This window comes from Pleurodeles waltl, chromosome 2_2 (assembly GCF_031143425.1).
Source record: "Pleurodeles waltl isolate 20211129_DDA chromosome 2_2, aPleWal1.hap1.20221129, whole genome shotgun sequence".
NCBI lineage: Eukaryota > Metazoa > Chordata > Amphibia > Caudata > Salamandridae > Pleurodeles > Pleurodeles waltl.
The window spans coordinates 1,073,711,084-1,073,999,441 of NC_090439.1; the positions used below are offsets into that span (position 1 = coordinate 1,073,711,084).

At 44.3% G+C, this 288,358-nt stretch overlaps 1 protein-coding gene across 1 annotated transcript; it reads left to right on the forward strand.

The window, feature by feature from the left end:
- Positions 1 to 18,501: 18,501 nt before the first annotated feature.
- Positions 18,502 to 242,037, forward strand: SLC45A4 (solute carrier family 45 member 4). The gene is made up of 8 exons (XM_069220831.1): positions 18,502 to 18,891; positions 102,424 to 103,055; positions 181,670 to 181,858; positions 187,696 to 187,875; positions 192,151 to 193,220; positions 193,834 to 193,933; positions 205,204 to 205,415; positions 232,643 to 242,037. The coding sequence occupies exons 2-8, from the start codon at positions 102,818 to 102,820 to the stop codon at positions 233,003 to 233,005; spliced, it is 2,352 nt and encodes a 783-aa protein (XP_069076932.1). The 5' UTR covers positions 18,502 to 18,891; positions 102,424 to 102,817; the 3' UTR covers positions 233,006 to 242,037.
- The last annotated feature ends 46,321 nt before the right edge of the window (positions 242,038 to 288,358 follow it).

The following is a 288,358-nucleotide window of genomic DNA, read 5'->3' on the forward strand; positions in this document are numbered from 1 at the left end:
AGCACCACTGCAAGCAGCAGCAGCCCCAGTGGCCAGCCGTCCGAGGCTTCAGGGAAGGGCTGGAGCCTTCCCCCACCACTGACAGCACCGCCACCTGCAGCGCAACTACCATCCACTGAGCAGCCGTCACCGCCGGCAAGCAGTGCATAGTCGTGCCTACATGGGCTGTAGTGCATCCTGGCCCCTGCTAACACCTGTAGGTGTGACACCCAGGTGAGAGACTGTGACCTTGCACCATCCAGGATCAGCATCACAGGGCACAAAGCCCCCTCCAGAACCAGTGGAAGAAGACATCCACTCACCCCCTCCTTGGCAGGAGGGAGCACACTGGGCTCAAAGCCCCCTCCAGAACCAGTGGAAGAAGGTATCCACTCACCCCCTTCTTGGCAGGATGAAGCACACTGGTCACTAAGCCCCCTCCAGAACCAGTGGAGAAGCCACCCACTAGAGAGACTGCGGCTTTGCCCTCCCTAGGACCAAGCAGTGGGCAAACCTCCCACTTGAGAGACTGTGGCTTTGCACTCCCCAGGACCAAGCAGTGGGCAAACCACCAACTTGAGAGACTGTGGCTTTGCAATCCCCAGGACATCGTAGAGGGCATGTAGCCCCCTCCAGGAGCAGTGGCTTTGTACCATCTTCTGGCTGAGGTGCCCCCCCATTCCCTGTCCCCCTGGCACTAAGTTCCTCACTGAAGGACAGGCACAAAGAATCTCAGGTTTAACAGTGCTAAGAACACAAAACTTCTCAGCAGCTCTCTGAAGCATGGATTTTCTCCTGCAGTCTTAGAGATTTTGTCCAAACCCTTAGGAAGAAAACTACCATGGAGTTGGTCTCTGGTCCAGACCTTTCTCAACCCAGGCGTGAAGCACACTTGAATGATCTAAAAGGTGAATAATGGATAGGTGAGAAAGACCTGCTTGCATCCAGTCCTGGGTACAGCTGCCATTTTTAATGTTCAATAAAATGTCAAATTTACCCCATACTTTTGAGGGGAGCCAATCCATACAGATTACATTTCTCCGTTCAGGCAGCCACATCACTGTGATAGTTTGAGGTGAAGATGTCACTTTGTTCCTTGTGTATTGGAAGTAGTTGGTTCCTGCCTCCAGTACAAAGCGCAGGGTTTGAGCCTCAAGACAGTCTTGTCTATGAGCTGTGCACCGTTTGGCCACTATGCCAAAATCAAGTTACTGTTATGGAGGTCACATTTTGGCCATCTAGAAGTGGTTTCTAGTTTCATGGAACTAGTTTCAGGTTGTAATGTAAATTCTGTACAAAGGCTTAAACACTACATGCTGGAGATGATGAGGTAATTAGTTTGTACATAACTCGGGGCAATGCTGGTGTCTGGTTGGCTGACCATATGCACATGCAAGTGTATATAAAATGTTCTAGTATTTTTTATTTATCTTTGGTTAGATCTGTCCTCTAAGATGAGCGCAACTATGTTTGTGCTACTGGCCAAAGGAAGTCTTGAAGGACTTGTGCCCTGATGTTCTGGGCATATGTGAGAGAGAATTGCAATCAACCCTGAAGGAAGGGATCTTGATGGGCCATGAATGCCAATCTGAAACAAAGATCTGGGCCCAAGGGCTGGATGAGCAGTCCTAAGGCCAAGTCCGCTCTTCTGCCCCCTGCTGGCAGACTTCTGAAGTCAAAATGTTTCACCAAATGCAGAGGCACAAACTCCAGAAAAGTGATCCTTAACCTGGACTCGCAGTTGTTTCAGTGGGCAGTAAATGTGTCACGTGCACCATGTTATCCCTAAAAACTACCAATCGTATGGGAAAGTAATTGACTACCAGGTGGAGCGTACACTTGTAAAAAGGTTCTTATTCACCAACCAGAATGGAAGTGCATAAATATACATAACAAGTGCAATGTCCCTATAGTATGATAGCGCAGAACTTCTGAAGTGTTACCACTACTGTATCAGTTAGCGCAAACCAGTCCCATGCATACAAGGGTGCAACCTGAGAAGACCTCAAAGCCCACCAGTACAGAAATACAGGGTGACATTTCCATTTGTGATTTCAGTCCAGGTTAATTATTTGAATTATGCTCCATGAAGTGCTGAATTTATAATGGTGTGCATAGGGCTACAAGCAACATTCAAGAAAAAAATGTTTTAGAGAAGCTACTCACACATGGATTCAGGAAACTCCAGAGCTCTTATTAGTGGATGTGTGTGTAAATCGGCACACCCATATATTCCCCGTTTGGCGCTTTATGCTTCTAAGCATTATTTGTCAGTTTAATCTTTAAAAATGAATGACTCAAGTTCTGCTTATTGGATCTGTGCCATTATGGTCTTGGTTTATTTATTAAAATGTGTTCTATTTTTCTAGCTTGGTCTGGTTTCCTTTTTGTGTGGTGTTTCTCTGTTTTACTGTTTGAAATGTTGTTCAGACACTTTACACATTGCCTCTAGGGTAAACCTGATTGTTCTGTGCCAAGCTCCCAGGCGGTTGACCACAGGTTAATTTGAGGTTTGCTTGTGCCTTACCCTGGCAAGAAATGTGGTTGCTGCTTGACCAGGGCTCACATCCCAGCCAACCAACAACCCAATTTCTATCAGGTGACACCACAGGAAAATTGTTACTTTACATTACTAAGGAGTGAATAAATGATAGTTGGACCCATTAGAGACAAGAAGGTGTTACCGCTAGCCAGTGAGCAGAGCCAAAATAGATCTAGCTTGCTAACTGCATTGGTAGGCTAGAAACAAAAACAACAAAAGGGATGGGTGGAATGGTCACAGTCAATTGCTTGGGACACATTCCAGTAGAACATTTTTTTACCCACGGTGCGCTTCAGTTGAAGTGCTGCCACATGATCTAATAGGAAAAGTTCAACTTGAACTGCTACACAATATCCCCTCGAGGTAGGAATACAAAAAACTCCAGACTGGTTGCAGTCTTGTTGTGCTTCATCTGCAGCTTGGATAAAACATTTTCTAGCTATTGCGTCAAGAATTTTCAATTCTATTAAGGACACGGAGGCAAAGATTATGCTTTCTCTTTCTTTACTGACTTAAACAGCAGCCAATCAAATACATGTAACAGAAAAAACGTCATCCCAAGATGCCTAACATCCTATCACATGGTCCAATCACTAGTCATGTCCTCTGCCATAAGTCCTTTGACCTTTGATGTCACTTCCTCTTTCTTTGGTCAGAACAGATAAGATCAACTTGAAAACAAAACTTCTTACGCCATCTCGAAATTCGGAGTCATGAACATCTTCTCCTACTGGATATCCGTCTCCTGGAGAGCTCAACACCGGAGAATCAACCGAGGCAAAACGTTACACACAAACTTTTCCATGAAGATAAGAATTTCAGGAATTCTTCTGATCAGAACCTGTAACAACAAACAGGCAGGTAATATCCCAACGAAATTGAAAATGTCTCAATAAACTGATGTTTCTATAATTGACAATAAAATGGGAGGGAGAAATAACAATAAATCATAAATATCCACCATAATTGATATTCAATATGTCATTGTGCTTAAGGGAGGGATAATCCTCGCCTCCGTGTCCTTAATAGAATTGAAAATTCTTGACGCGTTAGCTAGAATTTTTTTTATTCTATGTCAGGACCGGAGGCTCTGATTATGCTAGTTTAAAGCTGTTCCATTACTACAGTAGCTACGTCCAATACTGGTTTGTGATAAAACTTACGAAAAGTATTTTCTGAAGACCAATCTGCTGCCTTCTTAATGTCTTCTAACCGGGAACCCAAGGCAAACGTTTTAGAAGCCATAGCCCCTCTAGCAGAATGAGGCCCAAATATAGAGGTATCAATACCTGCTTCACTCATCAACCATCTCATCCATCTGGCCAAAGTGGCTGAGGTCACTGGTTTAAAAGGTTTTTACAAAGAAATTAATAATTGACCTTTAACATCCTGTCGAAATTCTTCTGTGACAACTTCATAATCTTTTAAACATTGAACTACACATAATTTCGAATTTTCAGTATAAACTGGATAGGATACTGACCTGTAATTTGTTTTAGTCCTTCTTGTCACTGAAAAAGTGACTACCAGCTAAATCCAAAGCTCTGACGTCTGAAACCCTTTTGCAAGAGATAACACATAAAAGCATGGTCAGCTTGGCTGAAAGCTGCTTGCGAGATAAATACCTGTTGGTAGGCCAGGAATCCAAAATTTTTTAAATAATGCTAACATCCCATAATACAGAATATTTAGCTTGAGGAGGTTTAGAAAGACGTATACCCCTCAAACGTTTGCAAATTAACGGATGTTCTCCAATGGGTTTACCTTCTAGATGAGAGTGTCCTGCTGAAATAGCTGATCTAAAGTTCTTGATCGTCCCATAAGCCAAACCAGAACTAGCTAGCTCTGCTAAAAAGTTAACAATCATACCAATATGTGCCTCCACTGGATTGGCACCTCTTCCATCACACCAACTAGACCATCTGCGCCAGGATGAGTCATATCTTTTATGGGTACTACTGGCCCAGGCCTGCTTAATGTACTCCGCAGCTAGCTTCGAAACGTCTGGGGTACTCCATCTAGACCTGAAATTAACCAGGCTAGCAGAGTCAACTTCCCTGACAAGACCAGTGGATGTTGACGGCCCTCCGGACTCAATAGAAGATTCGGACGAGGCGGAATTAGAAGAGGAGAGGCACAAGCTAAATGAAGAGCTATGGGGAACCAAGGCTGTGCTCTCCAAAAGGGCGTCACCAGAACAATCTCTGTGTTCTGTCTCCGCACCTGAGACAAAACCCTGGCAATCATCAGGAATGGAGGAAAGGCATAACCTCGAAACTGGGACCTTCCTGAAGAAAGGCATCTGTCTTTAACGCACAAGGGTCTGGACGCCAACTGTAAAATTTTGGAATTTGGCAATTGAGTCGTGAGGCAAACAGATCCACTTCGCAATTGCCCCATTCCCTGACTATCTGAGAAAAAATCAGAGGGTCCAATTCCCAGTCGCTGGAATCCGACAGGTATCTGGAGTTCCAGTCTGCTATGATGTTCTGGTCCCCAGGAAGGTATTCCGCTATGACCAGTAGACGTTGAGTTAGGCAATAGTGCCAGAAATCCTTGGCAATCTCTTCCAGAATTCGGGACATCGTGCCTCCTAATTTGTTGACATACCTCACTGCTGAGACATTGTCCATCCGTAAGAGTATGCAACAATCTGTTTTCTGCGGGGAGAGGTTTTTTATGGCAAAAGATCCCGCCAGAAGTTCCAGGCAATTGATATGAAGGGATAGCTCCCAACCTGACCATCTGCCCCCGTCACTAGGGAGTTGCAACGTGCTCCCCAACCCCATCTGCTGGCAAAAGATTCTATCACCACTTCTGGGTGAGACACGAAAATCGCCCTGCCATTCCAAGCTTCCATATGATGGAGCCACCACTGAATCTCTGATCTTACTTCGGCAGTCAATGGGATTTGTTCCGAATAACTCAGACCCTGTTGTAGATGTCTGATCTTGAGTCTCTGTAGTGCCTGATAATGTAAGGGTGCAGGGAAGATCGCCTGAATAGACGAAGCTAATAAGCCCACTACTCTGGCTATATTCCTCAATGAGACGGTCTGACTGGATAGAACCGATCTCAATTCCCTCTTGATGTTGCGGATCTTCTGAGAGGGAAGAAGGAGTTGACATAGAATGGAATTTATCTGGAACCCCAGGAACTCTATCACCTGAGAGGGTTTCAACAATGACTTCTGCACATTGATAAGGAAACCTAAATCTTGCAGGAGGCTGATGGTCCAATCCAAATGAGATAGTAGGACTTGAGGGGATTGGGCCATCAGCAGTATGTCATCCAGATATATAATCAATCTGACTCCCTTGGCTCTGAGCCATTCCATCACAGGTCTCAGAAGTTTTGTGAAGCACCAAGGGGCTGACGACAGACCGAATGGAAGGGCAAGAAACTCCAAACACTGCCCCTTCCACTGGAATTGCAGAAATTTCCTGTGAGGAGGAAAAATTGGAATCGACAGGTAGGCATCTTTTAGATCTAGTCGAACCATCCAATCCCCTTCCAAGAGGATATCTCTTAACATGTGGATGCCCTCCTTCTTGAAGTGCCTGTATAGGATCCAATGATTGAAATCCTTTAGGTTCAAGACTAAATGGTGACCTCCTCCTTTCTTGTCTACTACGAAAATAGGACTGAGGAAACTGTAAGGATGAGGTGAGGCAAACTGGACGGCTCCCTTGTCTAATAGAGCCTGCACTTCTTTGTCTATAAAACTTTGATTTGCTAGGGGAAAACACATTTGTAACGGAAGGGAGAGTTGTTTGGGAGTACTGATAAACTCCAGTCGAAATCCCTCGACCGTTTGGAGAATCCATGGATCTCCGGAGATCCGTTTCCAATTTGCCAAGCATGATGCTACTCTGCCCCCAAGTTTTGACCTGAGAGAAATGAATAATGCTCACCTGTGAAACTTGAGTCCTGTATGGCTCCTTGCTGCCCTCTGCGATGGCCCCTGCGGAAATGGGGATGTCCTCCTCTGGGGCGTGTGGGGTAGAAGGTGGGGTCCTGTTCCCCGTACCAACAACCTCTGCCTCTCGGGTAGTAGTTTTGGGGACTGTTGTATGTTCCTCTGCTGGGCATACATCCCCTGTAACGACCGGCCCTGACAAAAAGGCCTCGTTTAAAAACCTTCTTGAAAGACATTTGGGCCTTGTCAAGCGAAGAAAAGGTGGAGCACAACTTAGCCAAGTCTTTGATAAACGAAGATCCAAAAAGAAGTCCTTCAGCCGACAACTTAGGATCAATGCGCATTAGAACAGATTTTCTGCGTTCTGCAGAAATAGCACAATTAGAGTTTCCTAGCAGGCAAATGGATCTTTGTGCCCAACCGATAAGGACATCTGTGTCCACAGGAGATCCTGATTCCTTAGCTACATACGCCATCTCAAGGATCTTGGTCAAAGGTCCTGAAAGTTCCAACAGTTTGTCTTGGCAATTACGCCAGGATCGATCCAAACCTTTTTTGGGGTCCTTCACAAATTTCCTCATAAAGGTGACCATGGTGGGGTCTATTTCTGGGGTATCAGAAACCTTGCCTTCTATGTCAGGTCTGGGGCACTCTGCTTTTAAGCGTGACCTGACTTCCTTATCAAAGCTTTTCCATAAATTAGATTGGACATATTGAGCCACTTCGGGTGGAGGAACCCAATTGGAAGCTCTGGGGTGTATGATTTCTGTGGAATCAAAGTCCAGAACCTGGCAGGGAGGGGGCACTTTTTTAGCTTTTTTACTAGGCATAGGAGTGTCGGAATCATCCGAATCATCAGAGGAGGAATTTTTATCAGAGGAAGAGGTAGCAAAAGAGGCTTCCTTTTTAGAGCTGTAATTATGTTCACCACTATGTTTCTTATGCAGTTTTTCGAATGCGTCTGCATGAATACCACTAATCTCGGCTCTAGATTCCAAATTTTTTGTCTTGTCCTTTACTTTTTTAGATTCGGGTTGCGGTTGTTGCCCTTGCATCCAACCCTGTGATCGAGCGTAGTCAAATAGCTGCCCTGAAAAGGGACCCAGAGCTCTCACCAGGGCATCATTTACAGATTGCTGGACCCTGGTATCAAGGGCTTCCACTAGATCTACCTCCAGTTGATTGCCCAACTCCTCTGTATAATATTCTGTTTCTTCGTCATCCCACTGAGCCATGACCGGTGTATTAAGGTATAAAAACCTTTAAAGATTAATGTAAAATGAGTAGGTAATGTTGGAATCAAAGGGGGAGTGCAAAAACCCCAATTCAGGCAAGTGATAAAGAGCCCTTTATTAAAGTGTAGAGGGAGCTGCCTGAAAGGCACTGTCGGCAATAGCCTATTTTTAATCTTACAACCCAGTCAGTATTATGAGCTGCTGGGCGTCAGGGAGCAATTGATATAACTGTGGGGGCACTCGGACGCACTCGCTGCACCCTCACGAGCCGATCGATTCCAAAAATGGAAAGGAATCGGCTCGTTAAGACGCACGTGCGCGCGTGCAATTTAAAAATAGAAAGGAGACTGCGGGGAAGAGCAGCTCTGCTCCGCTCCACATAAAAACGGGCCTCAAACCTTGGCAAAAAGCCAAGAAACAAAGCGCACTGGCGCTTAAATACATATAATAAAAGCGCGCTGAATCGCGACGCTTATATAAACAATATTTACAGTTATTAGAACTAAGTAAACATACAAAGTATTAGAGAGGATCAAAACGTGTACTTATCTGCTGCGAAGCAGCAAAGAAAGAGGAAGTGACATCAAAGGTCAAAGGACGTATGGCAGAGGACATGACTAGTGATTGGACCATGTGATAGGATGTTAGGCATCTTGGTATGTGTAGTTTTTTCTGTTACTTGTATTTGATTGGCAGCTGTTTAAGTCAGTAAAGAAAGAGAAAGCATAATCGGAGCCTCCGTTCCTGACATAGAACTTCATGGCACATCGAGCACAGAATTCACAGATGGGCTTTCTTGTTACATTTAGGACATCACATTAAAACAACAAAAGGTGATGGATGGAATGCTTGTTAAAGTCTGAGCCACTGGCAATCACTTGGGTCATATTCCAGTCTGTAATTTTTTGGTCATTGTGCTATTTTAGACAGGGAGCAGTCGTATGCAAAATAGTTTTAGTTGTGCTGTAAAAAGACATTCAAATCCAAACTGATAGGCCACATCCCCTCTTTGCAGAAACATATGCAACCCTAGATTGGTTTCAGCCTTGGTATGCCTCATGGGTGAGATTTGAGCATACCTGTCTCACTTAGCACATGATACGAAAAGAACAAAAGACGTTACGCCAAACCTGGGAAATTTGTTTCTGACCCTGCCAGGATTAAGGAGAGCTTTCTCTTGTTTTTGGTTAGCTAAAAAAACAAGTCCTCATACTTCTATACCTTTCAGCAGCGTATGTCACTGGACCACAGTACAATGCTAAGAAGGCCTTGAGAAATAGAAAGATATACCATCACATCTAACACGTTCAAATTGAGTCACCGCAATTGTCACTACAATTGGTGACAAGTGTTGTGCTACCGAGGTCATCCATCACCTGTCTGCTTTTCAAAAATGATGTATTCACTCGAGCACAGGTTCTAAGGCAGTGCTAATGGAGCCTTCACATTCACCCTGATGAGACCTGTTGAGATGAGAATGTATTCTTTGTGCACTGAAATGCCCACAAAATGGGTATGGCATTTGTTCCCTGTTTTTTTAGGCCCAAAAGCTAAAGCTTGATTTCAGAAGCCACAACACCACTTTCAAGGACACCATACTCCTTGATGAATCTCCTGTAGTGACCATTGAGGCTCAAGAAGTCTCTCACTTCTGCCTGGGTCTTGGAGGGGGGGTCCCAAGCCAGAATGGTCTCAATCTTGGCCTGGGAGGCTGCACTTTAAAACCTCCCTCTTGGTGACCCACGTAGACAACAGAACCCTTCTCTACATGGCTCTAACTGGCCTTGATAGTCAAGATTGCACTCTGCAGAACCTGAAGCACTTCCCTGAGTTTGCACAGGTGGTACTCCTAGCTAGAACTGCAAACCGCAATGTTATCAAGGTAGGCAGCACTGAAATTCACCAACCCAGCCAGGATCTGGTTGATCAACTTCTAGAAGGTGGCAGGGGCATTCTTCAACCAAAAGGGCATGGCCCAGAAATGGAAGTGACCTTCTGGTGTAAAGAATGCAGACCTCTCATTTGTCCTCTCAGTCAAGGCAATCTTTCAGTACCCAGACGTTAAGTCAAACATGCTGAGGAAATTGGCAGCTCCAAGTTTATCTATAGGCTCATCAGCTCTGGGGATAGGGATGTGCATCAGGCTTGATGACTGCATTGAGCCCATGGTAGCCACACAGGACCTAATTTCAGGTGTGACACCAAAAGGAGCAGCTTTGGGGACCAAAACTACTGGGCTGGACCAAGGGCTGTTAAAGTATTCAATTACCCCTAACACTACCATCTTGGCAACCCCCTCCATAATGCTGGCTGTCACTTTGACAGACAACCTGTAAATGTTGTTCTTTACAGGTGAACTGTCCCCAGTATCAATATCATGGGTACACCATGTATCTAGTCCTGGGGTAAGGGAGAACAAAGAGGCAAACTACCCCAGCTACTGGTGGCAGTCTTACTGTTGGTCTAGGGGCAAGGCCCATCATGATCCTTGGAAGGCATGAGGTCGCGAGAGGTTTACTTTCCTCTTCCACCCCATCATCTGTGACCAGGAGCATGGTAATCTCAGACCTCTCAAAGTTGGGTTTGTGCAATTAACATGCAGGACCCTCAAAGGGTCCCTAGGAGTCTTGAAGTCCACCGGGAAGGTGACCTTACACTTGCACTCCCTTACCTCATAGGGCCCAGACCAGTGGTCTTGCAGAGCTTAGGGCTCCACAGGCTCCTTCACCCTCACTTTGTGGCCAGTTTGAAACTCAGCCAGAGTGGCATTCTGGTCATACTAGAACTTCATGTCCTTTAGGCTAGCTTGCAGATTCTCTTAGGCGAGTTTCCAGAAGCGAGCTGTTTGGTTGCGGAGGGTCAGCGTGTAGCTGACCACATTCGGGGGTGGGAGGCTCTCCCGGGAGCTTGATCCCAAGCCCTCCTTTACCAAACTAGGAGTTGCCCTCACAGGGTGCCTGTTGGAAAGTGGGCTGTTAGTTGTGTAGCCAGCACAAGAAATAGTTCCTCAATTGTCCTCAGTGGGAAGCAAACACCAGACTGTAGCGCTTAACTCTCACAGGTTAGCAAGACGGAGCAGCCCAAGGCCTACTGAAGATAGGTGGTGTGGGCTAGGAATCACCAATCACTGGCACGCAATATTAACACTCAATAAATAATTGTTCAGTCAGTACTTTTTCTTTAGAAAAAGACGAAGTAAATTTATTATGCACACACTACTAAATACTACGCAGTAATTTACAAATATACATTGGCAGATGGAACATACCATACATGACATTGTGTAATCACTGGGGTCCCCCTAGAGGGGTCACCCAAACATATTAGGTGAGTTCCAACAGTTATTATGTAATCCCATGATATTACTTGGGCATGAATCATTGTCATAATGGTGATAATACTGTACCAATAAAATATATGCAGTCATCATGAAAATCCAATAAAACGTATGAGGAATTAACCTTGATTTGTGTCACTTTGCATATACTTGGCATGAACTGTAGAGATCAGAATAACCCCTAGAGTGTTTCACAGTATAACAACATGGTGAAAAAGCATTGTACTATAACCATACAACCTGCCTCTAAAAGGCATACCACATGAAAACAGTAGGACGAAAACAATTGCAGTGTAATAATATTTTTAACCCCTAGAGAGTAAAACTACATGAAAAAAACATTACAACTTAACTACACAGTCAGCCTCTAGAAGGCATAGTGCATTATATATTTTCAGGCCCTCTAGACTTTTTAAAATGCCATCATAGACAAGGAGCCTAAAGAGAAAACTACTCCCAGCTGTAGAACAAACTTGCTAACAGACGCCCCTAACCAATCCTGGGGTGCCACATCACCTTCCCACACCTTTCCAGTCCTCTTGCACAGCATGTTGGGACAATCCAAAATGGCATCATCAAGGAGGCACTGGTCACATCAGCTCCTGGGTCTCAGCTCCACCCCTCACTGACAGCACTGCCAAGGACTTGCACACTATAATTTCAAAGGCATCCCCCTGGTTGTTTGGCTCCAGTTGTCTTCGGGGTCTCCTATGTTCAGTGGGCTTCGGCAGACCCATCCATAATGCAGTGTGACAGCTGGGTGATTAATATGGAGCATTCCACCCCACCTGTTTCCTCCTCAGGAGCAAGGAGAAGTAGTGCTTTTGTCCTTTTGTTTGAGGGACACTGGCAGTAAACTCGGCCTGCTGCCAAAGGCCCACAAGAGTACAGCACTCTTTCAATCCCTTGTAGAATTCCTCCCAGTGGGACCACCCTTGAGCTGCCAGTTGGACAGCTCAGGCAGGTTCCTCAGTTTGGCCACTTAGGTATACCTTCAGGTGCAGCCTCCTCCCTGATCAGCTTCAGGAGCTGGTTTCTGATGCCCCTTGCACTTCCTCTTTTTTGGCAGGACCTTGGGCCATTCTTTCAGACTCCAGGTCCTCCTGACCACCCTCTCGAGACTTTGCGGTCAAGCACACCCACTCAGGCAGCCCCAACATTCCCAGGGGTGACCTGAGCTCCACCTCCTTTCAGGTGGTATGCTCCAGATTGTTACCAAGCAGACAATCCACAGGCATGAACGGACTCACAGCTACCCTCAAGGAACCTGAGACCCCCTCCACCACTCAAAGGGAGTCAGAGCCACTGGCATTCACTGCTGTCAGCAGCAACAAGTTGATGGAAGACTTTACGTACTACCTGCTCTGAAGACACCAGATGACACCCGACAGCTGTCATAGTGACTCCTGTGACTCTCAGAGCCTCCAACCTCTACCAATTGATGGTGACCCACTAACTGTACTTCCTAGTATTGTCAAGCATGTGGCTTCTCTGCACCATTTCTCGGTCAGCCAGTGACCTCTATGCTGCCCGCCCCCCCCCCCCAAACTATCTGGGACAATCTCCTCTCCAAGCACTACACTAGCCAACCATAGTGATTGCCCACCGGTGGGGGCTGTGCCCACTTAAGACACTTGGCATCCTCCTTGTAGTGTCCTTCTTGCTGACACTCAAAACACTTAGCAGGGTGCCTTCTCTTCCTTTAAGACTTACTATCAGGGAACTATTTTTTTTCTTCTCAGTAGATGGGAATCCTGACCCACAGAAATAGTTTGTGGCCCTTCAGCGAACTCCTTATTTTTGTTCTCCCACTTCTTCTTCTGGTGAGGACCCTGCCCACCCTCACAGTGAACCTCCCCAGATACCTTTTGTGAACCCTGCTCCTGACCCAGCGATCCGCATCCCTAGCAAGTTACCTGGGGTCAGAGAGCTTACTGTAAAAAAGGTGTTGTCAGATATCTGGAAGGCAAAAACTGAACATGTGCTCTTTTATACAGCCCCTGGTAATCCTTTAACTCATTGTCCTTCACCTCGACATCCAGTGCCTTGCACACAATACACCCAGGTCTGTTGGGAAAGCTTCAGACTGTTCCCGAACTTATGTCTGTACTTCTCTGGGGTCAGACCATCCTTCCTGATTAGAGCCTCCTTCATGGGGGGGATACCTCATCCTGTCTCTCCCTTCTAAGGCCAGTAGAGTGTCCCTCCCCCAACTAGGAGAGTGCTACTACAGACTAGCTCCCTAATCCCTCAGGGACCTTGTACATCTGTAAAGCAATCTCATAGACCTCGAACCATCTGTCTATGCCATTTCCCACCACAAAATCAGTCACCAAACCCTTGTGTATGTGGACCCTCCTGTCAGAAGGCACTGATGAAAAAATGATGCCACCATCTTGGCTGGACTCAGTCCTCCTAACCTTTAGGTCCAGCTCTTTCAGGCTCAACTCCTGAGCCAACATCATTTTCCTCTCCTCAATGATCAATCTTTTCACCTTCAAGACTCTCTCCTCCAACCTGAGCTTAGGCAGCTCCAACTTTAGTTTCCTCTCCTCCCGCCTGTCTTCCAGCTCCTCTCGGGACAGGCCTTTGATTAAATCCTGCTCCGTGCCCTGAGGGGAACCTCCACCCCATTAGCTCCCTCCCTCACAGGCAGTTCCAGTGGATCCTGGTCCAGCTCCACATTATCCTCTATTATTTCATTCTCCTCCTCTGGGGTCACAGGTGCATCCCGGCCTTCTAAACAGAACCTCTGCACCTTTTGAGGCTGCACCTTCCAGGTGAATCTTTTGTAGAAACACCAAACCCAACCCAAACTCCCCAGCTTGGCTAGCTCACAGTCCATTTTTGTAGGTGCAGATGTAGGACCTTCAGTTTGAAATATGATTTTTGAGGAAAACAAAAAAAGGCCAATCAGGGAGAATACAAAAATTAAAAATGCCAATTAGAGAGAGTAGGTAACAAAATGCCAATGAGGATCAGTTGAAATGGTCTTATATGTGAAGGGTAGTGTAGACTAAATTACTGTAAGGCACTGCAAAAACAACAAGTCCTATACTGACCGCTGTTCAGCAATGTTAAAAATTGGATTTCTTGTTGGCAGAAGTATGCACCCTGCTCAGGCAGGAACCACAATCCCAGTCAAGATAAGTCAAGTACACACCATAAATTAACCTTTGCTCACCCTCTGGTAGCTAGGCAAAGAGCAGGCAGGCTTAACTTAAGAGGCAGTGTGTAAAGTATTTATGCAACACTTCAAATACTAAAACAGGAAAAACATCACACACAAAAACTCCACACCTAGTTAGAAGAACAGTGCTTAATTTATGGGTAAAACAAGACCAACACAACAGAAATCAAATAAGTAGCTGTTGAGGTATGGATTTTTAAAGAATGAAATACAATATTATGCTTAAAAGAATAAAGCGCCATCTGGTTGTGCTAGACCGGGCGAAATCCAAAAGTTCAGGCCAACCGCGATGGAGCGTGGTTCGGATACAGTCCCAAACATGTCCCACTGAAGTTTTATCTTTTTAAAGTTTAGCCAAGAGTCCCATTAGCAGGTAAGAAGTTCCCTGGGAGCAAGGAGAGTATTGGTGGCGGTGGTCCGTGGGTGCAAAGAGGCAGCAGGGCATCTTAGATGGGTAGACTTGCGAGCATCGATGCTTGCTGTGAGAAGAGACAAACTTGTGGCAGTTCACGCTGATTCTTTGTGCTGGCGGCACAGTTCCGGTGCAAGTGGGCCTCTTTGGGGTCACAATGAGCCCAAAAGCTTGATGTCAGGAGCCACTAAACCACTCACTTTCAAGGGCCCAGGACTGGAGGGGTGTCTCTTTGGGGTCAGGAGCTGATTGAAGATGCATCCAGGAGCTGGGGCAGATGAGTTGGAAGTCTTGTGTGTCCCTGAGACTTCAGAAGAAAAGGAGGCAAGCCAGCAAGCATTTGGAGTCACTCTGTTTTTGGGTTGGAGAGGTTCAGGTCCAGTCCTTCTCACTGACAGGCAAGGAGAGCAGCATGCAGCAAGTCAGCACAGAAGAGCAGGAGTCCATCACAGTGACAGTCCTTTTAGCAGCACAGCAGCCCTTCTTCCTGGCAGAGTATCCACAGGTCCAGAAGTGTAGTAGTGTTGGAGTCCACTTTTTATACTAAGTAACGCCTTTCAAGTGGGGAAGCCTTTAAAGAGATGCCTCTGAAGTGCACAAAGTCCCTGCCCTTCCTGCCCTGGCTCTAGACACACTAAAGGGGGTTATGCAGCCCTTTGTGAGGACTCAGGACCTAGCCCATTCAGGTGTGTCAGCCCCTTCCTACCATTCTGCCCAGGATGGGCCATCAACGTGCAGATGGCCACTCAGTCACACCTCAGCTCCGTTTGTGTGTGGCTGTCAGGTAGGAAGGCACAAGAGACCAGCTGTCACCAACCCAGATGTGCATTCAGAGATACGGAGAAGAAATGCCAACTTTCTAAATGTGGCATTTTCAGAATCACAATTTATAATCCGACTTCACCATAAGCTGTGATTTTAAATTGGGATTCCAGAGTCACCAAACTTGGAGGTCCCATCTCTTCCCAATTGGAAATCACACTTATAAAGTGCAATATGGCAATCTCAATGTTAACCTATGGAAGAGATAGGCCTTGCGGTAGTGAAAAACAAATTTAAGAGTTTTTTTACTACTTGGACATGTAAAAAGTACATGTCCAACTTTTTAAATACACTGGACCCTGCCGTTGGGGCTGGGTAGGGCATACCTTAGAGGTGACTAATATGTATTAAAAAAGAAGGTTTTGGGTGTGGCTAGAGTGTTAAGTTCAAACTGCACAAACTGCAATAGCAGGCCTGAGTCAAGTTTAATGGGCTACTGAAGTGCATGGCACAATCAGTGCCTCAGGCTTACCAGTAGGATTTAATTTACAGGCCCTGGACACATGTAGTGCACTTTACTAGAGACTTAGAAGTAAATTAAATATCCCAATGGTGGATAAGCCAATTGTATCATATTTTAGGGAAAAAAAGCACTTGCCATTTAGCACTCATCGGCAGTGGTAAAGTGCCTTGAGTCCTAAAGCCAGCCAAAAGGAAGACAGCAAACAGGAGGTCATAAGGCAAAAAAGTTAGGGGAGGCCATGCCAAGGATGCCAGGTCTAACAGAGGCCTAGGAGTCACAGACTAGAAGGACTAATGCTAGGCGACATTTGAACCCCCAATACATATGTTAACCAAGTGGGGCCCTGCAGGAGGTATACCCTACTTGTCTCAGAAAGGGCAGAGGAAAAAATCAATTTTAAACACAATGCAATTAATACAAATGTTTTGTGTGAAAGTAGACTGCAATTTATTTATTTTCAACACGTCCTAGGCGGTACAGTGAAAATAAAATGTGTTTGGTAACCTGCCTTCTCAGGATCGAGCAGTCAATGTTATTAGTGCAGATAAGCGCCTTTCTGAGAAACATCACAAAAATTGTTTAAAGAGGACAAATGGGATTCAAACCAGTTCTTAGTTTGTAAATAAAAAGGTGCTGCTGCCCACAACCCTCCTCTTAAACACACGGCTGCTGCAACTAAATGTGGGAACACGGAATACTGAGGCAGCGTAATCCTGAAGCCATCTCGGTCCTCTTCAATCCATTTACAGCCACTCCCTGCCCCTTCAGCTCACTCTTGCAGCTTTTTGCTTTCTCCCATTGTGACGCTTTTTCATTTTTCTCTTCCTCCGTCTTTCCCATATGTGTCTTTTGCTGGCAGTAAATGCTTGAGGCAAAAAAAACTAAGCGCTAGCCCTCAAAAATAAGTGCTGGTGCTCTGCACCGGAAACAACAAGCACAAATTAAGCACTGATTCATACCCAAATCAGATCATGGTTGCTAACCTGGTAGCTCCATGTAGAAGCATTTTGGCCTAGATGAAAAACAGGACAGCTCCAGAGATAGAAGTGAGCAGGCGATCAGGGGAACGACGTTCCCAAGCTCTTTTACTTTGATCAAAATAGTTCCCATATTTCTTATTTAAAAAACACTCCTTCCCTGAACGGTTGTGTAGCCGTAGGTTGAAAGGGAAGTGGAACGGTCTCCACTACTGTGAAGCATAAGAAGGAAGAGAAAGTCAAAGCGGTAACAAGTCTTCTCTACAGAGTCCCTGCTCCCGAAAGAAATGTAAATGTGCCTAATTGGTTAATCTGGAAATCTAAAGGCTGCATAGAAGCCAATATATGCTATAATTGATAGAATCTATAACGTGCCTTTTTAATGGAAATCTATAAAAAGATTTGCTCTAGGTATAGTTAGAATTTTACTAAAAACATAAGGTTCGAAAGCACCGTAAGCACTTAAACACAATCTTTTTGCAACATCCTATTTCTATTGTATGCAACCTTCCTTATACTGTGTGTAATACATTATGTAAACAATCGATGTATATACTGATAGGTTTGAACCTCTGAGCACTATAAAATCATGCCACTGTTTCTCCAGTACACTGAACAGGAGTCGAATCACCTGACAGCCCGGTTACACTTTAGGCATCTGAAGTGATCGCATTAATCAAATGAGCTTTCCTACCAGACAAATGCCCTTCCCAGATACATCTCATATGCATTTATTTTACATTAAGCTGTGTGCGGTATTTTTTATATGCAGTTACGTTTAGGATAAAGGGAAACAAAATAGTAACAGAATATTTAGCTCTTGTTAGACACGTCTCTGACCCCACACTCACTATCCACACACCCTCACTGAAATCAAAATGACAGTTTCCATGCTTTTCTTTATGCACTTCGACCGCTGGACAGATAAATGGAGTTGTGCACGAGTTGTTAAGAAAATGTTTAACTGGTAGGTCAAGTAAGTTTGAATTCAAGGCCAAACTCTCATTTTGCATTCCAGAGTAGATAAATGTGTACTGGTGTTGGACCACAGTGCACATAAAGCAGCCTCGTATTGGCTTACATTTTTATTTTTTTGTTTACTCTTATCATGACCTTACAAAATAATGATGCCCAGTTACGTTACGCGTATTTTCACAAACTAAATAAATTGTTTTCATCCAAAATTGCTGTCAAAATCCAAAACCTAGAGGGATAGCAAAGTGACAGCGCCACACTCTAAAATTTCCCATAAACGTACGGCAGGTAACTGCAGGTTTTTCTCGCATTACAATAATGACACACCATCACATGCCTGCGAGACCAACGTGACACGTGAGAAAGCAAACGACAGACGCATTCTGGAAAAAAACGATTTCAGTAGTACAAATATACTAGGAGGAGGAATATCACTTGGCTAAGGCTACATAATGGATGGGTCGCGCGACACGGCGCGAGCCGAGCGCCCCGCAGCTGCAACCGCCGCTATCATCAAAGAACTACATAATAACACAACTGTACCAAGGTTACTCTGCACCGCCCACAACAGCTCCACCCAATCACCGCCCCTACTTCTCAAGGCTCCGCCTGTTCTCCCCCACCTATTGGGCCGCTGCCTTATTAATGACAGATGCGTCAGCGGAAACGTAGCAGAGAGAGCTCGGCTCCCTTTTCTGCAGCCCTATAAATATATGTAATAACCGGCGCTGCGGCCGTTAAAGGGCTGCGGTGTTTACATTCGAGATTTTCGGCCTGGGGTAGGGGGAAACAATATTTGTGCAACACACCACCCTCCAGAAGAAAAAGACGCACCGGGGGAGGGTACGGGCGACCCAGCCAGCGGACCCCCGGACACCGAGACAAAAGACCCGGCGCGGATGTATTCACACCTCGGGAGGGGCGCTTGGACCTGTTAAGAAAAATAGTCCGTCTTTTTATTTTTGATATCCTCGGGGGCCGAGGAGGAAAAAACACCCCAAAACCTTGGCTCCGCCATTTCGTTGAACGTGGTAATCCAGGTAGGAAACGCAGATTGAGGTGGGCCACACGAACCCAATCGATTTTATTTTCAGTATTCTTCCGCGGCTGTTGGTCCTATAACTGTAATAAGACACCTCAGCGCTGTCTGAGTCTGGCACCTGTCTGAACTACGGACGGACAGCCTCGGGAGGTCGGCATCGGCCGGGGTCAGCTTTGTTGTTGTTTGATATCTTTCTGCTTTTTGTGCGTACAAATTATGACACCTGCCGCTCCTGGCTTTGCCAAGGCTCGAGGAATAGAATTTTGGTCAGCTGATCTGCAGACGGGGACAGCCTCGGGTTCTCCGTTCAGCCCCGGGGTCACGTGACTCGAGCTGGCAGGCTCCGCTGAACGCACGACCTGTTCCCCAAACTTGCCCGCTTCTGCAGCCCCCGTGACTGAGAAGTCCGGGGGCGGGAGACGCTCCTCCCTGCTGCACCAGGATGCACGCCTCTGGCCGCAGAGAGACGTGCCGCCCGCTCTATCGCGCGTTCCTAGCCTGGCCCCTGCACCCTTCGCCAGCTCCTTTCTTAGAATTATATTTTCTTGGCAGACTCTGCAGCTCATGCGGGGCAATAAAGAGGATGCCTTCGCAACACCGCAGAGTTTAGGGAGGCCCCAAGGCGCCGACATGATCATTACAGCAGTATTTAGAAAAGGGCTGACACTTTATTGCCAGTTTCTGTAAAACTGCTGAAATGGCCTTTGCCGTATTTGACAAATGCTGCAATGACTATTGCAAGTCGTTACTGACGAAGTGCTTAAGTAGTCATTGCAGCCAAGGGATTTTGTTAGTTTTGCGGGAGTTATCGGAAATGGGCTCGCACAACAGTTTCAGCAGAAACTATAAAGCGGCCGGCGTGGCCGCAACTACAGCATTTACTAGAGGAAAAGTGAAGTCACTATTTCAGCAAAAATTGGTAAAGCGCTTAAATGAGTATTGCAGCAGGCACTGCCTAAGGCGCTGAAATAACCATTGCAGCAGCTAGTGAGCATGGCTAGTGTCCATTGAAGCGGGTACTGTCCACGGTACTTAAATGCCAATTTCAGAAGTTAATGGTAGATAACTGAAATGGTCATTGCTGCAAGCGCTGTCCAAGGCGCTGAAATGATCACTCCAGCGCCCACAGTCTAAGGACGCAAATTAACATTTCATTAGATACCAACAATAGTGCTGAAATGACCTTTGCAGAAAAAGGTACCAGGAGTTTACCCCAAAGACAGAAATGGGACTGCAGTAATTATTGGATGTGGACTGGTACGCAGTTTTAGTAATAGTTTAAGATGGGCCGAGACGACCCTTGCGTCCCGTGCTGCCGAGACGTTTAAACAATCCTTTCAGCTGTTAGTGGACACAAGCTGAATTTACCATTGAACAGCTTCTAATGATCTTAAATGACCTTTTGGTCAGGCACTATTCACAGTGCTGAAATGACCATTGCACCAGGCACTGAAAAGCGGAAGTGAGTACTTCAGGAGGTTTCTGTCCAAGTGATAAAGGGTATTTCAACTGGTGCGCCCGTAAGTGGCCATTACAGTGGTCACGGTAATGAAATTACCGTGTAAATTCGCAGAATGACCATTGCTTTTTGTAATGCCCATGGAGAGGGGACAAGGAGTATTGAACTAGGATTTAATCTCCATTGTGTTCGAGTGCTAACAGCACTGTTAGAACCACTGTCCAGGGGCTGAAATAAACATTGTTGGTGTAATCATTTTAGATTGTAAAAGCCAGGGACGGAAGTGGCAATTAGAGCTGGTATTTCCGATGCCATGGTCCATGCCATATGCAGATGTTGCTCCTGGAAAGCGCATGGCGGGTGACTATGGTCGTGACAGCCGCAGCCACGTAAGACAAGGTTGGAACAAACGTCTTTCTAAGGCAGCCTTAGGTGGCTTGAGCAAGTTCTTTTCTTGGTTTTCAGTGTAGGGGAAATCAGCAGAAAACTTAGATGTACAAAGCGTTTAATTTAAGATGCATAGGTGCATTGTTTCCCAGCTGTACGGAGCCGTCTCGCCATCTTGCTTACATTAAGCTCATTTGTGCAGCACCATAAGAAGGAATGGTAGGCTCACTGCGGAGGGAAGGCTCCTGCGTTCATTATCATACAGATAAGGGGGGGGGGGCGTAGCCTTAAACGTTTAGCAGCGCATACAACTAATCAAGGGCTGGATGGCATTTTATGGCATGTCAAGTGTCATGGTTCAGAATTTCGGGGGGGAAGGGTTTCATGCTCTGAATGGCTCATGGTATGCAAAGGGAATTGAAGGTGACTATGTCAGTATTTAGGAGTTGGGGAGATTGAAGGTGGGCCCCTGTTGTTACAGGGGGTCAGAGCTCTTAGTATTTCAGAGGGTGCAAAAGGTAGAAAAAGGTCAATATTTAAGGGTGGGAATTTCTTGTTAGGTGGATGAGATGGCTGAAAAAGTGGCATTGTTAGTACTGATACCTGTTGTGATCTGTGGGTCACATGTTAAAATCCAGGCTGGTTTAACTTGGCTCTCTTTCATTCGGATGGCATAAAAGTGAGTGCCATTCAATGGGGGTAAGAGTTAACGTGCTGCTTACAGCTCCTACAAACTCCAAAAGTTTGATGTGAGAAAAAATAAGTTATACATGAACCTAATCCAAGGGTTGGTGGATATATTAAGGTTGATATGGGTCAATTGGTGTGACTGCCTGAATGGCGGTGGTGGGTGGGTCAGTATTTTGAATAAGGGGAGGGACTTGGAGTTCCTGTGTTGCTGAAAGAGGGTTTAAGTTGCAGGCAGTCAGAGTTTGGGTTGTATTGAAGATTAGCTCGAATCAGTGTTGATGATGTTGAGGTAAAGCTGCCCGTGGTTTATTATTTAAAGCTCACCATAGGTATCTAATTAGGCGATGACTGGTGACGACTGGCGGCAACTTAATATTTGGAGTGCGATTTGAAAATGCACATTGATCACTATTGGGAGATAGCTATTTGGCGTTGTTCCTGGATCAGCATGTATGTGGAAGCCGAAGCAGGTAATGCATCAGCATTGGAGTGTGGCTCAGACACTGAAACTCGATCAGCACTTCTTTGAAACTGAAGCAGGGTACGTGGGTCTGTGTGTTTGTTGATGATTTTTTAAACCGGGCAAGAAACAGCACTTGGTACGATTACAGGACCACTTGCCCCGATTACAGGACCACTTGCCTTTGTGTATGGGACGAGGAGGAGGTTACAGCTGAGTCTCGTCATTGTTTGATATTAAAGATGTACCTGATTCAGTATGTGACGGGTTGAGTTGAAACCGATCACAGTTCAATATTAGCTGCTCATTGGTCAGTATTTATCTAAGAGCTGTTCATATTGTACTTGAGATCATTTTTATTTGACGGGAGGTGAAAGTTGGAAATGGACTACTGTTTGGACGAGTTAATCTGCAGATGGGTCACTATTTTGGCGGGGGTCTGTAGTAATCAGGCCACACTTTGGATATTCTTGAAGTGGTTTATTGCTGAATAGCCCTAGCACGATCTGGAGCTGCATGCACCACGTAATGGTCTCATAACGTTTTTCCACCAATCCAGCCTCCTGCATTCCATAGTCTATCCCACTTCACCACTTTCCATGACTTCCCCAGTACTGTGTTACAGAATAGGCAAATTTCATGTCCATTACATACCTTACCTCATAACAGGGTGGTGGTGAATTTGGGAATTCGTATTTCAGTAACTTGGTATTTGAGAGTGTATGAAGGTAGGCGAAGATGGACATTTGGACATTATTCAGTAATTGTGTATTCTTGAAGCCGGAGCCTGATTAATAGTCTTAGAAAATTACATACATTTGGGATTGAAGATGGGCCACCAACAGTTGTTTTTGTTGAAGGAGATGACTGAGTATGTATGTGTGTGTGTATAATTGTGTCCGCTTTAGTTGGTGTGCTTTATACTAGAGGTCCCCTGGTTCAGCCTCTGGAGAAATGGATAAACTAGGCAGTGGTGTGTATGTGCTTCAGGAAGTTGAAGTTTCGGTTGTCAGCACTTTATGTATGCTTTGTAAAGCTAGGTTGTGATCAATATTTGAGAGTCAATAATGTAGTTTTTGTTTTAAGGTATAGAAATTAAATTGCAAAACGTATAAAGTTGTTCCTAACCAGGTGGCATGCTGCTCTGTAGCAGTGAATACAAAGAGGTTTGCATGTTTTGACTTTGTGTTGCCTACTTTGGGGGGAAACAAAGGAGGTGGTCCACAACGCACAGTGTGCATAAAGCATATTTTTCCGTTCTGGATACTTACGTGGTGCAAATTATTGTGTAGGTTTTCTCCTGGTTTTTGCTTTTAACCATGAGAGTGTTGCAGGAATGAGACCAATTGGTAAGGTTTGTTTGAACATAAACATGTGTCACCAGTTGGAGGGTTTATCTCTTTGTACGGATGTGGATCAAAGGAAGGGAGCAACAACACATTAAGGGAGTGGACCAGCAGAGAAGGAGTGGAGCTGAAGGTAATGCTGGACGATGGAAATGGCGGCACTAGATTAAGGCTGAGATGAAGCTGGGCAATGGCCAGTTGGAGAGGTTTGTTGAAGTTGATCATGGGTGCACCCTTGGATGGTGTAGCCAACTGTGGCGTATCCAACACTGGAGGGAAGCCGTAGAGAAGGTGCTGGGTGATAGAAGGGGATCTGACAGGACGACAGATCGAGGCTGAGACTTTAGCTGAGAACAGGTTAGTTCGTAGGATTTGTTTGAAGCAGAGTGTGGGCTACCGTTTGGAGGGTGACTCTTACGTTTACACATCAGTTTCTGAACAATGAAGATCTAAATTACTCAAATATTGGGGAGTGGGTTTTTTAAGATGTTTTGGCCAGTCGTTGGGAAGAAGGTGAAGCAGGAAATAGGCCAGTAATTGGGATTTAAAATTTAGCATGGATTTGTGGTACATTTCTTGCAAGGTTGAAGGGGGCTGTTTCTGTAAATTTTTCAGAGGCGCCACTGTGAGCGGAGCCAGACCTGCAGGCAGCAAGTATTAGGAGGCTTTGGTAATTACAGGTCAGCGCAGAGGCCTGTGTGCCATTTCGTCACATTGCCCTAGAGATCTATGTGTGGCTGGGAACCGCTGCGGATGAGAATCAGGAAGTGGAGAAAAGTCCTGGGCTGGGACGAAGGGAGGGAAGGAAGGAGAGAGAAAATGGTGGCAATCAGCCATGCAACAAATCCTTACACTTACATAGAGGGGAGATATGCACGCAAGCTCTGTGCCAAGCACAGACTGCGGCTCCCTGTCTCTTGCTGCACTTATCTACATATACCAGGGCCCATATTTATGGACTTTTGGCGCAGGGCAGTGCAACAAGTCACCTTGCTGCTCTGCCCTGCGTCAAAGTGAAAGGTAGGAATGTACCGTATTTAAGCAATATGACGCATTCCTTTCCCCGTACGCTGGCGCCGTTTTGGCAGCTTAGAGCCAACACAGGCTCCCTTACGCCTTGGTGCAAGGGTGTCTGCTTTGTAGGCAGGGTTGTTTTTGTGCCGAAGGCGCACCTTCCTGCATAAAAAACAATTCCGGGAGGCTGTTCCCTTTTTCTATGTGTGCTGTAAAATGCAGCACACATAGAAAGAGGAAAAAATAAGGAGAAATAAAGATATTTCTCCTCATTGCGCCTCCCCGGAGGAGGTGTAATGTTTTTGTGCATCCCCAGGATTACAGGCTCTTGTAAATGTGGGCCAACATCAAAAGAGTAAGGCAACGCAGCGATGATCGCTGCCTTGTCTTCCTCCATATCTATGATGTCATGACAAGCTACACAAAGTTGCTTTACTTGGCCTCTTCGGTATGAGTTGAAGGTCTGCGCCACTGTTGCGCGGCGCAAGAGGCTTTTAAATATGACCCCAGGTGTGCAAGGCAGCATTTCCAAGGCCTCGTCTGCACTATGCTGCTCTTCAGTGTGTACCTGGTACTGTATTCGAAGAAATTGCTTTTTGCTAGTTACACGTGCATTTACAGGGGTGAGAAAAATAACGTGCTCATTTCGGACATTTGTCCATTTTATTCTAACTATTGGATGGTTTGCCCTATTATAACACATCCTTTCACAACTTTCAAAGTTTCACGTTTATTACTTTTTGCTATGCGCATCTTTAAACAGAGAATGCATTCTCCAGCGACCTACCTAATGTGACATTTTTGCTGCTCTATGCGGAGCTGGCAATTGGAGAAGTCTCCAGTACCGAAACCCGTGTATTGTAGTAGTATTTATATTTTCGCTTTTTGACCACTGCGACGCCCTTATTTGTTGCGTGGAGAATTGAGTAATTAGGGGCCTCACGTGTATCGTATCATGTATATATATATATAGCGCTTTATACCCCGGACGAGGTGGTGAAGCGCTGTGTTTTGGTTCCAAGCGCGCTTGCATTATTACATGATTGAAAAGATGAGCTAGTAGTCTGGCCTCTGTGGGATATTTTGGGTGAGGTGCCTGAATATATTGTTTGCTTCATGGCGGCGTGTGTCAGATGCATCCAAAATGTAAAAAAGAACGACGTCACCACATCTTATAACACCAGCATGGTTTATTTGTGTATATGCATCCTGAATGAGTGATTGAATGGAGGTTTTACGTAGCCTGAAAATACAAAGTTCCTCTGGGTGCGTGCCTCCTCGCAGGTAGGACGTGTATAAATAAGCACCTTGATCTTTGCTTGTGCACGTTAGATATTTTATCATAGGACCAGTGCTTTAAATGGGCCGGTACCCTCCGGTACTGAGTACCGGCACTTTTTTATTTTTAGAGGGAGAGTACCGGCTTATCTCAAGAAAAAAGTAATACTTTTAATTGGAGAGTACCGGCACTTCTCAGAAACAAGCAGGTACTCTATTACAGAGTACCTGCACTTCTATTTTTCCATTTAAAGCACTGCATAGGACCGTGGAACACATTCAACCTAAACAGTTCCGCGCGTAGTATTTTGGTTGCTTGCCTTACGCTCAGCGCCACGAGGCCTATAGTGTGTAAGGGTATATCGAAATGAGTGTCTCTTTATAAATAAATCAATACCCACCACATCGCCTTCGAAAGGGGCAGATAATAGCGTCATGGGTAATTAAACGAGTTACCAACATAAGTCATAACCAGCCTCGTTTACAGAGATGCATCTGCTGATATCAGACCTCATTTCGGGTTTCATCCGACTGTATTTTCACCTGCTACCTTCACTTCTCGATAAATATCTAAATCAATTGTGCATCTTTTAACGGTCTTAGAATGTGTATAAACAATGTTGCAATCTGTATAGCAAACATGCATAAACCATGTGTGTGCGCATGTATACTTATTCACTGAAGCATCAAAGGACGTTTTTTATTTCCACGATGCTTCTTGCAAAATATCTATGAAAACTACTGTCTGTGCTTAAATCGTTGCAGGGCAGGCACACACACGTAATTTATATTGCTAGGGGGCGAGGCAGATGTAGTGCAGCTTTCAATAGCCTTCAATGTTGTGTTTCTCTTCTTTGGATCCGCTGCTCGTAGGGTGCCCTTTCCTAAAGACCATCCTTCAAACTGAATGGTGACGTCTTTCCCACAGGCCGCTCGTGCTATGCAGTGTTTTCCAATATCTGCATAGTCCCTGCAGCCTCCTCCCCCCACTGCAGAAGAAAAGGCTTTATTGCTGCAGACAGTTTTAAAACTGCACTCATCGTGTTTGTTTAAAACTTGTATTCATACTGTGAGACGTCAAATAAATGTGCCAGGCGCTGGGGAACAAGCTTCAAAAATAATTCCGCAGTTTCTTACGAATCATGTCTTGCTTTTTAGGTTATTGGGATAGAGACCTATAGTACAGTATTTTGTGTCCACAGTTCTTAATGCTTTCAGTTTCGCTTTCATGTATAGTTAATGTTTTATGTATATATGGTCACAGTTTTATTCATATTTTACACATACGTCGACGTTTAGGTTTATATAGTGTATGTGTTATATGACGTTTTGTGACGAAGAGGCGCGCTACTTGTCCGCCACAATATTTTGCCCGGTGTTACCTGGCTGTCATTGCTTCACTTCGCCTCACTGCAGCCCGTCAGGGTCCTGAAGACTTGTTTAATGATTCACGGGACCAGATCATGTGTCTCTAACGCTATATCGCTCTGCAACTCAGCGCCCGGAATAACATAGCTTTATGTCTCTGTCATATCCTTTGCATTTTTTGTTTGCTCTGCCTCATGAAGTCTTGAAGAGTGACGTTATCAGAATAGCCTCACCTTACTCACCACACCTCGAGAGAAAGATTCTCAGTGGGACTTGTTCCTTTTAATAACGTAAACACCTTGGCCCCTTTGCGCTCCTAAAGAAACTTAGGGGCATAGTTATACTTGGTTTGCGCCGTTTTAGCATCAGTTATTTTGACGCTAAAACGGCACAAACTTAACTCCATAGGACCCCCTGCCTGGCACTGGGTGTTATGGCATTGCCCAGAAGACACTGGTCCCCTGTGCTGGCAATTGGGGTGGTGGGCATGACTCCTGTCTTTACTAAGACAGGAGTCATTTTTGGGTGGTAGTGAGTCAGAAAATGACGCTAGGCTAGTTGGCGGCATATTTATTGCCGCTAACTAGCTTAGCGTCATTTCTGATCCACTATCCCCTTTGAAAAGACGCTAGGGAGGAGAGGGGAAAACGCATTAGTGGGTCAGAAATGACGCTAGGCTAGTTAGCGGCAATAAACATTGATGCACTACCACCCAAAAATGACTCCTGTCTTAGAAAAGACAGGAGTCATGCCCACTGCCCCACTGGCCAGCCCAGGGGACCAGTGTCCCATGGCCAAGACCATAACACCCAGTGTCAGGCATGGGGCCCCATGTAAGGGGCCCCCAATGACACAGGAACCAAAAAAACATACTTACCTATACTTACCCAGGTTGGGGTCCCCCATCCTATGGCGTCCCTCTGGTGCGGGTGGGGAAGTTCCTGGGACTTGGTGCGGGCATCTGTGGGCCCATTCCATGGTGTTTGGCCATGGAAATGGGTCCAAAAGTACCCTAACGACTGGTCTGACCCAGGCATTAAATAATTACATTAAGCAGGCTTAGCGTCATTATTTGGGTTCGCCTCCTATCCATGTGTTGTTTTTGCACGGGGGATAAATATGATGCTAAGGGCTCAGCGTAATTATTTGGACGGGAACGCCTACCTTGCATCTCATTGACGCAAGGTGGGTTAGGGCATCCAGAAAATGATGCAAACTCCAATATTTTGATGCTAGACGGGGCTAGAGTCAAAATATAAATATGGAGTTAAGTTTGCACCGTTTTAGGGTAAAAATAATTGATGCTAAAAGGGCGCAAACCAAGTATAACTATGCCCCTTAGAGGCTCAAGTGACTTCATTTAGAAGTGTAAACTCATGCTTTTCATTCCATAACTGTGAATTCACACTCACAAGTGACTCGGTTACTTACTGGTAATCTTCATTATTCCGATTCATAGTGTTCCTATTCACAGTCCTTACTTCATCAGCACTCCGTGGCTCGTGCACAGCATTCAGTCTACAAATAAAACATATGCCCTGTTAGATGGGGCATCCTTGGCTTGGTTTCCCCTCTCTTTTTGCCTCTGCCTCTTGCATCTTAGACTTTGTGCTGGATTTTGCTGTTTTGTGTACTCTGGGCTTTCTACCACTGCTGATCAGTCCTAAAGTGCAAATGCTCGGTGTGTAAATTGTGATTCTGATTGGTTATCCATTATTGGCATATTTTATCTACTGGTAAGTCCCTAGTAAAGTGCACTGTGTGTGCCCAGGACTGGTAAATGAAATGCTACTAGTGGACTTGCAGCACTGATTGTGCCAGCCACCTCAGTAGCCCTGCAAACCTGGGTCAGGCCTGCCACAGCAGTGTCTCTGAGTGCAGTTTTAAACTGTCTTGTAGACCGGGCAAGTACACCCGCTTGTCAGGCCAGAATTTTCACTTTTAGTACTTGTAAGATACCCTTAAGGGTAGCCCCATGGGCAGGGTGCAGTGTATGTGAAAGGAAGGACATATATTGTTGTATTGTACATGTCCTAATAGTGAAATACTGCTAAATTTGTGTCTCACTATTGCAAGGGCTATCTCTCCCACAGGTTATTATTGAGCTGCCCTGTAACACCTTACACATGTAGCTTTCAATTGGGAATGGATAGAGATTTGGAGTTTGGGTTCCCTGAGCTCCAAATTCAAAGATACATCTTTTAGTGAAGGTGTTTTTTAAATTGTGTGTTTGAAAATGCCACTTTTAGAAAGTGGGCATTTCCTTGCTTTGCCATTCTGTGTCTCTGCCTGTGAATTCAACGTCTGGTTTATGCTAATGGGGGCTGGTCGTGCATACACTACAAACAGTCACACAAAGAGAGCTGAGGTGTGGCCTGCATATCTTGATGGCCCATAAACCAGCTGATGAGTCTTCCTGAGCTAGAATGGTGGTAGGAGTTGTCACTGACACTAGGGCTGTACCTGCCCCTCACAATGCTGTCTTCACCCCCCTGGACTCCCTCTGGAGCCAGGCCAGGACAAGGCACGATCTTGTGAACAACAAAGACTTTCCTTTGAAGTATGCTTAAGTCCAATACTTTTAGAACACTTATGGATCAAGAAGAGACTCTGCCAAGGAGAAGAGCTGTAAGAAGGAATACTGGCCCTTTGCTTTGTGTTGCTTTGTTGGGTTGGCTTGGAGTTGTTGCTTCTGCTTTGGAGAGGACTAGGACTGGACTTTGCTGAGTATTTGCTTATGAAGGTTCTCCAAGGGCGTGTGTGCTTGCCCCCTGTTGAAAGTCTTCTGGCCAGAAAATACTTCACCTGCAGCACCCCTGAACTCCACTGCTGTGAGATCTGACGTTTACAGTTCTGGTGGTTGTCCCTGCTGCAAAGATCCACAAAATCAACGCATTGCTCCTTCAGCACCTGTTTTTCTGATGGAACACACCCGTGCTGGAGAAATTTCCATGTATCACTGATGTTGGCCAAAGAAATCGACGCAGTGCCTCTGCGCGGCACAAAGAACCGCCACCACCCGAGTCCAGCGCCCCTTGTCTCAACAACCTGAAACCCTCGCACTGACTCTGATTCAGGCCCTGCTGTGTGGCTGAAAGAATAATGCATCGCTGGACCGCAGCTGAAGAGATGGACGCAGCGCCTTTTTGGCACTGCTGCATTGACCTTCAACGTGTCCAGATTTCCACGCATCGCACAGGTGCGCCCAAGTTTTCAGTGGAGTGCCCATGAAAGGACCACCTCGGAACTGGACTCTTTGCTTCCCTTTACAGTCTGGAGTGGGGTGGTGAGAAGAATTCATGGATTAAACCCAGACCTGTGACGGGGTGTGAATGTTTCATTGGTTCCGCATTCCTTCCATCATTTGTGTTTGTTTGCTTTTGTCGCTCCAAGTGCTCCGGGTATGCCCAGACGTGGGTCCCAGGCTCACTATGCCACTGGATTCAAGCTAGCCTGGCTGATGAAGGGTGATACCCTGAAACCGGTCCCAGGATGCTTATTTCTGGTCCAGGCTAGCAGTTCAGGCTGGATTGTTCCATGGGGAACAGGGTCAAGACTGATTTGCATATGGCTGGATCCAAATTGAGGTGGCGTGGTGAGCAATTGATGGATTAAACCCAGATCTGTTTGATTGGTTCCGCATTCTGCCATCACTAGGGTGTGTTTGCCTCATCGACCTTCGCGTCTGGCTTTCCATGCCTCGCACTTAGGTGCCCAAGTTCCCAATGCAGCATCCTTGAAAGGAACCACCTCAGAACTGGACGCCTTGCTTCCCTTACAATCCAGATTCGATGCAACACTTCTCCTATGTGCGGCAGAACTGACACATCACCTCCTCGTGGACTTAGGAACATTAACTGACACATCCCTGTGATTTTTGATGCTTTCTTCCTCTATGGCTGTTTCTGCCTAGGATTTTCACACACCCAAAGTTACTGTGTGTAACATCTTCGCATCCATATAGTTATATGGACAGAATTGCTTAAACCTTTAAAGAGTCATATCTTGAGTTCTGTATGTTGGATTTTTTTGTCGGTCTGGTCTTGGTTAGTTTAGGTAAAGATTGTTTATTTTCTTAACTGGTAGTGTAGTGTTTCAATGTGTTACTGTGTGTGCGATGTACAACTGCTTTACGTATTGCCTCTGAGATAAGCCTGACTGCTCATGCCAAACAACCAAGGGGATGAGCCAGGGTTATCTTGGTTGCGTGAGCCCTTTACCCTGACTAAAAGAAAAGGTCCCTACTTGGGCAGGGTGCAAGCCACTGCCAACTAGAGGTGCCCCAATTCTAACATGTCCCAACTGATACGGCCCCTACAGGGAGTGAGTGACAACCAGAATCCTACAGGCAGGGACTACAATGTATGCTTCCTGTTTCTCCTTCTGCAAACTCGTCTTCCTGTTCACCCATATACCGGTACATTGGTGTAAGTTAAAAAGCTTTTAGTTAAAAAAATATTTATTTTAGCACTATTTTCGTATTGGCCTGTTTCAGCGGCTTATGCGGTGTTGGGTTGCGTGCTGGCAGCATGCTGCCTCCCCAGCAGAGTGACTGGTAGGCAGTCACTATGGCTCCAAAGTTGCTGAATTGGCAAATTAGGACCACTTGCTATAGTACACTCATTTTAATATTTAATATATTATTTTTTTAACTAACTCTACACAGGACTGCTTGCCTGGTCCAAGATGGTGGGGGGTCCCACGAGGTTTCCAAACTATGCTGCTTGGCATATATGCTTCTTTGTATTAGCTTAGCCACAAGGATGGAGGGGAAGCTGCTTGTAAATGAAAGCATCTACCAGAATCCAGCTCGGATGAGGAGGGACCTGCACCTTCTTTGGATACATCTGAAGTCTCCTTTTCCAGATGTTGATTGGCTTCAGTCCATGGTCAATAAAGTGATATAGGCTGTTTTTGCATCAAGGGAGCATGCCATGCTTAAAGCCCCCAAAACCGCCTCCTTGTGTGATACAGGCACTGACCTATCCGAGGAAGAGGAGCATCTGGGTAGATATGTTCATGGTTCAGGCTGAAAGACGTTTCTGGGGCACATTAGAGGAACCTTTCTTTTCTTGAGACATCACCTCAAATGGAGGAGGGCAGCTTTTTTTGGCCAATACTCCAGGAACGAGCCAGAGTTGCTTCTCATTCCTAAGGGCATTGTGTCAAGAAAGGAGGAGAAAATAAGTAATGTATGTATGGCACACAAAATTCCATCAGTATGGGTTTGTGGGCTTTCAAGGGAGGTGATGCCTACTCAGTAAGATGATAATACCCACAAAACTTAATGCTTACAAAATAGTCTAGCCACTGGCGATTGCTCCGGGTACCATTCCAACCCATGATGCTTCACCCAGCTCTGGGAACACCTGAGGAAATAATTGTTGTGATGGGAAAGGATAAAGCAACCATTTTGCTTCTCTTCATGCAGTTTGCTTTGGTCAGCACTGTAGGGTGCCAGGTTTTGCTAGAACACCTGGAGATTTGAAAGTGGTAAAGGGCAAGTCACTGGCCTGGATTTTATCTGTCTTTGAAATTCGGATCCATATAGTGATGGCACCTCCTATGTCTGCATACTTGGGAGTTTTTCTCTTCCCCTCTTTTGTTTAATGGATGCTTGTGACCACCGGCTCATCTAATATCTTTAGGGCGTAGATTTTTAACAGTATGGTGACAGCACTTTGTGGTGTAAGCAGAGGGGAAGTATACCAAGGACAGTCTAGCCTGATTTCAGTCAGTGAGTACTTACCGGGCGTCTGTCATTGGACTCAAATTAATTTATCACTAAATGGTTCAAAGATTGTACTGGCTATGGGTCCTCCATTAATGCCACTGATTCTAATGAACTCATATAATTGACACAACTTGCAGCTCAAGCCAGCCCAGCTGATGAAAATCCTTGATATGACGTATCACACACTCATGGGATGGACAAGTGTGCCATGTCGTGAAGACCTGCACTTACCGCCTCAAATTAAATATTTAGCCCCTTATTTGGGATAGGCCATGTAGTCTGCAGATAGGGCAGTGGCTTTGCGAGACCTGGACCACGGAAATACTATATGTAGGTATTTTGTAAAAATAACACTTGCAGCATATATATAAAAAGAGAACTACGTTTTACAATTTAAAGCAGAGTGGCATAGTTTTCCAACAGCTCTTTCTCTCTAAATAGTTCACATACAACTTGTGTTCTAAAGTGGCCAGGGCAACATTTACAATACCACAAGTCACACAAACCTGGACATTAACGGGCAACCCTTGCACCTCCAATCACTGTCTAAAACAACAACCAGCATTACTTATCAGTTATACAAGGGAAAATGTTGCCTTTTAAACAACTGATCATATTAACCTCGGAACCAAGATTTTTCAGGAAGTCTTTGCGAACCAAAAAGTACCCTCAGACAAGAGGTCAGTCTTCTTTGCTGCTATTTCTTTGATTTGGGATTTGTTTATTACAAGACAAGGCCTCTCCAGCATTGCTGATGGCCTTTGACTTCTGATGTTTTAAAACCCTTGCCCTTTTGGTAGCTAACTTAAACACATATTGTAGGGATGCCTCAGAATGTATCCTGTATTGTCCTCAAGGCACTATATATTGATATTCTTTGAAATCTTACATGACCTCTCCACATAGGATCAAGAGCATGGAATACTTCAAGGAAATTTCTTCTTCTCAACATTACCGTATGACTTCACTATAGGGCACTGAACCAACATTATTCATTCAATTTCAAGTCGTAGGGAAGGATTAAATGGATATAAACCAGTTCGTTCACATGCACTCAATAATAGGGAAACAAGATAATGTACTGCCTCATGAGATCATTAATGCGACCCAGAATTAATTAAGTTGATTGAATGCTTTGTTATTTTGGAATTATCATTAGACATGTGGCAATGTCTCTAGATTTATGCCCATATATTTAGACACTGATGGTGAGAGTCTCTGACGTGAACTGATTTCACAGCATGGGATGGGAATCTACTGCCTCTAAGACGCTTTTCTTTTCTGAATACCGTGCTGCAATCTCTTCTTGCTGCATTTTCCAAAACACTCTTTTCAGGGGGGGCTGGTAGTTGTGGATGTTCCTCTACTGCCAAGGACGAACTGAAATCTGATAATTCTAAGTACGTTTACTCGAGTTCAAGAGGCTCACTAAGCCTCAGCCCTGTACGGGGAGACAGATAGGCAGTTACTGGGTAGCTGGGTGGAAGCCTCGGTGTCTTCTGAAAAGGACCTCCTGAAATCACATTAAGATGCTTGTTTTAGTTTGTCACTGTGCACCTTAGCCGACTCATGGAAACATATGTAGGGTGAGGGAGCACATTACTGTCTGTGAAAGTGGTGGTTGAATGTAGGGGTGAATGATCTGCAAACCACTTGTAAAACATTCCACACCCCAATGTAGAGATAGACCATTGAAAATGTTATTTGGTTTAGTCGTTCATTACAAGCTTGAAGGATTGGTAATACCACGTCCGATACTGGGGTATCGGTAAGAAAATGCCTCGTTATTACCATAAAATCTCTAGTCCAGCTCTGTATGGAATGGCAAATAACATATGTGAGTCAGTATGTTCATACGTTCTTGCATTTGAAACCAAACTTCCAGTTTTTTTTAGCAAGGGCAGAGGCCACCAGGTATGACCTGCTGGATTTGTGTCCTGTAAAAATATATGGGATTATAATCCTGTTTCACTTGTGAGTCTTGGTTCGGCTGATAATTGCTAGCCGACGGATTGGTAAATTCTGCCCTCTCTTGATAAAGGCCTTAAAGTTTTTCACCACCTTTGTATTAAGGGGTTACATCTGCTATAAGACGTTTAGGCAAAATGGCTGATTTTTTGGAGCCATTTGACAGGTATGTCAGTAATATTTAATACATCTGGCAGAATTTACACCTGTATGTGCATTTATGGACTGTACCTTTGCTAATGAGTTATATTGTCAGTATTTCCATTCCCTCTTCATTGGGCAAGCTGGATGGATTTTTCGTCAAGGAAGGATTCTTATACTTACCCTTTTTGTTGTTTCTGATTTATATTAAAATTAAAATTGTTTCAGATTATTTTTGCTTTCTTCATGGCAGATTCACCTCCACATTTTGTGCTGGTTTTAACCCTGTTTATTGGTAGCAACAATGACGGACCCAGTTGAGTTAGCACAGTGATGTTTACAGTGAGTGCCACAACTCTACCTTCATTTCTTAGATGTCGAGAATTAATGCATTTCACATATTTTCAAACGATTTACCATTAAACCCCTTAATCCGTATCTGTCTTAACAGGCCCCACCTCTAAGGAAAAGATGGTTAACTAAGGGAAACATGATCACTTAAAGTTCTCATCTTATTGGCGTTTCCATGGTGTACTTTCAAGAACACAAAGAATAGCTTAACAATTCCTCCATTATTGTGATGATAATAGCAATACAGTTTAGGTGAACTTTTCAGCATACCAATGGAAATTGCAATCGTCAGCCTACTCCATCTTCCACTTTGTTTTGGCCTTTAGCCCCACATCAAGGACATTTCTCAGCGTCTGGCAACGGCACTTCATTGCACGAACGAAAGCTTGAACATTGAATATCAAAGACCCCATTACTAGAAAGCCGAAGACATTCAGTTGGTGGGTTGTTAGGCCGGAAAGCCTCCTTTTTACCCAGGGCCATTTAACCGTGCGACTACACCGACATTTCAGCAAATGCTTTTGAACAGATTTCCATGACATGGCTTTTGATCCAACTGCTGAGTACATATGAAACTGTTGTCAGTACTTTCTGGTTCACTGTAAACAATAGATCCTGTTAACAATGTAAACTCTAGGTACTTAGGTTTACCGACGCTATTAAGGACATTTTTTCCAAGACTGCACATGACCAGTAATGTTTAATATAATTTTGTTTAGTCTGAAACACCCACAAATGCTTGAAATCAGTAAAAGTGAAGGTCTGTGGCCCGTGCTTTATTATTCTGTTGCTGGGTTAATTGGGTCATAATGATTTTTAAGGATAGAGGAGGGACTATTTGCTAAAGTATACTAGCCCAAGGTGTTTTAAAAGAACCCTTTTAAAAACTGCTGTACCAAAGTTGTAGTTGAGGAAGTTATCCCTGTGAGCGTTTCTTACTTTGCAGTGACACTAGCATTTCAGAATTGTAATTCTGACAGGTATTTCAAGAGTCAGGCATAGACATATATTTTTTATACTCTGAGTTAGTGAGCCAGTTTTGGATACCAATGGCAAGGGTTTTCAAATAATTGCTTTACATTTAACATACACTGTCTAAAAACAGAGCTTAGCGTGGAAGGGCATAATATATTGGAAACCTTTTTTTCGGATATATCATGTGTTTAATTTGTTACTGAAAACTATTTTGACTGACTGTGTGGATTGTTTAAAAACAAGAATAGAAATTGGCTTAAAAATCACCAAGGGGGGCATTAAGGTGTAATTGGTAATAATCTACAACTCATGGATGTCTACTAGATTCAAAGTGCAGTGGTATAAAACTGTATGCTACATGTGATACCCGACAGGCTGGCTTGTTCAATGACGTTCACGATTGACTTCTGTCTGTGAGAACCATGCATCAACAGACATGAATTTGTTACATATGTTTGGTACCTTACAAGCGGTAGAAGAATATTGGCAAACAAAGATGCTTGTCCAGTAATCGACTATTGTTAGACATTGGAGGAACAGCAATTGAAATGACAAAAGAAACAAAATATAAAGATGGGAATAAAAGCTTGGAGCCTCACACCAGACTACAAATAAAGTAGGACAAAAGGATGCAGAGAACCTGTGACATGAAAAGGTAGTGGTAAAAATTCTCCACGTTAATGCTGGAAGAGCAGATTATCTCAGGAAGGTGGTGCATTAAAATACTTGGATTGGTGCTGGGGCCACTTAGGCCATGTATTGAATCACGTCTAAAAAAATGTCCTTGGTCTCAGGATTTAAAATTTTGGGGATAGATCAGGGCATGCACGATGGCAAGATGCCCCATTGGTCTGAGTGCTTCATTGGTTTAAGTGCTAGCTGTAATATGCAGATTACGAGTTTGAATTCCTGCAACTCAGCATTCCTTACTTGAGGGGTTGGTAAATTGAGCACCATTACGTCACATGATCGTAACATCTGATACTTACAAAGAAAACGCTATGTAAGTATTAAGGTCTTACTTTTTTACTTGTGGGTCACACCTCAACAGATTGTTAGGAAACGTGTTCCATTTTGCATTTATTCAGAATCCTATTTCTCTGTGCCAAACCAGGAGAATATGCAAGCATAAAATTACCAGAAGAGGGACAAAAAAGTTACCACTGATAAATGGCCCCATTTACACTCAAATCCCTTGATTGAAGAACAGACCTATTCTTGAAAGCACAATGAACAGAATTTAAGTTTTTTTCATTCCACTCTTTTAGTATTATTCAAACCAAAAGTTGCTTGTCGATTCAATGAACCACCACACTAACATATTCTAAGAGCTAGGAAAGAGGGTTTGACTGACAGAGGTTGGATGTGATTTATTGGTTAACCCTAAATATGTATATTATATGTTTCTTTGAGAGGCTTCTTTACTAAAATGTCTTTGAGTAACTCTATTCTTAAATCCAGAAGTAGTGATACAGAGAAATCAATTCTCAATTGGTGGGAAGAAAAGAAAAGAAGCCCCCTTTGACTGTCTGGTATTTAAGTATGGCTCTAATCAAGTAGAAGACTCTGTCACTGCATCCCTGTCTGAGACCCAGAACAATAGCTATAGACCTTTTACAGACCTTCCATCTCTCACTGCCACTGTGTGTCACCCGGTGAATAGTTGAGATCACACCGTGACAGGGAAGGTGAGTGCGCTGAGTGAGTTCTGGGTCGTATTTGGAGGCTCTAAGCAGTCGATGTCCATTAATGGTCCGGCGGGAAGGACAGTTTTCCATCTCAGTTCTGCAATGCTTTTTGGTCTGAGCCCACTCCACAAACCCTCACCTTGGGGCAACTGTTTTAGGATGAGGAATCTGTGGTTAAATCAGAAAAATAAGTAGCTATGCTCTATCTGGTGAGTTCTCTATCTAACCGCAGATTCCTCACTTCCCACCCACCTCCTCGTTCTGTTGAGTAGTTTCCTTTTAACCTCCGAAAAGGTCTCAAGTTAGTACTTACCACACTGTTACCAACATCTGTTCATGCTGCTTGTCTGAGGGCACAATGGGTAAAGACAAGACATTCGTGGTGGCACTTACATGTGACTCTGCTCTGTCACTTTTGAGGTGGTATGGAGTCAGCTAGAGCTATACGTCCCCACCTATTGTTGCTTTGAACTGACTCCAAAATTCCACTGATCCAGTCTGGCAGCTGAGTGATATTCTAAGGTGAGAAATGTGTGGTTAGATTGATTTCCACAGGAAAGAGCATTACTGAAGCTAAATAACTTGGGAAAGGTTTTTACTATTAAAAATATACACCTTGTGGCATTGTCAAATTTTGTTTAAGATTGATATATTATGGTAAGTGGTGTGTACATTGTGCATATTTCGCACTAATTTGGCTTCTTTAGCTTTTCAGTAGGAGTATATCTCCACAGTAGTGGGTTTAGTCACAGAAGGCCTTCAGGGGGATGTCCATAAAGTAGCCAAGACCTGAACGACTAATATTTTGGGTGAAGCTAACTTTTCATTATGGTTGTGTTCTGAAGGCAAATATGGCTTACGACCTTCCTGACAAACCTGTATGGACGTAATGCTTGTTTCAGATTGTGTCCGAGTGCGTGTCACAGTGGAAGCTTAGTTTTTATAATCCTATGCAGTCCCAGTGTCATTTGTGTAGTTCATTGTTTAGAGTCTTGATGGACCTCCTTGAACAGCATGCCAATTGCTCTTTCCAAGGTACTGGATGAGTGAATTTGGGAGTGGTGGTGTAGTGTATTCTGTTGGCTGCTCTAGTGTATCTGGTGTAATGGATTCTGCGGGTTACTTTTGTGTAGCTGGCATCAAGAGGATGTTGCTAATCAGGTATCATGTTTTGTTCCTTGAGTTTGCCACCAAACTGCATTGTCTAGCTCGTTCGAAGCTACCTTCAACTCTTGTTTGTTCTTGACCAGGTCTAGTCACTTTAATTGGGCTTTAACCTTTTTCTGTACCTTGAGGGAAGCTGGAGTCTGAGTAATGTGTGATGACGAGTTTAGGGTGAGGTTTATAGTGTCATAAATTCATTGGTATCCTTGCTATGTCATGCTGTCCCGCTTGTTACTTCCTGTTCACTCACATGGATCAGCGCTTGGTGACAGTTACTTGCTTATCGCATTGTGATGATTTTGTAAGTGCTACTCACCAGGGTGTCACATTTTTTATCTCAGAACAGTCATGTTTCAGACTTATATTACCTCAGCTTTCATTGGTTTGCGTTCACCCTTTGTTCATATTTTTGTTTAAAAGAGAGACAACTGGTCGTTTTAAGATAACCATTTGACTACTTCTAAATCAGACCTTTGTTGGCTTATCAGAGCTGCTCCTTACTTCTCTAAGGACAAATAACATACATAGCTTATGAGTCAACAAGCATTATTTTGCATGTGCGTACATATAGATAGGGACATACATCTTTGAGTATCATGTTACTGTTGCTTACTACTAAGCATGAATCTTAAATAGAAAGCATACCTTTATGGAGCTGGAATTTACATATCTACAAATCTGTTTTTTGACTCTATCGTTTAATTATGACTTCCTTCATCACAAAAGCTGTTCGTTATTCATTTCCATTCATTGGTGAAATTGCAGAGGAGCTTGTGTATGAGGAATGCCTATCTGAAAATGATACAAAGATCTGTCATGAGCTTGAAACACCAAAGTGATTGGAACATATGTGGAGTGATGCCAAAAAGACACGTGAGTAGTCTGGGAAGCAGCTAATGTTCAGTAAGAGCTGAGGCACAGAATGTGTAGCAGCTGTACTGGATGGAGGATGAGGTCCAAAACGTTTGGAGACACCATGCAGATCTAAGGTTGCATTGGCAGATGGTTGCATTGGCAGATGCTGCAATGTAATGGGGGAGCAGGAGATTGTTGGGGTGCCCCAGCAGGGTAAAACAAGAAGGCAGGAAGAATTGTGTTACCCAACCTGTTGGTGATAGGTCGACGAATGTGCAAGACGTTTTCTTTGACTATTTTGTCCTGCTGAAACATGTTTCTGAAAATTATTAAGAGAACTTTGACAGTGACTGAGACCAAGTCGTCATGCCCAATAAGAACAGCTCAGCTTAGCTAGGGACCTCCTACACCAAAAGCCATTCTGAAACTTGCTAGCACAACCGTGAGACACTGTTGTGTCAATCTGAGAAAATATAACCATGCCTTGGCTTTTGGCAACTATATTCCTCACCATCAATATTCTTCACCATGATCATAATACAGGCGGATTCCAGATCGTGGATTGGATTCCGTTTCAGACATCGCCTGCACAGTAGCTGATGCCTGAATAAACGGAGCTCTGAAACACTGTGCATTAGTAGTGTTATCCACCAGGCAGACTGTCCTGGACTACTTGTGTCCCAGACCTGGCACTTCCTTTATATTTTTCTACCATTGTAGTCTCACAAGCTTATAAATAAAACCCTTAATCTATGTGCCATAACCAACATTTGACACTGTGACGATAGTTCAACACACAGCCTGATTTCTTTGTAAATTGGTTCAGTTTTTCCATCGCCAGCACTGAAGTCTCATATAATACCTGAAGTACTTTGTCTTGTCCTCGTAGGAAAGTACCATCTTGCCTGGCATGTTACACCCATTTTTACATGTATGTAAGTTTGTTTTTGCCTGTCTCACTGGGATCCTGCTAGTCAGGACCCCAGTGCTCATAGTTTGTGGACTGAATGTGTGTACCTGTGTAGTGACTAACTGTGTCACTGAGGCTCTGCTAACCAGAACCTCAGTGCTTATGCTCTCTCTGCCTTTAAAATTGTCACTAATGTGACCATTTTGACCAATTCTAATTGACACACTGGAACACCCTTAAATTTCCCTAGTACATGGTACCTAGTTACCCAGGGTATTGGGGATCCAGGAGATCCCTATGGGCTGTAGCATTTCTTTTGCCACCCATAGGGAGCTCAGACAAATCTTACACAGGACGGCCACTGCAGCCTGAGTGAAATAACGCACATGTTATTTCAAAGCCTTTTTACACTGCATTTAAGTAACTTTTAAGTCACCTAAAAGTCTAACCTTCACTTAGTTAAGGTTAGGTGCAAAGTTACTAAGTGTGAGGGCACCCTGTCACTAGCCAAGGTTCCCCCATATAGTTCAGGGCAATTTCCCCGGACATTGTGAGTGCAGTGACACCAATACATGCGTGCACTACATACAGGTCAATACCTATATGTAGCTTCACAATGGTAACTCCAAAAATGGCCATGTAACATGTCTAAGATCATGGAATTGTTGCCCATGCCAAATCTGGTATTGGGATGCAAATCCCATGCATCCCCGGGGCTCCACTATGGACCCCGGGTACTGCCAAACCAGCTCTCTGGGGTTTTCTCTGCAGCTACCGCTTCTGCCAAGCCACAGGACAGGGTTCTGCCCTCCTGGGGTCGGGGCAGCCCAGTCCCAGGAAGGCAGAACAAAGAATTTCCTCTGAGAGAGGGTGTTACAGCCTCTCCCTTTGGAAATAGGTGTTAAGGGCTGGGGAGGAGTAGCATCCCCCAGCCTCTGGAAAAGCTTTGAAGGGCACAGATGGTGCCCTCCTTGCCTAAGCCAGTCTACACCGGTTCAGGGAACCCCCTGTTCCTGCTCTGGCATGAAACTAAACAAAGGAAAGGGGAGTGACCACTCCCCTGTCCATCACCATCCCAGGGGTGGTGCCCACAGCTCCTCCAGTGTGTCCCAGACCTCTGCCATCTTGAATCCAGAGGTGTGAGTGCACAATGGAGGCCTCTGAGTGGCCAGTGCCAGCAAGTGACGTCAGAGACCCCTCCTGATAGGTGCTTACCTGACTAGGTGGCCAATCCTCCTCTGAGGAATATTTAGAGTCTCTCCTGTGGACTTTTCCTCAGATAACGATTTGCAAGAATTCACCAGAGTTCCTCTGCATCTCTGCTTCAACTTCTGCCAAGGATCGACCGCTGACTACTCCAGGACTCCTGCAAAACTGCAACAAAGTAGCAAGAAGACTACCAGCGACATTGTAGCTGCTGGCTTTCTTGACTGTTTCCTGGTGTTGCATGCTTTGGGGGCTGCCTGCCTTTCTCCTGCACTGGAAGCCCCAAATAAATCTCCTGTGGGTCGACTGAATCTTCCCCCTGCTCCAGCAGGCAACAAACTTCAGCGTCGCAGGTACTCTGAGACCCCTCTCAACCTGACAAGTGTGGCCCTGGGAACACAGGTGGTGGACCCAAGTGACCCAGACTGTCCAAATTTGGGGGCGGTAAGTCCTTGCCTCCCCTCTCCAGACAGTAATCCTGTGCACCATGTGAACTGCAGCTGCTAGGGCTATTGTGCACTTTTGCAAGGAATCCTTTGTGCACAGCCTAGCCCTAGGTCCCCAGCACTCCGTCCTGCATTGCTCAACTCGCTGAGTTGACCGACTTCGTGGGACCCTCCTTTGTAGTGTTGAGATGCCCGCAGTGTTCAGTTTTCTTGATCCTGTGTTCAAGGACTTCTGCGAGTGCTGCCTTCTTGTGCGTGGGCTCTCTGTGTTGCTGAGGGCCCACTCTGTCTCCTCTCCCAAGTGGCGACACCCTGGTCCTTCCTGGGCCCGGGCAGCACCCTTTTTCTTCAACCGCGACCTTTGCAGCTAGCAAGGCTTGTTTGCGGTCTTTCTCCTAGGAAACAATGCTGCATCCTCCAGCACTCTGTGGGACATCTTCTGCACAAAGGAGAAGTTCCTAGCACCTTTTGTTGTTGCAGAATCTTCAGCTTCTTCCATCCGGAGGCAGCCATTTTTCACCTTCATCTGGGGTTTAGTGGGCTCTTACCCCCCCGGACACCTTCACGACTCTTGGACTTGGTCCCCTTCTTTTGCAGGTCCTCAGGTCCAGGAATCCGTCTTCAGTGCTTTGCAGTCTGTTGTGGTCTTTGCAGAACCCGCTATCATGAGTTTAGTGTGTTTCTGGGGAAGTAGTTTCACTTTACTCCTACTTTTTAGGGTCTTGGGGTGGGGTATCTTGGACACCCTTAGTGTTTTCTTACAGTCCCAGCTACCCTTTACACTCTACACTAGCCTAGGGTTCCATTTGTGGTTTGCTTTCCACTTTCAGAGTGTATGGTTTGTGTTGCCTCTAGGCCTATTGTATTCTACAGTGTTTACACTATTTTTCTAACTGTTTACTTACCTGATTTTGGTTTGTGTGTATATTTTGTGTATTTTACTTACCTCCTAAGGGAGTATATCCTCTGAGATATTTTTGGCACATTGTCACTAAAATAAAGTACCTTTATTTTTAGTAACTCTGAGTATTGTGTTTTCTTGTGATATAGTACCTATATGATACAAGTGGTATAGTAGAAGCTTTGCTTGTCTCCTAGTTCAGCCTAAGCTGCTCTGCTGTAGCTACCTCTATCAGCCTAAGCTGCTAGAACACTACTAATCTACTAATAAGAGATAACTGGATCTGGCACAAGGTGTAAGTACCATCAGGTACCCACTATAAGCCAGGCCAGACTCCTCCAGTCCTGGATACTACATCTCTAGAAGAAGATGGACTTGGTATTGAAGTGCTGAATGAATGAATCACCTTAACCTATGCAGTAGTGCTATAGTATTTACATGTGTGTACAATAGAAGAAATGGATAGAGCATTACCATTGTAGAAGTAAGCACAACACAAAATAAGACTAAAACTAGCACCAGAAATCACGGTATGGGACTCAAATTAAGATTTTGGGCTCCCAGGGTATCGTTATAATGCTGTGTTAGATTTAAGCTTTTCTGCCATGAGGTCCGAAAATCCCCTCAGAAAGTTGTCCATTCTGGAAAGTGGTCAAGGTTTTCTTATCTAATAAAAAAAATCCTTCCATCTGTCTTTCTGCATCAAAAACGCATATCTCTATGCTTCTCTGCCCACACAACAGTATTTATGTACTTTCTTCACGCTATAGAATTCATTACGCATCTGTTTCCACGTGTAGCTGTACTTGGTTGTTTATCTTGTACAGGGAGCACTAACAAAGGTTTCATTATGTCCATAAACAAAGGTCCTTTGACCCTGTGGGCACTGCAGGTTGAGTTCATTTTCTTAGTTACTCATGCGGGAGTGTCTGTAAAAGAAAAGACACCCAGTGTATTTGACTGACCTTGAACTACATTTCTTGGTACCTACAACAAAACCCATGTTTTTACCAAAGTTTCTATAACCCTTCCATGTTTACGTAGGTACCCTGGGTTGCAAAAGACCTTCATGAGATTAACGACAGCAGAACACAATTTTTTATTTGCTGAACGTTTGTTGGGAACGCGGTAATTATAGGGTTTTGGTTAAAACTGTTTTGGCTATACTGGCATTGGAGATTGTGTATGCAGGTTGATTCACACGTGGATTGCGTTATGCTAGTAGCAGACAAACAAGCTCTCTCTTGCAGAAACCTGACTCATTTCACTAAACCTAGAGCAGTTACTGGAACATGTCGGGATCTAAATGTGCAGTAGTCCACATGAACTGCACTGAGTCCTGACATTGGGCTGCATCACGCAGGCTAATCAGGTATGAAGACTCTTGGGTGTTATAAATGTTTTATATCATTTCATTCTCTTCATGAAAACTTTTTGTCTAGTTCAGGAGAATTTGTCTCTTCCTTGCGCACCTTATGCTGGAGCTCACCCCTTGCACTCCTTGTATGTCCCCTCTGGGTTGGAGGTGTCCATGCTAGTGTCCCATGTCTCTAACACTGTGCTAAACTTTACAAATCACCACTCCTGTGATACTGATGCTGGGGTTCGGCTGGATCCAGTAGAGGAGTCCTGCAACATTATTTGCTTGCTGGTATGACAGAGGTGTCCATCTTTGATTACAGACAGTGGTGTTACAGTGAAGACAAGAGCGGGAAATTCTTTTGTGAATAGTTGATGCGGGGGCAGCTGTGGGTGGTACACAGGAACGAGCTGGAAATATTCTAAGTGTGTAGGTGCGGGGACACCAACAAGACAGCTCTAGCTTTCTCAGGGGGGGTGTCATCAGTTCAAGGAACTCACCGTCGACACCTGGATCACCCATAAGCTAACCCAACCTGTGTAATTCAATAAACTTGCGGCATATTTTACCCACAGGGAGTGTCACTGGCATTTATTATGTTGCATGCATTGGACGTTGTAATTTGAAGGTCCTTGCACCCCAAAGAGCTAGGGGTAGCAAAGCTAAGAGGCCACACCTGAAGAAACCAGATCTAGTCCTTACTGTTGAGGCAGGGCCTCAGTTAAAGTGCTGCTCCTCTTGTTTACCCGTACAGACGGTGAAAGAGGCCACACCTGATTAAACCAGATATAGTTCTTGCTGTCTAGGCATTTCATTGGCTAAAGCGCTGCTCCTCTTGTTTATCCATACAGATAGCAAAAGAGGACACACATGATGAAACTAGATCTAGTTCTTACTATTGAGGCAGGGCCTGCTCCTCTTGATTATCCCTACAGATGTTAAAAGAGGCCTGACGAAACCAGATCTAGTCCTTAGTGTTGAGGCAGGGCCTCTGCTAAAGTGCTGCTTCACTTGTTTATCCGTACAGACGGTAAAACAGGCCACACCTGAATCAGCTCTAGTTCTTACTATTGAGCGGGGCCTTGACTAAAGTGCTGCTCCACTTCTTTATTCTACTTGTGAATCTGCTCACCTTAAAATGTTTTAGCCGAATAGGGAATCTGCATCTTCCAGCGCCTTGTTTCTTTTTCTCTAGTGGTGTTGCCTAAAATATCCCTAATTAATGCATCAGACTAGACAGAATAATGAAAGTGGTGCGTTTGTGCCCTCCTTCTCCATGACTTTCAGAATGCCTGTAGATTACTCACACCAGCTAGTGGATAGCGCGCATGGTTAGATGTTCATGAACATGAAAGTGCCGAACCCGGTTACAAACAAGGGTTTGATAACCTGGGAGGGTATGGAGAAATTTCAGGATGCAGGACACTGTCTCTAGACCAGTAGTCTACAAGTAAAGGTATACTACAAACTTAGGTGAAAAAACGTCCAGTTGAAATCGAAGTGAATCAATGGAAGGTAACCCACCGGTTCTACACATCCTTTTAATCTTGGGCATGTAAATATTCCATGTGTGCAACATAAGAAGGGTGGGGGGGGGATTGAGGGGGGGCGTGGGGCGTGCCACTACAGTAACACAGTTGTCAAGGGTGCTGTGTCACCATTGGCATCTTCTTATGTTACACAAAATGGACTTTACATGTAGTGCTCCAGTTTCTATCTTGTAAATAAACATAATCGAATGTGTTTGTGTTCTATGAACTTTTGGAATGTGGTTTTTACGTTGTGGTCTCGGGCGAGTCACTTCGTCTGTGTTCTCTTTAGGGTGGGCTTCGTTTTCCTTCAAATCTCATATTATTACCCTACGTCTGTGCTGATCTGCAAAAAAGCTACGTTTAGCAATCCGTTTCTTCCGAAGCTGAACACTGGCGGTGGCCTTGTTGTCCTTATGGCTGCCATGTACTAGCTGTCTCGTTCAGGAGGTCCTTAAGAGCTTTGCTTTCCAAGTCGTGCAGTTCACAAAGCAAGGGCCCCTGTCTCTTCTGAAAAAGTCCCTGTTTGAACCCGCTGCTTTTGTATGAGAGCAGGCGTTAAACACCTTGCATTCACACTTATCTGAAATAAAGTAACGTTTCTTGTGGAGAGTATGTGCCGCTGCCAGTCCCACGTTCGTATGTGGGTCATCTGCGGTTCTTTGGATGTGGCACGCCACGGAATCCTGCTGTGCTTGGAAGTCTGTTTTAAAGATCCCCCTCAGCCTCAGACGAGCGGAGTCTGTTCCAGCGACAGCCACAGTGAAGGCCGCCCGTGTCAGTGGCAGCAGCCTGGCGTGTGCCGTGCTTAGTTTCGGGGCAGAGCCTCCAGGGGACCGATTTAGACGGTTCCAGTCTGCACAGAAGTGCACTTGATCTTGGGAAAGTACTGCGGGTTACTGGAGGTCAAACCTGGTCCCGGGATCACACGCCTGAGCTGCTAAATATAACGATCGGGGGAAAATATTTGGTCTTTATCTCAGCCACACTGTTTGTTAATGGCGCTAGACTCGGGCCAGAAGTTGTAACAGATAATGGAATTTAAGGCGGCCAAGCTGGAGCGCGGCCTGGCAGTGCTGTAGTTATAAAGCCGCCTCTTTGGTTTCCAGCAGGTCTTTGTTTTCTCCACCTCACCTGATTGTATTTATTGGTTTTAATGAGCTTCGTTTCCCATGAACGCAGAACGGAGTGGGGTACATTTTGAACCCCCCCTGCTGTTTCTTTCTGTGTAGTATGATTGTGTCTTCACGTGTCCTGTGGAAGCAGGGGCCGTGGAGGGTGGTAATGAATAGGCGCAGTTCACGCTGCACTCAAGGACGTGGCAGTCACAATATTAAAAACGTATCTAGCCGGGTCCATGCTCACAAGGATTCGACGGCGCTGTACAATGTCACAGATGTGATGTACAACCGATACAAACGGCTGCTGGCCACGTCACACCGACATGCGACCCGGAGCTGTATAGGAATCCACCGTTTCTTTCAACACTTGCACAACTGTTGGTGTTTTGGGGATACTGCCAGCTCCACGATCCTTGTGCTATTCTAACTGCCGGTGCTGATTGGCGTTGGCCCCACCAGCAACCACCGGCTCAATTTAAGCACGCAGCATCCACTATCGTTTTCCTGGAGCGGTAAAAAGCCAAGAAGGATCGGGAAAGAGTCTTCCTTCCTCTGCATGGGTTCCTGTTTTGGAGCCTCTTGCTCCCCTTCCTCACACCCTGCAGCGCCTCTGTTGAGCCGGCCGGGCCTTTACGCGGACTGTTCTGAGACGTCTGCTGTGATGCCAGCAGGGTCGGCGGGCGCCCACCCTAACTCAGCTTGCCTTACCAGGCGCAGCGCTCGCAGAACCCGACTGAGTAACGCGGCCGAGGGTAAACACAACATGGCGGGGTCTGCCAGAGCTCGTGCGTGTGGGACGGGCTGTGACGGGCGTGCTGGGGGGGATCTGAACCTGTTCTCGGTGGCTGCAGCATAGCCGAGGATGTGCACTGTGAATGACTGCTCAGATTGACCCAGTGCTTAATTTGTGCTTGTTGTTTCCGGTGCGTAGCACCGGCACTTATTTTTGAGGGCCGGCCCTTATTTTTATGCCTTATGCATTTACTGCGAGCAAGAGACACAAATGAGAAAGAAAGAGGAAAAAAAAACGAAAACGCGCCACACAGGTAGAAAGCGGAAAGCTGCAAGAGTGAGCTGAAGGTACAGAGAGTGTCTTTAAATGGATTGAAGAGGCCCGAGATGGCTTCAGAATTACTCTGCCTCACTATTCAATGTTCGCACATTTAATTGCAGCAGCCGCGTTTTTAAGAAGAGGGCTTTGAGCACCGACACCTTTTTATTTACAAATTAAGCACTGGATTGACCGTTTACAGATGGGTAGCGTCAGAACCAGGCCTCTCTTTTATTCCTATGGTCCTGCAGACCCTTCGTCTTTGTGCAGGCTTTTTAAGATCCGGGTGCTAACACTGCTTGAAAGATCCTGCTCTGGCCGCTGTGTGACTTGCGAGTAGCTCTGGAAATGCAACACCGAATAGACGGATACCAGAGCAGCACACTATCGTTATTTTTGCGGTGGTCGTGGGATCAGCCTTACAGCAGATTCGACGACTGTGCTAAGTGCAGTGTTTTATCACTTGTCATTCCAAGCACCACGCGCTGAAAGTGGCCTCGGCAGACTTGCCCCTACTTTTTTTACTATGATCAGGAAAAATAGAAAGTATTTTAGAGAGTTAACTATTTCGTTTCTGACTGATTCTGTTTCTGACCGCGCAACCAGAATGAGGTACAGAGTTGCACAAAGATTTTCCGTCTGTGTACTTAATGAGTGCATGCTCTGTCAATTTGATAGGTCACTTTACCTGGCTTTATACTCCTAAATGTGCTGTGTGCCTCCCTGGAAAAGGGACATTAACTCATCTTTACGTGTGAGAGTAATTAAATCACCAGTGAGACCCTTTTCATACTCTGTATTCATTCTTCATTTCTGTAGGGCCTACAAGTTAATGTTGGGCAGTAGCAGGAACCACCACTGCTTTCACAGTGTAGCGCCTCAAAGAAACGCAAGCATAGTGAAAGGCAAAGTATTTTCCTTGGGGAAACTTGACTGAAGCCCAACTCTGTCTCCTGCAAAACAATATGGGTGCAGATCAAGTCTATGACAATCAATCACTTTGAGAGTGCACTTCAAAAGGCTGGGGAAAACCCTGAACAAAAAGAGACCTATAACCTCTTCAGAATCGGATCTTTCATAGATTCACATATTTAAATCATCATCATTGAGCTGATATTCCCACGGCAATCTCAAAAAGCATTTCAATGTTTATGCATCGAAATGGCTAAAACAGAAAATGTAGTAGCCTAGTCACATCATTAGAAAATAACCAAATGTAACCAGTCGGAGGTAATCAACTTAAAGATCACACCCAGAACGGCTACCTTTCCTAAGCTATGGTAGCATGTTGGTGTGAAGGCAGTCCTCTGAGCTCTGCTCAGCCATTCAGTCAGATAAGTGACTTTATTGCAGTCTATTTTAGAAGTTTCTCTGTCTTACAATACCATATTGCAAGTTAAAATGTCTGCTTCTTCTAAGAAAATCTTATGTAGACCGTGTGGTACTTGTGGCAAGAAAAGATTGCACTATGAAGATCCTCATAAGCATTGTATTTACTGCCTACGTCCTGTTCGTAAAAGAAAAAACAGCAAAATATGTTGATCTTTTAAAAAAAAACCTTAAAATATAGAGAAGGAAGGCTACTAATCTGGCTCCAAAAGTCTGAGGCTAAGAGGCTGTGTCCTCCGTGGAAGATTTTAACAGCTCTCTAAACACCTTGAGTGGTTCATTCTGAGGAAACCGAGGACAAGGCAAAACAATCTCAACCATCTACCTCAAAAGAACTTCCCAAAAAGGTTCAGCGGAAATCTGAGAAAATAGGGTTTGAGTATGAGGACATCAGATAGAGACTTCTAGCTGCAGATTCTCTACCTTAGAATTTCCAGGTGTCAGCTTGGAATCCAGAAGTTTTGCTGAGCAATACCCTTGCATGCGATGTAGGGTGGCATAGTTCGGATCTTCATGGCGCTGTGATTGGAGCTGTCAGTGACGTCACAGTCGCCTATAAAGGCACCACCCAGGCCTGCGTACATCAGTTCTTTTCATTCCATGACGGTTAAAGCGTAGATCTGGAATTGAGCTACCCTCTATCTTTTTTGACAGCCCTTTTTCAGCTTTTTGGCTAAGATTTTTCTTTTCTGAGCGAAGGGTGACATCCAGGAAGACTGGGTTCAAGCCGTGCGGTGCCTGCCACCATGCCTTGTGGGTGATGGTCCCCCATAAGGTATGTCTCTGGTGTTTAGACCGAGACCATGACTCAGTTGTGTTCTGACTGCCGGGCCATGGCTACGAAAGCTTTGAGGGAGCGGCCCCTGAAGTTCATAGTGGCCTGGCAGTCGAAGTTGGCTGGCGCGACTTCTCGGAAGTCATGGTCTTGGTTTTGGAGGAGGTCACGGGACCACTCCAGAAGCCCCAAGTCCTCTTCCTCCCACTTGAGGTCCACCGGTAACTCAGGGAAGAGGCACAAGAAGAAGTCCAAGTGGGCTTCACCTTGCCTGTCAGCCAACAAGGCGAGTCGGGAACGTCGACGTTCCAGGAACTGTTCTGCGAAGCCGTTGCCAGGGCTGACTTTGAGCCTCCCCCCCTTTCCTGGAGCCGGGGTGACCCCAGCTCAACTCAGAGTTTTACAAGGCCATCTGTCTTATATTTGAGTGAGCTGGCCCCGCGGGGTTGGCAGGTTCCACTCCGGTGGCTTCAGCCTTGGCGCTGGTGAGGTCTCATGGATCCGATATTGGATCCGGAACAACGCCAAGCCCACACAGTCGCCCCCCCACCTCCCTCCAGCTCCGCTCTCGACGTCAACGCTCCCCACGCCACCGGCAGCGTGCACCCCATTCTAATACCTGAAGATCTGGAGCTGGAATGCTGATTCCGTCGCAATAGCGCCAACAGGCGCCAGATCATTGCCTGAACCTTTCTATGATCAGCCAGGCATTGTTGAGGAATGGGAGGGGTTCTCAGAACCCTCTGGAGTCTCAGTTGGAGCAAATGGACTAGTATGAGGAGTTTGGAGTAGTCAGTGGACTTGACACCTCTCCAGATGCTCTCACCTCCTACGGTGGCTATGGAGGAGAGAGCATCGTATGCTATGGTGGTGCATAGGGCAGCTGATGTCCTGGACCTAGAACTGCCTACGGTGCTGTTCAGGACTAACCTCCTGACTGAGGTGCTTCAGCCAGGGGTTTCCACATCGGAACATCAGAATGAAACCCTCATGGATGTCCTGCTGGGGACGTGGTCCATACCCAGCACAGGGGCACCTGTAAATAAGACAATTGGACCCGCCATCACCCAGCTCCAAGTTAGCCCAGCTTCCCCACATAATACCCACCCCGGAGAGCTTGGTAGTCCAAGCCTCCTACTTCCCATGGTGCCTTTTCCTTCTACACTCCTGGATAGGGAATCCAAGAGGCTGGACCAGCTTGGGAAGAAGATGTTTTCTTCCTCCAGCTTGGCATTGAGGTCAGTAAACACCTCATGCCTATTGGGCCATTTTTCTCATACTTTAAGGGATACAGTGTTGCAGGTGCTGCCTCCAGTCCCGGAGGGCATGTGAGATACTCTCTTACAAGCAGTCAAAGATGGGAGAGATGCAGCCAACTTTAATACCAGGTGTGGTTTGGACATAACTGACTTGCTGGGTAGAGCAATTTCATCAACGGTGGCCCTTCGTCGCCACGCCTGGCTTCGTACATCTGGCTTTTCGGGGAATGTTTAGGCAAAGCTTGTGGACATGCCCTTCCATGGGTCCCGCCTATTTGGTGAAAATGCAGGCTCAGCGCTGGAGTGCTTCAAAGACTCCTAGGCTTTGGCCAAGTCCTTGGGCCTCTCGACGACCCCTTGCCAACAGTCTGTCTTTCGCCCCTTTTGAGGCTTTGGAAGGGGTGGGGTACCACACCATCCACAGACCAGTCAGGTCAGCATTCTGTGTGGGGACGAGGTCGCGGTACCTTCAGACCCATAGGGCCTGTCCAGAAGTCGTCCACCACCCATCTTTCCTCCTCCACAGCGCCCAAGTCTTCTTCTGTCGCAGCAGCACGGGAAGGTTCTCCACCCGAACCTGTCAACACTGCACCTTCATGCATGGAGATTGAGCGGCAACAGTTGACAGCCTTCAACTTTCCTCCCGAAGTCTGTAAGGTTATTCTAGCAGCCAGGCATCCCTCCACTAAGACGGTATACGCCTGCCGTTGGAAACACTTTGTAAATGATTGTACATAAAGATCTATTGATCCTCTTTCTGCTTTTATCTCTGACATTATTCTCTTTATCTTATCCCTTGCCCAGCAGGGTTCTGCCTTGGGCACTCTCAGAGGCTATCTCTCTGCCTTATCGACGTTCCTTCGGCTGCCTGATCATCCTTCATTATTCAAATCACCTATCGTACATAGATTTCTCAAAGGACTTTTACATATGTTCCCCCAGGCCCTTTGTTATGCCTCAGTGGGACTTAAATCTAGTTCTCACATTTCTCATGTGTGCTTCCTTTGAGCCATTATATAAGTGTCCCCTCCGGCTGCTCACCATCAAGACAGCCATCTTAGTGGCAATAACATCTGCCAGGAGGGTGAGTGAGATGCAGGCTCTCATCGAAGCCGCCGTATCTCATCATGTTCGCGGACAAGGTGGCACTTTGAACTAGTGCCTCTTTCCTACCCAAGGTGGTGACCCCATTTCACCTGGTTCAAAACATCACCCTGTCCACCTTCTTTGTTCCACTGCATCCCCCTGAAGAAGAGGAGCGACTCCACTGGCTGGACCCAAAAAGAGCTTTGCCGTTCTACCTTGACCATCCAAAAGAGTTCTGGGTGGATGACCAACTCTTTGTGGGGTATGTTGGAGCAAAGAAGGGTCAGCCAGTGCAGAAACAAACAATTTCACAGTGGGCCGTTCTCTGCATTAAGATCTGCTATGCACTGGCCAAGAAGCAGCCTCCTGAGGGCTCATTCCACCAGGGGCAAGGCTGCTACCACTCAGCTAGCACAAGTTGCTTCAGTCCTGGATATCTGTCAGGCAGCAACATGGGCATCACTGTACACGTTTGCAAGACACTACTGCCTGGACAATAAGGTCCGTAGAGATGGACACTTAGCCCATTCGGTCCTGCAGGACTTTTTAGTGTGAAGAAGATCTATCCGCAGCTCACTGCCAAGAGGTTATGCATTATCTGGTAAAAACTCTATCTAGCTGCTTATTCCTTATACCCACACATGCCTCCCCGCTCTGCGGACATGTCTAATAGGGTCAGGGATTGTCCCTTTCAGGGCCCCAGTTTTTGCAAGACAAAATGTTAGTTCTTTCCATGTCTCTGCGCTTCTGGCGTGGAAGTTAGTGGAAAAGGATCTGTCTACATGTGCCTGGGTGATGCCTTGATAGGCGGATGGGACGTCACAGATGGCTCCAACAACGCTGACGACGCCACACGGATCCGAATGATGCCATCCGACTGCATGCACAAGGGTACTGCTAAGCAAAACTTCCAGATTCCAAGCTGACCCCTGGAAATTCTAAGGTAAGGAATCTGCAGCTAGATAGAGTCTATACCAGAAAATGCTTTACCGAAGGTAAGTAAATTGTTTGTTAAAATCATTAGCAAGCCAGGACCAAAGCCAGCATCTGAGCCTCCAACGCAAAAGATAGTCTTGCTCAGTCTTCAAGACCATTGTCTCTGGGTCTAGCGACAAGTCAGTCAGTGACATCATTGTTGAGAGTATCACAGTGGATGAGGCAGGAAGGTACTACAGTGATTGTGGACTCTACTACGAAGAATATGACTGCATGGTTGTTGACAGCAGCTGCCACAAGTACGGTGCTGACTACTGCCTTGCCATCTCTCATGCCATTGGTTAAATCACCATTGATGTATCCGTTGACACCATCATCAATGATAAAAAAATACAATTGTCAGCAACACAAACTTTTTCATTGAATATGATTCCACTGTCTACGGTCCAACCATCAACAACATCATTAACACCATCAGCAACGAAACAACCATTGACGACGACTAAGTTACATTCAACAAAAAGCCACAAGAAACAAACTTTTGCTGATATCAGAAAAAGGTACAACACTGTCCTTCATTTCTGAACTCTCTTCTGAGTTGATTTCAGAACCTTTCAGAGACCTCTCTAAGTAAAATTTCCCAAACCCTCCTGAGCATCTCCTCAAATCCAGTAAATCTGAAGATGAGGGTATTTTTGATGCAGCCTACAGTCCTGCAGAATTAAATGTTATATATCAGGATCCGAATGAAGACAGCTACAATGAGGCTCAATCGCAGCATTTTTACGAAGGAGAGTCTTGAACAAGAGTTCCTTAGCAGACATTCCAAGAACATGAGGAATAGAACTGGGGCTATGCAGAACTACGTAAAAGTCATGTTCAGGACTCCGAACAAGCCACAATGTAAATTCTGTCAACTCGGGTTAAAGATTTGTGGTTAATGAGGCTGATCATTATTCTAGATTTCCAGAACCTTCAAGCTTACAGCAAGGCAAACAAGTGCCTTCTCCGGCATCACTTTAACACACATTGCTGCGGATACAACCAACAACCCCAAGAACACATACAGTAGTATAATTAAGAATACCTACACAAGTACGTTTACCAGTGACATCTATACTTGCTTACTCAAATCGTCCTACCGTTGATGGATATACCAGTGACACTCATGAAGAAGGCAAACAGCTTATGTATTCTTCAGGAAGAGCACGGCCTAAAATGGGATGGTTTTATTGTTCTAGTTGCCGGAGAGGTTTCTTCGCCGCCATCAGACTCACCACCTGATGATGTATACGTTTTCGTGGCCTCATTGAAAGGACTTCTGCAAGGTTTAACTTGCCATTCCAACTAAGAAGAGGAACCATCCCAAAAATCTGTATTATCGATCCCTGTTAAAGACCATATCTGGTCAGAAGGACTGAAGACTTTGAGAAACTAAGCTACAGTTGCAGCCACTATACCTAAATTGGACAAAACACATAGGTTTCCGGACACTACTCCTGTTTGCCTTATTAGACCTCCCTCGATCTGAGTCTCTCATCATTCAAGCAGGGCCGAGATGTTCTTGCACACCTATGATGCCCTGTTCTGCACCTCCTGACAAGGAGGGCAGAAGATCAGATAACGTTGGAAAAGCCACTGCAGTAAGAGATTCCAACACACAGGCAATTCTAGCTCATTATGACAGGTGTAGTCAGACATCGCTCCATGCTTGGATCATCGTCCTGAAGGTAAACAATCAGAAGCCAAAGCAATGTTACATGAGCGTGAAAAGACATAATCCACACTCATTGATACTTCTATGGATATTGCTTCTATGGGTTTTAGACAGCTTTCTGGCACAGCACTACTAATAAGAAAAGGCTGGCTGAAGGCAACATCTTTTAGACTAGCGGTAAAAAGTTTTATTTAAGGTATATCAAATGATGGTGAATTGCTGTTTGGCAAGCACGTTGGGATGCTCCACAAGCAATTAAAACTGACACAGAAATGGCTCATTCTTTAGTATCCTTACAACAAAACTTACAACTCAGCCTTTTGTTGATGGTAGGGGAAGAAGTCAGTTTCCTTTCAGAGGAGGATCTAGAGTCCTACCAGCCACAACAACAATACTGACAGCCAAACAACTTTCATTACAGGCCGCCAGTGTCAGCTTAGAGACAACCCTAGAAGGGAGGTCTGTACACCAAGAAAATCATCAGGACTCATCTAGACGCTGGTGACACCCATCAAGCGGCCACCTCATCACTTCATATTCGCCCTATAGGCAGGTTCATTTCCTATTATATCGACCACTGAAGTTCTGTGATAATGGACCAATGGTCCTGGAGCTCATAATTCAGGGCCACGCTTTAGAATTCATATATCTTTGAGAGCGACAAAAAGATCTGTAAAACGGATTCTACGACTCTTTGAGGTTCTTAGTCTTATGCTTTACAAAAACAACTCTGTACTGGCACCTCAAAAAAAGCTAGAGTTCTTGTGAGCAGTCTTGGATACAGAGATATGCAAAGCGTTTCCATCCAAGGAGAGAATAGCTCGAATAAGCGCAGTCTCATACTTAATGTTAAAAAAAGACCAAATCATAGTCAGAATTTACAAGTTTCTTTTATGAATTATGTTGTCATGCATTTCTATAATACCACACTGCAGACTGCATGTGCGTCCATTCCAAGAAAAGTTAGACAAGCAGTGCCCACAAACCCGGGGTACTTTAGAAAATCTTGTCAGACTAACTTCAGCAATAAAAAAAGGAGCTAACGTGGTGGTTCTATCAGGGCAACATTTCTAAGGGCCTAACTTTCCTCTAATAGAAAGCAGACTTTGTAATGACAACAGGCACATCTTTACAAGGTTGGGGAGGGCACTTACAAGACCTAGCAGTCATTGTAGAGACAGAGATGGATCTCCATCTACATATAAATATTCTTGAGTTAAGAGCTCTAGGACATGGCATACAATCATTCTTCCCCAGAATACAAGGGAATTCAATGTTAGTTCACACACACACTACAAGACGTCCTTGTATTAGTGCAAAAAACAAGGAGGAACTTGACATCTTTCCCATCACTTGAAGCCCAAAACAACTGGGATTGGGCTATACAGAACAGGACTTAGATAACAGTTGAACGTGTACTGGGAAAAGACAATCCTTGGGCAGATGCTCTAAGCAGAACATACTAAGAATATCCCGAATCAGAAATTAATTGGACCCAGCTATGCAGGATTTTCAGACTTACAAATGCCAGCAGTTCTGAATGTCCCGTCTCATAGCAACTGCCAGTTTTTTTTACCCAGAAACAGCTTCTCCAGTGTTATCAGCATAACTCCTGAGCACAGTGAGTTCCAATGATTAAAATTCCTCGAAGATTGTAAAGAGATTTAGGGCCATATGTACGAAAGCTTTTTCCCATAGACACAGAATGGGTAAAATCCTTTGGTACATCTGGCCCTTAGTGAGCTGTTTCCACTAACAGATCTTATACAGCGAAATGGAAACACTTTTGCATATGGTGCCGTCAAAAGAACTTGCATCCCATATCTTCACAACTGCACTAAAGTCTACCGCACCTGCTACATTTCTCTCAGTCAGGTCATACCCACTCTTCAGTGAAAGTATACTGAGCAGTCAGCTACATACAGAAGTGCTCAAAATCAGCCATCACTTTGATCTGCTAGGATTATCAAATAATTCTTGAAAGGGCTTTTTAGAGCTTTTCCGACGGTTAAACATCCTCCAATACCCCCAAACAATAATTTTGCCTACTGCCAATGTTTTTGTTTAGATTGATGCGTACCAAGCAGCTTCCCAAACAATAAAGTTAGGCAAAAACTATGACAAAAGAAGAATTGCCAAAAGGCTGACGGCCAGCACCAGATCTATTGACATTGCCAGTGTTTGTTTGAATCATGGAACGCAGTTCATCCTGTACTAGCATGTAGTTATTTTCCAGTGCATCTTTTGCTCTTTTTGCACTTCACACAAGGCCCTGATCAGTACATCATTTGTTTCAGGGTATCACTTCCAGTTTCTGATCAGCACCTTCTGTGCTTCTGTACTTCACTCATCGTTGCTGCTCAGCATGTTCTCCACTCCAGCTGTTTACCAGTTTAGCATTCCTAGCCACACACTGTTTCTTACTAACAGGTTTTGCACATACGTGTCTGCCTTTAGTGTTTCCTCACAATGTTCACCCTGTTACCCCAAAGTGATTCCCATGATGCCTTGTATTAGATTCCTGGGTCTTGCAAATTTTACTGTGCATATTAAATTCACCAAAACCAGTGTGGTATTTACTCAACTCATGGTTTTCAATTTCATCATGATACACACTCTATTCTGGTTTAAAAGTTGTTGTGACTCCTTGTTTGTTTTTCCCGACCTTGGTAAAATGCAGTGCTGGTGGATTTGGCAGTGATGTAAAGTGTGTGACCATAGTAGGCCCACACGGTCCTTAAAGGGCCAGCTTTAGGGTAGTGCGACTGGTGCGGCTGCACTTTGCGCTGACCTGAGGGGGGGAGGGTGCCGTGTTTAGTAATAACTTACGATTTAAAAACACCTGCTGCAGAGTTCCTTGGCGCCCAGTTTTCATGCATCAATAAAAATATGAAGATCGCTCTCGTGAATAATGTTACTTCTAGAGAGAGAGAGAGACTTTGGAGTTTTGTCTAGTGGCAGTTTTGACCACCATAAAGTAGTGCAGAGGTTTAATATGCCTGCTGCAAAGAACGTGTACAGTGCAGATCACAGTTCTGTATATTATGTAGATAGCTGAGTGGATTACTGCTTTTGTCTCAGATTCTTTTGTTACCGCGGTTCATTAAATACATATCTAATATAGAACAGTGACTGTTTGCGAACTGTCGTCAAAGAGCTGCATGCAAAATGCATAAAATAAGTTAGGATGTTATGTTTCTTTCTCCAGTCATTCATTATCTATTCCTTACGTTGCTAAAATGGTTTGTTTTAGCAGATATACAATCTTATTAGTAAAGCCAGCCTTTACCATTGCTTTAAAATAAATTAAATGTATGTGAGAGGAAGGCTATGCAGAGATCAGGGGCACACTTGCCTGGAGGTAGTGAGAGCTATAGCCGGCCCTGTGTTCTCTGCACTGGAGTTCACCTCAGAGGCTCCTCTGGTACCATAAGTGGCATTAGTTCAGTTCCCCACTATAGGCAGCCAGATGGATTATACTGGAAGTCTGCGCTGTAGTGTGCCTCGGACTCTGGTCATTGCTGAACCCTCTGAGTTCCCCTCCATAGGCGGCCGCTGGGACAGGGCCCCTATCTCAGGCCTCGCCAGCACATGCAAGCAAAGCACCATGGGTACATCGGTGAACAGCAGAAGCCATGCATGGTTAAGGGGTTCAGGATTTTCCCCTGATGTTCAGTCTACCTTAATGGATCTCCCTTTTGATGGATTGCGACTGTTTGGAGAGAAGACTGAATCAGCACTTGAGAGATTCAAGAAGAGTAAGGCCAGGGCTAAGTCTGAGTCTCCAGTCTCTCTCCTTGGCCTATAGATCTTTCAGAATATTTAGGGGATTTGACTGCAGCTGCTCCTTTCATGGGAGGCAGCAGTTCCAAGGGCAACAACCTGCCAACCCCCATGTACAGGTACTACAAAGGTCGGGGAAGACTTAAGCAACGTGGTGCCACCCAACAGCCTTCGTCCTCCTCATCTTCCTCTGGGAACCTGTCTGGAAAGCAGCCATAGTTCTCTCCTCTTTCAGCAGCATGTGTTGCCTGTAGGGGGAAAATGGATTAATTTCCTTCAAGAGTGAGAGTCAATAACATCAGACTCATGGATGTTGACCACTACTCAGCATACTTTTTGTTCAGAGAAGCACCTGCTGTTGCTTTAGCAGGAGGTACAAAATCTGCTGTTAAAGGGCACAGTAGGGTTGGTTCTGGAGCAGGAAAGGGGTCAGGGATGTTTTTCAAGGTATTTCCTGATCCTCAAGAAAGATGGTTGTTTGAGGCCCATCCTAGATCAAAGGATTTTGAATTGGTACCTCAAGCAGGAGAAATTCAAAATGCTGACCCTAGCTCAGGTGCTTTTGGCACTGGACAGGGAAGACTGGATGGTTTCTATTGACTTGTAGGATGCATATTTTCACATCCCCATTCTGCAGTCGCACTGGAAGTATCTCCAGTTCATGGTCGGGTTGCAGCACTACCAGTTTGCTGTCCTCCCTTTTGGTCTTACTTCCGCACCTTGAGTCTTAACAAAGGTGATGGCAGTGGTTGCAGCGCATCTTAGAAAGAGGGGAATATCGGTATTCCCTTACCTGGACGATTGGCTGCTCAAAGCCAAGTCTCCAGAGTTGGTGCTGCACCATTTGCAGGTTACAACCCATCTGTTCAATCCAAAAAGGGAGCACCCTGTTTTACATTTCAGCTCGAATGGCCCCAAAGCATCATGGTAAATGAAGTCATTAGAATTAATTAGAATAATATTTCAAAAGTCTTTCACCGTAAATGGGTGCAGCCAGTGCTGGAACATTGTAACAAATTGTTCACCATATGTTGGTGCGTCAAAAAGCTGTATCTCCGGACACGTGTTTCTGGCTTTCGCCCGTCATCAGCGTAGAGCAGAGTATGGCAGACGGGGTTGCTTGAAATGCCGCCTAAACGTATTCTCAGGTTTTTGTACCACTCAGTAGGCGCACAGGTGCTTCACCAGAGCTCGTCAGCTCAAAGGCTCACGGGAGCCGTTAAATACACAATCCAAAAAGAGCACCCTGTCTTACATTTCAGCTCAAATGGCCCCAAAGCATCATGGGAAATGCAGTCATTAGAATGAATTAGAATAATATTTCAAAAGTCTTTCACCATAAATGGGTGCAGCCAGTGCTGTAATATTGTAACAAATTGTTCACCATATGTTGGTGCGGCAAAAAGCTGTATCTCCAGACACTTGTTTCTGGCTTTCGGCCATCATCAGCGGAGAGCAGAGTATGACAGACGGGGTTGCTTGAAATGCTGCTTAAACGTATTCTCAGGTTTTTGTACCACTCAGTAGGCGCACAGGTGCTTCACTAGAGCTCGTCAGCTCAAAGGCTCACAGGAGCTGTTAAATACACAATCCAAAAAGGGAGCACCCTGTCTTACCAGCTGTTGTTCAACCTTGGCTTTTCGTTGAGCGTGCCCAAATCTCACCTGTAGCCCTCTGAGTGCCTCCTGTTCATAGGGGCAGTTCTGGACACAACATTGAATCATACTTTTCCCCCTCGTCTGAGGATTCAGGACATTCAGGCTATGATTCGGATGTTTCAGGATGGAGCCTTTTTTCTGGTCCTAAAGGTCCTATGCCTGCTCGGTCGGTTCGCTTCCTGTATTCTGCTGGTCACTCACACACGTTGGCACATGAGAGCTCTCCTCTGGTGCCTCTGCAAGCAGTGGTTTCAACACACCAGGGATCTCCAGGAGTCTATAACAATTTCCAGAGACACTGCAGCGGATCTTCGGTGGTCAAGTGTGGACGGCAACCTATCTCAAGGGAGGACATTTGGTCTTCCATCTTTAGTGACCACAGTTATAATGGATGCTTTCACTCTAGGGTGGGGAGCGCATCTGGGGGATCTGGAGATCAAAGGTATTTGGTCTCCAGTGGAACAGATGTTTCACAACAATCTGTTGGAGTTACCAGGGATACGTCTGTCTCTCAAGGCCTTCCTCCCTTCCACTCACGGTCACCCAGTTCAAGACTTGACACACAACACTGCCACGATGTGGCATGTCAACAAACAGGGAGGGGTAGGGTCGTATCTTCTCTGCAGAGAGGCTATACAACTCTAGTCCTGGGCTCAGAACCATTGGTTTGCATAGTAGCAAACTAGTTGGCCAGAGTTCTCAATGTACGTGCGGACACTCTCAGCTGGCACTTTTCAGCCGACCATGAGTGGCGACTCCATCTGGAGGTGGTTCTTCACTTCTTCCAGGTATGGGGGATGGCTCAGATAGACCTGTTTGCCACTCGCGAGAACGTGTACTGCCCGTCTTTCTGCAGCCTCTAGTTTCTGATGCAGAGAGCACTGGGGGACGCGTTTCAATTCAGCTGGAGCAACCGTCTGCTCTATATGTTTCCTCCCGTGCCCTTGATTCCTCTGGTTCCGAAGAAGATTCGGCAAGACCAGGCCTAAGTCACATTAATAGCCCCGGATTGGCAAAGAAGGGTGTGGTACACATATATCTCTCACCTCTCGCTGTGTCCTCCGCTCCGTCTCTCTCAGGGCAAACCTCTTCTTGCTGTCGCAGGGGCAGGTTCTGCACCCCCACCTCCAGAGCCTGCACCTACATGCCTGAAGACTGAATGGGGCACTCTGAATTCCTTTCCTCTTCCCCCGCAAGTGGTGGATGTTTTTATCTGCCAGACGATACTCCACCAAAACTGTCTATGCTGGTAGATGGGTCAAGTTTGTTAGATGGTGTGAAGAGAGGCACGTTGATCCTTTAAAGGCTTGTCTGTCCAATGTTTTACAATTTGCTCTTTCCTTGGCACACTAAGGTTGCACAATTGCGACACCTTCAGCACTTATTTGTTTACCTGACCAACCCTCTTTATTTAAGTCCCCTATAATTCTAAGGTTTCTGAAGGGTTTGACTAATAGGTTTCCTCTCATTCCGTTTATAATGCCCCAGTGGGATTTAAACTTAGTTTTAACATACCTGATGGGTACACCGTTTGAAGCATTGCATAGTTGCCTGTTGAGGCTCCTTATGTTTAAAACTTTTTCTATCTCAGCTAGACATGTTAGAGAGCTGCAAGCTTTAAGTGTCTGGATCAAAAGAGTGCTGAGCTTCTATGTGGCAGGACGAGAGAGTTCAGGATCGATGATCAGCTATTTGTTGGCTACGTGTGCCAGATGAAGGGCAATGCCCTCAACAAAAGAATGCTGTCAAGGTGGGTCATTCTCTGCAGTAAAATATGTTATTAACTAGCAAAGAAGGATTCTCCCAAGGGCATTAGAGCTCATTCTACCAGAGCTAAGTCTACTACTTCTGCTTTGGCTAGAGGTGTACCTGTTGTGGATATTTGCAAAGCATCAACTTGGTCTTCACTCCACACTTTTGCGTAGCATTACTGCTACGACTCAGAAAGTGAGGTGGGATGGTCATTTTGCCCGTTCAGTGCTGCAGGAATTCTTGGTATAGCCAGACAGGCACCCACATCCGAGTGCGGGACTGCTTTGGGATTCTATTCAAAAGGTTGGGAATCCATAGGTAGATGTATCTATCAGAAGAACAAGTTACTTATCTTCGGTAACGCTTTTTGTGATGTATAAAATATCTGCCTGTGGATTCGTTACAGTCCCACCCACCTCCCCGCTGCCTGTCTGGTTATGCCAAGAAAGATATGATTTGTATATATTGTATATATGTATTTTTGGCAAGTTGTATATGCAGAATGTATATTTATATATAGTAGTATATATATATATATATATATATATATATATATATATATATATATATATATATTGTGTTGAGTTTGCACATGTTGTACTTGTGATGTTGGTGTTGACCTGTTCGCCTCAAAAGGCATGGAAAAAAAGGGGTGAAACTGATGTCAGCACGCCGGCGAGGACTTCTGATGGCTATGATGACATCATACGGAGTTGCGTGCGGAGCCATTCCATTGTGACGTCCTTGTTGACGTGGAGAGCTAGAAAAAAAAGATTTCAGTTGAATGCTGGCTCATTGGGAGTATTCAAATGGTGACAAATCCACAGGTAGATACTGTATCCATCAGAAAGAGCATTACCGAGGTAAGTAACTTGTTCTTTTATTTTCCGTATTTTATCTAGCGTGGGTGAAAATTTCCGCTCCGCTGGTGGAGTTAGCAGAGTTTTCCCTACTCGGTGTACCGCTAGGAGCGTGGAGTTTTGACAGTTTTTTTTTTTTGCACGCAGCTCAGGGCCCCACAGTTTCAGGGGCACCCTGAGTAGAGCCACCCCTGTTCTGCAGACTGTCCTTCCTTGACGATCTTGAATGATTTTTAAACAGATTGTTTTAAAAACCATTTTCCTTTAATTTATTTTTAATATGGGTGGTCTCTGGGACTTTATTGCAGGCGGTTTGTAGCAAAATGTTATAGTTATATTTTTCAACATTATGGAACATTCATAAAAATGTTTTAGGCCGAAACAGGACCTCACATATGATACACGGAAGGGGATCACAGAGATTATTTGCAATAATAATCATAAGTTGCTGCTTTATTACGATATTGAAACACGTCACTATATGAGAATTAGATTTAAACGCATTTAGAATTTGGGTCACTGTGCCTCTGCACTGTTAGTCACCCTGGCACAAGGGCATGGACGACCTGAAATTAAATCACAAATGCAAAGCTGTTCCAAACAGGGGACCCAAAAATACGTTTGGCCCAGGGCCGCCAAAATCCTTAAAATGTCTCTGCCTCACCTTTGTACATGCATATCCTTATGGTAGGAACAGGAGGTGGCCATAAGAAAGGTGTTAAGAAATCTTCCCAATTGTTTTGTTTATAAAACACACTCCCTGCACCTGTCAGTCTGAGTTGGTATACAAATCTAATGTTTTAAAAACGTGTGTTGACAAACTTAGTAGGCGGCAGAGCAACATCATTAAATGCATTCTAGTTATGTCAAGTCGGCCTGTGGTGTTTCAGTCGACTGTCCTTGCTTATTTTTCAGCACTGCTACCCGTTGGAAGTCACATGACTTGGCAGCTGTTAGTCCTAGATTACAAACAGGACAATAGAGGAAGTTGTTAAGTTCAACAAGTGTGGAGTTATTTTAACTGCCTGCTCTGCACATCCTAATAAATGTGTACCGTGTTTACTGCCAGAAACAAGTGCACCGACTGTACTGACAGACAACAATGGCACTCCCTTCAGATCTACCCCGTCATGATTTTTATGTATAAATTGCTAGCCTCCTCTGCTTTACTTCAACTTCCCTGAAAATTTGATGCTGAGTGAAGAGCTAAAAATAAGTGTATATTTGAAGCTGCTATGCGATACTGATTCAAGAATATCAATATGTTGGAGCAAAATTCAGTGCGTTTTTTCCATTTTTTTTCTTTTTTCCCCTTCTTCCCCAGTGTGTTTTTAAAGGGAAACAGCAAAATTCTATGTACTGTAATTCACAAAGCCAGTTTTGAGAATTAAATACATGGTTATATCTAAAAATTGCTCCATTTATGTCACAAAGCCATATTTAGAGGGCTTAAATGCTTTTACTGCTGCATATTTATGTCACGACTGCTCACAATTATGCAGTAATAAATCTCATACAAGAGACTGGGTTGGGCATACTTCAATCTCGAGTTTGTCGACATTCACTAACTACTGTATATTTCCCCACCAAAGAGCAAGTTGGACATTTGGAATCACCGAATGAGGTCCAAAGTAGGTTATTGTTTATTGTTTGACAAATATATTTTACAGACGTCAATTTCAATGTTCTGCTATAAATGGCCTGCTGTTTTTTTCTGCTAACGCCTGTCAACACTTGTTTCGGGGCTATTGCAGTGACATCCCATTTCTTCAGGGCAAGCACACTACACGGTTTATATTTGTTACAACTAAGGTAGTGCCCGTCGGTGAAGTTAAGCAGCAAATTGTTGTCGACCTTCCAAAAAAGCTCCGAATCATTTAAGAATGACTCCAGAAATGTCCACATCTGCAAGACTGGACATAAGTACGGGATGGTCAATGGTGTTGAAAGCAGATGATAAATCCAGTAAAATCAGTGTCCCGACACTACCCTCATCAACTATTATACACGTCGACCACCACGGATGCAACTGATTGTGTGCTGCTACAGCTTCCAACATAACTTTTAATTTTGTGAACACTACTTCGTTCAAGACTTTGCCCCAAAACAGGAGAAAGAAAATAGGCTTGCAGTTTTTCACATTCCTTGGCTTTGTGTAGGCTTTTTATGAATGTTTTAACCACTGCTGTCTTATAGAGTGCCTGACTCAAGAGAGCTGTTAAAGATGGCGACTAGATTTTACGGTAAAAATGTAAACAAGCCCGTCGTCCAGTTGGCTGAGCAGATGTCATCTGGAGACCCAAAGGGGTGGGTGCAATAAATACACCAGTTCCATAAGACACTAAACCAAGACCTACTGAAGCTGACTAAAAGAAGGTGCTGGAGTGGAATGGAAAGTTATGAGTTCTGGGATGGTAAGTTTAAGGATATTCTCACTTTTAGTCTCTGTAGGGGATTTTGCATCCACAAATGAAGCAAATATCCTAACATAAATCAGTTGAGGGGATAACTGATGTGTAAACACTCTGAAAGGATTCAGATAAGCATGGTCGGAGCTGTAGGTATCTCCAGTTTTAATTAGGGTCTGGATGGATTTCTGCTCTAAGGTTTGGAAAATAGTTCAGTGAGTTTTCCATAAGCAGGTACTCAAAGTATGTAATACCCCTCCTTTCCCATTCGGGCCAGATAAGCGCTTGCCCATCTGTCAGGCGATTCCTGTTATGCCATATAGGTGTCTGCAGGTTCCAGTTGCCTAGGTGCTTATAACTCTGTCTCCATGCTTTAATAGAGGTATCAATGATAGTTTGACGAGGCCACATTCGGGAAAATGGGATTTGTAAAATGTTGTGGGTCCTTGGCACCATCTGGGTCATTCCTGTTCAGGGTTACCAAAGTTTACGGCTCAAATTCAGAGCTAAAGTGATAGGCTAGTTGTGAGAGGTGTTGTGCTATGCAGTAGAGCTTAATTCTTTGATGGTCGGATGCGACCTGAGGTAGTGGTAGGATGGACTCTTGGTGGGTTCAGGCTTAGTTGTTGGCCATGAAAGATGTAGGTCTGGATTTGGTGGTCTGTTTATCGCAGCATGGGACACGGGACAGCTATTGGGAGCATACAGAATACATAATTAAAACTAGGAGTCAACACCATTTTTATTTTCTGTACCCTGCTCCAGAGAGAATGTAGGAGTTTGCTCCACCTTGAAAAATCGTGTTCTGTTTGTCCAGAAAGTAAGTCTAAATCATCTTTCATCATCACATGGATGTTACCACTGACTAGCATTCCCAGGAGTTTCAATTTCAAGGGCTTCCACAAGAAGGGGTGAGTCTAGGAGTGCTGGTGTCGTGTGTCGATCCATAGGTAAGGCTTTGGTTTTGCCCCAGTTATTTTTATAGCCAGAATATATAGACAAGCCTGTGATGATCAACATAAATGCTGAATGTTTTGGGTGATAAGGTCAGCAGTGTATCAACTGCATATAGCATCATTTTTAAGTTTCTTTCTGGAAAGATGATGCCTCTTTCTCTAGTATTGGATCTTTCATAGAGTCACATGCTTGAATCATCCCGTCTTCAAAGTGGGAGTCACACTGCACCATTAAATCGCAGTTTAGAATGTCTATATGGGAAGCAATGGTAATGATATTCACTTTACTAGCCTATTCACATTATTAAAAAAGACCCATAGTCCAACCGATCAGTTGACAGTTTCCTTTACAACCCTCATTACAGAGGCTCCATTCCCTCAGATTTTCTACTGCATGTCATCTGAAGGGAGTTTCCCTGAACTCTTCTCAGTTTTTTTTTCTACAAAAGTATATTGTAAGCTTTCTTACCTTATCAGCAATATAGCTGAAACACCTAAAAAAGGGTTATTTAGACCCTGTAATTCTTGTGGGAAGAAAAGACTGCATACAGATGACCCACAGCAGGTTTGTTTTTACTGCCTGAACCCTCATCGTAAGGTGAAAGACTGTAAAATCTGTTGCACCTTTTCTACAAAAAACACTGAAAGACCGTGAGGGTAGGCTTCTTTTTTGGCTCCAGAAGTCCAAATCTAAAATACCTGTCAGTTCTGAAGAAGACAGTGACACTTCTTCGATCTCTCAGAGAATGAAAAGTAAGAGGGAAAGATCCTGTGACAAATAACCCACAGAGAAATCGGGAAAGGCCTAAAAAAGTCTCACCATGAGTCTGTCAAAGGCACTGTCACAAAGGAGAAAAAAGAAAAAATATCCTCCGAGCACAGTAAATCTTGTTCTTCAACATCTCCAATAAAATACGGAATACAATCTTCAAGATCTTCCTCAGAATCGTCGACGGTAAAAACAACTTTAAAATTCTCGTCAGTGCTTTCATCGTCGATGACGCCATCAACGACAATGAGAATGAGTACTACTTTGACATTGACTACAATGTCGATGACTAGAATGATGCCTTCCAGTTTTGCACCAGCGCCCATTCTGACAATGAAGATCTCGTTGACTGAACCACTGTCAACATCGCAGAAGCTGCCATCGACGATGGCCCTGCCGACAACAGACTCAACAACAAAGATTCTACCACAACTAACTGTCATGAAGTGCTCGATGACGATGTCTACAATAAAAAAAAAATCAAAAACTTTTCTATGCCCAGAGCACAGCTCTCCGAGTCCGTGTAAGGTGTCTCCATATCCCCCAAGCCACCTTTTGGATATAGAGGACTCTGAGGATGAGGGACCATTTGGGACAGCACATAGCCCCTCAGAGCTGTGGGTTAAGTGCCAGGATTTCAAGAAGAAAAGGAAGATGACAAGTACTAAAATGAATATTACCAACAGCCTGGGATAGACCCACACTTCAGGAACAGCACTACCAATGATAGGATCAGTCTCATACACAATAAGACATGATACATTTGCCTCTATCTTTATTACAGGCCCTACTGGGCATGCTAAAAGACTATCAAAGAAGATTTCCTGAACCTGCTTGCCTGTCTTCTGAGCATTTCACGGTTCCTCTTCCTAGTCCGTTGCCAAATACACCAGAACATATTGCGCCACCAGTGATGCCCAGGATGACCCCAGCATCTACCATTGCGGCTCCTCCAAAAGATGACCTTTCTTCATTAACGGAAGATCAAGAGGAAGGAGAGCTTCCTGAGAATAAATCAAACCAGGAATGGGATGATTACTTAATTTCCACGCCATCTCCCCCAGGCTCTCAACCAGTGGATTCAGCTCCTGATGACATAGGAGGATTACAAAACCTCATGGAGAGGGCTCCAAAGAGATTTTAGCTCCCTATGACTGTCAAACAGTCAGACTGTTTCTTGTATGTTTTGAAGGAGCCAGCATGAAAATCTGTGCGTGCTATCCCTATCATAGATTACATCTGCAGGAGGGCACGAAAATAATGCAGAGTCCAGTTACAGTGACTGCTGTCTTACCTAGGATTGACAAAAAGTACGAGGCCCAGAAGGACTCATCAGCCTGTTAAGTGGGCCACCCAAAAGGGGATTCTGTTATTGCGCAGGCAGTGCAACGCCGCTCTAAAAATCCCTCTCAACCTGTTTCTGCTCCTCCTGATCGTGAAGGCCAACGCCTAGACAACATACGCAAACATTTTTCTTCAATGTCTACCAATACAGTACATGCTGCTAATGCTCTTGCTATTTTTGCCCGCTACGATCCACAGATGTGTCAGATACTGGGGCGCTGAATGATCTAGTGGCTGAGGACAGAAGGATGGAAGCAAGAAAGATAATTGAAGAGGGAGAAAGAATGTCCTCAGAAATAATTGACTGTGCGATGGACATTGCATCTACTGGGTTCCACCAGTTAGCAGGGGCTGCTGTCCTGAGACGCCAAGAGTAGTTAAAGTCCACCTTGTTTAGACCTGAAGTCCAGACAGAAACTTTGGGCATGGCCTTCGATGGAGAATCCCTTTCTGGGAAACATATTGATGAAACACCACATTCCATCAAGGCCAATAGCGAAACAGGAAGGTCGTTGGGCACACTGCAGTTCCTTAAATTCCCAATTTGGGGGAGTACGTGGTAGAGCTCTCTCCACATACCAGGGTAGTTATCAGCAGTTCCAGCAGCCGTACCTGCAACAATACAGGCCTTATTACCAACAGCTGTCCTATCGTCCACCACCTACAGTAGCCTACAACAAGCAAGGGCCACGTGGAAAGAAACCAGCAGGAAACCTGTGACCTATCGAGTGTCGGCTACACCCAATCCATCACTACCAGTAGGCGCAAGTATCTCCAATTATTCCCATCATTGGTGGGGAAATAACCGAAAAAGGGGTATTGGACCTTGTCACCTATGGTCATACCTTAGAATTCATCAGCAGATGGCCTGCAACTCTCCCAAGGGGAGTTCTTCACTTACTTCGAGAAGAAGCCCACATCATGTTAAGGAAAGGAGCAATATAAAAAGTTTCCCCCATCTCAAAAAGGAATGGGTTTCTACTCAAATATTTTACTAATTTGAAAGAAATCAGGGGAATGGTGACCCATTCTAGATCTACGGAAGCTGAACACATTCCTACGCAAGCAATACTTCCATATGACCACTTTTTCAGACATCCTAAGGCTCCTAAATCAGAGACTATATGACTACCTAGGAGTTACAGGATGCATAGTTCCACATCCCCATACATCCCAGGCATCGGAAATTCCTCAGATTTACATTAGCTGTCACTTATTAGCAATTTTAGATTCTTCCCTTTGGTCTCAAGTCAGAGCCACGCATATTCTCAAAATGCCTCCCTCCTGTTGTGGCTTCACTGAGAAGCGCTGGGTACCAGGTATTTTCATACCTCAATGACTGGCTGAAAAAGGCACCCACAGACAGTCAAGCAATGGAAGCCACCTCCGCTTCCCTGACGTTATTCAGCAAATTAGGGGCTCACGATCAGTCATCTCAAATCAATGACTACACCATCAATGAATTTAGTATTCCTAGCAGCAAGTTTGGATATTTTGCAGATCAAAGCCTTTCTGTCACAAGACTGGCAGCAGAGACTACAACAATTAGCACTGAAACTGCAAACAAAAAAGTCTATTTCAGTGCCTCTGCAAAAGTCGCTCCTAGGGATGATGTCCTCATCATAAAACTTGTTCCTTTTGCCTACTTAAAGATGAGGCCTTTACAAGAGGAGTCAACAAGCAGTGGTTACAAATAGACAGATCTTATGACGACCTGGTAAGGATTACGCCACAGATGATAGCAGACCTAAAATGGTTGTCTTTGCCGAACCATCTTTCCAAAGGTCTTTCATTCCTGCCTCAGGTTCCCCGTTATGTTATTACCACAGACTTTTTCTAGATGGATGGGCAGGACATCTGCAAGCTTTACAAATTTGAAGGAAGTGGTCCACAACTTAGCGGGCAATGCACATCAGTCAGCTGGAGCACAAAACAATTAATCTCAGCCTCCAGGCTTTCACTTCAAGAATAAAGGGTGCCTCAGTGTTGATAAGTATAGACAATACCACCAGTATGCAGTATATCAATAAACAAGGGGGCACAAGATTATTATCCCTTTCCAAAGAGGTACAGAGAATCTGGAATTAGATAATGGAGCAAGGCATCACTCTCGGGGCGGTACATGCTCTCGGAATAAACAGCATCTTAGTGGACAGCCTGAGCAGGACGAAGTCAGCTTGCCACAAATGACAGCTGGACCAGTCCACACTTGAGGAGATATTCTCTCCATGGGGGCAAACCAGTATTGGATTTTTTGCAGCGCAAGAGAACCACACATGCAGGTTCTTCGCAAGCTGGCATCCACACCCGGGGTTGTGGAGGATTGCCTTTTCGATCAGATGGTCTGGGATCTTTGCTTTCACTTTTCCCTGATACCTCTGATCCCAAAGGTTCTCAGCAAGATAAAAGCAGAGAAAGTGTTGCATCATCCTCATAGCTCCCAAGTGGCCCAGGCAGCACTGGTTCACGGAACTCCTCCTTCTTTCTGACATCACCCACATTCATCTGAAACTGTTACAAGCGGTATTGTCAATGAACAGAGGTCAGGTCCGTCATCCAGACCAGACTTCTCTTCACTTATGCGCATGGCTCCTGAATTCAATGAATTACAAAACCTAAAACATCTCTCAGGAGTGTCGGAACATTCTCTCCAAGGCACGAGCGGATTGTACATCAAAGACATACAGATTAAAATGGAAAAGGTTCTGAATTTAGCATTAGAAGTCAAACTTGCACCCTTTCCAGGTATCGTCTGAGCAGATTCTGCCATATCTTATTTCATTGGCGCAGTCAAGTTTGTCTCATTCCTCTATTAAAGTGCTCCTAGCTGCTATATCCAGATACACAGGTTCAGAGCATTCTCTCTCCTTGTGGTTCAACAGGATCGTCAAACATTTTATAAAAAGGACTGTTTAGAGTCTTCCTTCCAGTGAGGGCTCCTCCACCGGAATTGCACCTAAACATAGTACTGTCTCAGTTAATGAAACGGCCTTTTGAACCCATACACAAAGCAGACCTCATGTTTCTCACTTGAAAGATTGCTTTACTTTTGGCTCTAACAATCACCAGAAGGTTTAGCGAGATTCAGGCTTTTACCACGCAGGAACCTTTCTTGCACTTTATAGATAATACTGTAGTTCTCAGGACTAATCCAAGGTTCATCCCCTTTATCTCAATGAGCCAATAATTTTGAGAACTTTCTTCCTGAATCCAACTTCACCAGCAGAAAGATCCCTCTATGCACTTGATCTCAAAAGGTGCTTGAAGTTTTACTTACATCGCACAAAGGATATCAGAAGAACAGCTCAGTTACTGGTATCCTATTCACAAAGGTTCTCCAGTGATAAAAGCTACCTTGCTTGATGGATTTCGGCCACAATCCAGTTTCACCACTCAAAGATGGGAAAGCCTTTATCAAACAAAGTCAAAGCGCACTCAACCCGAGCAGTCTCCACATCAACAGCTCTGTTTGCTGGAGTGCCGTTGGACAAAATATGACGGGATGTGACTTGTAAGCTCGTTAATTTGTTTACAGAGCACTGTTGTCTAGAATCAGCTCAGTGTAGTGATGCAGCTGTTGGTCAGGTAGTACTTCGCCATCAATTTCACTAAGGTGAGCCTCCATTGATTTTATACTTTCTTATCTCTGTTGTTACATTTCTGTTATGCAATAGCTTGCTTGACGGTTCTAAATATAGTACCTAATGGCGGTCACCAGTTGGTAGTTACAGTTAGGACGTAGTTCCCATTGGAAAAAGCGTTTATTGACTTGCCTATACCTTTTGCACCATTTGGCGAACCTTCACGAAATGTTCCCAAAAAAAATGTGCCCAAGAATCTTGTTGTGCATGGGAAGTTTTGAGGTTATACCGTCAAGTGGGGACCAAGAAAAGAGGGGGGGGGTCTAAAAAAGTGACTTTCCCATGTTAATTCTCAGAGGAGCTTTGAACACGACTACAGCCCAATTTATACAACTCATGGCTACCCGAAGGCCTCCCAGTGCTGAAAGACACTTAGAGCCGACAGAGAGCAGAGAGGTTATGCTTTGAATAGCCAAGTTTTAAGAGCCTTCCGGAAGGATAGTTCATGGCTATTGAGGTGCAGACTGAGTGGTAATGAGTTCCATAGCTTGGCCCCCTGATAGGCCAGAGAACTTCCACCCCATCTAGACTTCTTTACTCTGGGGACCAAGGCTAGGGAGGCGGTGGAGGACCTAAGATGTCTAGAAGGTGTATAAAAGGAAGCCAATGTCCTAAGCAAAGATGGACCTCTATTATGCAAGACTCTGTGAATATAACACTGGGTCTTCAATTCTATCCAGTGTGGCACAGGAAGCCAGTGAACGAGAGGAAATTGCTGATTTAACTGAGTCATGCCTCAGTATGTTTAAAAGCAGATGAGCCAAGGAATTCTGCACCACCTGCAGCTTCTTGGTCACAAATTTGGGGGATCCAATATACAGAGCATTACCATAGTCCAGATGCGAGCTAATCATGGCCTGTATAATGAGTCTTTTGGCAACAAAAGGGAGGATTCTGAAAACCTTCCTCAAAAGCCTGAGCAAACCAAAAGAGGTTGCAGAGACCTTGTTGACCTGGTGAATCATAGTAATTACACTAAATTTGGCAGAAAATTAGCTTTCAGTACGTAGATTATGCTTATTATTTAGTGTAAATCCATTTAGTAGTTTAAGAGAAATTGAAGGAAAGCCAAATTTGTATATCTAGAGGTGCAAAGGCTTCGCAGATCCCCTGGTCTCGTGCAGAGATCTGATTGGGTGCCAACACTTCAACCAGGAAAGTTCAAAAAAATGAAAAAAAGAAAAGGGGGCAGGGTATTGCTACCCTTACCCCCTAGCTTTGGTAAAGGGGTCCTCCAGGGACCCCATTGAGGGCTTAAAAGTTTTTTTTTTTAAATCACAGCAAAAATTGAGGTGGATTTGTGAATTTCACTGTGATTTAAAAAAACAAAAAGCCAGTTTTGTCTGCTATGCTTGCTTTTCGCAAATGCCCCCGGGTGGGCACTGCAAAAACATAGGAGGGGGTGCACAGGCCCATCCCTAGGGCTTATCTCAAGTAACTACAACTTGTGCTCTAAGGTAACTATTACTCAGACCACGCCATGCACTGCCCCACAAATTACAGCATCTTTGTTAACATCATTGATAATATCAATGTAATAATTGCAGTACAATTTTTCACACAAAAACTGTGTATGGCGGCGGCGCCAGTTATAGTTACCTTAGGGCACAAGTTATAGTTACTCGAGATAACTAACTATAACAGGTGAATTTCTGTGGTTTTGTACGTTTAAACTGTGAGCCTATAGCACCAGAGCCCTGCTTAACCATCAACCAATCCTTCCAGACAGCCACAGTACCCTCAGGCTGGAAACATGCCGAAATATGTCTGCTACTCAAGAAACACACCGCCGACCTAGGGAGTTGAAGAATAAAGACCCATCTCTCTGCTCCCTTTCCCAGCCAAGGTAAGGGAGAAAGCCATCAACCAGCAACTCACCAAATTCCTCAAGGCACACCATATCCTAAACCCATCCCTGTCCAGATTCAGAAGCAACCACAGCACTGAAACTGCACTTTTAGCAGCCACCAACCACATACACATCATACTGGACTGTGGAGTCATGGCCGCAATCATCCTTCTTGATCTCTCCACCGCATTTGACACCGTTTCCCACTCCACCCTCTACGACAGACTACACAACGCTGGTATCCGAGACAAAGCCCTGGACTGGATCAGGTCCTACCTCACCGGAAGAACACGGAGGGTCAGACTACCGCCATTCACGTCAGAACCTAAAGACACTTGCTGCGGAGATGCTTTTCAATGTCTACATGGTACCGCTTGCCAAGATCACCAAACACAAGCTAAACATAGTCTTCTATGCTGCCGACACCCAACTGATCCCCTCCCTGTCGAGGACTCTGCTCAAACCAAGAAGAATGTCCACAATGGGATGAGAGCAGTCGCCGTCTGGATGTAGGCAAACTGCCTTAAGCTCAAATCGGACAAGACAGAGATCCTTGTGATCGGCTCCACCCCTTCTGCCTGGAATGACTCCTGGTGGCCACTCACGCATTCATCACCAGCAAACTGGACTACAGCAACACATTCTATGCCTACATCACCAAGAAACTTCAATCACGACTACAAAGAGTCCAGAATGCAGCAGCCAGACTCATCCTGGACATCCCCGACACAGCCACATGTCCTCGCACCTCAGAGGCCTCCCAGTCAACAAGCGCATCACAATCAAGCTCCTGATCCACACCTTCGAGGCACTGCGCTACACAGGACTGGCTTACCTCAACTACTGCCTCACCTTCTATGTACCCAACAGACATCTCCGTTCCTCCCAGCTCGCCCTTGCAGCCACCCTCAAGATCCGGAAAGATACAGCAGGAGGAAGATCGTTCTCTTACCTACCAGCCTGGACATGGAACACGCTACCTCTCAAGCTCAGGCAGACAGCATTATGGAAGCAGTTTAGGAAGGACCTCAAGACCTGGCTGTTCAACTGAGCACGCCCACATACAGCGCCTTGAGACCCTATGGGTGATTAGCTGCGCTCTACAAAATCATGATTGATTGAGCCTAACTATGACGTGCCTGTTACATTTCTTTTTTTTTGTGAATTTCAGTGTTTTTGTAATTCTATTTCAGAACTATAAATTCCATGTAACCTTTGTTCTTTATATATATATCCATAAAGCAATGTGGTCTCAAAAAGCGGTGCGCCTATCTGCTGGTGCCAGCGTGATGGGTAAAAACCAAACCCCTATTTATTTTTTAACCAAAAGAAATGCTGCACTCCCGGTGGTTCTTTAGGCAAATTTAAGTTATCTCAGCCAGCTACACATAATGCCACACACCACGACACGTTTGACCTCTTGTCTTCCTCGGGTGGTGATAATCTGCATACACGCATTGTTTGCTCTTAGCCTTCCTTTTATCCACATAGAGGCATTCTGGGAACTGTGGTATAGCATATAACATCTGTGGGAGGCATATATATGAAATTTAAAACCAAAATGTTATATATTGCACTCCACTCGATAAGTTTCTTTCCATCAACGCGCTCAATGCCACTTTCAGTAAAGTTGTAATTCAATATTGACAACAGTGCTTATCCCTGCATTTAAGTTCATAACATTGCAGCTCCCACATAGTCAAAAAAGTTCTCTCACCGCCTTTCCAGTTTTTGTTTGCTTTCCTGAAACATATAAAAAGTTCCACCAAACCTCCGGACCCTTACGTGATTACATCCCAAGGCTGCATCAGTAATCAGGATATTTGTTCAGCACAATGGCGCCAGGCGCCTCAGAAGTCTTCTTCCATAATGCAGGAGATAAGTATCTCCTTGCCGTCGTGAAACTTCAATTATCACATCCTTACCGGATGCTGTTGCTTTAAGAGTATCCATAAAGCAATTTGGGCTCAAAAAGGGGTGCAAATATCTGTTGGTGCCAGTTATCACATCCTAATGAACTTAAATGCAAGTATAAGCGCTGTTGATGTTATATGCTATACCACAATTCCCAGAATGTCTCTTTGTGGATAAAAGGAAGGCTAAGAGCAAACAATGCTTGTATGCAGATTATCACCACCTGAGGAAGACGAGAGTTGAAACGCGTTGCTGTGTGTGGTATTACGTGTAGCTGGCTGAAATAAATGAGAACGACAAGGAGTGCAGCGTTTCTTTTGGTATATATATAAATATATGAAAAAGGTTTTTCATTCCACAGTAACTGCTTGCTACTCAGACATGTGAATCTATGAAAGATCCAATACTGGATAAGAAAATGAGTTTCCTATAACTTCAGTTCTCCAGTATTGGCATCTTTCATAGATTCACATGCGACCAACCCTCCTTCTCCCTATAGAGGTTCCCCTTAGCTTCCCTACGTATGGATCATACTTGTGCTGTAAAATCTGAGGGAATGGAGCCTTTTTGATGAGGGTTTTAAAGGGAACTTTCGCCTTATTAACTGGACTTTGGGTCTTTTTTAATTATGTGAATAAGCTATTAAAGTGAATGTAACATTGCTTCCTATGCAGACATTTTACACTGCTATTTAATGGTACTGTGGGACTCCCACTTCAAGATGATTCAAGCATGTGAATCTATGAAAGATACCAATACAGAAGAACTGAAGTTACAGGTAAGTAACTAATTTTCTTCATTCTTATCTTGCTGGCTAGAGGTTTCCCCGCTGGCATACTTTTTGTAGCTTCTGCTATTTCTTCGTCAGCGATTGGCTGTTGCTGTTCTTTATGGCTATCTGGGAGAGTTGGGGGCAATGTGATACTGTCCATGAATTCATTCTAGTAAAATTCCTCAGGCTGAGCCTCAGTAGTATATAATGAAGAGTAGTAGGAGGCAAATTCACTTGTAATTTTCAGTTGGCAAATGATAAGAGCATCACATGAGCTGTACAGTGCCCGAATTGCTGATTTGGATTCTCTTTGTTTCAGATGTAATGGCAAAAAGTGACTCGCTTTTTCCTGACTTCGTATTGTCTACTTCTAAGTTGGTGTAAGGCCTTCCCTGCTCGGGCAGAGTGTATGAGGTGAAACCTCTCTGAGACTAATTGTGTTGCAGTGGGAACTTTGTAGTCGTATCGCGACCTCCAGTGCTGTCTTTTTCTCTGTCATTTGCTTGCGTTGGGTGTTGGAATCCTTGATCATCGCACCTCTCGGGTATGCTTTGCCAGCAGCCCTTGGGTCTGCAGTGAGAATACTGACTGGTCATTTCAATCCATATATTCTTTGAATTGGGAAAATGGCTGTTTCTTAGCCTCAGGAAGTTTGTATTGGAAAGTGTTCATTCTCCAATGTTTATTCTGCAGAGTTTTGAGATCTCAAAGCATTTTGATTATAGCGTGATGTGAGGTCCCATATGTTCAACAGTTGCTGCTGTACATAGATGAGAGTAAACTGGACTTTCCGTGCCATCAGGGCAGGATACAAAAATGTATTCTTCATCTGTATGGTGTAGAAGTCTCCATAGTTCCACCAAGGAGTGGTCTGCTAGAAGGTCTTGGAGAAGACCCCTGTCTTATCTGTTACGCATATCTGTGGAACATGAGCAATTGAGGTTCAGGCCTGGAGCCAGATTCCATTCTCCACCTATGAGACCTGAGGGCGTCCAAATTCTGCATTTCCTATTGAGTTTGGAGAAAAGCTGATTTGACTTAGTTAGGGAATATACTGAATCAACAGTAAAAGAGCAATCTTCAATCCTAATTTTGCAAAGACATATTTGCCCATTGAATCTATCCATGTTAACTGAACTTTAACTGGGAGCTGTTTGTGAATCAGGGTGGCTTCGGTGTGTTTTTCTCCATGGGTGTGATTGTCGACATTCTTGCTTGTCTCAGATTGGGATTATTAGGCACAGACCACTTTTCCCACCATCTTGCATTTTAATTTGTCAGATTCAATTTGTAATATATGGGTCTCTTATATAGGAGCAAAGTCTGACTTTTCATAAGTGAAAAAGCTGAGAACCTTTTTCGTTTGATACAGTTAAAATATTGACATTTATGGGCCATATTGTTAGGGCTCTGTCTTTAGATGTTTTACTGGTCATAAAGTAGAGCAGTCATAGATCTCAGGACGATTAGGGAGTCAAACGCAGGACTTGGGGTATGGTACTGGACCGCTGTGCTTTTAGAGAGAGAGAGAGCTTATGAAGGGTACTCGAAACTAGAGATGACACTTCGATGAAACCTTTTTATGAGGACCATAATTTCTGTCCTGTGTTATGAGTGCTCTTGCATGTAAGTGAGATGAAGTATTTTGAGATGCTATTGCTTTTTCTTTGCTGGTTAGTGTTTAATGTGACCTTTGTAAACGTTGTCATTTAGATCATACTCACTGTTTGAGGGCGTATCTCGACTTGTTTCTGTCGCATTTAAGTGGGGTCCTTTGAAGCATGGTCCCAGTTTGTGTGTTCCTGCAGGTCGTAGAATTCTCTCATCTTGGTATTAATTGTCACAAGCATTATTGCCAGTTCTAGCTGGTCATACTGGAGCTCATGTTTTCAGCTTAGGACGTAGAGCTGGAAAGGTTTTCTTAATGAGCTTTGTTTTTTAGGAAAATCCGGCTGTTAAAGTAATGTTGTGGTCCTTATAAATTAATGGGCCATTTTTTTGCCCAATTAGGTTCCAAATTAGAGTTCAGCACCCTGATACAAACAGTTGTGCACACTCCCTGTCTGAGTGTGCGGAAAGGGAATTACTCATTTTAGCACGCATGTTTAGGGCTTAAATGCGTGTCCGCACCGTCACTTCCTACTAATATGGAACCAATGCAGAGGTGCATGGAACCACAAAGCGGCACTCGGAGACACTGCTAACTAAACGTTTCTGGAATCAAGTCGAGTTCCGGGGGAGTATTTGAAGGTGAGTAAGCTGTGGTTACATAGGATATCCACCCGAGAGAGTTACAGAAGGTAAGTAACTCGTTCTTCTATCCATTGACTATAATGAATGTTACTCCTACTCTGTTAATCTTTTCTCTTAGTAATCCTGGTTTAACCTTTATTTCTCTTGAACTGACTGTGGGTCAGCGTGCAGTTCTTTAACCTTCACCACTGCATTATGTTGTTTCTTTTTACGAAAAGAAGACAGAAAATGTGTTAAGATTACTTGCTGTTTGGATCAGAACATGTGCTTTCCTACATAGATAGTAAGCATCGTGAAATGTGGAGGCCTTAAAAAAACCTCCTTTACCTCATCTTGTGTCTATTGGGTTTTCCTCTGAGCATGAGCAAAAAAATCTATCCAAATAAGCCATGCTGCCGTCTTTGGTGGTTACCCACATAACTTCAACCTAGAGCCATATTGGTACTTAGATGTGGTCCTGCTTTAAAAATCAGTTGTTTGACACGTTCACTTGGTAGGGGAACGCTAATCACTGTCAGAAAATACAGCCTTGGTGAAAAAAGCTAATGTACATGACGAATTTTTATTCCCATTCATAGTAGATTTCAAACCCCTGTTTAGGTCGAGTGCGCAAGCGCTTTGACCTGTTGTAATGTGGGCTTTTAACCGCGCCCACCGCACACCCGTCACACACACTCATTTGTGGTCTTGCCTTTCAAAAATCCTTTATCATTGGTAAATGCTTTACATTTGTCCCTCCTTGGGGTGGTTTTGTTACCGTCTTACAGACTGCCCCTGTTACATGGATAATTTCACGATACGTTTGACTGTGAGCAAACTTCTTTTTCCTTTTGTGGCTTGTCAACTGTTTTACTTTTCACTTTCAATTTATGTGGCAAGAATAGTCCAGTTAAGAATTTACAGCGCCAGTAGCTCTAACTTGAACTAATGCAAGACCCATTGTATTGCAAATGCTTGTTTTGGATTGCTTACTGGTCAACTATAGCTTGAGAATGTTTTACTTTGTCACTTCGCCGGCTCGTCGGGGTTTTGCTGATATAGACACAAAACATACAGTTCGCATTTGGGCGTTTACACATGCTGGACCCTCACAGGGTATCTGTGAGGGGAGACCATGGACTCTAAGAACTGTGTTTTATAAACTAGGTATTGTCAAACTGGTAGTATTATAAACGAGGTATTGTCAAACTGGTAGTGGTGTGTGAATTTTATTGTGATTTCGAACTTAAACTGGTGTCATCTAGATTATCATAACCACGTTTGAATTACACTGATGAATCAGAACAGGTTTCGTAGAACAGTTTTCTCAGCCGAATGAAAGGTACGTTTCACTGCAATCTTTGGCATATATCCAAATGGCTTGCCTCTTGCAGAATGCATAAGGTGTTTCAAAATACCCTTGCACAATATTAGAAATACGTCATATAAAGTTATTGATTAACACCAAAAAGGTTTGTTCCCTTAGCAAGAGTTGAATTAGTAACTTTGGAACATAATCATTCACTTTCTGTCTTAAAGGTGAATGTATATTTCACCTTCCAACTCAGAATACTAGCCAACACTACAGCGATCTATTCGAAAAAAGGCAAGAACATGCTGTCATTAAAGTACCCAGATTGAAAACAAGAGCATTCAAGATAAATTAATGGTCCTATTTACTCTTTGCGCATGTACGTACAACTTTGAGGTACAAATAGTTCTTCCAGAAATCGACACACTCCCTGATTCAGTATTCAGGTGGCAATGGTTCTAAGTGCTGATCTGCTACCTTCCTCAGCTATTGAACAGGGTGATGGGGAAATCTACCACATGTTTAGTTTTTGGCTGCCGTTCTAACCTACTAATAGCATATATCCTGTGATGGATCTAAGCGTTTTCATCATCATTCAGCCTTTTAATCAGAGTATCATGGTGTCTTCCACTGCTGCATGTGAGTTTGAAATAGGCTATTAAATCAATGGGTGCATTTTTCAAATGCCCATGTATAATGCGTCCATTTCTTACGATAATGGCATTACTCCTAGTCCTACTCCCTCGCCTTCCTTTAAACCAATGAGGCTTCTTGCCTCCCTCTAGACCCTCCCTTCCCCTTTTAACCCCCCCCCCCACCCCTACCACCTCCTGTACAAAAACCAAGCCCAAGGAGCAACTCAGACTGTCCGTACTGGGGGGCGGGAGGGAACGGAAAGGAAGGCGAGGGAGTAGGACTAGGAGTAATGCCATTATCGTAAGAAATGGACGCATTACCTCCCGTCCCTCCCTCGCCTTCCTTTAAACCAATGAGACATAGCAAGAAACACACAGGAGACGGACATTGAGTTGCAAACAATTTATTATAATGCACACAGACCACCAAGATCCTACCCCATTACCTCAGAGAGGAAAAGACCCGGTGACCCAACACCGACTCCAGACCACCCAAGTCCGCCAGCCTATAATGCCGAACAAACGTTGAGGGAGAGGCCCAAGTGGCGGCCCTGCAAATCTCCACCACTGAAGTTCCCTGAAGCTCAGCCACCGTAGCCGCCATACCCCTGGTAGAACGGCCCTGAATCCCCGGGGGGGGAACCACCCCTTTCAAGGAATATGCCAACAGAATCAAAGACCTCACCCACCGACTCAATGACGGCGTGGAAGGCTTTTCCCCCTTACGGGCCGGACTGAAATTTACAAACAGCGAATCACCTTTACGGAAAGGAGCCACCACACTCAGATACTGCAACAATGCCCTGCGCACATCTAAAGAATGTAAACGAACCTCCTCATCCAAGAAGGGATTCGGACAAAATGATGGAAGGATGACCTCCTGTCGAGCATGGAAAGAAGAATTAACTTTCGGAACAAAAGAAGGAACCGGAACAAGAACCACTCGATCCTGAAAAACTCTACAAAAAGGAAAGGAACAGGCCAAGGCCCCCAATTCCCCTAAACGGCGGGCCGAAGTAATGGCCACCAAAAAGAACGTTTTCAAAGACAGATGGCGCAAATCACAGTCCCCCAGCGGTTCAAAAGGGGCAGCAGTCAATGCCTCCAAAACTAAAGAAAGATCCCAGGAAGGAAAAGAACGTACAGGGCGAGGAAACAAATTAAGAAGCCCCTGAAAAAATGTAGGCATCAAATGACCCTCATCTTGTAGATTACGCCAAGGACCCCTAAACGCATGAATAGCCGCCCACGGCACCCGCAGAGAAGCCACCGACAATCCCAATTGTGCACCATCCTGTAAAAACTGCATCACCTCAAATAAAGACGAGCAGGTAGGATAGAAATTATGCCTGAAGCACCAAGAAGAAAACACCTTCCACTGCCTGCCATATGAAAGTAAAGTGGAACGCCGTCTGGAAGCCAGCAAAGTAGAACTCAAAGCCACTGGTACCCTCAGACCCGTCAAACCCCGGCGTTCAACTTCCAGGCCGTCAAGTGCAACCTCCTCAATGACCCCATCGAGAGGCAAGGAAACTCCAGAGGAGACGGACAAAGAGGAAGAGGCCACATCCAGCCTGATGCCATCAGCTGCAGAAACGGAAACCAATTCGTCCTCGGCCAATGGGGCGCAATCAAGATAACCCTGGCCCCCAGATGCCTCACCCTCAACAGAAAAGACCGGATCAACTGAAACGGTGGGATGGCGTACAACAGGCCCTGTGGCCAAGGACACGACATCCCGTCCACCTCCCAAGCCTGAGGACACCGAAACCGGGAGCAGAAGCAACTGAGTTTCGCATTTTCCGGGAACGCAAACACATCCAACACCGGAAGACCCCAGAGACGAACAAGATGAAGAAACAGCGACCTCCGGAGGGAGAAAAGTTGTGAGGAAGGAATCACCCTGCTTATCAGATCTGCCCGAACATTGATCACCCCCTGAATGTAGGTAGCTCGGAGAGAAGGAACCCATTCCTGAGCCCACAAAAAAATCTCCCTGGCCAGACTGAACAAGGCCCTCGACCTGGTCCTCCCCTGTCGGTTGACATAAGCCTTGGCTACTAAGTTGTCGGTCCGAATAAGAACCGCAACCCCCTTCAGGGACACCTGGAAATGAATCAGAGCCAACAACACTGCTTTTAACTTGCGCCAATTCAACGACCGATTGGCCTCCAGCGGGGACCAAAATCCCTGAATCTGTGCTGACCCCATCCAAGCCCCCCATCCTGAGAGGCTGGAATCCGCTGTTACCACCACTGGGCTCAGAGGAGACAAAGACACCCCTACCCGAAGATGATCAGACCCCAACCACCATCTCCACTCCCTGCGAATCAATCCTGACCCCGGAATCCTGGTCATCAGAGAACCAGACCCTGGTGTCCACCTTTTCAGGAACCAGTTCATCAAGCAAAGAAGTTGAAATCGCGCCCAAGGGATCAGAAATATCACCGATGCCAAATGACCTTGCAGACGTAACCACAGAAGTGCACGGGGGCAGGCTGCAACACGACCTCCCTCAACATGGACTGAAGCACACCTAATCTCTTTTCCGACACCGTCACCAAACCGAGAAGAGTCCGAAACCGAGCCCCTAGAAAAACCAGATCTTGGGATGGGACCAAATGTGACTTCTCCCAGTTGATCAAAAACCCGTGGTTTTGCAGGACCACCAGCACCCGGGCCACCTGCCTCTGTAACAGGACCTGCGATGGAGCATGTATCAAGATGTCGTCTAGATACGGATGAATAAACACCCCTTCTGAATGCAGCAAAGCCACCAGGGGGGCCAGCACCTTCGTAAAAATCCGGGGAGAAGACTTGAGGCCGAAAGGCAGTACACAAAACTGATAATGATCCTGACCCACAGCAAACCTCAGGAACCGCTGAGAAGTCCTTGCCACAGGCACATGTAGGTATGCATCCTGCAGATCCAGAGACACCAGAAAGTCCCCCTGACTGACCATTGGAAAAATAGTCTGAATTGACAGCATGCGGAAATGTACCGTCCTGATCCAAGCATTCACCCCTTTTAGATTGAGCACAGGCCGAAAACCCCCTGACACCTTCTGAACTAGAAACAAGACAGAATAAATGCCCAGACCCCTTTCCTCTAGAGGAACTCGGTAAATGGCCCCTTTTAAAAGCAAGTCCCAGACTCCGTCCAATAATGCCTCTCTCCGTGCCCCAACCGCAGGCAGAGGAGTGGGACGCACCCCCGAATCTGGAGGCACCACAACAAAATCGATGACGTAACCATCGGCCACAATGTCCAGCACCAAATGATCGCAGACACTCGCCTGCCAAGCTGAAAGAAAGTGTCTCAGCCGACCCCCAACCTGCCCTATGCCAGGCCCACAGTGATTGGCAGGACCCCTTCTTGAACCCCCCGATTCGAAGGAGCAGCCCGCTTAGGGGAAAAATGTGGCTGAAAACGACGTTTCCTGAAAGAAAAAGATTTTGCATCCATCTTGGGAGAAGAACGAGAATGCTTCTTCCACCCTTTGCCAGAAGCAGATCTCCCTTTATAAGGTAAAGGATGCTTCCTTTCCTTAAACGCCTTGGACAACATTGAAGGCAATTGATCTCCAAACAAGCTTCGACTTCAAAGGGCAGTCTCAGGAGGGCAAACTTCTCCAGGATCGGCCTTCCAGGACCGCAACCAGAGAGACCTCCGGGCCCTAATCAAAGCCCCAGATGCCAGAGCCGAAGTACGGACCACATCTGATGAAACATCCGCCAGCAACCTGGCCTGCTGCTCCATACCAGCCAAGAGTTCAGAGCACTCCGCACCTTCCTGAACAGCCACTGCCAGCTTATCAAAGTCTTGTACCAACGACTGGGCCGCATAAGCAGAATATATACCTGCTCTCAGGGCCAGATTCTCAGCCGCAAAAGCCCTCTTGAGCCCCGAATCCACCTTACGGTCCATGGCATCAGTAGGCACACAATTCTCCGGATTGACCGCCGTCTTGCCAATCAGGGTAACCAAAATTGAATCCAGGCGAACAGAGGAAGGCAGAACATCTTCCCCTTCTAGCAAATAAAGTTTCTGAAGGAAACGTGGAACTTGAGCTTTATCCACATCCTTCCATTCCCGAAACACCATATCCTTCACAGGACCCTGAAAAGGCATGGCAAACTTAGAAGGCGTCTGATACTGCGGGAATAAGTGAGAGTCAGTGCTCGTAGGCTGAAAGACTGGAAAGCCTAAATTGTCGCGCACATGTGCCATCACCTCCCACATCTCTTCCCTGGAGACATATTTTCCCCCAGAAGAAGTAGATGGAGCCTCCCCTTCCTCATCATCCGTAGAAGACCTTTCTGCAGCAGCAGAAGGATGTGATGCTTTAGACCTAGTAGGTCTGGCCATCCCTGCCTGGAGAGCCCTAGAAACAGCCACCTCTATCATGTCCTGCACCTCCACCCTGGACATGAGTGGGGCAGCACTTCCCAGCACCTGGTGACCCCCCAGGAGTCAGCATGGGAGCAGCACCCTCCTCCTCCGAGGAGGAGGAAGAAACAATCCTGCGACGTTTAGCCTGAACCTTCGGCATGGCAAACCTAATTACAACCATCAACACACTGACCCCGTCTACCAAATATATATGATACAGGACCTTCGAATAAAAAATCCTGTAACCAAGCAAAAAGGAACCCAAATAGTTAAAAATGCGGGCAGAACGCCCGTCCTACCGGTTCCCCGAAGTCAAAAAACGTCAGCCGGCACATCCGCACGGCTCAGCGGGCTAAGGAACCGGAAATAGACGCCCCAGCCGCAAAGAACCGACTGACCTCGTCAGCCGACTCCCAGGACGCGTCCTCCAAGCAGCCCCGCCTGCCCGTTGAAGACGCGACCGGCCAGAGCACACCACGAGGGGCCTCGCGCCCCAAGGAGTGCGGAAATCGATGTCCCCCAGGCCCCGCCATGGAGGAAAGGAGAACAGGTAAGCCTAGCGTGGGCTAGACAAAAAAAACAGGAGGTGGTAGGGGTGGGAGTGGGGTTTAAAAGGGGAAGGGAGGGTCTAGAGCAACGGTACTCAAAGTACGGCCCGCGGGCCGCCAGCGGCCCCATGGACCTAGCTTGGCGGCCCGCGACACGCACACCAAACGCCACATCATAATGGCAGCAGTATGTAAACATAGAAGAGGGCCGCGGGAGCATGCTCCCGCGGCCCTCCTCTATGTTTACATACGGCGGCCATTGTTTATGGCGTTGCCCTGACGATCCTGGAAGCCAAAGCCCCATAAAAGTCAGCGCTTGCAGCTAACTTTTATGGGGCTTTGGTCGTCTGCTGCCCGCCTGCCTGCCTGCCTGCCTGCTGTTCCACATTTGTGGCATCTTTACAGTGCTTTGAGTCAGGTAAGGCTCTTTGGTTATTTATTTATTTATTTGTTTTTAATGTAGTGTGTGTTACTGGGGTAGGCGTGAGAGCAGATTGCGCTGTGTGTGTGCGCTGTGTGTGTGTGTTACTGGGGTAGGGGTGAGAGCAGATGGCGCTGTGTGTGTGCGCGCTGTGTGTGTTACTGGGGTAGGGGTGAGAGCAGATGGCGCTGTATGTGTGCGCGCTGTGTGTGTTACTGGGGTAGGGGTGAGAGCAGATGGCGCTGTGTGTGTGCGCGCTGTTTGTGTTACTGGGGTAGGCGTGAGAGCAGATTGCGCTGTGTGTGTGCGCTGTGTGTGTGTGTTACTGGGGTAGGGGTGAGAGCAGATGGCGCTATGTGTGTGCGCGCTGTGTGTGTTACTGGGGTAGGGGTGAGAGCAGATGGCGCTGTATGTGTGCGCGCTGTGTTTGTTACTGGGGTAGGGGTGAGAGCAGATGGCGCTGTGTGTGTGCGCGCTGTGTGTGTTACTGGGGTAGGGGTGAGAGCAGATGGCGCTGTGTGTGTGCGCTGTGTGTGTGTGTTACTTGGGTGGGGTGAGAGCAGATGGCGCTATGTGCAGATGGCGCAGTGTGTGTTACTGGGGTAGGGGTGAGAGCAGATGGCGCTGTGTGTGTTACTGGGGTAGGGGTGGGAGCAGATGGCGCTGTGTGCAGATGGCGCAGTGTGTGTTACTGGGGTAGGGGTGAGAGCAGATGGCGCTGTGTGCAGATGGCGCAGTGTGTGTTACTGGGGTAGGGGTGAGAGCAGATGGCACTGTGTGTGTTACTGGGGTAGGGGTGGGAGCAGATGGCGCTGTGTGCAGATGGCGCAGTGTGTGTTACTGGGGTAGGGGTGAGAGCAGATGGCGCTGTGTGCAGATGGCGCAGTGTGTGTTACTGGGGTAGGGGTGAGAGCAGATGGCGCTGTGTGTGTTACTGGGGTAGGGGTGGGAGCAGATGGCGCTGTGTGCAGATGGCGCAGTGTGTGTTACTGGGGTAGGGGTGAGAGCAGATGGCGCTGTGTGTGTTACTGGGGTAGGGGTGAGAGCAGATGGTGCTGTGTGCAGATGGCGCAGTGTGTGTTACTGGGGTAGGGGTGAGAGCAGATGGCGCTGTGTGTGTTACTGGGGTAGGGGTGGGAGCAGATGGCGCAGTGTGTGTTACTGGGGTAGGGGTGAGAGCAGATGGCGCTGTGTGTGTTACTGGGGTACGGGTGAGAGCAGATGGCGCTGTGTGTGTGCACGCTGTGTGTGTTACTGGGGTAGGGGTGAGAGCAGATGGCGCTGTATGTGTGCGCGCTGTGTGTGTTACTGGGGTAGGGGTGAGAGCAGATGGCGCTGTATGTGTGCGCGCTGTGTGTGTTACTGGGGTAGGGGCATTGTTTTGAAAAAGGGGGTGGGGTGGTTGTTCCCCCTCTAAGCCCCGCCCCCCGCTGTCACTTCAGTGCGGCCCTCGGCCGCAAACCATACTGCAATTTTGGCCCCCGAGAAAAAGTTTGTGAGTACCCATGGTCTAGAGGGAGGCAGGAAGCCTCATTGGTTTAAAGGAAGGCGAGGGAGGGATGGGAGGTAATGTCTGTAATTGTTTATGCAAACATGAAGTGTTTGGTGCAAGAGGCAAGTGATAGGAAGAACTTTTATACTGAAGGTGTTACACAAAGGTGAACCAATAACTTGTGTGCTTTGATCTTTAGATACTTCATCAACAAACCATTTGTCCCACAGATTTTAATACTGCTGCCAACACCTTCAAGGCCATGGGAGAACGGGCAGCTCACAAATGTTTCACAGCTGTTGATAATCGACCTCAGCCTTTTAGATATCTTATAATCCTCACAATAGTGCTCACTAGTGTGTTATTACCACAGTTATGCTAAAAAAGGATAAGATTGGTGCCAACTTTGAGCTAAGAAAATTCTATAAGAAAGTATAATTCTGTGAGTTACTCCCAATTTCATACTAAATCTAATGCCATGTGTTGAAAAAAGGCCTGACTGGCTGTAGCGGGCATCGGGTGTTTCCCCGGGAGGCTGGAAGGGTGGGGAGCCACTTTTGTTGCGGGGGTGGGGGGCGGTTTTGTAGCAGTGCAGCAGTTTTAAAAGCAATGCAGAATTCCTTGTATATCAAACAGTTGTCTTATGTAACATTTTCTATACACTGATTGTCTCTGTATGTGTGTGTGATGTAAAGTGCTCCAACACTCTAGACTGTTAGGGTAGGCAAGGTTCTGTAACAACATTAAATACATGTGAGAGAGGGGCTATGCAGAGTTGAGAGGCACTGTTAGAGGGTGATGATGAGGGAATCATTGAAGAGCCCCAATAAAGATTGCTTTGCACTATAAGGTCATCATTTACTATGCTTTAAAAAAAAATACAATTGAATATATAATAAAAAATGTGCTTTAGAATGTACCGTTGTTACAATTTTTCCCAAATGTATTGGAAGGGGTAAATGGGAGGGGGGGGGCAGGCAAGCAGCATTATAGTGGTCAGGCTCGCTTGTTATGCACCCTGTGGATGCTGGTCTAACAAGATTTGCCAGGGCTGCTTTGGGTTCCCAGTCCGGCCCTGTGTGGAAAGTGACTTAAGATAGCGCCATACCTTTGTCTTTTGTTGAATGGGATACTCCCTTTCTAGTGCTGTGTATTCTTTTATATGGGGTAGATAAATGCTCTCATTTGAGCAGCATCCTTTATTTCTAGCTGCGAAAAGCACAGAGAATCTAGGAATATAGAGTCTCGTGTTGCAGGTGGACACTTTGGGCCTCTTTTAAATTGGTCGAAAAAAGAGAATGAAGGATTTTTTGGGTGTTGAGCACAAATTGTGATTACTCTGTTTTGTGCCTACACTTACTATCAGAAAGGTGGCAACGCAAAGGAAACATTTGCAGACGTAATGTGCGAAAACGGGCACAAATACTGTTTGCTCATGTGTTTCCCTTTTTTTTTTACAATAACATCAAGGGCACCTGGGGCAAATGCAATATTCACTGTGGATGTTTTGTCCAAGGGTCTTAAATACCCTTCGGTATACAAACAGCTGTTCTGATTAGGTCTTCTTATTTTGGATGCCCAAGGGTTAGAGCACAAAATAAGAGCTGCTGTTAATCCCACCTTTGTGCAGGAGCTGGGAACAAACACATCTGTTGATGGAGTTCATTGTGGTTCTTGTTTATGCTGCAGACTTCCGTGTTTTTCTCCTGATCTTCCGCTGATGGATCTGACCGGTTCCCAGTCGGTAAGAAAGTCGCCTAAGCACCCCTCAAATCCCCTGCAGAATAGGGAGCTGGAGTTTGAGGTTGAAGTACACCCCGCCTGCTTCCCTGCTGGCACCGTGTGCGTGACGTGCGTGAGGCGTGTGTTCAACATGGCAGGCGAAACTGCAGCTCTAGTGTTTAGGGCAGCGTTTGAGGGATCCCCAAGGATTTCTGTGGGGGATTGCGCAGATCGCCACTCCAACACCTTGGGTGCTAACAGTGCTGCAAAGGTTAACAGAAGACCCAAACAACTTTTATAAATTCTGCTCTCTGTGTATATGACGCCAAGGGATTGCTAGGGCACTGAAGCACATGCAACGCTACTTCGTTCTTCTTCTGTGTGGCTTTCAACAGTTTATATAACTGTCCTTGGTAAAAACAGGATTTGAGAGCAGCAGTCAAATAAATCAGCAATTATCATTTTTGCTTCCAATCCTATTGCTGTATAATCCCGCCGAACTAAGGTCCCTTGCAGACTGACTGATATCTGTTTGTCTAAGCTTTACTCGCTGCTGTGGGCAGCTGTGTGACCTCTAGCTAACGAGGTAGAATATGGGAAGTGCCGGGCGCATTTAACAGCAGTATCAGTATCTCCTTAAGGATTTGGGGGCCCCGGGCAAGACACGTGTTGGGGGCTCTTGTAAAGAAAAGTTCAGAATTGTATTGCCAATTTCCTCCTATTTTAAGCAAGCTTGATACGAAGAAATGCAAAATGTGTAAACTTTCAGAATCTTGGTTCCACAAAAGTAGTTGAAATATGTTTTGCCCTGGACCCCAGACAGAGTCAGGGGTAGAGGTAGGCATACATGCAGAGGTTTTAGATGAAGATTAGACTAGGCAGAGGTCACAAAGAAAGTTAATTCACCTTCTCATGGTGCCCCTTGGAAGATGAAGGCCCTGGGCAGTTGTGAGAATAAATGTTCTGTTGCACCAATGTGTCTTTCAAACTACTTGCTTTCAGGGCATGCTGGCCCAGCATCTTCTCTGCCTTGGTACACTCAACTGATAATGGTATAGCGGTTGTCAAAACTTTGAGAGGTCTCATGGCCCACAGCCTCTAATTAGCGTCAAAGGCTTGTTTTTCCAAAGTAAATGCAATCATCAATGTTTAACCAAATCTTTTTGATATTTAATTAACTCAAATGTGATACATTATTCACAAAGTCTAAACTGCAAACAAAGTCTAAAACATTTCCCTATGCCTTAGTGTTTACATACTGTTTTCTTATGGAACATTCGTATTTTAACAACATGTTTGGTGTTGGTCCAACTACTGAACATATCCCAAAAGCATTTCGGTTTTTCAGGTCCTGCATCAGGGGGAGTGTACTGTAAATAAATGAATATGAATCGGCCACTGAACGCATACTGACCGAAACAAAACATATAAGAGAAGTAAATGGCACAGTTGTGTAAGTACCAAAACGTTAGTACCAAACAATAATCTTCAAGTGTGATAGTTGGACTTGCATGCTGTACAGGCACTAATACCAATCTGTGTGAACCAGTGCTGCGAAGTAAACTTCCAAGTCAACATGGAAGAAAATAGTCACACGCCACCCGTGGGCAGTCATTTCATTTTCCAGTGTGTCCAATATCCACAAGTTCACCGAAACAGTATGAACTTAATACCGTCAGGTCAGGTCCAAGAGTGCCAAATCCCAAGCATATACAAGGTCTGTAAATATCAGATGAGCACACGCTCCCCAGCCACCCCTGTAATTTCTACTATAGGTCAGACATGCCAAGTGCTCTGAAGGGTACCGACACTGCCCTGGTAGGCCAAAACCCATACATTTTTATGCTGTGCTAACATGCATGCTCTATTGTTATCAGGCTAAGAAAGAAGACAAGTGCTTACCAACAGAAACAACAAGCTTGTTCAGTGTTTAAACCGTGACGGGTTCCATTTGTCACTCAAACGCCTCCTGTTTCATTTTTAAAATAGCAGTAACCGATCCCGTGTTAAAACTGTGCTCCGAAAGCGGCGCCATATTGGAAAATGTTTGATAAAGTCTCTTCAAACTTCCAAAAAAGTGAAACAAGCATTTGCAATGCAACGGGTCTCGCATTCCTCCGAGTTAGAGCTATTAGCAGTTGTAAACTCCCATCCAGACTTTTCTTGCCACATTAAATGGAAAAAAAGAGCGCGATCGCGCTGCTACAGTTCACTCGTAGTGAAACCTATTGGCAAAAGTGCAATTATCTACGTAACCGGCAAAAGTGCAATTAACTATGTAACAGGGTCGATGTCATGCAAAGCGCTCAACTTCTGCCAAGAGAGATCGCGCTGCAAAAAAAAATAAAAAGTAGTCCAAAGTAGTCCACAAACCGGTCCGAAAACAGCGAGCCTCGCATGTTTGAAGTACTTGGTCGCTGCGCTCGAGAAGGGCTAAGCACCGGAAAAGGCATGACGTATGCATGTTTTCCACTAATGAAAGCAATCAGATTTTAAAAGGCAAACCCACGAGCCGATGAAAGACACTGACGTGACATGGATGGGGCTCCGAGCCCTTTTCTAACTACTAAATCGCCTCGCAAGCGATACGCATGCACAAGCGCATGCAACGCAGGCTCAAACCTAAAAATTTGTATTTCTTTAACACATAGAAGCTTTGACATTATTGAGGCACATTATAGCACTCCACTGAGAAGTATTTATTAAAAGTGATCACTTTGCACAACTAATAGTCTGAAGTCGAAAGTGCTGCTTTCATACGAGATAATGAAGAAATATGATTTTGGTGAAATAAAATATTTGCCTAAGGTCACGCAATATAAGGCGGAAAGCTGTGAATTATCCATTGTTTCTGGTTTCACACATTACAGATCAGCCAGTAAATGGGTATTTATTTGTCTTTATTTATGTTGGGGTTTGATTTTACCTCTTAGTGCATTCTTCTACAGTTTTTTAAATATAAAGCAAACTCGAGCGAAACATTCCACAAGGTCACATGCATGGGGAAACTTAAGTGATACTCTGGCGGTAACTTCACACCCCAAGTAGAGGGAGGCAAGCAGAAGCCTATTGGAAGCTTGGATCGTTATGGGCTCAGGGTTCCAACAGGGCCTCGAGGTGAGCCCGAGCCAGGCTTCAGGTTCGATCCTGGCCCAAGCTTTCAGTGTCTTGCTCACCTCTGTGTAAACGTGTTACATAGAATTGAAGGAGTAAATGCTTGCAATCAGCATACCCACCCAAGTGTAGCAGGTTTCATTCATTACCAAGAAGCATCTTGGTTTTCTCTTCACAACCTCTCAAGCAGGTCACGTTATGATTGTGAGACTGGGCACTGAAATCCGCACTATCTTGAAAAGGTTCATTTCACAACTCTCCTGTGAATCCTGATATTGGAAAGTCTTCTTTAAAGTGTTATGAGAAACCAAAAACAGTACCTATGCAAATAATGTTAGTGTGTGATATAGATAAATGCTGGTGAAACTGCGCGTCCCGTAGTGTTAAGCTGTTTTTCGACACATATCTCAAAAGATGAATACATGTATACGAATATGTTGAATTAAATATGGTTAAATAAAACGATGCCCTTGCCTTCAAAGGGATATTTCATAAATGCTACTACCAGTGGCAGGCATTACAAATAACGTCACAGTTGTCAGAAGCTCATAATAACAAAATACTTCTCCGGAGGTAGACAGTATGGCACAAATTATTGAACACTTTATAGCCTATGGGACTAAGGGGCAGATGTATCATTCTTCACGATAGCGATGACCTAATTGTGATGTTTTGCGAATCGCAATTAAGTAATCAATATTGGAATGTATGAAACTCCAAGAGTTCCATACTGCGATTCGCAAGGGCTCGCAAATGGACCTACCTCATTAATATTCATGAGGTAGGTCGCAATTTTTTTTAAAATGCAGCCTGTTTTCCTTAAAGGAAAACAGGGTGCGTTTAAAAATGTAAAATGAAAAGTTTTCTTTTCATTATTCAAGAGTAGGTAGGACCACTGCCTGCTCTTAAAAAACGTGCATTCACAAACGGGAAGGGATCCCTTGTGGACCACTTCCCCTTTGCAAAAGGGTTACCACCAGTTTGAAATTGGTGGTAACTGCGATTGTTTTGCGACCGCATTCACGGTCACAAAACAATCATACATACCTCTGCGATTCGGTATTAGGAAGGATGCCCTTGGCATGCCCCTGCCTAATACCGAATCGGTATGTAGTCACAAATCCAATTTGCGATTCGGTAACAAGTTACTGAATCGCAAAGTGGACTTGTTAGATACCAAAATGCATTTTTGCGATTGCAAACGGCCCAGATGTTTGATACATCTGGCCCTAAATGACAGACTGGAAATGTTGTGTTATTTGTAATGTTGGCTTTGGGTGCTAGACATTATATACTTAGGCCGTTACTGTGGCTAGTGACGGTCGTGAATAACTACAGAAAAGTGCAGTTTTAGTTTACTGTTGTCTAGTCTCAGACACAAATATGTCATTATTTTTATCCGGTTTTGTGGCACTGTTTTTTAATTAAAAAATATTAAAACGTTTAATATCTTGCTGAAATATTTACAAAAATGACACTGATTGGAGCAGAAAACATGTTTGCGAAAGCGTTCCTGCCTCAGGTTAATTTCCATAAGTATTTGTAAAGGGTACACGCTCCCACAGGTTACTTTAGTGAAACCCCTTGCCCTGGCTCCAGGCTAGATCTGGAAAGATTTACAGCCATTTCCTGTCACTGGCACTAGGTGGCGTTCTGCTCCCCCTGCTAAAAAAACAAAATTAAAAAGAAAGTTGTGCACAACAACCAGGTTCAGATGGCATTGTATTGTCATCCATGAGGCGGCAAACAAACCCTGCTGCAACATCACAATGCATGAAGTGGGGCTTAGGGACAACTTTACTTGAAGGAATACCCGGGGAGTCATTCTGCATGGAAAGAAAACAGCTGTGTTTTTTAGGGTTTAGTGAAATGTATGCACTCTCATTGAGCACATAGCTAATTGTCCATGAAACTATCCTTGAACTGTGATGAAAGTACTTCATGAGTGGACTTGAACAACTGCTTCCCAAGGAAATGCCGTAAAAAAGATAAAGAAGGGCTGGGCCAGAGCCCCTCTTTCTCTTCTCCTTCTTTACTACTTTTGTGATTACATGCGGTGCTTTTAGGCAGCCATACTAAAGCTATCGGATTATTCCCAAATCCCGTTCCCTTGTTGACATTTGGAAGTGGAGTAAGAAACATTAGATCAGGTATTTATTATATAAATTGGAAGGCAGTGTAACCCAGTTTTCATCATTATTTGCAGCTGCACAACATTACAGCGTATTTTACATATTCTTTCAAACCTCTCACCGCTCTGCACAGTTTTTCACCTGACTTTGTGATTGTTCTAGCAGCCTGCCAGCAGAACCTAAACAGCCCTATGCCGCCCTGTTACACCAGAGAGTAAGTAACCTGTGCCCAGCGTGGGAAATCCGTGCAAGCACACTGACACGCTGTACCATTTTGCTGACAAGTATGTTCTGCCCCATTTGAGTACTCAAAGATTGCCAAATAGTCGACCGAGATCACCAATCTATCACAGGTGTCCGGAAGGAACGTCGTTTAGTGTTCTCGATTACTTGATTGCAATCTTTATTGCTACCAGGAAAGTGGGTAGGTAGATTTGTTTTGCAGATAACATCAGAAACCTTTGCACATTCTGGGCAACCTTTTCGTCTGCTGAAATGTTCTGTCCTGATCTGTTGCATAGTTGTCATGTGTCAGAGTTTGCAGTCTGACAAGACAAGCATGGTTAGTAGCTACAGATAATTCCTGAGATTAGCCTAAATCATCCCATCTGTTCTACTGAGAGCGTTCAGGGAAGTATACTGCAGCCTCTTACTAAAGTAGTCAAAGATTTTTCCCCATTGGTCGTATGGACTTTTGTTAGTTGACATGAAGCATTGAAATGGAGTTGACAGCAATAATACATTTCGGACTAGGGAAGCCAGTGTGACTCCACAGTAGAGACTGGGAATCAGTGACTGTAGTTAACATGAATGTATTTCAGGATATTAATAAATCCAGTATATAGACATGCCAGGAATGTATTGAAAAGGTACAGCAGTACAGCTGGCAAACTGAAATATCTCATTAAGTTCTGCCGTAGCTAAATAAAGTACAGAATATTCCCAGCCACCCTAAAACAGAAACTGAGGATTAGAAATAGGTGTTCCATAAAGAAACTTCTGTTCTCTCGCCTATATGTAGGATAGCTATAAAATCATCTACTTAGGACTCTAATTAGGGAGCTTAGGATGGTTCATGAAGGTGTCAGCATAGTGAAGACTGCAGTAGAAGTCTCACAGAAAGAGTAATACATGTTTAGCATGAGGCTTCTTACTTGAAAGGGTAAAGGAAAACAGAGAGGTTTGTACCCCTCGGAGTCTAAAGGGGATCTGCCTAATTGCTACCTGTGTGAACATCAGTTAAAACACAGGAACTTCAGCAACATTCATATCTTTTCCCACACCACTGGGAACCAATCAATCATTACTGTGATGTGCTTTTGCAATATCACTTAGGTTTCCAGAGCATCAAAGGTGAGACAGTACCTTCAACCTTGAACGTCTCACATTCCTGGTACAAGATGTACAGGATGCTTCTTCTCCCCATTAGCCGCATGTTCTTTGCGAAGTTCTGCTCTTCAAGCCTCACTGTCTAATACATACAATACTCCTTTCTCTAACTAACGAAAATCATGATAAGGCTTCTGCAAAGATAGAAAGAACACTCTGGCAAAGAAAAACGCATTTCAAAATGAGGCCTGTAGTCAGGCTAAATTAACTGTTGCTTAAGGAATAAGTGCAAAGCGTGCAGAAAGAAATACATATTTACATATGCAAATATAACTGGAAGTGCAAATGTAGACTGTGACTAATTAATACACATCAGCCTTTTCAACTGAACATTAGTGCACATGTGTATAAGTCTCTTAGGGCCAGATGTAGAAAAGGGTTTTACCCATTCTGTGTCTATGGGAAAATGTGTTCGTACATATGGCCCTTAGTCTCTGCAATGATTACATTTCATTAATACGTTTAAATGCTTCACACAAGTTAATAAGATTATGGCACACAGTAAGTATAATGTCAAATATAAGTATACGATTGCACACCTATGATGTGTAAAGGATGAAGTCTGTTCTATGTTGCTCTGAACAATTGTAGTAGCAATAACTGGTGTGAACACATTTTGCACAACCCATTCTTCGACTATAGAAAGTAATAACCTTTCATAGGGCAGGGGCTGTCATATGTTCTTAGCCCCCTACAGTCAAAGAAGGTTATTTTCAATATTTCTTTTTGCCATTTTCTGTATTACATTAAGTTTGGGTGAATTTATGAGTGTGTTTCTCAGTACCACAGGCACCTTATTGTCAATGATCAGAGATGTAATTGTGTGCTGATAAACTCTATCTCTATTAAGAACACAAGCAAAAGCAGTCCACTGATACACAAGTTCTGTGGGTGGCATTCATATTTTTGTAATTTTCATATTTACGTTCGTTTTGCAGTGTCCTACCAATCCATATATCCACTCAGTCACTGGCTTCTCTCATTACATTAAATCTAAAAGGCCCGAAATTAACAAAGGTTTATATGTGGTGCAATCTAGAAGGTAGATCACATATTAATAAATACCCCTTTCTTTTTGACTGTCACAATGTATTGAGGGATATTTGTTCTATTTTTCGGGTTTATTATTATAATGATAGTGCTATTATTTATTATTTTATAATTATTATTGGTTATGTATACATGCATGTATTTATATTTTGCAAACCTAGCTGGAGGGCAGCAGTGCACTGTACAGGGTCAAAGGCAAAAGTACAAGAGTTGTTTCTTCATTTCCTTCATAAATTGGATAAGGATTACAGCAGTCTTGATAGATGGGTGTTCGACATTGGGTTACTGGTTGACTGGAGTATGAACCCTGGTCAAGCAGCAACCACAATCCTAGTCAGGGTAAATCACAAACACACCCTAAACTAATCTGTACTTACTTCTGGTAGCGTGGCCCAGAGCAGTCAGGCTTAACTTAAGGGGCAATGTGTCAAGTATTTGGGCAACACTTCAAACATTAATTGAGTGAAAGTACCACACAAAAAGATACCACACCCAGTTAGGAAAATAGAACTTAATTTAATAAATAAAACAAGACCAAATTACAAAATTTCAATTAGTAGAACTTGAGAGGAGAGATTATTTTTTAAAGAATAAACTGCAAAATAGTGCTTAGAATTAAGAAGCACCAATGGGGATATCTGGTCGTGCTGGACTGGGGCAAAGTCAAGAGTTGAGGATGCCTGCGATGGAGTGCGGGCTGGCTACAGAGACCATGTAGGCCTGCTGAACCAAAGTACCTTAATCGTGGTTGCGTCGACGTCGAATATACAAGGAGCATAGTGGAGGTGATGCATTGATCTTTCCTACGCAGTATCGAAGATGCATCGATTCTCTCCATGCAACAGCAGCAATACATCAGGTCTGAGATGTGCAGTTCCAAAGGCGATGCGCCAACATTGATCCGTGCTGGTATGGTGATGCATAGACTTCGATCCATGCAGTGGGACCAATGCGCTGATTCTGATCCACACAACAGGGGCAATGCACTGGTTCGGATCATCCGTGCTGAGGCTAAGATGCATTGTTCCAGTTTAGCAGATGTAGTCTGCTTGAAAGTCTTATGTCCCTGAGACTTCAATCAGGAGACCAATCAGCTGGCCCTTGGAGTCACTCTGGGTTCTGGTTTGGAGAGATGCGGATCCACTCCTTCTCACTCCCAGGCAAGGGGTCAGCAGGTCAGCACAGCAAAGCAGTAATCTGGCAGAGTAGCAGTCAAGCAGAGTGGCATTTCTTGTAGCAGCACAGCAGTCCTTCTTCCTTGCAGAGTATTCACAGGTCCAGAAGTGTACTAAGTCGGTGGAGTCTGAGGTCTAGTACTTGTACCAATTTGTGCCTTTGAAGTGGGGTGCCTTTGAAGTGCACAGAGTCCCTAGACTTGTTGCCCTGGCTCCAGGCTCACTACTTGGCTGTATATACCCTTTGGGTGTGGACAGGCCACAGCCTATTCTGGTGTAAGTGAGGCTGTGTCAGGACACAGATGGCCCATCAAGTCACATCTAAGCTCCCTTTGTGTGAGATTGTCTAGGGGCAGTACACAAAGACCAGCTGCTCCCCACCCCGGACATGTGATCAGAGAAATGGCTAAGGCAAGAAAAATTGCACTTAAAAGTCTGACTTCACCATAAGTTGTGATTTTAAATTGTGATTCCAGAGATACCAAACTTGAAAAGCTTATCTCTTCCAGATTGTGAATTGCACTTATGGGATGTAATTAGGTAATCCCAGTGTCAACCTGTGGGAAAAATAGGCCTTGCAGTAGTGAAAAACGAATTTAACAGGTTTTCACTACTAAGACATGCAAAACTAACAGTTACATGTCCTACTGTTTGAATACACTACACCCTGCCCCTGGGGCTGCTCAGGGCCTACCTTAGGGGTGGTGTATATTAAAAAGGAAGGCTTGGGCCTGGCAAAAGGGATATTTTGCTGGTTGATGTGGAAGCTCAAAACTGCATACATAGAGTCTGCAGTGGCAGGCCTGATTTATGTTTAAAGGGGTGCTGAAGTGGTTGGCACAATCAGTGCTGAAGGCCAACTAGTAGCATTTAATTTACAGGCCAGCACTTCGGGGCACTGCATTTGATGTATGCAGGGGGGGCCACGCTGCAACCCCGTGTCCCAGGAACTGCCACCCTCCTTGGGCAATCATTTTTTATGTGTGCCAGTGTTCTTCCTTGGGCCGCCTGTGCATCGGGGACCATCACCTCCCCAGGGCAAATGCTGTTTAACATGTGGGGTTGGGGCCTGCATGCCCTCCTTCACGCCCCAAGGACCGGTACCTCCCTGGGGCAAACGCTCCTTAATGTATACAGGGAGGCCTGTGTGGCCCTTGCACCCAATGGACCGCCACCTCCTGGGAGCAATGAATGTAATGTATGGAGGTGGGCACACACGCTCACTCCTCTGGGACCACCACCTCCCCAGGGCTTGAATAACTTAAAGCAGGGGGTCTGTCATGGACCCCTGTGGGCCACCACCTCCCCGGGGCAAAATTGAATGAAACAGGGGGCTACAAAGCCCTTCTCTTGGAGCCATACGTTGCCCTGGGGACTGCAACCCTTCCAGGGCTGACTCCTGCTACACCTGAGGTGCCCACCCTCGGGAGGTAGTTGTTTGCTTTGCTTGGCTCCTGCCACGCAAAAGCAAAGATAATTCCAATTTCAGCAAGCGGGAGCTGTCAAACAGCTCCTGCCCGCTGAAAGTGAAGTTTTCATCTCTTTACCTGCACACAAACATGCGTGTAGGATAAGTAATGAAAACATTGCTCCCACAAGCAGGGAGCTGCTATTTAAAGCAGCTCCCTGCTTGGAGCAATTCCAGCTCCCGCAGGAGACCGGGGACAGCTGGGACCACAGAGGCCTTCAGGCTCCCTCCATGGTTCCCATGTCATGCAAGTGTGTTTGCGGCTCCACCTTGTAAAGTTACCTGATGAAGACACTTGAGGAAGAATCACATTGGCAAATTTACAGACACAAAAGGTTACTGAAGACATTTCCTCGATGTCCTTAATGCAGGTGTAGTGTAGGAGATGGACTATACATTTACCCAAAGGGGTAGTTGGGTAGACATTTTGCACAAAATGGTGGCTGTTCTTGGATAAATACGCATGGCAGTATTCATTTTGGCGCGATGTTCATTTCACAGAAATTAAACCTCAACGGGAAGCACGTATAAATATAAACAAAGCAGGTGCTCAAGTTGAAGCTCCACTTCTGTAAAATACTAATCATCTAAATTTCTTGCACATAGTTAAGACAAAGCAAGCGTTTTTTCTCTGTATTTCGACCTTGTAAAGTTACCTGTGAACCTTGATGGAGGTGTTTGCATTCTTGCTTCTTTGAGCTCAATCTCTCTTGTAGTGACTGTAGGGAGTGGATTCTTTCTTGTCAACTGCTGCTGAGACCCAACCTCGTCTGTGCGCGACGTGGTGTTAGGTGGTCGTAGGGGGTTGGCTGCAAGGCCTGGGGCAGGCCAGACCTTGCGGCCAACCCCAGCCATGCATGGCCGAAGACCATGCGCGGCAGTGGTAGGATTATCGTATAGTAATTAATATTACTTTACCTTAAAAAAAAAACATAGAAATTCATTGAAAAAAACTAAAGTTACAGGGACGTTATGGTTAGGCTCACATTTTAAACACACAATATCATAGAAATTCAGCAGTTATAGTTGGCACACAAGTTATACTTGCTTGAAATAACTCTGACTGTAACTTGCTCCCTAACCATCCACTGCTAGTTAACCTATATAATTACATTACTTGTGACATCTTTTATAAGATCATTGAGGTAGCATTTGCAGTAAAATTATTGAGGAGATAAATGTGCATGGCGGGGGTGCGAGTTATAGTTATCTTAGGGCACAAGTTATAGTTACTTGAAGTAACTAAGTATAACTGCTGAATTTCTATTGTTTTGTTTGTTTAAAATGTGAGCCTAACTATAACATCCCTGTAACCTTTGTTTTTTTCAGTGAATATCTATCTATCTATCTATCTATCTATCTATCTATCTATCTATCTATCTATCTATCTATCTATATATATATTTTTAGAATCATGAAAAGTAATTTATTTCACATTGTCTCCTATGACGTTTTAGTGTTATAGCCATTGTTTGTTTATGGGAGTGTGTTACTGTACTTGTGGTTGACCATGTGTGGTGTTTGACTTACTGCAAGGCTGGGCTGGAGCGCATTTATGCCTGCTTTGTCACTATTAGGGCTGTAGTACAATTAGTAGCACATTTAGTGACTTGCAAATGTCTTACTCTTATGTGGGGGGGTGTTTTGTATTTGCGGCTTTCTCCCTGGATCCCTCCAAAAATATTTCCCTAAAACTCCCTCATTTCATAGAAACTATTGCCCATTTTCCAATCGTTTCCCCTTTCCCCTCCCACATTTACAACTAAAATGTATACCTGTGTTTGTGGAGAGGTGGAGATCTCCAGCCATAGGTTTGTTAATTGCTTAGACGGTAAGTTATACTGGTGGAGTAGCACTTCACGTGCTTCAAAATGCCTTTTGTCATTCTGGCTCTAAATAATTAGTCAGATGTAGCTAGGCGAGGAGCAATCGATTTGTCTTAAGTTAAAACGTAAGGTGGGAATCTATCACTCAGACTGATTGACACACCTCTGTTAAGGTTTCACATTTCATTGAATTGAATCGGGTTCTAACTTGCATTTTCCTTTGATCTGCAGCATTGCACCCCTGAGAGTAAGTAGCTGACAGATTGTATACCAAGGGGTGGGAAAGTAGGTTTCAAAATATTTCTCACACATTTTAATTGTTTCCTTTGTTTCCTGTAACTGCTTTTGTAGATAAATCAGCCACTCGATGGGGATTAACAGTGGAACACCTCTTTGTGTCGCCTTTGCAAGCCGCTGCAGCCAGAGCAACAACTTCACCACTTCTTCTATAGAAAGTATGAAACTTGTATTAACTGAATGGCAATTATGGATTTTTAACTCTAATTCACAGTAAGCCATCAAGCCATATGTTGGAATTTCTACCAAAAATAATTGTTTTGCTGGCACGTTCCATACCTGCACGAGAAGTTGCGGCGAATCTACTTGATTAAGAGGAAAATAAGTATTACGTGCATGAGGAACACACCGCAAGAAGCTGAAAAGAAGAGATCATTATTTATCTTTTAAGATATACGATAGTGTTATTATTTATATAGATAATATAGGAAGATATATTTTTGTGGGAATGAAAATGGCTCCCCAGAATGCTGACTCGGAATCTATGCAAGTTCAAGAGCTACCTGTGACTCACTTAAAGAAAGAGGCGAATAAGGAAAATGAGAGTCGCGATGAGACCATAAGTGAAAGTTCCATTGACCGGATCCCTATTCGCTTATGGGTGATGCACGGTGCTGTCATGTTCGGCAGAGAGTTTTGCTATGCTATGGAGACAGCCTTAGTTACACCTGTATTGTTGCAAATAGGTAAGTGGAACTTATACATTATGAATCTCATGTTTTCTTTTTATGTTTTAATTAGACCTAATGATACTGCACATTTACAAAAGAATAGTCTGATTTTACTGATTGCAAGTGGGGGGTATCAAATAGTAGTGTGGTTGAATGATTCCATTTCTTGCATTTAGAGAGATTTGCACCTGGATGTGATGTATTTTACTGTTACCTATTGTCTCCTAATTGTGAGTTGCCTCTCCTGCGCTAGAGGTTTCAACTACCCATTCAACTACCCCCCCTGGCGCTCTGGGACCATGCACTTGTTGGGATGTCCCCAGTCTCAAAACCCAGATTCCTATAGTAACAGATGGTCTATTCAGACCATATTGTACTATGAAGGTGTGCCTCTGACTTGCAAAAACACCAATCAGGTCAGACCAATCTGGGGTTGACTTCACCTCCTCCATAGTTCTGACTTTTTTGTTTTGGTATTGTCTTGATCATGTGAAGTACCTGACTGACAAAAACTTTGGAGTTCACCAGTGGTTTTAACATGTTATGTCTTAGTCTCACCTCCTGTTCTCCGTCTGCAAGGAAAGCCTGAAATCAAGTAAGGGCTTTTCGCTAGGCTTACTCTCTTGACACCAGTCAATACAGTTGTACGAGGTGGACCGCATTGTCAAAAAAAGGAGACAGGATTATGATGCAGAGTAAGCCCATGCTTGTGAGTGCTGAGATATCTTCTGAGATAACCACAGTTCATTTGTAGGTCTTGGATGCGAAAGAGCTTTTGCAGGACCTCCTTTAGCGCTGGTGGCGCCTGGTGCGACAGTCTTTTTTTATCCCCACCCCCATGACCTCCTTCTCAGAGTTCCTCACTACCACCCGGTAGAAGTACCCCTCATTTCTTCATAGCCCCTCTTTCACATACATGTAATTTGATTTAAAGCATGGGTAAAGGCTTGCTTTACTATTCCACTCAGCAATCCACATAAAACACAGACCAGTTCTTTGCAGTAGGCATATTAATCTGCAGCACTACCGTATGGTGAGTCAAAACTGCCACTAGACAAAACTCTGATCTCTCTCTCTTTCTAGCAGGAACTTTGCTCTCAATGGTTATCTTGACATTTTAATTTCTGTCTGAAGGCTGGGCACACAGGGAACTCTGCATCAAGTGCTTTTAAATCCTATGGTATTGTTAAAAACAGCATACCCCCTCTTACTGCCCCTTCTCCAGGTCAGTGCCCAGTGTGGATGCACTGCTCGCACACCCCTAAAGCTGGCCCTGACGTTTTGTAGATTACACTAAAAACTTACAGTGAGCTTAAAGCCTGCCTATTACTTTCATTAATTGGCCTTATTGTTACTCTATTTCTTTAATTCTTATTTGAGGAATTGTCTTCCTCTACTTTTATTTTGTTTTTATCTCTCCTCTGCAGCATAGCCTCTTTGCCATCATTTTTCGTATCTGATTTAAACGTTTCACTGTTCACATTTAGGAAGTAGTTTTTTCATGCTGGTTTTGTAGCTCTCTTCTTCATGTGTTGCTTCGTCCCCAAATGCATGCCCTGTGATTTGTGTTGCTCCCTCTCCCTCCACTTCCTCTCTCCTTCGTGTGCTGCTTTCATATTAGATGCCTGCCAACAACCCTATGCGCTATGTGTTGAGCCGTTATCCCTCTTCCCAGCTTTTTAAAGTTTCATTCCCCTCCACGGTTTAAAGGACACCCATTGCTCCCATTGCCTACTCCCCTTTGCTTCCCTGCTTTCTGTTGTCCTCGCCTGCTACTATGTTGCTCCCCCAGCTTTTACGTCCTTGAAATGCTTTTTTTAAACTTTTTGGATGGCCAGGCAGCTTCAGTTTACTGCTTGCTGGGCACTCCACTTTGAAAAGTGTACTTTTGGGCAGTTGGAAATGTATTTGTTCATGTACTGCTTCGTGTGACATCTGCCATCTTGGACGGATGAATAAAAAAATAAAATAAATGGCCACTCCGTTATTCTTTATGCTTGTGTGCGTGTGGTGATGCATTTTTATGCACACGTCATCACACATGCACACAGCTAGTGAATGCAGCCACGCGATGTAATCATGCGAAAGCACTCATGGATAGGCCATGCCGTGTTTTTTTGCTCTTGCGTTTTTTTTTGTTTTTTTTACAAAAAGGATTGCCAAAGCCAGTGGGTCACAAAAGCGATAATTGTTGGCTTTGCCAGTGCTTGTTGCTCTTTTGACGGTGTCTCACAGGACTGACGTGAATTTCTTGGCACTGTTGACGCCTTCATGAGGTAATTGCATTGTCACTTTCTTGTCCCGAATTTTCATGTAAGTGGTCCTCGGGTCAATTAAAATGTGATCCTTATATACTTCCATTTTTGATCATTCACTTTTTATTCCACCAATAACACCGAACATTTAAGTTCAGGGTACACACACAAATGCTTTGAACTGTACCTTTAACCTGAGAAAACGTTCTGAGATGTGAGAAATTCCAGCTATGAAACACCTTCATTGTTTTATCACCTAAACAAAAGCTGCGAGTTATTTTTTAATCCAAAAATATGAGTCATGCGGTCAAAGAGCTGTGCTCAGCATACGAACGGTTGCAATAGCAACTCTTATGAAATAACTGAGTGGTGGAAATTTCCATAAGAAGAGTTTGCTTAAACGTGCAAGCAGCAGAGGTGCGAGTGTTAAGCATGAGCACCACGTAGAGGTTTCTTCTCCAACAGTCACACCCTTACGGTAGCCCCAGGGCTACACACCTTTCATGACACTCCGTTTCTCATTTCTTAGGAGACCGCATTTTCAAACCCACTAAACAATAAAGTTGCTTGTATAAGAAGCAAATTAGCTCAATCTCACCACGAAAAATACTAACCATGAATGGACCGGACTGCAGGGGTTGGAAGGGTTGGTAGTGATGAGTTAGTGATGTGTGTACCATGGCTCACTCAGTCATTCCATGAACGGGGTTACCGACACAGGCCCCAACTTCCCCCACTGTTCATTCTGTACCCTCCCCCACCCATCCAGCACAGGCCACCCTGCTAATAAAGGGTCTGGGCGCACGTGCTCAGGACTAGTTCTAGTAACCATATACGCACTACTTGTGTCATAATTCTTTAAGTATGTGGGCCTAGGGCACACAACTTAACATCCTGTATGATATTAGAAGTAGTTGTAGTAAACGGGCTTGGCAGAAACCTAGCGTAAGCCATGATGGGCTTTTGTTGTCTAGCTCACAATTGTAAGTCTGTTAATAAATACACAATGACTCTACTCTAATGTCTCGAGGTTTAACTTTTAACTTGCAGGTGATTTACTTAAGGAAATTCTAAAAATCCTTCTGTACTCGGGTCTTTGTCGGTCATATACATGTATTTTTGAGATTTGTACATAATTTGTTTGGTAGGTAAACCTCAAACAGTAAGAGCGGTGTTGACTATATATAATGCTTTGTCCTTGGCCAAACATTGGGCTTTTTGTAATACAACTGAGTTGGGGGTTGCTTTGTGCTTATTTGACTGCGAATTTACTTGTCTGCTAATCTGCAGCCATAAATAACTGTATGCCTCGTAGTCTTTGTGCAAGACTACTTCTTGTGGTCTGTGGCATGGGTGCCTTCAGGTCTAGCTGCATGTTAACCTTTGTATGTCTGTAGGCTACTGGCCAATTGTGCAATTGATCGGGTACTGGCTTCAGAGAGTGGAGAGGGGCGCTAACCACTCTACTTCCTCGTACCAAAAGGCAGAGCTCTCAGCCCTCTGGACCGTAGCACAGTGAATGCCTTTCTGAGAAACTTAAGGATGCACAGCCTGTCTCAGATTCTTTCTGCTCTGTATCCAGCATACAGGATTGTGTTCCTGAACTTGCTGGATGCATATTTTCATCTACCTATTCTGCTGTCCACAGTGGCGTCTGAACACTTCCAGAGTGCATTGTTTCCCTTTCACTTTACCTCAGCCCCTCGGGTATTCACAAAAATTATGCCGATGGTCGCTTTCTACCTTTTTAGGATCAGGAATGCATATGATTCTGTACCTTGATGATGGGACGATAGTACATAGTGTACATTCGGGTTCCCCTCCACTGAGTGCTCAACTGTATCTGGTATCCAGATTTTGGATTTTTGGCCTCAGCCTCACTCTAAGTTAGAGTGTGCCCAGCCAGAGGCCTAGGCCTGTCCTTTGACATCAGCCAGGTCCTAGGTCTGTCCTGTGACTTGAAGAGACACATTAAGCGTGCTATCAATTATTAACAATGGACTACTGTCCCTTTTGTGGGTTTAGCATGTAGAACGATGTTTGCAGCATACTATATTTTTTGAATCCATAGTTCTGACCAGACCTTTTTACCAGTGTCACTAGAGTGGAGGCCTACTGGTCCACTTGTGTAAAGTTCCACTTCTTTCCAGATGCTAACGATAACATCCCAGGTGTTAGCTGTGCATGTTTGTGTATGTGGCTTATGTGGTACCTGCAAGATGTGTATAAGTGAGCTAGAGTAAGGGAGGACAGTAGGGTGCCATTTTGGAAAATGCTGGCCCGTTGCTGTGCAAAAGATGGAAGTGAGTATGTTTTTCCAGACAGTGGAAGTGTATTGACATTCCTCAAGATGAAGACATAGACAATGAAATGGAGACAAAGGAGGGAAGGCTTCTTTGGAAATTCCATAAGGCCTTTTGCTGAAAAAACTGCTGATTAGCCTTCCCGCAGCACTGCAATGTGTACATGTTGGGCTGGAGGATATTACTTCAGTCTCTCTTTTTAAGGTGAAAGGAACCCCTTTAGGTGAGGCAGCGTCTTGTCTCTTCCCTGATAGTTGGATTTTGATAGTCCAGTTCAGAAAGCTCTCACCTCTTTGTGCCTCTGTTCCAAGGTGAAAACTACTCTGATGTGAGGAGTATCACTCTGCAGAAAGTTTGTGCCTGGAAAGCAGCTGGAAAGGACTCTTGGAAGTAGTACCACCCCCAAACCGGTTCAGTACAGAGAATCTACATCCATTGTCTGCTTTAGCTGTATAAAAGTGGGAGCCACAGTCCCACCTTTCCTTTCCCCACTTCTCTTTCGGACCAAGTAAGGGTGTGGTCCATGGAGTACTCAGAGCACTGCAGTATTTGACAGAGCTGGTGTCTGCTTGACATCCAGCTTCCTAGAGGTGAGGAAACCTCACCTGAAGTCTTCCCTGGATGGAGGACGCTGTTCCTCCTACTCAAAGCACCTAGAAGGCAACCTGTCTGATGAGAGAGGGAAGGAGCCTGCCAAACCTGCAGGTGCTGTTACTAGAAGCAGCGTGACCCCGATGGTGTGTGTGTCTGCCAGAACATGAAGACTGATGAGAGCAATCTGTGCGCTGTGAGGAGTGTGGGTGAAGTGTCTCTGTATGTACGGTTGCAGGTAGGAATCGAGACAAGAATCTGTGTCCAAGCGGACTATGCCACTGCATCAGAGAATTTTGCCTGAACTAACTAAATTTTAACCTGTAGGCTGCTCTATGAAGTATTGCATTTCACATGTGTATTAAAGTACTTTTCTATTACAGAATAAAGCAATTAATCAGTTATTGCAGTGCTGGATTATTGCTGAGTTCTTAGCTTGCATATCCACACTACCTACCTGAGATGCTTATGACTGCTCAGTATTGCTGCAGCTGAGAATTAAGTGCTGTAACGCTTTCACTTTGCCCAGTTTTGCAGAGTCACTGTGACTGTGCAATTTCTGAGGTAAATGACCCCAATGCAGAGGCCCAGTAGCCCTTCCTTGCCCCAGGATATGCCAAACTGGGTTCAACAACTTATTGCTCAAGGTGGGCTCACTGCAGTCAGTTGTATACCACCGCTGGACAGCAGGTGTGCTCCTGACCTCTTTAGGGTACTCCATCAAGAAGCTGAAGTCCTATCTGTGCCTCACGCACCGGATTTCTTTCATTGGGGCTGTACGCGACACAGCAGTGTTAGGCCCTCTCTACTGCCATGACAAGTCTGGGACATGCACTATGATTCTGATATTTCAGGCTCAATCCTGGGTCTCAGTGAGGATGCCATTGAGGTTCATTGGACTCCAAGCTTTGTGCATCCTGTTCACCCCAGCGCAAGATGGCATTTGTAGGCCCTGCAATCGATCCTCAGATTTTAGTAGGCTCAGACTCTGAGCTGCCTACGTGCCTCAATTCAGATCTCACAGGAGATAGCTCAGGATCTTATGTGGTGGCAGACAAGCATCAACCTGACCAGCGATAGCTCACTCTCTTTCTCACCCAGACTGGTTCTTTTTGGCAGGTGTGTCACTGCTGAGGCTAAGGGGCTATCTAGAGGAGGTTGATATGATGCATTTTTGTCAAAGGTCAGACTCAGATTTTTCCCCAAAGCCATGTGTCATGCCACAGTGGGACTTGAACATATGGTTGACGTTTCTGATGTTCACAACTTTTGAGTCAATGCAGAGTTTGTCACTGAGATTGCTGATACTCAAAAGTCTACCTGATTGCCATCACCTATCTGTGCTGTATGAGTGAATGGAAAGTACTGTCTGTGAAACTGCTCTATATCACAATTTTTCCAGACAAGTTAGTGCTGTGCACCTGGTTGACCAAAAGATGAATGCCTTTCCATCTTGACCAATTGCACACTCTGCCAAGGTTTTTTGCTCTATGTCAGTTTTCAACAGATGAGAGAGACTCTATCGGCTCAACCCCAAATGGCTGCTGACCTTATACACTCATCATGAATGAGATTATTGTATGTATGACCAAGTCTTTGTAAGATTCTCTGGAGCAAAGAAAGTTAGGTTGTTTCAGAAAGGATCTTGTCAAGATGAGTGATGCTCTGCATCAAGATCTGCTATGCACTAGCCAAGCAGCAGCTCCCTGAGGTCAGGTGGCTCTGTTTCACCAGGGCTAAGGCTGCTACAACAGCATTGGAGGGGAGAGGGGGGTACTGGTCCTAGACATCTGCCAGGTTGTGACATAGGTGTTAGACAGTCAGGTTCGACAGAAGGGCCATTTTGCTCAGTCAATCTGTGAGGTTTCTGTATTGCGGGCCCTGTGAAAGCCCCTGCAGTCCCTTGATGTCTATGCTAGTAAACAGTATAGAATATGTCACCAGACACAGAAACCCAGGGAGAGAAACAGAAAAGGGAAAGAGAATCTATGCAGACTGAAGTCCACTCCTTGATTTCATATGTTTCTAGGGACGGCACTTCTCTTGCAAGATGTTCTAGATCTTTAGTAGATCTCACCAGCTGGAAGACAGAGGGAATACATTGAGTGTAATACACCAGCTGAACAGCAATAACAAATAACAATTGAAACAAAGCTTACCAGTTTCAGCAACCAGCAACGAATGGTACTGTGATGAGCCAGAAGCTGACATCTGGTGCTTGCCGCTGGATGTTGCTGAACGCCTAAGTAATGGGAAAAAACAGCACAACCAACAATACAAGGCAGGAATGGGACTAAGGGAACTGAGAGAGCCAAAAAGGGAAAAACAGCAAACAGTGAAGGAATTCCTAAGCTTGTGTCAATTTAGTGAATATTGGAATGATAATGCAACCACACAACACACTGCTAGGCACAGGACTGAGTTCCCAAGATGATTAAGTAAGCTGTACCCCTAATGACCCAGAAATGGCCACCCAGCCAAGAAAATGTGTGTATACGAGTCATTAACAATAAGTAGTCTAGTGCTCCTTTCTCAGGCTCCATTGACCTGTTATGCAGCACCTGCAGTCTCCTTGAATACTGACACTGTCCTGCAGAACTTGCTGGTATAAGTCCACTTCCTAAACACTCTGCATTTGGGAGGTACTGCTATGTGCCAAGCTGCAATATGGGAGTTGGTGCATACATTCATGATGCACTATTGCCTCAGCAGCCAGAGACAGAAGGAAGGTCTCTTTTCCTCCACTTGGTCTTGCAAGACTTTGATTTTAATCTACCCTACAGACCATCTGACTTGGAAAGTTACTGCTTTGGAATCTATTCAAAAGGTGGGGAATCTGCTGCTAGAAGTATCCATCAAAGAAGCAAGTTACTTACCTTTGATAACTCTCTTCCTGGTGGATACTCTGTCTAACTGCAATTTCCATTCCTCACTGCCCTCCCACCTCCCTATTCTGTGAAGTGAACTCCTGAACATCATAATAAAGTTCTTAATTAGGTTTCGGCACACTGTTGCCTGCAATTTGTTCAAAGTGGCTTGCACCCGAGGGCACAGAGAAAGAAAGATAAGAAACTGACATCATTGCAGAGGAGTGGCACTTACATGCAACACTCTTATTTCATTTCTGGGATAGTACTGAGTCATTGAGGAGCAACATGGTGCATTGTTGAGAACATTTTCAAGATTCAATGTATCACCTGGGGGTATTTTTAAGGTGAGGAATACGCAGTTGGGTGGAGTATCCACCGAAACAGCATTACCTAAGATAAGTAACCTTATCATAGTAAAGAACTGTCAGCAGGCACATGTGTATTTTCATCTTTACTGTAATCAGCACAGAGACTACTCTCGACTGATAGTAACCCCTTAAAGTATTAATTTATTTGGATATGTGCATAGTATGATTTGCTCTATGTACATATACCCACCATCACCTCCTAAAAATGGTTGATTTTTCTCTGCTTACACTTTTATTCCATTACATTGTGACATAGATAGCTATCGATTGTAAATGAGGACTGTCAAACACATCATATTTGGCCATCTTCCTGGCATGCGTACCCTCATAGACCCTTCTTAATTGCCATTTGTGTCCTTTTCCTGGTGCTTTAAAGCTGCGATTGGCTACTGTGAATCCAAATCTGTCTATATGCATTTATAAAATATGTACAGTTGCACAGGTAAAAATACATATTAGTTGAAGATGGGAGCTCTATAAGCTCACGTATCCTCTCATTTTCCTACCTACTTTAACTTCATAGATTCTATCTAAGTCCTGATTTAGACTTGCCATCTGCCCTATTGCAAGTACATTCTTTCTTCTGACACCTGTAATAAGACAGGAAGGATACTATTCGTGTTTGTAAAGAAGTAACCTGTCCACTGAGCTCTGAATCAGGCCCTTTGTCCCCACCTCTGTCTTTGCCCTGACTCTTTAATTACACTTTATGTGAAGAGGCAAGAGGGAGGGGTGTATGTGTGTTGGTGTGTGGCGCCAGGCTCATCTCAATGATTCTCTGTAACACATCTCATTCCAATAAGATATCTGCCTTCTAGGGGTTGTGTGTTTCTTTCACCAGGCTTGTGCAACTCAAGGTTTCCCGAGTAGTCTGACTGGGAATTCTGTGGCAGTAGAAAACTGTGTTTAAGGTGCACAAAAAGGGGCCAGAAGAAGTACAACCGGACGCTATCTTTATCACATTAGTGACGGAACTGAAATTATAAATTAGATTATTAGGTGAATTTTGAGATTTATATGCTTGTTATATTCTAAACAAAGTGATATCCTTGTCCTGGGAATGAGCTTCAGATTCAGACAGCCCCTTTGTTTTGCTTTGTTTGCATGAGCCATCGAGCTTTAAGATTGAATATTAAAATATATTTCTGTGTTAGTGTGGATTGCACATAATTGATACATAACTAGTACAATCATGGCAATGTTTGAATGACTCAAAAGAATAGAAACCGTTTTTTCAGTCAAGTAATATCAAAATTGTGCTACAGTGATGTCTAGTTGGGTACCAGATATGGTCGGGGTGCCATAGTGGACTGTTTTGTTGATAATACAGCAGGTCTTGAATGTGGTGGAAGCCAGTGACGTTCTCTAGGAGTTATCGATGAAAGTAATTGTCTGTTGCTCACAGTCTCTTTTACCTTGTTCAACCATCGCATAGACCTAAACTGTCATACTATGCTCAGGTGCAAGCTTAAATGCCCATGTCCTACCATCATAAGTAATTAACAGCTCTTGTGCCCAGATTGAGCCTCACACACGAATGTAAGGCTTCATGAGTTTTTATACTGACTTCAGTTGCGAAGAACAGTTTTATAGGCACAGTTTTCACACTCTGATATGTATTTAAAGGTCATATGAACATGTATCTCCCAATTTTATTTTCTTAATTTCTAGAGATTTAGGGGGTCATTCCGACTCCCGCCGGCGGCGGTAGCCGCACGCCCGGCGGGAGCCGTCAAATGACCGCGGCGGCCATTCTGGCTTTCCCCCTGGGCTGGCGGGCGACCGCCAGAAGGCCGCCCGCCGGCCCAGCCGGAAAGCACCTTCAACGAGGAAGCCGGCTCCGAATGGAGCCGGCGGAGTTGAAGGCGTGCGACGGGTGCAGTGGCACCTGTTGCGATTTTTAGTGTCTGCTTGGCAGACACTGAAAATCAATGTGGGGCCCTGTTAGGGGGCCCCTGCAGTGCCCATGCCCCCAGGGGCCCCACGACACCCGTTACCGCCATCCTGTTCCCGGCGGTGAAAACCGCTAGGAACAGGATGGCGGTAAGGGGGTCGGAATCCCCATGGCAGCGCTGCAAGCATCGCCGCCGTGGAGGATTCCCTGGGGCAGCGGGAAACCGGCGGGACACCGCCGGTTTCCCGTTTCTGACCGCAGCTGTACCGCTGCGGTCAGAATGCCCATGGAAGCACCGCCAGCCTGTTGGCGGTGCTTCCGCGGTCGTTGGCCCTGGCAGTCGGTGACCGCCAGGGTCAGAATGACCCCCTTAGCCTCAAACTGCCACGCACAGCCTCAAAGAACCACGTAAAAATTCCAGTGTCCAAACACTATCATCGTATACCCATGTTCTTCAATTAATGGTAATTGACAGCCCCAAAAGCCCATGCGCTGGCCAAGTTTGATCTCTCATTGCACTAATGACCCACTGCACGGATCGGTGTTTGACCCCATGCCCATTTGCTGCCATCACGTGCTCTAAAGAGCAGAGCATGTCGAGGTTTCCCCTTGCATGCCCATCCACTGCCACAAACACATACAGGCACACACAGACACACCTGTACACACACACACCTCTGCCTGTTGTGTGCCAATCCTAGTGAATCTTGTGCCTTCTCAATGTGGTGGTCCATTCCTGTAAATATAGAAGGAGGTGGTTGCGCCACTCTGGCTGGACTCAGGAACAGAAGGGGAAGCAGCTGCCTGCCTACCTGTGTCCCTGATCCCGGCCGTTCAATGGCTGCACCATCCAACTTGGCCAATGAAAGGGTACATCTGGCCAGGAAGGCAAAGCAGGTTTGAGGTAAGCATTTTTGCCATCCGTGACAAAGTGGTATCTTATCACCCATATTGAGGGTGTCTGAAGGTGATTAACTTCTCTTCCACCAATCAGGAGTTATTTTTAAAAAAATTATGAACTTCGAAAACGGATGAAGTTAGGGAAGACCGAAAAATAAAGCTGGTGGGAAATCACGGCCAGAGCACCACCTCTCTAAATTAAGATCTGAATTTACTGGTCTGAGCTGATAGGATTGTTACCCCCTGATGTGGCTGAATGTTAGGCTTTAGCGCTGATAAAGGGGTGCTACAGAGAAAGATATGCTCCTTTTTTGTAGCGTAGTATCCATTTCACTCTAAGTCCCTGTTTTGTCCTTTACAATGGACAGTCGATGAAAGGGATTGTTTGGACGTAGTGTAGGAATGCGAGACGCTGCAAATATTTGTAATTTTTAAATCGTGAATATTTTTCGAGTGAGAGAAAGGATTTTCTGGTGCATTCTCTGGTGAGTCAGGAACTCTCGCTTTTAACATAATCAGGTGATGGGTTTTGGGTCTTAGCCATAACATACATTGGCCAGCTGCAGGGTTTCGAGGGGCCCATGTTTTTTGCATTCACTGGCGATATTTTAGTTTCGGTTGTTGCACGTTATTTTTGCCTAGTTATCACTTTTTAGAGGAAGTAATCCGTTCCCTTCAGTTTTCCATCTCAGAATGCTAATTCCTGCTGTGACGTTGGACTGTGGTAACCACATCCCAAATGAGGAAGTATGTCTTCGGTTGTCGACAGAGTGAATAATGAAGTCATGTCTTTCGGTCATCAAAAATAAGACTGTATAATACAGTCTAAAACATAGCTTGTGTACAGGTCCACGTAGGAATGTAAAATGCACAAGTAATCCATCTAGTCAATCATTTCAGAAAAAGAAATGTGTACAGTTTTGAGAATGATAACTATGACAGGCACTATCATAGAGAGGCTCATTACAGTGGAATTAGTACAAATGTCCCGGAAGCTGTGTGCCCTTGGTAAGAATTATACCAGTGTGGGAAAGGGAGAATTCTGTTAAAAGTGTCCCACTCCCAGCCCAAATCGCTGTTGTATCTTTTCAAATGAAATTGGTAGGAAAATCCATTGCAAACCGGGACCGCCTCAAAACATTAACTTCCACCTTATGTAACAATTCTGCTATCCATCGGATCAGGTAAGATGTACCTGTTGGTCCTCCTGCCCCCCCCTCATAAATATCTCAGTCAGTTTGTACCATTCATATGTACCTACCAATAGTACCTTTTCCGATTTCACTTCATCCTCAAATTAGTCAACCAAATGCAGCAGTCATGCTGCCATATAATACAAATATAAATCTGGGAGTCACGGTCCACCTTCCGCCCATGGTGGTTTCAGTGTCAGGCTTTACTCGACTACGCTTCTCAGCCCACACCAAAGTGCATAACAAGATATCTTGTTGACAAAACATGCCAATCTGGATGGGCACTATGTATTCTGCAGCGAATACAAGCATCAAGGCAGAAAAAACATCTTAGCCACAGAAATCTGGCCTGTAATCAAAAGAGGTAGTGTTTTCCGAGAATCTACTGAACGGCTCAATCTGTCCACCACTCTGTCCACATTGAGCAAGTATTGTGAGTGGGCAGGGGATGCACACCCCTCCAAGTATCTAAAACGATTCCTTTTTAAAATCCCTATCGAGTTCCCTTTCCATTGGCCAGGAGTCTGATATTATTCCTTACACACGTACTCTGGCTCTGGGCTCAATATATAACCGCTAAACCTAATTTATGTATGTAGGGCCAAACCCCAACGTTTGGAAACAGCCACAAAAATAGCCAGTTGACAGTATCCAAAGCACGTTCCGGATCCGGGGACTTCAATGCGTAATCTTTTTCCTATATCTCTAGCGCCTGCATAACGTGTATTAATCTCCTAATATTAAAGCTAGTATTTCTGCCCAGGATGAACCCATCTGATCAACTGCAATCAAGTAGCCTATCACACAAAAAGTCTGTTTGATAAGATCTTGCTCAACAGCCTAATATCAGTGTTGAGCATTGACAGACAACTGTATGATGCTAGCAAAGCGGGGTCTTTACACTCAGAGATTATCACTGCCTCTCTCTGTGAAGCCGGGAACTGTCCTCGTTCCCACACATACACAAAGCCTCCACCATCCATTCTAATAGAAGCAGGGGTGATACTTGGTCAAGCTCCATTGGGATGCTTTCCGCTTCTGACACTTTGCATTTTCACACACCCTTCGGACCATCTTTCAGCTCCTAATACCCGACTGGGGTCTTCAAAAGCAGCCACTGCACGTCATGCACAGCAGACCCACCTCCTACAAATACCCCTCAATATTCTCTGGGGAAATTATCAAAATCTGGGAAAAACTGCTCTGTAAATATGCAGTACACCCCTCATTAATGTGGTCCATTGAAATAATATCCAGACACACTTCACTTCTTAAAGTATGTGTGTGGTCTATTTCACTTTAATAACCAGGCTAACATTCACCCAGGTGTATCCCCTTCCTTGAGTAACCTCTGTCTATATTGTGTATGCGTGTATTTAGCAAGCCTCATCCAGGTGCCTTCTTTCTTTTCGCTTAGTAGTGACCCGCTGTTGGGCAGCCGCAGGGTCTACTGCCATCTGCTTGATAAGTACACCTGCATCGTCTCTAGATCCGAAATGGAGCGTTTCAACTCTTGTTTAACCCCAAACACCTGGGGCATGCACCCCTTTCTCAGAGCAACTTTATATGCTTCCCACTCCATTGTTCTATGTTAGGTGGATTAATGATTATGTTGAAAAAACTGTGTGATGTCTTGCTTCATCTGGCCCAGAAAGGCCCCATCTGTCAGAACCTCTGTGTGATCTGTCCACATAGGTATGTGAGTTCCTGCCTATGAGAAGAGGTATACTTCACTTGACTTGTTCTGCCTCCAGCTGTATCTCAAAATGTTTTGGAACCAAGAATAATGAGAAATCCATCAATTTGAGAATCGGGGGCTCCTCTTACAAATATATTTAGCATGTCGGTATAAAACATATTGAGCGGAATGTTTGTGTTCCCTATGTAATTTAGATGCACAAGAATTAGTGTTTACATACCCTGCACTCTTGTAGAGGTGTCATTTTTATCAACGAAAAAAGTTTTTAGCCTCCATTCCATGGACAGTTGCAGAAGCGTAGTATGTAATTTAGTATCCCGCACCAGTTGCCAATTGTTTTCGGATTTATATATTTTTAAGCACTATACTGAATGTTTAATTTGATTGTATTCTTGATTTATATGCAGATTAGTATACTTTTGTTTAAAACTATGAATCAGTACTAACAACAAAGAAAGTAAAAACATGTAACTGAAAGAAGAGAAAGAAAGGGTGTGATCTCCAACAGCTATGAATTAGAGGGGTTAGAGGTAGTACATCCCTGGGGTGCATTTTACACCACACAGAATTAAACTCGAAACAGGACAGAGGTAAACCCCAATAACCTCTGTCCATCTCGTGCCATTCTCCTTTCAGTAGTGGAAGTGAGAGCTGCATTTCAGAGCAGCAGGGCAAGAGCTTCACTTGCGTGTACAAAGTAAGTGCTGCTTCAGGATGTCTCAGCAGGATCCTGAGGCTTAGGGGGGTCTCAGGATCTGCTTCACAGCCGGGGCCAGAACGAGTGCTCAGAAGGTGATTCATTAAATGTCCAAGAAGGTCCAGTCTGTTGGATGAAGACACCCAGGAGGATTTCTGAAGAGATGCCTGCTGTGACAGAGCGTGTGAATGGTGTGGAGGTTCTCCCGCACTTAATTCGGGTGTTGTGTCTATAGACCCGCAGTTACAACAATACATGTAATGTGCACTTGTTAACCGGGGATGCTATTTAGGACACACATTTCTGTGCCACTCTGGTTTGAGAAAGTAGCAAGGACAGCCAGAGCAAATCCAGACATAACAATATGGAGCTTGGAGACTAATCCTCCATCGCAAAGCTATCTGTTATTATTAAGGCACACATTTTGCAGGGCCTGGGGTAGTAGAGATGGCAGTATGTGAACCCGAGCACTGGCAGCAGTTAAGGAGGTACACAAACCCTCACAGAGGTATGACTGCTATGAAAGGTAGGTAGTAATTATTCGCACTAGAATGGAGAGGAATGAGAAGAGTGCATACGGTTTTAAAAATAAGTGAAAAATGGCCCACAAAACGATGGACCTGGACAAAGTCTTTCGGACAGTTATATAACGGCATAGTGACAAAAGGTTGAGAAGCTGGTCACTGCACGCAGGGCCTCATTTACAGATGTTTGTGTTTTCATGGTTTTTTTTATATATAAAGATGACCCAAGAGAGACAGAGGAGTACGCGGTGGAGTTGGAGACGGAAAAAACATCATGTTTTGACAGATAAAAAGTAGATTTTTCTGAATTAAAGTAGACAGACACATTTGCGGAGGCCGGGGTGCCAATAACTAACTATAGTTGCCCAGTTGGTATTTAGGAATTCAGATTAATTTCTGGCATCTGGCTAGATTTAGACATGGATATAAAGCACATTTATTTATTTTATAGGTTACTATAACTAGGACATACCTTAAAGATAAGAAGCAAAATATTAACCCTAAGTTGATGCTCTGGTGAATGATGTCTCTTTAATTCCTTTACTGAGTTTATTCTAATGTGCGCAGGCGAGGTTTATATGAGTTCCTGTCTCCTGGTGGTCAAGTGCAGAGAGCACACTGTTTGTGTCTGATTGTGTTTATATGAGTAGGATATGGGGTCAGAGTATGTGTTCCTCATTGTGATATTTGTATGGAATGTGTCCACTCTGTGTAAAAGAGTATCTTTGCAGATTGTCAGAATGCATGAGTGAGTGTTCCATGTGTGAGAGGGATTTCACTGTAAGCAGCTGAAGGTGAACTGAGCTGAGACTTCCATAGCTCCTTGGGAAAGAGGGTGTGCATGTGTGTTTGTGTAGAATATAGTTAGTAAACCTGAACCTGGAACATTTTATTTATGTTTCTTGTTCTATTTTTTCTATTTTCTCTTCCGACACCTTTGACCAGTAAACACCAGTTGAAAGAACAGTTTAGAACATGAGAGGTACAGTTAGGAAAGAGTATTTTGGGTTGCTAGCTTTGCATGGAAAACTTTTGCAAATTATACTTTGGCAGCGTGCAGTTTGGATCGTCTGTGCACGAAAATGCTTGTTTTAATATGAACCTCTGATAATACTCTGTGTTCATTCCATACAAAGCTTTGTAGCATCTCTGTAAAATTACTTATCCAGATCAACCTCCTGCAGATCAGTAACCAGGCCCAGCTTCAATAGGAACAGTTTGGCCCACACTGCCATTCCACACCCGCTGTCCCTGTTCGAGTCCCACCTACATCGGTTTCATCATCATTGTTGGACCATGCTCACCTCACTTATGTTGTCACTGCAAAAATATGTTGGGTGGAAATGCGTGAATTATTCTGAATAATTTCTGATTACTTTAGGTGTATTCCACAAATTCGTTTTTTAGCTTGTCAGCAGTTACATGAAGGTGCTCAATGACCATGCAGATCAGCCTTAGACCTGGTCCTGATCCTATGGGAACAGCCTAGCCTGAACTGCTGGGCTACTCTCCCACAGAACTGGAGCACAGCAACATCAGACCTGTTTTATCCGTATTGGACTTCAACATTGAGATGTAGATCAATCCTGTATGGCATGGAAAGCAAGGCTCCACTTCTGAGAAAATCCACACAACTTATGGCCACTCTCTTAGAAAGCAAAAAAGTGATGGATGGAAATACTTGAATTAATTTGGTGATCTGGTAATTACGCTGTGCGCATTTCATACCATTTCTTTTTAGCTTGGTGCAATTGCAAAAAGTCACAGTTGCAGTCGAAGCAGTCTTGATACTAGTGCAACAGAATACTCTGGCTCAAATTAAGCCATGCCCCATCTGCACAGGAACACAATCTACAACAGCCCAGATTTGGATTTGCTGAGCTGCGTACCCACATGAGTTCTTTCCCACTTCCTTTTGAAACTCTGCCTTAGTGCTCTGTGAAACCTGACACAGTCTTCTTCCGGTCTTATTTAAGTATAGTGGAATTGCCTATCACTATTCTCCAAATCATGAGATTTATGTTCTTGTACATAAGTCTATCTAAGAGTATAAGCCCCAGTTGCGCTCCAAGTTGGGAGAGAATCACATTATCTCGAGGAATGCCTCAGCAAATATTGCACCACCCACACATTGGCAGCACTGTTGGGGACCTCCATTGTAATGGGATTTCCACCAGGCATTATGAATAGGTGGTAACTTCTGCTAGACACTTGATCCTCTACAACAACGCCTTCTGTTTGTAATGAGGGCTTTCGCGTTTTGTGTTACTAGGGGAGGGCATTAATTCCAACACCTTTGGGATCTGCGTTATGTTACGTTACTTTATGTTATGTTTGGTATGTTATGATATGTACAACCTCCTGCTGCTTCTGTGGGTGTGGGGTGTTTAAGAATGATGCTGAGTTCAGATGTCTGGTGGGTTGGTGGAAGTGTACGCATGGTGGCAGTATTGGGGTCCTATGTTGTGCAATGCCTTGAATACATGGGTGAGAAGTTTGAATTGGCAGTGTTTCTGGAAGGAGAGCCAGTGGAGATCTGTGGTGTGATGTAGGTGTAGTGTGGGAGGTTGAGGACCAGTCTGGATGGTTTGGAGCCTGTGGAGAAGGTGGGTAGAGATTCCTGCGTAGAGTGTGTTGCCATAGTCTAATTGTGATGAAGGTCTGCATGGTGGTGCATCTGGTGTTCAGTGAGAGCCACTTGAAGATCTTCTGCAGCATACGCAGGATGTGCAAGCAGGAGGAGGTGACAGTGTTGACATGTAATTTTTTGGTGACATGTGGTTCCATGGTGAGTTTGGTGTCCAAGATGAGTCCTAGATTTCTGGTGTGGTGCGTCAGGGTTGGTGTGGATTCAAGCTCCGTGGGCCACCAGGAGTCCCAGAGTGAGCTCTTGTTCCCGGTGCTGAGCTTCAGGCAGTTCTCACGGATCCAGTTGGCCACGCTGGTCATGCAGTTAGTGAAGTTGGTCCTGATGGTGTCATCTGTTATGGATAGGATAAGCTGAGTGTCGTCGGCGTAGGAGACGATTCTGATTCCGTGTGCCCTGATGTTGTTTGGCAGCAGTAAAGCGTATATGTTGAAGAGAGTGCTGCGAACTCTGCAATTGAGTTCCTTGGGCTCCAAGGTGGGAGTCTTAATAGGTGGGTTCTTCCAGTGAGGAGTGAGGACATCCATTTGAGTGCTGGTCCTTGTTTGTATTCATGTGTCTTGAAGTCTAGCTGTGAGTGTGTGGTGGGAAACAGCGTTAAAGGCTGTGGAGAGGCAGAGGAGGATGAGTGCTGTGGTTTGTTCTTGGTCGAGGACGGTTTGTCCGAATGTCATCTGTTGCAGCGGAGAGGACTATTTTGGTTCTCTGTTTGCTGCTGATATTTGATTTCATTCTGTCAAGAAGCAAGCGGAGTTCGAAGTGGCTGAAGATATTGGATGTTGGAAGGCGCAATAACGATGAAATGCAAAAATGCATTAAATTAGTTTCTGCAAAACATGGAAATGCATCAGAATGACAACACATTGTTTGTAATGCATTATTGTAAAGTGTACAGAGGACATTTTTTAATTGGCGAGTGAAAGTGTAAAGGTCTTAGCACAGTACGTGCACGTTCACAATTTACCTACAGTGAGAACTCGTTGAGCTAAGGAGGCACTTAAAAACATTTTAAAATATAATCCTTCTGCAGTGCCGATCTTCATTTGTTTCTCATTTTCCAACTATGATGTGATTTTTTTTTTTTTGTTTAGTTCCTTGGCTCAAAGCGTGCTGCATGTGCACGCTTTCGAACGTACCTGGGTTGCAGAACCACCTTCCGCCTGAAATTTAAATTGTGAGTCAAAACTGCATTACGTGGTTTGCCACCGTGTACGTGTGCCGTAAACAAAACTAGGCTAAGAAACCAAACATTGCCTAGTGCTTGCAAGTGGCGGCGGAAGGGTTAAGCACTGCAACGTTACGTAATGCAGAGAATACAAGCAGGAGTCGTGTAGTTGATGCATTTTAAATGACGTTCACTGGAGGAGAGTGGAAAAGATTACACTGCAGCAAAGCAGCCATTCATCGATCGTTCGTTCTCACGCGTGTGTCATTGGCATGCTGGTCTTGCCCTTTTGTGCGTGCCACCCCTGGTTTGTACTGGTTTATTTTCAGCTTTTAAAACCTGCAAGCAAGATTGCCATTAGTCCGCATCCGTCCAGGATCTGGCTGCTGAGCCGGGGCAGCATAAGGAGAGATCGTGTTTGGCAGCCATACAAGGGCCTCCGACATGACACGACATAACATGAAACATCCTTTAGAGACAAAAAGTGGATGCTTCATTGTTTTCACACTCGTCTAAATGAGCTTGGACTCCCACACCCATCGGTCTAGGGGCTGCAGTTCTAAGCCTTTTGCTGCCTGCAGGGATTTGGACGGCTATTCAACCCTTGTGATTTAATCTGTCATACTAATGATGTTTTTTAAATAGGCATTCGTTTTTGGAAACGTTAGTAGCTGTGCGTTATCGGTATGGAGTTTTCATTACATATTGTTTTTAAAAAAGCCCACTGGAGACAGGCGTGTCTTCCCCAAACTCCGGTGGGGATCTGTGCCAGAGGCTGAATGCTGCTGGTATGGGTCTGCAGAATCTCCGGGGCACAATCCTTGGCAAAGCCAATAGGTTTCGCCTTTTGTTTTTTATTTCTATCAAAGTGGATTGTAAAATATTAGAAAAATGTTATAATAATTTTTATTTTAAATTTGAGAACCCGTTAATTTTTTACACCAACCTATGACATGATCGAGCCAAGGAACACCAGAAGACACCAACAACTGCCCATTACGGACCAGAGGTCTAGTCCAGGGGATGAGCGATTCATCCATCTGACTAACTTTCGCCATAAGCTGCCAGTGTCCCTTAGCTCTGGCTGACACCTCTACTTAGTTCTGGGTATTTAGCAAATAACAGTTTGGTCACTGTGATTTTTTACGTGCTATATTGTGGTTATACAAAACGGACCGCAAGACTCAGAATTAGTGCTTAAGAGCTAGGATAGACTAGAGATGACACTTACGATGTGTGGGATGTGACAGTCCTCGCAGGATTATTTTCCACCATCCACTCACTGTCACCCCGCTTACCAGGGTGAAGTTGCTAAAACCCACAGTTTTACCTTTAGACACGGAGCTATATGTTTTTACGTTATTAGATGATAGGTTGAGTAGCCCATCGATCTCCTTTGGTTTTCCTTTTGATGTTGCAAATCGGGAACTCAAGTACTGGAAAACCCAGAGAAAACATGACCAGGCTAACTTGCAGAAGACAGAAGATGTGAGAAGACAGAAGACCGAAGACGTGAGAAGACCGAAAATGGAAGAAGACGGAAGAGGACAGAAGACGTGAGAAGACAGAAAACAGCAGAATGCGTGAGAAAACAGAAGATAGCAGAAGGTGTGAGAAGACAGAAGAAGGCTGAAGACAGAAGACAGGAAAAGACAGAAGATGTCAGTAGACAGATGGCGTGAGAAGACAGAAGACAGCTGAAGACAGAAGGCGTGAGAAGACAGAAGACGGCAAAAGACAGGAATGAAGACAGAAGACAGCATGAAGTACATAAGACAGCAAAGACAGAAGACAGCATACGGGAATGAAGCAAGAAGATAGCGAAGAAAGAAAACCGAAGACAGTGTGAAGAAAGAAAAAAGAAGACGGACGGCAACAAAGAAAGAATACGGCATGCAAAAAAAAAAAAAAAGAAGTACCTTGAGCGTCGCAGCTAGAGGAATGACACTGGCCAGTGTCCAATAGGAAGTGACTGGAAGAAGTACTTGGTCCACAGGCGACTCGACCGCAAGATCGGCAAAGAAGACAAAGATGATGACAGCAAGTGACGTGAAGAAGATGTGCTGGCCAATCCGAAGCACGTAAATCAGAGCAACGTTGGCGTAAGCCAATGGTAAATTCATGTAAGTAAGGGGCTGGCTCTAAGCCCCTTTTAAGGTTTTTTTTTTTTTTTTTTACTAACGTAAGATTTTGCAAGCGTGAGTGCAGGCAAAACCTAAAAAGAACTCATGTACTTGAAGCTGAGAGGTTGTTGAGTGGTTCTTGTTACCTCCCTCCCTCAAAGGCCCAGGAAATCAAGGGCTTTGGGACCGTGGTCATCACAGTGTAAATCTATGACGCACTCGGGGTGTCAGCATATTTCCCTATTTCACTTATACAGCCCTTAAAAATGGAGGGGTGTGTGCAGGCTCCCCTTTTCTTACTTCTAAACAGTGAGAGGGTCCTAGCTACTGATCTGGTGGATAGCTGTAACTCCCACGGAGAACTGTCATTATATGATTACCCAATCTAGTGCATTGACTTAAAATTGGAGGTGCATGGTCGTAGTAAGGATGTGGGGATCCAAACCGACAGGATGGGTGTTACAGATTTCCCTGTCTATAGTAATGTATGCACCAAGTGGTGGGCCCTCTTTATGCGAGTAGTTCAATGGTGTGCATACCCTTTATACTTATAGAGCGATATCTTGGATTTCATCTGCTGGTAATTGAAAACATGTTGTCAAATAAAAAGACAAAGTATCTAGGAAGAAGTCAGAGTTATTTTGCCCTAGACAATCCTCTATCAGGGCGCCAGTTAAGACTAAGGGCCTGATTTTGAGTTTGGCGAACGGGTTACTCCGTTACTGAAGTGACGGATATCCCACTCATCGTGTTACAATATCCCATACAATATTATGGAATTGTAATATGGCGAACTGGATATCCATAAAATTTCTGACAGAGTAACCCCTTCTGCCAAACTCTGAATCTGGCCCTATATGTAGGTGGATGAAGATGTTAGCGTGGCTCAAATAGCACACCTTAGATTCATTGAGTGGTTTGAGTACCAGCATAGACCAGAAGAGATCTCAAAGTAGAGACTTCAGCGAAGTTGTGAACTATGGCACAAACTGCTAAAAAGAAATAAGACAGCTTGAGGCAATAATGACAATGGCTGACTTAGAGGTGGTTGTGAAGACACTGAAAAATAAGGCCTGGGAGTCCAGGAACTGCATACTGGTCTTTCTTCCATTGTTGCTGGGGCAACGTGAGAAAGACATATTTCTTAGATTTTTGAAGGAAGATGTGCTCCGGGACAACACGGATACATCTCTGAAAACCTTCCAAGTGATAAATCGCCTTACAGTAGGGGTTGATCAGAGAGTTTCTTGGGCAGGCGATAAAACTGTGAACTTGAGTGATTAAGTTTAGAGGGAGTCAATGAACTTGTGTGCATTAAATCAGAAACGTTGAACTTTCTTTTCAAGACTGCAAGAAACTAATTTTCAAGAAGCAAAGCAAAGTGTCTCAAGTAGGAACCTGTTCACATGAGCTTTGTTTTGGAAAATGGAATTCTTTGATTTTGTTGAAATTATGCCACTGCCAAAACCGTTTTTTTTTTAACCAAATTATTTTTATTTTCTTTCATCAACATATTGGTGACATGCATCTATCTGAATTTGGGGTAGCTTCCCTTGGCTAGATTCCTAGTTTTTACTGGGCTTCCATTTATAACTGCACCTTTTACCCCTAGCCCAATTATCTCTACTATTTCTCAGTTTAATTTGATCAAATGTCTACAGAGCCCTCACTGTCTGCGGAGAGACACATACACTATTCTACTAACATAGCGTATCATGAGTACTCATTGCTTAGAGAAGCGGCCTCTGTGTGGTTAATGGCACTCATTATTTTCTGCATTGCCAGCGCATGCCAAAGTCTGAAAAGCCACTGTGCAATAAATGACTCTTCCCACTTCATCCCAGATAAGGCCATTGATTGACTTCATGGTCCCACCATGTGGGAGATCAGTGCTAGTTTATAATATAGCGTTTCTCTGAAGCTGTCAGACCTCAACCTCAGAATGGCCACCATAGGGTCTGATGTGATAGGCTATCCCACTCCCCTTAAAATGTGGATAAGGATTTCTTTCCCAAATGTTTGTATCACTGTGCATGACCCCCATATCTGGAGGAAGGTGACGTTGTACTCCAGCGGAGTGCATAAGTTATGGGTAATATGTGATATTGGTATGTTCAGAGTCATATACTATTGGTATATTATCTTGTATGCTGTTTCCCTTTGTGAGATATTTGTGAATGATCTTTCTTAGGAGACCTTTGGTTGCTCCACCACCTAGTATGACATCACTTTTCTGCGTGCCACCTTCCAGTCGTCAAACTGGATGTAGCCTGTTTATGCCCCCTTATGTTCTATTCTTACTAGGGCTAGCTGGTACCTCCCTGACATGGAGCTTTGACTTACAGCTCTGTTCTGTTTTTTACCCCTTTTTACGGGGACCCATTCTTTCAGTTTCTCATGTCTTGCTGTTTCCCTGTTTGTTTTGTATGCCCCGGTTTGCATCTCTTACACCCTCACCGTAGTGGGGCATAGCACCCTGATAGACCACAGTTAGTGATCTCCACTTTGCTGGTTTCACCCCCACCTTTTAGCCCTGTTAGGGCTGACAATCACCAGCTTCTCTTCTGTTAGTCTGCCCCTTCCTTTAAGGTTGAGGCCTTTTATGCTTCCCCTTTTTATTGATGATGGAAGCAAGTTTCTCGCTGTCCTTCCCCGTTCACATACTGTGGTCTAAGGTGGACTTTTCCTGCACATACTTTCAGTGCTTAAAGGCATTTTCCCCCGACTGCCCACAAAATGTATTTTTGACATCTCGCCCAGCTCCACACACATGCTTAGCTCTTTGTTGCAGTACTAAAGACAGGTTTACGTTGCACACACTAAAAGGCGGCATGCTTCTTAACCCCCTCGCCTAGGGCCGAATCCAGTCATTTCAAGCTAGATGGTATCTTGCTTATTTTTGTGCCAAATATTATAGTGCTATGTTTGGCGACAAAGACATGCTGTATAAAACAGATCCTTCACAGTTCAGTATCTGCACGAAATTTGGGTCCCTTCCACCCCTCGGCTGTTGAGTTATTTTGGACCTCTGTGAGTGGTGAAAGTACGGCATAAGGACTAGTTCACTCACTAACTTCATGCACATGCTGGCTGTGCCTCTGTATATAGAGGCACCTGTTCTCTCACCCAGCCTGAGTCAAACAGCAAGCAAGCGCACACGAGACTCCCACCAAATGACGCTCATGCTTGAGTTTCCTTCTTCAAATAAATACGATTCTTAGATTTGCCAATTTGCCATCCTCACACTTTTTCCTTTTTTCTGAAGCACAGCTCGTTGGAATGGTTCTGTCTTGATTTGCGTCAGGCTGATAATAGTTGGCTCAAAATTGAAGACTCTTGTGCAGTGGAGCTCAGAGTCCCAGAGAACCCCCTACTTGAAGTACGTTGCTTTAGTCAAGATGCCTGTATACTGTCTTTTCTCCATTTTCTCAGCCCCTCTGATGGTGTTGGCAACTTTTTCCATTCATTTAGGTTCTGAGTGAGAGTGATCCACCTTTTGATGAACCCACCTAATCGTATTTTAAATCATACAAATCCCATAAATCAGACCTTTCGTGGAATTTGATTGAGAATTTTACATTGTTTGTTTTCCTCCCAAATCTACCTTAGAATATATTGGACAGGGTGTGTCAGATTGTAGCTGCATTGCTCCCTGTAGAGGCGAATCACTGACAGAATATTGGAAACAAAAATAATGTGTGGACAAAATATTGTGTCAAAAATATCAAGGACCAAAATATTGAGAAGGTAAGAACAAATTGGTAGGTATAGATCTACGCTTCTTACCTCCACATCTACATACCTTGAAGATATATATATATATTGTTAAGGTACATATGTGTGGAGTTATATAATAAAATGTGTCCATTACTTACTGTTAATGGTATTACTCCTAGTCCTACTCCCTCGCCTTCCTTAACAACCAATGAGGCTCCTATGCCTCACTAAGACTCCTCCCCTCTCTTTTTAAAAGAGCCCTCCACCCCACCCACTCCTGTACAGAAACAAGGCAACGGAAACTCAGTTGTCCTGTACCGGGAGGGAGGGAGGAAACTGTAAGGAAGGCGAGGGAGTAGGACTAGGAGTAATGCCATTAACGGTAAGTAATGGACGCATTAGCTCTCGTCCCTCCCTCCCTTGCCTTCCTTAACAACCAATGAGATATAGCAAGAAAAACAGGAGACCGACAACTGAGTTGCAATGCACAAAAACATATTTAATCACAACCAAGTCATACACAGAGAAACCCCTATTCCTTCATAGAGGACAAAACCCTGTGCCCCAAAACCACCTCCAAACACCCCAATTCAGCAATACGGTAGTGTTTCACAAAAGTGGACGGAGAGGCCCAAGTAGCGGCCCCTATGAATCGCCACCACTGAAGCGCCCTGCAACTCAGCCACAGTAGCAGCCATACCCTGCGTAGAATGTCCCTGAATCCCAGCAGGAGGCCCCACCCCTTTCAAATCATAGGCCAACAGTACCATTGACAGGATCCAGCGACTCAGGGAAGCAGTCGAAGGCTTCTCCCCTTTCCTAGTAGGACCAAAATTTACAAACAAAGAATCCCCTTTACAGAATGCAGTAACCGCCTCCAAATACCATACAAGGCCCGTCGCACATCCAAAGCATGTAATCTGATCTCCGAGGAGGAAGGGTCTGGACAAAAAGCAGGAAGAATCACCTCTTGTCGACCATGAAAAGCCAAATTAACCTTAGGCATAAAAGAGGGAACAGGAAACAGCACAACATGATCAGGAAAAACTTTGCAAAAAGGAAAAGAGCACCCAACTCCCCCAAACGCCTGGCCAAAGTAATAGCCACAAAAAAACAAGTTTTCAGCGTGAAATGTTTTAAATCAATGTCCCCCAAAGGTTCGAAAGGAGGGTCCAGCAATACATCCAACACCAACTGCAGATTCCAGCCAGGGAAAAATGCACAGGTCTTGTAAATAAATTCACCAGACACTGAAAACATTTGGGCATCAAATAACCATCATCTTCCAAATTACGCCAGGGACCCCGAAAAGCATGGATCGCCACCCATTGAACACGTAGCGTAGCCACCGACCCCATACGTGCCCCATCCTGCAAAAACTGCATGATCACAAACAGAGAAGCAACCGTAGGGTCAATATGCTGTTGCAAACACCATGAGTAAAAAACCTTCCACTGACGTCCATAGGAATGCAGTGTGGATTTACACCTACCAGCCTGCAAAGTCACAGCCTAAGGAACAGGAACTCCCCAGTCCAGTCAAACCCTGCCGTTTAACCTCCAAGCCGTCAAGTGCAGTCTCTGCAAAGATCCCCGGGAAAGACAAGGAAACACCAGAGGAGAGGGATGGAGTGGAAGAACACACTCCGTCCTGAAGATCAACCACTAAAGCGGAGGAAACCAATTCGGACAAGGCCACCGGGGAGCGATCAAAATCACCTGAGCCCCCACCTTTTGTACCCTGACAAGAAAGGATCAGATCAACTGAAAAGTAGGAAATGCAAAAAGAAGATCCTGCGGCCATGAACTCGTAAGACCGCCCACTGCCCAAGCCTGAGCATACTGAAACTGGGGGCAGAACTTCCCCACCTTTGCATTTTCCAGAGATGCAAACAAGTCCACAACCGGACGACCCCATTTCCGCACCAGACAACGGAATAGAGACACCCGAAGGGAGAACTCCCAGGAGGAAGGAATGACCCTGCTCAACTGATCTGCCAGAATATTGTCTGACCCCTGAATGTACATGAACTGAAGAGACAGAACCGAATGCTGCACCCACAAAAAAAATGCCCAAGCAACTAGATTCAGAGAGCGGGATCTGGTCCCTCCCTGCCTGTTGATATAGGACTTGGCCACCAAGTTGTCCGTCTGTACCAACACCGCCTCCCCTTGCAAGAGCCCATGAAAATACACCAGCGCTAGACGGACCGCAGTCAACTCCCTTCAATTCAGCGACCTCTCCAATTCTCTCAAGGACCAAAACCCCTGAACCTACCCGACCCCAGCCATGCCCCCCACCCTGAGTGACTGCATCGGTCGTTAACACAAACCAAAAAACAGTTAGCGGAGCACACATATATAAAAATTCCTAAACTACACCAAAATAGCAAAATCAATAATCATTTGTATATCAATACAGACATAGTATCTAATTACAAAATGTGGTTACAAAAAAAAAAATTGGTCGTTAACAACACAGGCATCGGAGGAGACAAAGGGACCCCAATCTGTAGAGGAGCCAGCACCATCCACCAACCCAACTTCCGGCAAATGAAATCTGACACAGGAATGCGAGTCTGCAGAGTGCAAGGATCCGGAGACCATCGGCATAGCAACCAATTTACCAGACAAAGAAGATGAAACCTCGCCCAAGGAGCCAAAGAGATCACTGAAGCCAAGTGACCCTGTAGCCATAACCACTGAAGCGCCCTGGGAGCCACTTGAGACAGCACAGCTGTCACCTGAGCCTGAAGACCCTTACATCTCCTGTCTGACATAGTCACCAGCTCCCGCAGAATCAGAAATTGAGCCCCGATAAACACCAGGTCCTAGGAAGGCACCTAATCTGATTTTCCCCAGTTGATTAAGAAACTGTGATTCTGTAGGACCCCCAAGACCCTTTCCACATGAAACCTCATGAGATCTGAATCAATAGATCGTCCAGGTAAGGATGTACAAACACCCCTTCCCCATGCAGAAGCGCCACGAGAGGAGCCAGCACTTTTGTGAAGACACTGGGAGCTGATTTCAGGCCAAAGGGAAGAACACAAAACAGAAAATGGTTGGGACCTATTGCAAAGAGCAGAAACCTTTGAGAAGATACTGCGACAGGCACGTGGAGGAAAGCATCCTGAAGATCCAGAGGCCCCCAAAAATCCCCTGGCAATATGAGAGGAAGAATATCCTGAATGGACAGCATCCGGAAGTGCACAGTCTTGATCCAAGAATTCACCCATTTGAGAGTCAAGACAGGACGGAAACCCCCTGTCAGTTTTGGAACAAGGAACAGAACAGAATAAGTCCCCTTTCCTCATTCCTCCACTGGAACCCTGCAAATGGTCCCTTTTGACAGCAAAGATTGGACTCCCTCCACCAAAGCCTCCCGTCTTCCTTCTTCCACAGGTAAAGGAGTAGGATGAACCCCAGTGTCTGGAGGAACAAGATCGAACTCTACGGAGTATCTATTTTCTACAATGTTCAGGACCCACTGATCGGTGACATCCTTTCTCCATTCGGACAGATAATGTCTCAGCCTTCCTCCCACCAGCCATTCTCCAAAACCTTGATTGTCAGGAACGCTTCTTAGCAGCCCCTTTCGCAGATGGAACTGACCTCTTAGGAGAAAACCTAGGCTGAAACTGACGCTTCCTGGAAGAAGAGGACCGAGGAACAAACTTGGGAGAGGACCTGGAGTGCGACTTCCACCTTTTGCCAGATGCGGAGTTTCCTTTATAAGGTAATGCATGCTTGCTGTCCTTAAAGGCTTTAGAAGTCATTGCAGGCAATTCAAAAGGAAGTCTTAGGAGAGCCGCTTTCTCCCCAGGATCAGCCTTCCATTGCTGCAACCAAAGAGACTTGCGTGCCCCAATCACTGCCCTAGAAGCCATAGCCGAAGAGTGGATAATATCCAAAGAAAAATAAGCCAATAAACGGGCCTGTTGTTCCATAACGGACAGTAATTCAGAACATTCCGACCTATCCTGCACAGCCACCGCAAGTTTGTCAAAGTCCTGAACCAAGGACTGCGCAGAATAACCCGAATAAAATACCAGCCCCAAGAGTCAAATTTCCAGCAGAAAAAGCCCTCTTTAAAAAACAGTCCACCTTCCGATCAGCGGCATCAGAAAGAGTACAGTATTCCGGATTGACAGCTGTTTTACCAATCAAAGTAGCCAGCATGGAATCTAAACGCACAGAAGGAGGCAGAGCATCCTCTCCTTCCAGCAAATACAATTTCTGGAGAAAACGTGGGCTTTGTCCACCTCTATCATTCTCGGAAAACCATGTCCTCTACAGATCCCAGGAAAGGTATTGCAAACCGAGAACAAGTCACATATTGAGGAAATAGGGTAGAATCCTCCCCTGCAGGTTGAAAAGCAGAAAAACCCAAATTGTCCCGGACGTGGGCCAGAATACTCCACATTTCCTCACAAGACACATATTAGCCCCCAGAAGACGTAGAAGGACCATCCTCCTCTGAAGAAGAGGAACCAGCAGCCTCCATGGAGGTGGTAGCAGCAGAGGGACGACCTGCACGGACAGCCCCAGCCTGGAGAGCCCTGGATATTGCCACCTCCATCATGTCCTGAACTTCCTCACAAGACAGAAGAGGAGCAGTACCAGCCATATCAGTCCTGTCTACTCTAGTAGGCTGCAATGGCACAGGAACCCTCCCATACTCGGAAGAGGAAGAAGAAGAAATCGCTCTCCTGCGTCTTGCACCCTTCTTTCCCAACATGATGACTCAAAACAAATGTCCAACACTACCTTCCTGGGCCTAAAAAGGCCTAAAACTGCTTCACTGATCACCAATCATAAGTTGATCCCTAATAGGCCCCCCTATCAGGATAACCAATGAAAAATATAAAAAAACACGGGCCCAAATGCCCGCCTTACCCCAGAAAGGTAGAAACTTGCTGCCGGGCAATCGATATGTTCTGTGACACCTTCAACCTGGAAGCAAAGCCCCAGCCACAGCAGAGCCATCGGACGACGTTGCAGGAAACCACAGAGAGGCAGCACCGCACGCCTCTACCATGAGGTTGCCGAGTGAGGGGAAAAACTGCACCAGAGGCACCACGACCAGCGCCGTAGAAGAGGACAACGCCCCCCTCAGCCACGCCACGGAGGAGAGAAGAGGTAAGTCTCACCAGGTAAGAAGACAAAAGAAAACAGGAGTGGGTGGTGTTGGGGTGCTTTTAAAAAGAGAGGGGAGGGGTCTAGGTGAGGCAAAGGAGCCTCATTTGTTGTTAAGGAAGGCGAGGGAGGGATGCGAGGTAACGTTGTGTACCTATATAAACCTAAATTCACTATATTTTTGCCCTCCATAATCTTGACACAATATTTTATCCGACGATATTTCTGTTTCCAATATTCTGTCTAAATTACATACATAGAGGCTAGAGAGTTCACAGTCTGTAGTCCAAGGACTGCATTTAAATCACCTCACTTTAATACAATTTTTCTCCTTTTTCAATAGGAGGTTGATGTTTTCTTGATCAAAAAGCCAACTCTGCACAAGATCATTCAGTCTTGTGCAAACAGCCCATCCCTTTCAGTTTTTCTAGAACAAGTGCACAAATGAAGATTTGAAGCAAAGAAGTCATGTTTAGGCTAACATATTTAACAACAAACAAAAAGACTCTGAATTCTCTGATGATTCTTTATAACATTTTAAGGTGCAATTTAGTAGAGATGTTTTAAGCTACTATTAAAGAAAACGTTTATGAACACAATAAATGAAAAAGATTCTGCGCATTTGAAAATCATGCTCCTGCAATCCAACGTGCTCCTCAGGAATTCATTGAGGCCTTATGAACTGCATTGTTAATATTGTGAATCATTACAAACTGTAGGGTATTAGGGGACAGGCGTCTTGCTTTAGTAGAATTAATGAATGCTATTGTAACGTTGTTCATTCATAAAGCACGTCGACCGATGCTAATGTGTTAGAATAGGCAGGATGTCCACAGTGAGCTGTTTTTATTATGGGCGAGCGCAAAGCACTCCGTCCATTCTGTAATCTCTCTTTGGGCTTCAAACTACGCCCCTGTCGTGTCAGCCACTTACATTGGTTTGTGGGCTTGCCTTTTAAAATCCGCTTGCTTTAATTTGTGAAAGGCATGCATACGTCATGCCTTTTCCGGTGTTTAGCCCACCTACACAGCACCAGTAAACTACTAAAAACATACGAGGCTCGATGTTTTCAGCCTGGGGTCCGGACTACTTTATCTGTTTATTTTCCACACAGCGCGATCGCGCTGCCTTTTACATAGTGTGATCGCGCAGCTTTTTCTTTTTCTTTACCATGCTAAATTGCTCTTACCTAATCACATGCTCAATAGATGTGTATCAAAATCACATATTTAAAAGAAAATCTTTAAAACAGTACGGTCTATTTGTGAACAGAGTTTCACCATGTGTAATATAAATTCAGTTTTATTATTTAATCACGGGCTCAGTAGGTGCAGCTCCCCTCCCCTTGTTTATCTTTTCAGTAGTACTATTAATTTACATTTTGCTTGCCTTTTTAATTTATTTTTATTTCACAGCTAGAGAGATGCTTGTGTTACAGTTTTTTACACAATGTATTGCAATGCCACAGGGAGGGCTTGGCTTTCTTTTTATTTTATTTATTTAACACTGCTGCTCAACATTTAGGCATGTCGATATCACTCATTTCAGAAATTGGGTTACTGGTTAATTCTTCTCATGGTGAAGTCACAATAAGCAAACCCTAAATTAACCTGTGTGCAACCCTAGGGTACCTTGACATGGAGCAGGCAGGCTTAACTCAAAGGCAATGTGTAAAGTATTTGTGCAACAGTTCAAACAGCAGAAAAAACACACCACAAAAGAAGCCCACAACAACAGAGTTAAAAAAACTAGTGTAATTTTTAATAAATAAAACAAGACCAAAACAACAAAAATCCAATCAGTAGAACTGGAGCTATTGGGTTTGAAAGAATTTAGTAAAAATATCTCCAAAAGGCATAAAATGCCAACTGTGGATATCTTGTTGTGCTGGACCAGGGCAAAGTAATAAGTTCAGGCTGATTGCAATGGAGTGCAGGGCTGGCTACAGGAAAATAAACCCAATGGACACAGTATCTTCAGTCCTTGTTTGCAGACAGTTGAGAGGATCTGCATCGAAGACGTGTTGGGCAGCCGAAGAGATGCATCATTTCCGAGATGCCACAAGGCTGCAGTGCTGAGTCAGGCATCAACATCTATCTATGCTGCTGTCGATGAGAGATGCAAGGGTCTGTACTGAGGATGCGTATCGAAGCAGCCGTTCCCAGGGTGATGCAGGTGGCGGCGGTGATGCCGGTCTTTGTGGTGGGTCCATTCTATGCAGCAGCTGATATGCTTTGGTTCTGCTTGGGATTGTTCCACGCAGCAGAGGATCCACAGAGGCTGGTAGATCACCTGAAGCCCACTTCCAAGGATCCAGGGCTGGGGTGGCACCACTCGGCAAGGTAGAGTCACAGATGGCATAGTCCATATGCAAGATTGTTGGAGCCTTCTATCCCTGAGGCTGAAGTCAAGAGGCCAGCCAGCTAGCCGTTGAAGTCACTTTGAGGTTCTGGGTTCAGGAGATGCAGGTCCAGTCCTTCTCACCCAGATAGGTTGGCAGCAGGCCAACACAGCAAAGCAGAAGTTCAGCAGAGTGCAGTCCAGCAGAATGGCAGTCCCTCAGCAGCACAGCAGTCCTTTCGTCAGAGTATTCACAGGTCCAGCACTGTACTGAAGTGGTGGTGTCTGAGGTCAAGTATTTATACCCAGTTGTGCCTTTGGAGTGGGGCAGACTCTTTTAGAGGTTTCCCTTTGAAGTCCCCAAACTCCCTGCCTTCCCTGTCTTGGCTCCATATTAACTATAGGGGGCATCCAGCCCTTTGTGCGGATGCAGGACACAGCCTATTTAGGTGTAGGTGAGGCTGTGCCCAGCTCCTCCCTCCCACTCTGCCAGTGGTGACCCATCTAGGCACACCTAAGCCCCCTATTTTGTGCGGCTATCTAAGAGGAATACACAACGCCCAATTATCAGCTGCACCCAGTCATGTGACCCAGGTACAGACTACAACCACTAAATGTCTAAAGCTGAAAAATGCCAACTTTCTAAAAGTGTCATTTTAAGAATTGTAATTTAAAATCTGACTTCACCATAAGTTAGGATTTTAAATCAGGATTCCAGAGACACCAAACAAGAACTTGTTACCTATTCCCTTTTGAAACTTACACTTTTAAAATGTAATAAGGTTACCCTCAATGTTAACCTATGTATGGGAGAGGTAATCCTTGCACAAGTGAAAAATAAATTTAACAGTTTTTAATTACTGTGACATGTAAAACTTAAAAGTACAAGCCCTATGTTTTAAATACATTGCACACTGCCCTCTGGCCTTCCGTAGGAGGGACTTATATGTATTAAAAAGGAAGCTTTTGACCTGACAAAAGGTTTAGTTTACCAGGTCAAAATGGCACCCACATAGGTTGCAGTGGCAGGCCTGAGACATGTTTAAAGGTGTAGTTAAGTGAGTGGCAAACTCAGTGCTGCAGTCCAATGAGTAGTATTTAATTTACAGGCCCTGGGCAAATGTTATGCCACTTTACTAGAAACTTACAATTACATTAAATATGCCAATTTGGGGATAAGTCAATGCTACTATTTTAAAGGAGGGAGCATATGCACGTTAGCACTGGCTAGCTGTGTTAATGTGTGCAGAGTCCTAAGACCATCAAAAACAAGATCATAAAAAATGGAGCAGGAACGCTAAAAGTTTTGGGGAAGTTCACCCTAAGGATGACAGGTCTGAAACTGTATATTACGCTGTGGTTAAGTTCTTGTAAATGTGTGTTTCAGAGTTTTTCGTGCTTAAACTGACCTGTCCCACATACTTAGGAACACATGGATGCAATGTTATTCAGTGTTAGTTCAGAAGTGGCGCTTCAGTTAAAGTGAGGATTGTAACAGTTTTCTTCTTTATTACTCATGGAGCTTAATTTAGACTTTCCCCCTAAAAGTACATTCAATATTAGGTCAAAGATGATTCGTATTCCTTCTTGCACTACTTCACGGGTGCATGTCCTAACTGTTTGGCTTACTTGCTTTTCACAATGTACCTGAGTTCAGGACCACTATATGATCAAGTTTGCAGTAGACACATGTCCTTTCAAATATGATTGTTGAACTGCAGGACCATGTCATGTGCGATGTTCAGTATGGCCAGAGTCAATCCCATTTGTAACACAACACATGATTGTGTAATGGCAGTTGTGGCACACTCAAGGTAATATAGCATTGGTTAGGGCCACTTCAGAGTACATGTTGCTGTTGATATAATGGCTGCTTCTACGAAATTCTCTCAGAACAATTGACAGAGGGATCAGGAGTGCTGTTTTTTCACTGCAGATGTGGTACTGTGTTGCCACAGATCCATAAGATCCATCATTTGATGTAGTAATTAGATAACTGGTCTCTCTCTGCACTATCATTAAGAGCTATCTGTTTTTGTGGGGATGAGCACGTTTCTTGGCCCACCTATTATATGAAGTCCCTTTCATTAAGTCGTCTGCGAGATGGTGACTGGCTAGGACCCAGAAGCTCGTCTGAGTAACAGGTCAGCCAGCCTTGCCTTTAAGCACAGTGCAGGCAGATACATTGGCTTTGTAAGTGCTAGCTTAAAAAGAGGGCTGGAGTTCAATGCCCTAATCAGCGCGCAGGGTACTATCTGTTGATGTTCACTCTGAAATCTGCTGTCCTATTTTGACCATTTATGATATTTTTGGGAGGACGATCAAGTGTGTTCCAGTGCCGTATGTACGGTTAAACGTGAGCTTTCTGGCACAGAAAATAAAACGTACCAGTCTCAATTACGACTCTAGTTGATACTGGTCCATTTCACATAGTGTTATACCTCCACTAAATGAATCTCTGAAACATTTTTACCAGTTGGAAAAGATTGTTTCCAGTAATGTGCGTTGTCAATTATTTTTCATACTCCTCAACATTCATTCCTACTTCAACACTTCTTAATTGTGTCGATAAAACTGTATTAATGTTGGATCAAAAACGCCAGGTGGCATGATGTTCAGTGTATTTTCATTACCAGAAATAGCTCAACCTCGTTAGGTAAAATACCTTTTCATTCAAAATCTCAACTCCACTGAGAGCTTAAAACGCACAAACACAGTGTGTTCTAAACAGTGATATATAGTTATTAGCATATGTCCTTGCAGCATAGTTTTAAAAAACAAATACTACCCTTATTATTCTGATATGCAACCCAACAACTTTGTCGTCAGCCAAGAGCGCCTACTTTGTTTCACCCATAGAATGCCTGGAATGCAGTTATGACTGATATGTAACCGGTAGGGACGGTAGGCAAAGCTTGACGCTAAATCAGCTTATCCTTGTTTACCCTTTGAGAAAGAGACTCAAAGAAAAAACAAGGTAGAGAGCCAAGGATGTGTGGCCTATCTTGTACTGGGCCTTGTTCTTAGCATCCATTGCGAGTTTCTGGTCTTGGTACGAGTCTTTGTTGTATTATGAAACTAGCTCTGTTTTATGTGTCTTTCATCATACACGTATAACCTGGTTATTGTTTTTTGTGATTTTATTCCTTATTATTTGTGCTTGGAATACTCGATGTTGTGCATTTTCCTGTCCAGTTTCCCGTTATCTCCTTGTGAAGCTCGGTTATGCTTTTGACTTTTAAGAAACCAGTCTTCCGGATAAGCAAGTACTGATTCGAGGTACTCCTTCTAATCAAGCAAATGCTTTCACCAGAAAAATAGAATCTCATAAACACATACTGATTCACTTGCTCCAGATGAGTGACACCAGGAATGGCGGGCCTTTTATCACTACTTATGTTGCTTCCTCACCTGAAGAAAAGCTTAATACATAATGCGAATAAAGTAAATAAAAGTGAATGTGATTCTGCATAGTCTGCTAGAGTGTAAAACATTATCTCTGTAAGGGTGACAAGGGCTCTTTCCCCTCTACACTTCTCTTGACACCGCTTCTGCTACTTCAGTAGATGAGTGGGCAGCTTTCTGCAGTCACTTGCACTCCCCTTCCCCAGCTTGTCGAACCTCTTGGCGACAACGGGCTCTTCAAGACAGCAGTCGACATTGAAACATTCAACGTTGAGGTCTTCAAGTGCTTCAGTGTCAAGAGGTTCTGAATATTTTGTGTCAATGTCACACATTTGTCAATGTTAATAAATATATAATAATATATAAATAAGAGTAGCGTCTCTTTTATCAGTCATATAATAGGTGTAAAGATATGAACTCTGAGCGCTCCCTTCCTGGTCCCTTCTGACATTGTCATAGTGATGAGGTTCATAATCCACTGAGGAGGCACAGTGGGGCCTTAGCATCCTTACTCAGATTCTACTCCTTATCTTTACAGGTTGGGCACCTCTTTCACCAGTGCCATTAGAGTCAGCTCCATCTAGAGTTTCTCCCATTGATGACTTTGTCTTATTCCACAACCTTTCTCATGTGGCTATATGGAAAATCATTATTGAGTGACACCGGAAGTACAAACGTCTGTGATTTTTATAGACTATTCGGACACAGCTTAAATGAAGTCCCATTGTTCCTATAGTTTGGTGACTTTTGAAGCCAGTAATGGAGGTGTTTATTAATCCATTCATAGAGTGCCCAGTAAAAAGACGATTGGAAAGTTATTGTAATTAGGTGGGCACTCATCCAAGATTCCTGAAAGACAATCCTGTGGCCGATTCTGTGGTGGTTGCTACTGCCAAGAAAAAAATCGATACAATAGGCTCTACTTCTTCCAACCACCTGGAAAAAGAGGGAAAAAAGTGCCTTTCGTTTAGAACAAAGGTTTTTCAAACATTGTCTGGGTTTGTTAGAGTAACACATTCATCTGCCTCTGTTAGCCTTATAATTTAAGCTTGGGAGATTCACTGAACCAGTTTGTGTAACATTTTCAAGAGACAACAGAGAGAAAGAGGATTGAGATCGGATTTCTAGGAAATGATCAAATAAGGCATGCTCTCTTTTGACAATCTTATCGGTTTTACCAAGAACCAAGCTGATCTTGCTATGGCGACCTCTGCCATGCAGCATCCATAAGATGCTTTTAATGGCTGAGACTATTATCTCTAACTCCTCAAGCACAGCAGAATATATTGGAGCTACTCTTTCAGCGATTCTTTAGTGTTTGGATCGTATGCTGATTAAGAGGGCCTGAAGATGAAGATTTAAATTTCGGAAAAAGGAAAAAGTTATCAAATGTCCAATGTTGTGGCTATGACAGAAGAAAGCAGAGTTCATTTCTTCCATTCTGGAAGAGCCAACGACGAGCAGAAACAGCAACAGCAGAAACAAGCTCAATCTTTTCAAAGACAGCAGTTTTCTCAAGGGTGAAAGATGGGTCAGCAATCCTGCAGTTGCTATATGGAAACCTCCTCCAGAACAATGATTCCATACAGCTGCCCCACCTTTTTGCACCCTGGTGGCCATAAGTATTTCAATCTTTCTCCCGACATGGTGAAAGATCACAAAGGATATGTGGGCCTTAGGTCCGATTCTAACCTGACACCTCTACACTTATGCTGGTACTGTCAGAGTCTCCATTCTTTCTTTAGCTCTGACTCTGTCCCTCTGCAGATTTTAGGTAGGATCTCTCAAGATGCTGGTGATAAGGAGAAGGGGGATACTATGCTTCATCATCGTTATACTGATGATGCATCATACCTGGCCCTGCAAACTCCCAGTGGTTCAGTTACAGCCCCTAAAACAGAGGTTATCTCACCACATGGACCACCAATGGAAGAAAGGGTTTCATTTTCAAAGTTGGGCAGGAGGGCAGCTGAGGTGATAGATTTGCAGTTACCTCCTGTCAAACAAGTCTAATGTTCTCACATAGATCTTTTAGCCATGGCCTACAATCTACGAGCCATTGTTGCCTTTTAATGAGGACCTTACAGACACTTTATAGGCACGTCATCAAAACACAGTGCTTACCCACCAGTTAACACACCATTAGCCCGATAGCATAGACCTGTTGACTACATTTCTTGACTATACACCTGAGACCCCCATTGTGTGGGCTTCCACTAATAATGTTTACCTAACTCTTTGGGGCGAGTGTCTCAGAGAAGAAATGCAAATGGATATATGCTTCTGGGAAAAAAATGCTTTCATCTGCAAGCTCTGAGGTCTTTAAAATATGTATGCTTGCAGGGTAGGGACACATGTTCTCTGGGCCATGGCGGGCTGAGAAGATATCAGACCCTCCTTGGCACAAGCCGTAAATAAAGGGCAGAATGCAACAAACTTTGTAATTCATGCTGGCTTAGATACTAGAGATTGATTCTAGAGATTGCAATGGCAGGGCTATTTGTACTAGTGTGGTCTTGAAAAGGTACACATAGATTAGGTCTACTGGATTTTCCGGCAATGTATAGTCGTCCTTAATGTGCATGCCCTTTGATGGGTCCACGCTTTTCAGGGGAAAAGCAGACTTGGCTCCAGAGACGTTGGAGGACAGCTGAGCCATTGCCCGATCTTTAGGACTGTTGACCTTCTTACTTCCTTGAGTTCCAAGATTAGTTCAGGGGGTTGGCCTATTAACAGCACCATCCACCCCCAACAGTGGTACAGCAACCAGTTGAGTCCTTTTGGGGGTGCAGACGCTGTGCTAGTCTGCAGTATGCAGGGCAGCAGGGACAGCAGTCCTCCAGCAACTCTTCCTTTACTGCAGCAGCTGCTGAGCCACCTTAGTTTGTTCACGATGGCCCATACCAGGCCGGTGGGGAGCAGGATCCAACATTTCCTTCTTGGCTGGAGATCCATTCATCAGACAAATGGACTTTACAGGTATTATAAAAAGGCCTACCCATCATTTCCTTCCCACCCGCCTACTTCCCATACCAAAACGAACTTCAGAGGAGCACTTGCAAATCCTGATGCAGGAGATATTTATTTTTCTCTCCAACGATGCTATTGAAAAGGTCTGCATCTAGGAGAAAGGTGAGGGACGTTATTCCCACTATTGCTTTGCCTGAAAAAGGATAGAACCTCAGGCCCATTGTGGGCCTCCGTCTGCTAAATACCTTTCTAGGATAGGACAAATTCCGTATGCTCATTAGCTCAAATTCTTCCTGCTCTAGACCCAGGAGACTGGATGGTGTCTTTGGACTTGCAGGACAACTATATTCATATGTTCATCCTACAGTGCTCCAGGTGTTACCTGCGGTTCAAGGGTGAGGCAAGAATACTTCTGGTGTAATGTACTCCCCTTCAACTCATCTCATCCTGTGGGTGTTTACAAAAATCATGGCGGTGCTTGATGCCCATTTTCAGAGGTTGGAAGTACATCTGTTCCCCGCCTTGATGAAGGGCAGCAGAAGGCAGGTTCACCATAGTCAGTCATGGGCCACATCCATGCAACAGTCAGCCTATTAACATTGATGGGTGCTTCCATCAACCAGCCAAAATCACATCTGATTCCCTCCCAGAGGATCTCATTCATTTGGGTGTTACTGGTCACAGTGTTTTTTTAAAGCCTTCCCACTCAATGCAGGGTGTCTGGGATATTCAGGATAGGATCCTGATGTTTTGGGGCCAGTCCTGTGTCTGAGGCTTCTTGGTCTCCTGAATAGATGACACGAGGAACTTGCAGTGGATCCTCAGATAAGAGGCATCTGATCATCTCCCTAAAGCCAGCTCCTCATCCACCACTGCTTAGCATTGAAGGCCTACCCTCAGCCCATCAAAGGGCGCCTGGTATAGTTCTTCATGGACAACACCACTGCCATTTGACCATGAGGCTCAACCATCGGGGTGCAATGGGCTCCTGGATTTATGCAAGGATGCTCTACTTCTCCAGAAGTAGCTGGAAAAATAGAATATCTTTCTGGTTGCCAAATGCCTAGTAGTATCCTTTAATGCAAGAGAAGCAGATTGACATAGGCGTCCTCTGGTGGCTCGCGAGTGGTGTCTCCATATGCAGATGGTGCAGGGTGTCTTTAATCATGGGGAGAGCCTTGATTGGGCCTAGTCACCACTGCCAAGAATGTGCAGTGTTTGTAATTTTGTGCACTGGAATTTCCTCTAAGGCTTTCCCTTTAAGACACATCTTGGCTGGAATGGAGCACTGGACTTATGTGCACGTTCCTACTGCTCGCTAGCCTGCCTCGGGAACTGAAGAAGATCAAGGAATCCCTGCCCCAGGTCATCTTGATTGCCCTGAACCCAGCCAGGAAAGTGTAATACCTGGAACTTCTGAACCTGAGCATCTGCCCTCAGATCAAGCTTCTACCTTGGGAGGACTTCCCATCTCAGCAGCAGAGTAGAGCCTTGCCTCCAACCTACACCTCCATGCGTGGAACTTGAGCAGTGGCAGCAGTTAAATGTGTTTGACCTGCCCACTGAAGTGATGGGTTTCATGCCTGCTATCAGAGGCCCTTCTAAGTCAGCCTACACTGGGTGCTGGGTGAAGTTTGTCCCTGGAATACCAATCCTTTGCAGGCTTTTATTTGCACTTTTGTTGGTCCAGATGGACCTTTCATTTTCATCTGTAAAAGGTTTCTGTTGAGCCTCGTCGACTTCTCTGTGTTGCTAGGCCGACTGTCTTTGTTCAAGTCACCGGTTGTTGTGAGTTTTGTAAAAGGCGTGACACATACTATTACCCCTGAGCCATGTGTCATGTCTCAGTGGGATCTCACTGTGGCATTGATGTTTTTGATACACAAGCCCTTCAAGACTATGCACAGTTGCTCCTGAAGACTTTTGACATTAAAAACATTTCCTTGTTTCCACTACAACAGCATCGCCCATCCTCCTTATACAACCTTTTTCCTGAATAAGTTGGTGCTAAGGTCCAGGGAGACCTTTCTTCCAAAAGTCCTTACACCCTTCCATGTTGACCAGTCAATCCCTTTGCCATCTTTGCACTGCTTCATTCCTTTGAATTGGAAAAAAACTTAATTGCCTGTACTTGAAGAGAGTTTTGAGTTTTTACTTAGATCGCACAAATGACCATTGGTTGAATGTTGGACAGTAGCAAACATTTGCCACTCTCCTTTCATTCCGCCACTACATTTATGTCTGAAGAACGCAGAGGTGCAAGTGGCTTTCCTATCAGGAATACCATTGAGTGAATCCAACACGAAATATTGTCCTTCAAATAATCTATCCGATTTTTATAAAGCTCAACTACTCACCCGTAAGAGACTCAAGGCGCTGTGGGGGATTGGGTTATCTGTAATTCAGTGAAAGAGATAGGTCCTTAGGGTTTCCTTCTTTGAAGCCACATTTCCAAAACCTTGTTCACTGATGTGTGACCATCAGGTCAACCAAAACTGCCCAGGCAGATGAAAAACACAGACGTATGTTGGCAGAAAACTCGAAGTGTCTGGATTTGTTTTCAATGAAGAATGCCCGCTGCATTGGGATATAAAATGAAAAGGGATTTGTAAAGCACTCTCATCCCGAAGATATCAGGGTGCTATGAAATTGTATCATAGGAATAGTGTAGTCTAATCCCTAAATCGACGGAATAGGGAGTGATTACTATGATCTTCCTGTAAGAAGGTGGTTTTGCAAACAACTTTTGTTGAAGACTCACAGCTAATGGTTAAAAGGACAGCCATAAAAGATAGTAATGGTTGCCCACCACTTTCGTCATACTAACATTAATAATGAACTCTGAAAAATGGAGCTGAATTAACCTTTTCAACATGTTAGTGTTGCAAAATATGAATAATGCCTTTGCACTGCAGAATTCATTCCCACTTCTGCTTTTCCTTCTGAGATTTTGGGGCCATTCTCACGAGAGACATGTGACAGTGGTGAGCCGTGTCTGTCCTGAGAGCACGTGCATTCATCGCTTTCTTCTTGCAATTATCTATGTTCAAAATTCTCTGTTCCTTTTAAGTGAACTAACACCATATTTTTCCAAAAACATTCCATCTTATTCGGCTCCATTTAATGATGGACCTACATAAAACAAGATGATGTCCAGATGGGAAATAGTGTTCTTCATTGTGGAGGCGCATTTTCAAATCTGGAGCCCTGTACTGTTAGAGATGACAAATGTTAACCTGTAGAACTGGACTGTAGTATGGATGGGTTGGAATACATTAAGCACTGGTGTTGTAGGTTCATGCTGTCTGTCGCTAGTGTGGTTGTTGGTGCTCTCCTACCTATTGCAGTCCCTTTAAGTGGTGCTTTTTGTATACTTGGTTGATGGCACTTTTTGCAGGCGTTTTGGGTTGGTAACTGCCCTTTGTCCCACAATATTGTCATGCCATAGACAGCATATTATAGGCCAGTGCAGAGCATGATAGGAATGAATAGATAGGTCACAATTACACTTTACATCTAATTAAGAAGATGTAAGCATTCCGGCATATTGCCCACCTAAGTCTCATATTTTAACGTGTTGAGTCAGGTTTATATAAATAGTAATATGAAACTCATCCTAGAATATTAAAAACCAGAAGCAGAACCAATTCTGGTTAGATCAGCTAAGTAAAGCAGTGTTGATAATACTACTAATGGGGGGCTATTCACAAAAGTAAATATGGATGTGTAAATGTATTCAGTATATATTTGCTGCTACACCTAGATGTAACTCTGTACCGTGTTGCTGTTCGCAATCTCCAAGTGTAAATTTACAGATAGTTGCAAACTCAAATGAGAGGATTGAGCCGCCACAAGAGGATTTACGAATGTAAAGTTAGTACCTTTGCACACATAGGTGGAGATCTCTGCCACCATGGAGGAGATAACCCTATGGAAAGTATAGGGGAGGTTATTAAAGACTATTGTTCTTTAAAAACTATGAACAATATGTTAATATAAACTATAAATGTAAGTTCATTTTAAACATTTAATGTCAGTGTAAACAGCACATTTTTAAATAATTAACTGAAATTATATATATATAAATTTAATTTATAAATAGTTTTAAATATTTATTTTAAAAACCCACCCTAATTAGCATTTTATTTTTATTTTCTTCGTTGTAATTGTTTTTACAAATACATTTTTAAATATTTGAATGTAGTTGTTATATTATGTTCATTATTACATTTTTAAAATAAAAATATGTAATATTTATATGTACATTTTTAATATATTTATACTATACAATCTATAGGTGTGTGTGTATATGTGTGTAATGATTAATGCAATTATTTTAACATTTGTTCCAAAGGGGTGTTATTTTATTTCCTTTACTCCATTGTTTTCTATGATAGTATGCTTTAGTACCTATGAATGGCCATGTGTGGTGCTTGACGTAGTCCAAGGCTGGACTGCAGTATACTTGCACCTGTTTTGACACCCTTGTGACTGTAATAACTTTAGAAGTGTAATTTGTGAACCAGCAGGGTCTTACGTGTTTGTAGGTATGTGTTTATATTAGCATGGCTGTCCGTAAACCCTTCCTTAAAATTCCCCAAACCACCTCCTATTTAGGAGTAAATGTTCCTTACCAGCCATTTCCACTTGCCCCACCCACATTTATTACTGAAATGTTACCTATGTGGGTGGAGATCTCCACACCGAAAACAAAGGAGTGGTGGAAGGGCAGGTCAGAGTTGGAAAAGATTTGCCTCAGTGTCCCTACGAGATTGTGCCAAGTAAGGCCAGTTTCTGGTTGTCTCCAGTACCTCTACCAGGGGTAGTGTCTTTTTTGGAATGGAATAGAGGGATCAGCTGCTCACAACACAGAGCTACTACCAGTCACACCTGTACGATAACATTTCCACACTATTAAAAGGGGAGGAGGTGCTCATAGGAAGTGTGTGGAAACAGGTCAACGAAGACAGACAGAGGCACAGTGTTCCCCTCTCACCTCAAGCCATGAGGATAGGAGTTCTACAAATTTAGAATGGGGAGGAATGCATGTGTGCTCATAGATGACTAACCTATGACCTTCTGTGTTAGTACAGGCTAGTAAAATTGGAGGATATGTTGCCCCAAACTTTCTTCGAAGTCGACACCCTTTTCCAATCTAATTCGTATTTGTCTCCAAATTTCAGGAGTTGTCTGTTGAGAGATGCATGTAGTAGTATTAATATTTTTATAGGCTTTAACGTCTGGCTACAGACTTTCCATATGCTAATGAGCTTTCTACGCACCCTTACAGTGCAGGGCCTGGTGTATCACTGTGCATGCCATTCATTTGATATTAGGTCGGCTGCGATATTGACATAGCCTACTATTTCTCAAGCTACTAGTTAAACACGCTCCTGCCACCAAGCGTCCACTGTTGGTAGTAGAGGTAAGCATGCAAGATGCATTGGTATGTAAATAATTGTTCGACAATACTCTGTTCTGTCTTTGTGTCCTTTATGTTGTTGTTGAGTTTTCACAGCGGTAAGTACTGATATCTGTGGTTTTGCATTGTTACTTCTACTTGTTTATACTAAAATGTATTTGTCTTGGTATCTTTACGATTTTCTTTTAGTTATTATGGAAGATTGAGTGACGTGGGTTTCATGTTTGCCCGTAATCTATCTCAGTCTTTTTATTTGTGGAAAAAAGATACATACACTTTGTGACCCTTTTGTCTGTAACTTTTTGATGCATCCAGTAAACATCTCAACTGCACCCCTTCAATTCTGTTTTCATATCTTGGACATGTACCATACTATACAAAATCGTAAAACACCGCAACATTTCTGCTTCTGCGTACAAACTTTAACCTATCTCTCGGCGACAGCAGCAGAAGGTTTTCTGACTCACTGAGTTACACATTATGTATCGACATTTATCTCTGTACCCGTCAAACACAAGTCAAGTGACACCTCTTGCGTATTCAACCAACGCCATCAAGTATGTGCCCTCAGCACTACCTCCTTCAGCATGTTTTTCATCCACCCATAAGTGACATATCTGCTCGTGGGTACACTCTCCTGTTGCCCTAAGATTTGTGTACACTTCAGTATTTATAAACCCACGTTATGTGTGCCGCTGGATTTAAAACGCTCGGGTGCCCTGGCTGAGAGTGACCTAGGTACACCCTTGTGTTTTTTCTGTACCACATCTCTAGTTTCTCTTTACCTCTGTTCACCTCCTTTATAAAAAGTGGCTCATTCCCGATGACATAGCCCCGCATGACTCCCATAGCTATGCCGTTAATGTTGTCATCAAGGACTTTGAGGATTGAAGGATGAGTCGCTATGGTCCCATGAACATTGGATGTGCAACTGTATGAGTAGTAGCTCCCCTTTTATTTCACTCTTCGGGAGCGTGTAACTCCACACATGTTCATTTTGAACGAATTCCAAAGACGGACACTATGCTTCATAGAGACTTTTCACCTGCAGGTGGCTGTGTGCTCACTTGCGTTGTAGGTGGGGTGGTTGGGTCCCCTACAGTACATTTTTGGAGACCCTGATGTTTGTCAGCATGTGGGGCAACCACCTATTCATATGCCATCTTGCAACATATACTGGGTGGGTCACCTTCATAGCCGCAGACTTCATACTCCCCAAGACGACAGCCTTGTGGTTCTGGTAAATTGTGACCCAACTCTGGTAAGGTTCGGCTTCACCGCCTTCCACCCTCTGCAGCATTTCTTCATCTACAAGGTGCATCGGCTATCAGACAAAGGATTGACCTCTTTACTGTCTTGAGGGTTGCTCTCTTGACAGTCGCAGAGAAAACGGCACTTCATGGTCAGTAACCACTCATTTAGGATTAGTTCCAGGATTGCTCATAGTTCTTCACTTTGAGCTGTAGCCTCTCCTCAAACATCGCTACTTTGATGTCTTGAGGCGCCATATTTGCCTCTGAAGTTGATCACCGCATGGGATTTAGCATCCAGTGTCTGCACCAGAGATGTAAGCCGGCATATTATTATATGTGTTGTTTCTATCTTTCTGTTCTTTTATTTAGGCACAGTGGTACCCAGATGTATTATGTTGTTTCTGAAGTACCTAACAGTGAGGTTATTCAGAGGTGGTAGCTAATAAATTACTGATTGATCAGTCAGAATTACTGTTTTCCGTCTTTCTTTCCAGATAAGGAACATGCCATGTTTATGTGATAGGTATAATGTTCATGGTTGCTAGGTCCGGACGACTTCCTCTGAGGTTATGATACAGTGGTTGACCTGCTGGTGCTGTGGAGAGCGCAGTCAGCTCTGGCCTCTAGGGGATGCCCTAGAAACAGTGCAGATGCAGATGGTAACTACTGTGAATCTTCTCTTGCCAGTAGCCCAAGCCTTCGAAACCGTAGACGGCGCATTCAGCTCTGGCTGTTAGTGACTAAGGATAACTGTCATTGTCAGAGGATTCCCATTTCCAGCCAGAGCTGAACATTGTTGTTACAGATTGACAGGAAGGCACGTCTTTTATGAATAATCTGAGTTTGTTCTTTAACTCAGTAGTGACCTCTGTTAAATAATATGCTGACTGCTCGAGTTTAAGATCAAGCACTTTTGATTAAGAGCTCACATTCTGGAAGAATTCATGGAATATTCCATATGATTGAAAGATAATGGCAATCTCGGTGTTGTTGTGTGCAGTACAAAGTTTGTGGATCACAGCCAAACTCGAAAGACAACACCAGAGAGGATGTGAGATTACATGTAACATTATTCGCAGACCCCTGGCATGGACGATCTGATATATGTTTTTGTGTCCTAATTTACAAGGATGACTGTTTATCGTGGTCGGACTGGGAAAGAAAATATGCCCAGGGACCAAAATAAAGTGCCCCCTATTAGTTAATTAGCTAAAAAAAAGTAGCCCATTTCTGCATGTGGGCAGTTTTGAATATGTAAAAACACACTATAAACGTTTTGCAAGGAATTGAGACTGCATGGCCTTTAGTTTGCTGCAGCCAATGCTTGTTTTAGTATTGGGGAAGTCAGTAACAACTGGCCCAGCAGATCATACAACATGCCGACTAACAGCCGAACAACCACCTCACACACTGACCTGTCAGGCAGCGCTTCGGGCACTGCTGACTGCTCCATAGGACAGTCGAACCCTGCTGTTAATGTATTTATTAATTTCGCTTATTGTTTCTTTATAGCGCTCATATCGCCTTAGAGCTGCTTCAGAATGTTTCCTTAAAAGGGTAGTTTATTATACTCAGAGTTTAAGTGTGTTGTTGCGTTACAGTATATATGAAGATCCGAGGTGTCCAGGATTCTACAGTCATGAGTCTGACTGGTGTTGCAGTTTGCAGAAATACAATAATACAAAGGTAGACAAGGATGCAGCTTAGAGTAGGCTACACTCAGAGTAAGGCATACAAAGGGTTGAGGCCAAATAGAGGGTCCTTTGTTAGAAAAGAGAGAGAGCAATTGCTAGTTTGAGGTCAAGGTCAATTTTTCATGCATAGGTTTAGGAATACAGTAGTAGGAGGCTTTGTGAGATAGCATGCAATTTGAAATTGTGGATCTGTAGAAATAAACATTATTTGCATTGTGATAGCATATTGTATTGTAGCATTTGAGTCAATCAATCAATCACAGATTTGTTGTGTGCAGCTATTCACCCTTAGGGTCTCAAGGCGCTGTTTGTGGGTGTGCTGCTCAGTCGAAGAGCCTGGTCTTGAGGTCCTTCCTGAACTGGTTCAGTGTTGCCGTCTGCCTGATTTTGAGAGGCAGTGTGTTCCATGTCGGGGCTGCTAGGTAGGAGAAAGATCTTCCTCCTGCTGTGCTTTTCTGGATCTTGGGGAAGGCTGCAAGGGCGAGCTGGGAGGAACGGAGTCATGGTTACTACCCCCATGTGGGGCACCCAGAATGTGGCATCACCTCGGATGCCATGCCACAGCAAGCTTTACAGTCTATGCTTCATTCATAACGAGCAACCATATATGGCGTGATCATTTTTGGCATTAACGTATCGTGTTGCAGCGGTTGAGAACTTAAGCCCATTTACTAATGTCGAGGAATCGTTGTAATGCAAAGTTCTAATTAAACACACTTGCTAGCATCACAGAAAAAAATGATCGATTCTGGAGTTACATTTCCTAAAGTCTTGCCAAGAATTAACAGCGCGAAAAAGGGACAGCACCACAGAATACCATCTGCTCACCACTGTGCGATTTATGTGCAACACCCCGGAAAATATACGCTGCACATTTGTGCAACCAAAGCAGGAAGCATGCTTGCAGGGTATCCCTTCAAGAGGTGAAGATGCCGGGTAAAGTGTGCACACAAACTGTGGAGGCTGCATTCAGCTCTGGCCAGCAGAGTGCGCACTAGAAACTGCAGAAATTCTGGTAGTGAGAGCAAGGCTGTGCTAAGATGTGCTTCTTATGGTCGAAATACTCAGGGTGTTCACTGTAGGTCCTGGAGGAATGTTCTTTAAAAGGGTACTCCTTTGCAAGTTCTCTCCGGAACCCTAAAACAAATTCCGGAGGTCTCACGAAAAACATCGCTACCTCTGATGGTTGTAAACTTTTACAGCTGTGCACCATCTTCCTTGTCCTATTTAAGTTGCTTGCAGTTTTCTCTGGATACTTGCAGGTTGTCCACTGGGTGACTTTGTGATATCGATGGAGAGGATGGGCTCGAAGGCAAACATGTTTTGATCCAGGATCTGAGCCCCTCCTCTAGCGTTTGTGGTAAACATCTCACTACAATCTGATATTGCTCTATATTTCCTTAACATTCAAATTGTCGTCCTAGTACAAACAATAGAATGCTTCTAAAGGTCAACCTTCTTAAAAGGAGGCCTTAGGCAGGAGTTCTGTAAACTTGATGCCTGTCTCCATATACTAGGTTTACTAAACAAAGGTTTAGAATATAGCACTTTATATAAACTGTAAGATATTGAAGCACCCATGCTCTGCATCACTCTCACTCGCTCCCTGCATTCCCAAAAGCAGGAGTCTGCTCATTCTTTTACATCGCACCCCAAACTGGAACGACATCCCACAACACATCAGACTTGCCTCCTCGCTTCTGGAACTTCGTAAGAAGCTGAAGACCGGCCTCTTCGACTAACTCTCTGGGGCCTTTTGCCTGCACAGCAGCTCAGGTGCCTGGACGCCCTTGTGGATGATTAGCCTGCTATACATGTCCACTTAACATAAACATTCCATAACACCATGGACTGCGAAGTCCACTGAGGGCTAGTGATAGGTAGCTATAACGACAGGCAATATCAGTCAAAGATTGGACACTTGCAGAGACCAAAATACACTTACAAAATCATCACCACCTTCGAAAGCAACAGTAGAATACGTCAGAGTGCAAGAGAATAGTGAAAACATGTCGCACCCCTCTTTTCGTGTCTACCTACCCAGTCCGACTGCCTCCAGAAGCTACAAAGGTTTGTAGCAGGAAGCTGGAAGTAATAGACATTTACTACCTGAAAGCCCTGCAGGCTCGGCCTCACCTCTTCAGATGCCACATGCCTTGCTATGTCCATGCTTCATGCTTGTAGCCTTCTTACCATCTCAGCCTGCTCGACTTCGACTAAATTCACCAAGGGTTTCCAGTGAATAGTGCCTTAATCTCAGTTTAGGTGAATCTCACTCCTGAATTTCTTCCGGTGTGACACATTTATGTAAAATATGTGCGTCGGCTGTGCTTAGTTCCCGCCGTGCTCCTTCGCATTTTAATGGCTTTTCAGAGAGCAAAGACCCACTTCGACAGGGGAGAATAGTACACACTCAGAGTGACGCCACTAAAGTTGGCGCAGTTGAATCTCAGAATCGGAGGTGGAGACCCAGCAACTGTTGTGGTGCAGAGAAGGAGACTGAGTGGGACAGGAAGGGATCACGACTCTTCTTTGCTACTGTAAGGCAATAGATGTAGAAGACCAATGTCTGCCTGTCTACTGGGCAAGGACCTTAGCAGAACAGGAGGACTTCAGATGCAAGGAGTAGATTTTTCAGATTAACTCAGCGCATTGCAAGGCATAGAGGAGCAGGGAGGTCAGGGGAAGGATATAGTGCTGAGTATAAAGGTGGATGCAGGGACATATGGTTTGACAACTCCATGAACTGCATTAAAAGTTGCAGAGGGAGTGGAGTAGAACTGGGTGTGTGTGAATGAAGGAGGCTACAGTGCCCACTCTACGGGTGTGACTCACGTGGTCGAAGGACCGGATAGAGTATGAAGGCATAAGACTGAAGTGTAGGATGTGTGGGGCATCTGCAACAGTGCAACACTGTTGGTATGTCGTATATTTAAGGAAGAATGAGAGCTTATGAAACATTTCAGTGATATATTATCCTACAGACTTAGGAAAGGAGACTGGAAAGAATGTAACATGATTTTACAACTGCTGTGTGACACAAGGAAGTGTGGGAAGATGCCAGATAGGTGGAGGAGTACAAACTGGACCAGTGCGGAGGTACATACCACCAAACAGGATAGAACGTGCCCGCGCCATTTGTCTATGGATCAAGTCTAGGGGAAGAAATAGAGATAGCCGGGGAGAGAGGATTGGGGTTCACGTGCAATGTTAAAGTGCAGGTCTCTTTACATTGTATGTCTGCACCAGATCTTGCACGTCGTTTCCTGCTGCTGGGAAAGCACTAGTCTTTGCACAAGGTGGGTATATCTTAAGTCTGTGGATGAAACTCCATCTGGTGCCGGGCAAAGTAAGGGGTGGTCGTCGTATTGAACATGCTATTTCTTTCAGAAAAGGAATTACTGCTGCATCTTTGTGAAGTGGGGAGATCAAGGCGAAAGCATAATGACAGCCGCTCTTGTCTCCTAAAGGGATTGTTTTTACAGCCTGAACAGATCTATCTTACCTCCTAGGCTGCTTCTCTTTTAACAAGCCTCTCCTGCGAGCCACACTTTGGAATACTGGGCCAAGATAATGCACTGGGAGTAACCCTGTGCCTGGTTCCAGTTTAGTGGACCAGTTTCTGATGGTCTTATCTGAATCCAATTAAAGGATGATGTATGTTTTTGGACAAAAGACCTGATTTTTGTATGATAGAGCAAGAAAGTTACATTCCGACGTTAGACAAAAATGGCAACTGAAACCATGCACCCCATTAGACACAAATGAATATCGCGATGACATTGCACTGCAGTTCAAAGAGGTAACTGAAAAAAGTGAAAAAAAAGCAGAGGGCAGTTGTGGTGTTCGTGAGGGATGGTCAGCCACGAAAGCCCGGGGCTCAGGTAATTCTCACGTCTAGCACCGGTTTGGTTTTGTGTGTGTACGCTACGGGCAGCTTTCTGTGCTGAGAACGGGGGCTGTGCGCCCTTGCAGACTCTTTGTCCCGCTCTGACTAAACATGCTTTTTCCTCCGAGGCGGCAGTGCCTGGAAGCAGGCTGTTTTCCACCTTGCTCGTGACCTCATACAGCCCTGTGACTAGCGCTGACACAGTCAGCCTTTCCTGTGAACCGCAAGGCGCTCTGCTCTCACTATTGTTACATGAAGCGCGCCTAAGGGGAAAAACAGGGCATTATTTACTACGGCGCAAAGCAGTGTCCTGTTTGTTTATAGCTCGCTGGGAAATGCCAGGCCCAGCAAGTCTCAGTGGCAGTCGGAACTGGTTGCAGAAACGGGCTTCGTTCTCAGTGCCTCCTCGGGACATCGGAAGTTTGTGCGTTTGAACCACGTAATCTGTCTGGCCCACCAGCCTGCGGCCCGCATTTCTCTTTTTCTGCACAGTCCTTTGTTTATTCCAACAGTTTTTTGTTTTTATCCCACGGCTGATAAGCCGTCCTAGCGCCTTTTCTGAACAAGGGTCACCAGCAAGCATAGTTTTCAGCACAAAGCCGTTTTCCTGTTTTGCAGCTCTTTCTTGAGCTTGGGTCTTGTACGTGCCCCTTGACTTCAAGAGACCTGGGCGAAGAGCAGTTGGTCCCAATGGAACTATTTCAACTGAATCATAATCAAAACATCTTAGCCTGCCTTGTAAAGTAATGCTTACAAGGATCAACTCTCTCCTACACCTGAGTGGATTTCTTTCGTGGTGATATGAAGCGCTGCCATTCTCCCTTCCATTTTCAGCGTTTGCTCAAATGTATTATTTTAGATATGGTTTTACAACACATGCTTTTCACATGTTTGTAACTGTGTTGTGCTGGAGAAAGAATGTTCCCTTACTGTCGCCTGATTTAAGGAGCAGTAACTTCTATAAAAGGGGTTATTTAGATTGTGTCACCAGTTTCAGACATGCGCTTTAGGCAAATAAATAGAATATTGGATCAAATTTAGGAATAAACACCGATTGGCACATTTTTTACTACATTGCGACTGTCACTTTGATCGTCTACTGTTTAACACATTTAATTTTGTAAGCATTTTACACAGGGAAACCATGAAAAAGCCTCTTTAATGACATTTTATGTTATAGCATAGGTTTAACCTATTGTGCTACTGAATAACAAGTTAGCAAGTTACATCCAGTGTAGGTACTTCATGTGTCATTCTGGTTCAATGAGGGGTGAGGGAGCTGTGGGAGTAAAAGAGAGGTTATTATTGTTGATTTACTAATAATTTTGGCACCAGGTGATGGATTTGGACAAAATTTGGCAAATACTTAGTGCCTGATTTGTAGTATCTAAATATTTACTGTATCCGTCAGGGGGGCGTTGGACATTATGTCAGCCACCCTGGCAAAGAGATGCCCGTCATACTAACCACCAGCCCAGCAGGAATCGCTGTACCTTCCTAGTACCAAACATTTGGTGTATTAATGCCATCGTGTTGTATAGATAATCCAGGAACAGGTAGATTTTTATATATTTATTCCGAGCAAAGAAATACATCCAGCTTGTACCGCTTCCAACGTAATCTAACCCTCGTTCCACCCCCACATTATTTTTCCAACTCTCCCACGTATTTACATTCTAATTCCATATTCCTTAAAGAGACCGGGAAAGAAATACAAAATACAACACATTTTCCCCCTTAACAAAATAAACAAATAGAATAAAAGTCTGAAGTGAAATCAATAATGATAGAGATATATACCAAGAATAAAGAGTAATAGCATAGATACCTATACATAATCAACTAACCGTGAAGATCTCTGTCTGATGCGCCCATCGAACTTCACTCTTGATGCAATGGAATCATCTCCTACCCCTTCATCCATACCACTTCTTCCATTGCTTGCACTGTTCTCCCAATCTCTATTACAAACAGCATCATCGGTTACAACAACACCTCCTTCTTCATCAACCACATCGCTGGCACCACCCTCAAACACATCCGCGCAAATGGCTTCAACAGACTTCTCACTCATCATGGACCACAAACCCGTTGGATCCGATTCACCATCATGCTCAGGGGGACACTTTGCCAGTCTGTTAACATTCCAAACCTTGCCATCCTGAGTAACCACCTTCTTATTGCAGACCTTAACAACCTTCATGGCTCTACCAAACTTAGGCATGTCTTTTCTTATAAATCCTGGCCTCCTTAACCTGACCCAATCACCCACAAGAAATGTAGGTTCTCTCACTTTTCACTTCCTATCATATGATTCCTTGCTCTTTTCCTGTTTATTCAACACGCAATTTGTAACTTTCTCAATATCAAACACACTATCACTATTACCACTCATCTTTTTGAACCACCAAGGACAAAGTTTAGACACAGGATCTCTACCCCTTAATAATCTAAATGGACTAATGCCTGTGGTACTATGCGGAGTAATACGGTAATACCACAATTTTCCTCTTACCTTTTCCTTCAAAACTCCCCCAAAACTCCGTGCCCAACCTATACAATCTTTAAGTATGCGATTAAACCTCTCCACTTGACCATTCTCTTGCGGTTCATATAAAGAGGTGGTCACATGTTTGATGTTGCAGTACTTAAGGAACCTTTGCACTTCTTTAGAAACTAATTGAACCCCATTATCAGTTACTAGAGTCTCAGGATAACCTTCCTTCGCGAATATCTCCTTAAGGAATTCAATAACCACATCCAAGGTCACATGCGGTTCTAACTTTACTTCAGGCCACTTGGAATGGTAATCAACAAGCACCAAAGCAAACTTTTCTTCATGAGGTAGAAAAGAGAAAGGACCAGAAATGTCTAACCCTAGCTTTTGCCATGGGGAATCTGGCCATGGTACAGGACGCAAAGGTGCAGGCACAGTCTTCAGCATCTTTTCAGCATTAATACATACACTACACTCCCTAACTGTCCTCTCTGCCATCTTATCCATGCCAGGCCACCAAAAAGAGGTACGTATCAATTTTTTCATGGACGACATTCCTGGGTGACCAAGATGGGCCAAACTTAAAATCGTCGAATGCATGCCCACGGGTGGAATACATTTTCCCTTCTTAAACAAGAGTCCATTCTCAATTTCCAACTCCTCTCTTATCTTTAAGAAGGAAGCCACTTCCTCTAATATTCCTTCCTTCCTTGGCCAACCCAATTTCACAAAAGATTTTACTTGTTGTAAAACAGAGTCCTCTTGATCTTTCTCAAACCATTCCTTCTCCTCCACAGATTTAATCTCATTGGCTACAAATTCAGATACCACAGAAACAATATCCAAATCCCTGGATTCACCTCTATCAGGCGTGTCTGGCGTTTCTTGAGGTAAACGCGACAAACAATCTGCTACAGAATTGCTTTTACCAGGCACATACTCAACTTCAAAAGAATACTCCTGCAGTCTCGACACCAACCTAGCAATCCGAGCAGTTGCATTCCAACCACCACCCGGGGATAAAATACCCACCAACGGCTTGTGATGAGTGCGAAGAACAAACCGTGAACCCCATAAGTATTTGCGAAAGTGCTCAATAGCCCAAACACATGTGAGCAACTCCTTCTTGATAACTGCATATCTCCTCTCTGCATCATTCAAGGTGCGAGATGCCAAAGTAACATTCCATTCATCCTTTCCAATTCTTTGTGACAAGACACCCCCAATACCATACATACTGGCATCTACTGTCACCATACACCAAGCTTTGACATTGAAAGGTCTGAGGGTAGGTGCACCCGCAATTTCATTTTTTATAGACTCAAATGCACGTTCCTGCCTATCCAACCACACAAACTCTACATTTTTACAGGTTAACTCTCTTAAAGGCTCCATTTTAGTCGCAAAATTCTCAATAAACTTGCTGTAGTATTCACATAACCCAGCAAAGGACAAAAGTTTCTCACGATTATCAGGTTTAGGTGCATCTACTATTGCTTTAACCAGAGAACTTTTGGGTACTACCCCGTTGCCTGAGATGGTGTGCCCCAGATACTCAACAGATTCTGCAAAAAAACATTTCTTAAATTTAAGAGTTAGTCCATTCCTATCGAATACCTCACACACCCTTTCAAGATGGTCTCTGTGTTCTTGTTCATCTTTTGAATATATCAAGACGTCATCTTGAAAACACTTAACAAACTTGTCCATATCTTTGAACATCATAAACATTGCCCTCTGGAACACAGATGCTGCTGATGCTAATCCGAACGGCATACGTTTAAATTGGTACAGTCCTTGTGGAGTGATGAATGCCGTGAGATGACGAGAGTCTTCTGTGAGTTCTATCTGGTGGTACGCCGACCTCAGATCCAACATAGAGAATATTTTTGCTCCTTCAAGCATGCTAACCACTTCATTAATATTTGGTAGGGGGTGGCAATTAACTATAATATTAGCATTCAGGGCTCTCAGGTCAACACACAATCTCAACGATTTGTCTGGTTTACGAGCTAAAACAATGTGAGAAACCCATTCAGATGACTCCACCGCCTCAATAACACCTTCTTTCACCAATTCATCCAAATTATTTCTCAACTCCTCTCGTATACCAATAGGAACATTTCTCAATTTTTGTGCAATAGGTTTAGCACACCGTTTAAGCTTAATCCTATGGCTGTAGTTTTTTAATTTCCCTAGTTTTTCAGAAAATACTTTAGGAAATTTTGATGTAATCCAACTGGACTTTTCGCCAACATTCACTAGCATAACTGGTTCAATCGCCCTGGGATTCAAAATAATGCCCAACTCCGCTTGATCCCTCCATCCCAGGACATTAACCCCTTTCTCTGCAACATATACCTTGATCACAGCAGTACGTTCTTTAAACCACACAGAAGTCTCTATATATCCAAGAATATTGATTGCTGTACCCTCAAACCCTTCAGCCCCTATGTCCGAAGAGGTTAAGCTAGATACTTCCCACAGTGACTTAAACTTTTCCAGAAAATAATTATATGTAATGATCGTCCAAGGAGAACCAGAATCCGCCATGAGTTCCAGTTCACGACCTTCAACCACTATAGTACACTTAGGCTGTTTCACAATTTTTTTAGTTTTGTCAAGGATATCATTTTTGACAGAAAGAACCACCCCCTTTTCTCTCTCATCCTGTACAAACGAGATTTTCTTCCTATCATTACCATCAACACTTTTAATGTCCTTACACACTCTGGCAAAATGTCCAGACTTTCCACATTTGTTGCATTCTTTACCAATCGCAGGGCAATGTGTAGAATTTGCAATATGACTCAAACTCCCACACATATAGCATGACATTCTATCAGTTTTTTTACTCCTATCCTCCCTTTTGTTTCCTGAATTACCCTTCCACGTGGATCTACTGTAACTACTACTATTCCCCACAGCTCCAACGGCATCCCAATTAGATGAGTTGTTCTTTTCAGCGTCTTGTACTGTCCTCATCCATTTTTCCGATTGCTCCAGTGCTTTGGCCGTAATTATTACTTCCTGTAACTTCGGATCCCCCATCACCCATAATTGTTCCTGAATCCTTTTGCTCTTTACATGAACAATGATCTGATCCCTGATCATCTAATCCGCGATGGGTCCAAAATTACAGTGCATAGACAGACTGCATAAACCGGTCAAAAATTTGTCAAATTCTTCACCTTCCTGTTGAGTTCTAGTATAAAATTTAAATCTGTTCAATGCAATGCTTGTGGTTGGCTTAAATCTTTTCTCAAGTTTGCACAATGCATCATTGAATACGTCAATTTGTTAATCCTGAACCATTACTTGTGGTAGTGTCCTAAAAATAAGCTGCCCTTCTGAGCCTAAACAATGTAATAGAATGTTCTTTTTTCTCTCTTGAGACATTCCATCCTCATCAATCGCTTTGAGGTAAGTTAAAAATACTTCCTTCCACCTAGACCAAGGAATGGGAGGGTCTCCTTTTAATTGTAAAAATTTTGCAGGGGGCTCAAATTGCATATTGATAAATGTATTACTTTGTATTATTATATAAATTCTCTTTTTTTTTTCTTATTTTTTTTTTGTGAACTAAATAAATAGTTCGAGAGTAAATTGAACAGTCTATAAATAAATAGTAGGTATTTCTTTTTTTTTTTTTTAATGTCTAACTCTTCTTTCTTCTTAAGTTAATAGAAACAGCCTATTAAAAAGAACAGCCCTTCCAAATGTCTACAAAAGTATGTATCTTCAGTTGCCAAGCAACCATAACAAGCTTGGTTAAAGGATCTCGATTACACAGTTTCCCAAAATTACACACGCGAGCGTTTTGGACACAGCGTGCGTCTCACAAAATGTCATTGGTTGTTAAACAACATGAAATGAAGACGGCGAGCGTTTTATGAAACGCGCTCGCGCAAAGTAGCGTCTTCGGTTGCTAGGCAACCCCAACAGTTACAGCTCCCGTTGTGTTGTAGACAAAAATAAAAAAAAATAACATGACAGCAAACGTTTACTTGCCCTTATATAAAAGCCGGCACGTTTCCAAATTAGCGTTGTATGCTAATTAGATGTCTTCCTCTTCAGACGTCTTTCTGTGAAAGGTCATCGACTCGCTGTGTTAGACGAAATGAAGGCTCCTCCGCAGTAATGGCACAGGAAATAACCGGAACGGGTTCTAAACCCTCGTTGCCAATTTCTGTTGTATAGATAATCCAGGAACAGGTAGATTTTTATATATTTATTCTGAGCAAAGAAATACATCCAGCTTGTACCGCTTCCAACGTAATCTAACCCTCGTTCCACACGCACATTCTTTTTCCAACTCTCCCACGTATTTACATTCTAATTCCATATTCCTTAAAGAGACCGGGAAAGAAATACATAATACAACACATCGGTTTTGAAGGCCGTTCACCAAACTCCTTGTTTTTCAAAAGCTAACTTTGAGAGTGAGAGTTAGTGCTTGAAAAACAAATAACTTATGAGCCCACACCAAGGGGTGTTTTTCAGTACTTGTTTTGTGATAGGTTTACAAACTTTTACTGTTGGAGGTGCTACTGGACCATCATCAATCTAATAAAAATCTTTAGCGTAAAGCAAAAATATTTTTTGGTCTCAAAAAGTATACACTGCCCTAGTAGTCAATTGCACTTAAGGGAACACATAAGTACTCTGAAAGGGCGCTATGCCATCACTCAGAGTGAAGTTAGTCAGTGGCTGAAGTGGGCTGACCCCCTGCCCAACGTTGTAGGCTGAAGTGGACGGAAGAAAAATGTGAATGACACAATAACAGACCAATGTGGTAAAAACCTCTGTAAGTAAGTATGTTATGAATATAGTTTCACTAAAGTGAAAAGATCTTGGATAACAGATGGAAAAAGGCTGTCTACAAAGAGCAAAGCATGGTGGGTGTATGAGCATTGCATACAATTTTAGGTGATTTTAAAAGCTTTTTCAGATCTGTGTTTGCTTAACCATAACTTACTTTTAGGTGTGGTGTTTCATGTACGCAGCTGCATAGAGTGCAATGTGCTATTTATTATCACTGTTGAGTATAGGGGAGGGGCCATGATTCATGAAAGGCAGCACCTCGAGTGGAAAACAATGCCTCTCCCTACACTCAATCATTATAATAAACAGCATATAACACCCAGTGGATTTGTATCCATGGTTCACACCCTGCTGCTTTTGGTATACAGTACAGGAATATCGCAAATACATAAATAAGGTAGAATCACAATAACTAGGGTCTGTGAGTAGGGCCCAAGTTGTTTTCACCTGTGAAGAGTTCTATAATGAACTCTGTAAAGCATAAAGCAGTATTTTCTCAAGGTAGTTATACTTTCCTGTGGGATTAACAAGGATTCCCACCTTTGCACTGTAGTAACAAGTGTGTCAATGTATGTTTTATCTGATAGAGACTTCTAGCTGCAGATTCCTTACCTTTGAATTCCCTGGCGTCAGCTTCGAATCCGGAATGCTTTTGCTAAGCAATACCCTGCGCGTGCCGGTTGGTGGCGTCATCTGGTTCCGCGTGCGTCGTCTGGCTCCGCGTGGCTTCGTCAGCGTCGTTGGAGCCGTCTCTGATGTCACGGTCATCTATATAGACGCAACCTTGGCGCACGTACGTCAGTTCTTTTCCTTCCGTGCCGGTTAAGCGCAGGTCTGGGATTGAGCCTTTTTTCGAAATTTTATCAAAGATTTTTTTCCGTCTGTGCAAGGATGTCCTCAAGGAAGACAGGGTTCAAACCGTGCAGTGCCTGTCATCACGCAGTGTCAGTTAAGGACCCCCATGAGGTATGTCTCTGGTGTCTCGACAGGGACCACGACTTGAAGTTGTTCTCCGACTGCCAGGCCATGGCCCCGAAAGCTTTGAGGGAGCAGTCCCTAAAGCTCATGGCGGCCCGGCAGTTGACTTCGGTTGGGGCGACTCCTTGGAGTTCATGGTCCCGCTCAAGGAGGAGGTCGCGGAACTGTTTCAGGAGCCCCTAGTCCTCTTTGTCTCATTAGTGGTCCTCGAGGCGCTCGAGGAGGAGGCACAAAAAGAAGAAGTCCAAGCGGACTTCGACTTCGCCATGCCCGTCGGCCGATGAGGACTCTCGGGAACGTCGACGTTCCGAGCACAGTTCCGCGGAGACGTTGCCTGGGCCAACTCTGCATCTCCCCCCCTTTCCAGGAGCCAGAGCGACCCCTGCTCAATTAAGAGAACTTTACAAGGCCATGCGTCTTCTTTTTGAGTGGGCGGCACCCTCGGGTGGGTCTTCGGGCCCTGTACGGTCGGCAGGGGCCCCATCGGATTCGACACCGGCAGCTTCGGCCTCAGCACCATTGGGGACCCCAGGATCCGATAGCAGATCCAGACCGGCTCTGGGTTCTCAGTCGGGCTCCTCCAGCACCAGGCCCGATGTCGACGCTCCCTCCATCACCAGCGCCCACTGGTGGTGGTAGCCCCATCCTCATTCCAGATGATCCGTAGCCGGAATGACGTTGTACTTTGCCGATTCCAACTGAGACAACGCCGAGTAGGCCCAGATCAGTGCCAGACACTTATTTTGAACAGCCAGGCACAGGTGAGGAGTAGGAGGGGTTCTGAGGACCTTTTAGAATATGGATTGGAGCATGAACAGGACTGGTATGAGGATCTAGGGGAAGCAAGTGGACTGGATACTTCTCCAGATGCTGGCATGTTCTCACCTCCCGCTATGGCTACGGAGGATGGGGCATCTTATGCCATGGTAGTGCGTAGGGCAGCTGAGGTCTTGGACCTAGACTTGCCTACGGTGCCAGTCAGGACTAATCTCCTGACGAAGGTGCTTCAGCCAAGGGTTACTACATCAGAGCCAATGTTACCCTTCAATGAAGCTCTCACAGATGTCCTTCTGGGACCGTGGTCCAAACCCAGCACCGGGGCTTCTGTGAATAGGGCAGTCGGCCGCTGCCATAGACTAGCTCCAACTGACCCTAGTTTCTTCACCCAACACCCCACCTTGGAGAGCTTACCGTGGTTCCTTCCCTTCTGCTTCCCCTGATAGGGAATCCAAGAGGCTGGACCAACTTGGGAAGAAGATGTTTTCTTCCTCCTGCCTGGCACTGAGGTCGGTAAACACCTCTTCCTTATTGGGCAGTTTTTCCCATACTTTATGGGATACGGTGGCACAAGTGCGGCCCCAGGTCCCAGAGGGCGTACAGGACACTCGCACCCAAGCTGTCAGGGATGCAGCCAAGTTTACCATCAGGTGTGGCTTGGACACGACCGACTTGCTGGGCTGAGTGATTTCTTCTACAGTGGCCCTCCGACGCCCGCCTCGCTGCGTACCACTGGCTTTTCGGGGGATGTCCAGTCAAACTTAATGGACATGCCTTTCGATGGTGATTTTTGGTGAAAAGGCGGACTCTGCGTTTGAGAGATTCAAGGATTCTCAAGCTACTGCCGGATCCTTGGGTCTGTCAACACCTGTTTGCCAACGGTCTGCCTATCGCCCCTTTTGAGGCTTTGTGAAGGGTGCGGTACCACACCAACCACAAGTAATCCACCATCCTCCGGCTTCACAGCATTCCATGCGAGGACGAGGTCGTGGTACCTTCAGACCCACAGGGTCTAGCCAGAGGTCGGTCACCACCCAGTCCCCCTCTTCCCCGACACCCAAGCCCTCCTAGTAGGGTTCTGCAAGACCATGTCAGTCCAGTTGGAGGGAGTATTCAATTTCATCTCCCTCATTGCCGGTCCATAACATCGGACAAATGGGTCTTGCAGATCATACAGAAGGGCTATTCCCTCCCTTCCGGTCTTTTGCTCCCTCTATCCCTCCTGTAAAAGAACAGCTGATGGAGGATCATTCGATCTTACTCCGCAAGGAAGTTAAGGCTTTCTTGGCCAAGGGAGCCATAGAAAGGGCCCCGATATCAGAAGTAGGCAGTGGTTGGTATTCCCGCTACTTTCTGATTCCCAAAAATAACTTCCTCAAAAAGGAGAAATGCAGGATGCTCACCCTTGCTCAGGTCTTGTCTGCCCTAGACCAAGTAGACTGGATGGTAGCGTTGGACTTGCAGGATGCCTATTGTTATATCCCCATCCTGCCCGCCCACAGGCGCTACTTGCGGTTCAAAGGTAGGCCACGAGCACTTTCAGTTTACCGTGCTCGCCTTCTGTCTCACCAATGCCCCTCGGGTTTTCACTAAAGTGATGGTGGTGGTGGCAGCTGATTTGCGCAGGTTAGGGATCCCAGTCTTCCCATACCTCGATGACTGGCTGTTAAAGGCTCCTACATCCCAGGCTCTCGTCACCCACCTTCAGTCTACAACGGACCTCCACCATTCTCTGGGGTTCACGATAAACGTGCCAAAGTCACACTTGACTCCCTCTCAGAAGCTCCCATTTATCTGAGCTGTTCTGGACACAGTGCAGTTTCGGGACTATCCTCCCGAGCAGCGATATTCAGGTTATGATACCGATGTTTTCGCCTCTATCCTTGATTTCGGGTAGACAGACTCTGAGGTTGTTGGGACTCATGGCTTCCTGCATCCTATTAGTCAAACATGCCAGATGGCATATGAGGGCTCTGCAATGGGACCTGAAGCTCCAGTTGGCACAGCATCAGGGAAATCTTACTGACACGGTTCAGATCTCAGAGGGAACTGCAAAAGACCTGCAGTGGTGGTTAGTGAACTGCAACTGGGTCAAAGGCAGACTCCTCTCCCTTCCCCAACCAGATCTCACAGTAGTGGAGTGCGTCACTTCTGGGATGGGGCAGCCATCTGGGAGATGCAGAGATCAGGGGCCTCCGATCTCCGGCTGAATCTGGGCTCCATATTAACTTATTGGAGCTCTGGGAGAGTCGGCTAGCATTGAAAGCATTTCTTCCTGTTGTGGAAGGGAAGATAGTGCAGGTGTTCAGGGACAACACTACCGCAATGTGGTACTGCAACAAGCAGGGCGGTGTGGGGTGGTGGACCCTTTGTCAAGAGGCTCTACGTCTCTGGACATGGCTGGTCCTGCTGGGCATACCCCTGGTTGTTCAACACCTGGCAGGTTCTCTGAATACCAAGGCAGACAAAATAAGCTGTCAATGCCTAGCGGATCACGAGTGGTATCGCCATCCAGAGGTGGCACAACAACTGTTTCGGCAGTGAGGAGAGCCTTGGTTAGATCTGTTTGCCTCCACAGAGAACGCGCAATGTCAGCAGTATTGTGCGTTTGAGTTTCCAAGACGGCAATCTCTTGGCGACGCTTTTCTTCGCGAGTGGAATTCAGGCCTCATTTATGCATTTCCACCCATACCACTTCTGCCTAGAATTCTCAAGAAGATCAAGAAGAACTAGGCCCAAGTCATCTTAGTGGCTCCAGATTGGGCATGGAGAGTCTGGTGTCCCGAGCTACTCAAAATGAGCATCAATCCTCTGATAAGGCTGCCCCTTCGAGAGGATCTTTTGTCACAGCAGCAGGGGATGGTTCTCCACCCGAACCTGTCAACTCTGCGCCTTCATCTGTGGAAACTGAGCAGCGGCAGTTGATGGCTTTTGACATTCCTCACGAAGTCTGTAAAGTTATTTTGGCAGCCAGGTATCCCTCCACTAAAACTGTATATGCCTACCATTGGAAACGCTTTGTATACTATTGTCCATAAAGATCTATTGACCCTCTTTCTGCTTCTCTTTGTGACATTCTTCTGTTTATTCTGTCTCTAGCCCAGCAGGTTTCTTCCTTAGGGACTCTAAAGGGCTATCTTTCTGCCTTATTGGCATTTCTTCTGCTGCCTCGCCAGCCTTCCTTGTTTAAATCTCACATTGTAAATAGATTCCTCAAAGGGCTTGTACATGTTTCCCCCGCGCCCTTTATTATGCCTCAATAGGACTTACATCTTGTCCTCACATTTCTCATGTGTGCTCCCTTCGAGCCTTTACACAACTGTACCCTCCGGCTGCTCACCATCAAGACAGCCTTCTTAGTGGCAATAACATCTGCCAGAAGGGTGAGTGAGATGCAAGCCCTGTCAACAAGGCCACCGTATCTCATTATCCATCCAGATTAAGTGGTCCTCAGAACTCGTGCCTCTGCCCTCCCCAAGGTGGTGTCCCCATTCCATCTGGGTCTGAATATCACCCTGCCCACCTTTGCTCCACCGCATCCCTCTAAGGAAGAGGAGCGACTCCGTCAACTGGACCGAAAAAATGCGTTGTCATTCTACCTTGACTGCACAAAACAGTTCTGGGTGGATGACCAACTCTTTGTCAGGTACTTGGGAGCAAAGAAGGGTCGGGCAGTGCAGAAGCAAACCATTTCACGCTGGGTCGTTCTCTGCATTAAGATATGCTACGCATTGGCCAGGAAGCAGTCTCCTGAGGGCTTGCAGGCTCATTCTACCAGAGGCAAAGCTGCTGTCACTGTGCTAGCTCGAGGCGTACCAGTCCTGAAGATCCGTCAGGCGGCAACGTGGGCGTCCTTGCACACATTTGTGAAACATTACTCCCTGGACAGTCAGGTACGAATTGACAGGTACCTTGCCCATTCAGTCCTGCAGGACTTTCTAGTGTAAGGAGTGGTATCCGCAGCCCACCGCCAGAAGGTTATGGCTTGGGTATCTATTCAAAGGTAAGGAATCTGCAGCTAGAAGTCCCTATCAGATGAGCAAGTTACTTACCTTCGGTAACGCATTATCTGGTAGAGACTCTATCTAGCTGCAGATATCTTATACCCACCCATGCCTTCCCAGGGCCCTAGTTTTGAATAGACCAATGTTGGTTCTATCCATGACTCTGAGCTTCTGGCATGGAAGTGTTTTATGGATAAAAGAACTGACATATGCGCTCCGAGGTGGCGTCTATATAGTCGACCATGACGTCAGACGGCTCCAATGCTGCTGACGAAGCCATGCGGAGCCGGACGATGCACGCGGAACCAGACAACGCCATCTGATGGCGCACGCAGGGTATTGCTCAGCAAAAAGATTCCGGATTCGAAGCTGGCGCCAGAGATTTCAAAGGTAAGGAATCTGCAGCTAGATAGAGTCTCTACCAGATAATGCGTTACCAAAGGTAAGTAACTTGTTCATTGGTACACATCCAAATGTCTTTGAGTTAGATTTTCAAAAAATATGAGTAAATCAACACCCTGAGGCCTACAACCTCTCAGGGGTATAGATTCATTTAATTTAGACATTTACAAAGATTTCCCAGGTTAAATGTGGAGCAGTCACGGGTCTTTCGATGTACTCCTGGAAAACATTTGTGAATTTGCTGTTGCAATTATCAGGAGGCATTTCCACGTGTCCATTTGTACATAGTGCATAATTGCACACGTTGAAGAGTCATGGCATTTGTAAAATGGCAGTTTTTTCCCTCAATGGTGAAAATTCAAAATTTGCAGGTGATGCCTTCTTCTTTCTACTCAGGAAAGATATTTATTCCTCACTTGACAGGATTAAATCTTAGACCACTTCCAGAGTGGGAATGAGTCACAAAAGTTACCCACATGCACTCAAATATTAGAGTGCACCTAAGATTTCCCGAGAAACCCACCCTGTAACTGTTACTGCCAAACCCTGGAGTGATGAGACTTTCTTGCACAATATTACATCAGCGAATTCACAGTGCAAGGTCACCTTTTGCGAATACCTCGCCCTCATAATTCTTTTTAAATAAGATAGTATATGCACATACATTTAAGTGGTAATCACTATAACCTCTTTTGGACAGCTACATTAGGCGCACAGCACCATCGTCCCTTTTTAAGCCTAAAACAGTGTATAAATTGATTAGTCCTGAGAGCTGTTTTGGAAGTAAGGTAGTGTTATTTTTTTCTGAATTGTGTTCCTTTGAGATTCTGACTTAATACAGTTGAAGGCACATGCCTTCGCTAGTCAAAAATGCTCTCGAGCTGACAGGTGTAAAGAATGAATAACTGGGCTGAGTGTTAACACCCCTCCTTTTGTAAAAGTTGTTTTTCACTCCTAATACTTTACTTGTGGAAAAGTATGTGAGAAAATAGCGTCCTTTTGTGAAACCCACACCGCTATCAATGTCTAAATACCTACTCTGAGAGAATGCCAATTCTGTGCTTACTCCAGTGACAGTATCAGAGAGCCCGTTAACAGAGGCGCATGGGATTGGAGAACACACTCAGATGTTTGGGGACTGAACAAGGCCAAGTAAACAACACAGAATGTCTAATTGAAAGGAATTGACGTTTGCATCCAAGGGCATCTGTCTTTCTATTTCCAAGTAGGCAGATATATTTGGCAGGATGCCATCTTCTTGCAAACCCTGCACACGGGCAACAACGAAATTCTAAAGGGTTGGATTTGAACGCCCACGAAACGCCCAGTTGATGCATTTCCTTTGTTTGACTAATTCATCCTAGATAATAACTTCACTTCGATTGCCTTGATTACACTTCAACACTTAAGAGAATGCACCCTTTTGAATCTGTACTATTGTATAGCTAACAGTTTATTTCATTTACTTTACTGGTTTCAGTATGTAGGTAGATTTGTCTGTATTAGTTTTAGCATGTCAAGTTTGGTGGACCCAGTTTAGTTCTGTATTTCTCACTTCAGTTTTATTTTCTCTTAACTCACTACCATTCGTTCCACAGTGCACCTGAAGTGGTTATGCACAATATATGACGGTTTTTTAATTTTTTCCCTCTTGTAATATTTCATTCCTTTGAATGTTGCACCCTAATGTCATGCGTTTGTGGAGAAAGATGGCTGTAAATAGCTCACCGTAATAAAAAAAGAAGTAACTTTTGTGTACCGAGTTGAATTCCAAACAACCATAGCAAACTCAATAAGGCATTTGCTGCAAGCCTTTCGGCTTTGTCAATGGTTTGTCCTGGTTAAAACTTTATTTTTTGGAGGACTTGCCAGACACTCACTAGCACAATCAAATTGGCTGAAAGAAAACGTATTTTTTGGTCTCAAAAAACACACTTTGTGATTGCAGGCCCTATCACCAAAGGGAACTACTTTGTGTGGGTATGTGCCTCTTGTGAAGAAGCAGAATGCATCACTCAAAGTTAACTAATAGTGAAAGAGGGCTGACCGATTCCGCTATGCTAGTTGGCAGGATAAAAATGTGAATGACCGAGTAAAATACTAAATAGTTGCAGAAGAGTCCTGAGCGAAAAACAGCTTTCAGCCAGCGTTCTTCAACCATTTTTGTCACTTATTGTGCCATTCACGTTTTTATTCCTCATTTGTATTAATTTTACATTTCCACTGATCTTTAGGTCTGACGTTAGCCACGACTTTTTGATTTTACAAAACTCATGTAATCTATATAGATCTATAGTTTTGTTTTTGGACTGCTCTAGTATATCTTTAGCTGGCACACATCCCGTTTTCTGAGCTACTTGCCTGAAAAGTGTTTCATTAATCTTGGCTATATTTATCGAAGCTCACGTGTGTAAAACTCATATGGAAGACATATCTGTTTTTTGCAAAATCAAAAGATATTGCCAAACGTCAGGCTTAAAAAACTGTGACAATATTAGCTATACATTATCTGTGAACAAAATCAATTATGCTTGGTGAGTGGTGAAAACCGGAAGTTAAGTCTGTTAAGTCTGGCGGTAGTCTTTTGACTTTATAACAATCATGTGTGTGTGTATCATGTATATGTGTATATATATATATATATATATATATATATATATATATATATATACATACACACATACATACATATATATGTGTATATGTATTCCTAACAACAGACATCATTTAGTTTACATATTTGCACGTTTTAACTAAGGAGCAAAATCATCCAAAACGCAATATGAACTAGACAACTAAGATATGCAGAAACATTTCATCCTTCCCCCTTTTTAAAAGTGAGGTAATTGAAAAGTAATTGTCGTTCTCTCCATACAGCCTAACATAGAGAAAGAACTGTGCTGTTGCCTTAGGGCAGCACGGGATCTCCCCAGTTCCAGCTTGCAGCGCTCTGATAGTTAGTCTTCCAGTTCACTTTGATTGTCGGATGAAAAGCATACGGTCTTGTGGGAAAACCTTTGCTACTGTTTGCTTGACTTCACCGAGGAGGAGCGTGAGATGTTTATGAATTGAATGAAGATAAGCTTGACAGAGAACTAGTGTTGCAGTAAGTGATGTTCCCCTCACTGTCAAGGGATCTTCATTCCAGTCCCATCTCTTCCTGCAGGCAGTGGGAAATCAACAAGGAATAGAAGAAACAGACTTCACTCTAATGGTAACAGGACACCTAAGTTGTGCATACATTCAGAAGATGTCAAACACTTTTTAGACAATTCTACAGTCCGGAAGCAGTATTGTGAAACATTCAGTAATTTCTCGGATCCCTTGCCTCTCTGTGGAAGAACAATATGTATTAGACTTTTTTTGTAGTTTCACGAATTTCTATGGTGAGCTAACTATACGGAAACGACAGTAAAACAGAAAATTCTGTAAACTAGATTTCTTGTAGGTGCAGTGAGGGAATGAGAACAGCCTTTTTAAATTATCACAACTCCCAATATCCTCCTCCGTCCTTCATGGAGACATAAGGAGACTTTTGACATAGAGTATAAAACTAAAAACCAAAAGCTGGCAGCTACTGTTTTTTAACAGATGCATGAATCTCAGTACATAGACTCTAAATAAACTGTGAACGAATTGGACACAGTCATATTCAACAGGGAGAACTCCGAGTAGCTAATATAAATCGAATGTATTTAAATTCAACAGATATGAACACGAACCAGCAATCTAGTATACGAAAACTGATAACTCTTATATTCAGGTCTATGAATCATAAAAGAAAACGAGCCCACCAGCAGTTCTGTTTCCTGTGCAATTGTGAGCAAAACTGGGTTTTCGGATTTGGTTAACAAGTCAGTCTATTATCTAGCTTTTTGAAAAAACGTTGAAGAAATTACAGATGATGCAGTGAATTACCCATCCTGACAATCATAACACATAAATATACACACACAAAACAAGGGCTTGCAATATTTATTCGAGTTAAATATATAGGAAGCATGCAACATTACCCCAGCACTAGAATTGATTATCACTCTCTCTGCTACTGAATACTTAGAAATAATTTTATCAACATATGCAAAAAAGATAACCAGATTAAGCCAGTGTGCATAAGGGATCACACAGTGATATTTCGTGAACTGAAAAATGTGTACATACAAGTAAGGGTTCATTGGATAATCAATACAGTGAGCAGGACTGTTCTTTATAACATAAATTCATGAGTAACACACACTTGTTTAAATAGCCATAGAGACTGAGATACAGATGAATCACAAGTCATAGTTTTTTGTATTTTATTGTCCATGATTATTTAAAAAAGTCTCTGAGGGAGTAGTTTCTAAGCACTGACAATTGACCAACAAAGAGAAAAGAAAAGAAACACTCCCAACTTGATCAGATTGCTCACAAGGCAGCTGAAATAAAAAATACAATCTCAAGAGTGTCTTAACCGCAGAAAAGAGAATGATCCTTATATCTTTGTAGAAAGGATGCATAAAATGTGTATGCATATATAATCAGGAACGTATTTGTTAATTGCAGATGAATAAAGAGGCAGTGATAAAGTAGAGGCATTTGAAGAACTGACTTTCTCACTGCATGAAAACATATGTAGGAAAACCTTTGTGATCTGCCTCTGCCTGACTGAAGAGATGGCTACATGACCTGTGTTAAATCGTAAAGAGTATTTATCATAGAAAACTTCTGAATATCTACTTTGGACTTTTCCAAAGAGAACACCCCGAGCATGTCCCTCACCAAAATAACTTCACAGAAATAACCCCACGGATTTTCAGAATTGAACCCAGGAGTATGTGTGCCATTACTATCCAAAACAGTACACCAGATAGGAAAACTAAGCAGCCTTAGACATGGCATGACAAACTTGACTTGTCATTAGCAAAAAGATGTCAATAAAGAACCTAGGAAAGACACTGCATTAGTAACTGGCCGTGTGCACGGTCATGCTAAACTTGTCTGTGTCATTCGTGTATCAGTTCTTTTGCTGTCAAAGAAGGTACCTGATAGAATTAGCAATAGTTGCTTTATGTAAGCATAAAAAATTGTTATGAAAACACCAAGGTAGCCATTGATCTTATTTCAAACCTAAAAAAGGATTAAAAAAATATGTAATATAAAAGGCAACGCCATTAGATACTTTTGATCTTATAGTGCAAACTAAACGCTTTTCTTAGTTAGACATCAGTCACAGTTCAATGAATAAGACTATGAGATGCCCTGAGAAGCAAAATGATCTGCCATTGGTTTGAAGCCCAGTGAATTCCTTTACGGTGGAAGACAGTCTAATGCCATAGAATACGAATAGATACCTCATAGTTTTGTACTGTACACCATGAAGGTGAAGACTTAAAGAGGCATTAATCAGACATTACAAGCACCAAGGTCCATCCGTCTTTGATGGACTACACCATGTTGAAAAGATCATTGCAGATCAAAGTTTCCTTTACATGAAAAGGAAACATTTTGGTGATAAAGAGGTAGGTTTTAGACTATCCCGTGTCCTGAAGAACTACAAACGTGGAACTTCAATGCTATGCAGCACAACTAAACATTACATTCTGATGGATACAACTACCTGTGGATTCCTCACCTAATGAATACTCCCATGGCGCCAGCATTCGACGGAAATCTTCTTCCTAGCTTCTGCACGTCGACGAGGACGTCACACTAGCCCACGTGACGCCGTCTGACGTCATACAGGCAATAAGAGGTCCTCGCCGACGTGCCGACGTCAGTTCCCTTTTTTCCGTGCATTCGAAACGGTTATCTTCGAGGGAGCTACTGTTACTTTCGTGGTTACAGTGTATTTTCTGCTGCATAGTTCTTCTCTGCGGTAATAATGTCTCAGAGAAAGTCGGGTTTCAAGCCCTGTCGAGAGTGCGGGGGCAAGATGTCCGTTACAGATCCTCACTCCGACTGTCTTTGGTGTTTGAGCTCCGACCACGACGTCGCGACTTGCGATTCATGTCAGCACATGAATCCGAAGGCCCTCAAAGAACGTGAGGCTAAACTATTCATGGCGAAGTCGAAGAGAAAGGAAAAACATCACAAAAAGTACTCTGCGCCAAGGTCTCATCGGCGTCATCGAGACTCCCGGCGCCGTAGAGATTCACGGCGCCATTCCAGCAAGGAGACTCGTTCGAGGTCACCTTCGGCTCGGCGTCGGAGGACTTGGGAGGTCAGTCCCACGGTCACGCCGCATCCATCGATGCCGTTGCCCTCTCCGGCGTCACTCACTTCGCCTGGACAGGCGTCTGTGATTGAGGTGATGCAGCCTCTTGTGCTGTCTCCGGCGTCGCAGACGTCGAGGTCGGGGTCGCCCTCGATCCAGGCACCCCAGTATCCGGTTTTTCCCACCCCTGGATCCGATAGTACCGCATTTCTGAATGCGATGTATACCATCTTTCAACAGATGGCTCCAGGGGGTGCTCCGGCTGGTCCTTCGGGTCCTTTGGCCTTTTCATTGGGTGATCCTGCGCTTCTACAGCCGGCACCCTTTATGCCCTTTCTCCCTTTTGGGAATGTGGGCTTGGCGCCGGTGGCCGCTCCGGTGGCTTCAGAGGGATTGGCCCCGGAGGTTTCCATCCCGTCGACGTCAGGATTTCGTCCTGTGACTCCGGTGGGTCCATCGGCTCCAAGATCTCTTCGTCCTGCTCCTTCATCGGCACCGAAGCTGCCTGTGGCGCCGGATACTTCTGGAGATCGGCGCCGATCTTCGACTTCGGCGGAGGCCATGTCGACTCCGCGTATCGAGCAGAGACTACATTCGAGGAGGCGTGCTCTCCGTCTTTTGGAAGAGCAGGAGTACCAACGAGTCCTGGAGGAAGGAGAGGTTGAGGACTCTGGTGATGGACTGCATGGTCTGGATACAGCCAGTGGGCTGGATACTTCCCCTGAGTGGGACCTTTCATCTCCAGGGGAATATACGGAGGAGGCTGCTACCTTTCACGCTGTGGTAAGGAAGGCAGCTAACTTTCTGGACCTGCCTTTGCCGGTGGCAGAGGCGAAGCAGAATCTACTGACGGAGGTACTGCATCCGGCCTCTGCTGCAGCGGAGCCTCTCTTGCCGTTTAATGAGGCTTTGCTTGATCCGGTGCTAGAGGTGTGGAAGAAGCCAGTATCTTCCTCGGCGGTTCATAGGGCTGTGGCCAGGAGATATCGAGCTGCACCATCTGACCCTGGCTTTCTTTCTAGACACACTACGCCGGAGAGCTTGGTGGTGCAAGCCTCCTGTTCATCTAAGTCAGCGCCTGGATCTTTCCCGACGGTATCTGGAGACAGGGACTCGAAAAAGCTGGATGCACAGTCCAAGAAAATATTTTCATCTTGCAGTCTGGCTTTGAAGGCCACCAACGCAACTTGCATTCTGGGGAGATACATCCATGCTCTTATGGACGATATTTCATCATCATTTACGGAGCTTCCCCAGGGACTCTTGGATGTTGTCTCGGACGCCCAGGCTGCCGCAACCCAGATTATCCAGTCTGGGCTGGACACGACCGACTCGGTGGCTAGGGCGATGGGCACGGCTGTGGTGGCAAGGAGACAGGCCTGGCTCCGTAATTCAGGGTTTTCTGCGGATGTGCAGTCGACCCTATTGGACCTCCCGTTTGATGGGGACAAACTGTTTGGAGCCAAGGCAGATTCGGCCTTGGAGCGATTTAAAGAGAGCAGGGCCACAGCCAAATCGTTAGGGCTGCAAGCTCCTTCTTCCTCTGCCTCTTCCAGGTTTTTCAGGAGGTTTCATGGATTTGGGCGTGGCTCTTCCTCCTCTTCCTTTCGGGGGAGATTCCAGCAACCCGCCTCTTCCCACCCCTATAGATCATTTAGAGGGAGAGGTAGGGCCCGCACCAGATGAGCCTCTCAACAGCACTCTGCCTCTTCCTCGTCCTCTGGAGGAGTGCAGCAGGGCAAGCAGCCTTAGGCTTCCACCATTTCCCACTCAGTCCTCTCCTGTAGGGGGAAGGTTACAGCATTTTCTCCACAAGTGGGAGACTATTACAACAGACACTTGGGTTATCAGTATTGTGGGAAAAGGCTACACCCTTCCCTTTCGGGAGTTTCCGCCCCCCATCCCGCCCCGCCCATCTTATTGTTCAGAAGAACACCTCCTGTTGCTAGAATAGGAGGTTCAAGTCCTCCTTTCAAAGGGCGCGGTGGAGTTGGTCCCAGAGCAGGAAAGGGGTCGAGGTTGTTACTCAAGGTACTTCCTGATTCCCAAGAAGGATGGTCGGTTGAGACCAATCCTGGATCTGAGGATCTTGAATTGGTTCCTCAAACAGGAAAAGTTCAAGATGCTGACCCTAGCTCAGGTGCTTTTGGCGTTGAACAAGGAAGATTGGATGGTGTCTGTCGACTTGCAGGATGCTTACTTTCATATCCCGATACTCAAGTCGCACAGGAAGTATCTCCGGTTTGTGGTAGGGTCGCAGCACTATCAGTTTGCGGTCCTCCCGTTTGGTCTTACTTCAGCACCTCTAGTCTTCACGAAGGTGATGTCGGTGGTTGCGGCAGAGCTCAGAAGGAAGGGGATAGCAGTATTTCCTTACTTGGATGACTGGTTGATCAAAGCCAAGTCTCTGGAGCTTGTGTCGCATCATCTGCAGTCAACGACTCAGTTGTTGTTCGACCTGGGCTTTTCGGTGAACGTGCCCAAATCTCACCTGGAGCCCTCTCAGCGCCTCCTGTTCATAGGGGCAGTACTGGATACAACATTGAGTCGAGCCTTTCCTCCGCCTCAGCGGATTCAAGATATTCAGGAATTGGTTCCAATGTTTCGAAATGGAGCGGTAGTTCCAGTCCTCAAGGTCCTTCGTCTGCTCGGTCTGTTTGCCTCCTGCATACTGTTGGTCACGCATGCTCGCTGGCATATGAGGGCTCTTCAGTGGTGCCTCCGAAGGCAGTGGTCTCAACACAAAGGAGATCTAGAAGGTGCTGTCAAGATCTCCAGAGATGCTGCTGTGGAATTGAAGTGGTGGATTGCGGGCAACAATCTTTCACAAGGAAAGCCGTTCGCGCAGTCGCCACCAGTGGCCACGGTCATAACGGATGCTTCCACTCTAGGGTGGGGAGCTCATCTGGGGGATCTGGAGATCAAAAAGCTTTGGTCTCCAGAGGAACAGATGTTTCATATCAATCTGTTAGAGTTACGGGCTGTACGTCTGGCTCTCAAGGCCTTCCTCCCTTCCCTTCGTGGTCAGTCGGTACAGGTCCTGACGGACAATACTACCACGATGTGGTACATAAACAAACAGGGAGGAGTAGGGTCGTACCTTCTCTGCAGAGAAGCTCTTCGACTATGGTCCTGGGCAGAGGACCATCAGATTTGCTTGGTAGCAAATCATCTGGCCGGGGTCTTGAATGTACGTGCGGACAATCTCAGTCGCCAATTCTCGGCCGACCACGAGTGGCGTCTCCATCCAGATCAAGTCTGTTTAATCTTCCAGATGTGGGGGTTTCCTCGGATAGATCTGTTTGCCACTCTGGAGAACGCGCATTGTCCGTTATTCTGCAGCCTCCAGTATCCGGTGCAGGGAGCGTTGGGGGACGCGTTTCAGAGAACCTGGTGCAACCAGTTGCTTTACGCGTTTCCCCCCATACCCTTGATTCCTCGAGTGTTGAGGAAGATTCGCCAAGACCGGGCCCGAGTCATCTTAATAGCTCCGGATTGGCCAAGGAGGGTGTGGTACTCCGACCTTCTCCAACTCTCGCTGTGCCCTCCGCTCCGTCTCCCTCTCAGGGCAGACCTCCTCTCGCAGTCGCAGGGGCAGGTTTTACACCCCAACCTCCAGAGTCTACACCTACATGCCTGGAGATTGAACGGGGCAACCTGAGTTCCTTCTCTCTCCCGCCTGAGGTAGTGGATGTTATATTAGCGGCCAGGCGACACTCCACTAAATCTATCTACGCTAATAGGTGGTCTAAATTTGTTATGTGGTGTGGAGAGAGACAGATTGATCCCTTACATGCTCATCTGTCAGACGTTTTGTCTTTTGCTCTGTCTCTAGCTCAGAAAGGTTGTGCTGTAGCTACCATTAAGGGTTATTTGTCGGCTTTGTCAGCCTTCATTTGTCTTCCAGACCAACCATCGTTATTTAAATCCCCTATTGTTCTCAGATTCTTGAAAGGTCTTCTAAATAAATATCCTCCAAAACCATTCGTTATGCCTCAATGGGATTTGTCCTTGGTCCTCACTTTTCTTATGGGGTCCCCTTTTGAGCCTATGCATTCTTGCCCCTTAAGGTATTTAGTTATTAAAACAGTCTTCCTGGTGGCTATAACATCTGCAAGGAGAGTGAGTGAGTTGCAAGCCTTATCGTTAAAACCCCCTTATACAACTTTTTATGGGGATAAGGTGGTGTTGAGGACCAAGGCTGCTTTCCTCCCAAAGGTTTCACCTTTCCATTTGGCCCAGACAATTACTTTGTCCACGTTCTATCCTCCGCCTCATCCTTCTAAGGAAGAAGAGAGACTACATTGCTTGGACCCAAAGAGGGCGTTAAGCTTCTTCATTGATAGAACGAAGGATTTCAGGCTGGAGGATCAGCTGTTCATCGGGTACGTGGGCAAGAGGAGAGGAAAGGCAGTCCACAAGAGAACACTCTCCAGGTGGGTTGTTCTTTGCATTAAAATCTGTTACTCTTTGGCAAAGAAGGATCCTCCTGATGGCATTAGAGCTCATTCCACCAGAGCTAAGTAGGCCACTTCGGCCTTGGCCAGAGGTGTTCCTGTGGTCGACATCTGCAAGGCCGCAACTTGGTCGTCCCTTCACACTTTTGCAAAACATTACTGTTTGGACTCTGAGGTCAGAAGGGACGGCCATTTTGCACGGTCAGTGCTGCAGGATTTCTTGGTTTGACCATTTCGGCACCCACCACAGGGGCGTGGTACTGCTTTGGGACTCTATTCGTTAGGTGAGGAATCCACAGGTAGTTGTATCCATCGGAAGAACGAGTTACTTACCTTCGGTATCGACTTTTCTGGTGGATACATTAGCTACCTGTGGATTCCTCACGGTCCCACCCGCCTCCCCGTTGCCTTTCTGGTCTTACCAAGTAATCCTTGAGTGCGTTCCTCTTGGTCTTCAAGGTTGCAATAGATTTGTATATATGGATACTTGTATGTATGTATATATATATATATATATATATATATATATATATATATATATATATATATATATATCTTTGTGTATATACATGATTTGCATATATTTGTTTGTTTGATTTAAAAAAAAAAAAGAAGAGTTATATTAAATCTACAGCCATTTTATTGCAATGTTGTGTGATTTACAATATTATGGGATGTTGCTTTGCTCTTTCATTGCATTGGGTTATTATTCTCATGCACGTAAAAAATGTTGGTACTGACGTCGGCACGTCGGCGAGGACCTCTTATTGGCTGTATGACGTCAGACGTCATCGCGTGGGCTAGTGTGACGTCCTCGTCGACGTGCAGAAGCTAGGAAGAAGATTTCCGTCGAATGCTGGCGCCATGGGAGTATTCATTAGGTGAGGAATCCACAGGTAGCTAATGTATCCACCAGAAAAGTCGTTACCAAAGGTAAGTAACTCGTTCTTCTAGCCCTAAGCAACTTATGAAGCATTTGAATTAACAAATCTCATAAAGGCCAGTTAATGTCCAGACAATCTATCTGCACCTAACTAGTAAATGTCATATTTGAATGAGCTTGTGAGGCACTCTGATCATTAAAGCCTATGTCTTAGAAGGCTAGGGCAAAAATTCAACCTCAAAAATCCCAAAGCACATTTTTGGCAGTTAGAGAGAAGGAGAGAGCCATGGCTGCATGGTGTTTATTTGAAATAGACAGCCTGTCCAGTTCATTGAGATGTGTCTGTAAGGAAAGATGCAGTTAGATAATGTAGTCCTCTGATTTAATAGAGTTAGATCAGTCTTGCTTCCCACTTGTTTGGCGTGGATTCATCAGCCATCATATTATAATTTAAGTCTCTGGACATATGATTCCCTCAACCTCTAGTAGACCTACTAGACAATTGAGAAAAATTTATAAAACTCTGCAATTCCCTTACAGGGGAGATATAAGTCACTCATGATAAAAAAAAGTGCATGTTCCTACCTGTAAGAAAAAGGAATGAACAGTAATAGGTTTAACTTTTGCCATGTGGCCTGCATAGTGCATTCTCGCAGAAGCCCTGAAGGCAACAGTATATTTAACAGGGTGATTATAATTTTGGGCCTGCCTCCCTTAAAATGGCGTGGATGTCCATTTTGTTGCATGCATGCCACTCTTCAGTGGACCTCTTCATGGCGACCACTGGTGTTGGTGTCTGAGAGCGTCTATGATTAGGCACTTACATTGATGTCTCCTCCATGATGTCATGGGCTCCTCCATAATGTCAAGGGCCTCTCCATAATGCTAAGGACCCTACTATGACATTGAAGCCCTCTCTGTGATGTTTTTGGGCCTCTTCTTGATGTTGACAGGTTCTTCAAGAGCGCTCAAGAAAGCAAGGGAAGGCACCTGAAGGGACCTTTCCTGAGGTTTCGGAGGAATGGTCAGCGGGGCTTCAATAGGAGGATATGCTCTACATGGCCCTTCGCTGTTCTGGCCTTTATGCTTGTTGACAACCAAGTAACTCTACAAAGTAACAGACCCCATTTCAGCAATGGCTGTGACATTTGTCGCTCAAAGTCCTGCACCCGTGGAGTCAAAAACACTTCGGCCTCCTTAGAAAAACAGCACATCAAAACAAATAAGACTACACAAGGATTCACGCCTAAAAACCACACAGAGTAAAATTCCTTACAGAAAAAGGCAGTGCCCATTGACTGAGAAAAAACATGTTTGAAATCAACTTATCTGACAGAAAAATGTTTCAAAACCCTGTAGAGTGTAAAACCCTTCAAATGAAGCATACAATATATACTCAGAAGTATATTGTTAGATATGTAGAGATTAAATGAAGAGCTCTGTGTTCGGTGATCCAGGATCACACGTGTGGGTAGGGCAGTTCAGTATTCATGAATAATAATTAAGATTAGTTGACAGAGAACTACTTCTACAGGTAGGTGAATTATCTTGTGTATATCATCACGAGAATGACAGATACGGTATTTCCCTTTCTTGTTCTGCAAAATGATTTTGAATGTTCAGCATGTCCTCAACTAATCACATATTTAAAAGTCTTTGGCCTTTGAATGGGCAGTAACTTCTGATACTGTACATCAGTCTCTTATCATTAGAATGAACAGGGAATGCAGGATATGCCCACATATTTCTTTTAATTTGGCAACTTTAAAAAAAAGAAAATGGCAGTCTTAGAATAGTACCAAAAAGCAGATGCCCTTGCATTATGAGGACGACCATGGATGAAGGTCATCTACAGTGTTCAAACTGTTTCAGTCACATTAGTATTTTTACTGGCTAATGTGCCATACAGTAAGCCTTACAGACCTTCATAGCTGTTATGTTACTTGTTAATGACCTTCATCTTTGTTGTGCAATTGACATATGTCGTATAACCCTGGGAGCAGTCAGTGGCCAATGTTACTACTGCTGTAGTCTCAAATGCCACACGAATGCGCAATTTGTAAGCCCAAATAGCCAGATTGCATTGTTAATAATTTTTAATGAGTCAATAGAAAAGTTAATGGCCATGTCATTTCTCATACCTACCAAGTAAGTCCCTTGGGACTGAATTAGAATTTGGTAGTAACTGAAATGTCTCCAGTATTTGGAGGAAATGTTAAATGCAGAGGAAATCGACTTGTTGAATTTCCTCCATCACAGGGATTGTATGGTGAAGGAAATTGAGCTGATGGAATCTACTCAATATTAAACACTAACGTCTAAAGCAAGCCCATAGTGGTAGCTGTTCCTTGGCTTCTGCATACTCTTTGGCCCAGGGCTAATGCCTCGTGAGTACTTCTGAATCTCAACTGCCTCAATGTAAAGATCATTCCAGGCTGAATATTGTTGAAAAGTGTTCCAGTGCTACCTCTGTTTTGTTGGAGCCCACCGCTGTATGTAATCCCATGTCTGAAGCAGTACTTCTGTGACCCTTCCTCTTTCTGCTCTGTTGTAGGTCTTCCTGAACAGTACTACAGCCTCACTTGGTTCCTGAGCCCCATTTTGGGCCTTATCTTCACTCCACTAATAGGTTCTGCAAGTGACCGCTGCACTCTCAGCTGGGGCCGCCGGCGGCCTTTCATTCTCGCACTCTGCGTGGGAGTCCTGTTTGGTGTTGCACTTTTTCTCAACGGATCTGTCATAGGTAATACAATTATTTATACCTTGTATGTTTGCTCTGCTACATTGTTTCAAAAGCTTAAATGCACTGCACTTAATAAAGGTAACTGTATAGACCTGCTTGTGTATTAAAAAAACTATGTGTATAACTACAACCTAAAATAATTATTGTAAATTCTACTGACTCAGGCCCTCATTCTCCGCCGCCTGCCAAACTTGTACTGCAATCAGGCCGCCTGTGCAGCCAGAGCACTGCGGCCCTATTAGGAATTCACTGCAGGGCCGGCGGGCGGCAAACAACGTTTCCACCTGCCGGACCTGCAGTGAACAGGGCCTTAATGTTGACGCCTGCTTGTAATCAAGCCGGCGCCGGTGTGGCGGGTGCAGCAGCACCCGTCGCGCTTTCCACTGCCCGTCATTTGGGCAGTGGAAAGTGTGACAGGGTTGTCCACGGGGCCCCTGCACCTCCAGCCTTTGCATGGTGGTGCGACCACCATGCAAAGGCTGGCGGAAAGGGGACTCATAATCTCCAGCGCTGCCCTAGTAAATTACAACTGCTGAGACCACAAGGCTGTCGACTGGCGGCAACCTGGCAGTCCAACTGTGGCACTTTCGCCACTGTCCTAATTACATGATTGGACCCCCACTTTAGCAGTGGTCCGCCTGTAAACCTTGCGGTCTTGTGACCGCCAAGGTCATAATGAGGCCCTCAGCTTCTAATCCCATACATCAAGTCACACTTTTCTGTCTTTCAGTTGTGTAGGTGGTTCAGAGAGGAGGGCCTGGCTTGGTAGTTTGGACTGGACTGTTACTATTGTAGCAGGAACAAAAATAATTTGCATATGGCTTGGTCTAACCTCAGGTAGCATGGCTGGCAAAAGAGCAAAAGGTTGGAATACTACCCTTCGCAATTGCCAGTGGTTGGACTAATTGCAAGCATTCCTGCCATCAAATTTTGTGTGTTTGAAGTCGATATGTTGGTCATCTATATTTACGTGCAAACTTTTTGTATTACACTATTTGTGAGGCCTATGGACTTTGGAAACCAGCAAAGGTGCCCAAAACAAGTTTGTACTAAATGTTTCTAAATGGAATGAGTAAACTCGTTCTCTTATCTGGCAATCCCAGAAGTCCCAACCCTAGGCCCACTGCTTGCAGGAAGCAAATATACAACCCAGAGACTCGCGTGTTTCCATTTTCTACAACAAGTATTTTACTGATTTTTAGACGTACAGTACACTTTGCAGTAGACTCTTACCCAAGTTACATTAAAGACATGGGCATCATAACACAAAGGTGTGAAGCTGTTTAGAATATAAACAAACAGTAGCGTATATCAAGGAGAAGTTCTGACAGTGCCTACCAATATTAACTTCTACTTCTTGCTCTCATTGGTCTCCTCAGACAGTATTCTTGTGGATTGCATTATTCCCTGGGCTAATGGCAGTGAAAACCAGGCTGTGGGCCTGAAACCTAGTACCTAAGGCAGCAGCAACAGAGCCCACAGAGACAGATCTCTAGTTAGTTTACATCTACACCATGGCCATACTTGAAGCAGACGCGGCTGTCTTTCACGAGAGAAAGAACCTGCAGTTCCATGAGAGCTGAGGACCATTTGAAAATCAATCATTGGGGCATGAAACAGCTTTCAGCTCACCGCAGAACCGCAGTCGAGGCCAGTCACTGCCATTCAGACAAGAATCAAGAAGGCCAGGGAAGAGGTCATTTAGAAGATTCTGCATTATACTTTATCAAACGTGAAATAAGTACACCGCTTCAGCATCCACCATAAATGGAGATACATGACTACCTCTCCTAGGTGTCCCTTATAGAGCACTGCCTCTGTGTAAAAGCTACAGTCTATATTCTGGAATTGGGCAGCACAAGGATCGTCTGGAAGAGTGAATCATGCACGCAGACTCTGCAATACCCTGTGAGTGGAAGGGCTTCCGGGTAAGGAATCGAAATCCCTCCTATAAACTTTAAAAGTGAAGCTATGTAAGACATGGAAGAGTCAAGAGCAACACATGAAGCTAGGGGCCAACAAAAATCGGAGAATATAGTGATTTTACCTTCACCATGTGCAGCGCAGCAAACATCCCAAACTGATGGCAACATCAAGGCCGAGTGGACAGGATTCATCTTCTCAATTCTACAACAGTATGGCAGAAAAGCTCTGGAGACAGAACGGCCCCGGATGACTCGTGTGCATGGAAACCCCACTAGTTTCGCCCCTTCACTACATGCTTTGTTGTTAATCTTGCGCTTGTTGCTTGAAAGGCATGTTTGCATAACATGCTTAATTAAACATATGATGCAACTATTTCCAAGGCAGCGAGGTGTTTGCACCGCTCTCACTGTTCTCTATGGGAAGGACATTTTTGTGAGAATGTTGCAAAGGCAGCATTATACAGGACGTCCTTGCCTGATGGGAACATAAGGCAAAATTAGTTCTTTGCATTTTTTTTGCTCATAACATTGGTGCAAGATATTCTCCAAGATGGCAATCTTCTTTGATAGAGAGACTGAATATTCCCCACCCTCGAGGACACTTCTAACGTTAAAGAAACGTTCTATTCGCCTAAATGCCTGTCGCGCAAAGGAGGAAAGTGCCCCAGCCCTTCAGAAAGTTGGTAATCCTGAGACCGCTGTTACCGCCAGCTCCAGCCCCCCAACAGGTAGTGTCTGTAAACGATGGCGCGACATGGCTTCTCTCACCTCCTGGCCAGTCTTGGGCAGAGCTGTCCTGTGTGAAGCTCTGTGAGACAGACGAACCCCCAACAAAGTAAGACCTGAAACTCTTAGGATCAATACCCCAGCTTGTTGTTCTGCGGTTGTATTTGTCGTTTTATGAAGGAACAGACCGGTGATTACTGCTCTATTGTCATGTCGACTCTCCCGTCTTCCAGCGCCCTGTTGCCTCAGGCGAGCACGTGGGCCCTGTTGCCTCAGGCGAGCACGTGGGCCCTGTTGCCTCAGGCGAGCACGTGGACACACGCACGCGCGCTGACACGCTTAGGTTTGCACCCTCCCTGCTAGCCAGGCGCGCGACGAGAGCACCGAAAACTGTGTGTACTCCCGTGCCCCCCTTTCTGCTTTTGAGGAGCAGCAGGGGAATATGGCTACTAGGAGAGGCACGGACATATGGGGGACGGCCGAAGTTTGAAGCTCGCCGTGGAAGCGAGTGCGAATGTTATTCATCGAGTCTGTGCGCGTGATCCGCATGGCAGGAAGATGCTGAGGGGCGAGACTCAGATAGGAGCTTGAGAAACTGCACACGTGCACCTATCCCGAAGAGGGCGCAGTGATGTCGTGTAATCTGTTTCAGTGTTTCTTTTTTAATGCACCTCTCCAGGCGCACCTTTCCCCATGGATTGCCCCAGAAGCCCCACGAGGTACTCGCTCCAACTCTCACCCGCAGCACATTGGAGCTATCCGAATAATATTATTAGGCTGCAAGATAGACTCAGCCTGCACTTGGCATGGGAAAACACTAGGAACCTGTTCACAGGGAAATGCTTCCTGTTGTGCTCAGTTTTCCTTTTAATGCATATCTCGCACTACATCCTGTTTCCAGTATTATTCCCAAAATTATCTCCTCACGTATTTTTTCTTGCTCTTTTCCAAGACCTGGCGTTGAAAAAGAACAGAATCTGTTGCACAGGGTTTAGTCGAAAACAACTCGTGTGGGAAGTTCATTTCTTCTCGTTCCCCAAACACGCGTTAGAAACAGAAGGCATTTGGAAAGGAAATATTTAGCTGTTTTCTGTGAGACCAAACAAATTAGTTGTGATCTTCCATTGAGGCTGTGGCGAGTGACCTGCAAACTGTGGTGAAATCTGCTCTCCGCCAGAGAAGCTCCTGCTCAGAAAATCTTAGTAATCATATTAATGAGAAATATATAGCTTAGACACAGCTGCGTCTGGAATGTGAACAATACATTGTTGCTCAACCAGAACCATGTTTTGTATTCTCCTGGAACTCAGTTGTCGATGTGCACATGAACGCTAACCTTTTTAGGTCTGCCCTAATGAAAGTTTTAGCTGCGTTTCCAGCCTCATAAAAAAAAAATGTCATACAAAAATATATTGATTGGAGCTTCCAGCCAGTACTCTTTCACTATTGGACTGTTGACATGTCGTTCAAATTATATTCCACCCCACCCCACCAGAAGGTTTAGATCAACAGACCAGCCCACTCCAGCCAATGGATGCTTTCACTTTAAGTGACAGCATTTTCCTCTGCACATGTACATATACACAATAAAAATACTTCCCCAAGAATAGACTTTTGCACTTCCCAATAACTTATGATACTTACGTATAATTGGGTTAGATCAACTGCTTCCATACCTCTCTGGAAACTTATTGTAAATTACAATGTTGATTCCTCATTGTAAACCAGTGTTGGTATATTCATTTATCCTACAGAAAATGAGCAAAAGTCATTTCGCTAGCTAGAGTATATACTAAGATTTCTAGGTTAAAGCCACTAACTGCCCAATTTTGAACTCTTCGCAGTTCAGCTATGGTTTTAGATGGCAGACCCAAGCATAGTGCGGCATTACAGTCGCCAGGTGTGAGAGAATCATCACCTGGACCACCAATTTATGAGTCTACATTGGTAACCTGAGAATTGCTCTACGGAGCATTCTCAGGTAAAAGAAGCATTAGACTGCATTAATTTGTTTTTCCATGTTTATGCCTGTATTAATTATTAATTATAAAACCTAGATTTTTAGACGATGGTACAGTGACAGGAGGATTTCCGAGTTCAACCGGCCACTAATTTGGTGCTTGTGTAATGGTTAATGGGCCAAAGCTCAGGAATTCTGATTTGTCCCCTTTCAATTTCAATGCATTTTTTTTGCATCCATTGAGTTACTGAGAGCATACAGGTTTGAAAGTTGTTAGCAGCTTCAGCCTCATCAACCACAGTCACTACTATTTTGATGTCATCTGCATATGACATGAGAGACAACCCAAAACTCTGTATCCGTATTACAAAAGGAGAATATGCAAATTAACAAACGTTGGGCCCACAATTGAGTCCTGAGGGTTTCCACAGAGCAACAGCTTATTGTTCAAGTACAATGAAGAAATCCTCACCGACTGGGTACAATTTACTAAAAAGGGGATGAGCCAATCTAGAGCTTCACCTTGAACGTTCATTATAGTTGTGTGCAGTACTGTGCCCAGTAGTACTGGTGTGACATCTCAGGGAATTGAAAAGGTGAGGAATCTACAGTATCCACCGGAAACAGTTACCAAAGGTAGTTAACTTGTTCTTATGTTTCATGGTTAGGAGTTATGTAGGCTCATAAGCAAAGTTGTATCCAATTGCCAGGGTATCCCTTTCTTACAGCTTCAGTAGCTCATTTTATGTTTAGGTGCTCTGATCTGTCAGTTAAGGTCACGTTTTTGGCATTGTTTTACTCTTTAGCAAAGGTTAACCACGCCATTACATACAAAATCTATAATTAAACTTCACCAGCTCTGTCTCACATCAAGTGGTAGCCACATCATTCATTTCCCAATCTGTCTCACATGACTTAATTGAGATAGTCACTCCTAACTCTTGCTGACTGAAGGTCACGGGTTGCCTAGCTCTTTCTATAATTGTTTCAGATTTTGTGCTATTGCGCATATTAGTTCTTAGCACGTTTCAGCTCCGAAATGTTCACAACCATCTGTGCTTGGAGAAATTACAAGTCTAAGTTTTAGGTAAATCGTGGAAGGCAGTGCAAATAGTTTATGCAGCATTAAAGACGCAAGTTTGTTTGCATTTTGTTCCTTCTGCAACCCGTTTTCATATTATGCATCCTTATTTCAGTGACGTTTTTTAATAAAACAATTTTCTTAGGTTTAGCCATTGGAGACGTCCCAGATAAGCAGCCAATCGGAATAGTCCTGACAGTCCTGGGTGTGGTCGTTTTGGATTTCAGTGCTGATGCAACAGAGGGACCAATACGCGCCTACTTACTGGATGTGGCAGACAATGAAGAGCAGGATATGGCACTCAATATACATGCCTTCTCAGCTGGTATGGATATGGCCACTTTTTAAATAATTGATTTCCTTGACTGGAGTTGCATGAAATTGGCTTGAATTTCTTTGTTAGAGCTTTAGTTGACATGATGATCAAAGCATGTTTGCAGGTTAGACTCATACGTTAGTTACTTAATAGGTTTTAATTGAATATGAGAATGCAAAGAATAATTGTGCACCTTGCTACAAGTGTATAACACAAAATATTATTATAGAAATTGGAAATGCAGCAAAATCCTAACAATGTTTGAGCCCTGTATAGTAAACCCAAAACATAACCTTTTGTTAATGTTTGATATTTGGAACTAGGACCACATAAGGAGATCTTCTCCAAAGGATATTCTATAAAATATGAAAAAGAGAGGCATAATAGTTTAAGTAACTAGCGGCCAGTGTACTAGTCACAATTTGTGATCATTATTTTCGGTACCAGTAAGGATTTTAAGGAACTGGCCTATGCTCTAATAGGTAGGTGTCCTATATTCTGAATAAGAGTAGGTCGCAGTTCGACCTACCTCATAAATATTGATGTAGTAGGTCTCAGCTTGCAACTCACTCTGAGTGTTGGCTGTCACAGGAATGGTGGGTGGCCTACTAGGGTCAGCAGACCACCATGTTTGTGATTCCCTTTCATAAAAGTCAACGTAAGTTATTATTATTATTTTTTATTTTATTTTTTTTAGCGGCCCATTTTCCTTAAAGAAAACGGACTGTGTTGAAAAAGGAAAGTTTACTTTTTGGGAACGTTTGTATGGGAGTTAGCAGTGGTTCTTTGGACCACTGTCTACTCCTCAACATTTTTTTCACGTTGACAAAGGGGAAAGGCTTTCTAAAAGGACCCCTTCCCTTTTGTGAATGTATTACTGTCCCAACTTGGTCATCAGTAATTTTTCAATATTTTGGGGCAGAACACTGATATATTGCATACCCATTTGGTATTTGGAAGGGGCAGTACAACACACTCCTTGAAAAATCAGAATGAGTGGGGTCACAATCCTGTCTTAGGAGTCTGTAAAAGTTTACCAATTCCTAAGATGGTATTAGTACGTTTAAAAAAGTATTTTTGCGTTCACAAACTCCAAATCCGTGTGTTTGCCACTTTCAAATGCTTTTTACATCTGTCCCTCATATTGGAGTAGGTATTTTCAATCTTATAGGGTGATCTCTGTATCGTACGACTTAAAGAAGTCCCAACTCAATAAATAGTGTTGGACGTTCTGGAAAAGTAAACAATATTATATTCTCACTTTTTATTAATGCAGTATTAGGTAAGAACCACTAGGCTCGGTTTTTACAAGCTTTATAATTCCAACATTCTGCTTTCACAACGAGGCCCTCTAGTGTCATTTTCTAATGCTGTCAATTAGTTATTTACTACGTTTCTGGCGGCGAGGATTCACATTAGAAAGGATCCACATTATCTGTGCTTTAAAGCAATATGAAATAGCTTTACTCTTACGTCAGTTCTCAACGTTTTTCTTTATGTATGGGTGGAAGCCTGCAGCAGAAGCTGTTAAATAAGAGCTTAGGCCATTTCTGCACTCATTATACAGGACTCTACCCTGGTCGCCTAAATTCTCCTGCCGCTTCTTCTACTTCCACCTCAGGCCTTGGATTGAAACCTGCTTTTGTTGTGTTTAGCTATAATTCCTACACAGGACCTTGACCTAGATTATTTTTGAATAACTTCTTGCTGTTTTTCTGCCTCATCTTTTTTCTTTCTTTATCATAGCAGGTAGATAATATTGAAACAGCCTATCTTTAGGGCATTAATGTCATGGCCTGATAGTCTTCAGCTGCTAAGCATTATTTCTGGTTCAATTCCTCTGGGAACAGTCACTGTACGAGACTTGTCTGGAATCACCTGGCATCTATGCAGAGAAAAGGTGTGTCTATCCTGCACCTGGATTCATTGTATTAGTTGGAAGAAGAGTCAAGAGGTTAGCACAGAGGTGCGGTCACAAGATGAAGTACTGAGTATCTTTCCTGACAGTAACGTTGCAAGGTACCCTGCCTAGAGACCCTTCATTTCTGTGTGGAGTTCATTATCACAGTTTTTATGCAAGCAATCTGAGTAACCCTGGGAAAGATTAAAGTACTATGTTGTAAAACTGTATTTCTTCTGGTGTCTGTTCCGTCCAGATCCTATTACTGAGGTCCAGGGATATAGCCCACCAATTTCAACACTCACCTCAGCTACTTAAAGTTTACTGTAACGTTAATGCTAGCTTCCCTTCTGGGCATTGGGATTCCAAGTGTCCTAAACATGGGATGGAAGTCAAATTTGACTTGGCTGATTAATGAGACCAGGTGCAGCTGCATATCCCTCATATCTCTCTTCAAGTCAAAGCCACTGTGGTAGCTTCCATCCTCTGCCCAGACTACTTCTGGGATGCTCTTGTGTGTGAAAAGGAAGACTAGGAAAGCTGAACATGAATTTGAATTCTGAACTTGTTCAAAGTGTTCTATTAAAGAAGCCTTCCTTGCACTAAAATACAGAGTAGATTGATAGAACTGAAAGTTAAGGACAGAAAAAAAGCATTTGATTGAATGAATGAACAATTCAAGTATTCATGTTTTTTTCTAAAAGCACAGTTGACCCCCACAGGACCAAACAGAGCAAAGAAGTGAGTTCCAAAGTTTGGGGATAAAATGAGAAAAGGATATGGTCCTTCAAATTCGGGGAATTAAGCGTAAAAGAAAGCTGATCTGATCTGTGGATTGGGAAGTTATGATCAGAGAGAGTATATATGAAAGATGTTTACAGTGCCCTACAGAAACGTATGATCAATATACATTGCTTAAAACACAACTCTTTTAGCAGCAGGAATGCATAGCAAGGTCCTAAATCTTCTGAAATTAACTGCCTAGGAATCAATCATAGAAGCAACCGATGTGCAGTATTTTAAGCCTCTGGGTATGTTGGCAAACATGCTCATTACTGTAACCCACATGGGAGTAAACCACAGAGTAAACCACCATTTTGCATGGGCAGCCAGAAGGTCATGAAGACATTTATCTAGAACAAGTCGAAAATAAACCTTGCTGCCAACTTCGAGAATTACTTTTGTTTGAAAAACTTGTTTATAAAGACTCTGAAGGATTTATTGTGATTTGGTGAAGCGATTAAATTGATTTAGAACAACAATGAGTTAGTACATATTTTCCATATATTTGGATGCAGTCGTACTCCATATTCCAGCTTGAATACATTTTGACCTAAAACCTACGGTTAAAATAGGAATTTGTAGCTGTTAAACTTTAATCTTTTATTTTTCTTTAAATGTTCAGAACTAAAAAATAACAATCCTTGTTGTGGTGTCCCTGAGTCGAACTATCATTCACCCATTCTGGCATATTGTGCCCGGGGGTTTCTCAACATTGAACAGTGTTTCATCCACTGTAGCAATCAAACATAATGAAAATATAAAATACGTACTGTGACTTGCAGAAAACGTATGGAGGATGCTGACACACAACAAGTATTGTGACTGTAGTCATAGTATGAAAGCTTTCTTTATGGTGTACAGTATTTGTTGGTACCCAGCTAACCGTACTATATCATGTGGCGGCATTATTCATCCTCTTCACTATTGTTTCACTGTCAACCTGTTGATTATTTCACTGGTATGGATTACAAACTGCATTTTGTGACCCAAGATGAGCTCAATTCAGGTTGAGAGCTCTCTGCTACTTCTCAGGGTCATGAGGTGCAGGGAGGAAACAGATAATTTAACATGAAGCAAAGATGAACGTGGTGTGAAGAGCTAGCTGGGCTATTGATGAGGAGTGGGCTATGACAAAAGTACTAGACCAGAGAAGAAGAGCTAGCTTGGAGGAGGTCCATTCAGGAGTCTATGGGAAGGATCTGTTGACGGAGGATTGAGTAGCCAGGAAGGTAATGCTAGATGTAGGATGAGGAGCAAGCCAGTGAGAAAATGTGCAACACTTAGGGTAGTGAAGGGGAGCAAATTGGTAGGAGTTTGGGGCAAAGTGTTAACAGTGTTAGTGATGCCCAAGTAACACTTGTTTTTGTCTGTTAGTCCTGAGAAGACCTGGCATTAGGCTAGTTCACAAGTAGGGGTTTTATTGCATGTATGTCAGCCCCTCTATTTATCATATTGATACAACCTTTTGGTCAGTAAAAAACATGGATACTTCAAATCAGATCACTGAAATCAAAATCTAACTTAATTTGACAGGCTATATGGTGAATGTGTTTGTACAGTGTTGAAAAGATTCAGTTAAGTTTTTCATTTTTTTTTCTCAGGCCTTGGAGGAGCGATTGGCTATATGCTGGGTGGACTCGACTGGACTCAAACCTTCCTTGGCAGTATGTTTAAGTCTCAAGAACAAGTTCTTTTCTTCTTTGCTGCCATCATTTTTTCTGTCTCTGTTGGGCTTCACCTATTTAGCATTGAAGAAGAGCAATATAACCCTCAACAAGACAGAAATGACGATGAAGCAGATACACTCTCCAGTGTCAAGTACAGTGGTAGCCTACCACCCATCTCACGACTCAATGTGATAAATGAAGAAGAGCCCTATTCTACATTTCCAGATGATGTGCAGTCCATGAATGATATTAATATGGACTTTCTTGAGGTAGATATTGTAAGGAGCAAAAGTGATTCTGTTCTTCACATGCCTGATGCTACATTAGATTTTGAATCAGATCTGCTTTTTTTAAATGAAATTGAGCCTTCAATCTTTCAAGACTCTTCTTATCCAAACACACCCCGCAGCACCAGTCAGGAACAACTTAAGTCCAAATTCAACCGATTGTCTGCCTTCCTCAGGGAAAATGAAAGAGAGGAAGAGATGTTGCTCGATAATCATATGAATGAAACCATGGTCCCGAATAGCAATGGCTTACTACCAAAAGATTCTATCAATGGTCATGCAGGAATAGGCATGAAGCAGTCAAATACGTCAAACTCAATGCGAAGGAGAAGACACATGTTCTACCGGCAACCTTCATATACCTTTTCATACTATGGGAAAATAGGCTCACGCCGTTACCGTTATCGTCGGGCAAATGCTATTCTCCTGATTAAGTCCTCACGCAGTATGAATGACATATACGACATGCAGAAGAGGCAACGACAAAGACAGCGACACAGAAACCAAAGCGGTACTACCAACTCTAGTGGCGACACTGAGAGCGAAGAAGGAGAAACAGAGACTACTGTAAGACTTCTGTGGCTCTCAATGCTAAAGATGCCCAAGGAGCTGTTAAGGCTTTGTGCCTGCCACCTCTTAACCTGGTTCTCAATAATTGCAGAAGCTGTCTTCTATACTGACTTCATGGGGCAAGTAATCTTCGAGGGAGACCCTAAGGTGAGTTGCATGAACAGTTCATTGTGATCGGAGATATTTGTAAGTGATCAGCTAACTGTCAAATGAGAAAAATAACACACACAAATGGGGACATTCTTTGCATTGATTCGGTATTTCATCAACCTTTTATGTTTTTAAAGCAGGCATGTTATTTGGGCAAGTATGCAGCGATTGATTGTATTTTAACCGGTCAAAAATATTTGTTGTTTAATGTTAGTTGCTTTTTATTTCTCCACTGGGTTTAGCAGTAGGCTGCTGGTGTTCATTACATCGAACCTTGGGTTCCCATAATTTGACTTGTAAGCCGAGGCTTTGATTTCTCGTTTCTTCTAAGCTCAGGAGCTTTATGAATTGAATATTTGGCTACAGTCGTATTTACTATGTTTAATGGCAGCCTTTATGTAACAAATCTATTCTCACCATATACACAGCCGTGAACAGGCTTCTTCTCACTTAAGGCGTTCACTTAAGGCGTTGAACGTTTAGAGAGGTATTCAGGAACGTTTTGTCCATATTAGACATGACGTGTAATGTTTATGACATATTCAACTCAACTTAGATGACGGATACAGTACTATAATGCACTTGTTAACATTCGTGTTGTTCTATTCAGGCTGCATTTAATTCTACAGAACTTTATAACTACAATGCTGGCGTTCAGATGGGCTGCTGGGGATTGGTGATTTATGCTGCTACAGCTGCCGTTTGTTCAGGTAAGTTATTTCTCGAATGTTTGGTTATAATCACAAACTGCTCTTAACTTTAGACCCTGTGTTATGGCGATTCTATGTATAAATGTCCAGGGGTCATGCAACTGCAAAACAGCCAGCTTTGGAAGTCATGTTTAGAGATCGTTAGTGAGACTAAGCATCCTAGAAGACAAGGACGAAGTCCCAGTGATTTACTGTTTTGAACTTTTATCAGAAAAATAATAATAGGGCAGCACTTTTCTCAAAAAGGAATTTATTTACACAGCAAATTGTGTCTGTTCTAGGTTTGATAAGCTTCATACACGATCAGTGTCCATGGGAGCCTAGGTCTTTGAAATTACAAAATGCACACCATCCAAGACAGTTAATACAGTATTTATGATCCACTGTGGGAGATGTGAAGTCTAATTTAACAATACTCTAATTTCGTATGCGGCCACCTCTCACAAATAGGCTGCCATACACAGAGCGCAGTTGGTCTTCCTGTCTTATTAATCAAGTTTCTTCGAGCAGTCATTGAATTGGCCCTGTAGATTTCTTGTGGTAAAATGGAATGATGATCAGTGGTGCATGCCTGGAGCGCTGTGCTCTGTCCTTTTTCACGTCTAGGTTTCTAACTTCTCTTGTTAATGAAGGGGCTTCAAGTTCCTTAGGCCATATGGCAGTAGGCTGGTTGTTTTACCATTGTCCTCATGTCATATTCTCTGTCTTCTAAGCTTTAGGTGGGTATTCATCATCCATTTGTTTATGGCATGAAGACTGTCATCAAATTTTGAATTGTATATGTCTTTGGGGCTATCCATTTTTAAAATGATTTGGGTGTCATCTTGTAACAGGCAAGGTTGTCATGATGTGAAATATCAGCATGTTTTCCTACAACCTCACTGAAGAGAGACTCACAACAGAAAGTTAAACCATTCTTGCCCATAAGTTTATCTTCTGGCTGTCGTTTGGTAGCTTTGCAGAGCACAGAGAGTACCTTCAGGGATATGCAAGTGTGTATTGATTAATAACACATCAGATAACAATACAACTGGGAGATAAATAAAGTCACGACCTAACTGTTAATAGAAAATTAATCGTAGTAAATGAACGCCACAAAAATTAGAAATAAAGTTAGGTTTAGTCTAAAGTTATATAATAAACCCAGGCATATCCTTATGAATGAACTCTAAGTGACAAATATGTGCATATGAAAAGTACAAAATGACATGAAAATCACACACTACCATTTCTAGGAAGACGTAGGGCTCAGGTTAAGCTGAACTACAACCAGAGGTGGTTTGATAGATGTAGGTACTAGGCCTAATCAAGAATTTAAAGTACTGACCTAGGGCCTGATTGGAAGTACGCGGTCCTGAGACCACCGTACCCGCAGTGGCCGTCTGACCGCCGCATCCTCAGCTTTCCGATTGCCAGATTTGGAGGATGGAGGTCAGACCGCCACAAGGCCACCGCAACCGCCAGGATCACAGATCTTGCAGTTGTAGCGGTGCAGAAAGCCGTTTTCAATCACAGTGGTGCTGATTTCAACACCACCATGCTGATCACTCAACTTGCCTTTCCACCGACCTTTTAATAGTGAGGACACCGCCATGAAAAGGTCAGCAGAGAAGGGGCCACTGGGGGGCCCCTGCACTGCCATGACCATGTCGTGGACAGTGCAGTGGCCCCCTGTTAACACAGTCGGAATGTGCACTGTCTGCAATGACAAACGTGCACATTCCAACTGTGCTGGCGGTGAAGACAGTGCGGTGGCATTGGCCTCGACTATTCCTTAGAGCCAAAGCCAATGCACCACTTTGTCTGCCCCGTCCAGCCCCACAGGAACATCATAATAAGGAGGTCGGGAGACAGCTGGTTTGGAGACTTCCTCCCGACTACCATATAGGCAGATGCACGGTCAGTCCTGCAAACTCATAATTGGCCCCTTAGTCTTTGAGATGCAGTATATACAGGACAGATGGAGGCCGATGATGGATTTCAAGCAGACTCCCTTGAGTCCATGTACACTAAGAGCCCTTTGTGAGATAAAAAAGTTAAGTTCACAAGGAAAATCTCTAGTTGTGACAATGTGCTTTTAATGTCCACTATGAAATTCAGTATCATCAGATGCTCTTATTGTTTTCCCATGACTGGTTCTCCTTTTGTCGGTATCCTAGAGCTCTCTATGTGCATCATGAAACTCCTGTCTCTGGTGAGGACTCTGCTCGAAAAATTAGACACATGGTTTTCCTCAATCTGATGCAACCAGTTATTTCACAGAAACGTACTGCAGTTTCCGCATGGCCCTCTAATATATCTCTGAAAGTTAGTGTTCTTCAGTGTTAAGATTACTGCACAACGATTTTGCAGTAATTGTAACAGTGCTACATGAACAGTTTTGGCTGAATTTTCAGGACTAGTTTCTGGTGTAGTTTCTAACTACCCCAGGCCACTACGGAAAGTGCATGGGTACTAAACACTGAGCAACTAGCCTCCTAGTGGTTTCCAAAATCCATCATGGGTAGGGTGCAGATACGTCTATCTCATGGATCTTTCAGCTATTGTATTAAAATAACTACTGCGTGGTAGGTTATAGGAACCATTGATAAAGTGAGGCCCATAAGCATCACCCATGCTCACTAAAATCAGTTCCCTTTCTTCCACGGATTCAGATGCTGATTTGGAGCTGTGCGTTTTTTCTTCATCTCTTTAAGAGATTTTTCTTTAAAGTTTTTTTCTCCAAATCTACCAGTGTGCTGGGGAACTTGTCATCTCCTAAAATTACATGTTTTAAACCTACTAAGGACTGTTGCCAACAAATTCATTGATGGATCCCCATAAGGTGTGCCTCTGGTGTTTAGGCGCAGTGCACAGATCCTAGGCCTGCAAAAAAACCTGAAGACCTTCAGAGATCACAAGGCGAAGCTGTACATGGCGAAACACTGTAAGACTCGGGCCAGATTTTGAGTCTGGCGGTCTGAAGGCCGCCAAACTCACAGTGGAGGTCGGACCGCCATTGGAGGTTGGTGCGGCCAAAAGACCTCTGTCTCCACCAGAATCTCTGATCCAGACAAGATAACGGCTGCTGTGGTTGTAATTAGTTCTGTGCCACATGCTGATTACAACCATGTTCTCCGACAGCCGGTCAGCCCAGTGGAAAACTTGTAATGGTGCCGGTGGGGAGACCACCATCTCCCCGGTGGTCTCCTCACCACGGGTCTGGCAGTCGGGTTTTCCACCTGCCAAACTGGTAATGAGGCCCTCAGTGTTGGTCCTTCTCCTGGTCGAAGTCAAGAATGCAGACTTGCTCCCGTTCCCAAAGTCGCTCCCGCAGCAGGTCTTCATGACGGTTGAAGTCTTCAGGTAAGTCCAGGTCCAAAAAAAGTAACATAAGAAGTCCAAGCGAGACTTCATCAACTCGATCCCAAAAGAGCACTCTGCTGCAACATTATTCTGCTGCACCTTTGTGGGATTCTCAGGAGCAACGAAAGGCAAGGCAGTGCAGAAGCAGACCATCTCAAGATGATTAGTCCTCTGTATTAAGGTTTCTTACACATTGGTTAAGAAACAGCCTCTGGAAGGTCTGAGGGCTAATTCCACCAGGCCATGGCTGCTGCCACTGCTTTGGCATGTGGTGTACCTGTTCTGGGTATCTGCTGGGAATCAGTACACATATTAAAAAGCACTGTTGCCTTGACAGTGAGGTCCATCAGGATGAGCATTTTGCCTTTTAGGTCCTGCAGGACTTTTTGATCAGAGTCATTCCACCAACCCACCACTTTGAGAGATGCTGCTTTGCTATCGGTTCACAAAGTGAGGAATATGCAGTTAGAAGTATCCATCACAAGACCAAGTTACTTACCGTCAGTAACGCTCTTTCTGGTGGATACCTTGCAGCCTCTTCACAAACTACATTTTGTAGTACATTTTATAGTACTAAGATAGTACTACTAAAGTACTACATACCTGCGCGTGCGCACACACACACACACACCTGTTAGTGTAAATCTCCACCTCCACCTCTCCTATGTTTTCTATGAGGAGATCCTCACATATGAAAGTGAATGTAGGCGGCCTGGGGGAGTGGCTGGAAAAAGGGCCATAAGTAGGGGTTTAGGGAGGGACATGCATCTCCCCACAAGACTGTAAGCTCTTTGCTTCTTAGAGGGATTTAGAGAGGGAATTGCATCTGCCTACAAAACAGTAAGCCCTTTGCATTTCACAGACTGCACTTCCATACTTAGGACTGCCAAAAAAGGGAACCAAAACAGTATTAACCTACTCCCGTTCAGAGTTGAAGTAAGTCCAGCACCACACACATCCTGTACACCCTCCCATAGAAAATAATAGAAACAGGGTCGAAAAATAAAACCCAATAGGAAAATAAAATTAAATCATTTTAAATAGTAAAGATAAAAATAAATGCTTAAATGGTGGGAAAAAAAATAAAAAACAATATTCATCATTTAATTTTAAAATATTTAACAACCTTTTTTGAATTTGTAAATTAAATTGGTTTTAATTGTATACATCACTTTAATTAAATATTAATGCATAATACTTAAGAAAAATAATTTTCATTTAATTTAAATTAATAACAAATATTTATTTAAAAATTTGGTTCAAAGCACTTTAGCATTTTTCATTGTGTCCTACATTTAAAATAAATGTACAAAATAAGTTTATATTAATGTATAACATAAAGTATTTTTACTATGTTTTCAGTTTAATAAACTTTTTTACTTCTCCCATACTTTAGCATAGGGAGACTCCACAATCAGGTGGGTCCTCACCCTGGTAAAATTTAGGGAACATTAAAAAAAAGTTTATTATACTTTATTCATAATAAATTAGTTAAAATACTGTTATTTTAAAAATTAACGTAAGTTAAATATATATATTCATTTTCGATGAAGAGCAAAGTAAAACTGTTACAACACTGATAACTTAATTTTGAATTAAACCTTTAATTAATTGAAATATAATAAATAAAAAAAACTCTGAAATTAAATTTAAGTTAAAAAGTAAACCCTCACGTTAAAGTAAAAAAAAAATAATACGCACTAATAATTATTTAAGTGATGCCTAGAATGATTTAAAAGTGATTTAATTATATTTTAGTAAACATTAATGTTACATTAACCTATACATTCAAAACGATTCTTAAAATATTTTATAATTAGATAATGTTTTATTTTTGTTTTTTTTAGAAGATAATTTATATTATTATTATTTTTTAACCATCTAAATAATCTATTTTATTTTAACATTATTTCCCACCTTTTAAGTCCCTGCATCCATTATTTCCGTGAAAGGGATTGCAGTATCAGTGATGACAACGTGTAGTGCTGGTCTTAGTACTTTTTTTTTCTGACAATAGTAACTTACACTTGTAATTTTGTTTGCACCCCACCTTTTTATGAGGCGGACACATGTAAGACTATACTTTTGAGTATCTTTATATGCTAACTTTGTGAATAGCCAAAAGTAGTAAAGTTACTCAAGTGTAAAAGTAAACTTACTCATGTAAATTACTCACATGTGTAAGTCACCTTTGTGAATGGCCCAATTATCTAACCACCGCTACCTTACTACTCTCCTGCCTCCACATTCTGTGGAATAGTCTCCTTTATCCATCTAAAAATGTCCAGATGTAGGAATCTGAACATTGGTTCTTTGAGCATGCTAATGGACTCGCCGTCTGAGGGTGCGGACCAGCATGTGAAAAAAAGTGACATCAGCAAGCATGGGTGGCTCTTATAAGCGGCTCTGGTTGCCACTTGAGGGGTGGAACAAAGTCATCCCGGAGTCACACTGAGCCACCTACCAGCACAAAGGTTCACTGCTTTTCGAGTTTCTGAATCCAGTCTGAAGCCTGGGGATATTAACAAGGTGGTTAGATAAAGTTTTCTACAGAAAGAATGTTACCAAAGGTAGGTAACTTGTTCATCACCCCCTCCTCCTGTAACTACCCGTTGATGACCTGCACCAACATCAAAACCAGCTGCATCATTTACAAAGCCACCGCAAACAGCACCCCTGCTTATCCTGCAAACAAGCTGACCTTCTCTGGTGGTTCTAGGCACACCCGCGTTTAGAATACCATCAGACTGCAGACTGATAAGTGTAAAAAAAAGAACAAAAAAAACAAGACAGCAGGCCTTTTACATCTGTGCATCCAGGGCCTGGAACAACATAGCTGTCTCCATCAGCACAGCCCCAACAGTGCTCCAATTGAGAAAAGAGTTGAGGACTTTTCTCTTTGAAGAACACTACATCACAATATATTAACTGTCCATAACAAAACAACCTCTTTTATCTCTTGTTGACTTAATACTTTTCTTGGACTGTGCAGTGTTCTGCTGCTTTTAATGTTTATACTATAGAAATACCACATACATACATACATACATACATACATACATACATACACTACATGTGTTAGTATAGACCAAAGGATCTGTTCTCCTAATCACTTTTTAGGCCAGACTGCTATCTAGTCTATAAATATATACAAGAGATTTTACACCATCATAATTTTATTCCCAGGCAAGATAATTTAATTCAGTTTTTATTCTTGAATCTACAAAGCCCCTGAATTTCGAATAAAGACTGTGACCTAGCAAGATAAATTGTGACCTAGCAATATTAATTTAGGGGATGAACAGCTGTGAACTGAAGCACCCGAAGATGAATACAGAAGAAAGCCATTGTCAGCAGTTTGTGGATGGCAAAACCATCAAAGATAGATAATATGGGGGGGGGAGGGATTTTTGCAATTTACATATTCTCCAGCCTTGTGACTGCACACATTTACCCAATCGGATTGACCCTCAGCACAAAGAAAGCATACCTAGCATTAATATTGCACACCTTTTAGTGGCGTCACTGTGATCTGTCAAGTGTCATGATAATAGCTTGGTATCCAGACTGCCCTGGAGGTGAAATTAATGAAATGGATGGTGGCCTCCCAGATTGCACATTGCCTCCCTTGTCTTGTCCAAGTACTCACACAATATGATCACATTACCCCCATCTTGATGGAACTCCATTGTCTCCCTTGCCACCCCTCACTAATTTCAAATCCAGCTTCATCATTTTAAAGCCATCACAACCACCACCCTCATTTATCTTGCAGACAAGCTCCTTCTCTGGTGCCTATCAGCACACTCACAGTCAGTATTCCATCAGACTGCAGACTAAGCAGTAAGAAGAAAATAAGTCAGTAGGCTTTTCCCATCTATGCACCTTCAGTCTGTAACCACATCTCTGTGCTCATCAGGACCACTCAAAAACGGATCCATTTTAGGAAAGAGTTGAAGAGGCACCTCTTTAAAGAGCACTAAATCACAATGCAGTAGCAGTACATTTCTTCTAGAAACCAGGTATCTCTCCTACCACTTGGTGACTATGCTTGCCTTTGACCTGTACACTGCTTTTGCTATTATTCTACTGTGGCTTTAGAAATGGTATCAGTGCTGTTAATTCGTATTCAATTTCTTATTGTCCAATCAAGTAAAGTACCTTTATCTTCAAGATTGGTAGTTGTGATTAGTTTGACCGATTATCATGACTCTTCTCTTTCTGCATTGTAATGTTTCTTACAGCTAGAGAAGGCTTGAGCTGACCCTTTTTTTGACAAAACTTGTAAACTGACTAGACTTTAAAGAGCCGCTCCCTACAAAAGCAGACAGATTTCAGACCTTATGGCCTTAAGACGTAGGAGGGGAAACCGGTTTCTCTCTTAGTAGATTGAACAGGAGCAAAGCAGTTAGGGGAAGCCTGCCTGTTATAGCCACACTTACGGCCATATTTACAAGGCCCTGCGGTGCAGGGCGGCGGACCAAGTGCCTTGCTGCCCTGTCGTGCACCACCGGGAAACGGCAGAAATGTCCTGTCCCCCTGCGCTTGCACAGAAATTGTTTGCCATGTGCCAGCTCAGGCACCCCTTCACCATGGTGCAAGGGCGCCTGTGTTGTGGGGATGAATGTTTATGTGCCGGAAGGGACACATTTCTGCACAAAAACAATAAATAGAGGTGTTTTCCTCCTGGTAGGTGTGCTGCAGAATGCAGTACACAAACAAAGAGGAACAAACAGGGAGAAATAAAAATATTTCTCCCTGTTGGGTCACTCTTAAGCCACCCCTGGGTGGTGTATGCTTTTAACGCATTCCCAGGTTTACAAAACCTTGTAAATCTGGGATTGTGTCAAAATCAATGGATGTTGCGTGGGTACACTCACACAACACCCATGGAAATGCCCCCGACACAAAGTGAGGCAACGATGTGACTTACACTGTGTTGCCTTGCTCCATATCTACAAGGCCATGAAAAGCCACACAGAGCGGCTCTTGTAATGGGTCAGCAGCCTGCGCTGCCACTGCATCACTAAAAGCGACATAGCGGGACGCAGGCTGCTTGTAAATATGGGCCTTAATATTTGGTGTTGAACCTTGGCTAATGAGAGAGACCCCTGGTAAACAGTTGCAACTTGGGGAAGTTACCAGTAGGTCCCGGTGAGCAACTGTGGTAAACCTTAAGAATATCTGTCTTCTTTGTTGCACAGAATATCAGCAAGGCTTGTGCATGGGAAATTTACAGATAGCTTACTGGAAAGGTTATACTGGAGAAGAGTTGGGATTCTTCCAGACATCCTTTTTGTAGTGAACAATGGACCCACCCATTAACCCATCATCCTACAGTTAAAACAATGAGAATGGGAATTGTGAATCCCTTCAAACTGGGTAACCGGATATAAAAGTGCAGTAGAAAACTAAAGGACTGAAGAAAGTAAAACAAACTCCCACTTGTTATACTTTTCCCACACCCTTCTCTCCTATTTTTGGTACATCTCAGCTTTCCTGTTCTGAACATTTCCCTAGGACAAAGAGTGGGACTGAAAGAAGGCAATTATGACCCTTGCAAACGAGCTTGGACACCCAGTCCCTATTACACAACCTGACAAGAGAACCTAAGTAGAAGGCCACACTAGAGAAGACCAGGGGTGCCGGTGAAATCAAGGCATTGTTTTGCACATTCCTGACATATAGGCTTGTTGGCAAGTTGGCAGTTCCCTTGAATCACTAAAGAGGTCTGACTCAAAAGGACATAGATCTGATGTAACCAATGAAAAGGTGCCCATATACATATATGTTGTCCACATTCAAGAACAAGGCTGATAGAAAGAAGGCCATGCCAGCCGTTCCCCCTATAACTGAGCGTCGATGAAGAACTAACTTGCAGATCAGGAGGTTGTTGCATTCTCTGGACCATACTGCAGTACAACAACGATGCATTTAAAGTCATGACATCGTGTAGATCATGCTTTTCTAAATGTGAAAAGCTCTTGAAGAAATTTCACATCTGTAGATAATTTGTATAGAACTACAGTAGGAGACAGACAGAGCAACGTGAATAAGTAGTGCTAAGATAAAAAAATAGATTTATGTGACAGAGACTGGCAATAAGGGCCAGTCAGGGTAAAATCTTGGACCTGGATGGATGCTTCTGTTTTGACTCAGTTCTCCATATCAGCTATCCAATGATCTTTGCTTACCAGAGGGCATTCTGCTTCTCATTTTCATATGCAGACTATGGTGGAACACATTTTGTACTAACGTTGAATGAACTTTCCCAAGGGTGAAGAATGAGGAAGGAAGGTTATACCTATGTAGGAGCGTTACCAGTCACCATCAGAAAAAAAAGAAGGACGAGAGGCAAGGAACAGGAAAAGTGTCTGGGCATGAGCCAACTTCTAATAACATTTTTGATGCAAGAATGCATTTAAATAAAGTACCGTGAACAACAGCCTCTTGTGTTCTGTTGTTCGTCTTAGTTTGTGGTACAGTACATTTTTACCACAAATTACGATGGTGACAAATGGTAAATGACATGGTAAATGTCATGGTAATTAGTGAAAATGACAAATTCTAAATTGTGTTTTTTCTGGAATTTCGCGTTGTTGTGTAGTCATTTTAGCTATAGCTTCATACACCTTATTTTAGCAAACTAGGCATGCCGCTGTGCACTTCAACCTAGATATGTTTTTATATAGCTTCATTATATTATTTTAACAATAGCTACATTTGCGGTCTTGTTTTATTTTCTGTATCTAGATGTTCTTCACCTAGGTCAGCACTGCGTTCTTAAACAAGACATTTCTTTCACTCTGCTTTTCTCAAAGCTGCAGTAAGATAGGTTGCCGGCAAAAGTGCTACACTTTGTCTTCCATGCTCACAGAAACATACACACTTTTACGTGGGGATCCTTTCTTGGAACATCAGCTGTTTTATTATAAAAACACTAGTTTTACCCATGTACGTTAGAGGGAGCTTCCAGCCAGGTGACCACGACTGTATGCTGATTGCTGATTGCTTCACTGCAGCTGCTTATGTAGACTACAGGCCTCTTGCTCAGGTATTAGGGATGATGTCTTCCCAGGGGGAACCTCAAAGGCAGATTTAGAGCTTAACATACTATGCATTAACATAGACTATGTAAGAACTATCCTTCACAATCTTAGTGACACACTGGTAGTGTTATTTTAGTGTTTTACTCTTCTTGTCACAATCGTAATCCTATTCTGCTTCATCGTCCTAGTTATTGCAATACATGCTTTATTATCTAAGATGCAGTTACTTCAATAAAACCTTATTTAACCTTACTTTGCCTCTGATTGTCCCTACATACGTGAGACTAATGTAACTGAGAGAAACGGATGAGATCTGAGTGACCACGATTCCCCTGAGGAGTCATTTATGTCATGCGCCCGGTTGCCCAATCATCCCTGCTCTTGAGTGGAGATGAGGCGCTGCTAGTTAGCCAGAACAAACCCAGATTAGGCCGACAGGTGTCACATGGTGCGGGTTCAGACTCAGTCCCCTGCAGTCCAAGTGATTCTGCCACCCAAATCCAGTAGTCTCAGTAGGATAATGAGAACCTACGCAACAATGTAACAACCATGACTTGAACTTTCTGGGATTACCTGAATTATGCCATCGTAATTTAAATTTCGCACAGGCTTAAAAAAACAGAATTCTAGTTCTTCTCCCTGATTATGTGCTTTTCACCATTAACTCCTTTACAGTTTTTATTGCCATTTCTGCACGACAGGGATACTACATCTTCTTTTTCGTACAATAAAAAGATATCACTCATTAAAAAAATATTTCCAATTCTTTTTGTCATAATAAATTTATAATGCACACTATAGATCTTGTCATTTTGGGTGTTAAATGCATGCATTCCTGCTTTTGGAGGTCTTATCACAGTTTTACATTTGTTTCAGCTTTGCTGCAAAAATATCTGGACAACTATGACCTTAGCATAAAAGTGATCTACATTCTTGGAACGCTAGGCTTCTCTATTGGCACTGCAGTGATGTCTATCTTCCCCAATGTGTACGTCGCCATGATAATGATCAGCACTATGGGAATCGTCTCTATGAGTATATCATACTGTCCCTATGCGCTGTTAGGACAATACCACGAAATTAAACAAGTAAGTAATTATTACAGAAATAGCTATATTGTGTTCAGGCGTTTGTATTTAACATAAACCATCTGTTAGAAACTTTGTGTTTCTTGTATCATGTGTACTATTATATGCACACAATATCATATTGATGTTTGCATTGAACCTTATCCAACTGAGATTTACTTACTTTTTTGTAGAATTTGTAAAATTATACATACATTATCAAAATGTTAAAATTATATAATGAAACATAATCATTTGCTGTATTTCTACTTATGATGGTTCAGTAATACCAGTAGCCTCATTTATACTCATACTAAGTGTGGAAAACATTTGGAAAAAAAATTGTTTGGACTTTGCACTTTTTCCTAATATTTAAACCGTGTCCTCGCCAGTTGACAAATGGCAGGCAAATTTCCAGAAAAAATGTGGACTTTTAGAGTGGAAGGTGAGAAGAAAGTGTGTTAAAATTGTGTTTGACTGCAGTATTGGAACTTTCATAGATTCACATACTTGAATCATTCCTCGTCATTGAGATGGGAGTCCCACAATACCTTAGAAAAGCAATGTAATGATAGGTATAGACTAGAAAGGCCATAGGCCCTTCACTTTAGTAACATACCATAGTCATTTTAAAGAAGAGATCAAACTAAGTTTCAATCTGTCAAGTTGCACCTCCCTCTGCAACACTCCTGTGAGAATCTCCAGTCTCTCTGACTTTCTACTGATCTTCGTGTAAGGGAGTAATCACTGAGCTCTTGAGCTCTGCTCAGTTCTGCCTGTTTCAGATTTCTTCTGGATATTTTCAGCTATATCTCTTTATATATATATATACATATATATATATGTATATATATATATATATATATATATACATATATATATATATATATATATATATATATAATAATGTTGGAATACATCTGTTCTCTTGATCCAGATGTGACTCTTGAAATGTCAGAACAGGCAAAGAAAGCTCTATTTCGACCTTGTGGCATCTGTGGTGAAAAGAAGCTTTATTCAGATGACCCTCATCAAGACATACTGCCTTTATTCATCGCACAGGCCCAAGCACTGCAAAGTATGTTGTACCTTTTCTTCAAAGACTTTGAAAGCCCATGAAGGGAGACTGTGTTTATGGCTCCAGAAACCTAAAACCAGAAAGATGCCTGTGTCAGACGTTGATGGCATTGAGGATTCCTCATCTTCTTCTTCAAGGAGGTTTATGAAAAGAGAGAGAGGTTTCAGAGTCTCACTCCTGCCAGGAACCACCTAAAAATCCTCGGAAAAAAACCCTCATAGGTCTCACAGAGAACACAGTCCATCTAAGTCACCACATCAAAAGGAGGTCTCCTCATGGCAAAAGGGGCCGAAATAATTATTAATTTTTTTCAAAAAGACCTGAAAAATCAATGTCTGCGCCCCCACTTCAAGTTTTACACAACATCAGGAAACTATCAACGGCTCTGTCGACGGAGAGATCGTCGAAGAGTATTCCACAGTTGGCGAGAAAATGATCGCCAACGGAGTCGATGACCACCACAACCACTGCAGCGTCTACAACTTCCAACTGACCAGTAATGTAAACACGCTGTCCACGGCCACGTCTTTCTTGACATCGACCTCCTCGTCGTTGACTCAAACCCAACACAGTTGTCGCTCAAAATAATTCCAGCATCGTCGATGATGACATTGATGACCACGCTCCCATTGACGATGAAAACGACCTCAACGGTGTTGTCACTTTAAGCACTGTCTACAACCTCAACAGCATCCTCGTTGACAGCCTTGTTGACAAGAGAAAAATCTGCAGAAAAAATAAACATAAAAAAAAAAAAAAAAAACAACAGATCACACCAGAACATTCTTCACCCAGTAAGATGTCACCTTTGCTAGCTATCCAACTCTTAGATGAGGAGGATTCTGATGACAAAAGTTCTTTTGGCATTGCTGTCAGTCCATCAGAGTTGCTCATTAAATATCAGCAGGATGACAATGACAAGAGGAGATGGTATGTCTTTCTTCATCGTTAGTCTCTGACCTGCAGTTCATGCTAACAGATTACCGCAGGCGTTTCCCAGAACCATCACCTTCCACTAGGCACATTCTCCACCAGTGCAGCTGTCAACTCCTCAAGCTCCAGGACCATTACTTCTGCCTTCATCTGCAAGATGCACTCCACAACTGTTCCTCTCCAGGATCCCTCATCTTCAGATGACAGAGAGGAGGGTGAGCTGAAGAAGCCCATATGGAATGAGATGACTATCTTCTACCAGCACCATCTTCTCCAACTCCACCACCTGTGGATTCTCCTCTAGATGACATACGGGGCTTCATAATCTGCTAGAAAGAGCAACAAGGAGGTTTGAACTTCCCATGCTTACCTAACAGCTAGGCTGTTTTCTTTATGATTTTAAAGAGCCCTTCGGAAAGAGCATCAGGGTATGCTTATTGTCGATTACATCTGGGTGGAAGGCATAAAAACAAAGAAAAAAAACATCCGTCCACAGTAGCTGCTGTGTTACCGAGCCTCGACAAAAATACAGAGCCCTAGAGAATGCTCCTGCATGTCTCACTGGCCATCCCAAATCTGATTCAGTAGTTAATCAGGTAGCTCAGCACCATTCCAAGATCCCTTGAGCAACTATTTCGGTACCTCCAGACAAAGAGGGTATGCACCTTGATAATTTTGGGAAGCAGTTTTCCTCAATATCAGCGCTTACAGAAAGAGCGGCAAACTTTTTGGCTGTTCTTGGAATATACAGTCACTGCATGTGGTTGGATATCGCCCATACATAGACAACCTTCCAGATGATATAAGGGCTGAAGCGAAAAAGATCTTACTGGAAGGTGAGCTCACTTCATCTGAAATCATTGATTGTGTCATGGACATTGCCAATACTGGTTTCCCACAACTTAGCTGGAGTGGATGTTTTTAGGAGACAGGGCTGGTGCAAGGCCCCCTTCTTCAGGTTGGAGGTTCAAAATAAAATCTTAGACCTTCCTTACGATGGAGAAGCCCATGTCGGCAAACATTTCGATGACACCCTCCAAGCAATCAAGCAGAGACTGATATTGACAAATCATTCAGGATCTTGCAGTACAGGAAAATGCTTTTTTGAGGTGTTTGAGGAAGGGGGCAAACCTCTTATAGGGGAGGCTAGCAACAATAATGCCATCCAGCATATTCAACCACTTCTCAGCCATTATGCTCCCAAGCCCAGCAAAGACAACCATCACACGCAGCCTATACTAGACCACTTTCAAAAGGAAAATTGGGACGGCAAGGAAAAGATACAGGCCACCTTCAGTGAGGTGTTACAGGTGCCAGCTACTTCTCTGTTTTCTGCACCTTGCCTCAGAGGGAGGATATTCAATCACCTTCAGCGCCAGCAAGAAATCACAACTGACCAATTGGTCCACACAAAAACATCTGCAACTCCTCAATTTGGAGGTCAAAACCATGCTCAGAGAGGGAAAAGTTTCTATTCCTGTTTCTTCTTGGTTTGAAAGAAGTCAAAGAAGTGGCAACTGATCCTGGATCTGAAAAACCTGAACACCTATCTCAGAAAACAGTCATTCTGCATGGTAACATTTCAGAACATTCTGCAACATCTAAACTAAAGAGACTATGGGCCTCATTCTGACCCTGGCGGTCCTAAACCGCCAGGGCCGCGGGCAACGGAAGCACCGCCAACAGGCTGGCGCTGCTTCATTGCCCATTCTGACCGCGGCGGTAAAGCCGCGGTCAGAAAAGGGGATCCGGCGGTTTCCCGCCGGATTTCCCCTGTCTGGGCTGCAAGCAGCGCCGCCATGGAGATTCCGACCCCCTTCCCGCCACCCTGTTTCTGGCGTTTTTTACCGCCAGGAACAGGATGGCGGGAACGGGTGTCGTGGGACCCCTGGGGGCCCCTGCACTGCCCATGCCACTGGCATGGGCAGTGCAGGGGCCCCCTAACAGGGCCCCAGCATGATTTTCACTGTCTGCTTAGTAGACAGTGAAAATCGCGACGGGTGCAACTGCACCCGTCGCACCCCTGCAACACCGCCGGCTCCATTCGGAGCCAGCCTCTGTGTTGCAGGGCGTTTCCCGCTGGGCCGGCGGGCGCTCCTTTGGCGGGCGCCCACCGGCCCAGCGGGAAAGCCAGAATGGCCTCCGTGGTCTTTTGACCGCGGAGCGGCCAAATGGCGGTGACCGCCAGGCGGGCGGCGTCTGCCGCCCGCCGCGGTCAGAATGACCCCCCATGGCCCTCATTATGACATTGGCGGTAAATCCCGCCTACCGCCACGGCATCGCCGTGGCTACCTATTGTCCACCATAATATGACCGTTGCCAGAATTCCGCTAGAAGGCTGGCAGAATTGCGGCTACGGTCATGGTGCAGACGGCGGTACTGCCAGCAGCAGCGCCACGCCAGTAGAACTCTGCCAACCGTATCATGACACATAATACGGCCTGGTGGTGTTCTGCTGGCGGACGCTGCTGCTGGCAGCAGCGCTGCGTCCCGTCTCCTGCTGGAGGACCCCCTGCAAGCAGAATAGTTGGGTTCTCCAATAGTGGAGGGGGGGTGTTGTGTGGGGGGGTGTGTGGGGTGGTTTATGTGTGCATGCATGCATGTGTGAGGCGTGTGGAATGTGTGTGTGCATGAATGGGTGTGAGTGTATGTTGTGTGAATGCATGTGTGCTTTTATGTATGTTAGTGTGTGTTGCGGTTTGTGTGTATGAATGTATGCATGCATGGGTGAATGTGGGTATGCTTGTGTATGTATGTGCATGTAGGTGTGTGTATGTTGGGGGGTCAGGAGTGGGAAGCGGAGGGTGGGGGAGGACTCTGGGGAGGGGGGCGGGGTAGACCCCTATCAGTGGCAAGGAAATAATTCCCTGGCACTGATAGTGCCTACCGCCATCGTGGTGGTAAGATTGCCATAAAAACCATGGTGGTAGGCGGGGTCATTATCCCGAGGGTGGGATTGTGACGGCCGCCTGGCTGGAGACCGAAGTCTCCAGCCCGGCGGCTGTTACCGCCCTGGCGGACGGAGTGGTACATTGGCGGTTTGGCTTGAGCCAAACTGCCAATGTCATATTTTCGGGAAAGGTACCTCCAGCCTGTTAGCAGTACCTTTCGCCAGAATAACGCCGTCCGCCAGGGTCATAATGCGGGCCTATATGTCAACCCTCCAGTTCCAAGATGCATATTTCTATGTTCCCATCCACCCAAAACACAGAAAACTTCTAAGATTTATTGTAGCTGGTAGCCATTACCAGTTCAAGGTGCTCCACTTTGTCCTAAAATCCGCCCCTCGCATTTTCACAAAGTGCTTGCCACATATAATAGCTTTTCTGTGACAACATAAACATCAAGTGTTTCCTTATGTTGACAACTCGTTGGTCAAAGCACCTTTCTACCAGGCTAAAGAGAGATTAGCAACTGCCTGCATGAACCTTTCCAGCGAGCTTGGCCTCATGCTGAATCCACAGAAGTCGATTCTTCTACCATCACAGAGGATAACATTTTCGAGGGCCAAACTAAATACAACACTCAACAAAGCGTACCCGACACCGGAGAGATATCTAGAGTTGATAACCATAGCAAAATCAGTACAAAGAAAAAAGTCACTTTCCGTTCACTTCTACAAGTCCCTTTTGGGGATGATGTAATCTTGCATTCCTCTAGTTCCATTCTGTCTCCTGCACATGTGTCGGCTGCAAGAGGAATTATACAGGTAATGGATACAAGCTACAGGAACTTTGGATGACTTCATCCAAGTCACTCCAGGCATGATCAATGCCTTATTCTGGTGGATGCGGCAAGCACATCTATAACTAAGCCTTCTCCTTTGGTCATCACTACCGGTGCTTCCCTAGAGGTTTGGTGAGCTGATCTCCAGGATTTATTAGTCGGCAACCTTAGTAGATACTTTTCCATATCAGTTGGTAAGAACTCAAGTACTCAAGGCAGTACATCTAGCCTTGCAGGCTTTTCTTCTCATGATGCAACAATTTGGCACTGCTCATTCACACAGACAATACTACGAAGATGCACTACAACAACAACCAGGGTGGCACAAAATCCCACCTGCTGTCCCAAGAAGCTCAAAGTATTGGGGGAAGGTTGATTTGTCACAAAGTGCATCTACAAGCCGAACATGTTCCAGGGAAGCCAGATACCATAGCCGACACTCTTAGCAGAATGACAACCTATTGGCAGGAGTGGGAAGTTGATCAGAAAATACTGGGGAGCATTTTTCTCCAGTGGGGCAAACCGAATCTGGACCTCTTTGCAACTTCCTAGAACCGGAAATGCCGGTTCTACGCAAGCTGGCATCCACAATCAGTGTCGTGGGGAATGCCTTTTCAATCGCATGGTCTGGAATCTTTGCCTACACCTTTCCTCAGATTCCTCTCCTCCCAGGAGTCCTTATAAAATTGAAAACCAAACCATGGAGTATCATTCTCATGGCTCCAACATGACAACGTCAACATTGGTTCACTGAGTTACTCCTCCTCTCAGAGGTTTTATCTCTGGCTGAAGCCGATACCATCTCTAAGGAGAATGAGCCAGGGCCAAGTGCTGCACACTTCACTTGTCAGCCTGGCTCCTGAATACAACAAATTTGCACATCTAAACATTACACCAGATTGCAGGGACATCATAGCCAGAGCTCGCGTAGACAGTGCAAATAAGACTCATTTTCTCAAATGGAAGCAAATTTGCATCTGGTGCAAAATTGCTAATGTGCATCCATTTTCATCTTCACCAGAAGAAATACTCCCATATCTTCTGTATCTGGCACAATCGATCTTGCTCATGTGTCCATTAAAGTCCATTTGGCCACCATTTCCCGTTCCAAGCGATCAGTCACATCACCATCATTATAATCTAGCAGACTCGTCAAACAATTCTTCAAAGGATTATTCAGGGTTTTTCCACCAGTGAGGCCTCCTCCACCTCTTTGGCAACTCAACACTGTACTTTCACAGCTAATGAAAAACCCTTTTGAGCCTATCCACAGAATGGATATTAAGTTTCTCTCTTAGAAAGTCACTCCACTCTTCGCTTTAATATCAGCCAGAAGAGTCAATAAGATACAGGCTTTCACCCTTCAGGAACCTTTCGGAACCTTTCGTTCAAAAGATGCTTAAAGTTCTACTTGGACAAAACAAAGCTTTTTCAAATCCAACCAACTATTTTTAGTGCACAGCACTCCAAGAAAGGTCTGGGCTCTCTCAAGGCAGAGCATTGCTAGATGGATCTCCAGCTGCATTAAATTTTGTCACCAGAAAGCGGGGATGCCATTTATGCACAACGGTCCATGCTCGTTCTACAAGAACGATGTGTTCTTCAGTGGTGTTATTTGCAGGTGTGCCTCTCCACAGCAACTTGGAAGAACAAATATACTTTTACGCAGCACTTCTTTTTGATAGTGACAGTTTACAGTGATGTTGCAGTGAGCCAAGCGGTTTTATGGCATCTTTTCCAGTGAAGGTGAGCCGTTACAATGTTCCCCCCGTCCTGTTTCCCATTACGCACATTTTACTTTGTATTTATATGCATTTTTAGAATTGTTTTCTATCTATATATACATGCTTATATATATATCTGTATATTTCTTTTTCTACATGAGTGTGTTTTAGATTTTGTGATCAAATGTGCTATTGATCTGCTCTTTAATCTATTTCAAGCATGTGAATCTATGAAAGTTCCAATACTGGAATAAGAAAATAAATTGCTTACCTGTAACTGTAGTTCTCCAGTATTGGAATATTTAATAGATTCCCATGCAACCCACCCCCCTCCCATGGAAAGCTGTCCTTCTCTCTCAGTGGGTGTTTATTTACAATCGTGCTCTAAAATCTGAGGGAATGGAATTTCTCACAGGAGTTTTCCAGAGGGTGGTGCAACCTGATTGGCTGAAACGTAAGTTTGGTCTCTTTTTAGGTCTTTGTGAAATCTATTGTATTTAATATATCAGAAAATGGGCTTACATCCAGCCTGCGGTCAATGCGTTGCAAAGGAAAGGATGTGTTTTGCTCTCTACCTTCTCCCCGCACATTCCACATTGTCCACTTTAACCACTGTTTCCTCACAATAAAGACATAAAGAATGGTGATCTGCTCTGCCTGACCTGTTGGAAAATACTGTGACTAGTCACTACTTTCCTGTTGTGTCTCCACTAATTGAATGCTGTGTTTACTCAAACCTTTCAATGTCAAATGAGCACACTCAGCAGCGTCCAAAACACCAGACACCAACTTACTGTAAAGAAGCGAACAAAAACATATATTTGTCTATAATGTGTTTAAGCGATGTCACCCAATGCATTTGCTTCTTAAGTGATTTATTCTGAAACTAGCCTTGCTATCTCCTCACTAATACCAATCAAAGCACTTGGCGGTGCTTACTAGTGGCAGGTTAACTCAGCCTGCTTTTTTCTCAAATATTTTCTGGTTTAATTTGCTTTTTACATTTCTCTTGGAGATTTTCTTACTGTTGAGCCCCTTGCACTCTATCCACGTTCCTGCTCCGTTGTTGCTTTCTCCACTGCTGGAGATGAAATAGTACTATGAAAACCTAAATGAGATTGATCAAGCCACACAAGGCCACCTTGTATGGCTCTGAGTGGCTTGATATATCTAGAGTAACGCAAGGCAGTACAAATCACTGGCTTGTGTTTTTCTGCAGCAGGAAGTCATGCCATAGGTGGAGAGTGCATGTTCCTGTGCATCCACCCATGGACTCTGACACATTCCTAGATTTGCCAACATTGGTAGACCTGGAACTGCTCAGAATTGTACTCCTACCCACCAGAGACGAAACGAGGAGAAATATCTTTGTTTCTCCACATTGTTTCCTCTTTCTAAGTGTGCTGCATTCTGCAGATTTAGACAGAGGAAATTGTCTCTGAGGCTTGTTTTTGTCCTGCACAAAAACAATCCTGCCTGTGTTGCATCATGACGCAAGGGTGCCTACATTGGCACTAGGCAGCTAAAAGTGTGTCCGTGCTAGCAAAAAACAAGAATACAAGTATGATGTTAAATACGGCGCATTCCTGCTCTTTCCCTTTCACTCAGTACAGCAAGGAGGCTTGCTGCTTTGTGTGAATTTTTAATAAATATGGCCTTACTAATCTGCCCTTTTGCCCATTCTGCATTTACCTCTCAAGCTGTTTGTGTTCCATAGTGCCACCCCTACTTGGTCTTAAAGTTTCTCATGCATACGGCCATCGAGCCTATGCATTGCTTGCTGTGTCACTTGACACCATTCCACCAAGGGCTAAGTTAGCTACTACTGAGTACTTACTTGGCCTCGACATCTGCCAGGCAATGATTTGTGTGTGTGTGTGTGTGTCAGTGCACAAGTTTGTTGAGCACTACTGGCTTGAAAGCCCGATCTGTCAGGCAGCACAATTTACAAACTTGATCCTGCATGGACTTTTTGGTTTGAATCCACTCCACAGACCCGTCTCCTGGGAAGGTACTGCTTTGGTCCTTAATCTAAGTTGAGGAATCTGCGATGACGTGTTACCACAGGTACACTCTTTGTGTTTGATTCTCTAACTTTAGATTACTCGCCACCTTCCCACCTACATGTTATGTGGAGTGGCTCTTGTTTCATCTAAAAAGGTGCCTGCATGGCTCACAAAACGTTTCTGGTTCTAAATTGGCACCCGGAAGTATTCCAGATTGAGGAGTCTTTGGTTAGGTAGAATATCCATCAAAAAGAGCATTGTCATAGATAAGTAACTTGTTCTTCCAAGACAGGTTAAATCAGACCACTAAGGAATTCAGCAAGGCTCTTACTGTGCACTCAAAGTCCTGCTGTCAAAGTTCTCAGGAGACAGACCTGTACATCCAGGAAAGGTGGCCAATTTCCTTTGTCCTCATCAGGGTTTTACATTGATGTCAGCCAGGGTCTAAACAGTGAAATGGTGGTCACATCAGTATAATGGGAACTGAAAAAGTGTTGTTGAATCCATTGTATAATGTATTTTCCAGTGGCTGTGAGGTTGCCTTAATATTTTGTAAACACCCCTGGTTCGATGGCATATGTTGCTGCAGATACACATGTTTGGCACAGTCCGCTGCCTGGTGTTGGGCTCGGAGTATTACAAGTTGTTTTTCTTCGAAGAAGTCTTTTTTGGTCACGGGACCGAAGGACTCCTCCCTCTTCGGCTCCATTGCGCATGGGCGTCGACTCCATCTTAGATTGTTTTTTTCCGCTGTCGGGTTCGGACGTATTCCTTTTCGCTCCGTGTTTCGGTTCGGAAAGTTAGTCAGAATCTCGGAAGAAAGCGTCGGTATTGTTCCGTTCGGTATCGGGATAGTTAGGTACATCGACACCGATCATCGGAAGACTTTGGGGTAGCTTCGATTCCCCCATCGGGGCCTGGTCGGCCCGACCGCGTGCGACATCGAAGCCGATGGAACGGACCCCGTTCCGTTTCTGCCCAAAATGTCACAGTAAGTATCCTTATACAGATCAGCACTTGGTCTGTAACTTGTGCTTGTCCCCCGAGCACAAGGAGGATACCTGTGAGGCCTGTCGAGCCTTCCGGTCCAGAAAAACACTCCGGGACCGAAGAGCCAGGCGTCTACAAATGGCGTCCACGCCGACAAAACAACGTTTCGACGACGAAGAGGAAACATTCTCGGTTCCGGACTCAGAGTCCGGAGACTCCGACGTCGAACAACAGCAACAAACTGTGAGTAAGACGTCGAAAAGTAAAACCATCGACAAAACGAAAGCCCAGGGGACGCCACTGCCAACAGGCCATGGCTCGACCCATAAAACAGGCGACCCGTCGAAGGCGCCGAAAAAGGGCACGCCCATAGCGAAGACACCCGACTCCGGTCGAGGGACCGCCATGGAGCAACCTCGGAGCCGAGAAAGCGGCTCCGAGAGACAAAAACAAGATACCGGCACCGAAAAACATCGGCACCGAGAATCCATGCCGAAAGGAACAAAAATTCTGTCGGTGCCGAAACCGAAAAAAGATTCTCTCTCGGCGCCGAAAAATACCACACCTTCATCCTACTCAGAGGAACAAGGAATAAGTGGCCAGATGCACAGATTTGGACAAGAGCTCCAAAGTGTAGAATCAGACTACACACAAAAGAGACTGTACATCCAGCAAGACACAGGGAAGATATCAACCCTTCCCCCAATAATGAGGAAAAGAAGGATCAGTCTCCTCAAGGATGACGCACAACCACAAGCCAAAGTGGTTAAAAAAGTCACGCCTCCGCCCTCTCCACTACAACAGGCATCGCCGGCACAAACACCGCCACAAATGCACTCACCAGCGCAAACTACCATAAGTCAAGATAATCAGGATCAAGACGCTTGGTACCTATACGACACCCCAGTGCCGGACAATGATCCAGATTCATACCCCACAAAGCCGTCACCGCCAGAGGACAGTACCTCATACTCACAACTGGTGGCTAGGGCTGCAGAATTCCACAATGTCCAACTGCATTCCGATCCTATAGAGGATGATTTTTTATTTAACACCCTCTCGGCTACACATAGCCAATATCAATGTCTCCCAATGCTACCGGGGATGTTACGGCACGCAAAACAAATTTTTGAAGAGCCCGTAAAATCAAGAGCCATCACCCCAAGGGTGGATAAAAAATACAAACCACCACCCACAGATCCAGTGTTTATTACTTCGCAGTTACCACCTGACTCCGTAGTAGTAGGGGCAGCTCGCAAAAGAGCAAATTCCCATACATCTGGCGACGCCCCACCTCCGGACAAAGAAAGCAGAAAATTTGATGCGGCAGGAAAAAGAGTAGCATCACAGGCAGCCAACCAGTGGCGCATCGCAAATTCTCAAGCGCTGCTGGCCAGATATGACCGCGCTCACTGGGATGAGATGCAACTTCTCGTAGACCATCTTCCCCAAGAATACCAAAAAAGGGCGCAGCAAATAGTTGAAGAGGGACAAACGATCTCAAACAATCAAATCCGCTCTTCACTGGACGCAGCCGATACTGCAGCGAGAACAGTCAACACTGCTGTCACCATAAGGAGACACGCTTGGCTCCGCACTTCAGGCTTCAAACCTGAAATCCAGCAGGCTGTCCTTAATATGCCCTTCAACGAAAAACAACTTTTTGGCCCTGAAGTGGACACAGCCATTGAAAAACTTAAAAAGGACACAGACACGGCCAAGGCCATGGGCGCACTCTACTCCCCGCAGAGCAGAGGCTCTTTTAGAAAAACTCCATTTAGAGGGGGGTTTTCGTGGCCAACCCACAGACACCACCAGCCAACAAACAAGAACCACACCATATCAGGGTTCCTTCCAAAGGGGAGGTTTCAGGGGATATAGAGGGGGTCAATTCCCAAGGAGTAGGGGAAGATTCCAGACTCCAAAAACACCTCCACCTAAACAGTGACTTTCAAGTCACGCAACCCCTTCACTCAACACCAGTGGGGGGAAGACTAAGCCAATTCTACCAATCTTGGCAACAGATTACAACAGACAATTGGGTATTAGCAATAATCCAACATGGCTATTGCATAGAATTCCACAAATTCCCACCAAACATCCCTCCCAAAACACGCAAAATGTCACCACAACATTTAGAACTTTTAGGACTAGAAGTTCAAGCACTACTGCAAAAGGATGCAATAGAGTTAGTACCAGTACAACAAAAAAACACAGGAGTTTACTCCCTGTACTTTCTAATTCCAAAAAAAGACAAAACATTAAGACCAATATTAGATCTCAGGACACTAAATACCTACATCATATCGGACCATTTTCACATGGTCACACTACAAGACATCATTCCACTGCTCAAACAGCAAGATTACATGACCACATTAGACCTAAAGGATGCGTACTTTCATATACCAATACACCCTTCTCACAGAAAGTACCTACGGTTCGTATTCAAAGGAATACATTACCAATTCAAAGTGTTGCCATTCGGAATAACAACTGCACCAAGAGTGTTCACAAAATGTCTAGCAGTAGTAGCAGCACACATCAGGAGACAACAGATACATGTGTTCCCTTACCTAGACGATTGGCTAATCAAGACCAACACAGTAAAAAAATGCGCAAACGACACCACATGTGTCATACAAACCCTTCACAAACTGGGGTTTTCCATCAACTATACAAAATCACACCTAGAACCGTGTCAGACACAACAATATCTAGGAGCAACCATCAACACATCAAAAGGAATTGCCACTCCAAGTCCACAAAGAGTGCAGGCATTCCACAAGGTAATAAGTGCTATGTTTCCAAACCAAAAGATACAAGCAAAATTTGTGCTAAAACTTCTAGGCATGATGTCATCATGCATAGCCATTGTCCCATACGCAAGACTACACATGCGACCCTTACAACAGTGTCTAGCATCACAATGGTCACAGGCACAGGGTCAACTTCAAGATCTGGTGTTGGTAGACCGCCAAACATACCTCTCGCTTCTATGGTGGAACAGCAAAAATTTAAACAAAGGGCGGACATTTCAGGACCCAGTGCCTCAATACGTTATAACAACAGATGCTTCCATGACAGGGTGGGGAGCACACCTCAATCACCACAGCATTCAAGGACAATGGGATATACACCAAACAAAATTTCATATCAATTACCTAGAACTGTTAGCAGTATTTCTAGCGTTAAAAGCCTTCCAACCCATAATAACACACAAATACATTCTTGTCAAAACAGACAACATGACAACAATGTATTATTTAAACAAACAAGGAGGAACACACTCAACACAATTGTGCCTCCTAACACAAAAAATTTGGCAGTGGGCGATTCACAACAACATTCGCCTAATAGCACAATTTATTCCAGGAATACAAAACCAACTAGCAGACAACCTTTCGCGAGACCACCAACAAGTCCACGAATGGGAAATTCACCCCCAAGTTCTGAACAAGTACTTTCAAATTTGGGGAACACCCCAGATAGATTTGTTCGCAACAAAAGAAAACTCAAAATGCCAAAACTTCGCATCCAGGTACCCACACCGCGAATCACAAGGCAATGCTCTATGGATGAGTTGGTCAGGGATATTTGCATACGCTTTTCCCCCTCTCCCTCTCCTTCCATATCTAGTAAACAAGTTGAGTCAAAACCAACTCAAACTCATACTGATAGCACCCACATGGGCAAGACAACCTTGGTATACAACTCTACTAGACCTTTCACTAGTACCGCATGTCAAACTACCCAACAGACCAGATCTGTTAACACAACACAAACAACAGATCAGGCATCCAAACCCAGCATCATTGAATCTGGCAATTTGGCTCCTGAAATCCTAGAATTCGGACACTTAGACCTCACACAAGAATGCATGGAGGTCATAAAACAAGCTAGAAAATCTTCCACTAGACACTGCTATGCATCTAAGTGGAAAAGATTTGTTTACTACTGCCATGCCAATCAAATACAACCATTACATGCCTCTACGAAAGACATAGTAGGATACTTACTACATTTGCAAAAAGCAAATCTCGCTTTTTCATCTATAAAAATACACCTCGCAGCAATATCTGCTTACCTACAAACTACTCATTCATCGTCTCTATTTAGAATACCAGTTATTAAAGCATTCATGGAAGGGCTAAAAAGAATTATACCACCAAGAACACCACCAGTTCCTTCATGGAATCTTAACATCGTCTTAACAAGACTCATGGGTCCACCTTTCGAACCCATGCATTCCTGTGAAATGCAATATCTAACCTGGAAAGTCGCATTTCTCATTGCAATCACATCCCTCAGAAGAGTAAGTGAAATACAGGCATTTACCATACAAGAACCATTTATTCAAATACACAACAATAAAATAGTTCTAAGAACAAATCCAAAATTTCTGCCAAAAGTAATCTCACCATTCCATTTAAATCAAACAGTAGAATTGCCAGTGTTCTTCCCACAACCAAATTCCGTGGCTGAAAGGGCACTACATACATTAGACATCAAAAGAGCACTAATGTACTACATTGACAGAACAAAGCTAATCAGGAAAACAAAACAACTGTTCATAGCTTTTCAAAAACCACACATAGGAAATCCAATCTCTAAACAAGGCATTGCTAGATGGATAGTCAGATGTATTCAAACATGCTATCTTAAAGCCAAAAGAGAATTGCCTATTACACCAAAGGCACACTCAACCAGAAAGAAAGGTGCTACAATGGCCTTTCTAGGAAACATTCCTATGAGCGAAATATGTAAGGCTGCAACCTGGTCTATGCCTCATACGTTTACTAAACACTACTGTGTAGACGTACTAAATGCACAACAAGCTACAGTGGGCCAAGCTGTACTAAGAACATTATTCCAAACTACTTCAACTCCTACAGGCTAAACCACCGCTTTTAGGGGAGGTAACTGCTTTATAGTCTATGCCAAACATGTGTATCTGCAGCAACATATGCCATCGAACTGAAAATGTCACTTACCCAGTGTACATCTGTTCGTGGCATTAGTCGCTGCAGATTCACATGTACCCTCCCACCTCCCCGGGAAGCCTGTAGCCGTTTAGAAGTAGATCATAAATCTTAAACATCTGTACATTTGTAAATAATTATTATAAACTCTTAACGTACATACATATTCACTCCATTGCATGGGCACTATTTATAGCAAACAACTCCATCCTCACCCTCTGCGGGGAAAACAATCTAAGATGGAGTCGACGCCCATGCGCAATGGAGCCGAAGAGGGAGGAGTCCTTCGGTCCCGTGACCAAAAAAGACTTCTTCGAAGAAAAACAACTTGTAATACTCCGAGCCCAACACCAGGCAGCGGACTGTGCCAAACATGTGAATCTGCAGCGACTAATGCCACGAACAGATGTACACTGGGTAAGTGACATTTTCATTTTTGACCTAGGAAGAAAAATCTCCGTCAATCTATGCATCTCAATGTGGAAAGTGCCTGAGTAACTCTGTGGCATGCACATTAAATTAAACACCATTGAAGTGTTGCTTTTTATTATCACAGCCTAGCCAAACCTTTAAAGAAGGCAGGCTATTTATTGAAGGTGGAAGTCCATCTTGGTGATAGAGTGCTTACCTTGTTTTGATTCTCTTTTGGACCAAAGGCTTCTGAAGGTAGAGGAGGACTGGTCATTTGAGTCCTTCTTTGACATACCAATTGATAGTAATCAGTGAGGTTGCTTAAATCATTCTCGATTTTTATTGAATGCATATTTAATTTGTAGTCCAGTATTGCACAAGTCGGGCCTGTTATCAATAGCTTAGTATGTATAATCTGTAAATCCATGGAGACATTATGTAATCTTTTTGTTAGGCTAAATGGAAACTGAGACCTTCTGTCCACAATGCTCTATTTAAAGCCATAAATTTTCCATGATGAATATCATTTTAAAATATACATATCAGTCCATGCCAATAGTTAGCATATATTAATTTTCTATGGTGGAATATGAAGGTTTTGCCAGAAGGTTAAGAGTGCATGGCATGCATGGTCATATATTACAAGCCTTATTATTACTTGAGACTTCCCCAGTTATTACCAATACTATTATGCACATGCACATGTGAAGAATTTAGCACCATGTAATTTATTTTTCATTATGCTTCCACCCAAAATAATGGATCTCATCCAGCTGCTTAGTACTGCCCCAAAATGATTTGTAATTAGCTACCACAACTGTCTTGGATCTTGCGTTATCATCTCTGGTTTCTTCTGACATTTAATGTAACTGACTTTGACCATGATGACCTCTCAATTGGTGCACTAGACATCTGGCTTCCAAAATATGAGATTGTCAGATGTAGTTCCGAAGCTATTCCAATTTAAGTGTGGGGCAATCAGTTTTCAGTGTCGCCAAGCATTCGCCTGGATTTCAAATTGAATGATGAGTCGCACATAGTTTGAGGACACCTGCCATGCTTATTGTTTCCATATCCCCCCATCCTGCCTCTATTATTCCTATGTACACGTATTTCTTTGTTTTTTTATATAGACAATTAAATCTTCCAGCTGTCAAACATACCGGAGTAGCCTTTAATTTAAACCTAAAAAAAGAAATTAGGAAAGGACGTGTGCTCATAGGTGCAATACAGCTTTAAAGAAAATTTCTGCAGTGTGCTCTCAAGCTCCCTCCGGATGACCTTGCTGTCACAGAGGAAGCGCCTCTTGCAGATGACTGGCACTTCATTTCTCCACTGCGTGCCGCTGGGGTGTCTGAATACTTGTGTCTGCCCTGTTTTCCTGTTTTTAACACATCTTCCAATGTGTTTTCGAATTTTGACACCATCTGATGTCCAGCTTTGAGTGAGCTTATTCACTTGCGGTGATGTTTGTGATTTTTTTTTGTGTGTATTTTTTTCACCTTTGTTACGAAATATACGACACCGCCTTCCTTATTTGTCAAGTAGCACACATTTGTTCAAAAGAACTCAGAAAAGGGTTACATGGTATATGTACCCCGCTAAGCTATGTGTCTATAGGCATATACAACATAAAAAGGGGCATTATCTCTCTGAAAGTGTTGTGATATCTCAGTCATAGGCAGGGCTATTCTCTTTTAATGGATTTAGTGAAGAATGCAGGAGGAATTGGACAGGCAGTGTACACAAACAACAGGATCTTTTGATGACCTCAAAAAACGTTATTCAGGGCATGATCGCTGCCTTATCCTGGTGGACTCAAAAAGCAAACCTTTCTATAATCCTGGCCTTCATACCCCAGGCTTCTCCATTGATCATCGCCACAGATGCTTCATTAGAGGGTTGGGGAGCTCATTTGCAGGATCTGTAAGTCAGCGGCAAATGGGATCCCTCTCAGCTACTTCTACATATCTGTCTGCTCGAACTCAAGGCAGTACGTCCAGGCTTGCAAGCATTTCTCCCCAGAATATGAAATTCTGCAGTGCTCATTCGCACAGACAACACTACCACCAGCACTACATCAGCAAGTAGGGTGGCACAAGACCTCACCTGTTATCCCAAGAAGCACCAAATAATTGGGAATGGTCGATCTGTGACAAAGTGCTTTTACAAGAGGAACATGTCCTGGAGAAGCAGAACAGCATAGTAGACACTCTGAGCAGAATGAGAACTGCTTGCCACGAGTGGGAGATGGATCAGGAGGGCCTGGATAACATATTTCACCAGTGGGGCCAACCAAATCTAGACCTGTCTGCAACATTCCAGAACCGGAAAAGCCGGTTCTACGCAAGCTGGCATCCATAACTGGGATCTTGGGGGGATGTTTTTAATTGTATGGTCTAGACTCTTTACCTAAGCTTTTCCTCTGATTCCTCTCCTCCCAAACGTTCTCATGAAGATGAAAGCAGAACCCTGTAGAATCATTCTCGTAGCTCTGACATAACAACGCCAACATTGGTTCATGGAGTAACTTCTCCTCTCAGACAGACAGCACATCCAGCTGAAGCCACTACTGCCTCAACTGCCTATGAGCCAGGGCCAAGTACTCCACCCGGATTCCAAATCCATTTACCACGTCCTCAAATGGAAGCGATTTTGCATCTGGTGTCAACTTTGCAATGTCCATCCAATTTCGTCTTCACCGGAAGAGATCCTCGATTATCTCCTACATCTAGCAAAATCAGGTCTTGCTCATGCATCCATTAAGGTTCAGTTGGCAGCCATTTCCTGCTTCGGAAAGGCAGCAACTATATGGTCTGGCAGGTTCATCAAACAATTCCTTAGTGGACTATTTAGGGTCTTCTCACCAGTGAAGAGTCCTCCACCTCTTTAGCATCTGAACTCTGTACTTTTGCATCTAATCAAAGGCCCTCTTGAACTCATTCATAAAGTGGATAATACATTTCTATCCTGGAAATTGTCTCTTCTCTTGGCTTTAACATCAGCAAGACAAGTCAGTCAGATACAAGCTTTCACCATTCAAGAACCTTTCTTGCAGTTCAGTGATTTTGAAAACTTTTTTTCCAGACCCTAAGATGCCAGCAGGAAGGGCATTGCACTCCTTGGATGTCAAGAGGTGCCTGAAGTTCTGTCTTGACAAGACAAAGCACATCCGTACAACCAACTTTTCCTAGCATACAGCGCTCTGAGGAAAAGCTATCCTCTGTTAAAGCAGAGCACAGCAAGATGGATATCTAACGTCATTCACTTCTGTCAACAGAAGGCTGACATGCCGTTGTAAACAACAATGTATGTTCATTCCACAAGAACTATGTCAACCTTAACAGCAGTATTTGCTGGTGTTTCTCTCCAAGAAAAATGCAGGGCAGTGACCTGGAAGAATAGACGCACATTTACGCAGCACTACTGCTGGGAAGCTGCAGTTCACAGAGATGCAGCAGTGGGCCAAGCAGTATTACGGCATATTTTCCAGTGATGGTGAGCCATTGCATGGAGTTATTCCTGCTCATCTGTTACACACATTTTACATTGTTTCTATATGCATCGTTATGAATGTTATGATATATATAGATATATATATAGATATATATATATATATGTTCAATGGCATGTGTAGCTGCAGATACACATGCTGTGCACTGTTCCTGCCATCTAGTGTTGGGATCGGAGTGTTACAAGTTGTTTTTCTTCGAAGAAGTCTTTTCGAGTCACGGGACCAAGTGACTCCTCCCTTTTGGCTCCATTGCACATGGGCGTCAACTCCATCTTAGATTGTTTTCTTTCCGCCTTCGGGTTCGGACGTGTTCCACTTCGCTCCGTAATTCGAATCGGAAAATTTAGAAAATCATCGAAATTCGTCGGTATTGTTTACGTCCGGGACCGGTTTAGTATCATCACATCGGCACCGACAACAAGACCGCTTCGGCGGCCCTTCGGGGCTTCCGCCTTTAAACAAGGCCTGGTCGGCCCAACCACACCCGCCGTCGAAGACTAATGGACCGGATCCCCTTCCGTTTCTGTCCGAAGTGTCACGCCAAGTATCCTTATACAAACCAGCATCAGGTCTGTAACCTGTGTTTATTGCCCGAACACAGAGGGGATACTTGTGAGGCCTGCCGATAATTTTGATCCAAAAAGACCTTAAAGGATCGACGCGCAAGACAATTACAGATGGCGTCGAAGCCGACACAGCATCTCGAAGAAGAAGAGATGCGGATATCCATTCAAGGTTCGGACTCGGATGAATCCGACGGAGATCGACCTTCGGCGGCGCAAAAAGTGAGTACACCTGCCCCGTCCCACACCCAAGGTCAGAGCAAAAAACAAAAGGCCTCGGGATGCCACTGCCAGAAGGCCATGGCTCGACCCACACAAAAGAAGGTGACCAAGTAACATCGGCACTGAAAAAGGCCAAAACATTGCCGAAGACTTCTGACTCCGGTCGAGAAACTGGCACCGAAAAGATTCAGCATCGAGTCGAGCGAGCCTCGAAAGAGCCTATCGGAACCGAAAAAGACAATTTCGATGGGAATTTCGGTACCAAAAAAAATGGCTTCGGAGCCGAAAAGGACTTCCTACACGGAAGAACAAGGGCTCTATCTACAGCTCAAAGAAAGCCACAGATTCGAGCAGGAACTGGATTTGGAAGAACATGACCAAACTCAGCAGAGGCTACAAATCCAGAAAGACACAGGGAAGATAGAAACCATCCCTCCGCTCAAATTCAAAAGAAAGCTGGCTTTTCATGAGACTGAGATGCAACCAAAGCAAAGGTGGTTAGAGAAAAGTCACCACCCCCACATTTCTCACCACAGGCGTCCCTACTTCAATCACCACAGTTGTCACCAGTGGGTACACCAATGGCACAGTCACCCACACATACTGGGATGACTCAAGATGATGTGGACCCCTTGGATCTATACGACCCACCAGTTTCGGACAACAGTCCAGAGTGCTACCCAACAAAACCTTCACCGACAGAGGACAGTACGTCCTACACGCAAGTACTGGCCAGAGCAGCAACATTTCACAATGTGACAATGCACTCCTAACCGTGGAAGATGACTTCATATTTAACACTCTAGCAACCACACATGCAGCGTACCAAAGCCTGACAATGTTACCGGGCATGCTTAAACATGCACAACAGGTTTTTCAAGAACCAGTAAAAGGGCGAGCCATCACATCAAGGGTCGAGAAGAAATATACACCGCCCCCGTCACACCTTGTGTTTATTACACAACAGCTCCTTCCGGACTCAGTGGTTGTGGGGGCTGCAAGAACAGTGTCAAATTCAGTAATCAGGGGATGCACCACCCCCTGATAAGGAAAGTCGTAAAATTTGATGCGGCAGGGAAAAGAGTGGCATCGCAAGCAGCCAATCAGTGGCGAATTGCCAACTCACAAGCCCTACTTGCCCGCTACGACAGGGCGCATTGGGACGAGATGCAAGACATCATCCAGCACTTACCCAAAGAGCATCAAAAATGTGCCCAACAAGTGGTTGAAGAAGGACAGGCCATATCAAACAACCAGATCCGCTTTGCACTAGACTCTGCTGATACAGCGGCACAGACTGTCAATACAGCAGTAACAATTAGAAGGCATGCATGGCTGCGAAGTTCTGGGTTTAAACCAGAGATACAACAGGCGGTATTGAATATGCCGTTTAATCAACATCAGCTATTCGGTCCGGAAGTGGATAGAGCCAAATGAAAAAATTAAAAAGGACACGGACACGGCCAAAGCCATGGGCGCGCTCTACTCCTCTCAATACAGGGGAACATTTAGGAAACCACTGTTTAGTGGAGGGTTTAGACAGCAACCCTCAGAACCATCCACCTCCCAAACAAAACCCACTTACCAGTCTGAGTACCAGAGAGGGGGGTTTCGTGGTTCCTACAGAGGGCAGTTTCCAAGAGGAAGAGGGAAATTCCAGCCTGCTAAGCCAACCCCTAGTAGCAAGCAGTGACTTCAATGTCACACTTCCCCAACACATATCACCGGTGGGGGGGAGATAAACCAAATACTACCACAATTCGACACACATTACCACGGACATGTGGGTCCTATCAATTATCCAACATGGTTACTGCATAGAGTTCACAAGATTCCCTCCAGATGTTCCCCCAAGAACGCACAAAATGTCTATACAACACTTAGACCTGTTACAAATAGAGGTCCAAGCACTGCTAGCAAAAGAAGCCATAGAGCCAGTACCTTATCACCAGAAAGGAACAGGGGTTTACTCCCTGTATTTCCTTATCCCGAAAAAAGACAAAATATTAAGGCCTATCTTAGATCTCAGAACACTGAATCTCTTCATCAAATCAGATAATTTCCACATGGTAACACTTCAGGACTTAGTCCCCTTACTGAAACAAGGGGAATACATGGCAACACTGGATCTCAAAGATGCGTATTTTCACATACCCATCCATCCATCTCACCGGAAATACCTCAGGTTTGTAATACAAGGCAAAAATTACCAATTCAAGGTGTTGCCGTTCGGAATAACAGCCCCCAGGGTATTTACAAAATGCCTAGCTGTAGTAGCAGCTCATATAAGGAGACATCACATGCACGTATTCTCATATCTAGACGATTGGCTAATAAAAGCCAACACTCAACGACAATGTCACGTTCACACGCAATACGTAGTAGATACTCTACACAAACTAGGGTTTTCTATAAATTACCAAAAATCACATTTGCAACCATCTCAAATACAACAATACTTGGGAGCAACGCTCAACACACAAAAAGCAATTGCCACTCCAAGTCCACAAAGAGTTCTATCGTTTCAAAATATAATATCAACCATGCAGCCAAACCTACAATACACAGTCAAGTTTGTGATGAAACTGCTAGGCATGATGTCATCATGCATAGCTATTGTCCCAAACGCAAGGCTAAACATGCGGCCCTTACAACAGTGCCTAGCAAAACAATGGACGCAGGCACAGGGTCAACTACAAGATCTAGGCCCTCATTCTGACCTTGGCGGGCGGCGGAGGCCGCCCGCCAAAGTCCCGCCGTCAGGTTACCGTTCCGCGGTCGAAAGACCGCGGCGGTAATTCTGACTTTCCCGCTGGGCTGGCGGGCGGTCGCCTTCAGACCGCCAGCCAGCCCAGCGGGAAAGAGGCTTCCACGATGAAGCCGGCTCGGAATCGAGCCGGCGGAGTGGAAGCTGTGCGACGGGTGCAGTTGCACCCGTCGCGTATTTCACTGTCTGCACAGCAGACAGTGAAATACGTGAAGGGGCCCTCTTACGGGGGCCCCTGCAATGCCCATGCCAGTGGCATGGGCACTGCAGGGGCCCCCAGGGGCCCCGCGACCCCCCCTACCGCCATCCGGATCCCGGCGGTCCGACCGCCGGGATCTGGATGGCGGTAGGGGGGGTCGGAATCCCCGCGGCGGTGCAGCAAGCTGCGCCGCCGCGGAGGATTCAATGGGGCGGCGGTACACTGGCGGGACCCCGCCAGTGGTGCCGGTCCGACCGCGGCTTTACCGCCGCGGTCGGAATCCCCATTGGAGCACCGCCGGCCTGTCGGCGGTGCTCCCGCGGTCCTCCGCCCTGGCGGTCAAAGACCGCCAGGGTCAGAATGACCACCCTAGTGTTGATAGACTGCCAAACACACTCTTCGCTTCAATGGTGGAACCCTCTTAATTTAAACAAAGGGCGGCCTTTTCAAGACCCAGTGCCTCACGCCATTATCACAACAGACGCATCCATGATTGGGTGGGGAGCACACCTCAACAATCACAGCATACAAGGTCAATGGGACAATCAGCAATAACAACTTCACATAAATCACTTAGAACTGTTAGCAGTCTTTCTAGCACTAAAAGCCTTTCAACCCCTTCTAGCCCACAAACACATTCTTGTCAAAACAGAAAATATGACAACAATGTATTATCTAAACAAACAGGGGGCGACACACTCATCACAGCTGTGTCTCTTAGCACAAAAAATGTGGCATTGGGCAATTATCAACGACATTCGCCTGATAGCACAATATATACCAGGCATTCACAATCAGTTGGCCGACAGTCTCAGTCGAGATCACCAGCAAACTCACGAGTGGGAAACACATCACCAGATTCTACAAGATCACTTCTACCGCTGGGGGACACCAAACATAGATCTGTTTGCAACAAAAGAAAACGCAAAATGCCAAAACTTCGCGTCCAGATACCCACACCCTCAGTCCAAGGGCAATGCTCTATGGATCAGCTGGTCAGGGATATTTGCTTACGCTTTTCCCCCTCTCCCGCTCATTCCTTATCTGGTCAACAAACTGAGTCAAAACAAACTCAAACTAATACTTATAGTACCAACGTGGGCTCGCCAACCGTGGTACACCACACTGTTGGACTTATTGGTAGTACCCCACATCAAACTACCAAACAGACCAGATCTGTTAACACAACACAAACAACAGATCAGACACCCGAATCCAGCATCGCTCAACCTAGCAATCTGGCTCCTGAAGTCTTAGAATTCGGATATCTAAACCTTTCAAAAGAGTGTATGGAGGTCATTAAACAAGCAAGAAAACCCACAACAAGACATTGTTACGCTAACAAATGGAAAAGATTTGTTTGCTACTGCCAGGCTAATCAAATTATGCCGTTACACGCCTCCACACAAAACATTGTAAGTTATTTACTACACTTACAAAAGTCAAATCTAGCCTTTTCTTCCATTAAAATCCATCTCACTGCAATATTTGCTTATCTGCAGATTAAACATACAAAATCGCTTTTTAGAATCCCAGTTATTAAATCCTTCATGGAAGGACTAAAAAGAATCATACCCCCAAGGACACCACCAGTACCTTCGTGGAATCTTAATATTGTATTAACACAACTCATGGGCCCACCATTTGAAACCATGCATTCTTGTCAAATCCAATTTTTGACTTGGAAAGTAGCCTTTCTAATAGCCATCACATCACTTTGAAGAGTTAGTGAAATACAGGTGTTTACTATTCAAGAACCCTTTATACAAATACACAAACATAAAGTGGTTCTCCGTACAAATCCACAATTTTTACCAAAAGTCATATCACCGTTCCATCTAAACCAAAATGTGGAACTCCCAGTCTTCTTTCCACAACCAGACTCAGTAGCGGAAAGGGCATTGCATACATTAGACATAAAAAGAGCGCTAATGTATTACATTGACAGAACAAAACAATTTTGTAAAACAAAACAATTGTTCGTAGCTTTCCAAAAACCTCATGCAGGTAACCCTATATCCAAACAGGGCATTGCCAGATGGATAGTTAAATGCATTCAAACCTGTTACCTTAAAGCTAAAAGAGAAATTACCCATTACACCAAGGGCACACTCCACTAGAAAGAAAGGCGCCACAATGGCTTTTCTTGGTAATATACCAATGACAGAGATTTGTAAGGCAGCCACCTGGTCTACGCCCCATACATTTACTAAGCATTACTGTGTAGATGTGTTAGCAACACAACAAGCTACAGTAGGACAGGCTGTATTAAGAACATTATTTCAGACAACTTCAACTCCTACAGGCTGACCACTGCTTTTGGGGAGATTACTGCTTTGTAGTCTATGCGCAGCATGTGTATCTGCAGCTACACATGCCATCGAACGGAAATTGTCACTTACCCAGTGTACATCTTTTCGTGGCATGTTGCACTGCAGATTCACATGCGCCCTCCCACCTCCCCGGGAGCCTGTAGCCGTTTTAGTTGCATGTAAATTGGAAATATGTAAATAAATATTCCTTTACTACACACTATGCGCATACATTTCTACTCCATTGCATGGGCACCTCTAGTATCCTTACTTTACCAACTCCTACCTCTCCCTTTGCGGGGAAAACAATCTAAGATGGAGTCGACGCCCATGTGCAATGGAGCCGAAAGGGAGGAGTCACTCGGTCCCGTGACTCGAAAAGACTTCTTAGAAGAAAAACAACTTGTAACACTCGGAGCCCAACAGTAGATGGCAGGAACAGTGCACAGCATGTGAATCTGCAGCGCAACATGCCACGAACAAATGTATATTGGGTAAGTGACATTTTCCATCTATGTGAATGTATCTTAGACTTCATGCAAAAAATGTGCTATTCAACTGCTATTTAATCTGATTCAAACATGGTAATCTATGAAATATCCAACACTGGAGTGAGAAAATAATTTACTTACCTGTAACTGTAGTTCTCCAGTATTGGAATCTTTCATAGATTTACATGCAACCCACTGTCTTCACCTGGAAAGCTCATCTTCCTGTCAGTGGGTGTTTACCTACACTTGTGCTCCAAAAAATCTGAGGGACTGGAGCTTCTCACAGGAGTGTTCTAAACGGTGGTGCAACCTAATTGGTTGGAACTTAAGTTTAGTCTCTTTAAAAAAAACACAAAAAAAACAACAAGGATATGTTACTAAACTGAAGGGCCTAGGGCCTTTCCAGTCTGTACCTATGCTTTTCTAATGGTAACATGGGACTCCCATCACGATGATGGGAAATGATTCAAGCGTGTGAATCTATGAAAGATTGCAGTACTGGAGAACTACATTTACCAGTAAGTAACTTGTTTTTTATACACCAGTGCAATGGTATAGCTCTGCAGAACATTACAGATTATTAAAAAAAAAATCCAACGAATATTTAATATTGATGCAACTAGCATTGAATGACAAAAAATGTTTATATTCATAAAGATTAAAATTAGGTTTTCGGTACATTATAGTGACCTTGATATATGTGATTTAACATATGATTTATACAAATTTCAGGTATATATGCAGTATGCTTTTGAACAGTTGCCAACTCTGCAGTCTAGTGTAATTAGATGTGTACTAGTTTTTAACAAATAAAGCTGTAACCACCAACGACTGAGAATATTTGAGTTGGGGAAAAAGCTAATCAGACCAACCAACAATTTCCATTCTTAACCTACCAGCTTCCAAATTTTGATAGATAATTTGACTTTTGCAGTCAAAATATAGATATAAGGGAATAGCAGTGAAGAAGCTTTTGGCCTGATTTAGAGTCTGGCAGGCAGGTACTGTCATGAACACGATGGACTTGTGTCTGCTTTATTGCAGGTGCATTTGGATATAATACATATGTAGCAAGGTGAATGGATATCCATCACATTTGTGATGAAATATTTGTCTGAAGGACTGTAAATCAGACCCTTTATCTAGAGATTCCGGCTTCAGTTTCAGTACAAAATCTGAATTATTTGCTCATAGTAGTGTGACTAAAGGCTGTCAGCTGACAGAAATTAATTCTAAATGCAAGAAAAGGTTTTTCTTCTGTCTCTGTTTGAAGAATTGGATGCACAGTTCTTTTGTTTAGTCATTGCACATTTCTTTTCTTTTTTTATAGTACATTCATCATAGTCCTGGAAGTTCAAAGCGAGGATTTGGAATAGACTGTGCAATCCTTTCCTGCCAGGTTTACATTTCTCAGATTCTGGTGGCATCAGCCCTTGGCGGAGTAGTGGACCTTGTTGGAACTGTTCGAGTCATTCCATTGGTGGCATCTGTGGGATCATTCTTGGGGTTTTTGACAGCGACGTTCCTGGTAATTTATCCAGAAGTCGGAGAAGATTCAAAGGAAGAACAAAAAGATCAAGGCACTCCAGAGACTGCCATTGCCAACAGTGCAAGCCCTGAGAGACCGACAGTGTTAAAGATTTCACAAAAGACACAAGCCCTGGCTGATGCAGAAAGCGAGTCCACAGTCTGAAATGCTCTTATCTCTATTCACTCACATTCCAAACACATTAGGGTGCATGAAAGGGGAGGAGGGAACATGCTTTTGGTGGGAATAGAAGAATTTCTGAACTTTTAGAAATATTGTTGCTTAAATTACTGAAAACATGGTCCTTTCTCTTTGCTACATTATTGATGGGGCTGAGTTAGTTCTATGGACATATTTAGAAGGTATTCAAAAATATAATAATTGATTTTTGTGTAAACGCTTCGACTATGCTGTCATTTCTGAACACTTTGTTGATTTTCTAATCAAGACCAACAAAATACATGTAGGTTCCATGCAAAACGTCTGTTTTTAAAGAGATGCCCTTTTTCATTCTGCATGTCTTTCAGATGGGGTAACAAAAGTGAGAATCAAAGTGAAAATTCCTTTTCACATTCTACAAAGAAAACTATTTTGGTGGTGATATTACTTGGTTTGATTACCACTGTGATACTGCCAAACATCTACATTAATGTTTCATACTTTTCTAAAGAGCTAGTTTGGATTTCATCTAGTGTTGGCTACAACTGTAGATGTAAGCAACTTATTGGTTATTTCTAACCATCAGATAAGTCTATTGTCAGTAACACGGCAACTTATTGTCCTATTGTTACATTAGCAGCTCTTATTTAAAATTGGGCAGGCAGGTATTCTTTACAGGTGTAAGACTTTGGCTAAGCCAGCAACGGCTCATACAAATATATAAAAACCTTTGCCTATATTTGAATCCCAGCTTACTATGAACCTTTTTTGGAGAAGCTCACCTATAAAAAAGGTCCATCATAAATCATTTGTTTCCCTGCAGCACAGAGTGAGAAGAGGTGTTAGGGAAATAAAATTGGTAACTGCAAATGTTGAACTCTTTATTGAATTTCCTACAGTGGTAGAAGCTTTGACTTTTCTGTGTTACTTGGAGTTCCTGCAGGAGTGATCAGAGAAAAATGTGCTTTATGTTTTTAACTTATGTAGCACAGACAGAATATTGTAACATATTTCAGCTAAAACACACTGTGACTGGATGCTTAGGCCATAACTTCATATCTTAGCGCTGATGTGTTTTTTTTTGTTTTTTTTGCTGTTGCTCATGTACAAACTCTAATCAAATTTTTTGTGCATATCATAGAAATTGTAGATTATATGATAGATACAGTAGTTGATTTATGTTAGCCTGTACAGGCAGATGCTAAGAATTCTGGTCACATTCTCAAGGTTTCACCTCTATTTTACGTCTTGTGTTTTATCTTGCCTCTTTCTCTTTGGCTGGGAACCAGTAGAACTTAGCATCACAATCCAATATTTGTGCACTGTATGTGCCCTTGAACCTCCTTTATTTTTATTATTATATACACGTATGGCTATTAATATGTAGTTAGGGCAGTATACGAAATGTGACAGGTAGCTGTTATGAAATGTAAGTATACAAAACATCTCAGAAGTGGTTACATGGTATGGAACAGTAAAATCATCAAGGTATGTGGTTTAATGCAAGTAATGCAGAACAAATCGAGGGGCTTAATTTTTAAGATGTGCCAAAAACGGCCGCCTACGCAGCCCCAAATGATAGTCTCCAGCTTCAGTCTTGTACAACAGCATAAAATGTTTGTACAAAAAATTGTAAGGCACTCGTGAAATCTACTCTCTGGCACTCAACAACCAATTATTTGCAGACAATTATAGCTACACATTGCATAAAATACTCTTTTCTTTCCATTGCATATGAAATTGTGTTCATGTACATAGCAATCTTGCTGGTCACGAAGGGAAGGGGTATTAGTACATAGGGAACATCTTGTGTAAATTGTGTAGTCTTTTCACAAGAGACATGGACATAAGAAGTTCATTTGAGCACCACAGGCGTTCTTTACTACACATGTACAAAGATACCTGAAATTTGAGGCTGCATAAAATGCCAATAAGAAATGGCTGACTTCCCCTTCAAATTAGGTTCAGTATAAAATTGGAAGTAAATTTGGTCCCGGCTTCTGTTAGTGAGCATGCCGGCAGTGCCTACTTCAACTATTGAGGTAGTGCACTTAACACCTTATTAGCAGTGCGCCACTCTGGGAACACAGACATAACTATATCTCCACTAGCCTTTTAATCGCATGACCCTAAACAAAGGTGTGCGTACCGAACTCAACTTCTACCCTCTTGTTAAGTCCTCCTAAGTTGTGTATTACATAGCAAACTCTTGCAGATGTTGGATTTACGGCCAATCCATTGTCAAGCCCACGACCACCACTATTTAAATATATTAGTAGCCTAACACTGTTATATTTAGAACATGTTTTTACACCGTTGCTCTATTAGAGTTAGGATGTGTACAAAATCACGTGGTAAGATGTACATATACCCATTTATTTAAATATACTTTTCTATATTATATTGCCATAAGCCAAAGAGTCACACCCAGTAGATTTTCTTTAAACCCATAAGATTTCCCTCTGCTTAGTTGTTACTGTCACCTTGCCACCATCCCCAAAGATAGCACATTGGGATTACAGGGCATGCTTCTGTCAATTCGGCCAATGACTCACACAAATACTATCTGAAGGTAAATACCATTAGCAGACAAAAAACAAACAGTTATAATTAAAAAAAAGAATGCTAAATTGTGCATTAAGTACTTTTTTACTTTTGGTGCTGTACTTTGTCGTATCTGACATGCATAGATATAAACTGTGTGTAAATAACGGAACAGCTTAAAGAAAAAAGCAATCCTTAACAAGTATTCATTGCAATCTTTACACCACATATCGTTTTTGGATGTATTCTTGCAATACATCAGCCTGTGTGTTTTACCATGTACAAAACTGGTTTGAGGAGAGGAATTTACTCTGCGATAAGCACAAAGGTAGTCTGGTTTTATTTCAGAAATGTTTGCACCTTTCGTCCATACCAAAGCTCGACATTCAGGTGGCAGCACATTTCATTTTGCGAACTTCTTTGACTTTCTCCAGAGAATTAATAAAGAATGAAAAGTGGAGAAGCTTACAAGTAATTTGCCGAGGGATTGCATGAATTCTTCCACTGATATGTTTTAAGGTCACCTGGCATGCTATGGAGGCTGATGGAGGCCATTATGTACCCCTTTCAGTTGGATACTCACAACCAATATGGCAATAATTGACCAGCCTTGGAAGTGCACAGACAAAATCTTGCTGCAATATGACCATTCAAGTCAAAGCTACATACATGTACTTCAAAATAACTCAATTCTGTATGGATTTACTTGAATTTGTAGAATGCTTAAAAAAGAATGTATTGTATGTATTTGGTATTTTTGAAAGTAACAAGCAACCTTCACAGTTGTCTCCAACTTGCTCTGACGACATTTGCAGTTGGGTTTTTCTCCCTTGGCTAGGTGTTAAAATCCACGTGCAGTGCAGGAGCAGATATAATACATTTGGGCTGCTGGTTTTTCATTATTCTCAAATACACTGTATTGCACAAGACGTTTCAGGTCTTTCAAGAATAGACGTTGCTTGAAGTTTTTATTTTATTTACATGAATATTTATTTAGGACAATTAATTATGAATGTTGCATTCTGAAGATACTACTGAACGCGTTTAAAGCCTTATTGAAGAAGTGTGTGAACTACATGAAACTCTTGAAATGCTTATTATACACTATTTTATCTTACTATATACAGTATATTATTAGGTTTCTCATATATTAGAGATGCATTGCTGTGTTTCAAACTGGCATTATTGTCAGAGAGTTATTAAACATACTTAGAATTTGTTAAGACATTCAAATGTATAAATTGAGAGATGTATATACATATATAAAACAGTATATTTTTATTTCTAAATATATGCATTACTTCTGGTAATTCTGTATTTTTAGTAATCTGACATTTCAGTATGATATGCACATATTAACCATTTAGTACGACTATAATTACCTTTATGAAGCAAAGTATTCTGCACATTTGAGAGATTCTTTACTGCACTAAGTGTGATGAAAGTCATTGACACATGATATTTTGGCTTTTTTCTTTGTATGTTTGTTGTTTTGCCAGAGAGAAGGATATGCGTACTTAAGAGATATGTTCTTGCCTTTTTCATTTATTTGACATGTTTGTAGTCACTTTTATTTTTGCTTTAAGCAAATCCTTGTGATTCCAGGGGTGTAATTCAATTTGCTGCGACATATTTAGGTTGTCAGCAGTTGATTGGTTAGTTGTTTAGTCTGGAGAATGTTCACATTTTAAAAAGCCAGAATGACTTAAGATTCTCTTGAGCACATTTTAAGATTGGCAGGAGCTTTGCAAATGAATATTGGAGATTATAGGGCTACCCCTTATAGCCTTGCAAAAGTCTGAATAAGGGTTGAAATCAGATTTTCCAAACATCTCTGAAGGTATTTGCAAGCAAATTTAATAACTGAATTCCTTGGACTGTGCAGTGGGTAAACATTTTGCAGACAAAGTTGTGCAGTTTGTAAAAGGAACAGTTTGCAAAATGCCCTCCTTTCAAATTATTTGTATGAGAAATATATGCTCATAGCATTTATTACAACAGTCTGTCAAAATCAGATTTTTTTTTACTTGTTTTTTTTATCTTTGAGCAATCTGTTCTCACTTTGGTTCTATCTTTTGGAGCCACAGTTGACTCCCTATCGTATTATTTTTCTTCAAAATGCAAAAAGATTGCTAATGACTTCTTTTGCAAGTTTGACCTTTTTGTGTGCATTGCGATGTGTATAGGAATGTTTGGAAGGTTCGGCTGTTTTTCAGGTTGATACCTTCAGTGTTATTCTTTGTAAATGAGCATAGTGAGGCTGCTAGCAATTATTGAACATTTCACTGTATGAAGGCCAAAGCTGGAAGAAAAAGCTGTCATCGGGAAACATCAAAACGTTCTGTAGCCCGCTGGGCGAAGTTGTATGAACATGGCAACACTGGAAAGTAGATAGATAACTGCAATATGCCATTCTCACTGGCTTTATGATTTGCACACTCATTTTTGCTATACCACAAAAATGGCCTTCATAAGTTGGGGCTTATTTTGTACTAACATAGATTATTTGGCCTGACTAGCATATGGTATGTGCATGTATGCATGCTCAAGCAGAACATAGCCTTTCCAGAGCAAACAGACATTTTGAATTTAGAGAACATTCCTTTCAGTTTTCTGTTTTTGACAACAGTTTGCATTTGGGAATTACCATCACTTTCGTGTCTTGCCATCTGTGCCATCAGTTGGTTTGCCCTTATTTTAAATTACAAGCCTACTGAGGTCCATCTGCACTGATCCATCATCACTGAGTCAGTGCCCTGATGAGATTCCAGTCAAACCCTAGGCTGCTTCTAACACAACCTTATTTGTTGTTCATACCTTCTTTTGCTCAGTCACACAGCATAGGTCCCTGTTGATGGGACCGTGATTGTGAATGCTCGAGTAATTTCTTCTCCCTCTTAATTGGAAATGTGATTGTGTCCCTTCCACTGATATTTTACTGACATCAGTACTACATTGCAGGTATTAAGAAGACTTGATGATCCTCCATATTTATTATTTGATATTGCAACTTAGCCCAAGCAATATGGTATCATTAAAGGTGAGAAAAGGCAGAGATTTAGAGTCATGAGTACCTAAGGATGGTACAGTTTCTTTCAAATAATTTGTTTAAAAAATAAGATGTGGAGACAAAGGATTGCTTTGACACTCGAGTAAGTTGCAACAATTTTGCATCAGTGTGTAACTAGAACAAGCAAGTAACCTTCGCAGTAGATGGTGATATGTCTATGGCAGTAAGTGCAAGGGAAAGGCAGCCACATTTCCGCCTCAAAATGGCATTTGACTATAATTCATTGTACTCTTGTAAAGTTGGGATATACATCAGAAAATAGGACACTCATGTGTTTTCTTTAAGCATGTATTTGAATAATTGCTCTTTGATCTGATTTAATCATCGTGCTTTTCACTTACTGGACGTTTTTTAATTGGAAATGTGGCAGGCTCAAATCTCCCATGATTACTCTGCAGCAGATACTGCATTTTTCCTCAGGTAGAAAATGAGACATCTGTTCCTGAGAAATACATGGTATTGTTGAGGTGTTTTAGTTGAACGTCACTAAGTGACAGTTTGAGTAATTTTTCCTAGTAATTTGCACTTGCTATTTTCATTTAGTACAAGGATGAAATACCAAAATATTTTTTTCTGTACGTAAGGCTCAAAATGTTGTGTTAGAATGTTTTGCCTTATTCAATGAAACACTATCTATCGCACTGCTATAACATTAGGGCATTATCACAGCATATTGTGACATCACAGCTATGTTCTATACTTTATAAGTACCAACCATTGGGAAATCATAAATGGTGGATGACTGACACACCCGATCATACCATTGATTATGTGACAGCTTAACACGTATTGGAAAAAACTAGTTGCAATAATTTTGCGGTGATCTTCCTCTTTTTTTAGTTTCAACACTTGCAGGAAGGTGAATAAACAGGATCACGTATAATGTACACACCACCAGGAAAGATCTCTCAGTGTGGGTCTAATAAGCTACAGTACCTCGAATAAGTGAAGTTGTATTGCTGTCTTGGAGATAGAAAGTGAGGACAGAAATCTAATATGAGAAGGCAAGGATTTCCATAGGTGGGGGGGCCAATCTGAGACAGCTGTGCCACTCCTAAATTGAGTTTGAAGCCAAGAAATTATAGCAACGTCTTGCTTTGGCTCCTTGGAGTACTCTGAAGGATCAATTTCACAGTAAACTATTGTATAAGGTTAGCTACACTAGGTGGTCCTGTAGTAATCAGGATGTGATGGCAGCACACCTTTTCCATACACAATAAACTTATATACTTGTAAACTTCAAAAATGCATTTATTTCTCCCTTCGTGTCACCTTCCTCATACTATATGCCAATTCTGTTGCCATCTTAGAATGACATTATCACAATGTGTTGTCATACAATGACATAGTTCAACCTAACTGCAAGCTTTGTATCTTGTATTGTAATACACATTTGATATAGGCTATTGTGTTCAGTGGAATCCAATATTTATATTGCTGCTTGTATGAGCAGGGTGACATCAAGCTGTGCCCTGTTGCACATAACTTTAAAATTAGGGTACCTTGTATCATATAAAATGCCGGTGTTATGCCCTCCTTTCAAGATGGCAAACCCAGCAGTGAAAGTCAGTGTTAGGTTGTCTGAATAATGTTGTACTCTGTAAGCATAATATTTGGATGTACATTGTGGCCCTAAGGATATCTATGTAAACAAAACTACTCTGATTATAAATAACAGTCATTTTATTCTGAACACATTTGTATTATACACTTTTGTAAGGATTAACTTATATTTTGATTCTTAATGAGAAAAATGTTTTTATCAAGAGCAGCTGTACTAGTCTGCAACCACATTTTAATTGTATATGTATCCATACACCATACATTTGGATATTTGTTTGTCAATTCCATTGTGTTTAAGAAATACCAAATATCATGTTTCATTAATATTAAAATAAGGGCTTTAAGTAGCCCATTAGTTGGTTTACCTAAGGTAGCAAACATGAAGTATGTAATGTATTTATAAGGGTCATTCTGCAATGGTATGGGTATGAGGATGTCCTCTTGCAGTCAAAATAGACCTTCAGTACAGGGTGTAAACAAAAGCATTGACAATGATAACATTATTGAATCTTCAAATGTTAATTCCTCCTTAGCTGTAATTTAAGAGGCTATTCTAAAGACAGTTATGCATAGACAGCTATTATTTTTCAACCATTGCGCATCTCTTGTTTTTACTAGACACTTCACAAAGAAGTATGCCTTTTTTTGCTATCCAGAATCATAATACACATCAACTGGGGCAAATGTGAAATTATCAGATGTTTCAAGAATATTCTTCTTTTGTATAATCTGCCCTTCTATTCACGTCTTCAAAAACCTTGGGATAAATATTTATCTTATAACTTGTGAAGTGTAGTATGCAGCAGCTGCTACACCAATCTGTTCTCTAATATTGCAAGAGGTAATGGCTGATGCTTCAGTTTTTGCAAATTTACAAAATTGGCATGCCAAGTGAGAGTGGAAACAATGTATTCCATGAATAGAACAAGGAGGAGGAGTTGAAGGATTTTTTTTGTATTGTATGCTTCCAACCTTTTAAAAGCTGCGACATGCTTGACCCAATCTACATATGTCACTATCCTTTGTCACTGTTTTGTTTGCTAATTTGTTTTCAATTGCTTTCAATTTCTTAAACATAGTTTGATCCACTCAAAGTGGCACACAGTTATTTAACAGGATTGCTTTTTTTCAAACTGTTACTTTGCAGTAGTAAACCCAGTCTGTTTTTAATTTAGTATGCATCATTTAATTATCTTGTGTCACATGTTTCATAGACCACTACGAGTTGATTTAGTCATTTCCCTACCAATGTTTTTTGTTGTATGTCACATGTGTTTCAAATTACACTTCACTGAAGAAATACTTTTTGGTATATTGTAATCTTGCCACTATATGCCATGTTAAGTGCAGTTTCAGATGTCACATGGACTCTAAATACTTTGTAAACAGAGGGACTCTGTTAGCATGTCTCAGATTAACAAAAATATGCACATTGGCATCTCAATATAATAATATTTAGTTCCATTGTGAACTGGCCATTTGACAACTACTTTTATCAACTTATTAAGTTGGGGCACAAATGTAGCTCTTGCTGAGTTTAGCTGTGTAAAAAATATGTGTGTTAAACACATAATACTGTCAAGTTTTGTAAGGAATAAGGGATTACGAAGAATGATTTCGCAACTGAATGAAATTGAATGCGTACATAACATAATGTGTGTTTTAGTTATATACATATTTTTCTTCCTCTCTAAGGTTAAGAGATTTGCATGGAAGATGTTCTGTTTCACTATATCCTGCACTTGCCTTTTGTTTGTGCAATCATTTTACAATAGATACATGGATTTAGACATACCATGCACCACTTACAGTGTGTTTCAATACATTGTTCCACAGTTAAATAAATAATTGATTACGCAAATTTTTTATGAGTCATCAAGTTATTTTTCCATAACCATTTTAAACACAGTGTGGATGCCTGGTCTCCTAAGCATTGCTGTTTAGGATCTTTTTCATGGGTTGTAATAATTTCTCTGGTGCACAGTAAGTAATCAGTACACCTAAATGAAAAAATATATACCAGAGGATTATCTTGAGGCCCATTTATTTTGTTCATTTTCGCTACTTTAGTTGGTCAGATTGATAAAGTTCTTAGCATTTCCACATATACCTCCTGTGTGCATATAGCTGAATTTACAAACATTACATCACATCATGTTATCACAAATGTACTCAATATTACACATTCACTTATAAGGCCTGCAGAGGTATATTGCTGAATGTAAATTTTAACTAATCATATGAGATCCTCTGAAATTGTAACAAAATGTAAATCATGACATTGACTCCTTTACCACCAAATTACTTAAGCACTTACAATCTCATATTTACAATCTACATATTACAATACTACATATCTGATAGAGATTTCTAGCTGGAAATTTGTTACCTTAGAATTCTCTGGCATCAGCTTCGAGTCCGGAATTTTTCTGCTGAGTAGTACCCTGTGCGGGACGTCCGGTGGCGTCGTTCGGGTCCGCGTGCTTGTCTAGCTCCATGTGGCATCAGCGTTGTTGGAGCCGTCTGTGACGTTACGGTCTTCTATATAGGCACCAACCCGGAGCGCGTACGTCAGTTCCTTTCCTTCCATGTCACTTAAGCGCAGGTCCGGATAGAGCTACCCTTTTTTCGATGTTTCATCGAAGATTTTTTCGATTGTCTGTGCGAATGACTTAGAGGAAGACTGGATTCAAACAGTGTGGCACATGTCATTGCGCCACGTTGGTCACTGATCCACACCAAGTTTGTCTCTGGTGTTCTTGAAAAAGACCACAACGTGACGTCGTGCTCCGACTGTCGGGCCATGGCTTCGAAGGCCTTGAGAGAGAGATCTCTCAAATTTCTAGCGGCCCGGCAGTCGTCTTCGGTCGGCGCAACTCCGATGAGTTCACGGTCCCATCAAGGAGGAGGTCACTGCACTGCTTCAGGAGCCCCAAGTCATCTTCCTTGCATTCTAGGTCCTCGGGGTATTCAGGTAAGAGGCACAGAAAGAAGAAGTTCAAGCGGACTTCGCCACACCCGTCAGCCAACGAGGCATCGAGGGAACATTGACGTTCCGAGCGTGGAGCCATTGCCAGGGCCGACTCTGCGTCTACCCCCCCCTTTCCGGGAGCCAGAGCAACCCCCGCTCAACTAAAGGAATTTTACGATGCTATGCCCCTTGTTTTTGACCTGGCTGCCCTGTTGGGTTGGTCTTCGGGCCCCGCGGGGTCACGAGGGGCCCCATCAGATTTGATGTCGGCAGCTTCGGTGCCGTTGTGGACCCCAGGATTCGATAGTGGATCCGGACCAGCACCGGGTTCTCACAGTCACCCTCTTCCGGCACCAGGCCCGAAGTCAACGCTCTCCTCACCACCGGGGCCCAATGATGGTGGTAGCCCCATCCTCACTCCTGAGGATCTGAGACTGAACAACGTCGTACAACGCCGATTCCGACTTCAACAGCACCGAGTAGGCCAAGATCAGTGCCTGAGGCTTATTTAGAACAGCCATGCACAGATGAGGAGTGGGAGGAGTCTAAGGACCCTTTAGAATACAGATTGGAGCATGAACAGGACTGGTATGAGGATCTAGGGGAAGCCAGTGGACTGGATACTTCTCTAGATACTAGCATGCTGTCAACTCCCGCTGTGGCTACGGAGAAGGGGGCATCTTATGCCATGGTGGTGCGTATGGCAGCTGAGGTCTTGGACCTAGACTTGTCTACGGTGTCAGTCATGACTAATCTCCTGAAGGAGGTGCTTCAGCCAGAGGTTGCTACATCAGAGCCGATGTTACCCTTCAATGAAGCCCTCACAGATGTTCTTCTGGGAACGTGGTCCAAACCCAGCACAGGAACTCCTGTTAATAGGTCAATCGGCCGCCTCCATAGACCAGCTCCAAGTGACCCTAGTTTCCTCACCCAACATCCCACCCCGGGGAGCTTGGTGGTCCAAGCCTCCACTTCTGTGGTGCCTTCCTTTCCGCTCGCCCGGATAGGGAATCGCAAGAGGCTGACCAAGTTGGAAAGAAGGTGTTTTCTTCCTCCAGCCTGGCATTGAGGTCAGTAAACACCTCTTGCCTATTGGGCCGTTTTTCCCATACTTTATGGGATGCGGTGGCACAAGTGCTGCCCCAGGTCCCGGAGGGCATAAAGGACACTCTCATCCAAGCTGTCAACGATGGGAGAGATGCAGCCAAGTTTACCATCTGATGTGGCTTGGACACGACGGACTCGCTAGGCTGAGCGATTTCTTTGACGGTGGCCCTCCGACACCACGTCTGGCTACGTACCACTGGCTTTTTGGGGGATGTCCAGTCGAACTTGATGGACATTCCTTTCGATGGCTCACACCTATTTTTTTTTTTTAGAAGGCAGACTCTGCGCTTGAGAGGTTCAAGGATTCTCGAGCTACGCACAGATCCTTGGGCCTCTCTGTGCTGGTTCGACAGCCCCTTTCAAAGCTTCGGTAGGGGTGCGGTACCATGCAAACCACAGGTTAGCCACCGTCTTCCGGCTTCACAGCATCTGGTGCGAGGACGAGGTTGTGGTACTTTTAGATTCAGAGGGTCTAGCCAGAGGTCGGCCACAACTCAGCCCCCCTCTTCTGCAGTGCCCAAGCCCTCCTAGTATGGTTCTGCAAGACCACATCCGCCCAGTTGGAGGGAGGATTTAATTTCATCTCCCTCACTGGCGGTCCATAACATTGGACAAATGGGTCTTGCAGATCATACAGAAGGGCTATTCCCTCCCCTTCCAGTTTTTCCCTCCTTCCATCCCTCCTTAAAAGAACAGCTGATGGAGGATCATTTTATCTTACTCCGCTAGTAAGTTACGGCTTTCTTGGCCAAGGGAGCGATAGAAAGGGTCCTGATGTCCGAAGTAGTCAGTGGTTGTTATTCGTCCTACTTTCTGATTCCTAAAAATAACAAGGGTCTTAAGGGACGTCAATCTCTTCCTCAAAAAGGAGAAATTCAAGATGCTCACTCTTGCTAAGGTCTTGCCTACCCTAGACCAAGTAGACTGGATGGCAGCTTTGGACTTGTAGGATGTGAATTTTCACATCCCCATCCTGCCCGCCCACAGGCGTTACTTTCAGTTCAAAGTGGGCCACGAGCACTTTCAGTTCACTCTGCTCCCCTTCGGTCTCACCAGTGCCCCTCGGGTGTTCACCAAGGATGGCTGTGGTGGCAGCTCATCTGCACAGGTTAGGGATTTCAGTCTTCCCCTACCTTGACGACTGGCTGTCGAAGGCTCCGATGCCCCAGGCTCTTGTCACCCACCGTCAGACTACGGCGGACTTCTTGCATTTGCTGGGGTTCACTATAAACATGCTGAAGTCACACCTGACTCCCTCTCAGAAGCTCTCTTTCATTGGAGCTGTTCTGGACACAGTGCAATTTTGGGTTTATCCCCCCAGAGCAGCGAGTCCTGGATATTCAGGTTATGATACCGATGTTTCGGCCTCTAGCCTGGATTTTGGTGAGACAGACTCTGAGGCTGTTGGGACTCATGACTTCTGCATCCTGTTAGTCAAACATGCCAGATGGCATACAAGGGCTGTGCAGTGGGACCTGAAGTTTCAATTGGCACAGCATCAGGGAAATCTTACCGACAAGGTTCAGATCTCGGAAGGAACTGCAAAAGATCTGCAGTGGTGGTTAATGAACTGCGATTGGGTCAAAGGCAGACTCCTCTCCCCTTCCCAACCAGATCTCACATTAGTGACAGATGCATCACTCCTGGGATGGGTGGCCAGCTGGGAGAGGTGGAGATCAGAGGTCTATGGTCTCCGGTAGAAGCGGGTCTCCATATAAACTTATTTGAGGTCCGAGCTATCCAACTGACATTGAAGGCATTTCTTCCTGTTGTGAAAGGGATGATAGTGCTGGTGTTCACGGACAACACTACTGCAATGTGGTTCTGCAACAAGCAGGGCGGTGTGGGGTCGTGAACCCTTTGTCAAGAGGGTCTCTGGACATGGCTGGAACAGCAGGGCATAACCCTGGTGATTCAACACCTGGCAGGTTCTCTGAATGCCAGGGCGGACGAACTCAGTTGACGAAGCCTAGCGGATCACGAATGGTATCTCCCTCCGCAGGTGGCGCAAGGACTCTTTCAGCAGTGAGAAGAGCCTTGGTTAGATCTGTTCACCCACGAAGAGAACGTGCAATGTCAGCAGTAATGCGTGTTGGAGTTTCCAAGGCGATTATCACTAGGCAACGCTTTTCGTCACAAGTGGAGTTCAGGCCTCCTGTACGCCTTTCCGCCCATACCACTTCTGCCCAGAGTTATCAACAACGACCAGGCCCAAGTCATCTTAGTGGCTCTGGATTGGGCATGGAGAGTCTGGTATCCAGAGCTTCAAAAAATGAACATTAATCCTCCAATCAGGATGCCCCTTCGGGAGGATCATCTGTCGCAGCAGCAGGGAAAGGTTCTCCACCCGAACCTGTGAACTCTGCGACTTAATGCATGGACATTGAGCGGCAGCAGTTGATGGTTTATGACCCCCCTCCCAAAGTTTGTAATGTCATTCTGGCAGCTAGGCGTCCCTCTATCAAGATGGGTTACGCCTGCTTTTGGGAGCGTTTTATAGGCTGGATTGTTCCTACTGGAGGAGGTGCAAGGCTGATTTAGAGTGGCATAGATGATGAAAATATATGGACTGTAACGTGGCCCCAAGTGATCATCAGCGGCTGAGATTAATTCAGTCTTCTGAGCAACAAGAGCAACCCAATAGCCCACGTGAACATGGGTATAAAACTGAAGCAAAAAAACAAACATTCGCATGGAACCTGTTAGACCTGACAGCCTTAGGGTAGTCACCCCTAACTTTTTGCCTGCCTCCCTCCACTTTGTGGATACTGTTTTTGCTGGTTTTTAGACTCTGCGCACTTTACCACTGCTAACCAGTGCTAAAGTGCATATGCTCTCTCTCTGTAAACATGGTAACTTTGGATCATACCTGATTGAACTATTTAATCTACTTATAAGTCCCCAGTAATGTGCACTCCAGGTGCCTAGGGCCTATAGATTAAATGCTACTAGTGGACCTGCAGCACGGATTGTGCCACCCACTTAAGTAGCCCCTTTTCCTTGTCTCAGGCCTACCATTGCTAGGCCTGTGTGGGCAGTTTCACTGCCACCTCGACTTGGCATTTAAAAGTACCTGCCAAGCATAGAGCTCCCCTTTTTCTACATATAAGTCACCCTTAATGTGTGCCCTGGGTATCCCCTAGAGCAGGGTGCTGTGTAGGTAAAAGGCAGGACATGTACCTGTGTAGTTATATGTCCTGGTAGTGTAAAAAACCCTCAATTTGTTTTTGCACTGCTGTGAGACCTGCTCCCTTCATAGGCTAACATTGGGGCTGCCCTCATACACTAGTGAAGTGGCAGCTGCTGATCTGAAAGGAGCAGGGAGGTCATATTTAGTATGGCCAGAATGGTAATACAAAATCCTACTGACTGGTGAAGTCGGATTTAATATTACTTTTCTAGAAATGCCACTTTTAGAAAGTGAGCATTTATTTGCACTTAAATCCTTCTGTGCCTTACAATCCACGTCTGACTAGGTTTAGTTGACAGCTCCTTGTGCATTCACTCAGACACACCCCAAACACAGGGTACTCAGCCTCACTTGCATACATCTGCATTTTGAATGGGTCTTCCTGGGCTGGGAGGGTGGAGGGCCTACCCTCACACAAAGGAGTGCCCCACCCCCTACTGGGACCCTGGCAGACAGGATTGAACTGAAAGGGGACCTGGTGCACTTCTTAGCCACTCTTTGAAGTCTCCCCCACTTCAAAGGCACATTTGGGTATAAAACAGGGCCTCTGCCCTACCTCATCAGACACTTGCTGGAGAAGAAACCGGAACCAGAAACTACATCCTGCCAAGAAGAACTGCCTGGCTGCTCAAAGGACTCACCTGTCTGCTTTCTACAAAGGACTGCTGTCTTGCTGTTGCCCTGCTGCCTTGCTGAACTCTTGTCTGGCTGTGAAAGTGCTCTCCAAGGGCTTGGATAGAGCTTGCCTCCTGTTCCTTGAAGTCTCAGGACCAAAAAGACTTCTTCCTTTCACTTGGACGCTCCGTGCGCCGAAAATTTCGACGCACAGCTTGTTTCGCGGCGAGAAAAACGCCGCACACCGACGCTGATCGACGCGACGCCCTCGGGACGATCGAGACTTCGACGCACAACCTCGCAAGGACAAAGCCGCCCGACTTTCCCGGAGAAATCGACGCGACGCCTACCGTGAGTGCGAAACTTTGACGCACGGCCTCGCAAGGACAACGCCGCCAGTCTTCCAAGGAGAAATCGACGCGACGCCTGCCGTGAGACCAAACTTTCGACGCACGGCCTCGCAAGGACAACGCCGCCCGACTTCCAAGGAGAAATCGACGCGACGCCTACCGTGAGATCGAAACTTCGACGCGCAGCCCCGCAGAACGACGCGCAGCCGGAAAACAAGCAGGAGAATCCACGCACAGACCCGGGACATCTGGTAATCCCCGCGATCCACAAAAAGAGACTGTCTGCGCGCCGGAAAACGACGCCCGACTTCCCCGCGTGGAAAAGAACGACGCAAGTCTTTGTGCGCTGAGGAGAAATCGACGCACACACCCTTTTTTCCACGCATCCCTTTTCCTGTGGCCCTCTGAGGAGATTTTCCACCAGAAACCAGGTACTTTGTGCTTGAAAGACACTGTATTGCATTCTAAAGACTTAAGACACTTTATATCACTTTCCTGTGATAGTTCTACAATTTTCCATTGCATCTTTATTCTTTTTGACCTACAATTATCCTGATAAATATTATATATTTTTCTAAACACTGTGTGGTGTATTTTTGTGGTGTTATATGGTGGTATTGTATGACTTATTGCACAAATACTTTACACATTGCCTTCTAAGTTAAGCCTGACTGCTCGTGCCAAGCTACCAGAGGGTGGGCACAGGATAATCTTGGATAGTGTGTGACTTACCCTGACTAGAGTGAGGGCTTTTGCTTGGACAGAGGGTAACCTGACTGCCAACCAAAAACCCCATTTCTAACAGAACCCATTTAGTGATATATATGTAATAAAGCAAAAAAATAAGCATAGAAATTAATCAGTAGGAGAACAAGACAGTATGCCTTCTATCAGGACTTAATCTATGATCATCATAATGTTAGCTAAACAACCAGTACATATGACCAGTCAACAGTAAATAGTTTTATTTTTCCAAAAACATTCACAATTGTGAGAAAAGTGACAGTGTAAGATACACCCCAAGTGAAGCAAACCAAAACAAGAAGAACAGTGCCTGGTGTTGTACAAAATGGTTGGAGTATTGGCGAAGATCACAGCCTTAAGTATTTGAATACAAATAGTCGCACAAGGAAACTCAACGTAGTTCCCAGTTTAGAATGACCAATATAGGTCGGCCTTTTAAGTGTTGACAGTGTTGCGACCTTTGAGGGGAAACAAGGGTCTCATGAGGACATATATTGAACTGGGGAACTGAGAGAAAAGGAGCTTTAAGGTGAATAAATCGAACACATTTAAAAAAGTTTAAGGGGAGGATGGGAAATGGAATTACCTACTGGTTGCCAAAACTAATTAATCGTTGAAAGTCCTGTTACAGGGGTTCCAGAATGTAACCTCTGAAGAGAGGGGTGGCGTTAGGAAAAAAGTGTCTCCAGAGTGACCAAGGCGCTTTCATTATGTTATTTTAGATCCTAAATGCCGCTTGCTGAGATCTAAAAATGAATATTGTGCCACTGACATGTTGAAAAATAGATAGTTGTCACATGTCAAGGAATAGAAAGGAACCCATGCCACCAAGGTGTGTAATAGTTAGAATCTGTAAACAATACTCACGGACTGGCTGTGATATTGCTGAGGTCAAAAGGAGAGAATGGGAAATTATAAGAATAAAGAAATAACCAAGTGGTTACTAAGTAATGGGGTGTATTGAGCATGCTATGGTTACTCTTGCCTGGTTGGTAGTTAAAGCCGCCTGCTGAAGCTTAGGGACTGCTATGCAGCGCAGAGAAAGGTGGGCTCCCGATCGGAGATAGACGCCGTGGACGTACCCAAGGGATCTCGCGTCTTTGTCTCCCTGATGAAACACGTGATAGACGTAGTCGTCTGGCGGGCTTGGCTTGTGCGTGTGGAACTGCAGAGGAGCCGCCTGCAGCCCGTGGTCCAACCTCCAGGACGAAGAAGAATGAGCACAGAGAATGCAGAATACAATTTAAAAGTGAGGATGATACGATCACAATATTTTTGGGGGAAAACAAGTCAGAATAATCAGAGACACAAAGAGATGCGAACACCCAGTGTGCATGTTTCATAAACAGGTTGAGCAATGGTGAGAGCCAACGGGGAAGGACGAAACAGCCTCTCGAGAAGATTAGGCATGGTTTTACTACAAGCGGAAACTCAACTGATTTAAAGGAGGGCGGACCACTTAGACGAGAGGCTGTAAATATGAGGACATAACTGTACTGCTTGTACCAGGGTAAAGGGGTTGGTGATTTAAAAATGACAATTGAAAAATTGAAATTGCCTAATGAGCACATAAACGTTACATGAAAAGGAACAATAGCAGTAATCAAGTGAGCAATGCATGTTTCTGGCAATGTGTGAAAGCCCTGAAAGAAGGCTTGAAAGAAAATTGGGAAGGCAACCAAACAAAACAGTTCATAAAAAGAAATGTCATAATGGAGGCCGGCAAAGAACAGTTCACAATGCTCGACCGACCAACCGGTGCTGTTCAAACATTACTCCAAGCGGACATATTTTGGGATGACAGAAAACAGTCTCACATGGAAAAGTGAGGTGCTGAAGAATCAGTTCATGAGTGCAATGAATCTGCACCACTCTTTCTTGGTATTGAGTCCGTTCACTTAGGCCTGGACACCAGTTTTCCTTGCAGATAAAGAAAAAAAAAGTAGAAATTCGTTTAGTGTCGGAGATAGACGAAAGCAGGCTCCTACCATGGCTGAAACTTGTGGCTGAAAAGAAAAGCCAGTTATCAAATTTAACCCCCAGATTTTTAACCACTTTGGACTGAGGAGGGATGGAGCTGTCAGGGCAGCAGTTAGACCACTCATTTGGAGGGAACGACCCTAATAGGAGGACCTCTATCTTGTCAATGTTACACATCAGATAATTGCGGCGTATCGAATTGGACACAGCTGAAGACAGGACTTAAGAAGACAGAAATCTACGTCTTACACTTGTTAAAGGAGAAGAGAATCTGTGTGTTGTGTGCATAGGCAATTACCTTTGCTCCAAAGGGCCCCACAAGCTTCGGCAGATGGGTAAAACAAATATTAAAAAGAGTAAAGTAGTTTCCAAAAAACAATGGACTAAAATGTAGTCATGAGTGATAACTAATTACTGAGATTAGTTCAAGTATTCCTTCCATTGCTTTGTTGTTTGTAGTAGTTGACGCCCTAAATGCGACAGGGATGCTCGGATGTGGGTCTTGTCGTGAATGTGTCATAGCAACCAAGCTATACTTAACTGATGAAGCCTAAGGAGGTAGAAACCAATTTGCTTGTGTTTGCCACAGAAGGGACCTGGTCCTATTGGAGCAGGACCAAGGTAAACTTGCATATGGCAGGTGTCTGTCTTGAGTGGTGTGGTGTCAAAAACAACTGGAATGTGGCCTAAGTGTGGTGGGTATGCCCAGGTGTGGGTCCTATGCTCATTGTGCCATAGGAACCGAATTCTGCCTCATCGATGAAATTGAAGTAGGTTCGAAGTGGTGTGAGGTTGCTTGTGTGTTCTCATCTGACCTGGCCTTACAATTGGAGCTAAACTGTTCCTATTGGAACAGCACAATGTCTGATTTACATATAGGAGTTCTTTGTCTTGAGTGACATAGCGGGTGAAAAACGATAGACTGGAATACTACCCGTATGATCACCAGTGGCTGAGATTAATTCAAGCATTACTTCAATCACTTTTTGCAGTAAACTCCCTAACTTTAATGAGTATGCCCGGATGTGGCACTTGTGCTCACTGTGCCATAGGGACCAAGCAATACCTCACTGACAAGGCCTAAGTAAGCCAGTCTGGAGTTGCTTTTTCCTAACCGGTGGGAACCACATTTGGCTGTTCAGGCTGGAGTGTTCCTTTTGGAATGGGACCAAAGCTAACTCTCATATAGAAGGTCTTTGTTTAGAGTGGTATTGTGGGTAAAAAACAATGGACTGCAAAGAGGCACTGAGAGATTACCAGTGGCTGAATTCGCCAGTGGCTGTGCTAACATGAGTTGGCACAGCAATAGTAATTGTGAGTTGTGATAATTAGATGCTCACAGTTTCCCCTTAAAAATTGCAGCAGGTAAACCCTGCCATAACGTATTAGGAGAAGAGACCTACAAAAGCCAAAACATGCAGAATCTGTGTTGTTAAAAAGAAGATTCTTCATGTTATGCCTCTTTGTCAAGTTGAAATCCGAGAATAGGAGGGATTTGTCACACCTGGTAAATACCCTGCAATATTCATCCCAATTTGTAATGAGAACCATAGGTTCCTTTTTAAAGTTGAAACTGTTAAGGGGTTATGGCTCTATATCACATGTGTATGAACTTTGGTTTCTCACAGGTTTCAGAAGCAGTTTTCAGTTCTGCTTCTATGTGGCAGGGTACCCAACAGTTGGGAAGAAGAGATGAACATAAAGACACAGAATCACCATTAATCACTTTAGCTTTTCTATCCTTTAATGTGCGTATTACTAATAGAGACTTCTAACCGCAGATTTTTCATCTTTTGAATATTCCCCAGGTACAGACTGGATCTGGAAAATTTTCCAGCAGAACCTCTGCACATCAGTAGGTGGTGCAGTGTGGCTCTTTACTGATGCCTTTCTGTTTGAAAATAACATGTTGAGTCTATATAGGCAACACTCCCACTTGTTGTCTTCAGTTCCTTTCTTTCTGCGCCACCAGACAGTGATCCAGAGTTGCATTTTGTCTCTGTGAGACTTCTATCCTAAAAACTTTAAGTACTGTTGCAAGCAAGTACCTGTGACAGATCCTCTTCAGGTTTAATTGTGATGCCTTAAGACTGCAGTGACTGCACGTCGATGAACGCGAAGGCCACACAGGACTGTGAAGCAAAACTCTACATCATCAAGCACCAGAAGACTCCTCATCGACCTGATCCGGTTCCTGGTCTAGAAGTTGCAGGAGTCTATTCCAAGGCCATTAGTCGTCACACTCTAAATCCTCAGATAGGGAAAAGAAAAGCATAAAAATACTTGCAGGACTCTGCCCCTTCCCACCACTCTCATACTTCTGAGAAGGTGGAAGGGTGTCACCATTCTTCACAATCTCACTCCCAAAGCTGGTTGACTTCATAGCCTATCCAGCAACTCATTCTGTCACAACCAGAGTTTCTGGGGTGGTCCGCAACATCATGGCAGATCTAAGATTTCTGTGAGCCAATGCGCCAATGCTTTGAATCCCTTTAGACTCTCTCTGGTGTGTGTGCAGTCCACAGAGGCCCTCTATCTGGGATACTGTTGAAGGGTTCACCCTTGGTGACAGTTGGACCCTCTGACACAAACACTGTGCTTCCCTTGGCTCCATTACCAACTCCGCCTGTTCCTGGAGCATCAACACTGATGCCAACCCCATCAATGCCAGAGGACAAGGTGCCTATTGTGCTATCTGACTCCAAGTCAGTGTTGCTACCATGGTGAGGTTGTGCCCGGTTTCCGTCGAACCACCACATGCACTTAACATCCCACCTCCACCAGAATGGTGGCACAGTCCTTGTTTGGTACAGATTCTGACAACAATTATGATGCAGGTGACAAAACTGGCCAACCCTATTGTGAAGAGAATTGGTATGATCACCTTAAAGAGGCCAATGAACTTGACACCTCCTCATTCTGGCCTTCTCACATCCCCAGGTCCTAGCAGTGAAGGGAGTGCTTCATTTGCGGTGGTCGTGCGGAGGGCAGCTGAAGTTTTCGACTGCCAGCGTCCTGCCTTAGAGGTCAAAATCAATGATTTGACTAAAGTTTTCTAGCCTGGGCAAACCATTACTGAGACCCTCCTACCTTTTAATGAGGCAGTTAGTGATACCCTTCTGGTGTTGAGCCAAGCCTTGCTCTGGTTCCTCAGTAAATGGCCATATTGCAATTGCTGCTGTGAATGGGTTTTTCAGGCAATGTCTAATTGTGCCTTATGAACATACCCTTTAACAGGCCTCACCTTTTTTGGAGACAAGGCATATTCTGCACTGGAGTGGTTCAGTGACCACTTTCTGGGCTTATTTCCTACACCTTGTCAGCTGCATCAGCCCTACCCTTCATTTTGTGACTTTAGAAGAGAGATCCTACACCCCTAGCCACTTCAGCCTTAGCAAGATGCCCAGCCATTTCATAGTTGAGGACTCGGTACCCACAGAACCCGCAGTCAGAGTGAACAAGCAAGTCAGCCTACTGACACCCATTGCCCCATCTGGCAAACCCTTTAGCACACCATCAGTGGAGTACAGCACCTGATTAGAGGCAGGATCCAGTAATTCTTGTTGAGTTAGCAGGCCATTCCATCAGACAGGTGGGTCCAGTAGCTTCTCAAGGGATACTCCCTATCCCTTCATAGTCATTCTGCAGCTTCTTCCACTGTTGGAGGACCATCTGTCCGTCTTATGGCAGGAAATGAAAGCCCTTTTGGCCAAAGGGGCTGCTGAGGGCGTACCTGGGCCAGAAGAGTCTATGGTTGTTATTCCTGTTACTTTCTGGTGCCAAAGAAGGATGGAGGCTTTCATGCTATTTTAGAATTGCGCTCTCTCTCAACGCCCTCTCCTGGAAGGGACAAACCTGCTGCCCATGCACAGTGCAGACCCAGTCACTGTACTGTGCTGAAGGGTCCCCCTGGAGTTCAGGCCTCCCCACGCCGTGGAGGATGCAGAGGCTAATGTTACACCACTGTTGTCTGTCCTCGATACTGGAGGGTGGCTTTGGTTCTGCAGGACACATTTCTCCATATTCCTGCACTGCAGGCCTATTGCACTACCTGTGGTTCATGGTGGGACAGGAGCATTTTCAATTTGTGGTACTCCCCTTTGATGGCACCATTACACCTCGGGTGTTCATGAATGCCATTGCAGTGGTAGTGTCACACCTTTAGAGGTCGGGGTTCCAGTATTGATAATTGGCTGTTGAAGGCGAGCTTGTTCCAGACAGTCGTCAACCTCCTCTAGACTACAGTAAACCTCCTTTCATCGTTGGGATCACTATAAACGTGTTGAAGTCTCACCTGACATGTTCTCTGAAGTTCCACTTCATTGGAGCCATTCTGGATACAGTTTGGTTTTGTGCGTTTCCCTGCAAAGCACAGCTCAGGACAATCAGACTTTTATCCAAATGATTGAGCTTCGGTCCTGGATTTCCATGAGGTCAACTCTGAGGCTGCTGGGATTGATGATCTCCTGCATCCTGCTGGTCCGGCACTACAGTGGGATCTGAAATCTCAATGGACTCCACATCAAGGGAACCTCTCCAACAACGTCCAGATTACTAAAGAGACTGCAAAAGATTTGCAGTGGTGGTTATTGCACTACGATTAGGTCAGTGGCAGATCCCTCTCCCTACCCGACTCAGAGCTGACAGTGGTGACCGCTGTGTCACTCCTGGGTTGGAGTGAACACTAGGGAAAGTGGTGATCAAAGGTCTGGTCTCCGGTTGAGTCCCGCCTCAAGATCAACCTTCAGGAGCTGAGGGGCATTTTCTTGGCCTAGAAAACCATCATTCTTTCCATCAAGGAGTGGCTAGTACAGATGCTTCCAGGCAACACCACCACCATGTTTTATTGGTGGTGACAGAATATCTGACCTATGTGGATCAGTTCCGGTGGATTGCCAGTCCTTTCAGTCATAATCACCGAAAAAGTTTCAGTCGCTGTTAATGATGATGCAGCAAAACCAGTTTTGGGATCCACAAAATCTTGAACTTCAGCACTCATCACAGTCCTCTGGCTGAGCTTGTAGAAGACACATTGCCAATCATGGCAGTCTGCATCAATCCCAAAACACCTGAAGTGGCAGCACATTTTTGATTTGCATCTTCTGGGCTATTTTTAGCGTGGTCGTTGGCAAAAACTCTCATCGGTTGCACAGCAGTGGTCTTTTCAGCTTTACCTGTTGAAGTTCCAGCCTCTTTGCTTGTTTCATCCTCCACTTTTTCCACCAGGTTCAATATCAGAATTCCCAACTGCCAGACGGTGTCACTTTTGTTTAACACAGTAGTGGTTCGACAATAAACATCAGATTTATGTTTTTTCTGTATCCTGCCTCCAGGGGTAAATCCATCATTATCTTCATAGTATATCTCTAACAGCTGAAACAGGTTTCACCTGCCCTGGCCCTATTCACTGCACTGCAAACTCAACACATAGCATTATAGGATCTACTCCAGCCATTGCAATGCCAGGCGTCTTCCAACCATGGCTCCACATTAATCAGCTTATTGAAAGTTGTTAATTTTATAGCAATAATATAATTACAAGAATCCTTGTAGTAAAATGGAAAAAAACATTCGATTATACTTGTGAACACCATAGGAATCTGCCTCACTGTTTCTACTTAAAGGCTCCTAGATTGAATTCTAGTGATTGGCATTGGATGGATTGTGTACAATGCTTCTACTAAAATACTTGGATAAGTTGCTTTATTTTAGACACTTTCTGCTGTTGCCTAAACAAATGTGTTCAGTGGGCTAGTGAAAGAACAGCCAGTTTGTTCACGTTGATGATTTTTGTGTCTGGCCAGAAATGAGCTTCAATGATTGCCTTGGGTGTAGGATAATCTGTTTGTTTACACCATGTTATTTATCCAATTCCCTTTCGCCCACTTAATCCAGAACTGTCCACAGATGGGGATTGGTCCTTGAACTGTCATCCAGAGTTGCTGCAGCCATCACGGCTGCTGGAGCTGTTCCTCTAAATGTTTGCTGCAGTGCCAGTTCTGGCCATATGATAAAGCTTCCCTTTGTCAACTGAGACTAGCCCCTTCTTCTTCTTGCCAGAGAAGGTAGACAGAACTACAGTTCTTGTACCCTTTGTGGCAATTACTTTGTTTTAGACTTTGTCACTGGCTTTTGCTACCCATCCAGCAACCTTGCTTCGTGTGGCTTGATAGACCCTGCTGTGTTCTCTGATTCTCTGGAAGTACTAAAGACCATCAGGGCATGATGGTTCAGAAGGATCAGTGACACATGGAAGATCCGGAATGAACATTTGCATGCTAGATAGCATTTCAAATAGCTAATAGTCTAAAGACCACCCGCCTAGATAAACTAATAATAACTGTCTGTCCACTGCATAGGTCTGTAAGTCAATTGGAAGCATGATATTCTCAAGCACATTGTTGCACCTTTCACACCATTGGAGGAAGTAGGGAAGGGTTGACTAAATTGAAGTTACGTTCCACTTCAGACTGGCAGGATAGCCGTACTATTTGGAACATAAGACGCCCATTGCCCATGATGTGCCAGACAGGGGGCAGATTTTCTTCACATGCTGTGGGAGGGGGTATTCCATTGCATATCTGAGGTAAAAGATAGAAGGGTCCCAGCCTCTCCCCTGACAACTCTTTTGGGGGGGATGGATCCACATCCCAGATCACGCAAGATTTCCACAAAATTCATAGACCTAGCCCTCCTCTTTACAAAAAGGGAAATCACGCTGCACTAGAAGTCCCCTATGAGCCCCACCATAGAGAACTGGAAGAGTACCTTACTGTATTGGGTGGAGCTGGTGGGTCAGACATTGTGCAGGAAGTGGCAAAGGGTCACTGCACCTTCGATAGAGCCAGGGCCTGGGACTACTTAGTGGAATGCTTAGAAGAACCCACACCAGAATCCCCGGACACCTCCATAACACGCTCACTAGACTGCGACAAAGAGGAAGTTAGGGAGGCCTAATAACTCTACACACAACAGCGCAGCCCTCACAACGGTACTCCACATTTGGGGATGCAACTATAACAGACCACACAGAGAGCAGATGCGATGGACGGTGGGGGGGTTTAGAAGGTGATCAATGTTGTTGGTTAAGGATTTCCAGAAGAAGACCGCATGCAACAATGAACTAAACGGCACCTTATTGGACAATGCTGGAACTTTCATCATTCTACCTGGCCATGCTTGTAGCACCCGTGCCTAACAGAGCTCATTATTGCAGATGCCAATAAAATCTGTTTAAAAAAAATTCACTTCAGACTAGGCAATAGTCAAGACCTTTGAGTTAAATACTGGACCTTGACCTGTATGAAATGTTCTCCCATGAAACCTAACATAGTAGGTATATTGCAAATACTTGAGCCATACTTTATGCTCATCATACAACATAAAGAAAGTTGTCAACTACAGCAACCAATACACATTTATATTGATTAACAGCTGTCTAAGGACCAATATGATCTGCATAGACAGTGTCAAACAGTTGTGCTGTCTTTATCAAAGGAACTATGGTGAACCTGCAATAGTTAAAGGTTCAGTAAATTTGACAAATTCTACATTGAGCAGGCCCTTCTTAGCCATCTCAAGAAGAAGTGGCAACAACTAATGATCTCTTGGCATCTGACGAGTTGCTGGAACTCCAGTATGTGCAGATGTGATTCCCCCTTGAGCTACCTTGATTGAATCTAAACTAGCTGCTTCATTTGGAATATATTGATCACCAACTTTAACAATATTTACTATGGGTTTTCCTTTAGTCTCTAATGAATACCTTATTGGGAAACCCTTACGAAATGTGTGCTCTGTACAGAAGCTGACAATTCTAGTGCTAGTGTTATATCCTGATCTACTGTGGCCTGAGACATGGTTACGGTGGCAACTTTACCTTTGGCTGAATACCTCTCCTGCGATTCCCTCACTGAGATGCCCCAGTGTATGCTGTACATCTAGCAGTGGAATCCGACTAGACAAAGTAGTTCTCTATTTCCAAAGCTGTTTAGCTTTTATGATTTAACTTCTTGAATCTCTGTAGCCATTAAATATTCAGCAGTCTAAGTCAGTAGTGTAAAACACAGAAAGATGAATTTAATCCCACTAATGTAGGGATTTTTGGGTCCGCCTTCTCTCAGACAAACAGCATTGTTTTTATTTCAGCCATTTGAGCAGTGAAGTCACTTAGGATCCGATTTACAAACATTTCATGTAATGCGAAGCAAATGGTGCAGTTTTGAACCCTCCATGCACTGGCAAATTTGGGCTTCCTAGAAGCAACACAGGTTGCAATGCAATGGTGCCTGCATTATGGTCAGAATAGTTTTTGTGCAGGCAGGCATACCTCCCTGCACAAAAACTATCCTTGGAGGCTGTTTGTTTTTTGTATGTGTGCTGCAGAACCGAAGGAGGAAATACTTGGGTGCTAATAAATATCATCACCTTTGACCTTAATGGCCCTATTAGGGACCTGGACATGCCATAGCTAGATTCCTTAGCCCACAAGAATAGGATGCCGGTTCTATGCCATAAAAACACACTATATGATGTGAACAGCGTACAGTTAAACTTAGATGTACTGAAAACAAAGCTAAAGTCTATGACTACCTAAAAAACAGTGAATTTAGGTCCATAGTTATACTTTTTTTGGCGCCGCATTTGCGTCATTTTTTTTATGCAAAAGCGCGCAAATTTACAAAATACTATTGTATTTTGTAAGTTTGCACTGCTTTTGCGTCATAAAGCAGCGCAAATGCGGCGCTAAAAAAGTATAAATATGGGGCAATTATATTTTGTAAGTTTGCGCCGCTTTTGCGTCAAAAAATGACGCAAATGTGGCACAAAAAAGGTATAAATATGGGCCTTAATCATGGAAATTGGAAGCCTACACTGAACATGACATAATTTCCAAAGAATGCAGACTGCAAATAGCTTTTTTATGTTGCACCAATTTGCCACACTGTTCTCACTTATGTGATTTCACACTGGTGGCATAAGTAGTTTAAATTGTGCAAAAAACATGGAAGCAGGAGCTAGCAGTAAGAGCCACTAGTACATCAACACTTTCTGCTAGTTCTGCTTCGGTAAGCGGCCCGGCTAAGCTGCGATCACGTCGAAAGTGCCCAACCATCGATTTAAAGAATGCGGACAACGCGCAAAACACAGCTGAAATCATACTTCGGGCAGAACTCCACCGAAAGAAGCTAGAAGAAAATAACTTACTTACCTGTAACTGTGGTTCTCCAGTATTGGTATCTTTCATAGATTCACACGCTTGAATCATTCCCCGTCATCGAAGTGGGAGTCCCACGGTACATAGAAAGCAATAAATAGATAAATTCCCCCCTTTTTTTTCTTTTTCATTGTAGTCAATGGCAAAAATACATTCACTTTTCTAGCTATCAGCCTCATTAGAAAAGGACCAAAATTCAGCCAATCAGGCGAGACCACCCCTTTAGAATCCTCAGCACAGAGGCTCAGTCTCTCAGATTTCCCTGCACTAGTGATTTTAAGAAGAATAAAAGGGGTGAGCCCCCATGGGGAGGAGCGTGGGTCGCATGTGAATCTATGAAAGATACCAATACTAGAGAACCACAGTTACAGGTAAGTAGCTTATTTTCTTCTCCAGTATTGGGGTATCTTTCATAGATTCACATGCTTGAATCAGAGTAGTCAGCAGTAGAAGAGATGCTTAAGTTCTGCAAATACCAGAAAACATGCTTGTTCACATTTCATCCTATATGGACTTATATAGGTAGTTAAATATGTTTATCAACATTTAAAAATAAAAAATATATATATACATCAATAGTAATCATATATATATATATATATATATGAAAAACATCAGTCTGGAAATACATTCGAGGATGGAGGGCAAAGAAGATTATTGGCTCACCTTATACAAATAAGTTACGTAACACTGCTTGTCCTACCGCGGCATCCATCCTGTCAGTAGCATCCAGGCAGTGGTGTTGGGTAAAGGTGTGGGCACGCGTCCACGTTGCCGCTCTGCAGATCTGGTTCAGAGGAACTCCTGCGAATAGAGCTGCCGAAGTGGATACCGCTCTAGTGGAATGTGCTTTGACATTGGACGATAGCGGTTTTCCTGCTAACTGGTGGCAGAGTTGTATGGTAGAAGAGATCTAGCGTGCTATGGTTTGTTTGGAAACGGCCTTGCCGCTATTGAGCTGTCCACAGCTAATAAACAGTTGTTCAGATTTACGAAAGTTGCTAGTCCTTTGTATGTAGAATTTCAGACATCGTTTAATGTCTAGGGAATGTAATGCTCGCTTTGCTGGAGTTCTAGGATTTGGAAAATAATTTCTCAAAACCACCGGCTCATTTAAATGAAAGGTCGATGGAACCTTGGGGATAAATTTTGGATTAGTTCTTAGAATGACCATATCTGATTTGAATTGCAGAAAAGGTGGTGAGACTGTGAATGCCTGGATGTCGCTAACCCTCTTCGCGGAAGTGAGGGCCAGAAGGAGAGCTGTTTTCAAAGAGATATATTTCAGGTCTGCTTTATGAATAGGCTCAAACGGATGCTTCATCAATTGGGAGAGCACAATATTTAAATGCCAGGAAGTCGGAGGACGGTGAATCGGCGGAAACATCCCGAACAAGCCTTTTAGAAATTGATTTATTATCCTGGATGACCATAAAGATGGTAAGTCTGATGTTCGTCGGAAACGGGATATAGCAGCAAGGTGGACCTTGTTAGACAAGTGGGAAAGACCTGACTTCGTTAAATGCAACAGGTATGGAAGGAGCTGTTCTGGAGAGGATTCAGAGGATGAACGTTAGAAGTTGAACACCATATGCAGAACCTCTTCCACTTGAGCTTATACGTCCTATTTGTAGACTGGGCCCTGGCACAGGCAAGCACTTCCCTGCAGTCTGAAGGGATATCTAAGCCGTCAAACTCATAGAATTCAGGAGCCAGGCTGATAATCGAAGAGAAGTCGGGTTGGGATGACGGACCTGCCCCTGATTCATTGTTAGCAAGTCTGGTGCTGGTCTCAGCGGTATGTGAGGCTGTTCCGAGAGCAATAGAAGCTCTGTGAATCAAAACTGGCGCGACCATTTGGGAGCAATCAATAAAAGCCGGCATGGTTCCCTCTTCATCTTCTGCAGAAGTCTCGGGATGAGTGGGAGCGGGGGAAAAGCGTAGGCATAAATCCCTGACCATTTGATCAAAAACGCATTCCCCTTTGATCCTCTCTGCGGTCGCCAGCTTGCGAAGTGTTGGCATTTTCTGTTCTCTCTGGTCGCAAACAGATCCAGACTGGGTCTGCCCCAACAACGAAAGAGGCGGTCGAGAATTGTCTGATTGAGTTCCCATTCGTGACAGCTGGTTTGAGTCCTGCTTAAGGCATCTGCCCACGTGTTGGAAGTCCCCGGAAGATGTTCCGCTCTGATCGATATCCGATGCTGAAGCACCCAATGCCACAGTTTCTGAGCCTGCAGAGACAATGCCTGTGGTCTTGTACCCCCCTGTTTGTTGAGGTAATGCATGACTGTGGTGTTGTCGGTTCTTATCAACACAGAGGAACCCTTGATGTTTCTGAGGTAGGCCTTGAGTACCAAGGAAACTGCTCTTAATTCTAATACGTTTATGTGGAGAGTCGCCTCCTGAGTGGACCATCTCCCTCTCACTGATAGGTCTTGCAAGTGTGCGCCCCATCCCTCTAAGGATGCATCTGTTGTTATAATGTGCATTGGTTTGTCTTTCAGGAAGGAGAGAGCCTCCGAGATGAGGCGGGTATCCTTCCACCATTTGAAGGCTTGCCTCGCTGATGGAGTTATTCGAACTATATCGTCGAAAGATCCTTCTATTTGCTTCCATTGATTGTCCAATTGCTGTTGAAGTGTTCTCATGTGTAGACGACAGTTTTCTATCAACGGAATGCATGAAGAAAGCATCCCCAGAAAAGACTTGTAAGTCCGAACAGAAGCGGACCTTCTTCTGCTGAGACGTGTTGCTAGATCTTGAAGTCTCTTCTGTCTGTCGTGCGAAGCAAAGGCTCTCGCTTGGACTGTGTCCAAGACGGCTTCCAAAAAAGTGATGTTCTGCGAAGGATCTAGATGAGACTTGGGGTAATTGACTGTTAAGCCTAGTGTCCTGAAGAGAGATAAACATGTTCTTGTGTCCCTGGCAGCTTTTAACGTTGTTTGTGCTTTTATTAGCCAGTCGTCTAAGTGCGGGAACACCTGAATCCCTCGTTGCCTGAGGTAGGCTGCAACTGGTGCCAAGACTTTGGTAAACACTCTTGGGGCCGATCTGAGGCCAAAAGGCAACACTCTGAACTGGTAATGAGTGCCTGCAACCCTTAACCGTAAGAATTTCCGGTGAATGGGGTGAATGGGAATGTGGAAATATGCGTCCTGGAGATCTAAGGACGTCATGAAATCTCTCCCCATTTGAGAAGGGGTAGGACATCTTGAAGGGAGATCATGCAAAATGATTGCTTCTTGAGGAATGTGTTGAGAGAACGAAGATCTAAAATAGGTCTCCAGTCTCCCGTCTTACGTATAAGGAAGAAGCGAGAGTAGAAGCCTGTTCCCCTCTGATCTTTCGGTACAATCTCTATTGCTCCCTTCTCTACAAAGATGGCAATCTGCGCTAGAAGTTCTTTGAGATGGGTAGGTGGGGGACCCCTCGGTGGTACGTGAGGGGGAGGCTGATTGAATTTTAGTGTATGTCCTCTGCTGACAATATCGAGTACCCATTTGTCTGAAGTAATCTGGGACCACTGGTGGAGGAAATTGGAAATTCTGCCCCCTATTAGAGTGTTGGTTTAGGGTTTGGGTGCAGGCAACTGATGAAGGTCAGTGTTTTCTTGCTGTCTCTTTGGCTTTATAAGCCGACTTTCCTCTCGCAGCTTGTCGGAAGTGTGTGGATGACGGTTGTCGATAAGTATGCGGCTGTTGCTGGCCAATGGTGGAACGAAACTGTCCCTGGTAGGATGAGTATTGGCGGTACTGGTGTGAGCCGCCTCTATAAGAATAGAGCCCTCTTCCTCTCGCTCCTCGAAAGGGCTGTCTTCTGTATTGCAATGTACCGAGGGATCTGGCTGTCTCGGTGTCTGTCTTAATAGATTGCAAAGCATCATCTACATGCTTACCGAACAAGAGCCCACCATCATAGGGCATGTCCAGTATCTTTAATTGCACCTCTGGTCGAAACGATGTAGCTTTCAGCCACCCCTGACGCCTGAGTACGGCTGCTCCGGCTAACTGGCGGAAACCTGTAGACAAGACATCTAATGCGCAGTCTATAATCTCAGCCGAGATCTTCTCACCCTCCTGTAATATTTTGTGCGCTTCTGCTCTACTATCTTCCGGCAGCAGCTCTATAAACTGCGACATATCGGACCACATCTGACGGTCGTATCTTCCCAGGATTGCCAGGGAATTCGCTGCTCTGACTGTAGTGGCCGCCATAGTTGAATTTTTTTTGGCAATCGAATCTATCCGTCGTCCCTCCTTGTCCGGGGGGGCAGTCAAAGATGAAGATGGATTTCTGGACCTTCGCTGAGCTGCCTGTGATATGACAGAATCCTGCTTAGGGTGACTAACCAAACATGCTGGAGAGTTGTCTGGTGCTTTGTATTTCTTTTCGAGTCTTGGTAGTACTGCTGGTATAGAAGATGGGGTCTGCATGACTTTAAGCCCCTCTTCCCAAATGAAGTCAACAATGGATATTGCTCTTACTGACTTCCTAGTGTCCTCTTTGAAGTCATATAGGAAACAGTCTGACTGCTTTGATGTTATTGGCAATTGAAATCTTTTTGCAGCTCTTTCCATCACACTGTGAAAACCACCAATGTCCTGTGGTGGAGAGTCCACCGGTGGTGGCGTAGAAGGAGATGGCGTCTGGATCTGATATTCATCCCATTCTTGAATGAGCGAGTCAGTGTCCTGAATTTCACCTTCCTCCTGCTCGTCCTCTGACGAAGGTGGATCAATATCCTGCCCAGATAAAGGACCTGGGATAGGTTCCGTAGAATCCGATGGCCGAACAGGAGTAGATATCGGCGTATGTGGAGGTTGTACCGGAGTAGTGGAGCCAGGTGGAGGGAATCTAGAGTAATAGTCCTGCATCATCTGCTGAAGATTGGCTATCAAAGAAACAGGCATCTGGATCGTCTGCTCCTGTTGCTCTTGAGGTTGTACGCGACTCTGCGGCTGTTGACCTAAATAGAGCTGGTCACTCTCCTCTTCATCCTCCTCCTGACATTTAATACGTAGTTCTGAAGGGCTACGTGCCACCGGGAAAAAACCGTCATCTGAATATATGTCATCTTCTTCCTCCTCGTCAGCAAACAGATGCTGCGGGGGTACTGGTGCGACTTTGCTAGGCGATGTATGAGACGGTAAAAGGTGAGTAGATTTACTCTTTATCGGTAGAATCCTTTGAGGTAAGTAAGGAGATGCTCCATATTGTTTGGATATGACGGAGGTGTCGTCGATGGAGTAGTCGCCTTTGACGGCAAAGTAGGTTGCCGCGACGTCGATGCTTCCGTCGGTGGGATCGTCGATGAAGAGCTCTGGAGCTTACCCGTTGATGAGTGCGTCGACGATAGAGACCTCACCTTTTTCCCCGCCAACGGTCTCTTTGTAATCTTTAAGGTGTGAGCAGGTGAGGGACCGTATTTTAAGCTCACCGACGTTATTGTTGTAGCTGACAGCGGAGATGAAGTAATAATCATTGGCGACGACGGAGCTGTAAATGTGGCAGTCGCTGTTGTTGTCGATGAAGGAAGACCTGCTGTCGACGATGCGGCAGTCGACGGTGTGGAAATCTTGGATGTCGACGGTGGTAGGGAACTTGAAGATCTTTTGAGCTTTTTTGATGTGGTAGCAGGAGTAGATGGCTCAGAACGAACCTTACCACTATGTTCCCTGGATGTTGATGGGTGTTCCTCAGGTCTGTCCTTAAACACATGCAGCTTCTTAGCTGACTTACTGCTCTTGGGGGAGAAGCTCTCCACAGACCTTTTCCTCTTTCTTGAGGCCACTGATGTATCGCTGTCCTCCTCCTCAGAGAAAGTTTCTCTGGATTTTCACTTTTAAAGCCAAAGCAGGAGTCTGGCTTCTCTGTCTCTGAGAGTCTTATTAGGAAATGTCCTGCAGATCTTACAATCCTTGACCTTATGTTCAGGATGGAGACAGTAAATGCAGTCCTTGTGAGGGTCTTCACAATGAAGCCTTAACTTTCCACAGGTACCACAAGGTCTAAACAAACCTTTTCTAGCTGTAGACATGATGGAAAAAGAACTACAGGGAAGCTAAGAGTGAAAGCTGAACAATATCTCCTGAAGAGAAAGTAAACTGAGCAGAGCTCAGGGAGACTCCCTTCCAAACGACGTGCGGTAGAAAATCTGAGAGACTGAGCCTCTGTGCTGAGGATTCTAAAGGGGTGGTCTCGCCTCATTGGCTGAATTTCGGGCCTTTTCTAAGGAGGCTGATAGCTAGAAAAGTGAATGTATTTTTGCCATTGACTACAATGAAAAAAAAAGGGGAATTTATCTATTTATTGCTTTCTATGTACCGTGGGACTCCCACTTCGACGACGGGGAATGATTCAAGCATGTGAATCTATGAAAGATAACCCAATACTGGAGAAGTAAACTTATCATGGAAATAAAGGTGCAGAGATACAGCCATGTGCCGAAGGTCACACAATGCCATGTAATGTGGATGCTGTGATTCCAATACAAATGTCAAACATGCTGCTTTTACTGAAAGGAAATGAATGGAGGCAGGCATGGAGAAATACATCACATACAATGGCCCAGATTTATGGTAGCCTAGCACCATTCCAACGCCACATTAGCGTCATTTTTTTTACACTAATGTGGCGTTGGAAGGGCAAAAATGCAGCGCCATATTTACAAAGTGGCGCAATGCTTGCATTGCACCACTTTGTAGCCCCTTGCGCCAATTTATGCCTGCGACAGGCATAATGTATGCAAAGGGGGTGTTCCAGTGCTGGGGGGGGGCGTAAAAATGGTGCAACGGAATCTATGAGATTCCTTTGCACCATTTTTATCGGCATTTTTTAACACCTGCTTAGTGCAGGTGTTAAAAAGAGGCTCCAATTGTGTTCAATGGGCCTCTGGGTACTTTGCAAGATAAGCGGCAAAATTATTTATGCTAGTCCTGCAAAGCGCAGGACTAGCGAAAAAAATGATGACGCTAGTCCCTCTGACTACCACCATGGTGCGCCGTATTTAAATACGGCGCACAAATGGTGGTGTTGGGGGGGGCTCAGGGGTGCAAGAAAAGTGGTGCAGCACTAGATGCAACAGCACTTTTAATAAATCTGGGCCAATATTGGGTTGAACAGCAACAAGCCCGCGTTAAGATGCCGCTTTTTTTTTATGTCTTCTTCATGTAAGAAGGCTGCCACTTCTTCTCAGCCACCCTACTCTTAAGGCAAGACGTAGAAGACAGGTGTGGCGGGGGAGGTAACAGCTAAGTTAATTTTTAGAGACTCAGCGGCTAAATAATTTATTGACTTTAAAAGGATACAGAAATGCATTAAAATCCCTCAATAACATCACAATTTTTTTTAAATCAAAGGATATGAAACAAAGATTTTCTTGGTAAAAGGAATACTGTGCTGCCTGCGTCACATGACACAGCTTCAATTCTTCGCAATATGTTGTCAAATTGCCTCAAAACTGAAAAAAGAGAGACAAAAGGTACACTCATCCTTGGCATTACTACAGAGCAGTCAATGGCTCTCTTTATGGGGTGGAGAGGGTATGGTTTTTAAACCCTGCACCCAGTCACGTATTCTTAATTTGAGTCCCACCGATTACACTGGTTTCTGCCCAGTGGATTCTTCATCAGTCGCTTGCTGTGTCTTGCCCTGCCAACAGAGCACTTCTTGGAATTGCATGAGGGGTGCCTTACAGCAACATCCCTCTGTCCCCTCCTAGTGACCCTCTCCAGTCTGTCCTTTTTAGGTCGAGAATGCAAGCGCTCTGGCCTGTTGTAATCTATCTGTGGGCTTTTTACCACGCCCACTGCACGTCCATCACTATCACTCGTTCATGGGCTTGCCTTCCAAAAATCCTTTGTTAGCATTAGTAAATGCTTTATGTTTCTTCCTCCTAGGGGCGGTTTTGTTACCGCCTTGGCCATCGACCCTGTTACATAGATAATTGCATGTTTGCCAATACGTTTGACTGCGAGCAAACTTCTTTTTCCTTTTGTGCCTCTCCTTCGTGCTCATGGTCATGGAGGCCGAGGCGCTTTGAATTGGCTCGCTTATGTCAACTGTTTTACTTTTCATTTTCAATTTATGTGGCAAGAAAAGTCCAGTTAGGACTTTACAACACCAATAGCTCTAACTCGAGCAAACGCAAGACCCATTGCATTGCAAATGCTTGTTAACTTGCTGGTGCTGCATATAGTTAGCAGACTGAACCCTGATTTGGGGGTTTTGTCCGTGTGGGTAAACACAGCATGCATAGACACCACATAAATACAGCATCACAAATGTGTACACAGTGCACATTAGAGTATGTCACGCAGAACTGTGGTTAGCAAAGGTAAAATTAGTTTCAAATCGGTCCCTAGGGAACCTTTTAGAAAGCATGTAAATGGTTGCTAAGCAAGTAAAGATAACTGAATTGGGTTGACAACAAGCAATAACTTATTAACAAATGTACTCATGACACTTTGAGATGTTTACACCTGTTGTGGGTGCCGTAAAATTTTAAATTTGATGCGAATGGAACCAGGCCTGTTTCTTGTGAACACACCAGTGGCGGCTGCTAGCAGGGAAATGGGGCAGCGGGTGGGACGATAATAAAAAACTAAAAGAAAACGTACCTGCCGACTCGATGCTCTTCTGCTCCTGATGCACAGGTAATACTATTACCCAGCATGAGAGAACGGGGATTGGGCAAAGCGGGCTGGTTTTATGCTCCCAAAGGGACTGGGAGCCTGTGCCTGGTGTTCTCCATGCAACAGTCTGAAGATATCTAAGTGCACAAGTCGGTTTGGCCGACCTAAGACAGCCGGCCAAACGTACATGCGCACTTGCAGTGCCCACCACTCCTCCTCCATGCTTGCTGCTGTCAGAGTATGTCCCCACCCGCATGACTCAGCTCTGTCATGAAAAATAAAATGATAATAAAATTGCTTTATTATTGTCTTATTTTACATGTTTTCATCGGCTGGCTGCAGCAGTTGGGTGACGCTCTTCCACCATAACGGAGGAGCCGCCGCTGGAAATCACCTTCATAACGACATCAAGAAATAGTACAATTCAGTATGAATGATGCTTACAGTGTACAGCGGGTACACTTACAACCTACAACGAGGTTTGGGGTCCATTTGACTGACTAATCATACATTTTGGGGAAACTGCTTCCTGTTTTTTTAGTAATTCAAGATACATAAGGGCAATAGCTTTGACAAGGGAATTGGGGAATAGAAGAGGCCTCTCCAAACTACATCACATTTAACGCACAAAGGGGCAGCAGCTTAAACAAAGGGATGGTTTGTCACAAAGAACCTCTCTGTCATGTCAAGCACTTCAACTACGTGCACTTGTGTTGAGGAAGTTTGCAGATGTAAAACAAGCCACCACCTAATGAAGTATCAACAATGTGATCATTTGTTGCCCTCTCCAAGATCAGTGATCTGGGTGACCAGATTCAGACAATTATAGTGGCATTAACGTTGCATTTTGGGGACCGGTTCTGGAGGTATAGCAAGATACCAGCCACAACAACATTAAATAGTGTTTCCAAGGCACCATGAGTTCACACTGGACACAGCAGTGACATCCTAGTGAAGGTAGGACAGTGGCAAGGTTGCTCTGCAAATGCAACAAGAATAAATTCAGGCCATATGAGTTTCCAGGTAATGGTCGGGGGCATCCGCGTTGGCGCTTGCCTCCCCTGAAGCTTGGCAGAGTTACAGGGCAATCCAAAGACTTTAGTGTGAAAAGGAACCCCAAAGAAAGAGCTCATAAGGGCTTCATGCCAATACCACAGGAGTCTTTCCGGCAGGGCCCATGGATTAACGCAATGGCGCCTCATTATTCTTAAGGGGAGTTGTAAGACTGGGCAACTGGTGGCTTGCCTGGTAATGCTCCTTCTCTGCACCTGAGTTCTTTTCCTGGACTATGCAGTCTAGATGTGGCGTGAACCCCAAAAGTTCAGCTCCAGATGTCGTGTATTCCAGGTCCTCATGCGCAAATCGGGTGGGTAGTCAGCTTACATCATACCATCACTGGCTGCCCTTGGATCGCCCGTAAGCTAACCCATCACCGTACCAAATAAACCTACAACATACATTTCTCCAAACAAACTGCTGTGGTCTGAGTCCTTCACTTGTGTACTTTTCCTTGACTTGAACTTGTTTGATGTAATTAAGTGTGTGTGCCTGGCTATGGGAGTGTGTGCTACATATGTACAACCAAGCTTGTGCCATTGGGAAGGTAATTGACGTTGGTTATTTAGCAGCAGCATTGCGGCTGAGGAAACATCACTGTGACCATGCCACAAACACCCTTCGGTTTCTAGCGGAGGAGAAAGGAAATACCGGTGCCCATAAACAACAAAACATAAAGCTTCACAGAAGTCAAAACTGTGCTTTGTCTCTCAAGCAGTTGCACCTCCACAGGCAGGTCCAGATGATGTAAACCGGCTCGGTTCCTGCTAGCTTGACCTACATCACCAAAACTCAGCACATAAACAGAAGACCCAGTATGCTTGACAGGAGTGAAGTGCTTGGCAGCTCTTTGAAGCTACCGGGCCCTCTTTCAAAAATCAATAAAAAAAAAAAAAATGACAGGGAGAGAGGAGAACGAAAAAAGTCTACAGAGGCAAGAAAACAAAAAACACAGCTCGGCGTAGCAGCACTCCACAGTGGTGAAAACGTCAGAATTCTCTGCTTCGCTTAATGTCTGTGGTGTAACAACCACCAACCACAAACATTGGCAAAGCCAATAGGTCTTGCTTACGCGAGATCTATTGACTTTGTCAATGTTTGTTTCTAGCTGTGTTGTACAGCAGCATGGCCCCTGTGCAGCATCATTGAAAGTAAAAAGAAACACGCATTTGGCAGGCAATGGGGCTCGCATTTGCTTGATTTAGAGCTACTGGTGTTGTAAATTCATAACTGGACTTTTCTTGCCACATAAATTGGTCAACCCTGCCTCATAATTTTATCTTTTCCTGCCGCATAATTCCGGGGCCCTGCATATAACTAAATCACTTTGATTTACCTTCTTCCTCTATATGTAGCCAAAAATGAAAATGTTTCCATTTAGCATCCTAATTTAAATCTGCCATGCTAATTCCAACAGAATATCACTTTCACAACCCCACCATCAGAATTGCTGGCTGGCTAACACAATTCCCCAAAAAAGACACAAGTCAGCCACGAAGGAGTAACAAGAGAAATAAAGTAGAGGGCACCCAAATGTTCCAAGAGCGCTCAAACAGTCATAGTGTAATAAGGATGTTAAATTAACCTGAATCATGGTCATAATTGCAATGAGGAGAGATTAATAAAACATATACAATTATCATGTAAACCCAATAAAAACCTTTATCAGAAATAAACATTTGGCATTTTACTGTAATGCTCAGAATAGCTCCTAGAGGACACCACAAGAAAAATAGCATTTGTTTATACATGGTCATGTAACCATATAGTTAGCCCCTAGAGGGCATAACCACATGAAATGACCTACTGCAATGAAATTATAAACAAGGCTTTTAAAAAACACACTACTCCCAGCTGTAAAATAAAAGTAACAACCATGAGAGCGCTCAAAAACATACTGAGTGGTGGAAGGAGTTTTTATTTTAGGGTCCCCACTAACATAGTGTGGTGACCCAGAGATGGTGTAGACAGAAAGAGCATGTCGTGGTGAATGTTTTGAAGGTGGTCCCATTATCCTAAAACCCCCACAGACTGAGTTATGAGGAAAAATGTTTTGTAAAAGTAATGCCCTGCAAAGCATTATGGCACAAGTTTCTGTGCTGCGAATATTGTACTATGTTGATATGTTGACTGTAATGCTTATAACAGCCCCTAGAGGACACCACAATGAAAATAGCATTTGTAAGAAACATGGTCATGTAACAATATATTTAGCCCCTACATGAAATGAAAATGTCAGAAAGCAATGCAGTATAACCACATATTTAGCCCCTAGAAGCCGTAGTTTTCTTACACATTTTCTGTGTTAACAGGTCTACTGCAATGATATTACACACAAGAGCTTAAACAGACACTGAATGGTGGGAAGGGTTATTATTGTGGGGTCCCCACTAACCTAGTGTGGGGACCCAGAGATCATGTAGACAGAAAGAGCACATTGCCGTGAACGTTTTGGTGGTCCTAGGACCACCACAGGCTGAGTTATAAGCAATTTTTTTTTCTAAAAGTGATGGCCCTCAATGCATTATGGGGCGAGTTTCCTAAGTGCAGTGAATATTGTAGTATCGTCTCTCCCGCTGTGTTGGGAGAGTTGCTTTGAGGATTTCCTTGTTTTTTACATAAAGCATTTATCAATTACAAGTGTTTTTGGGAAAGCTATGGAGTGTGAAGGGGAGAGCCAAAAGAAATGACTGTGATTAGGTAACGGTGTGAACAATGTGAATAGCGCTTCAATACCACCATGGAGTTCGGGCTGTGAGTGCCATGGCCTCCATGGAGCATGAAGGGGAGAGACAAAAGAAAAAAAGGGGTATTCCCACGCTGAAGTATATCGGCAATCGTGCAATAATCCATGTAACAGGGTCAGTCTCCAAGGCGGTAACAAAACCGCCCCAAGGTGCAACAAATATAAAGCATTTACCAATTACATCAAGGGACTTTTGAAAGGTAAGCCCACAAATAAGTGAAAGTGATGGGCGCGAGATGGGCATGGTTAAAATCCCACAGAATACTTACAAAAGGTCGAAACCGCTTGCGCGCTCGACCTAAAAAACTGCTATGACGTGGTCAGTGTGGAAAGTGTCATGGTGCTTTTTTTTAAAATTCATGTTCAACCATGCTGCACAGCAGCCGCACTGCTGTACAACATGGCACAAAAAAATCACTGACAAAGCCAATAGAGCTCACATAAGGCAACACCTATTGGCTTTGCCATGCTTGTTCTCAGTTTTCTTCCACAATCGGTATTTCCCCTACAATTGTCTCTTTATTGTGTTAAAGAGTTTCACGCCTATTCACTAATGTTGGTTAATTTTCATCCTGTGATGGGCATGGTTTTGATTTCATCCTGCTTCTGCAGGCAGGTCGCTCTGCCTTCCGCGCGCCATCCCGTTTCCTTGCTGCCTTTTAACCCCGCTGCTGTGTCCCCTGCAGCCCCTCCCGCCTCCCCCCTCCTTCTCACCGCTCCTTTGTCAATTTCCCGCCGCTGCGTCCCCTGCGTCCCCTCCCACCTCCCCCCTCCTTCTCACCGCTCCTTTGTCAATTTCCCCGCCGCTGCATCCCCTGTGGCCCCTCCCGCCTCCCCCCTCCTTCTCACCGCTCCTTTGTCAATTTCCCTGCCGCTGCATCCCCTGCGGCCCCTCCAGCCTCCCCCTCCTTCTCACCGCTCCTTTGTCAATTTCCCGCTGCTGCGTCCCCTGCGGCCCCGCCCCCCAGCCCTCTCATTCGACAGGCCCTCCCGCCTCCCAGCTGCCACTCCCACCCTCCCCTCCTCTTATGGCAGCCGCGGCGTGCCCGTCTGCCACTGGACCGCGCCCAGCGCCAGAACCCCTGGCCCTCTCAGACACACCTACTCCCCCCTCACCCTCCACTCTCTCAACCCAGGCCCCCGCCCCACATGCACCACATCTAGCCCCACACACACTCATGGCCCCTTCACCTGCCACACCTGCCACTTCTCCTGCTCGACATCCCTCACACCACACACCAACCATAGCGACCCCACCTTCAACAAACACAACACCCCCAACACAAGACTCACCCACCCTGACCCCACCAACCAACTCCGCAGCACTCCAGCCCACAACCAGAACACACCCCGTAACAACACCCTCACGCACCACACCAACGCCACCCACCACAACCACCTCAACTGCCTGCTCCTCAACATCCGCTCCCTTCACAAACATGCCATAGAACTCTGGGACCTCATCACATCACACTCACCTGACATTGCCTTCCTCACGGAAACCTGGACCAACCCCTCCTCAGAATCTGACATAGCCATAGCCACCCCCAAGGGATACAAACTCCAACACAAAGACCGCCTCAACAGGCCAGGCGGTGGAATCGCCATCCTACACAGAGACACCATCAAAGTCACCACCAGCTCCCAAGACACTATCGACAACACTGAACACATCCACATTAACAACAACTCCACCCTCAGAGGTACACTAATCTACAGACCACCCGGACCACACCCCGCCTTCTGCGACACCATCGCCGACAGCATCAGCCCTCACCTCCACAGACTACATGATCCTCAGTGATTTAAACTTTCACTTAGAAAACCAACAAGACCACAACACTACCTCCCTCATAGACAACCTCACCAACCTCGGACTCAAACAACTGGTCACCGCACCCACCCACTCAGCAGGACACACGCTCAACGCAATTTTCACCTCAAGCCAACGCATAGCCTACACCCACACTACCGAACTCCACTGGACTGACCACCGCTGCGTCCACTTCTCCTTCACCAAACCTCCCACACACTACATCAACACACCACACCCCACCGCATGTGGGACAAGATCCCCACAGAACTACTAAACTCCCAACTGGCCCATAACCCCCACCCACACCAACGACCCCAACACAGGAGCACACAACCTCTCCAAATGGATCACTACCTGCGCAGACACACTAGCCCCCCTCAGAAAACACATCGCCACCTGCAACATCAAGAACGCACCATGGTTCACCCCTGAACTCCAAGACTCCAAGCGCAAATGCCGCCAAGCTGAGAAAATATGGAGACTAGAACCTTCCACTACCAACTTCTCCACCCTCAAAACCACCATTCGCGCCCATCACCAACTCATACGCACCGCCAAAAGAGATCACTTCAAGACATGCCTTGACAACAACTCCCAAAACAGCAAAGAACTCTTCACCATCATCAATGAACTTGCCAAACCCAAAGCCAGCAACATAGACCCCACACACACACAGCCCCTATGTGACGCCCTTTCCAACCACTTCCTCCACAAAATCCTGGACATCCACTACAGCTTCATACCACACCCACCCACCACACACACCCCTCACTCACCCAGCCCAGCCCCCACTCAGGACCCCCCCACCACACTCTCCACATGGACCCCCACCACACACAAAGAAACCGAAAAAACTATGAACTCCATCCACTCCGGTTCCCCCTCTGACCCCTGTCCACACCGCATCTACAACAAAGCTAGCCCTACCATCGCCCCCATACTCTACAACATAATCAACTCCTCTTTCGACTCCGCCACCTACCCAGACCCCTGGCAGCACACAGAAATCACTGCTCTCCTAAAAAAAAAAAAAGCCGACCCAGAGATCCTCTCCAACTACCGTTCCATCTCCCTCCTCCCTTTCCCCGCCAAGGTTGCAGAGAAATTAGTCAACACCCGCCTAGCCCACTTCCTCGAAGCAAACAACACTCTTGACCCCTCACAATCTGGGTTCCGCAAGAACCACAGCACAGAAACCGCCCTCATCGCATGCACTGACGATATCAGGACCAAAGTCGACAAAGGCGAGACCGTCGCACTCATCCTCCTAGACCTCTCCGCTGCCTTTGACACCGTCTGCCACCACACACTCCGCACACGCCTCCACAACATAGAAATTCACCACAAAGCCTTAGACTGGCTCACCTCTTTCCTCACCGACCAGACCCAGAGAGTCCGCCTTCCGCCCTTCCACTCCAACACTACCAAGATCACCTGCGGAGTCCCCCAAGGGTCCTCCCTCAGCCCCACACTCTTCAACATCTACATGATCCCCCTAGCCAACATCCTCCGAGCACACGGAATCACTATCCTCTCCTATGCAGATGACACCCAACTCATCCTCTCCCTCACCCGCAACCCCACCACCGCCAAAACCAACCTACACGCCGCTCTCCTCGACACCGCCAACTGGATGACCACTAACCACCTCAAGCTCAACTCAAACAAAACTGAGATCATCATCTTTGGCCCCAACAAAACCACATGGGACGACTCCTGGTGATCCACTGCCCTAGGCCCCGCACCCACCCCCGCAACCCACGCACGCAACCTCGGCATCATCCTCGACCCCTCCCTCTCCATGACACAGCAAATCAATCCTCTAACCTCCTCCTGCTTCCACACACTCCGCACTCTAAAAAAATCCTTCAAATGGATTCCCCCAGAAACCAGAAAGACAGTCACCCACGCACTCATCAGCAGCAGACTGGACTACGGTAACGCCCTCTACGCCGGCACCACACTCAAACTCAAACGCAACCCCCCCTGTTTTTTCCCCCAGTGCCTTGAGACCCTCATGGGTGAGTAGCGCGCTCTACAAATTTTTTGATTGATTGATTGATCATTATATGTAACTTATTTCCGTTCCTTTGTAAAGTGCTTTAATGTCCCTAGCAACGTCCACACTATTGAAAACAGCATGAATAAATCATAAAGGCCGGACTTTGGTGTTTGAGAAGGTAAAATACTTCTTCACCAGCTCCTGGCCTAGAAATAGCAAGAGCCAGTTCCCTGCGTCTTCCTCTGTGCCAAAACCAGTAACATTCATGAAGACATGTGGAATTTTATGTGCCCAGGTAGGGTCCAATTATAGTCGCCACATCTCCAGTCTGAAATTCTTGCCAATATCAAGGCACAAAGCACTCTGGGGCATATTTAAGAAAAGTGGTGCAGCACTGTGCGGACCCTTTAGTGCCCCCCTACCGCCACCATGTGTGCGCCGTATTTAAAATACGGCGCACCATGGCAGGGTAGGGGGCATTGCGTCATTTTTTTATGCTATTGATGTACACTGCAAGAGTAGTGCCTACATTTTGGCACTACTCTTGCAGAGTACATAGGGGCCCATTGAATTCAATGGCATGCCCCCTTTTAACAACAGCCCGGAGCAGGCGTTAAAAGTGCTGAATCTGTTAGATTTCCTTGCGCCATTTTTTTGGCCCGCCTAACAGTGGAACACCCCTTTTGCATACATTATGCCTGGTGCAGGCATAATGTAGTGCAAAGGGTTACAAAGTGGAGCAATGCATAAATATGGCGCACAGTTTTTGGCCTTCTAATGCCACAATAGCATCGAAGAAGTATGCTAATGTGGCGGTAGAATGGTGGTAGGGGCTCTTAAATATGCCCCTCTGTTTTTATATGAGTGAGTGTGCTGGAGTGGTTGGGTAGTTGGGTTCGGGGCCATGATTCTACTGTTCTAACCACTATTTGTGCATTAGACAGGAGTTATTTTTAACATTTGGCATACCAATTAGCACTTGTTCCCAAACATTCAAGAGTATATACATTTCATTTGGTGAATGTCAGTTACACAATGAGTCCAGCTCACAGTTACTTTAATTTCATTTAGATGGAAGTGAGACCATGACTTTTCCAAACTTTCGCGAGAATGCTGCTTAGGGCCTAGCGTTTACTACAGTCTTTGCTGCACTTCTCACTGCTGACTACACAAAACACTCCTTTTGGCCGAAAATATCACCTTTGTGAGTCCAAACTGAATGGAACATTTTAGCTCTTCCCGCTCTGATCCTATTGTCTCACACAACATAAAAGCATTGATGGGCGATAGCTCATTTGAATAATGAACCAGAGACCTGTGTTTAAGCAGATGACAGAACATCCCATGATTTATAATTTATGTTGCATTTTAACATTTATTTCCAAATCAATCCTAACAGCCAGAGAGTGCAAAGACGTAGGTGTAACGTAGACTGCGCAGAAACCATGTCTTTGCAAGCTGCTGCTTTAAAGAGTTGTAAATGTGAGTCCAGAAGAGCAGCCCATATTAAAACCAATATCCAGCAAGAGTCTCACATAAACCCTCTCACTTTGAAGTCAGAGAAAGAAAAATAAACAAGCGTCCTTGGCAGAGGCTGACATTTGACCTTGGCCTTTGAATGCTCAGCAAATGTGACAAGATAAGAACAAAATTTAAAGGCCTGTTTACAGAAAGTGAGTTTGTGGAAGGATACAGTAAACATGGTTTAGGCAACGGGAAGGACAAACTGAACCTAGACAGCCTAAAGAAAATAAAGCCAGCAAATAGGAAGCCAGAAAATGTGATTTACAAACCACAAAGCCAATGTAATCCACGGCATTTTGCATTCCTAGGTCAACTTTCTGAAAGTCCCCAAGATGCCTTTAGCAAACCAGACAGCTTGGCTGTCTGGTTGGCTGTGACCTAAAAAGGGCACTCAAGATGTATACGGAGTCCGCAGCCAACAAGCACTTCAGAATTCGGTGCAGCGTTCTCCATGATTGGCCAATGCTGGACAATGCTCTGATTCTTGATGGCTCCTAGGATTTGTACATGGGGATGGGGTTGGCTGGCATGAGGCAGTGGCCATCTTTGGTGATGGGAAATCCCTTGGAATCCAAGGAAAGTGCAAGAAACACTTTTTTGGGGCAAGCATGTAACTTTTGCCCCATCAAGTACTGCAGACTCCCAACATGTGGGTGGAGCAAAATCCCCTCTTTTTTGGTGATTCTCACATAATAGTCTGGTGACAGCTGCAATGTCAAGCCAGTCCATAAAAATTAACAAGGCTTGGGTTAAATTTCTAAGTTGCTTCTTGTTCTAACAATTCATTTCCTGTTAATGTTTTAATCACACAAGGTAGCAGGTTGGTAAATCACACCTCTCACACATCAACACAAGGTTAATGCTTACTGTGTGGTAGGTTGACAGAAGTGCAAGAACAGGCCACAGGGCATGGCAATGAAGTCCCGGGGGCTGCGGTCGGAGCAGTCTGCTGTACAGTTACCACTTGGGCAGAGGTAGGGTCTGTGGCAATGGGTGGCTTGGAGGTTGTAAGAGAGGTAGGAAGGAGAGAAAGGAGCTGGAAGAGTGAGAAGATGTGAGGAAACAGAGAGGGTGGAATTAGGGATTGGTAAACAGAGAGAGGGACAGTGGAGGGTGGGAAACGAAAGTGGAGAGGATGGAGAGAGAAGAGTGAATGACAAAACCACTATTGGAGAAAGGAAGGGAAAGAGACTGAGGCCCTCATTACGACTTTGGCGGTCTTTTATGAAGACCGCCGAGTCGCTGAAGCCAGCAGACTGCCAGTGTTGGAAGTCTGCTGACCACCATTTTACAAGTGCTGAAAGGACTTCCGCCCGTTTACGAGCCGACGGAGTTGAAGTGGCGGTTCCACAACAAGCACCGCCGCGCCAACAAGACTCCGCCCGACGTAATACGATACGTAATATGGCGTGGTGGAGTCCTGTGCGGAGGTGCGGTGATGGAGGGGGAAAACGCCGGGACCCATCCCCTCCCGGACGACCACCTTGCCGGAAAAGGTAAGGTGATCGTCCAGAAGGCAGGGGTGGGGGTTGTTGGGTGCATGTGTGTGGTGTGTGTGTGAATGTGTGCATGAATGGGTGTGCATGAGTGCATGTCTGTGTGCGTGAAGGGCATGTGTGTGTGCATGTGTGTGGATGAAGGGAGGGTGTGTGGATCAGTGTAGGTGAAGGGGGTGTGGATGAAGAGGGTTGGGGGTTTGTGCATGTGTGTGGATGAGTGGGGGGAGTACATGGGGGTGTGTGGACATGTGTGTGTCTATTTGCCGGTGACAGGAATGGGGATTCCTATCACCAGGTGTGTGACAGCCAGGCTTTTTATGGCGGGGCGACCGCCGCAAAAAGCCTGGCGGTATGCTGCCTCGTAATGCGGCCGGCGGCCTGAGGCCTGCCATTGGCAGGCCAGGCAGCGTTGTGGCGGTTTGGCTTTGGCTGATGACCGCCAGCCTTGTAATGAAGGCCTGAGTGTCAGATGTTTACTGGTGTGTTAGAACAAGGGAAGGGTGGATAGTATGCCACACACACTCCACAGTTCCCTTGCAGTCAAGCTATCTAAGGACATGATTTAGAGGTGGGTGTATCAGAGAGTCCTCTGATTTCTTGAAGAAGTACTAAATCTGGAAGAGAATGTCCTGGCAGATGTTTTTTCACTGTAGGATTTTTGTGTCAAGGAAGTACCACCAGTGGAGTCTCCTCTGATTGTAGAACTTCCTCGAAAAGAGGCACAAGACCCACCCACTGCTCACTGCCCTGCCAGAGGCACAACAGGGCTCCTTCACTTCCCTAACCCACCTTTGCTGAAGCAACGCAAAATATGGAAGACAACAGAATATAACATTTGGTGTAGCACTGGACACATAGAAGTTTGAGGGGTAAATGGGAGTGAGTGGGACTAAGATGATAAAACATGAATGAGCAGGAAACGAATAGAGAAGAGATAGAAAAAAAGCCAAAGAAAAGAGCACTTATGGGAGACAGAGGAATGAGAGGGCGCAAGAGAATATGCAGGAATGTCTGGAAAGATGGTATAGAGAGCGAGAAGAAAAGGAAAGGAGAGTGGGTGAAGAAAAATGTGACAGGGGAGACACAGAAGGAAAGAAAACCAGTATGAGAGACAGTAGAATGAGAGACAATGGAATGGTTGGAAAAGACAGAGAGGGAGGGCAAGAGAGGAGCTAGAGAAACAAGGGGAATGGGAATATCCCTGTATGGTGAGACAGACAAGAACCTAGCCCTGAGTGATCTAACTGCATGTAATCTGGATTCCTGACTTTCATTTGGTTCAGCACATATAAAAATCATGCATGCACACTGAGGACTAGACTTTAACCTGTTCTGAGATCCAGATCTAGGTTCTGTGTTCAGGAGGTGGACATAAAAGATGACCTCTAGCAGACATTGGCCTACCATCTGTGTCCTGGGTAGAATAAATTAAGTGGTAGTGGCAGCATTATGTTTTTGTAATTCATCTAGCTTGACAGGTGTTTTTCCAGTTTAGGTGAGTTTGGTGTCTAATGTCTCACTTGAGTAAGTTCTTCTTGAATCTAGTGACTAGGACCTGCATTGATATCCTGTGAATGTGTGTGGTGTGAGCGCTGTTGGTAGCAGAAATCCATATTGTAAAGGTGAGTGTGACAACAGAGACCAATGGATTTCATTTTGGATTCTACTTAGTACAATTGAGTACAAGACAGAGTTTGAGATCAGCATTCCCAAACTTGTAAGTGCATTGCTGAGCTGGAGGGTGTCAAACAGACAAGTGTGGGAGGAGGGAGACAGGATTAGTTTAAAACAGCAAAAGTTTGAAAATGGGGCTACAGATTATCACACCCAGGAGTGCTGCCATTAGGTTAGTTGGAGGCTGAGTCAGGGGGGATAATTCATTAGGATCTATTGTATTCCAAACTGAGGGCATGATTTAGATGTTGGCGGGAACAGTCCCGTCATAAATTGTTTGACTGGACCCCATCTGCCGCCATGACGGTCTGCCTGCCTGATTTAGACGTTGGCAGTCCCATAGGCGAGTGGCCGAATTCGTCCCTCCGTCTTGGCACACGAAACATCACCTGAGTTGACAGCGTCATGGGGAAAAGTGGCTGATGGCGAGACTCCAGCCACCTTTCCCACCATGCAGATTTGGATGTGCCTTATCGGCACGCAAAAAGTGGCGGTCCGACCACCATACTTGAGTTGGCAGATTGGAAGTGAAATTAGGTAAAAACTTACCTTTTTCCCGATTCCACTTCCATTTTTGACTGGACAACACTGGACAGGACCTGCTGCCGCTGCTGCCACTGATCCACATAGAAAACACAACCCCCACCTATCGCCGGACTTGAAGGTAGGGAAGCTGCATTGCCAAGGTACATTGGGTGGGCACTGCACATGAGGTCGGGACCACTGCAGTCATATACATGTCACTAATTTTTTTTAATTACTGTGACATGCATATGTTGGGTAAACAGTTGGGTCAGACATGGATGGGGACACATTGGCACAACACGCATATCTCACACTTACCCACATTTCCTTGTGGTGTTATTATTCATTGCCAAATGAATGGTGGCACCATAATGACGGCAAAATGGTGCCAATGTGTGCACATTGCAAGGGGAACTGTACTGGTAAGGTTGTGCTACCTGTTGTGTATGTGAGTCAATATGTGTATGTGTGTGTGCAATTGGATTGGCTGGTTGAGGTGGAGGGAGCTGGACTGGGTGATGTGGTTGTATCTGTGTGTGTGTCACTTGCATGTGGGATCGATGTTGCTGAGTATGTTGTGTTGCTGTGTGCAACATTCAGGTGAGTGTTGTTGTGTGGTGGACATTGTCTTGATGTGTTTAGTCGAGCCACATGAGTGTGTTTGTGTAGCTGAGTGTGTATTTGTGGTGGTGGATGTGGTTGTGTCATGTGTGGGTGCAGTGTCAATAGTGTGTGCATGTTGTATATGGTAATGGGTGTGTTCAGTACGTGCAGGTTGTGTGGTGTGGGAATGGCAATAGATAAAGGTGTGCATTTGGTGTTTTGTGTTGTGTGTTGTGCAGGGGGACACATATGGCTAAGGTAGAGTGTGAGTGTGTGTGTGTGTGTGTGAGACTTACCTTTATTCCATAGTCACTGCCATTGTCCATTGTCCATTGGGTCCAGCAACAGGCTCCCTCCATCAGAAATCCGCCGGTATGACCCCGCCTGCACAACTGAAACATCGAAATATGGTCGCCAGTAACCTGATTGTCTGAGAGCTAGGAAGGGCACTCTATGGTGGCGGTCTGCGGCTCAGCCACAATACCTCTAGATAAGACAGACGGAACACCATTGGCTTGGTGGTCTTTTTGGGTCTGCCAGTGACGGGGCTTGGCAGTAGCAAGGTCAAGATCTAAATAAGGCCCTGAATTCTTTAGTCAACACCTGCCCTTTTGTCTCTTTCAGAGGTGCTACCCCACAAGGCTGATGATTGTCAGGTGCCGAGCTTCACACTTTGGGTACCAATCATGAACTGCATTTTGTAGTACTTAAATGGCATTACAATAGTAGTACTAAAGTACTGCAAAATGCTATTCACAAACCTACTAGTGTAAATCTTCATCTTCACATCTTGTTTCTTCTATGAGGAGATCCTCACACATGTAAGTTTACTACTTAGTAGTAAATGTGGGAGGGACCGGGTGAGTAGCTAGAAAAACATGGGAGGGGTTTAAGGAGGATTGGGGTAGAGGATTTGGGATGGATATACACCCACCTACAAAAGAGTAAGGGCCTCATTTACAAAGAAGTGGTGCTGCGCTGCACTGCGGCAAATTTTGCAGCGTTGTGCTGTATCATTTCAGAAACGCAGGGATGCAACGTATTTACTACAGTACAGCCCTGTTATCCCTAGGGCTGCTGCTAAAATTAGCTGCCTAGCGCCAACGGAGGCACCCTTGTACCATAGTGCAAGAGTGCCTGTGTTGCAGGGAATGATTGTTTATTTGCAGGAATAAACAATCAATAATGGTGATTTGTTACTTCTATGTGTGCTGCAGAGTGCAGCACACATAGAAATAGCAAATCGTCATTATTCAATGATTGTTATGTGCAAGAAGAGACACCTTCCTGCACATAAACAATCATTAATGGTGTTTTGCGCGTTCTATGCATGCAGCACAATGCAGCACACATAGAAAAAAGCAAAAATGAGGAGACATAAAAGTATTTCTCCTCGTTGTGCAACTCTAACTCCACCCTTACGGTGGCGTTAGTTTTTGGCGCTGCCTCAGGTTTACGATTTCTCATAAATCTGGGGCAGCGTCAAAATGCAATGCGTGTTGCGGTGAAACGCCCACAGCAGCACTCATTGCACGCCCCTTTCACGCAGTGTTGCGTGTAAAGGGACCATGTTTACAAGGTGCTATTAAGCCAGTAAAAGTGGCTTAACGTCACTTTGTAAATATGGAGTAGGGCATTGCGGCACCGGAACGTCAGAAAAAGTGACGTTCTGGTGACGCAATGCCCTTGTACGTGAGGCCCTAAGTCCATTACTATTCACAAACTGCACTTCTAGGGTGACTACAGTCAGAAAGAGGCCCACAACAGTAGTAAATTACTCCAGCTCAGAGCTGCTGTACGTCCATCACCACAGATGGCCAACCACTGGCACTGCACAACCCTCCCACAGAAAATAATGTTAGTAGGAACTTAAAATACAACCTCATAGAAAAATAATGTTGCACTGAATTACATTATTTAAAATAGTTACAAATATAAATAAATATAATTTAATGATAAAGAAAATCTAAAGTATAAACATGTATTTATTATTAAAAGATAATTCAGTTACTTTTAATTAATTCTGAAGATCACTTTTACCAATTATTAATGTATAATAAAAAAATATTTTTTAACTGTAGGTGGGAATTTACTTTGTTTGTGCAAAAATCAGAAACATATTTTAATTTAATTTAATATGTTTAAATTAAATACATATTTAATTCAAAGCCAAGTTAATAGTGCAGTAGCATTTTTGTATCTTGTTCTACATTTCAAATAAATGTATAAAACTGATATGCATAAATATTTAACATAAAATATTTTTACACTTTATACTTGGATTTTGTGACCAGCCAAAGAAAGTAAAGTTACTCAAAAGGGTAAGAGAGAAGTACAGGTGTATATTACTCACAAGTATAAATTTGTGAATAGCCCTGTTTGTCTTTTGAGTTATAGTTGTTCCAGTTTGTTATCCCTCATCACTACCTGAACAAAGACTTTGGGCCTGATTTAGATTTCGCAGACTGGTTACTCTGTCACAACAGATCCCATTATTTCTTATCTAAGTCTACATCAAGCCCTTTGTCGGCTGTGCCCAGGAGGAACACACAAAGGAAGGGACCCACTCCAGCCCAGTGCTAGATAATCACTGTGCGAGCCACATTCTTAAACTCTCCCACTTAGTTTCAGATTTGTCATCATCCAAAGAAGGGTTCTTTCTGGAAGAAGTTGTAGTCTGCTAGGGAGGCTCTTCTGACTGCTGAGAAAGGGCAAAGCACATTGGGCCAGATGTAGGAAGAAACCAATTTGCGAGTTGCAAATTGCGAGTCCTTCCGACTCGCAATTTGCAACTCGCAAATTGGTATGCAGAAAGGTGTCTCAGACACCTTCTGCGACTCGCTATGGGGTCGCAAAGACCCACCTCATAAATATTTATGAGGTGGGTCGCAGTTTGCGACCCCATAGCGAGCCTAGGCACTCACGGGGATGGTGGCCTGCTGGAGACAGCAGACCACCATGTCCGTGACTGCTTTTAAATAAAGGAAAACGAGCTGCAAATAGAAAAAAATACCAAAACCTTTTGTTTCGTTTTTTTTCTCTGAAAAAATAATTTTGTGGACATTCACAAAAGGGAAGGGGTCCCATGGGGACCCCTTCCCGTTTACGAATGAGTTACCATCCACTTCAAGTGGATGGTAACTGCCAAGTGGATGGTAACTGCGAGTTGATTTGCGACCGCTTTCGCGGTCACAAATCAACTTACATCGCGGTGCGAGTCGCAAATAGGAAGGGAACACCCCTTCCTATTTGCGATTCGGAAACACATTTTGCGAGTCGGTTCCAACTCGCAAAATGTGTTTCTGCATCGCGTGAGGGCTTTTGCGCCTCGCAAACGGCGTTTTTCGCTGTTTGCGAGATGCAAAGGCCTACCTACATCTGGCCCATTATCCTTCCAGGAGTCAACTCTCCGAGGGAAGGCGATCCAACTGATGTGTCCAGTACTTGGAGAAGCCCAGAGAGGCAAATAATTGAGCCATCTTGATCTCTTGCCATTTGTAGCTATGCTTTACTATGCCACACACACTTCAAAGATGCCCTTTTCTCCTTTGAAATGGATATTCATTGCAACACTTGTAATCTGCTTGTGACAACGTATGTTATCTGCTTCCAAATGTATTTTCAGCTTTGGCAAATGCATGGAGAGATTAACTGATATGCTCAGAATCACAGGGGTGCTGTGATGAGATCTAACATGCATTGACAAAGTCAATAGGACGTGCCTTTGAGACTACTGGATCTGACATTGCCTCTTGGTCATGCTGTACAGCAAGGGCATTGCAGACTTTGGCACTGATTTGTAGCCATGGTGTATAGCAGCGTGGCTGCTGTGCATCAGGACTGAAATGAATTTTATAAAGGACTATGATTCATGGTGCACTTTTAAAAAAGGGCATTAGCCTTAGTAGCGTCATAGTACTTTTTCTAATTTAGTTTTAGCCGCACTGTAAAGCATCCACGTTGCTGATAGCATGGCTGTAAAACATTTCCAAAGCCAATAGCTCTCAGAGACGAGACCTATTGGCTTTGCCTATGCTTGTTAGAAAAAGGTGATGTGTTTAGAGAGGGCCTTTCTCCACACTCCCTACTTAAGGGGTCAGCCTCACTTGTGGCACTCGCCTTTTCAGTAACATAATGAGTTTTTGAAACCCCGTAAAGCTGAAGCCACTGGCCAGCAAACTCACGCTGAAAATTGTTCGAGCACCTCTGCAGTTACTGCATTTTCCCCCCCAATGTTTTCCGTAGTCTGCGAATGTGGACCCCTTTTGTTCTTGGGAGCGCAATGCCTATTTTTGGTTCCAATCCAACCCATGCTGTGAGTCTTTTTTTCCAGGCTCATTATTGCAAAAATCTGTTTTGTTACGTTTAAATGATCACGCTTGCAGGTTGCATTCGCTTTCGGTTTACGGACTTGTGCCATCACTGCAATACTGGCTTCTCTAAAAACACATAGCAACCGATAGGAAATGAAGCAGTTTCTCTTAATATACCCGAAGGAACAATATGACTTTCTTATACGAGAGCGCCATCTAGTGAAACAATATTATTTTTATACATCGGTTTCACTGTTTTTTCACTGTTTTTGCTCGAGCAAGGTCCAATTCTGCAGCTCGATAACAAACAATACTCATTACATAATTGAGCTCTGCTTAGAGTACCTGCGTGCACATTTATTTAATATGGATAACACGCGGCGTGAATCCGTCCCTCTAAGATTTTGTTTGGGCACCCCAGCTCTAAGTAGATCATTTATGTGACTATGCTTTACCCGTTAGGTTTTCGGTCCTTTATTTTTATATGTAGCTATTGGTAGCAAGTGCCTCTTTAACCCCTTAGCTGCTGGGCCTTTCCCCCCCCAGTGCTGAGCCCTTTTTTGGCTATTTGGGGTAGTTCGCGCTTAGGGCTTCATAACTTTTTGTCCACATAAGCTAACCACGCCAAATTTGCGTCCTTTTTTTCCAACATCCTAGGGATTCTAATGGTACCCAGAGTTTGTGGTTTACCCTGGAGGAGACCAAGAAAATAGCCAAAATACAGTGAAAATTTATTTTTTTCCAAAAAAATGGGAAAAAAGGGCCGCCGAAGAAGGCTTGTGGTTTTTTCCCTGAAAATGCCATCAACAAAGGGTTTCTGGAGCTGAAATCACTATCTTCCCACCTTTCAGGAACGGGCAGACTTGAATCAGAAAACCACATTTTCCAACACAAATTTGGCATTTTACTGGGACATACCCCATTTTTACTATTTTTGGTGTTTTCAACCTCCTTCCAGTTAGTGACAGGAATGGGTGTGAAACCAATGCTGGATCCCGGAAAGCTAAACATTTCTGAAAACTAGACAAAATTCTGAATTCAGCAAGGTGTCATTTGTGTAGATCCTACAAGGTTTTCCTACAGAAAATAACAACTGAAATAAAAAAATATTGAAATTGAGCTGAAAACAACAGCCATTTTTCTTTATGTTTTACTCTGTAACTTTTTCCTGCGATGTCAGATTTCTGGAAGCAATATACCGTTTTGTCTGCTGGACTCTTCTGGTTGCGGGGATATAAAGGGCTTATAGGTTCATCAAGAACCCTAGGTACCCAGAGCCAATAAATGAGGTGCACCCTGCAGTTGGTTTTCATTCTATACTGGGTATACAGCAATTCATTTGCTGAAATATGAGGAGTGAAAAAGAGGTATCAAGAAAACCTTTGAATTTCCAAAATGGGATCAAGATAAGGTTTTGAGGAGCAGTGGTTATTTGCACATCTTTGAATTCCGAGGTGCCCATACTAGCATGTGAATTGCAGGGCATTTCTCAAATAGACGTCTTTTTTACACACTCTCTTATATTTGGAAGGAAAAAATGTAGAGAAAGATAAGGGGCAATAACACTTGTTTTGCTATTCTATGTTCCCCCAAGTCTCCCGATAAAAATGATAC

Excerpts from the sequence above, each read along its gene's own strand:
- SLC45A4 (XM_069220831.1), top strand. The coding sequence starts at position 102,818 with ATGAAAATGGCTCCCCAGAATGCTGACTCGGAATCTATGCAAGTTCAA. Across the intron at positions 103,056-181,669 it reads ACCTGTATTGTTGCAAATAG|GTCTTCCTGAACAGTACTAC; the intron begins GTAAGTGGAACT and ends GCTCTGTTGTAG. Across the intron at positions 181,859-187,695 it reads TCTCAACGGATCTGTCATAG|GTTTAGCCATTGGAGACGTC; the intron begins GTAATACAATTA and ends CAATTTTCTTAG.